General features: G+C 40.1%; 2 protein-coding genes across 3 annotated transcripts; both read left to right on the top strand.

Moving 5' to 3' along the window:
- Window positions 1–53474: 53474 nt before the first annotated feature.
- stard15.S (StAR-related lipid transfer (START) domain containing 15 S homeolog) lies at window positions 53475–90646 on the top strand. The gene is made up of 6 exons (XM_018256226.2): window positions 53475–54311; window positions 82239–82386; window positions 83696–83799; window positions 86679–86796; window positions 89007–89059; window positions 90223–90646. Exons 1-6 carry the CDS (start codon window positions 54165–54167, stop codon window positions 90445–90447), a joined length of 795 nt encoding a protein of 264 aa, XP_018111715.1. The 5' UTR covers window positions 53475–54164; the 3' UTR covers window positions 90448–90646.
- A 27209-nt stretch (window positions 90647–117855) lies between these two features.
- Window positions 117856–201108, top strand: LOC108713296 (arf-GAP with Rho-GAP domain, ANK repeat and PH domain-containing protein 3-like). 2 transcript variants are annotated; one of them, XM_041588766.1, is made up of 33 exons: window positions 117856–118906; window positions 135488–135549; window positions 137792–137853; window positions 139079–139158; window positions 139871–140125; window positions 144203–144272; window positions 146575–146695; window positions 147632–147819; window positions 149110–149216; window positions 150022–150221; window positions 152189–152274; window positions 152382–152564; window positions 157754–157910; window positions 161829–161963; window positions 163682–163835; window positions 167163–167265; window positions 168829–169027; window positions 171429–171492; window positions 173099–173262; window positions 175051–175263; window positions 176064–176169; window positions 176889–177036; window positions 177466–177534; window positions 179063–179137; window positions 180811–180925; window positions 181611–181739; window positions 181833–181966; window positions 183692–183774; window positions 186076–186111; window positions 194154–194217; window positions 196975–197112; window positions 197837–197875; window positions 200170–201108. In XM_041588766.1, the coding sequence occupies exons 1-33, from the start codon at window positions 117933–117935 to the stop codon at window positions 200803–200805; spliced, it is 5349 nt and encodes a 1782-aa protein (XP_041444700.1). In that variant the 5' UTR covers window positions 117856–117932; the 3' UTR covers window positions 200806–201108. The 2 variants fall into 2 exon arrangements, with proteins under 2 accessions (XP_041444700.1, XP_041444701.1); XM_041588767.1 differs by having other exon boundaries at window positions 137795–137853.
- Window positions 201109–215208: the final 14100 nt, after the last annotated feature.

A 215208-nucleotide genomic window follows, 5' to 3' on the forward strand; every position in this document is an offset into this window, starting at 1 on the left:
GGAAATGGAAATGTTTAGAATAACTCTCAAGAAATAGAAAAAGGGAATGTGTCAATGAGCAGCAAACATAAATGATGTCCAACGCCATAGCAGCAGTGACTTCTAATGTTTGTATGGCAGCGCATTTGTTTTAATTATTCAAACTGTGCAAACTCCTCCTGCCACCGTAAATTAGGCAATTTTAGTTCATTTGCTTGATGACACAAGCTTTGGATTTTCTACTTTCTGCAGTGCAACCTTGTCATCAAAACAGTTTTATGCTTCCAATCTTTCTGTTTTACAATGGCAAGGCAATAAACAAATGCATATTTAGATTCGGAAAGAGAAGGCGTTCACCATGGAAATGAGTAGCTCCGTGAGCCCTGACAGCACCAGGAGGGTAAGGTACAGTACAGTAGCACTCATTTTACAAATACATATATGAAGCTACAACTTCTACATAACGACAATCGAACCCGGAGAGCACAGTGCTTTTCTAAGCATCATTGTGTGTTTATTTACAGGATTGTCTTGCACAACATTTTTCGTCAGGAAGGCAGAGTTGCCGAAACATGTTGTGTAAGACAATCCTGTATATACTTACTATATACCACAACGTTACACAGCCACTAAATGCCATTGTATAAATAAATAGCCATTGGATACAATTGTTCTCTATGAGCACATCTGCACTTTATCATGTTCTTTATCATGTTCTTACTACTATCATATCACAATACACCCATCATGTCTGACGTTTAGCATTATTTACTTAACATATTACATCTGCTGAGTGTGCACTGTCTTGTTCTGTCCCTGCACTGTGCTGACCTGTCTTGCAGGAGTTGCATATTTTTGCACTTGCACTTTTTGCACTAAGCTGTCCTGTCTTGCAGGAGTTGCATATTTTTGCACTTGCACTTTTTGTCTGTTGTCCGGTACTTCTATGTTGTGTTGTGTAGCACCATGGTCCTAGAGGAGCGTTGTTTCATTTCACTGTGTACTGTACAAACATATATGGATGAAATGACAATAAACTTACTCTTGACTTGACTTGACTCTTGAAATAACCCTATGAGCAACTGTGGGGGATAACAGGGACTGTGCTTGTTGTAGGTGGAAAAGTCAGTAGAGGTTTTTGTAATGATAAGCCATCACCTGCAGAGTCGGACCCACCAGGACTGACTTCAAGGGCTCTTCTCCCAACATCAGCCCTACCCCCTCCACCCCCCCATTCTGCTTCCATACCTTTTGCCTGGTGGAGCAGGCCTCGGTCCGGAGCAGGCCAGCATTGTCAGAGCCCAAGAAGACCAGGGCCCACACAGTTTTCCAATGAGAGACTGATCACCTGGGGTTGGTAATGAGCTTTCTGTCCACTAAATGGGAACAATGAAGTGAGTAGGTGCAGCTTTAAGAGCTGAGAAGGAAACATATAAAAGCCAGTGAATTAAACACTTTTCATTATTTGAATTATTTTACCTCAGTTTTCTCAGTTATTCAGACTGCCAGTATACTAGTGATGTGCACCCGACCCTAATCTGCCAATTCGGCAGCCTTACCCAACCCTAACCCAGCAAGTGTTAGTATTTATACACCCGCGACTTCCCTACACCTCTCTGACGTCACGGAAGGGACAAGGGCGCTCAGGTGTTAAAGTGCCTTGCTTTTGTGGAAAAAAATCCCTGCTGTGAATAAAACATAGGTGAATACTAGTGATGTGCGAATCTGTGCTGAATTTACAGCGAAACTCGCGAAACAGAGAAAAACACATTGAAGTCAATGGGCTCCAAAATAATTTTGACGTGCGTCAATTTTGAAATTCAACTTATTTGTATATGTGCGACTATTTGGTCCAAATGCATTAAAGTGAATGAGCGGCCAAATAATTTTGATGTGCGAAATTTTTATGCACGCAGCAATTTTGACGAGCGCCAAATTTTTTGGACGCGGCAGATCTTCGCCGACGAATTGGCAGTTTCACGAATGAATTCACCTGTGGCGAAACGTTGAAATTCGCCGCAAGTCTGCTGAATTTATTCGCCCATCACTAGTGAATAATTAAAGTTACCCTGGTGAGCGCTTGTTGTGTAGTAAGAAATCAGTTAGTGTGGTGATTATTGTGTAAGAGTAGAAAAGCACATTACATTTTGAATTAAAGCATATTATGATGCAACAACCCTACAGTACTGGGTGGCTCAGGGCTAGGATGTTGCTTTCTGCAGACTGAGCTGTTTTAGGGCTCTTACTGACGAGTGTTTTTACATGCGCTCCCCTGCGTTCCGTTTTTCTGTGTTCAGCCGCAGGGGAGCGCAGGAATAGATGAATTACATTTTTCCCAATGGGGCTGTACTCACACAGGCGCGTGTAGGCGCCGAACACAGGTTGAGACGCAACATGCTGCATTTTTCCTGCATTTGGCGCCTACATGCACCTGTGTAAAAGCCCATTGGAAAAAATGTAATGCATCTATTCCAGCGCTCCCCAGTGGCTGAACGCAGAAAAACGGAACGCAGGGGAGTGCAGGTAAAAACGCTCGTCAGTAAGAGCCCTTATTCAGCCATGGGACACAACAATCATCAGCCAGGGACATTTTGCAATTTATTGTGTTTGGAACATAGTTGTCAAATCCTCCCTTTAAAACTGGACACCAATAAAATACACAGGCTACACGACTAATTAGTTATTAGTTCAGCAATTATCACTTGATTGAACAGAGGCCAATTCCATCTACATCATTCATCTGAATGGATTACAAAGCCGCACAGGTATTTTACAGTAACCCTTGAAACAGGATCATGTACAAAGACACGATCATCTCATTGTGCAGAAAAGGTTCAATGTATTGCGGCAGCACATTTTTTTTTTATGTATCCTCAGTTAAAGGGTTAATGTGGCCCGCACTGTTGTTTAATATATTTTCCCCCTAAACCCTGTCAAGTCAAAATAATGTGACAATGCTTATGTATGCTTCCAATGTAAAGCTAAAACATTATCTTAACCACAGTCTTTGAATTATCATTGCATTTCTCCAGTTATGTTGTTTAAATCTCTTAACTTATATAGCATCAAAGCCTATGCTTTTTTTTTTATTTTAAAGCAAAAGTAATTTTACTTTACTGGGCTCAATTCTCTTTTTCAAGTTTAATGCTTTTCCAAGGAGTTGTCTGAGCCATTCTTAAAGACATTAAAAGAATCAGTCATCACAGTATCACCCGGAAGGGAATTCCACAACTCGCTGTCCTCACCATGAAGAACCATTTTTGATGCTTCAAATTAGATTTCAGTTCCTCAAGCCTAAAAATGTGTAGCCTCTGATTCTTTATTCTTTATTCTTTTTATGTGAAAAAAAGAATCCACTGCTAATTGTCTATATTGCCCTCTACTATACTTGTTAAGAATAATCATGTCCCCTCTCAAGCGTCTTTTCTTCAAAAAACAACAACCCAACTTTGATAATCTACCCTAATAGTCTAAATATTCCATCCCCATTTCCAGTTTAGTTGCACTTCTCTGCACTCTCTCCAGCTCATTAATATCCCTCTTAAAGGAGAAAGAGACCCTCAATAAAAAAAATCCCCTACCCCAATACCCGACATAGATACCCCTGCCTCCTCCCCCCAGCCTAGCTTCTACCCCAGGCAAATGCCCCTAACTCTTTACTTACCCTTCCATGCAGATTCTGTCCAGCGGAGTTGACAGCAGCCACCTTCAGCCGCTTTGGTAATCTTCAGAATGAGACCAGCGCTTCAGCAATTTTCGTGAATTTCGGTGCATGTGCAGTTGTCGCAAACATAAAATTGCTCTGCCAGTATCATTCCAAAGATTACCGAAAAGAAGGCCTGGATTTGTGGCGAGAGGTGGCATGGTGCCCAGGCACTTCGCAGGGAGCACAGCTCTCCAGTGCTCTGGTAAAGGCACGCATGCACGCTCCCACCGGACGGGTTATGCTACGACCGTGCAGCCTTGGGGCGCCCCCCCTCTAAATCCAGCGCTGCGCGCCCGTGAACTCCGCTGGACGTGGACAGTATCCTTTAAGGATTGGTGCCCATAACTACACTGCATACTCTGGGTGTGGCCTTACCAAGGACCTATAAAGAGGCAAAATGTTGGACCTAATACCTCACTTACTCTCATAGTAAACAAAATCTAAGAGGTATATTAAACAAAGCCACTGGATCTTTAAAACACAAAAGTATATAGGTTTCCACCCTCAATGTGAAATTATACAGTACAGGTATGGAACCTGTTATGCAAAATGCTCGGGACCCGGGGTTTTCCGGATCTTTCCGTAATTTGAATCTCCATACCATAAATCTACTAGAAATTCATGTAAACATTAAATAACCCCAATAAGATGATGTTGCTTCCAATAAGTATTAATTATATCTTAATTTGGATCAAGAACAAGCTACTGTTTTATTATTACAGAGAAAAGGGAAATTATTTTTTAAGATTATTTGAATAAAATGGAGTCTATGAGAGACAACCTTTTCTGTAATTCTGAGCTTTCTGGATAAGAGGTTTCTGGATAACGGATCCCTTTTAAAACAAGTAAATAGTTAACAAGCGTATATTTATTAGCAAAGGAGTATTAGCCATTACTTGACATGACAGTTGATTCTCCCATGTCTGTGATTATTTGTTCAATAACTACAGAATTGCCACCAAGCCTAAAGATCTTTTCTGTTTCCCTATTCTCCAACAAAGAATGCCTCCGGTCATTTACAATGCATTGCAGAAATGTGTATCAGCTCGTGGCACACAGTATGAAGCAATGTTCCCTGTTACATTATTTGTTGTGGGCAAGGCGGCGGATAGCTGTGCGCGTTCCTTCTATCGATATTAAATGCTCTCTATTCAATCGACTGTACAGAGAACTTTCCCACCCTGAGCAGTTATTTACACATAGCAGGCAGCTTGAGGCACAGATAATAAAGATATAAGGATGATGTCATGATTTTATATGAATATATATTTGAACTATGCTTATGTGCCCGCATCAAACATTACTGCTGTGATATAAGGGTCAACTCAAAGCAGCATCTAAAATAACCTTTTGCTGGATACATGAATCCGATTCGATAACGTTACTCTTTTGTCTTTATTTCTAGAGTGTGGATTAAAGGAAAACTATACCCCTCAAACAATGTAGGTCTCTATAAAAAATATATTGCATAAAACAGCTCATATGTAACCTGCTTCATGTTAATAAACCATTTTCATAATAATATAATTTTTAGTAGTATTTGCCATTGGGTAATCATAAATAGAAAACTTCCATTTTAAAAAATAAGGGCCACCCCCTGGGATCGTACGATTCACTGTGCTCACAAACATACCAACAAACCATACTTGTTAGGTCACATGAGCCAATTGACAGACATAGTTTGCTTCAACACTTCTTCCTGTTCCAGGTGATCTCTGAGGCAGCACACAGACCATCACGAAATGGTGGTTCAAGACAAGAGATGTACAAGGTCAAGATTTACTTAAATATAGAGTATATTCCAGTATAACATTAATTTGGTTACTGTCTCTTTAAATAGCAACTTACCCATGGCAATCCAGGGGCCCTGATTTTGCATATGAAAAGTACTGGGAACTGGGAATTACAGTGCAGTGCCTCCACCTAGTGAACACTGAGGAACACACCTCAGGGGGTTCCACTAGGAATAATAAAACACACAGTTTGCAAATGAACACATATAAACTTTATATAAACACTTTAACACTAGGGAAACTAATACACTCTGCACTCCTACACTGTGGACACGTGGGACACTACCTAAACCACTATTAGGAGTTTAGCTGTTGCTTTACACAGTCCTTGGTAAATATCACAGTACCAATCCTCCGGAAGTGGTTAATAACCACACAGTTCAAATGATTGTCCCTTCCCCAGAGCTCTTATTCCCCAGGTAGCGCTACCTTATTCCCCAAAAGTACCTCTCCCTTTTGAAGTTGGCAGCAGCTCTCCCGTAGCAGGTAAATGGTTAAAAGCTGTCTTCGGTATGGGGCCCCACGCTTGTATCCGTGCCAGTATCCTCCGTTGGGTGGCTGGCTCACCGGGGTGCTCTCAGAGGAATTCACACTGGAGATCACACACAACTCTGCAGCAGAATCAATCTCACTAGTGGCACCTTTCTCCTTCAGCAGCTTGGCAGGGCAGTGGCGGAACTACCGGGGGAGCAGCGGGTGCGAGCGGGTCAGGGCCCGCACCCCTCAGGCCCCCCAGGCACTAAAATGCAGTCCAAAAATTGCATACGTTACTGTGGCAGGGGGCAGGCTGGGCTCAATCTCCCCAGATTCAGCAGCTTCTTCTCTGTACCTTACAGTCTTACAGCTACTCACGCTGACTCTCTCTCTCTCTCTCTCTGGGACACCCTGTGCTTTTGGCTCCAAAGTCAGGCACACCCTTTCTCCCAAGAATGCACTGGGGTTCCTAGCCACTTGGGTCACTATCCAGCATGCAACAGGGCTGGATGATGTCACAGGCAGACAAACAGGGGAAGGATTCCTCATGTCCCCTACACCAGTTTGGCATATTTAAGCACATAGGCAGCCCCAGTCGGCAGAAGCAGCTGTTTGATGACCAACTAGTAGTTAACTAAGCAGGTAGAATTATTACATTATAATACACACACATACATATTTAAACATTTATTCCCCAGAGAGTGATATAAGAATATATTCTTCACTCTACCTCCCCACAGAAGTCAATCAATATTTGTATTAAAGTCAAGCAGGCCACTGATTGGCTGAAGTATTTAGGTAAGTGAACTTTAGACCATTTAAAGTGGACCTGTCACCCAGATATAAAAAGCTGTATTATAAAAGCCCTTTTCAAATTAAACATGAAATCCAAATTCTTTTTTTTTTTATTAAAGCATTCATAGCTGTTGTTAACTTGTTGTTAAACATCTCAGCTGTCAATCAAATATTGTCTGCCCCTCCTCTATGTCTTAGGCAATTACTTTCACTTTCCATTCAGCACTTCCTAGATGTCACTGCTCTCCCCACATTCCCCCAGTTCTCTTTACCATTTAATTGTGTAGCCAGGACATGGGGATGGACATCAGGTCCCCCATTCTGGTGCACAAACAAGATTCTGAGATGATACAAGGCTTTCCTTAATAACAGTGTCCACAAAATGGCTGCTTCCTGCTTGTTATAATTATGAATTCCCAGACTGAAGGAAACACGATTCAAATAATTTGTACAGTGTAATTACATTTTCCTTGACTAACATGATAAAATATTATTTGGAATATTTTTTTTAGGGTACGGGTCCCCTTTAAAGCAAAAAAATTATGAACACAAAAGCATTCTCTTTATACAAATAAAGATCATTTATGGCACCAAAGTGGATAAAGAAGGGTGACAGGGACTGTGTGGAGGTGCTGGGGAACAGAGGGAACTCTGGATATAACTGCGTGAAGGTGAGAGATTGTTGATGGACACTAATAAGAGGGTTAATATAAAAAGGGAGATCACTTATCCTCCTCTTTCAGCATCACAGGCACTTGGAGCGTTGCGCATGGTTTAATAAAGCTGTGGCTGACCTCTACCCAATAAAGAACCAGTAACATAAAAAAAATGTAAAAAATTTTTTTTAGTATACATAGAAAAAAAAAACACCAAGACAAATTAAACTTTAAATCACAAAGCCTTTATTAAGAAATAACTTACCAAAACTCCTCTTCAGAAAAGGCTATCTCCTATAAAGAAGGCAGGGAGGAGAAATCGAGCGACGCACGATGGATCGCACGATCGCTTTCTGAAGAGGAGCAGAGTTTCGGTAAGTTATTTCTTAATAAAGACTTTGCGATTTTTACGTTTAATTTGTCTTGGTGTTTTTTTTTCGATGTATACTATCGAATTTTTTTAAAAGATTTTTTTTGATGTTACTGGTCCTTTAAGAAAAAGAAAACTGAGCCTGGTGTTTTTCATTTTATTGGTCGCAAGGAGATGGTTGTATGTTTCACACAAGTGACTGGCTCCCCACAGTCCAAGCTAATAAGCTTCAAGTCAGTGCTAGTGATGGGCAAATAAATTTGCCAGGCGCAAATTCGCCACATCAAAAAAACAATTTGGCTGTGCGTCAGAATAGTCACGTGCATAAAAATTGTCGTGCGTCAAAATTATTCGGACACCAATTAACTTTAATGGATTCGGATAAAATAGGCACGTGTATAAAAATTGTTGCGGGCGTCAAAATTGATGTGCGTCACAATAATTTTGACTCCCATTGACTTCAATGCGTTTTACGAATTTTTCGCAGTTTTTTGCTCGAAACGGGACAAATTCGCTCATCACTAGTCAGTGTTGTTGTGTTCATACGGAGGTTACTTCAGGTATAAGCCCAGACATATAAAAAGGCCTCCTCATATTTTCACCTCCCTCTGGTTCTTTATATGACTGCCCTATGCTATATATATACTGTAATATAATGCACCATCTAATGGGCTACTTTCCCTTTTATCTTCAGACTTTCTTTTGCAACGTAGGCACAGTCTTGCTTTATTTTTACATAGCTGAATCGGTTAGCTCTTGGCATTATTTTATTTTTAAAGACATTTCCGGCTTTATGAAGAGGCTTCCACCGCTATAACATTTCTGTGATGACGTCACAATGGGCACTGGTTCTGCCACCTTTTTTACTTCTCTTTTCAGTCTATTGGGGGGTTGTTTTATGGATTAAGGGTTTTGCCTGCGAGTCCTGGGGGACATGCACTTCCCTACTGCTTGTAGAAACCCTGAAAATAAAATCCGGGGCCCCATCTAAAGAGGGAGGTGTAAAAGTTCTCTTTTTGTGCCAGACTAACACCAGTCCTGCCATTCTTTAGGCTAAGTACAACCACTCTCCTGATGCCTGAAAGAATCTCAATGTTATTTAGTACAAGAAGTTCTTCGTTTTGCTCCCTCTAAAGCAACACACAATATTCTTGCTAAGAAAAGCATTAGTGATTGATCAATTAGTAACTGTTTGATCATCAGCTGTCTTGTATACCACCAACAAATTACGCACCCTTTGGGAAGCAGCAAAATACATTGAAGCTCATCAGATCTCTTTCCAAGAGACTTGTTCATTCTCCGGGAACTGCATCAGGCATGTTGTGAAAAAAGATTTTAGCAGAGTGTTTATAAAGCCAAATTGGATTCTTTCCCAAGACAATTCGCTATCCAACAGCGCCACCAGCTGCCAACAGCAAAGAAATTCAGGCTTCAGATAACGAGCTTTTCAACCGAGTAATAAATGTACTTTAAACATTGCTTTCCAAAACATCCATTATTTCATGTTGCTGATTTTTATACCCTGTGAAGATCCTTGTGCCTCCACCCCACGGGTGAATCATTTTGATAAACGGTTCTTCATTTGTGGACTTTGCGGAGCAGTCAAGCTTATTAATTCTAGTTACTAGTGATAAACTAATCAAAAGAGAGATAAAGTGATCCATTTAAAATTAGACAAGCATGTACCAAGCAATGGCAGCTTTAGAAGACAACACAAATCTGGCTTTTAAATCACTGGACCTTCAGTAAATCCCTGGTACTTTTCTCCTGGGCTCTGCTAAGCTTGAAAGAATTTGCCTTTTCAGATATTATATCAAGCAATACAACTGTTTGCCAGTGGGAATATTACCATATATAGATATATATATATATATATTTTTTTTTTTTAGATGCTTTAAAAAAATTAACCCAAAGTAGCAGATGACCAGTCATCATAGCTGATTGAGCCCAAAGAGTCTGTCATAGGGATGTAATGTAATAAAACCAGAAAGAGACAGTGATAGTCACCATTGAACAACTTCTCTTTGCCAACTATACCCACCTGCCCAGAACATTCACTTCCAACAAACTACAGTTTTGAGTAGAAATATATATATATATTCATGTTTATGGAGAAAATATAACTTTTAACTAGTGATGGGCGAATTTGTGGCGAATTGGGCCGGTTCGCCGCAGGCGAATAAATTCGCTAATTTGCCACAAATATTCGCTGGCAACAATAAACGGACGCCCATTACTCTAATGGGTGCCGGCATCAACTTTGACACTGGCGTCAAAATTGACTTTCCGCTAATTTTCTGCCAGTTTCGTAGCGAAGCAAAACAGAAAAAAATTGCCTATCACTACTTTAACCCTTCATAAGAGACTGTAGCCCCAACCTATGAATGATTGCCAATATAACACATGCCCAATGGGCCTACCTGCAGTGGCAGTCACCTTCAGCAACTGCCAGCGTTAGACTAGGGTGTCAGGGGCCCACGACAGCTGCCACCACAAGGGCCCACCACCCCAGCCAACCAGGCTCCCCACATTTTCCCGTTTCTCTTTGCCGAAAAATTTGCGAAATTCCGAAAAAATTGCGAAACGTCGAAAAAGTATAGTAAATGGGAGTAAAAATGATTTTGAGAATTTTTATGCGTTCGACACTTTTGTCCAAATGCATCAAAGTCAAAATTATTTTTTTCACTGCAAATTTTTGCAGCAGTTCCATGAAAAAATTTTGCAGGTGATTAATTGCGTAAAATTGCAGCGAATCCATGTCTGGCGATTAAATTCGCCCATCACTAGTCACAAATTCCCTCCCCAATGTTTATCTCCAAGCCACATCCCCGAATACCTCCTTCCCACCCCATGTACAAGTGGCACTAGCAGGCATTCTATGACTATGCCCTTTCATTTACTGACATCATTTATGACAAGATATAATTAACATTTATTAAATATGTATAGCCACATTTTTCTAGATGTCTGAGAATCACAGGATTTTTAATAACTAGAACATAATGACCATTACAAAAAATGAGACCAAGATCAGTGGTCTAGGCATTGAGCGGGTCAGGGGGGTCAGGGTTATTTATTATGCTTATATTTGAAATTTGAATAATTCATGGTTTTTGAACTAAAAAAAAAACAAGAATTTTTCGGAATTTCTTAAAGTATGATGGTCTTAAAAGTCCGAATCCGAAACCCCAGCATCTAACAGCTCTAGAGGTCCTGTATAAGTCAATGGGGAAGGTCCCAGTGTCTGCGTTGATGTCTGTACAGATATCTGATGAGTTTATGGTTTCTGTGCAAAAAATGATGAAAAAAGATGGTTTTTGCGCAAAACTCTAAACAATTCTGAGTTTTCGGGGGAAAAGTTCTGAAGTTTGCTCGACCATATTTTTTAGGGCTTTTTTAATAAATAAGGTCCATTCGAGCAGTTGGAGTTGATCGGATTATATGTTATTAAAAATCCAGACCTTGATAAATAACCCCCTAAATATACAGTGCTTTTCTAAATCTTTTCGATTAATGATATTCCATCAATGAATTGTATAACCTGCTATAAATATTGCTCTTCATTCCAGCCTAGAACTGTATATATACAGTACACCAGGAGATCATTTCAGTGACACATACACATAACTGCGCTATACTGTACATAGCAATATACTCAATTTCTCTGGCATAGTAGGAGGTGAATGATAAATATACTGTAAGTGGTGGCAAATCAGAGCAGAATAGTGAAGATAAAACACATCCGCAGGTAGGGTTTCTTTGTTATTAACCACTAGACATATGAATATCCTTGAAGAACGGACGAGTGACGACCCCCAAGAGTGGTTATTTTATGAAAGGAATACAAGGAGGGTGTGTGGTCAAAAATAGACCAATGTGTTAGAAACAATACAAACCTGACGTTAGAAATGCAGTGCAGCAGGAATAATAATAGAACACAAAGCAGTCATGGGACTTAATTTAGGTGCAAAGACAATGACAGAGGACCTTTATCAAGACATCACAAACAGGTCCCCAAACCAAATATATATGGTAATAGTCCAGTATTATGGAAATTCGCCTACATTATGAGCTATGTTTAAGACTAATTTAATTAGGTTTAATTTGTCTAAATCTAAGTTAAAAATTACCACAGGAGCCTTCATAACCATTTTTCCTCAGATCCTTCTCAATACTTTCAGTTGCCCTATTTCTCTTTACCTATTCTTCTAACGCTCCTTTGCCTCGTTCTGTCACAAGCAACACTTGATACAGGTATGGGACCTGTTATCCAGAATGCTGAGGACCATAGATTCTCCATATAAGGGATCTTTCCGTGATATGGATCTTCAATACTTAATACAATAAGGGCCCTATTTATCAAAATCCAAATTTTTCTGACTATTTAAATAAAATAAAATGAGTCCAAACTAGAATCCACGATTGGAGCTTATTTATTATTAAAAAGGCACAATTTAATTGGATCAGGGACAAACACAGAAAAATCTAGCAGAAAACCGAATTGTGTGATTTTTTTTTTGGAGTTTTTTCCCAAATGGCTCTAATTTTTCAGGCTCTTTCCTGAAAAGGCTGAATTTTTTTTGTTTTTTGCCAGAGAAGTCAGAAATAGTCTGATTTTCAGGCTAATTCCAGTGCAGACCACAGAAACCTCCAAATAGGATAGGGACCACTCCCACTGACTTATATACAACCTCAAATGAATTTGGAGAAGGCACTCAAATAAATGCAATCTTCCATTAAATAGTTGAAGTGTAGAAAAAAAGACTTAGGGGCACATTTACTAAGCTTGAGTGAAGGATTCGAATGAAAAAAACTTAGAATTTCAAGTATTTTTTTGGGTACTTCGACCATCGAATACTACGACCTTCGACTTCAATTCGAACGATTCAAACTGAAAACCATTCGACCATTCGATAGTCGAAGTACTGTCTCTTTAAAAAAATACTTCAACTACATACTTCGACAGTTTAAAACTACCGAGGTACAATGTTAGCCTATGGGGACCTTCCCCAGCACTTTTCTAATCTTTTTTCGATTGAAGAAAAATCCTTCGATCGATCGCTTAAAATTATTCGAATAGTTCGATTTTAATCGATCGAACGATTTTTACTTTGATCGATCAAACAGAGGTTTTGTGCTAAATCCTTCGAATTCGATATTCGAATTCAAAGGATTTAAATTCGAGGGTCGAATTTGAGGGTTTATTAACCCTCAATATTCGACCCTTGATAAATGTGCCCCTTAATGTGTCCTCTGCCTTACGCATTTCGTTTTATGAACACTTAGGGGCACATTTACTTAGGGTAGAAAATTGAGGGTAAATTAACCCTCGATATTCGACCGTTGAAGTTAAAAATCCTTCGACTTCGAATATCAAAGTCGAAGGAGTATTTTCAGATTCTGACTTTTTCCATCCTTGGATTAAAATTAATCTATAAAAATGAGAGGTTTTTTTTCCATAAAAATTCTGATTTTATAGTTAAAAAAACTTGAATTTTCAAAGTTTTTTTGGATTTGGACTATAATAAATAACCCCCTAAGACTGCTAAGAAAGAAATCATTTGAACATTTACAGAGAAAAAGGAGATGTATTTTTAAATTTTTAATTATTTCAATTATTTAAAATGGAGTAATGGGAGATGACGTTCCGATAGTTCTGAGCTTTCTGGATAATTAGTTACTGGATGATGGATCCCATACCTGTACTGATCTGAACTTTGTGAACACATGTAGGAGCACTAAGCACTTTTGAAGCAAATAAAACACATCCATGTATCATATCGGTGCAATCATGGAAGTTGTCATTAAAAAGAGCTCTATGCACTGCAGTATAGCATAGAACAGCTCCAAAAATATATATATCAATCTGTAAAATGTACACTACACCTACATGTGAAAATCTGTTATTCATAAATGTTTTTCGGGGGGTTGGAACAGAATGAATTAAATTATTGGGTATTTATAGTCTTTCCATCAAAACATGATTGCTATTCTTTCCCAGGTTACATACAGGGGCTTCTCAAAACCTCCCTGCTGTATACAAGGTTATATTCTAATTGTCTTATTGATATAACTAAGTATAATTACAATTACATTCCTTCTAATAGTTGAATATGGGTTTTTTTCTCCTCTTAATTCTATAAATTGTAATAAATATTGGATGTCATTTGTTTCTATGGTTTCTGGCCAAGATATTTAGCATATTAATGCATTTTAATATTGCTATTTATATTTATATCATATGTATCACAAGCCCTTACACGTACACTATCATTTTAGCATTTGCTTTAATGTAAACAGTCATATGTGACTGACTTAATTAGCAGCAGATAATTAACAATTTAAAAAGAAGAAAAATGTAAAACTCAATATCCACCGATCTCTATGAAGCGTTCATTAAAATGGTAGGTATCCATGGCAAGAATTTGGAGTTTTATTTGGCAAGACTGGTCTTGTCATTGTCTTTGGTTTGTCCTGGTTCTGTTTGTCTAAGTTCTGATTACCACACTGGGGCAAATTCACTAAAGGGAGAATTTTCGCCAGTGAAGGCTCCTCTACACTTGACTCCACTTCACCAGGCGCCAATTCGCATCCACCTCTACACAAATTCACTAAAATTCGAAGTTGTGCCTCTGTGTCTCTGAAGTTGCGTTAATTCGTCAGCGTGAGCATTCCTTAGTGATCGTTTGCAATTCTTACACTTAGGTCAATTTGAATATGCGGGTACAAATAGGTCATATAGATGTCTTTATTATAGATGTTGGCCACTGTAGTGGCCACTTATTATTACACATGAAAAATAAAGAGATCCTCTAATGCCCTAGACATGAGCCCACCCTAAAACAAATGTGGCATGCCCCTCAAATGGTTGGAAAAAAAATTGTTAAAACAAAAATCTTTAATCTTTAGTTAGGACTGTGAAGGCAATCCCGCTTTAAAATATGAAAAAAACGCCAGTGTTTTTTAGAACTTTTATGACTTTTCGGTATACAGGATATGATGTCACTGACATAAGATTGAAAAGGATGAAGCTTCATCTTATCAGCTCACCAGGTCTAAGGAGGCAAAGGAAACTCTGGCAAAAGAGCTAACATTCTGTAAAATTCACATTTAGTGAATTTGCGGAGTAACGATCGTTCGCCTGAGCGAAAATTTGCCTGGCGATAGGGAGCAAGACTATGCTAGCGATGGGAACTTGCGCTAGCGAATAGTCCTCTACCCTTGTTATTAAATTGGTGATGTCACTGCAGATGAGATTTCTGCCAAATTTTTGCTACCGACCACCACTTATCCCTTTAGTAAATCTGAGTCCATACGTCTTCCTTTCTTGTCCAACCGTTACTGATGGCTTTTTGTGCACATTTGTGCCTCATAGACAACTTCATATGGATAACGGCATGACCAGGGCATCTGGGAGGGAAACAATAAAAAAAACTGCTTTATTTGATTGCTGCCTATCCTGACCATTATTCATATAAGGGCTCATATAAGCATTCAGCTCCTACAACAAGAGGTTTTTGGACCCCCAAGTTAAACCAGGGAATCCATTAGAGGTTTAGATATTCAACTACACTGCAGATAAAGCACGAGGTCAATCATGTTTGTTACTGTTGGCTGCTTGTTTACATGTCTCTGAAAAAGTTTCACCTGACTAAAGCTTGGTTTCAAAGGCTGATTGCCCCTGCTTTAAGATTTTATAGGGGAGCGATTTCATAGACCAGCACCCATTTTTAAAGGCACAAGGCCACTATTAAAGAGATGGGCTTATACGGGGATACAAACATATGAATTACCATGCAGCAGACCCTACAATCTATATGGTGGCTGCTGTATGGTGGCTATGCCACTGCCTGAATCTTCAACCCTACTTGAAGGGACAAATCTACAGATTGCCATGATGCAAAATACCCAAGATATACCTGTGAATTCCCACACTGCAGAGCCATCTTTATGTATAAAGAGAGATGGCCAGCAATATCTAGAGCTCAGAAATAAGTAAGTGATAATTGGGAGAATATTGAAAGAATTATAACTTTTTGGCTCCTGTATAAGGGTTCTACAGGGATGGACCTTATGTGTGAACCTGAATGTAGGAGTAGTCAGTAAATGGCAAAAGGAAACACAACCTATGGGTGATATGCTCTCTTGAGAAGGAGCTTTGTCTTTAAAATGTCTTCATATATAAATCCAGACCCTTTTGCCACCATATATATAGGTTTGCCAGCCTGAAACACTGTTAAATACTGACTTTTGGCGAATTTCACCATTTTGACGTCGGCGTCAATTTCAGACGTGCATTAAAGTCAGTGGGCGCCTATTAATTGGTACTAATTTGTGTCTGGTGAATAAATTCGCCCATCACTACTGACTATACAAGGGTCAGTTATGACCGCAAGTGCAATGTGCAAAGTGCAATTACAGACACAGATTAGTTTGTTTTTTCTAGGGGTGGGAGAATTTTTTTGCCTTGTTTCGGTGCAAAAATTACGCCCATAGACTTGTATGGCGAAGTGCGCAAAAAAAAAGCCGACCAATTTTTTTTGACGCCCATAGACTTTGATGGGCATCAGAGACGACTGCAGCAATTTTTTTGCGAAACTAAACAGATCAAATTCGCCCATCCCTAGTTTTTTTTCCCCATAGTCCAGTGTTTTTTTTCCTCTAGTGTAATTGCTGCTAGTCGTGGAGTTGTGTTAAATACATTAAATAATGCAATTAAATGAGGTAGCGAATGAGATGCAAGTTGCATCCAACATATTCGCAGTCAGGATTGCATCACTTTCGCCCATTAGCGTTAAATTGGAATTAGTGTGTTATTCTTTTGGCATTAGTTTACTGCACTTATTGATGCAAGCTTCTGTGGGAACCCTGTCATCATGACAGTAGTCCCAGGGTTCATAATAGGGTTCACCATACAAACTGTAAGCGCAAATAATGTGTTTGGGTGCTTGTACATTTTAAGAATAGAAATAGGAACAACATTTGCATTCATTTCAGCAGGTCCTCAATTGCAACTGCATTCATAAATGATGAAGTGTGTTTGAATATACCTATACAGTAACGGAACTACTGGGATGGGGCCCACGAAAAGGCTATGCAACCAGCCCCCTCCCCCCCGCCCCGCTCCAGGAGATGAGACTGCTGCAGATTCGCAAGAGTGTGACCGCCTGCGGGCCCCGAGGGGGTGCTATCCCTGGTGCAGTTGCACCCTTTACACCCCCGGTAGTTCTGCTAATGTACCTATATGCTGCTGCTGTATATGTAAATATTTGCATGTGATAAAATCTGTGTTTATTTTGAGTGCCCCAGGCCCACCAATGACTTAACCCATTCAATGTTTCTGTTAGAGAGTGTTTACATGAGCTGTTTATATTCCCTGCGATCCAGTCCAGCTCTTTATCCTTAGCTCAAACCATAGAGTGTATTTATAACCAAACTGAACATAAATGTCTTTCCTGATTATAAATATATGTTCCATCTACAACTGACATTACAATGGTTGCTTTATATGGATGTCTGTGACTGTTTAGAAGCAAAACCACTAAATCCTATGCTTGGTATGGTTTTTATTATACTGGAGAATGTTTCCTGAACAAAAGTATAAAATCACATTTTTAATTTGTTTTCCCATTCTGAAACCTTTAGGTTGCATACTTGTGGAATAACACTGAATTAGCGGATTCAATCAAATGAAATTTACTTCATGTGTGGAGCTAAATTGAGGTCAGAGGTGGCTGTTTTGTGGAGTGAAATATTTTGGTTGATTGTGTATAATGCAGCAAACAGCAGGCAAGGGCATCACGTGGGTGAATAACTATGCGGAAAAATCGCAGTTTTGGTGTATTTTGATTTAGCTAGCATTTGCATGATACTACGGGGGAGATTTATCAAGGGTCGAATTTCGACGTTTAAAAAACTTGAAAATTCGAACATTGAATTGCATTACTTCTACATTCGAAGTTGAAGTATTTTTTTAAGTGAATATGGCCATTTTCGGTCGAAGTAAAATCTTTTGATCGAACGATGAAATCCTTCGAATTGATCGAACGATTTTACTTTTAGCCAAATGTTGGCTATAGGTTGTAGGAGGTCCCCATAGGCTAACATATCAATTCAGCAGGTTTAAGGTAGCAAAGTGTCACAGTCGAACTTTTTTATAGAGACAATACTTCAATTTTCGAAGTCGAACTTTTTTACTTCAAATCGAAGTCGAATCTAGGCCTATTCGAAATAGTTCGAAATTAGAAGTTTTTAACTTTGAAAATTCACTTCGACGCTTACTAAATCTGCCCCCAAGAGTTTGTGCACAATGGGATATATGCAGCTACCTTGTTTTATACAAGACAGCGAAGAAAAAAAATAAAAACAAAAGAATGTGAAATGCTATTCAGGCTTCATGTGTAGGATTGACAACTGGTGTGTATTTCACCAGTCCAGCCAGTACAATACCAGTATGGTGTAACTACCATACAGCAGACACTAGGGGGTCACGGGGTCTGTTGTATGGTCCTGTTCCTAATTGTAGTATAAACTTCCATAGAGTCAATATTAACCAAATAGTTAATTTGCTTTAATTCAATATTTATATTTTTCTCTGTAATAAAATATCTTGTTAGAAGGTGGCCATAGCTTCAGGGTTTCCACAACGGCTTGCATGAATCGATGCAACTTACTTCTACACAGAACCGGGCACAAGTCATTTTGATGCCAAACATAGAAGTGATGAAAACCAGATTTAGAACACTTTCAACACAATTAGGGTAGAACTTTTACCTGTGATAGCATCCGTTCCGACTCGCTGAGATGAATCGCAGGCATCATGTCAGAATGCGCCGAATCAAAGGTAAGTAATAGGAATGTTGGACATTGTCGCTGTGTGCATCCACCATGACTGTCGGATATAGACTTAACATGCAGCGTTTGCTTCTGACAGTCGTGTCATGCCAGATGTACGCAGCGACAACCTTTGGCAGCGACAACCTATTGCTTACCTTTGGCACATCCAACATGACGCCTGCGATTCAGCACGTAGGAACGGATGCTATTATTGTGGATAAAGGACATGGCTGTTGTGCTGGGAATTGCAATTTGCATATTATTCTTGCAGTAAGTAAATAAGGCCTTTGTATTGGAAGTCCAAGCTTCCAGAAAACTCCAATAATACCAATGATGGATTCTTAAAGCGATGCTGGTGATAACACTTAACACAAGAAGAGCCTCCAGTGAGGTGTCTGGTTGGTCTCTATAAATCTTGCTCCCTGTTCTTTGTAGTGTAACTGGAGACAATAAACATGTTTAAGGGGGAACTAAAGTCTAAAATAGACTTTTTTATAAAAAAAATTCTGTATTTTGTATACTAAACATAAACATGAATCTACTGCACCAGAAGCCTAATTAAACAAATGATTTATGTTTACAAACTTGGCCACAGAGGGTCACCATCTTGTAACTTTGTTTAACATCTTTGCAAGACCAAGACTGTGCACATGCTCAGTGTGATCTGGGCTTCAGTTGGGAGGTTAAGCTTAGGGATCGTCATAAATTAATCAAAACAGCACAAGTCAAATAATTTCTGCCATAAAAGCAGATACAGCAAGACTGATTAATAATCAGAATATGCAGACTGCACTGGATCCAATGTTGTCATGTAATCTAATGTGGATTTTATAGTTCTTGTATTCTTTAATACAAACGTTCTCCAACTCTGCAGAACCAGTGGCTGTAGCAAAATAATCCCCCAAATAGAATCCATATTTATCTGATCTTTGTCCCTGACACTGGCGTTGGAAACAATACAAATCTCTACATAGTCGCCGACTGTTTTACAGGGAAACAAACAAAACTGCCTGAGTTCTGCACGGCTGGGAAGTAAGGTGGGGAGGGGCTCCCCCTGCTGTTTGAAAATATGATTGTTTCCCTGCAGAGCAGAGACTGTGTGTACTGGTTCAACTTTTTTTTGAGGAACTCCTATCTACTCTATTGCACTTCACCTGATCTGAGGTTGCGAAGGCAAGTCTGGCGCAAGAGGTAACATTCAGTATAATCCGCAATCTTACTGAATTTGCGTAGTTACGTCCATTCGCCAGAGCGAAAATTTGCCTGGCGTAAGAGTGCGAAGTACCGCTAGAGTCTATCTCCTTCACTAGCAAAGTTACGCCAGCGACCGTTAGTAAATTGGCAAAGTAACGAAATGACATCATGCTGGCGAATTTTCGCTAACGTTAGTGACTTCCCCCTTTAGTAAATTTGCCCCTAAGTTTGATTTGTGATTATCCAGTTCATGTAGTTGGTAATTACAAGACCCCTAGTATACTTCTGCATCTAACTTGCCCCAATGATAAGGCAGTGCTGTAAAACCAAAGTCAAAATTTATCTTTTTTTAAGTTTCATAAACAGTTTCATTTTTTTCCATGACTGATTCGGCAAAACAAGAGCGTGCTGCGCGGAAAATGCTCTCGTCTCGACAGAACTGTGTGCCGATCATTTGTCACATTAGTGAATGAAATGTTATAACAAAAGCAGAGATTATGTTTAAAACATTATGACAGCAGCAAATGTGTTTACTAAGGAACATTTATGTCCCAGTTTGCGCAGTGATACCATTCAAAAATATTTTTTGTAAATGAAAAATGTAAACTGCAAGAAAGAAAGTAAAAGAGGCCGGACTCAATTATTGGAAGCAAGTCACAGACTTGTCAGACTTACTACAAAACTGTTTGTCAAGTGCATTTTCCGGTTCAAGGTAAGAATCATCCTGGTTCTGCCAGTGAATAGTTTTGTAACAACAACATTAAGGGGGTTATTTATTAAAGTCCGAATGCCAAAAACTCTAAATTTTCCGAGATTTATTATACTCCGAGGATGGAAAATGTCTGAATCTGAAAATCCAGTATCTCAGACCTACCGAAGTTGTATGTAAGTCAATTGGAGATGTCCCTACCTTATTTGGAAGTTTTTGTGGTCTGCACTGGAATTAGCCAAAAAATCCGGCTATTTTGGAGTTTTCAGGCAAAAATCCAAAAAATGTGGGCTTTTCGGGAAAAAGTCAGAAAAAATGGAATGATTCGGGAAAAACTATTCAGATTAAATGTTTTCGTGTTTATCTCCGACCCGATTAAATTGTGCTTTTTTATTAAATACTGTTCAATCGTGGATTCTGTTTTGGTCTGACTTTTTTTTTTTATTAAAATACTTTTGATAAATATGCCCCCATCTCAAAATTCATTATTAACTGTAAACATAACCTTACTGCAGATCTGGATTGTTTCTTACCAGAAATGTATTATATCCCACAGTTTGTAGAGAAACACACATAGAAGTAGCTATTAGTAGCTACTTCTACATAAGTAGCTATTGGTAGTTTGGAGTAAATACTGCAATTCTGGAAAAACAGGAAGGAAGCTCCATAACACAAACCAATAACAGATTCAACATAAAGCCTCATACAGCAGACTCCAATAATAGGAGATTCATCATCATCAGGCAATATGTACACATTGAATATAAATTGCAGTGTAGTATTTTTCAATGAGGCTGTAAAATCCTGACACCTGAGCTCACACAGTTAGAGCTGGTTTCAACTGCCCATTCTTTAGTTGATAGCTTCCAAGAGAAGACTGTTGCCAACTCTGCTGTGCTACTCTGTCTTTGGGACAAGTAGGGCAAATAGGGCTGTTTTGGAGGAGCAAATCAGTGCAGTTTGAGAGGTTGAACACTCCAGCAATTGTAACCCAAATAAACAGGTTTTATTTTCCATTGCATGCATGAGACAGACATCCCATTGATATCTACAGAATCTCAGTAGGTTTTAGGTGGCAGAGTTCATCATTCTTAAAAGGGAACTCCTCACAAACATAACTTAAGCTTTTTGAAAAGTAAACATAATTTCAAGCAACTTTGCAATATACATCAATTAAAAAATATGCAGACTTGTCATGATTTTTAATGGTTTGGAACAGTTCCCTAAGCCTAGCCCCCTGCTCTCCTGCTGATCTGTCTGACTGCTTTGCTGAGCTGTCTGACTACTGTTACTTTGTATCAACAGCCATCTGTCCTTAGCCTACATCCTCCAAACCCCACAATTCCCTGCACGTGTGATTTCAATAAGGAGCAGAACATCATAGTGCAATGCATTGTGGGTTATGTAGTTCCTGCATGCTGTCTGTAAGCTGTGGAGAAGTTGTACACTTTGTAACATCAGTGTTTAGTCCCTCCTTCCCTGCCAGGATTTCAAATGATGCAAAAAGAGAAGAACTGTTAAACAGCTGGATTTCAGCATAGAAAATGGCATTTATTCATACTTTTTGAAGACACAGGTAACTGTGATGGGTATATTAGGGGTTTCTGTGTTATGTGGGCCTCCTTAACTATTTTTTGTTTGGAAGCTGGAGTTCCCCTTTAATATTCATTTATTTTTTTCTTTGCTTAACCTCTGATATTGAAAAACTAGAATGCTAAAATATTCAAGATGGCTTTTTTTGCTGAGCTTTTCTTGATTTTTGGGAAAAAAAACTATCATCTTTGAATTGTGTTTAGGAGCTTGTATCTTAAGATATGAAGAGCATATTGACAACACTAGTGATCATATTGACACACTTTAATAATCACAGAGGAGTTGCTAAAATGAATCAGTTCATATTAGATTTGACATTGAACCATTGTCTAGTTGGAAGAAATCCTCAGAGTATTCCAATCAGGTAGAATTGCTCATCTTAACCCAACATTCCACCATGTCTCCAACCCATGCTCACTGGAAAATGGGGGTAACAATCAACTATAAAACAATGGCCAGAGACCTTTGTGTACCCCATGAATACAGTGCTGAGAACAACAGCGATGTCTTTTTGAGGGGAGGGTGGTGTAAAGCAAAATTAGCAAGTCAAGGAGCACTGGTGGGTGTAGGCTGCAATACTGCCAGACTTCCAATGTGTCACTAGGTCAGGTGCACATTTTTCTGTCCACAGCCCGCGGCCTGAACCACAACCCACATTTCTACCCACTTTGATCCACTACCTGACCCGCAACTGCCTTATCCGCAACCAACCTGCCAACCTCCTTCAAACAGGAAGTGATGGTGATGCAAACTGGAAGTGATGTCATCAAAAGTGGACGGGGACAGAAAAAACTTTTGTAAAACTTTAAAAGGAGTACAATATAGACAATATTACATAAGATAAGAAATTTAGATGAGATCCGCAACCCGACCCACGACCCGCAGACCCATGGGTATACCTGCACCTCAAAATCTGCACTCTGCAGATCCCCTGCTTTTTTTGCGGGTACCCGACCCGCTGCAGGACTCTAATCTGCAGTAATCCCTAGATTTGCACATATAGAGGACACCTTTGTGTTACTCCCATACTCCAAAACTAGATTGCTTTCCTCCCAATAATATTGATCATATTGTGTGCGTCTGTGTGTGTGTGTGTGTGTGTGTGTGTGTGTGTGTGTGTGTGTGTGTGTGTGTGTGCGCGTGTGTGCATATGTGATAGGGATTGTAAACTCCACTGCTTAAAAAATCCTATTTTCAATATACTTTAATAAAACAAAATAAAAAAAACTATGATCTTCTGTGCTCCAGTTTCCCCTTCTCTCCACTCACAGGACTTTACCCTGCATGAATTCTTCAATGGCCAACCAGTGGCTGCTTTACTTCAAAATGATCAGCGCTACCCTGAGATTAAAAGGGCTGCAAAACAAGATATCAGGTTAATTTATCTGTTTGTTTCTGACTAAGGCTACAACAACTGTACACACTTCTTCCTTTCAGAACTCTGAGGAGAAGCCACCGGCCATCAAAAGATGAACACAAGCTAAAGTCGGTGGAAGCGGAGAGAAGGGGGAACTGGAGTGCAGAAAAAAAATCTGTATCATGATCTTCAACACTCCAGTTCCTCCTTTTGATCATTTTAAAGTTTAGCATCAACCGGTCGGCCATCGAAAGAATTCATGGAGGCTGAAGTCAATGCGAGTCGAGAGAAGGGGGAACTGGAGCAGAGATAATCACCGTTATTTTATGAATACTGAATAGACTCTTTTATTAAAGTATGTTGAAAATAGGTTTCTTTTTAAGCAGTGGACCTGTTAATGGGATCTTATTTTTTCTTTTTACTTTACATCCCCTTTAAGGCAAACCCACTGACCCACTAGAGCAGGAATCCCCAACCTTTTTCAACCGTGAGCAACATTGAGATGTAAAAAGAGTTGGGGAGCAACACAAGCATGAAAAATGTTCCTGGGTGGTGCCAAATAAGGGTCGTGATTGGCTATTGGTAGCCCCTATGTGGACTAGCAGGCTCTGTTTGGCAGTATATCTCTTTTTTATGCACCAAAACTTGCCTCCAAGCCAGGAATTTAAAAAAAAGCTCCTGCCTTGAGAGCTACATCCAAGGGGTTGGGGAGCAACATGTTGCTCACAAGCAACTGGTTGGGGATCACTGCGCTAGAGGATAGCAAAGAAATTAGATCATCTAGATATTAGAAGCAGTGTGATCGTTGAAGAGGGGGAATCTGTATAATGGTTTATTTGTCCCACAATTCCCCCAATTCATAATTGAAACAATACAATCACTACAAATACAATGTTCAGACTTTGTTATTATTTCCCGGGATTGTACAACAGCCGAATGAGCATTCAGAAGCAATAACATGGGCACTGTAACATGGGTAGTTGAGCAGCTGGGATGCCACAGGTTAGCCATCACTCCTGCAATCAGACAGATTTCATCTCATAACAACACAGCAGTACCTGTCAAAGTGATGGAAGCATTGCTTGTTCTACATTCTCCTTTCTCTGCCGATCTGTGGATTAAGAGGAAATATGAATAAAAAATGTTGGATGTGCTTAAAATTTTAATTTTTTTTTTTTTTTTCGTTTTCTGCAACATTTCACTTGTTTGAAACTTATACTCCCTGTTTTAAAGATGTACAAACACTGAACAAAAAGGCTGTACCAAAAAAGAAAGAAATGCACAATTATTGGACATATCTGTCAGGTATAAAAAGATGAAGGGACTCACAAGGGATTTGATTCTTTTGTCATCTTATTGTCAGTTCCTGGTAGCATTGGGCAAGTGATTTATATGCCTGCCAAGCACCAAACCTCAAAGGGAACTATCGTGAAAATAATAATTTTATATAAGCTTTAGCATACTGAAATAAGAAGTTTTCTAAATATAATCAATTACAAATGTTGTAGTGTTTCTGAAATAATCAAGTTTATCTTCACTATCCCTCTCTCAGCATCTGTTTCTCTTCATTTTCTCTTCATGCAGGAGTTGGGTGTCAGATAATTATTGACAGTTAGATCCAAAATCTAAATATTTATTTGATTGTATTTAGAAAGTTTTTTTTTTATTTCAGTCTGATGAATCTTGTATAAAATGTTCATTTTCACGATAGTTCCCCTTTAAACTGAAAGCTCTATGGAGCAAACAATAAGGTATTCAGAAAAGTCTGCATGCAATGCTTATAATAGTAATGTTCTATAAGAATATTGAGGATGACAAAGACAAACGCGCATCTAGTTGGTCTTACTCAGATCCTTTTCTTTTTGATCCAACTGTGTGCATAAAATATGTTACCGTAATAATGGAATAATGTGTTTATGGTTTTAAAGTTGATGCTAGGTCTAGTATTCGCCAACAATTATCACATAGCGTGCTCTGGTGACTGGTTGGGAAGCAAATATCTGGGGCAAATTTTGAAACTTTTAGTACTTAAACCTGCAAATAGTGTATGTTATTCTGACATTCTATGCCTTAATAGTAGTCAGTGGAGCTTTTAATAATAATAATAATAATAATAATAATGTATTTATGTTTTAATGAGGGTTCTTCATTGTTAAATGTCTCAACATTGAGATGTTACCCTCCATTATAGTTACAACACCACTAGCTTGGAAACCTGTGAGCTTGCCCACCTGCTCATGTATGTACTATATGTGCCCCCTAAAAAATATAATGGTCCGTCTCCCCTTTAGTGTGATCACATTAAAGTTGATCATCTAAAACAAAAACTAAACTAGAGAATGTCCTGGGCATATCAAAATGATAGCTGGTGCCAATGTTGACAGGAAAGAAATAAATATAGGAAACCAGAGTTGATTTCCAAGATGTGTCAAATCCTATATATCACATCCACCGGCTCATCAGTCATCATACCCATGTTTTCCTTACTTTTACCTAAAGATCAACAGGTCCACAGTTATATAAGTTCAGTGCAATTTGGCCCTGCATGTAAGGACTCATCCTGGTGGTCTAGTGGGCGGCGCGGTCCCCCGCTGCAACACCGGCAGGGACGCCCGCCACGTGCTGCCATGTTCCTCCTGTGCCGGTTCCCCTATGACGTCACTGCGCAATGGCGTGTAATTCAAATGGTATAAAAGGGGATTTCTGTGTTGAGCTCATTGCCCGGTCTTAGGTTCAATTTAGTTTGTTCCTGGTGCTATTTCTACGTGAATCCTGTTGAACTTCTTGTTATTGACCCTTGCCTTGCCTGACTATTCTGAACTCTGTATCCTGACCCTTGCATGGGTGATTACTCTGAACTCTCCAATCGGACCCTTGCCTGCCTGTTTATTCTGACCTCTCCAAGATGACCCTTGCCTGTCGGACTATTCTCCGCTCTCCAATCCTGAGTCCGGTCTGTCTGACTATTCTACACCCTCCAATCTCTATTCTACACCCTCCAATCCTGATTCCAGCCTGTCTGACTGTTCGTAACTCTGCTTGTGCTGGCCCATTGTCTGGTCTGTCTTGCAACTGTTTTGTCTTCCATCCAGTATCCTTGGTGAAACGATTGTGCCCCTTTGCTCATCCAGAACCTTTAGCTTTGCTCCTCTCTTAGTAAGACCTGGCGTCATCCAATAACCTAAGGGCTCCTCCAGAGGTGAAAGGTGGCTATTAAAGGCAGAAGCAAGAGCCTAGCATTGGTTCTGGAGTTAGGGTGCCGAACTAGACACTTCACATGTGTTACTATGTAAAGGAAAGGTACACTTTTTATGGGGTAGACCCAATTTAGAGCTGGGGACCTGATGGACATCAGCTTGAGGTGGATTAATTGTACTTTCTTCACAAACAGTAGGCTGATGTAAACAAAACCATTGCAACAAATATGGTGAAATTCCAAAATAATTTTATTTAAAGAAAGGACATGAGCTTAAGCATTTTGTTCTTTAAGAGAGCACTTAATCATATGGTATAGCGGTGCCAAATAGTGAACTACCCTTGCCTGTGATAAAGTGCCCCTTAAAGTGGACCTGTCACCTAAATATAAAAAGCTGTATAACAAAAGTTGTTTGCAAATTAAACATGGAACCCAAATTGTTTTTATCATTAAAACATCCATGCCTGTTATAATGGCATTAACTGTAAATATTGGAGCTGTCAATCAAATATTGCCTGTCCCGCCTCTATGCCTGAGGCTTAGCGGTGGGGCAGTCAATTAATTTCACTTTCGATTCAGCACTAGATGTCACTGCATTCTACACATTCCCCCTCCCACCTCACACTCTATAGTTGTGTAGGGCAATGTGTATAGGCATTAGGTCCCCCATTCGGGAGAATACACAAGCTTTTGGGGTGATACATAACTTGTATTAATAACAGTGTCCACAAAATGGCTCCTGCCTGCTTGCTGTGGTTGTGTAATTCCAAGACTGAAGGAAACAAAAATTAAATAATACATGTAGTGTAGTAAGTTTTATTTTTCTCAAATAACATGATAAAAAATAATTTGGAATTATTTCTTAGGGTGACAGGTCCCCTTTAAGGCACCTCCACTTGTGTGGGCAAATGCAGTAATGGTCGCACAGTAGACCAGTGAGTTCATATGTAATAACTGGCTTTTGTGTGACCAGCATAATGGAAGGAGCCTTGGCAGTAGGAAACAAGAAGGAAAGTCACTAGGGGCTGCAATGAAGAGCAGGCAGGCTGGGAGGATATTAAGGAGTTGTTGGGGTGGTGGGTCAGTTCTTGGTCAACCATGAGGGAGCAATATTCCTGGAGTGTTTGTGTTAAGGCAATAAGTTACAGTTAGTCGGGTTATGTGGTGGAATGCATGTAAAGGTTCCGACTTTTACCCAGGTACAGGACCTAAGGATAATCAGCCTGGTTGTCTGCTTACTGACCCATCCAAAATAGGTGCAGGGTAGGTGTCATGGCAGGTAATTGCTCTTGTTTTTAGTTCATTGGTTATTTAACTATTTCAGTGTTTGTGTATTTAATTTGTATGTTTGTTTATAAAACAATTTCATCCTAGACATTGACACAGACACAGATTCTTCTGTCCCTTGGGATAGTGATAAGGGTTGGTGTATAAGGGGACTGGTAAGACCGGACTGACTTTGAACCAGCCAAGATAAAACAGCATCTTCCCCTCTTTCATTCATAATACAGAGAAAGCAAACACAATGGCCCATGGGAGTCTTGTCAGAATGAGAAATAAAAAGCCCATACATAATGCTTGTCTCGTTTTGTTTTCTGATAGGCATTACCGTCTGTTTGATTCATATTGATATATCAACTAGAAGCTTAATTGCATTTCATTTGGTGCAGCACACTATGTAAATGTTCTTGTCAGTCATCTATATTCATGGACATTTTAAGAATCGTACATATTCTCTTGGCAATAAAATACGATTATAGCATAAAAGTCACTGTCTTTTTCCCAGGGCCACACCAAGGACAACTGTAATTTGAGACATTAAACTGAATTAGTGATTTCTAAGGGCAAACAGCTATTTAGATTGTATTCAACAAACAGATATATAGTATCTTAAATAGAAATGTGCAAAAAAAACAAAAAAACATGCCAACGGTGAATATAGTTTTGGACAAGGGGAACTCCATCCAAAACTGTTTTTGCATAGTGACAGAAAATATAATTCTAAGCAGTGTCCCACTATACAGTCATCCAAAAATGTTCAGTGGTTTTAAAGTTACAGTTGAACATAATAGAAGTCCGAACATCACAAAAGTTACAGTTCAGCATAATAGAAGTCCGAACATCACAAAAGTTACAGTTCAGCATAATAGAAGTCCGAACATCACTGTTTTTGTAGAAATTATATTTCGATGTGGCAAGTAATTTACTAGTAGGTGTAGCAATAGTAATAGTTATAGTAATAGAAAACCAACAGACCCAAAAGTCATGACATGCTTCTGCTGATTCTGTGTAATTGAATCCTTAATTGAGGTTTGTTCCAAATAATAGCAGTGTTCAAAATAATAATAGCTTGCTGCAAATAATCAGTGTGGAGTTCAATTAGTGAGGTCATTCATTCTATGAAAAAACAGGGGTCAATATGTATAAAGCCCAGATCTATTCTGATAGAAACCTGGGACAAATAGGCTCGGACTGGGCTGGCAGGACACTGGGAAAAAGCCCGGTGGGCCCCAGCTCTATTGGGCCCTGCCGGCCAAGACCCGATCCCTGCACTTCGTCTCCCTCGTTCCTGAAGCCGGACGTGCTGCCCTGGAAAGAGATCATCACGAGCGAGTGTGCGCTTAGGGGGGTGGGAGGGGGTTAGTGAAGAGGCAACTTTGTGGCTGGAAAGATATAAGCGCAAGAACGTGCATGCTCCTCGGGTGGGAGGGGGTTAGTGCAGAGGCTTCTTCGCGGCTTATGCAGTTTCGACTCAGTTCCCTGGAAAACATAAAATCAGGCTCCTGCTATAATGAGACAGGTGGTGGTAGTTTCAGTGTTCCCATGATGGCCTGCATCCAGGGCCGGAAATAGGGGTAAGGAGAAGAGGCACATGCCTAGGGTGCAATGGTGGGGAATGCCAGGCATATACCTCTTCTGTCGCTTACCATAAAGCTGGCCATAGATGCAAAGATTTCCCCGTCTCCCGACCTGCCAATAACCATTCCGATCAAATAAAGTACAAAAGAACAGATCAGCCGATGTTCTGCCCCTGATAGCAATCGTACGAAAGTTATGTCCAACCAAAGCTAGTGACAGTCTCCCACTGAAAATCGTACGATCGGCAATACACGCAGAGATATTACCCGCAGCCGACAGAAATCTTTTAACCTGTCCGATCGACCAAACGACCGATCTCCGCAGGACGAAAAATGTTGGGACTCTCCACACACGGTCCGAAAATCATAAAAATCCTTGAATCGTACGATCGGATGTTTGCGTCTATGGCCAGCTTTAGTCAGGATTCTTTGGTCCCCTAAGAGTCAATAAATGTGTTGCAATTTATCAAGAAGTAAAAAGAATTGGATTTTACAATATCTTTTTTTCTGCTGTTCATTTTCCCTGCATGTTATACAGTTGATTTATTAAAGGCCAAATTTCAAATTCATGTGAGGTTTTTTTTTTCAAACTCTATTAAATTTGAATATTCTCAAAATGCAACTGGGTGTTTATTTATAAAAGAAAATCGAACATCTTAAAATCGGACGAATTTTACCGACTCAAAAACTCAAGTTAAATTAGACTAAACTCAACTCGAGTTTTTTCTCAGAAAAAAACTTGAATGTCAGGAAGGCTACTAAAAATCCAAGGAGGTCCTTGGACCTCTCCCATTTGCAGGTTTTAGGTGGTGAATAGTCGAATTCGAGTTCTTAAAGGGCCAGAGCATGATAAATCTCGAATTTGAGAGTTTTGACCATAAAAAAAAATTTGAATTCGAATTTTCTATTCGACCCTTAATAAATCTGCCCCTTAGTTACAGAATATGCTTTACGTGCTTTTTTTAAGTTCTGTATTTTCGCAATTTAAACAAATTTCCTTTTGGTTTAATTTCTCCGTTTCTGAGCTATTTTTTGTTTTACAAGTTACGCACAGAAATGAAATGATTTAAAGCATTAGCACACACAGCCCTTAAATATTGAAATATAAAATCACATCTCAGTCAAATTACTTTTCTTTTGCTGACAAATTTCACCTCCATATCAAGATAAAAAAAAAGTTCTAATTAATTCTTAGGCTGATTGGTAAGATCTTTTCTTCTCTACGCACTGCCTATTTAAAGCTGATAAAAGCCAAGGTTTATGAATATTAATAAATGAAAATGCGGGTGAAGTGCCAAGCGTTAATTACATTTTAATGTACTGATCCTGCCTTCTGGATTTTGTAACCAAGCAGGGGTCCTAAACAACTACGTTGGTTGCTTGTTCCAAAGAGCCAGCACTATCAATCAGTAGTCAGAGACCTGAAGTGAAAATTTTACTTATGTGTTAAAATAAAATGCTGTAAAATGTTTAGGGTGTGTTAGATAAATAATTCTTAACACTCAATAGGATACAACACTATTTAATTTGGTGTGTAACTCTTCTACCTTGGAAGCCCATTAGAAATGTATAATATTCTCTAAAGTTTTATTTTCTTTAAAAAAAAGTATTATATAGTTCCCCCTACTGTAATTGATACAAGTATTAGAAGTCTCTGAGGAGTTATATAACCATACAAGCAGGAAAGAAAGTTCTATATACGGGTCATATAACTCCAAGGTGACTTCTAATGTCTGTACAAATTACAGTAGGGGTTCATTATGCAGCATAATCTGTAAGGAACTCTCTTCATCGAGGAATGTGGGTGTTGAGTGGGGGCAAGATGAATAAGAGGTGGGGAAGGGGCAGTCTGCGAGAAAAAGGCAGGATAAATAATGACGGGGATACCAGGAGAGGCATGAGCAGGCTGTGAGAAAGAGGTAGATTAGGGGAGAGCCGTGTGCTGGGCATAGATCACTAAAGCAGCAACAGTGACTGTCAGAGTGGGGGAGACATGCGGTGGGCAGGTGATACCAAAGCTAGGATGTTTTGTGTGTGTGTCTCTTTAAAGGGGTTCTAGAGGAAGAAAATGATAATCACTCTGTGCATCCTAATGCACCCTAGACGCTCTGTGCACATCCCTACTAACTGTAGACATTCTGCACACATTCCAACCAACCCTAGATGCTCTGTGAACATCCCAACCAACCCTAAACGCTCTGCACACATTCCAACCAACCCTAGCCACTCTGTGCTCATCCAAAACCAACCCTAAATGCTCTGCACACGTTCCAACCAACCCTAGCCGCTCTATGCACATCCCAATCAACCCTAGACGTTTTGCACACATTCCAACCAACCCTAGCCTCTCTGTGCACATCCCAACCAACACTAGATGCTCTGCACACATCCCAACCAACCCTAGCCTCTCTGTGCACATCACAATAAACCCTAGATGCTCTGCACACATTCGAACCAACCCTAGCCGCTCTATGCACATCCCAATCAACCCTAGACGTTTTGCACACATTCCAAACATCCCTAGCTGCTCTGTGCTCATACCAACCAACCCTAGATGCTCTGCACAGATTCAAACCAACACTAGATGCTTTGCAAACATTCCAACCAACCCTAGCCGCTCTGTGCACATCACAACCAACCCTAGATGGTTTATGCACATACCAAACAACCATAGACATTCTGTGCACGTCCCAACTAACCCTGGAGTGCTGCTGGCGGGGAAGGGGCAGTCTGCGAGAAAAAGGCAGGATAAATAATGACGGGGATACCAGGAGAGGCATGAGCAGGCTGTGAGAAAGAGGTAGATTAGGGGAGAGCCGTGTGCTGGGCATAGATCACTAAAGCAGCAACAGTGACTTTCAGAGTGGGGGAGACATGCGGTGGGCAGGTGATACCAAAGCTAGGATGTTTTGTGTGTGTGTCTCTTTAAAGGGGTTCTAGAGGAAGAAAATGATAATCACTCTGTGCATCCTAATGCACCCTAGACGCTCTGTGCACATCCCTACTAACTGTAGACATTCTGCACACATTCCAACCAACCCTAGATGCTCTGTGAACATCCCAACCAACCCTAAACGCTCTGCACACATTCCAACCAACCCTAGCCACTCTGTGCTCATCCAAAACCAACCCTAAATGCTCTGCACACGTTCCAACCAACCCTAGCCGCTCTATGCACATCCCAATCAACCCTAGACGTTTTGCACACATTCCAACCAACCCTATCCTCTCTGTGCACATCCCAACCAACACTAGATGCTCTGCACACATCCCAACCAACCCTAGCCTCTCTGTGCACATCACAATAAACCCTAGATGCTCTGCACACATTCGAACCAACCCTAGCCGCTCTATGCACATCCCAATCAACCCTAGACGTTTTGCACACATTCCAAACATCCCTAGCTGCTCTGTGCTCATACCAACCAACCCTAGATGCTCTGCACAGATTCAAACCAACACTAGATGCTTTGCAAACATTCCAACCAACCCTAGCCGCTCTGTGCACATCACAACCAACCCTAGATGGTTTATGCACATACCAAACAACCATAGACATTCTGTGCACGTCCCAACTAACCCTGGAGTGCTGCTGGCTGTCACTGGCTCCAGCTTGTCCCTGCCACTAATAATGTTAATGTATAGCATGTCTTACTGTGCGCTCTGTGCCCACATGTCTACATTATCATTATAATAAGCAGGGACACAATGTAGAGAAACAGAAATACAAATACAGATTTTTGCAAAATAGTTTTATGTATCATAAAGAATGTACAGAATGATGATCATATTTTGCCTTTAGAATAACAGAATACAGTTGCCCTACTGCAAAATTTATTTAAGGGAGCCAGTTCCCTAAAAGTTAAGGGCAAATGTGTGTAGTGGGGTCATCTTTGGCAAGTAAACATCGATCACAGGAAAGATGTTTTAAAAGGCCATTACAATTGCAGCTCTGATGCAAGTTACAATTAAGAGTTTACGCAGGCCAACAAAGTTGTCTCTCTATCCAGTTCCATTTTTATTGGTTTCCTTGACCTAGGACCTCCCCCTTTCTAGGGGCTCCACTCCATAGCCAGCTAGAGGGGTTCATGACAACTGTTGGACAAACTAAATATTGTATTCATTATTTTCAATAAAAAATACTGTATTCCCCTTATCTCCTTACAGTCAGGAGCAGTGGCCAAGGTGTAATGTAAATGACAAAGGAGATGGCTGTCTGTAAAAGGCTGTTAATGACAAAGGAGAAGGCTGGCTGGGAAACAGGCAGTCGGGAATTAACAAAGCATCTTTTATTCGGCAGAACAAACATAAAGGCAGGGGCTGGAAGAGTTAATTGTAAGCCAGAACTGGCACATCAAAGCAAGGCCAGATGAAAGCCCAAAGCAAAACACTGAAAGTGTTAATGATCACAAAATGCAGTAGCAATAACTGGGTAGAACTGTCAGAGTTCACACAAGTCAAGGGTTAGTGCAGGAACAAATGAGGAGCACCTACCATGGGCAACAGGGATTGGGACAATGGTGTCAGTAGGCTTTAATTTAAGGTTTAAATTTCATAATAAAAGGATTCCCTGATATACAAAGATATGGAACTGGAGTAATGTTGTGGCTCCTGTGGCACTAACACTGAATGTGCAATAAAGTATTAATCTCTTGGGTGCTAGGGATGTCAATTGGTTCTTCCCTAATTTATTTCTGCAATTCAGTTGATTTACTGTAGCTGTCTGTATATTACAATTCCCTGCACTACTGTTCCTGACTACATGGTCACAGTATCTACTGAAGAAGCAGACCCTGCAGTGTTAGTGGGGGTCGGGTAAAGCCCCTAGTGATTTCCATATATCATGGTAGAACAGATCAATTTACCAAAGTTATGGGGTCCTACATTAAATTTGCTGTGGGGCCCAGCAACATCTAGTTACACCCCAGTTCCTTTTACACAGGGCCAGGCCAAGCCAACTGGGCACCCTAGCAGGGCCACTCCTGCAAGAAAGCAAGGTGAGAACCTTAACTCAGGCAGCAGTAAGTGGTCGATTACAAGGGGGTGGCAAAAAGCCTCCTCTTGTAACTTTAAAGGGGAATCAACCCTTTATAATATAGGGATGTGAAAATTTAGACACCCTTACACATTATTGACAGGCACATCCCTAGTAATATGGACGCCTAAGTGGGTCCTTATGGGGACCTTGTGCTTATGTAACCCCTGTAGTTCTCACAGTGTACAGATGGCACTAGATGGCACTGTGTGGTATTATAAAGGTCTTGGAAACCATGAGGTCTGGGTCCATTACTTTAGCCCAACCCTACAGGCTGGAAGGGAATGGGTATTGTGATCCTAGGAGCATTGGCCCTAGTAAATAGATCACTTACTCTGTCATAGATCACTCTAGGAGTGATAGATAGCTTAGGTAGTTGAGCAGCTCAAAGCTCAGACGAGGAGACACTAGAGGGATTAAGATCCCGGGTACTAATAGCCCAGAAGTAGGGGTAAAGTGTTGAGACTAGGGATGGTAGGAATTCCCCCAGCTGCCACTTAAAGAGATCCTGAAAGCTGGTTGTACCTTCTACATTACTGCTACCTCTGCTGACATGAACCCTTGCATGTAGGGATCCAGCCCCATGCATGGTGCTGTGAGTATTTGCTTCCTTTATGTTACTTGTGTTCTAAGCGCCATTGTGGATATGTGCTATGTTAAATAAATATATGGTTCTAGTTAAGCATTAAAGAACTACTGGCGCCCATTTATTGTGCGATTGCACCTGGTTACAGTTGCACTACACCCTGCCTCCACCCCGTTGCAAGGGCTTACCCCTGAGAGAGAGGGCCTCATTTGTGGTATTGCCCCACACTGAAAGTAGCTAAAACTGACCACAGTAAAGTCAGTTTACAATAGTTAGTCAGTTACCCCCCTACCCTTCATAGACCCCCTTCCCTGCCCCCCCAGCCTAGGTGTTACCCCCGGTAAATGCCCCTAACTCTTTACTTACTTCTCTTTGCAGATGCAGTGGAGCTCACAGGCGCCATCTTCCCGGCTCTTCGGTAATCTTCGGGTCTTATTCTGGCGCTTTGGCAATTTCCTGCTTTTACAGCTTTCAAAAACCTAAAGACTGCTCTAACTGCACATGCGTTGATACAGCATTTTCTTCCCGAAGAAGACCGAAGAGAAGAAGATGGCGCCCATGAGCTCTGCTGCGCTGAGTAAAAAAGCAAAAGTAAAGAGTTAGGGGCATTTATTGAAGGTAACAGCTAGGCTGAGGGGAAGCAGGGAGGGGGTTTATGTAGGGTAGAGGTTTTTATAATTAAGGGTTTGGTTCTCCTTTAAGAGCCGAATTTCTAGGTTTTAACCCGGAAACTCGGCTCTGCTAGTGCAGAGAGCGCTATCCCTATGACCCACTCCATGGTTGATGTTTTAAGCATGGAGAGGGAAGTGGGGGTGGCATTGGCAGAGGGGGGGGGGGGCGACAGCAGCCCCAGGATTGCCCCTGCACCCTAGGCAACCCAGTCAGCCATAACACTTCCTACACCCCCCCCCATCATATGTGCACAGGGCCCGATTTACACAGCGGGCACCCTTAGGCCTGCTGTTGTTTGTCAACCCTGTTCCCTCCCTTTCATTTGTGCACATGCACAACTTTTCATAATCAGGTCGGGAGCACTGGAAATTGGCACATGGGAAATTTAAAAAACTATGATCTCATGATCAGCCCCAGAGCTTCCAAACCAATGCAGATATGGTTGGGCTTCATGTCACCTCCCTTAAATCCTGCCGCCCAAGGCCCGGGCCTTGGTGGCCTTTCCACAAATCCGGGCCTGTATGCACAAACATGCACGCACATGCCCCGTAACAGAGGAGAGCGGCAGAGGGAGGGAGGGAGTGGCAGAGGGAAGGGAGGAAGTGGCAGAGGGAAGGGCAGGGGATGAAGGAGAGTGAGAGGGGACAATGACAGGGGGGGTGGAGGGGAAAGCGGCAGAGGGGAGAAAACCTGAACTAGGGGAAGGCAAACCTTTTAACAGGTACCTTCCCAGCACCTCCCCCCTATAATTGCACACTAGGCAGGTGCATCTTCTGCCTACCCCTAGTTCTGGCCCTGCTTTTACATATTACTTTAAAATAATTGACAAGTTGCTTTCTTTATTTTTCTATCCCCTTCAATGTGCCCATTGCATCACTGAATTCTGCCAGTGGACCAGAGCTGTGGGATGTCAAAGCCCTATTGCTTTACTAAGCAGCACGCACAGACCAAGAAGCTGAATAGTGCTATTCTACAGTCAATGTATTTATTCTGTTTGCATCCACTTGACATGCACTGTGCGGCCTGTGCTTGAAATGGTATCAGAGGGAGACCCCTGGGAATGGATCCCTGATATCAGAGTAAACACTATTTCCATTTCAAATAGGGAATTGGTGGAAATGTCAATTCCTCTTTAAAATCAGATAAAAAAAAAAAGCAGAGTCAATGCGTTTGGTTAATAGCATTATGGACGAAGGTAGGGATGTCTGTCCATTCAGCACATTACAAGCCTCAGCTGCTAAATGCCTGAGTCAGCACTGTAGGCTACATTATTAAACCAGGTATAAAAATATGAACATAAAATGTGCACTTTTAAGATTAACCTGGGGCACAAAGGCCGGGATTATCTGGAGCTCAGTGAAAAGTTTACTAATGGCTTCAAGTTATTCTGCAGAATTCTTCTTCTACACTGCGGCATCTCTTGTGCTGTTGTAGTTTGATGTTGGTTCTCTGCACAGACTATAAGATCTATATATCTATATATTAGTGAGATAGCATAAGGGGGTTATTTATCAACCTCCAAATTTATCTCAATATTTTATGCTACAAACTATGATCAAATCCACTTGGGCTTTTTACACTTATTTATTATTATATTTTCCTAAAAATTTGTTTTGCATGAAAAAAATTTGATTATCATGATTTTTTCGGATTTTTCACCTGATTTCCGTGTTTTTTTTGAGAATTTTCACCCGAAAACCCCAATTTTTGCCTGAAAACTTCAGGGTATGCACGAAACCCAGCACACATTAAAAAATCTTTGGGACTTCTCCCATTGACTTATATGCAACCTCGACAGGTCTGAGATGCCGGATTTTCAGATTCTGACTTTTCCATCCTTGGGGTCTAATAAATTCCGAAAAATTCATGATTTTTTTAAAAGTCCGATTTTATACTAAAAAAAAATATCACAAATTTTTCAGGATTTTTGCATTCAGAGTTTAGTAAATAACCCCCTTAATGTTTAATGTTTAAATGATTTACTAGCAGATTTGGGGGGTTATTTATCAAAGTTCGAATTTATCTCATTATTTTTATTAAAAAAGTCTGACCAACTCTGAATTGCCGATTGGACCTTATTTATCATAGAAAAAGCTTGCTAAAATCGTTTCGAACGAAAAATCGGATTCCAGCCAAAAAGTCAGATTTCTCGCCAAAATCTGACTTATAGTGCCAAAATAAGAAACAAATTAATTTTTGTCCTAAAGTCAGCGTGGACCATGATATTGAAATGGGACCTTTGCCATTGCCTTCTACACAACCCCAACAGTTTGGAGATGACGGATTTTTGGGACTTTTTTAAGCTTTTGGGTATAGGGATGTAGCGAACCGCAGAGTATGTGTTCGCGAACGCCGTTCGCAAACACCGGCAAAAAATGCGAACAGTTCGCGAACTGTTCGCGAACTTCGAACATCCGAAAATCGTTCGATTCGAACGATCGAAGGATTTTAATCGTTCGATCGAACGATTTTCGTTCGAATCGAACGAAAATCGTTCGATTTTAGCGACCGAATGGTCGAATGGTCGAACGATTTTGACGCGAGCACCTATTGGCGAACGTCGCGCGACGTTCGCGAACTTGCGGCGGACGCGAACAGTCGAAGTTCGCGCGAACTAGTTCGCCGGCGAACAGTTCGCTACATCCCTATTTGGGTATAATAAATTCAGATTTTATAAAAAAATAAAAAATCACACATTTTTCGTGATTTTTGCATTCAGAGTTTAGTAAATAAACCCCTTAGTCTTCCCTTGTATATTTTTATATATACTGTACTTTTATGCATTGTACAGCACTTTGGCTCCTTAACAGCACTTTAAATATAAAGTTATATATACATACAATTATATCTTAGTTGGGATCAAGTACAAGGTACTGTTTTATTATTACAGAGAAAAAGGAAATCATTTTAAAATATTTGAATTATTTGTATAAAATGGAGTCTATGGGAGATGATCTTTTGATAATTCGAAAATTTCTGGATAACGAGTTGCCGGATAATGGATCCCATACCGGTACATTGGTGGGACTAAAGAAAAACAGTGCGGGAAAATTTAAAATCATTGTATGTAAAATTGAGCTTTTACTGTTCAGGTATGGGACCTGTTATCCAGAATGCTGAGGACCTGTTTTTCCGTACTATATTCTCTATACTTTAAAGCTGCTACAAAATCATTTCAACCCAATAGTATTATTTGCCTCTAAAAAGGGCTTATTTTGTCTTAGTCGGGATCAAGAACAATATACTGTTTTATTACTGCAGAGAAAAAGAAAATTATTTTGAATTATTTGATAATAGAGTCCATGGGAGATGGGCTTCCCGTAATTCAGAGCTTTCTAGATAATGGGTTTCCAGATAATGGATCCTGTTGTTTTAATTTTTTCAAAATGGTATAAACTAATGTAACGCCGATCACTTTTGGTTTGCCGTTGCTGCATTTTCATTGGTACTACTATTGGGATTGCTAACTCTGTCGTTTGAAAAGTTGCTTGCATATATTATTAGTGATGAGCGATTTCTTTTTGCCAGGCATGAATTTGCAGGGAAATACCGCACTTCGCCATCTGCAGTTTTTTTGTGCAAAGCTGCAGCAAAAATCTGCGCATAAAATTTTGGCACTACAAAAAATTCGCCAAGACACAATTGTCGCTGAAAAATTCGTCATAAGAAAAACGCCCATTGACTTAAATGCATTTGGACAAAAAAGTCACTGAGATAAAAAAAAGTCGCCACAAGAAAAACGCCCACTGGGGCTCTTTTATAAACATTGCGCAAGGCAGATTTGTTCACACGGTGAATAAACTTGACCTGCGCATGGTTATTTTTATAAAGCTGAATAAGAGTGTGCAAACAGAACTGCAATTTTTTTTTCGCACTGCAAAAAATATCCATAAGAGCAATTATTTTATATATTTTTGCACACACTTATGCCATGACTTTGGTGTCGGAGAAAATATTTGAGAAATAGTTTAGCAAATTGTAAATTGAAATTGCTGCCGACACTATTTTTGCACACAACAGCCTGGCACAGTAGCCGCACTCATGCAAATACTAGTCTCATTTGCGAGCCATTTGCAAAAATTTGTTCAAAACGCGAATTCGCAAAAATGGAAAGACGGGCACAGCAGTGCATAAAAAACCTCAAGGCATTTTGCTAATTTTTTGCTGTTTCATAAATTTAGTTTCGTGAATTCTTCAGCCAAGCGAAACAGGACAGATTTGCTCATCACTATATATTATTATTTATAGGTAACGTCTTCTATGATTTCATGTTGACATTTAAATATCTTATTTAGATCAAATTGGGAGCAGAAGTAGTAAATACTGTTAATAAGCATGTTGGAGACCTCTAGTGACCAAAAAGAGGCAAAACCACAATCTCAAGGGATATATAGGGATACTATACATGTTTTTTAACTACTGATGTGAATAAAATATATTTTTTTATTGAATAGCATGTTTTGGAGAAATTATTGAGATTGTGACATTTAAATATGAACCAGTAGAGGGCGGCCGTGCGTCAATTAGAAATGAAGCTTCAATAGTCCATCACAGAGTCTCAGATCTGGTACTGGTGGTTTCCGAATGTATATTTCTGCCCATAATTTCATTCATTAATGCAAATGACTGTAGATATGCTGGAATTTACTGAAAAAAAAAGAAACAAGCATTTAAAAATGTATCACACATAGATAAGAAAATAACTGGAAATGTAGGAAACATGCACCAGTAAGGACACACGTTCTCATTAATGTTCTTCACAGTTTATCACATTCCAGATGTTTGTTTACACATGCATTTGAAGACCTTCTTACGTTAGAACTACATGAGCGTCTTCAACGTGATTCTGGCGGATCCTATGTGGTGTGCCAAAACGCAGGCGTCAAGTCGGATGCAATCAAAAATAATGTAAGAAATACAAATGTCAGCGTTCATTTCATTCATTCATTTTTTTTCAAGGTATAGTTGTATTATTACAATAAAAAAAGAAATTATTTGATTAAAATATATTATATCCATATATTGTAAGAGATGTGCTTGAATTGATCATGATTATGTGTAATTTTCCCCAGTGTTGAACCTGGTACAGAGTTTACGCCTGGGCAAATCTATAGTGTTGTAGCAAGCATGTATGTGTTTGCGTACAGAGAAAATCCAGATAAATGAGTTCCTGGAGTGAATGGAGGAGAGCAGGGTGAGCCCTCCATTTAGTGTTTTCAGCTGCCTAACTATAGGTAGTTGCCTGATTAGGCTGTAGGTGGGCAGTCAATAAAATGGGTGTGGGATTACACCTCAGTGGCCCCCGTAGCCATTCTTGTGCTGGAGGAGGGGGTGAGGCCCTGGAAAACTTCTTGGGCTGTAGGAGGGTAGGAGGCCCTTGAGACCTCCTTATGCTGGAGGGGGGTTTGAGGCCCTTGGATACCTTCTTGTGCTGGAGGAAGGTTTTAGGCCCCTGGATACCTCCTTGTGCTGGAGGAGGGTTTGAGGCCTCTGAATATCTTCTTGTGCTGGAGGAGGGTATGATGCCCCTGGATACCTTCCTGTGCTGGAGGAGGTTTTGAGGCACCTGGATACCTCCTTGTGCTGGAGGAGGGTTTGAGGCCCCTGGACACCTCCTTGTGCTGGAGGAAGGTTTGAGGCCCCTGGATACCTCCATGTGCTGGAGGAGGGTTTGAGGCCACTGGATACCCTCTTGTGCTGGAGGAGGGTTTGAGGCCCCTGGATACCTTTCTGTGCTGGAGGAGGGTATGAGGCCCCTGGATACCTCCTTGTGCTGGAGGAGGGTTTGAGGCCCCTGGACACTGCCTTGTGCTGAAGGAGGGTTAAGGCCACTGGATACCCTCTTGTGCTGGAGAGGGTTTGAGGCCCCTGGATACCTTTGTGTGCTGGAGGAGGGTATGAGGCCCCTGGATACCTCCTTGTGCTGATGGAGGGTTTGAGGCCCCTGGATACTGCCTTGTGCTGGAGGAGGGTTTGAGACCACTGGATACCCTCTTGTGCTGGAGGAGGGTTTGAGGCCCCTGGATACCTTTGTGTGCTGGAGGAGGTTATGAGGCCCCTGGATACCTCCTTGTGCTGATGGAGGGTTTGAGGCCCCTGGATACTGCCTAGTGCTGGAGGAGGGTTTGAGGCCCTTGAGACCTCCTTGTGCCGGAGGAGGGTTTGAGGCCCCTGAATACCTTCTTGTGCTGGAGGAGGGTATGAGGCCCCTGGATACCTCCTTGTGCTGGAGGAGGGTTTGAGGCCCCTGGATACTGCCTTGTGCTGGAGGAGTGTTTGAGGCCCCTGGATACCTTTGTGTGCTGGAGGAGGGTATGAGGCCCATGGATACCTCCTTGTGCTGATGGAGGTTTTGAGACCCCTGGATACCTCCTTGTGCTAGTGTTGGGTTTGAGGCCCCTGAATACCTTCTTGTGCTGGAGGAGGGTTTGAGGCCCTTGAGACCTTCTTGTGCTGGAGGAGGGTTTGAGGCCCCTGGATACCACCTTGTGCTGGAGGTCCTGTCTTACTTCTGATTCTCTGCTGAACTGCATAGCATTGCTAAATTGCCCCCAAAACTGTGTGTATAATCAACCAGCTTGTCACTATATACTGTATAGTATAGTCATACATAAAAGAAAAGAAGAATCAGGGCTGGAGTATGTGCAGAACATAAAACAAAAAGACCAAAAATGTTGCAGTTTTGTAAAACGTGCACTTTATTTGTTATACAACTACATGAAAATGTTTACTACTAAACTTTTTATAAAGGCCACATCCCAATAGGCAATTGTTTCTTTATGTTTTAAATGTTTGTCTTCCTTTAAAGTAGAGACCGAAGTTAAACTGGGTCGTCCCGCACCCAACTCTGCAGACCCACAACTTGCATTTTTAGCTTCTCAGACCTGCAACTAATACAAAACCAGAAGAGTCATCATTGGTACATTTACTGACCCATCAAAAATGACTGGGCTTAAATCCCCAAACTGTACCTTAGCCTCATCGTATCCGACCCTCCAAAACCAATATGAATTATCATCATAAAAAGCCCTGAACCCAATAATAAACTTAGAACGATAGCATGAAACTACAAACATTTGCATCGCTGTTAAAGTAGGAAATATACATCAAGCCAATATAGATAATGTGTATACTTAATAGAGAAGAGAGTTCCAGCCAATTACAAATAATTGCTCTGCTTTTCTTTCATGAGCACAAGAACAAGAGATGGGAGCATTCTTCCTCCTGTTGTTATGAATGTTATCGTCACAATAAATAGAAAATAAATCTGTGTGGTTCCAGGCTTCTTCCATTATGCAGGGCAATGCTGAAAATCATTTTCATTTTCGTGCGTGAGATAATTTGCTTTTAGAAGAGGTATTAGGGTATTACAATAGGGGAGACAATGCCGGCTCAGTAAATGCTGTGTGGGTTACAAAGGAACAGGAGCGCTGCTTAAATGTTATTATTATTTCCCTTTATTCATAACGAGCTAATAATGCCTGTGATAAAACAACATGTTGATTTTGAGGTGCTGCCATACTAAGTGTAATACTTGGAATGATTACATTTTTCTGCAGGATAATAAACACATTATTTGCAGAAGGAACAGATGTTAATTATATAAATGAATACTGTGTATATGCCGCACTTATCTCATCATTTACTTTACAGTGAAACATTTTGTGGCTGTGGGAAACAGATGCTTCAGTTGTTTGTAGTGTCTATTTATCTAGCTATCTATCTATGGGGCAGATTTACTAAAGGGTGAAGTGGCAAACGTTGGCGACAATTCACGAGCGTTACTGCCCACAGGGACTTTGCAAGTTTACTAACTGGCACAGGCGCCAATTCGCTAGCGAAAGAGATAGACGCCAATGGTCATTCGCACTATATCACCAGGCGACAATTCACTCTGGCGAATGGTCGTTACTCAAAATGAACTAAAATGCAGATTTTACTGAACGTTACCTCTTTCGCCAGACTTGCCTTCGCCAGCTCAGACTGCATAGATCTTCCTCAATTCTCTGTTACTTACATCATATTCTGTGAGTGGAAAAAGCATCTAAGTTCAAAAAACACTGGCGTTATTTGATAGAGTTATAGCCTGCAAAAGTCCTAAAAAAAAAAAACGTTTCCCCCATACATTTTCTAACATATGGAACATTAACTATACAGTGGGCTCATGTGTAGGGCATTATAACAACTCTATTGTCTTTATTAAGGTTCCCTGGACATGTGTAATTAACAGTGGAAATGTAATGTATTTGCTGCAGCATGTAACGTAAAGACCTCCATTCGACTTTAAATTTCTCGCCGTATGCAAATTAACCTGATGGCTTTAGAATCTAAAGTATGCTATATTCTGCTGTAGTGCTTAGAAAATACAGTAATTTATTGCTTGGAGTTTTTGATCTATAGAAGTCAGAAATCTCCAGAAAACTATACATATCTGGTATTGGCACATTCAAGAGAGATGAGGCTTTCCAAACCAGTTGAATTTGTGTGCATTAAATACTGTTCTCAATTTATTCTCTTAAGAATAAATGAGGAAAACCAAGAAGCACCTTATGTGTGTTGACACTGTTGCTCGTTTAAATAATGGCACCAGTATGGTTGTAACAGATACAGAAAAGTCAAATGTGCTAAATTAGTTCTTTTCTTCAGTGTATACAATAGTCTGAGTTCCCAGGCTCACGTAATAGCTGCACTGATGGCTCAATTCAATCTAGTCAGTGGCTGACTCAGGATATGATCCATAAAGCTTTATGTAAACAAAGCACCAGGGCCAAAGGGCATACACCCACGTGTTCTAAGAGATTGTAGTTCAGTTTTAGACTGGCCCCTATTTCTGATTTTCCCAGATTTGCTTTCATCTGGTATGGTGCCTATGGATTGGAGAAAAGATGATGTTATTCCAATATTTAACATGGGATTACAATCTCAGCCTGGCAATTGTAAACCAGTAAGCTTGACATCTGTGGTGGGCAAATTATTTGAAGGCTTGTTAAGGGATCACATTCAAAGTTTGTCCTAGTGAATGGCATTATGAGCAGCAATCAGCATGGCTTTATGAAGGATAGGTCATGTCAGACTAATTTGATTGCTTTTTATGATGAGGTAAGTAAGATGCTGGACAGTGGGGGGGGGGCCAGTAGATGTGATCTATTTGGATTTTGCCAAAGCGTTTGATACTGTGCCCCACAAACAACTGCTTTCTAAACTAAGGTCTGTATTACTTAAATATTATATTGATTCATAAAAGAATTATCTTGCTATACTTTACCAAACAACTATGTCTTATGTAACCTTAACATAAATATCTGAATGAAAAGCATAACATAGTAGGTGATTTAGGCAAGCTATTTGTTGACGGTCTTGAGATCTACTTATCACCAGCTAAAGGTCTACTGGTAGATCCCGATCTACCTTTTGGGCACCCCTGGGCTACAGGATCGGGTACAGAGGGTGGTTGTTAATGATACATTCTCTGCTTGGAGTAAGGTTCTTAGTGGGGTCCCTCAGGGCTCGGTATTGGGTTCACTTTTATTTGACTTGTTCATGAATGGCTTAGCGGAGGGTATTGTAAGTAATGTATCAGTGTTTGCAGATGACACAAAACTATCCAGCCCAATTAATTCCATCCAGGATGTGGCATCCTTGCAACACGATCTTGACAAACTGGCAATCTGGCAGCTAAGTGGCACCTGGGATGTAATAATTTTGGTCTCTGGCGCCCAAACAGGACATTATTGAATAAGAGAGGGTACAGAGAAGGGCAACTAAGCTGGCAAAACCAAGTTGGGATTGTTCACACTGGAGAAGAGGTGCTGAAGGGGTGATATAATAATGATGTATAAAGATATAAGGGGATCATATAATAATCTCCCTAATGCTTTATTTACCAGTAGGTCACCCATTCTGATTAGAAGAAAGGAGATTATGTCTAAATATTTGTGAAGATGTGGAATTCTCTCCCTTAGATAGCTTTAAGAAGGGGTTGGATGGTGTTTAGCAAGTGAGGGAATACAGGGTTATGGAAGATAGCTCCTAGTACAAGTTGATCCAAGTAACTACAATTCTGACAAATTGTTGATGATAAATGCCGTATTGGCGCATGCGCAGTTGGAGCAGTCTTCTGGTTTGTAGCAACTGCCCATGCGCCAAAAGTGGCGGAAATTGTCGAAGGGAGGAAAGAGGACCTGAAGAATACAAAAGAGCTGGAAGATGGTGTCCATGACCTCCGCTGTACTTACTCTGCACATATACGCCCCTGGCACTTGCTACGGAGAGTGAAGAGATAGACGGGGAGGGTTGAGTGACGGAGGGAGGGGACAGGATCAGAAGGGAGGGAGAGAGAGCGACAAGAGAGGGGAGGGTGTCAAGAGGAAAAAAGTAAGACAGAGAGGTGAGGATTGGGGGTAGGCAATAGGGATGTAGCGAACGTCGGAAAAAAAGTTCGCGAACATATTCGCGAACTTGCGCAAAAATGCGAGCGGCTCGCGAACGGTTCGCGAACCCCATAGACTTCAATGGGAAGGCGAACTTTAACATCTAGAAAAGACATTTCTGGCCAGAAAAATGATTTTAAAGTTGTTTAAAGGGTGCAACGACCTGGACAGTGGCATGCCAGAGGGGGATCAAGGGCAAAAATGTATCTGAAAAATCTGCCTGTGTGTGCTTGGAAGAGATAGTGTAGGGGGAGAGCTGTTAGTGATTTCAGGGACAGATGATAGTAAGTTTGCTGGCTAGTAATCTGCTTGATACTGCTCTGTATTGGAGGGACAGAAGTCTGCAGGGATTTGAGGGACATTTTAGCTTAGGTAGCTTTGCTGGCTAGTAATCTACTGTTCTCTTTAAACAACTGCCATACGTTGACCTTGTAGGCATTGTTTGCCCAGTTTTTTTGGACGCAGCCACTGAAGCACAGTTGCCATAAAAAATATGCCATATAAATGCTGAAAATAGTAATTTTTCGCCATACGTTGACCTTGTAGACATTGTTTGCCCAGTTTTTTTGGTTGCAGCCACTGAAGCACAGTTGCCAGAAAAAATATGCCATATAAATGCTGAAAATAGTCATTTTTTGCCATACGTTGACCTTGTAGGCATTGTTTGCCCAGTTTTTTTGGTCGCAGCCACTGAAGCACAGTTGCCAGAAAAAATATGCCTTATAAATGCTGAAAATAGTAATTTTTTGCCATATACGTTGAGTCAACGTATGGCAAAAAATGACTATTTTCAGCATTTATATGGCATATTTTTTCTGGCCTCTGTGCTTCAGTGGCTGCGGCCAAAAAAACTGGGCAAACAATGCCTACAAGGTCAACGTATACACTACTACAGCGGTGGATACGGATTACGTAAAATATATTATGGCTGCTTGAAAAAAGTCACTCCGGTGTTTTTTCTGGAGACGGTAATATTATGGATATTTAGACAGAATGTGAACAAGGTCACACAGCTAGATGGCGGGTTGAAGAAAACAGTGTGCAAATAATGCCTACAAGGTCAACGTATACACTACTACAGCGGTGGATACGGATTACGTAAAATATATGAATGCTGCTTGAAAAAAGTCACTCCGGTGTTTTTTCTGGAGACGGTAATATTATGGATATTTAGACAGAATGTGAACAAGGTCACACAGCTAGATGGCGGGTTGAAGAAAACAGTGTGCAAATAATGCCTACAAGGTCAACGTATACACTACTACAGCGGTGGATACGGATTACGTAAAATATATTATGGCTGCTTGAAAAAAGTCACTCCGGTGTTTTTTCTGGAGACGGTAATATTATGGATATTTAGACAGAATGTGAACAAGGTCACACAGCTAGATGGCGGGTTGAAGAAAACAGTGTGCAAATAATGCCTACAGGGCAAATAATGCCTAAAAGGTCAACTTATACACTACTACAGCGGTAGTAAAATAAAAAAAAGTAAAATAAAAAAAAAATGAATATTAAAAAAAAAAAATTAAAGTTGGTGCTGCTGAACTACTAGGAGCAGCAGATTAGCACACCAGTCCCACTCCCCAACACTGCTAGACTAATAGCACTGGGCTCTTATAGTAGTAGTAGTAGTAGTAGTAAAATAACAAAAAAATAAATAAAAGCAGTCCTTACAAGGACTACTGTTATTGCAGCAGTCAGCAGATGAGATCAGAAGCAGGACAGCTGCCCACTGCAGCTACATACAGAGCACTGCAGTAGAAGGTAGATTACTAGCCAGCAAAGCTACCTAAGCTAAAATGTCCCTCAAACCCCTGCAGACTTCTGTCCCTCCAATAACAGAGCAGTATCAAAACGATTACTAGCCAGCAAACTTTCAACTGTCCCTGAAATCACTAACAGGCAGCAGCTCTCTCCCTACACTATCTCTTCAGCACACACAGGCAGAGTGAAAAAACGCTGCAGGGCTTCGGTTTTTATAGGGAAGGGGAGTGGTCCAGGGGAGAGCTTCCTGATTGGCTGCCATGTACCTGCTGGTCTGGGGTGAGAGGGCAAAAAAAAGCGCCAACAATGGCGAACCCAAAATGGCGAACGTCGCGCGACGTTCGCGAACTTCCGGCGAGCGCGAACACCCGATGTTCGCGCGAACAAGTTCGCCGGTGAACAGTTCGCGACATCTCTAGTAGGCAGAAGACAGTTTTAGAGGTAGCTGCACAGCATCCCCCCCCCCCTATTATTGTGCCCTAGGCAGCTACCTCTTCCACCTACCACTAGTTCTGGCCCTGCATTAACACAACATCCCAGCACTTACAGCTTTCACCGTACACAAGTCCCATAATCCTCTATTGGACTCACACTCAACACTCAGTCTCTGGGAGGGGTTTCACCCTCCTCCAGCTCCAGGAGGAATCCAGGGAGAGCACCGGGAGGTGTTGCCTCACACCTCTCTTTAACTGTATCTCACCTGCAGCCTAATTACCTACTGTAGCTACCATTAGCTTGGCAGCTGAAACCCCTTCATGGAGCAAGGAATGGAAGACCCACCCTGCCGTTCCACATTCACTCCAGGGACCCATTCATCCAGCTTTTCCTGAGCTGGCAAAATACACAGCGTTACTTGCTGCAGAAAACACACATTTGCCCTGGAGTTTACTATTCACCAGCCTATCACTATCTTTTCATAGACACCTCTTACAATGCCTAGAACCCGGAAATGTAAATTCTACTGCATTGCCAGCCTTGGATGTAAGATAAAGATAGTCCTGCCCAGTTAATAATGTACCTTGCATTAAATTAATTTATATAATTTAGGGATTTGTCATGTGTAGAGATTACAAGTGCATATCAATCAGGCATCTTTACAATCATTTTACCTTATGTGTTGAAATGTTGAATCTGGTGATTAAGCTTTGGAAAGCTCTAAGATCTTACCACCAAGATAAATCACTTAACCAAGTGTCAGTTCAGAGTCAGTGAATAGGGAGGCGACTTTCAAGCAGCGGATGGAAGGGTATGTCTGAACACGCCAGTAAAAAGCATATCTGCCCTGTATCTGCCTCAGGGCCATAAGACTGAAGCAAAAATGGTCACGGCTCCCTGTAGAAGCCTTATTCATCTGTAATTAGGGGTTGTTCACCTTTATATTTAGTTTTAGCTTGACATGGAGATGTATTTAGCTTTTAATTCAGCAGCTCTCCAGTTTTCAGCTGGTTGCTAGAGTCCAAATTTCCCTAGTAACCATGCAGAGATTTGAATAATAGACTATGAATAGTGATGGGTGAATTTGTCCTGTGACACACAAATTTTGAGGCCTGCGTCAATTCTGACGATCCTGTCAATTTTGACGCCGGCGTTAAATTCAATGTGCGTCCGAATATTGCTGACACGTAGCGGTTTTTATGAGAGCGACTTTTCTAACGTGCCGGCAAATTTTCGTGCTAGTTTTGTGAATTTATTCACCGGCGGCAAAACGTCAAAATTCACTGAGAATTTGAGCCTGGCGAATTTATTCGCCCATCATTAACTATGAATAGAAGAGGCTGTGATTAGAAAGATGAGTAATAGAAATCAGTAATAACAATACAGCCTTAAAGAGCATTTGCTTTTTTTAGAGGGGGTCAGTGACCCCCATTTGAAAGCTCGAAAGAGTCAGAAGAGAGTGGCAAAAACTATTAAAAAGAAAAAAAAAATGAAGGCCAATTGAAAAGTTACTTAAAATTAGCCATTCTATAACATACTAAAAGTTAACTGAAAGGTAAACTGTGAAGTTACCCTTAAGAGACTCGTCAGCAGGTAACTCTCAACATGTTTTATTGAGTGGTAGAAATATGTGAACTGAATGTAACTATTGGTGACTTGATAACAGTGGCATATATAACACATCCCAACATGTATATGACAAAATAGTGGCAACAACAATTTAAATGGGTAAGGAGCACTGGGGATGCGCAGCTCCCCAGTGCTCCAACGTGTGCGATCGTGTGGCAGCAGGTGATAGAACTGCGCGGCCTAGGGGCGCCCACGATCCAAATCCGGCCCTGAGTTCTTCTAAGCAGAAATTGACACAAACTAGTAAAAACCAACCCTCATCCCCTAATTGATACTGATTTGCACCAGCCACACTGTCAGAATGCCTTTGTAAGTGAATAAAACAACGTCCACACATAGAAGTGCCCTACAAGCCATGGAAATATATGTTGCTGTGCCTTTAAGAGTGCTCCTTTAGTGTATAGCTCCCATTAAGGGCCAAGGTACATGCGCCAGCTACTGTAGTATTGGATACCAGTTAACCTGTGCCAACTGAATGAGTAGTGATCATGGGAAGGTAGTGGTGTTTTTTATTGCTGTGTAGCGTGGCCCATTTACAAAATATAAGTTGTATAGGGCATAGCTTTGTTATAATAGCACCTGGGTGTTAAACAGCATTTAATAAATTACAAGTAACTTTGGTACCCCCAAGTGTTATTTACGTTCCTTCTCTGTTAATGGGGAATGTTGTGTGTGTCCTGGTTCCTTCCTAGCTCACCTCATGCTTGTTGTTCTCTCCTGTCCCATTATACTGTATCTTGTGGCCTGATACAACTAGTGACCCTAGTCAGGATCAGACAGACCCAGGCCTCCCCCTGCCATGAAGTGCTGTGCCCCCACCACCTTTACCCCCAATTGTGGCCAATGTAGAGAGGAGCACAAGGTAAGTGGTACACAGCCTTGGGGGGAGGAGCTGGAGCTTGCGATTGGGTGGGGGGGAAGCAGTCCCACACACACCCTAGTCCGACACTGATCACAGCCCCCATGACAAGCACAATGGGTCTGTTGTAAATATTGCAGCGGCTCACTTCTTTCCTTACCTGCCCAGAATAGGGAGGTGCCTCTACTAATAAAAATTATTTTCTGGGACCCTTAGGGTGATGTGCGTTTAATGCACAAGACGCAGTTTTGATGGCACCTAAACGTATTTTCTAATTGATTCCATTATATTCTTCCTGACTGTACTCATGAGAAGTTTGAATTGCTTTTTACTCCATTTGCGCTGCATCGCAGTTCATTAGATGCTTGACGAGCATTCAAATACCAGTAGAATAGAGAGCTGCATTTGAAACTGACAAAACACACTTAGCTGTGTTTAAAAAAATATATATATATATATATATATATATACATTTTTTCACTCTCAGCATGCATTTGAAAAATACACAAAAAATCATCTGCATGTAAGAGTCCGAAGGGTAGAACTACACAAACGTTTTCGGCGGGATCTGACGCTGCGACAAAAAGCCAGCGTCAAATCGGATGCAACAGAAATAAGGTAAGAGATAGAAATGTCGGATGAAGTCGCAACGTTGATCAGAACTGTCAGATGCAGATGCTGCACGCTACGTCTGCATCCGACAGTCATGTCATGTCAGATCAACACTGCGACACCATCCGACAATGCATTCACTTACCTTATTTTCATCGCATGCAATGTGACGCATGCTTTTTTTCGCTGCGCGTTGGATTGTGCTGAAAACGTTCGTGTACTTCTACCATAAAGTAACCCCAGTTCTTCCTCTTGATGGCATCCCTGCACAAATGTTGCAGATGAGTTTGGCTTTCTGGACGAACTGTTAGGGGGCTATTTACTAAAACTCAAATTTTCCCATTATATTAATAATAAAAATTCGACCTAACTCCCAACCACAGTCTGGCTTAATTTACTAACAATTCGGTTCGTAAATTGTCAGTGCTGGAAAAGTCTCAACAAAATTGTGGGTCTATTGTGTGACTTTTTCAAACTGTTGACCAGAAAACGTATTATTCAGAATATTGAACGGAAACCATGAATTTTTCAGATTATCGGATGATTATCCGATTGGAGAGTCCCAAAATTTTGCGTCCGGCGGAGATCGGTCGTTTGGTCGATTGGACAGGCTGCGGGTGATATCTCTGCGTTTATTGCCGATCGTACGATTTTCAGAGGGAGACGGTCACTAGCTTTGGTCGGACATAACTTTGGTACGATTGCTGTCAGGAATGGTTAATGGCAGGTCGGGAGATGGGGAAGTCCGATCGTATGATGATTCGTATGATCAGATCTTTGCGTCTATGGCCAGCTTTACACAGGGGCGGTTTTTCCTGCGTCCCCCTGAGTTGAGCTTTTTCCGTTCAGCCGCAGGGCATGTTGCATTTCACTTGCGTATGAGCATACATGTGTCTGTGTGAGTACAGCCCCCTTCACAATAACTGACTGTGTCTACTCCTGCGCTCCCCTGTGGCTGAATGGAAAAAAGCGCAACGCAGGGGAGCGCAGGAAAAAACGCACGTGTGTAAGAGCCCTAAGTGTTCAATATCATATCTGAACTACTTTTCATAAAAACTGCATGTAGCCACATGATATTCTAGTTGAGTATCAGCAGGATCAGATTTCCACTCTGCAACCTGAATATGCCTTTATTGTGAGCGAGCCGTAAGGGAGCTGCATGGAGCAATACTACAGCATTACCTGCAGGCAGAAGAGAAAACGATGCATTAATATAGCACTGCGGAGTATTCTTGCTTGCCATGTCTCTTTAACTACCTAATCAGGAATGCAGATGTTATGAAATTAAAGTGCAGCTCTTGTTTAAAGGGAATATAAACCTACCAACTTCAGTGTTCAAGGAAGTCTCATTACTAGGAATTCACCTTGGAAGCTGTTAAATGGATATACAGGCCACTTCTCAAGTCACTCTGTTTATATTATACAGCAGGAGTGACATAGGCCAGGCAGGAGGACAGTGGTTGAGGTCCCCCAGTTCTCAGCAATATACCAGGTATTAGAGTGTTCCATATGCAGAATAGTTTCTATATAGAAAAGCTGCCTGCATAATCTGTAAAGCCCAGGGTTTCTCCAAGAAAACTGCTGCATCAACACCAGACTAATAAAAACTGTTAAAATAAAAATAACTGCAGTAATAATCAAACGAGTGCTTTAAGGACATATAATTCTATGGTGGGTTGGTGCCTTCTTTCATTATGCAACAAAGACATTTGCAGAATTCCCTTGCTTCTCTGCAGTAACAGAATGCAATGCTGTGCTGAGCTCACGTCAGATATATGGATGTGTGTATGGATCCGCTCCAAGCAGAAGGAGAGACATTTCTAATTGGTTGAGCAGTTGTGAGTTGAATTCTTCTGCAGGATGACCGCATAGTGTTAAAGGGATTCATGCTCGACTGGAGGCCTTCATCATTCCTCTGTGACTTGTGCAGAACCTTTGCACAAATCCCACATTGCGATCGGCAGCGTTGGAGCACTTTGCAAAGATACTGCAGTGTGGATGGCACTCAAGAGTTACAAGCCTAAGCTCTGCGCTTGCTAATAACTCAACGATATTTTACAGGGCCTGTTTAATGGACTTGCTGATGAGACTGACCCGAGATCAGTGAGACTGCTGCAAAGTCAAGCAGATGGAGGCTGAGAGAGAGAGGCATCAGGGAGAAGGAAGGGGTGGCTGCCTACGAGCAAGAAAAGAGGAGGGAGTGGAAGAAATGGGCAGGGTGAGAAACCTAAGACACCTGTGTGATGTTACCTGCTGAATAATAGAGACCGTGGAGCACAAACCTAGGAAACAAGAGACAGGTTTAGTGAGCTGTGCAGCAGCTGCAGGACAGTACAGAAGCCTGTGAGGGGTTTGTCACCCATTTGTATATTAATTTCCAGGTGAAAGAGAGACACTGGGCAGCTCTGAACACTGAGCATTGCTTGTACATCTGTGTGATAAAGATAAAGTCATGGAAATTGCTTAAAAACAAACCCTTGGACCAGCACACTCGTTTTTTTTTTGTAATTTACAGTACAATTTGTGTTCATGTAAAGCTAAACTAGTAGAACTAGTGAATTAAGGAGGAAGAGAGTTAACCCATCAGCGGCTGCACAAGAACCATCCTGACCATCCTGGAGACATGGTGCACATTCCGGATGATGCAGACTTTAACTCATTTCGGGAACAGTGCGAGAACCATGAGGGGTGGCACTGCCAGTATAATAAGGGGGGAGTGACGGTATGGAGTGAGGAACAGGACAGTAGCAAGGCTGTTAAGAAACTTAAGGTAAGTGCTTAATAAATATGAACTTATTATAAGATACTGGCAATTGCCTATTGACTGCAGCTGTTCTGTATCATAAGCATATCGTAGGCTGTCTATCTTACAACTCAAATTCAAATATCAAATAGTCCTTATAGTAGTTTTCCGTGTGTTTAGTGCTTCTCAACGAGCCGCAGTCCCCGTGCCAGGTTGCAAAAGATTCAAAGTAAATCAAAAATTAGCCGGAGAGCACACCTTTATGTATTAAAAGGTTTCCATTTTTATTTCGCAGACAGTCCTGCAGTCCTATCTTACAACTCCCTGGATGGTTTATGGGAGTTGTAGTTCAAAGCAACAATTAGAAGGAGATGATGGACATCCTATTTCAAAAAAAAAATCCTTTATATAATATCCTTTATATAAATATAACATTGTGCTATTTCTTTTTTTTTCCTGTTTCAGTAACATGAAAGTAGAGACCATTGTTGTAGGGCCAGGGGGGTCTAGAATAACGCAGTCCATTAGACTGTTTGTTGGTCATTGTACAGCAGTCCTGCCTTAGGGACTAACTACATGGAAGTTTTCGATGCGATCCGACGCGGTGCAACAAAACTTCTGCATCAGATCACATGCGACGGAAATAAGGTAAGTAGTGGAAATGTTGCATGGTGTCACAGCATTGATCCGATGTGACTGTCGGATGCAGACGCTGCATTTGCATCCGACAGTCGTGTCACGTCGGATCAACGCTGCGACACCATGCAACATTTCCATTATTTACCTTATTTCCGTCGCATGCGATCTGACGCAGGAGTTTTGTTGCAGCGCGTCGGATCGCGCCAAAACCGTCCATGTAGCTAGTCCCTTAGAGACACAGTGATGATGAAAAGTGTTTGCTATGCATCAAACTGGGCCCATATACAGGGTTTCAGCACCACTCTGAGACACATCGCATTTACTTAAAAAGCAAATCTTTGGACATTCAATTTGTAATTTAAAGCACAATTTTGTCCTTGGATCCCTTCATGTAAAGCTAAACTGGTAGAATTGTAGAGGCAGTGAATTGAGAAGGTTGACAGTAGTGATGGGCGAATAAATTTGACAGGTACGAATTCCGCGTTTCACCGCCGGCAAATAAATTTGCAAAACTGCAGAGAAAATTCACCAGCATAAAAAAAGTTTGGACGCGCGTCGGAACTCGCGTTCAAACTGTCACATGTCAACATTATGTGGACACCCAATGACTTTAATGTGGGCATCAAAATTGATGCAGGCGTCACAATTCGTGTTTCACAAATTTTTTGCTGTTTCGTGAATTTCGCTGGAAATTCGTGAATTTGTCAGCGCAGCCAAACGGGAAAAATTCGACCATCGCCGGTTGACAATTAACGATTCAAGTGCGGCATAAGAACAATCCTGACTATACTGAAGAAATGGGGCACATTCCTAATAATTCAGTCATTTTGGGTGCAGTGTGAGAACTACGAGGGCTGGCACTGGCAGTGTTATAAACAGGGGAATGAGGAACAGGACAGTAGCAATGTTAAGAAAATTAAAGTCAGTTCTGATTAAACGTGACCTTATTTTAATATACTAGTAGTTGCCCATAGACTGCAGCTGTACTGAGCTTATTGTAGGCTGTTTAACTAGTAACTAGATGGTGTGAGTTCTAGAATAATGCAGTCATACGGTCGCAGGTTATTGTACAGCAGCCCTGCAGTAGAGGAACACATAGATCCATTAGTTAAAATGGAGCAGCATACATTGTGTAAAGTGCCTGCAATGTATTGAATCCACCGGACCCAGATACCGTTCTTCAGAACCACTGTAAGACCCATCACATTTTGTGAATTGACTGTCAACCATATTTATAAATCTAGTATTTAGATGCAGTGGAGTTTTTTTTGAGTGCACGTGGACAAACAGGCATTGCATGCTGAGCAAATATTTGTCAGGAAATTCTAACAATGGGTCAAGTGACCCCATAGCAACCCGAGACTACTCCTTAAAGGAGAATTCAACCCCTTATTAAAAAAAACCCTACACCCTAACTTTTTATTTATCCCTCTGTGCAGATTCAGGGATCGCAGTTCACGGCAGCCATCTTCCGGGTTTTCGGTGCTCCGGCAATTTCCGGCAATTTCAGCGTATGCGCAGTTGTCGTGAACCTGGAAATTGCTCCAACTGCCCATGTGCTAATACGCCGGACTCATTCTCAGATTACCGAAGACCCAGAAGATGGTGAACTCTGATCCCTGAATCTGCACCGAGGGGTAAGTAAAAAGTTAGGGGCATTTCCCCGGGGTAGGCTGGGGGGGAGGAGGGAGGGGGGTCTATGTAGCGTAGTGGGGAAGGGTTTTTTTTAATAAGGGGTTGAATTCTTCTTTAAGCTGCTCATAGATGAAAATATAAAGTCAATTCGTATGACTTTCAGACGGCATGCGCATTGTCCCGTCATTTTTCATATACACGGCTTTAGTCGATCGCACAGGTTAGAAGGTTTATGTTACCGATAATATCTCTGCATGTATTGCTTATCTGATGATATCAACGGGCCACTACTATTTGTCGGACATAACTTTTATACAATTGCTGTCCCGGGCAGAACATCGTCTCGTTTGTTTGTTTACTACTTTATTTAATCTGAATGGTTAGTGGCAGGTTGGCAGATTGCAACGTCCAATCGTTATTAGGAAACAAAGCTAAAATGTGCACGTCTGTGGCCAGCTTTAGTGGGATATACACTTGAGTATAATAATATATATAATATACACTTGAATAATAATTGAATATGTTTTTTTTACAAAGGCAGAAACCCACTTGCAGATTTCATACGCAACTTTTACTTGTATATCTTTCCTGAAGTGCAATACAAGTAGCTGCTGGTTCAATGCACCTGTTTAAGGTATACACTTAGGGCAGAGACAGACGAGAAGATTCGGGGAGATTAGTCGCCGTCGACAAATCGCTTCTTCTTCGGGCGACTCATCTCCCCAAACTGCCTCCCCACCGGCTTGAATCCAAATCGCCGGCGGGATGTCACTCGAAGCGCTTTGTTTTCCGAAGTCGCCCGAAGTTTATAAATATAGAATTTCCAAAGGTTTGAATGCCATTTGAGTGCTGGATTTGACGACACTTCAGACTTAATCCAAATCTATGATGAAAATTAAATTTCCAGTGGAAGTCGATCAAATAAAAAATGTTTAAAAAGCCGCAATGGATCCATATTGGCTTACAGTTACTCTTGATTTGTTTGGGGAGGGACGCAGTTGCCAAAAATGAGTCCGAAACATGATAAACGGCAATGCCTGGAGATGTGCACCAAATTCAGTCGCCTTTTTTTTCCACAGCATAACCCTTAATTCCAGGGTTCCTTTTTATAACACAAAAAGCTAACATTATTTATTATAGCAACCTAGGCCACAATTTTGCAGCCCTTGCAAATAGTGTTCAGATCATTGTACAGGTATGGGACCCGTCATTCGGAATGCTTGGGACCTGGCAAGGATCTTTGATCCTTTATATCTTCATACCTTAAAAGGGAACTCCGGGTTCCAAACCAAATTGTTTTTTATGGTTTGGAACAGTTCCCTAAGCCTAGCCCCCTGCTCTCCTGCTGATCTGTCTGACTACTTTGCTGAGCTGTCTGACTTTGTTACTTTTTATCAACAGCCATCTGTCCTCAGCCTGCATCCTCCAAACCCCACAATTCCCTGCACACGTGATTTCAATAAGGAACAGAACATCCCAGTGCAATGCATTGTGGGTTATGTAGTTCCTGCATGCTGTCTGTAAGCTGTGGAGAAGTTGTTACAATTTGTAACATCAGTGTTTAGTCCCTCCTTCCCTGCCAGGATTTCAAATGATGCAGAAAGAGAAGAACAGCTGGATTTCAGCATAGAAAATGGCATTTATTTATACTTTTTGAAGAAACACGTAACTGTGATGTGTATATTAGGGGTTTCTGTGTTATGTGGGCCTCTTTATCAAATTTTGGTTCGGAAGCCGGAGTTCCCGTTTAATAGACCAAAATAATGAAATATAATGAAGGCCTATATAGATATATAAAATTTGGATTTTATACTAAAAACCACAAATTTTTCGGGTTTTTGGCATTTAGAGTTTAGTACTCTGTTGGACTGCAAAGGGGTATTTGAACTCACAAAGTCTAAAATAAAACCTCTAGTCGGACACAACACCCTCTCCAAAGCATGAATGAATAGGTATTGGGTGTTTTTTAGTAGCTATTAAAGGACCAGTAGCATCAATTTTTTTTTTATATAAATTCGTTAGTATACAACGAAAATAAAACACAAAGACAAATGAAACTTTGAAATCGCTAAGTCTTTATTAAGAAATAACTTACCGAAACTACGCTTGCGCTCCTCTTCAGAAAAGGCGACAGGGCGACGATCCATTGTGCGGCGCTCAATTTCTCCTTCCTGGCTATCTCCTATAAGGAAGGCAGGGAGGAGAAATCAAGCACCGCACAATGGATTGCCTTTTCTGAAGAGGAGCGCAAGCGGAGTTTCATTAAGTTGTTTCTTAATAAAGACTTAAAATATTGTTAAATATTTTATCCCTGCATCAACTGTAGTAATGTAAATATGGTTTCATTCAGTGCTGCAGCTTAACAAAGTCAGGTAAATGCAGGTAGAGCGATGCTGGATTGTGATTTATTTAGCTAGGTATTTTGTCAGCCTCTTGTCAGCAAATCCACTGGTTGTACAAAATTCCCTATTTACTAGAAAAGTGCTTTTATTCTCTCTGTCGATTACTATAATGCTCACAGCTACTATAATGCTCACAGCTTCTCTCCGCACCGATGGGAGAATCTCGCTCTAGACAGCCGGAGCCTATATTTGTCTTTGTGCTGATTTTACATCTTTCACCTCGATTTTGATTCAATTTGCAGTTCCGTTAACTCTTCGGCTTTTGCCGTGTTCCAAGTAAATAAAAGCGGAGCAGTCGGGATGGCTCAAACCGGTGCTTTGTATAGAACGGCTGTCAGACCCGAATGGAATCAAGGAGTTTCAAACCAAACAAGCAAGTCAATAGGTGCACCTCACCAAATGCATTTTAATAAGAGTATATCTGTAGAAGTGACATATTCCCAGGAAGAAATCTGTATAATGCCAAAGGCAAATACGTTCTGATATTGTTATTAAAACCAGGGGGTGTAACTGCAGAGGAAGCAGACCCTGCGGCTGCAGGAGGGCCCAAGAGGTATTGGGGCCCCATGAGGCCCTAATTCATATACAATTTCAATACATTTTGGTAAAACAGATTCGGGGGCCTGAAAAATAATTTGTTGCCTTGTAATATCTATTAGGCCACTGATTAAAACACTGCTCACAGCACTGTGTGACTTATTTGCTTATTCCCCACATCCATGTGATTAATTCTACAGGCTTGTCACGTTGATGGCACACACCGGCATCTTTTGGCTAAATGGAGGATTTGTGTATTTCTTGACAGGCATCATTGCAAGTGTTGGGAGTTTTTACTTTATCAAACAAAAGGACTGGCTCTAGGCATCAATTGTTAAAGGGGAACTGCTAATGATATGGATTTGTACTCAAGACTGCAGGGCCAAGAAAAGAAGTCATGGATACTATAGTTTAACCTAAGCATGACAGTCAGCCACAGCTTTATTTAAAAATATTTTTTAAACCAAATAACCAGTTCTTACCACGTTATATTCAGGACCATATTTATTTACAGACACCCGAGGAGTCTCTCAGCTGCCTCAGGAAAGTTACTGCTTAAATCCTGCAGCGAAGCTTGGGGTAGTGAGCGACATTTTGATTTATTTAAATATATTATTAATATTTTATAATACCAAATAACCTGTCCTTGCCACGCTACATTTAGGGTTTTGTGTATATATATATATATATATATATATATATATATATATATATATATATATATATATATATATATATATATATAATCCATCGAAAAGCCAGCACTCACGATAAAAAGTTATAAATCTATAGAATACAAATAGGATCCGCACTCTCAGGTCTTATAAATATTATATTAAAAAGAAGTCTGGCGTTTCTGTCTTGTCCTTTTTCAAAGTAATTAGTACATCATACAAATGCCTTAAATACTTCAATTGGCGAGAAAATGGCCAAGATGGAAATGACGTAACCACAACATCACCAGATAAAAACTAGCTTGTGAAAGCTGAGTGCCCCTGCAAACATCTATCAGCCATGCACAGTTTGTTTTGTTGAAACTGATACCTGGACCCTGATGTTGCTATGTGTGCTCATGCAGAGCAACCTAATGGTTACAGAGATCTGGCCGGGGGAATTCTTCCAGGATCCACAATTAAGCCTCATTTGTAGGGAGATTCGCTAGCACCTGAGACACCTGGATTGGAGTGAATTACCTCCTGTGACCTCATAGATTGGCTCCCAGAGTCGGGGTAAACTAAAGTGGATACCCCAATGTTTAATGTGTCTACGCCTTCGAACAAATGAACAATGACTTTCATCTATAAAAGGGACTATGAACCATTTTTGGTTTTTGGACTATGTATATATTTTTTTTATATTTTTTATTTCTGTATTTTCAAATTTTTATTTTTTTCTATTTTTACTTTATTTTTGTGATAACACATATACGTGATGGGAATAAGTGTATAACATGATTACACCTTGGGGTAACACGTTTTTTTTAATATAATACAATAAATTACTGATTGGGTTAGTCATGTATTTAAACATAGGCACATTATTAAGTGTGCGGCAGCACGGGATTTTACACACAATAGTGAGAGAGAGAGAGGGGTACCTGAGGGTCTAAGTCTAGGGCGGCAGCTTTTGGGGTAGCCTATATAATTGAAAAACATTTAAAAAATTAAAAAACAAACCATCCCCAGGCAGAATTTCACTCTGGTGCCCTGAGCTGGGCACATCTAAAAAATATGCCCAAAAGACATTATTTGCTTGCTAAAAAAAAACTTAAATCCGGTGGCGGAGCTGGGGGGTGAGGGGTACAGGGCCCTTTGCAGCAAAATCTAGAAGTGACATCACGCACACAGGTGACATCATTCTATACGTTGGGGGGGGGACTCTGTAAAGTATAACCCTGCCATAAATGCACCCACATGCCTGCCACTGAAGCTGTGAAGGGCAGGTAAAATAAATCATGGAATCAGTACCAAGTCGCAAGGACACAATTTGACCATGTGAATGCAATATATAAATATATATATATATATATATATATATATATATATATATATATATATATATATATATATATATATATATATATATATATATATATATATATATATATAATTTAAGTAAATATTACTCTTTTACATCTTTTACATCTTTTCCCTTTTTTATTGTTTGTTTCCACTTAGTACTTCTTATGGCAATTTCTAGTTAGGATTACCCAATGGCACATACAACCAAAAAAAAGTATATTATCATTATAGTTTATTTACATGAAGCAGGGTTTTACATATGAGTAGGGATGTAGCGAACTGCCGATTTGGTGTTCGCGAACACCGGCAAAAAATGCGAACGTTCGCGGACAGTTCGCGAACTTCGAACACCCGCTAAAATCGTTAGATTCGAACGATCGAAGGATTTTAATCATTCGATCGAAGGATTTTCATTCGAATCGAACGATCGAAGCCATTCTCTCCCTCCTCCCCCAGCTTAGCTGCTACCCCGGCCAAATGCCCTTAACTTTTTACTTACCCCTTGGTGCAGATTCAGGGATCACAGTTCACTGCAGCCATCTTCCTGGTCTTCGGTAATCTGAGAATGAGACCGGCGAATGCGCAGTTGGAACAATTTCACGGTTTGTGACAACCGCGAAATGGATGGAAATTGCCGAAGCGCCGGAAGAAAACATGAAGACCTGGAAGATGGCTGACGTGAACTACGATTCCTGAATCTGCACCAAGGGGTAAGTAAAAAGTTAGGGGCATTTCCCCGGGGTAGCAGCTAGGCTGCGGGAGGAGGGAGGGGGTCTATGTAGGGTAGGGTTTGTTTTTAATAAGGGGTTTGTTTTTCCTTTAAGGAAAACTAACAGATGACTATATCTAGTACAGGTCAATCTAAAAACAACTGGACTTGCTGAGGAATCAATGATTACTCAGCAAGTCCAGTTGTTTTTAGATGTACCTATACTAGATATACCATGACCTGGATGAATGAAAATCTTCATAGTCATAACAGATGACTAAGAGGAAACTCACAGATAACTCTCTAAATAATTAAATACTATTTGGAGACGTGTGTTTATCTATCCACTACATTATTCTGAGGACTTTTTTTTTTAAAATGTAGCCAAATGCTGCTGTTACTGTTCCTAAAGGAAAACTACCCCCCAAGCAATGTAGGTCTCTATAGAAATATATTGCATAAAACAGCTCATATGTAAAACCCTGCTTTATGTATATGTAGCGCTATAGTAAACTGACTTGTGCTAGGACAGTTTAGCTACTTTCCTTGGTGGGCTGAGACCACCGATGAACTCTCTTTCTCAGGGGCAAGCCCTCGCAACGGTGTGGAGGCAAGGGTGTAGTGTAACTGTAACCAGGTGCGATAGCACAATGATGGGTGCCAGTAGTTCTTTAACGGTTGAACAAATAACAGTATTTATTGAACAATAGCACAGAGATCATTTAGCACATTGATCCACAATGGAGTATAGAACATACAAAGCAGCATAAAGGAAGCATATACTCACAGCACGTATAGGCTGAATCCCCACAGGCTAGGGAATTTACAGCAGAGAGTAAGTTGACAGCATGTGATGGGTATTGCCCGGTTTTCAGGATATCTTCCAGTGGCAGACCAGGGGAACTCCTGACATCCCTATCTCAACACTTGGTTCCTTACTCTGGGTCAGTAATACCCTGGGATCTTAATCCCTCTAATCTCCTCAGCGGAGCCTTGAGCTGCTCAACTAAATAACCTCTCTATCACTCCTAGAGTGATCTATAAACAAGTATAGCTGTCTAATTACTAGGGCCAAGGCGCCTAGGGTCGCCACTACCCATTCCCTTCCAGCCTGCTTGGTTGGGCGAAAGCAATGGACCCAGAGCACATGGTTCCTAAACCTTTTATACTCTGGCACAGTGCCATCTGGTGTACACTGTGTGAACTGCAGGGGTTACATAAGCACAAGGTCCCCATAAGGACCCACTGAGGTGTCCACATAACTAGGGATGTGCCTGTCTGTAAAGTGTAAGGGTGTCTAAGAGTTTCACATCCCTACATATATAAATCGTTTTCATAAACGTTGAATGCTCATGTCTCTAGTGCTGGGGTGTCCAAACTTTTTGCAACAAGGGCCATATTTTGTGAGGTTAAAATGTGTGGGGCCGACTATTTAGCCTGACACCGCTATCCCTTCCGAGGTAGCTAGCTTGCGAGCAGGATCATTCACTCCCGGAGATGGATGCGTACACAGCGTCTAGGAAGTGGAGTCTGTTTGGACTTATACTCTCAGTTTAACAAGGAATCGCGTACCGTAGCAGTAATATTATTATATATATATTTACTTGGTCTATACTGCTGCCTGTGTTCTGAAGGTGCTAGCAATAGACACAATTCCATCTCTGGGAGTGAATGATCCTGATCGCACTGTGCTTGCAGGCTGCATTATTATTAATTTCATGATGGAGGCTGCGGGCTGGTGTAAATTTGAAACCGGGCCGGACTTTGGACATGCCTGCTCTAGTGTTTCAGTCTGGCAGCTCAGTGATCCAAGAAGAATCTGATCCATTACAATTTGCTACATTTCAGTGATAACATTAGTTGATACATTTCTCAGCAGCATCTCTGGAATATTAGCAACTGTTGCCTCAAGGATTCAACTCAGGTGGGACAAAGATAAGAAATGTATCAATTAAATGTATCAATTTAGAACAGTTACAGAGTCGGTGCCCCCCCCAAGCTTCTTGAGAGGGTAAAAAATTTAACTTTACACTTCAATAATAGGAAAAACAGTCACAAATAAAAAATAGAAAGTAACTGGAAATTGTCTTTATTTCTGGTGAATATTCTGAAACCAACTATACTGGAAAAAGGGTTTGACGGTGAACAATCCCTTTAACTATTCATTTTGGGGTATCATTTTCTGAAAATCGCATACCCAATAGCAGGAATCCCCAGCTTTTTTTTACCCGTAAGCCACATTCAAATGTTGAAAAAGTTTTGGGAGCAACACAAGCATTGAAAAAGTTCCTGGGGGTGCCAATTGAAAACGTTGCATTTGCATTCCGCTTTGAAATAAAATTTGGAAGAATTCCTTCAGTCCTGTGTGCCACCGGATTTTGTTGTGTTGTATCCTATGTGGACTGGCAACCTAGTACAGAAGGCTCTGTTTGGCAGTGAACTTTAGTTTTTATGCAACTAAAACTTGTTTACATGCCAGAATTTCAAAAATAAACACTTGCTTGGAGGCCACTGACAGTAGGGTTGCCACCTGGCCGGTATTTTACTGGCCTGGCCGGTAAAAATGAAGCTTGATCCGGGATCAGGCCCGGACTGGCCATCTGTGAATTTGGGCAAATGCCCATTGGGCCGCTGTCTGCGCATGTAATTGGGCCGCACAGGCCTCTCTGCACAGCCTGCTGTCCCGATACTGTAGATTTAATGGGGCTGCTGTTGTTTACAAACACCACTAGATGTCGCTTATTTCTCTAGTGACTGCAGCTCCTCTGCAGCTCTTCAAAGTAACCACTAGATGTCAGCACTTCTGGCACCTGTATGCCAAATTTTAAAAGTTTCCGCTTTTCTGAAAGCTGTTTTTTTTTTTAATTTTAATGGGGAACAATGATCACCAATGATTTTTTTTTTTAGTTTTGTTTTTTTACTTGTGGGGGGCTGGCCACCAATGTTTGTTTTCACTTGGTGTTTTTTTAACTGGGGGGGCTGGTCACTAATTTTTTTTTAACTTTTTATCAGAGACCCTGACCCCCCCTTTTTTCCCCCTTTTATTGGGGGGGCCTGACCACCAATGTTTTCTTTTAAGGCTTGTGTGGATGGGGGTGCTTGGTCGCCAATGTCACATGTATACAAGTATGGGACCTGTTATTCAGAATGCTCGAGACTTTTGGATAATGGAACTTTCCAAAATTTGAATCTTCATACTTTAAGTCTACTAGAAAATCATGTAAATATTAAATAAACCCAATAATCTGATTTTGCTCCCAATAAAGACTAATCCTATCTTAGTTTGGCTCAAGTACAAGCTACTGTTTTATTATTACAGAGAAAATGAAATCAATTTTAAACATTTGGTTGTTTGTTTATAATGGAGTCTATGGGAGATGACCTTTCTGTAATTTGGAGCTTTCTGGATAATGGGTTTCCAGATAACCAATCCCATACTTGAAGTGGGCTGCTTTGATTTGTTTTGCCAGGGCTGTTTTTTTCTCCCAGTCACTGCCCTATAATAAACAATGTCCCTGTTTCAAGTATATGGCATTCCATTGTACATGTGATTTTTTCTTAAAAATAAATTATTAACAAATAAGAGACACATCGGGAAGTTGAAATATCTCCCAACATCCTTAAAAGGATACTGTCATGGAAATTTTAAATTTTTTAAAACGCATCAGTTAATAGTGCTGCTCCAGCAGAATTCTGCACTGAAATCCGTTTCTCAAAAGAGCAAACAGATTTTTTTATATTTAATTTTGAAATCTGACATGGGGCTAGACATTTTGTCAGTTTCCCAGCTGCCCCTGGTCATGTGACTTGTGCTCTGATAAACTTCAGTCACTCTTTACTGCTGTACTGCACGTTGGAGTGATATCAACCTCTCTCCCTTTCTCCCCCAGCAGCCTAACAACAGAACAATAGGAAGGTAACCGGATAACAGCTGCCTGGTAGATCTATGAACAAAAATCAATAGTAAAATCCAGGTCCCACTGCGACACATTCAGTTACATTGAGTAGGAGAAACAACAGCCTGCCAGAAAGAAGTTCCATTCTAAAGTGTTGGCTCTTTCTGAAAGCACATGACCAGGCAAAATGACCTGAGATGCACCTACACACCAATATTACAAATAAAAATACACTTGCTGGTTCAGAATTAAAATTTTATATTGTAGAGTGAATTATTTGCAGTGTGATTTAGAAATCCCTTTAATCTTCAATCCTCTTACTATACTGTATCTGTAAACAAGTTAAAGCAGCACTAATAAACGTTTCGATTGTTAAACACTCTCATGGATATCCTTAAGCCTCTCATGGGCTCATACGACCTAAAATCAAGGAAACAAGCAAGTTCTTTACCAGTTCCTCCATTTGGTTAACATTAAAGCACATGAGAGAATGTATCTGCAATCTAAGAAGCCCTGTTTATATATAGAAAGGCCGGCTCTGTTCTCGTATTGTTTCCAGCTGGATATTACTGTACCTAGATCCTCCTTTACTTGAGATGGATCTCGTTCCTGCTGAAATCTTACCTCTTTAAAGAGAACTGCTTGTAGCCTTTTTCATTGATTGAATTGTCTGTAGTTTGGGCAATTTACTAAATTGGTGTTTTCTAGTGTTCTGGCTGGTGGCATTAAACATATCTCATGATGAATTACTGCTTGCTATATAAACCCCTTATATAATCGCTGGCTATAGTAATATTTCTGCATTGGGAGTTCGCTCCATTATACTGAATAGTAGAATGATTGATTGCTGCAGTGCCCCTTCTATCTCTGCAGGATTGCCGTTGCCTCTGCATGTGCTTAGACAGCAGAAAGATTCACAGAGTTGCAGTTTTGGCACACATGGGGGGTTATGTAATAAAACTGGTCACCTGTTTGAAAATCAAACATATTATTGGTTGCTGTGGGTTACTGCTCCTGGGCAAACGTTATACCTATTATTACATATGGGGGATGGTGTTTAAAATGATCCTATCAAGCTTATATAAGGTAATGCAACACCAACAATTTCTTTTGTGCTATCACCTGGCTCTGTTTATATAATTATTATTTTTGTTCTTTGTGGGAGGCGTCATGGACCTCCCTAATATTGAAACTAATTAGTGTACTAGAGAGTTTTTCTTCTTTTTTTCTTAGCCCTCCTTTCAGTGGGTCTGACTCCTAAGTGTTTATTATGCCCGAGAGCACAAGCAGCACAGAGTAAAATAAAAAAGTAATTTCTAGATCTCTTATTTTGCTCAACTGGTGCCCTCCTGTGAAAGACAGTATTGTAAAAAGAAAGATATATTAAAAGCAAAAGCTTAGAATAATCTGCTGCTGTAATTGCAAAATTGTGTGTACTGTGCTATGCAGCAACACAGGCCCAAAACTTGAACTGAATGTGTATGTAGGGGACTGGTTTAGTTACCCTTTATTTAGGCAGTCCCCTAAGCTTCTGGCCAGAAAAGTGGAGCCTAATTTAAAACAAGTGGGTCCTTTGTTATAGATGGGAAACTGTTTCCCTTTCCTGTGTTATTCTCCTGGCAGTTTATGATCTGGCAGCTAGATGTCTGATAGATATATATATATATGTATATATGTATATATATATATATATATATATATATATATATATATAACAAACAAAGGAAAGTTGTGCTCACCACTATTTTTTAAAACCATTAGGCGGGGGTGCAATGAGGCTGTGACCACAAAATACATATAGTCAAACACAAGAGTCCTCTGCACTCAACCCATTATCAATATATTTAAGACAGCGACATTTTGTGCATACTGCTACTAAAAAATGCCTTACCCTTTAAACAAAACAGGGATTGTTTGTCCATATATTGCAATATATTTAAGCTGAACAACTACGTCAAAGTCATCCCATATCTGGCCAGTCCTACGCTTAATTTTCATCTGATTCATTAAGAATTCTATTGCTTCATTATACATATATATATATATATATTCTTCCTGAATTCCCCCTGGGCAGGCAGGTGGGACAATATTGGAGCCTAGAAACATATAGGCCTAGTAAGTTGTAAGGATACTCATATGTAATAGAATACACTAGGGTAGCTAGTGAGCAGCCTGAGCTCCACCAAGGAGATATAGTAAGGATTAGAGTTCTTGTGGGCGGTATAGTGTGACGTCACTTCCGCCAACATCATGCACATGCACCAATGGGTGCAAAGAGGCCCAGTGCATGGGGTAGTTATGGGACCAGAATACAACCCTGGATTCAATCATTCAGTGCCAACATTTAACAGTAATAGATTATTTTAACTTGAAAATGTCACTTCCAGCTTTCGGGATTGTTGAACCTAGGTGAGTTTCAATAGTCCCTGTATACTTACCCAGAGTAGGACTAGGAGCCATGTATACAGGGACTATTGAAACTCACCTAGGTTCAACAATCCCGAAAGCTGGAAGTGACATTTTCAAGTTAAAATAATATACTGTTACATGCACTGAATGATTGAATCCTGGGTTGTATTCTGGTCCCGTGCCACCCCACGCACCGGGCCTCTTTGCACCCATCAGTGCATGTGCATGACGTCGATGAAAGTGATGTCACAATATACCGCCCCCAATTGTGACCCCACAACCCACCCCCCAACTTTACCACCAGATATATTGCTAAGAAATCCAGAAATATATCAGGCAGCAGGCATTGAGATCTCCATGAGGGGTATAGTTCAGCAACACCCTGCCTCCAACACAAGCAAGGGCCCACACCTGCAGACTGAGAGTTTCACCAAGGACAATTGTTGCCTGAATTATAAATATTGCCATATGTATACTAGAAACTGTCAGCCAAACGACAGACATACAGAAAAAAAGGCCATTGATCCGCATATTCAAGACTGTGTGGCTTGTTTTGTGTGTAAACTAATTGTCCCAGTTCTATGAGTACTATTTACCACAGGGAAATACCCCTATAAATTTTGCTGAGCTTGATTGGCAAAAACGAAACATAAGCGTTTTTTGCTTCTCATTACTATTCTGCAATATGGTGGAATTATAAATGATTGACATGCTGTGATCCCAGCTATGTGCTGAGGTCCATAAAATATATGTACAATAAATCCACCATTTTTGGGGGATGTTTTCAAGCTTTTCACTTTTTTTTTCCTCTGTCGGTAATGGATAGTTTGTGCATAAAACTTTCAAAGGACTAGTGCCTTTCACAAAGGACTCCTTGTGCCATATCAGTGAACTGGGTGAATGTTCAAAAGCTTTTTTACTAATAGAAAGGTGTAAATCTATAGCACTGTAGTCCATTAAATACCCAGAGAGTATTGTATGTTTTAGCCCCCAGGAGCTCACCATGAATTGGGTCATAATTCTTATACCCTTAACCTTCAAAGAAATATAACTTCTTATAGGGAGAATTAGAGGATAAATAGTCTCTAAAGAGTGCCCTGTAAACTTCAGGATATTTACATTCTTTTTTGTTTTTATTATAATCATTTAATGGATTATAGTTTTTTTTTTAGTGATTGAATAGCTGAAAACAGAAGCAGTGTCTAGTGTTTCCGCATAAGACTGCAGTGAGCCACTGTATCTGGCAGTACAGGTATGGGACCTGTTATCCAGAATGCTCGGGACCTGGGTTTTTCCGGATAACGGATCTTTCCGTAATTTGGGTCTTCATGCCTTATGTCTATTAGAAATTCATGTAAACATTAAATAAACCCAACAGGCTGGTTTTGCTTCCAATAAGGATTAATTATATCTTAGTTGGGATCAAGTACAAGTTACTGCTTTATTATTACAGAGAAAAAGGAAATCATTTTTAAAAATTTGGATTATTTGGATAAAATGGAGTCAATGGGAGACAGCCATTCCGTAATTCGGAGTTTTCTGGATATCGGGTTTCCGGATAAGGGATCTCATCAGAGTTTGTTACAGGTTTTCTTAAGATCCGTTTGTGGCCACAGGGAAGATATTGGGTATATTGCTCAAAAAGTATACAAACAAATGGCGGTATAGAAAAAAATCTTTATCTTTAACGACAATTAAATATACATCAATCACAGTTATTTGCGGTATTCTTATTACTTCATTGTTTATTTTATATATATATATATATATATATATATATATATATATATATATATATATATATATATATATATATATATATAATTATTTTTTATTTATTTATTTAATTATTTGACATCTTTTTCTGATTTCCAGCATTCAAATGAGGTCACTGACTCCATCTGAAAAACAAATGCTCTGTAAGGCTATAAATGTATTGTTTTTGCTACTTTTTGTGACTCCTATTTCTATTCATATTCCAGTCTCTTATTCAATTAGCACATGGTTACCTGGGTAATTTGAGCCCTAGATTGCTGAAATTACAAACTGAAGAGCTGCTGAATAAAAAGTAAAATAGCTCAAAAACCATAAACAATTGAAAAAATTGAAACCGATTGCAAATCAGAATATCATACTGAAAGTTAACTCAATGGGTTACCGCCCCTTTAAAAGGTATTATTGAAATGTAATAGTTTTATAGGAATAGGTATGTCCGTATGGCTTTAAATCCCTACACTTCCTTATCTCCCTCGTTGTAAAATGTAATTATTTGCTTGGAAAGGACTCCATGCCAGATGGCCTTCCAGTGACATGTTACAAGGTGTATATTTTCATAACCACATAAGCCCCATTAAATAATACTATGGATGGAATCCAATATCTAAAGCACAGTGAGACCAGGCTTCCAGTGGCAATGTAATTGTATTTCAAAGGGCATGCTGTAATAATAAAATGTATTTAAGGTGCCAGAGGCACTCAAATGTGGACAATATTTTTTTCCTACGTAGTAAATGTTAACAAAAACGTAATACATATTGTTTTGTGATATTATATCACAGTCTGAATATAAAATATATATCTGCAAATGTCATAGTATTTGCTTAAAAAGAAAATTAGGTGCAGACCTGACTTTCCCTTCAATAAAATCATTTAATGACGGAATGTTTGGTATAGACCTCTGGCTAGCTTTCATAGGAGAGCTCTCATATTTAATGTTGAGCAGCCTCGCTGTTCTAAAATATGTTTTACCTAAAAGTTTTTTTTTTATAATTTGTCTATGTTGCTGTAACATTTTTGAAGTTCTAAATTGAGTACAACTTTGCTGTATCAGTCAGGCAAGGGAGGAGAGTGCCTATGATGTCAGCAGTGACATCACAGGAGGGTTCATGCAACAGCCAATAGAAGGGTCCAGTCCATCCAGGTGATGTACAGTGCTAGATATATACAGGCATGATACATAAGAACCAATTTTCTGCCTGGGGTGGGGGGGGGGGGTTGGTTCATAGCAATTTTCTCTCAACACTTTCTTATTCAGTTAATACATAATTTTTTTTACTCTCCTCAAGCTTTTTTTTATTAACCCTGTTAATGGGAAGAGACGCGCAGCGTGCATGCTCTCACACACACGGAAGACGTGTAGCGCGATTGCGCTAACACGTATAAGACGCACCCCTCGCATGCGCCAGATCCATCCAGACGCCACCAGGCCAGCAGATCGGGGACCACGTCTGGACCGGCAGGGACCCATGAGGCCCCACCGGGTTTTCTCACTGTATCCCGCTGGCCCAGTCTGACCCTGCCAGTATAAGAGCTTTTGCTTTACAAACCCGGTATGGGTCAAGGGCAGACTTTGGTGGAATGGTAGAGTGGTATTAGAGCTTAGAACCTGAAGAGTTTGGGAACAAATGAAGAATCACCAGATGTGCCAGTATAATTAATACAGGAAGTGGATAGTCAGCATAATAACCACAAGTGTGTCCATATAATCACTGTAGAAATAGCCAATGAGCACTTCTTTAACCCCAGGCATGCCAGTAAGATAAATGCAGAAATGGATAGATTGAAAGCATCCCCTCACCTACACGTGCACAGCTGGAATACCAACACTGAAGTTCCTTTTTCCTGCAGCTCCAAGTCTGCTTGGCTCTTTCTCTCTGCCTCCTTCTGTCTGGCTTCTGTAAAACAAAAATCCATAGTGGAACGCATGGTCATCTTGGATTTTTTCACAAGCAGCAGGGAGGAGGAAAGGACAGGACATTTAAGCAGTGATCTGAGACAGAAGTTAGCTGTGAGGTATACAAAATCCCCCTATTTACAGACGCCAATGGCAGTAGCATTGCCAGTAGGGCTGCTATTCACAATCATGGTAATCATGGTAATTATTAGTAAATGGTGGCAGGTTATACTGAGGTACAGCAGACACCTTGAAACCTAGCATAGAAGTGATGAGGAATGTGTCTCTATAGAGAGGATCCCCAGTATACAAGCAGACTCCATCAGCAGACCTGGTTAGATGAGACCAAAAAAAAAAAAAATATATATATATATATATATATATATATATATATATATATATATATATATATATATATATATATATATATATATATATATATATATATATATATATATATATATATATATATATATATATATTGAATCCTTGAAAAAGGTCCAAATGTGGACCGAAACGTTGGATATTACAGAATGACAATAAAATTATTAAACTTTTAAAGGGAGTGCTGGTCAGAAGATTTTTGATTAAATAAGTTTTTACTTTTTTATGATCATTATGTCGGATAGCTCATGTCATTGCATTATTATTGTATTACTCAGGAAGCCTGGTCAGATGCTGCATAAATACAGTAAATATTTCTTCTAAAGAATTCTTCTTCGATCTAATAATTTCGTGAAACTGTTGAGAAAATTTGCAGGCGAAACATTTTTGGCCGCACGTCAGTATAGTTGTTCACATAAAAATTGTTGCACGTCAAAATTATTCGGACACCCATTGACTTTAATGCATTCGGACAAAATAGGTACACGGCGTCGAAATTGACACGCGTCAAAATCATTTTGACCCCCATTGACTTCAATGCGTTATGTGAATTTTGCAGGAAATTTTCAAATTTTTCATAGTTTTTAATAGTTCTGAGAGTGGGCCCCTGATCTAAGGTTTTTTGGTGGGCCCCTGGTGTCCCAGTCCGACACTGCCTAAAGCTGAGCTTTCAGGTGTATCTAGGAGATAAAAAAGATTCTCCCCATAATATCCTTCAAACTAACCTTGAGGCTGGACCACCCATGTGCCCCAAGGATTTGCTTATGGAACCCCTGAGCTAGTGTGTGCATGCATTAGCACCTATAAATTGTGACAGATTTACAAAACACAATGCGAACAACTGAAGGCAAGGGAATGTTTTACTTTATACTAAACATTGACTGGATGTTAAGTGTCACCTTCCATTAGTATGCTGGACCCAAAGACTAAATTTCTTTTGTGCTGACTGAAAATGAAATGCAAATTGTGTTCACTTCAGTGTGGTGATCCCATGGCATTGTATCATAGTAACATCTGCCGGTTGATCCAGAGGAAGGCAAAAAACCCATCTGAAGCCTCTCCAATTTGCCTCAGAGGGGGAAAAAATTCCTTCCTGACTCCAAAATGGCAACCGGACTAGTCCCTGGATCAACTTGTACTATGATCTATCTCCCATAACCCTGTATTCCCTCACTTGCTAAACACCATCCAACCCCTTTTTAAAGCTATCTAATGTATCAGCTTTTACCCAGTTTCGGACGGGCCCACCAGGATACCAGGAAAACTCCCGGTGGGCCCGGGTGTATGTGGGCACCTTGCTTCTGACCATTTAGTCTATTGCATGGTCATTCCCTATTTATTTATGAGAAAAAAAGGCTTAATAATGGAAGAAAAGAGTATATTATGTAGAGACTAGGAGAATAAAGAGATTGGAGAGGAGAGGAGGTATAGTAGTTTAGAAAGTGGGCCCTCAGCCTAAGGTCTCTGGTGGGCCCCTGGCATCCCAGTCCGACTGATTCAGGGAGAGAATTCCACATCTTCACAGCTCTCACTGTAAAAACCCCTTCCCTATATTTAGGCGGAACCTCTTTTCTTCTAATCGGAATGGGTGACCTCGTGTCAGCTGGAAAGACCTACTGGTAAATAAAGCATTAGAGAGATTATTATATGATCCTCTTATATATTTATACATAGTTATTATTTCACCCCCTAAGCGCCTCTTCTCCAGCATGAACATCCCCAATTTGGCCAGTCTTTCCTCATAGCTAAGATTTTCAATACCTTTTACCAGCTTAGTTGCCCTTCTCTGCACCCTCTCTAATACAATAATGTCCTGTTTGAGTGATGGAGACCAAAACTGTACGGCATATTCTAGATGGGGCCTTACAAGTGCTCTATACAGTGGAAGAATGACCCCTCCTCCCGTGACTCTATGCCCCTTTTAATACAGCTCAAGACCTTATTTGCCCTTGATGTTGCTGACTGACATTGCTTGTGGTCTCACAGACACCATCCAATCTGTTACTATTTAAAGGGACAAATTAATTGTTTGTTTTTGTGAATACCATTTTAAAATGTAACTTTCTGGCCAGATACTCAGGTCAGTATATGCCAACATCTTAGGGCAGTGACACACGCTAAGATTCGGGGAGATCAGTCGCCCAGCGACTTTCCTCATGAGGCAACTTCGGAAAATGAAGTGTTCCTAGTGCCTTCTGCCAGAGATTTACATTCTAGCCGGCGGGAAGGCAGTTACAGGGAGATTAGTCGCCAGAAGAAAATGAGATTTGTTGCTGGCCGACTAATCTCCCCGAAACGTGTCACTGCCCTTAAGGGATGGAATTGCTATCTTATAACAGTCCACGGGTGGCTTTAGAATTGCTCCATTTCTTTTTTTTTTTTGTACAAAATTGCAACGTCTGCTTACTCTTGGCTGTGACTAATTGTGTTAGACATTACCTGTTCCTTCAAAGGACAAGTTTCAGGTTCTGATCTATTATGGATGAAAGATAATGAGATGTCAAGATGTGGTTCCTCCATGCTCCAACAACAAAGAGGTTTCTCAGAGGGATGGTGGAGGGAATTGATGAGTTAAAGACAAACTGTCATGGAAAATATACTTTATTTATGCCTATTTATTCTAAGTAAGATTGACTTAACACGCATAAGGTTTCCATGAGTTCCATTCCATTCAATAAGGCTGGTCTTTCAGATCTTTGTTCACAGGACCTTGCTTTTTGCCAGTGTTTTCACTGTTCGGTTCTCCGGCTTCCTCCAGCAGGTCAAAAATCCTTGGAATATAATTCCTTCCTGGGATTTCCAATCCGATGGACAGTTTATTGCAATCAATTTTTATATTATTGATAATTTTATGCTGACTCGGTCTTCCATTCTAATTGTAATAGTGGAATCATGCACCTAAGCATTAAATTAGTCTGGAAAAGCCAGGTATTTTATGTACAAATATGTAACATTTTGCTTTTAACATTAGCTTTAACACAAGAAAAAGGGGGCAAAATGATATCAGATCAGGGCACTGGCTTCATTTTCTTGGATCCAAACAGGATACTAAACATGTGGCCTCCACTCTATTTTGCCAACCTGATCTCCAGTACTCTAACATTACTACTATATTTATCCGTTTCCAGCAGACTGATTTAATGTTTAATATTATGTTAAGTAAATACTTTTTAAATTACACTTTTTGACAACATTTTCTTGTTGCCATATTCTGTGAGGCAAGAACTACAAGCAAGAAGTTCACTTTTTTTTTTTACAAACTATAATTACCTAATTACTTACCAAATAATTATCACCAGTAAAAATGTCCCTATCCAAGTGATCCAGAGGAAATGTTGTGAAACAGGCCTCTGAAATCTCTCTCTCTCTCTCGCCCCATATGTGGTTTAATCATCTATACATCAATGATTTTTGGAGCAGTGTTTTGGGATGCAGGGCATGGATGGAGTGGCAGCTATACATTGTGTTATACAGGGTTCTCGTTCATACCTCCCAAGATTTAAGCCTGAAACTCTGTTGAGCACCTGCCCAGACCTAGCCAAATTATACCAGATTATGCTCAAGAAAGCAATCCTCACTTTAAAGAAAATTGTTAGGAATCCCTAAAGTTCAGGGGAATGGGTGGTGGCTGCATTAAAAGGCTACAAGATTTGTCTGAGGGTCAAGTGCTGTGGGTTAAATGCAACTAAGATTTCATCCACCTCCCATTCTTGGTTGAAAACCCAACTTTCAAGTTGCAGTTGCTCCATCAAACACCCTTGGTTAGTGTCAGGAATCACGAGGATTCCAACCCTGGCGTTTGTGTTTGGATGCTCCTGCACTATTCTGGTGAGCTACTGGGGAATCTTAGTGCTTCTACTGGACATTGTTCTGAACAGACTTACTATAATGTTTCTTGCAACACACTTACCTTGCCCTGCCTCATTAACCACATGTGTTGTCAATCAAGCAATCAAGGCCCTTTATTAGCCTGTGCCATCAAACTTCCTTGTGCTTAATCATCTGAGCTCCTGAGCCCGATCTAGCCTCTGACCTGTGTCTGCATTATTTCTGATTACTGGTTCCTGTGTCCCCTGCCTGGCTCCGTGTCCATGATCAGTTTTCCTTGCTCTTACCTTCCTGTCCTAACCTGGTACCCGACTCCTGCCGCTGTGGATTTCCTTGGTTCTGACCTCCGGCCTGTTTCTCAACCTTGCTCTTCTGCTGCCTACCATTTGACCTTAGCTTGCCTTTCGGACTTTGCCTGCCTCCCAACAGCCCTGACCATTTTGCCTGTTTCTGGACTTGCCTCTCTCCACTGACAGCCTCATCACAGGCCTGTATTTTGTACTTCTGTGTGTTCAATTATTTTCTCATTTTGCTATTAAATCTCTTGTTTTTCCTTTACCATGGCTTCTGTTAATTATCCATCCATTCAGGGATGTTTCTGGGATTCCTCTGCAAATAGGCTCCAGCCCAGTGATCACCTATGGCCAGACATGACAGGTAGACTGGTGGTGGAATGATGAGTAAGGAGGTATACTGCCCCTTTAAAAAAGACAGGCTTTCAGCTACTGTTACTCCTGTAGAAGAGGAGATCTTACTATTCTGAGAGAGAATTTTCGCAGTGCGGTTTATCATCACATTGATCAGACATAAATACATGTTCCCCGTTGCAAACTCCCCTACATTCTGCCAAGGAGTAGGGATGTCGCGGACTGTTCGTCGTCGGCTGTTCGCGTCCGCCGCAAGTTCGCGAACGTCGCGCGACGTTCGCCAATAGGCGTTCGTGTCAAAATCGTTCGACCATTCGACCATTCGATCGCTAAAATCGAACGATTTTCGTTCGATTCGATCGAACGATTAAAATCCTTCGATCGTTCGAATCGAACGATTTTCGGATGTTCGAAGTTCGCGAACTGTTCGCGAACTGTTCGCAATTTTTGCCGGCGTTCGCGAACACATTATCGGCGGTTCGCTACATCCCTACCAAGGAGCTGTCATTTATGTAACCTACAGAGTAAAAAGCATGCCAGGCTCAGTAAATTATACATGTTTCAATGGCCTGTAAGTGATGATAAGCACCCTTGTTGCTTGCCAAGCAAAAACGTCTTAAGCACGCTGAGGATTAACCATTGCTTTGACTTTATCAACAAGAACTTTATATCTGGCTTTCAACATTGTTGGAACATCTGTGAAGGCCAGCCAGATATAGAGATCCAGATAAAGTGTACATGCAAGGACCAGGTATTGCAATACCAAGTCAGTAAAAAGGCAATTTCAACCTTTAAATCACATGGCAAAATACTGGCAATCACCCTGTGTGTCATTGCCCTTTGTTAGCCAGATCTAGATGGTGAGACACATTCAAATATAAGATTTAGAATTGCTTCAGCAAAGGAATCCTACCTAGATATTTGTTTTAATCATATAAATGACAGTACATCAATCAAAGCTCATCACTGATTGGTTGCTGTGAGTTACTGCAATGGAAGAAATTCCAATTATGTATGTGAGTGTGCCCCACTGTTTGAGTTTCCAGGTGTTGGACAAAGATGGAAAATTAGCATTTGAAGCCTAGTGAGGAAAAAAACAAGCATCCAGGAGGAAAAGATGATAACTATGACATAGCGTGCAATATGTCCACAACTCCACACCTACCGTATATACTTGAGTATAAGCCGAGTTTTTCAGCCCCCAAAATATGCTGAAAAACTCTACCTCGGCTTATACTCGGGTCAAGCGCAAAAATGGAAGAATAGTCGCCGGCGTCCAAGAATAGTCTCCAAGAATATTTGGCGGCGTCCAAGAATGTTCGCCGGCATCCAAAAACGAGACGCCAGCACCTCCAATGGGAGCAGAAACCCTCAATTTTTTGATTGAAACTTACCAGAAGCTGCTGCATTTCTCACGCTAGGCTTATACTCAAGTCAATAAACTTTCCCAGTTTTTGGAGGTAAAATCGAGTATATACGGTAATGTAAATAGTATTACTCCATGGTACATTGACCTGCAAATATTATGCTACAAATATTGATTTGACTTACAATATTTGTGTGGGGCACTGTCTCCTGTTTCCTGATATTGCAGATTTATATGCTTTTTGCCTTAAGGGTTGATACAGGCAGGTTGTAATAACTGCAAGTACCAATGACATTTGTATCTTAAAGGATTTGCAGTTGTAGGGAGTAAGATCTCATACACTGTTACTATGGGCATTCCACAAAATGTCTCAATGTCTTAAGTATATTGATAATGGGTTAAGTGCAGAGGACCTGTTGTATTTGTCTATATACATTTATGACATTTATCATTTTTAATGTGTACAATGTAAATGTCATTGCAGCTGCAAGCTCTATCTGGCTGTCCTTTTCTGGAGTGTTGATGAGATGACACTATTGTATCAGTAATGCCTTGCGTAAAGAAGGAATCAACCAGAAGCAGGGCCAGAACTAGGGGTAGGCAGAGTAGGCACCCACCTAGGGTGCCACCATGGGGGGGGGAGGTGCAGTTTTAAGAGGAATTTTTTGGTTTGCATGACCTTTAATAGTTTTTCAATTTTATAAACTGTCTGTTTTTGCCTGTGATTCATACTGTGGGCAGTAGCACTCCCCACCTCCCTCTTGGCAGCTGCTGGCACAGGTACATATTTGTGGCCAATATCTTTGCTGCTGCTTGCCCAGGTAAACGGATGATATGGGGCAATATGGTGAATATTTGGCCACTGCTGGCACAGCATTTGGGGGCAATATGATGGATTTTTGGCTCCTGCTGGCAAAAGTACATATTTGGGGGCAATTTTGTGGATATGTTGGCTGACGCTGGCACAGGTACAGATCGGGGGCAATTTGAGGGATTGGCTGCTGCTGGCTCACGTACATGGGGCAATATGGTGGCTGCTGGCACAGGTACACAGATGTTTGGGGCAATATGATGGATGTTTGGCTCCTGTTGGCACAGGTACAAACTAGGGGCAATATGATGGATTTTTTTGGCTGCTGCTGGCAAAGGTACAGATTGGGGGGAACAATATGATGGATGTTTTGGCTTATGCTGACACGTGTACAGATTGGGAGCAATCTAAGTATAAATCTAAGTATAAATGGAGCAATATGATAGGTGTTGGCACAGTTACATGAGGCAACAAATTGGCTTCTGGCACAGGGGACAATATGAATTATAACGTGGTTATAACGTGGTAATGCAGGACCGGGTGGGGGGGCACTGATTGAAGCCCTTGCCTAAGGTGACAAAATACCTGGGCCTGGCCCTGACCAGAAGGGTCCCAACTGGTTTCTGAAAAAATACTGGGAAAAATTGACCTTGCAATTTTATTCACTGAAAATCCTTTTAGTGCTCAATAGGGAAATGTAATAAAAGTCGCAAAGAGAAAAACAATTTGCACCAATAAGAATAAAAATCCACATCTCACAATGTAATATTCTTCCTCAAACAGTTATTGCATTGCGAATTTAATTGCACACTTTTAAGAAGTGCTTGACGGTATTGTAATATTTTGGAGCAAACATTAGAACTTTTTCAGTAAGAAGTTTTATTACATTTACTGCGCATTAGCTCAAACTATTAAATTCGCAAACTTTCTTTCACTGTTGGAAGTGGTCGCTAAACAGTTTCAGTGTTCCCAAAAGCTATACTGCATATATATCGCATTGCAAATAGTTTTTCCGTTACCGACTTTTATTACATTCCCCCAAATGGGTTGTAACTGGCAAGGAAGTTGGCATGTTAATTTTGACTTGGCAAACACTGTGTCTTTCTGTGATTTTGCACCTTTGACCTGTATGATATGGCTTCACAACGAGGTTTTTTATCCTGAGGGCCCAGAAAAAGCTTGATGGATATTGTTATCTAAGCTGCAAGATCTCCGCAGGCGATGGATATCCAATCCTATTCCTTAGTTGGTCACCCACTGAGATTAAACTGGCCGATTCATACAAGTGAGAAATAATCATAACAAAGAAGGCATAAGACACAAGTTAAAATAAAGGGCAGAGCTCTAATTACTCCACATCAGAGCTCAAAGCTCATCAAATATTTAAGTGTCCCTAATAAAGGGCGATGACATTCCATTCACTGAGCAACTGTCATTTCCTACACAGAGGGACACAGAGACAAACTGGAGGAAGGCTTCATGAATAATGCACCCTGTCACTGAACACTTGATACTGTAGGAGAGCTTAGGTTACTAGGTGAAGTTCTCTAGTTACCATAAAACCATAAAAAGAGCAGTGCTGTACTATAAACTTATGGGCTGTGAATAAAAGAGGAATCTGACCTGCCAATGAACCATTGAGTTCTACCTCTCTCCCATCAAAAGACAAAGAGTTTCCTTCTGAAGAGCAGCAACATCAGGCTTTGTTTTTTTCTATAAGTCACAATTTGGGTTTTAAAATAACTAGGAGGCAAAGGAATACGGATATGTTTGGTTGGATGGATTCCAGAATGGCTTGTGTTGCTTGTTTCTCGTTTTAATGTGTCCACCTAGGGGTATATTTATCAAAGGTCGAGTGGTAGTTTTTTTTTTTTGCCTTGAATGACCTTGAAAACTCGAACAGTATGTTAGAGTCCTGCAGCGGGTCAGGTACCCGTGGGTTACCCACAAAAACCTGTGGTACCCTGCAAGTTGCCGAAAGAAGTTTCGGGAGCGGGTATAGACGTGGGCCGGCAGTTCTCTGGGTTTGCAGGTCGCAGTTCAGTCACGGTTTCTTCTCAATAGCGAGTTTTACTCCTTTTTTTTTCTGATCACGCCTACTTCCAATGATGTCACTTCCGGTTTACTATGACAGTGTTCCTGTTTTACTCCTTTTTTTCTGGTCATGCCAATTTCTAATGATGTCACTTGCGGTTTACAATGACGGCACTTCCTGTTTCTTGATGGTCAGCAGGTCCAAGCAGGTAAGTATGCTGGTTGCGGGTCCGTTCACGGGTCGGGTTTAATACAAAACGGGCGCTGGACTGTACAGTATGTTATTTAAGAAAAAACTTGAACGTCTAAAACTCAAATGAATATTACCAACCCGAAAACTTCAAATCCAGTTTTTCTCCTAAAAAAAACTTGAATGTCAGGAAGGCCTTCAAATGGGTCACTGGACCTCAGTCATTGACTTCTACATGAACTCGGCAGGTTTTAGGTGGCGTTCTATTGAATTTGAGTTGATCCCAGGGTATGATAAAACGCAAATTCAAATTCGAGTTTGGATTATTCCCAAAATCCAAATTGAATGTGTGTGTTTTGACCAAAAACCCAACTTGAAAATTCAAATTTACCGTTCAAACCTTAATAAATCTGCCCCTTGGCGTCTGCACACCCAATAAGAAAAGGTGTTCTGCTCTTTGGGTTTACTGTATTGTACAATAACTTTTTTGTTAAGTTATTTGTTTAAACTTTTAAACATAATCTAAAAGACTTAAGCAAATATAAAGTTCTCCCATTCCATGGTCTTTAAAAATTGGATGGAAAAAATGGATTGGAAAGCCAATGTTGTATCCAAGGACCCTTTGCCATCAAGAAAAGGCTTTTGTGAGTCTATGTCTTACATTGATTTGTCAACATCTCACAATTTTTGCCATTACACAATAAATAACTAGTTTAATGGAAGAAAAAATGACTAGTGGAAGAGAATTAATTTATCATTTATTTTTTTTTTAGATGTGTATTACCTGCAAAGATGTTCCTGCTGAAATACTCTATGATGTTCTCCATGATACAAGCTACCGCAAAAAATGGGATTCCAACATGATTGAGACCTACGATATCGGGAGGCTGACTGTCAATGCAGATGTTGGATACTACTCTTGTATGTATGCGAATATCATGTCTGCCCCTTCAGTACGTACCTGCTGCTGGATGGGGGATCCTATCACTTGTACATGGTCACTCAGGGTTTTGGTTAAGAAAGAGTACAGTATGTAAGAAATGTGATACCACATGCATTCAGTGCAAATGCAGATTACCTCTACCCACAGATAGAAAGATCTTTACAGGGAAAGACGAGATCTTTTGCACTCACCCATTACCACTATATATACTGTAGGACATTAAAGGAGAAGTAAACCATAAAGTTAAAAAAAACCCTACCCCTACCCTACATAGACCCCCCACAGCCTGTGTTACCCCGGGAAAATGCCCCTTTAGTCTTTATTTACCCCTCGGTGCAGATTTTGTCCAGCGGAGTTCACGAGCGCCATCTTCTTTTCTTGGGTAATCTTCGGGACGTAAGTGGAAGTATGAGCAGTTGGAGCAATTTTCTGTTTCGTGATAACAAAACTCACGGAAATTGCCGAAGCACCAGGAGAAGACCCGAAGATTACCAAAGCGGCTGAAGATTGCACCCGGCTAGGGAATAGTCCAAATTCCATTTGAGTTAAAAAAAAAAATTCAAATTTAGAAATCTGTCATGTACAGTCCCTTTAAGAATTCAAATTCGACTATTTACCATCTAAAACCTGCCGAATTGGTGTTTTAGCCTATGGAGGACCTCCTACAATCAATTTGGAGCTTGGACTTTTGAAAATCATTTTTAAAAAAAAACAAAAAAAATTTTCAAGCTTGCAGGTTGATCCTATTCACCGGAATTTAAAAACTTTTAGCAATAAATTCCGATTGGTCATTTTTTTATTTTTTTAGTTCGAGTTTATGGGAGATTATGGGAGTTAATAATAAACTCCCATAAACTCTAAATCTAAATCTGCCCCTCAAAGGTCGAATTTCGAATTTGTTGTGAATTTTTTTTGTACTCCAATAAATTTGAATGTGCTCACAATTCGACTGGGAGGTTATTTATGAAAAAATTGATTGTCTAACATTCGATCGAATGGGAACGTCCCGAAAATTCGATTCATACGCTGAGATTATACTGTGCCGGCACCGTCATGGTTGCAAAATATACATGGGGACTAGGCTAGCTTGCAAATATAGGTATGGGATCTGTTAGCTGAAAACCTGTTATCCAGAAAGCTCAGAATTACAGACAGAATATTGTACAACATATTTTATATATATATATATATATACTGTATATCTATTGATCTCTGCTCTGAATCTACAGCTCATATAAAAGCTCTGACAGCTGCATGAGACAAGTTGTGTTTCTATTTGATTTGCAGGGAAATGCCCGAGTCCTTTGAAGAATCGAGATTTTGTCACCCTGCGGTCTTGGCTTCCTCTTGGCAATGATTATATGATTATCAATTACTCTGTGAAGTACCCGGTAAGGCGCCTGTATGGTCTCACATTCATAGTATATTTATTTGTCTTGTTCTCTGTTAATGAAGTCATGCATTATGTAATGCCAATAGTTCACTTTATCCAAACAACTACACAAACTGCACATGTCGGGTGCTTGACGACTTTATTTGAACACTCTGCATTTGAGTTGCGTGGAGAAAATTTTCACAGTTTTCTCAAGTTGAGAATTCAGCAACTGTTTTTGCGCACAATAACCTCGTACAGTGCCGGCACTCATGAAAACACCCATCTCATTTGCAAGCTATTAGTAGAATATTTTTGCACAATGCGAAATCGTAAAAAAAAAAAAATGGAATGACGGGCACAGCAGTGCTGTATTTTTGCGTTCAGGAAAAAACATGGGTGATACTAAATTGTGCAGAACTATAGGTTCCATGCAGGATGCTGCCACTTTGCAGAGTGATTTGTCTAAGTTGGAAAACTGGGCAGCAAACTGGAAAATGAGGTTCAATGTTGATGAATGCAGGTTATGCACTTTGGCAAAAATAATATAAATGCAAGTTATACACTAAATGGCAGTGTGTTGGGAGTTTCCTTAAATGAGAAGGATCTAGGGGTTTTTGTAGATAACAAGTTGTCTAATTCTGGGCAGTGTCATTCTGTGGCTACTAAAGCAAATAAAGTTCTGTCTTGTATAAAAAAGGGCATTAACTCAAGGGATGAAAACATAATTATGTCTCTTTATAGGTCCCTGGTGAGGCCTCATCTGGAGTATGGGGGCAGTTTTGGACTCCAGTCCTTAAGAGGGATATAAATGAGCTGGAGAGAGTGCAGAGACTAAGTGCAACTAAATTGGTTAGAGGGACGGAAGACTTTAATTATGAGGGGAGACTGTCAAGGTTGGGGTTGTTTTCTCTGGAAAAAAAGGCTCTTGCGAGGGGACATGATTACACTTTACATGTACATTAGAGGACATTATAGACAAATAGCAGGGGACCTTTTTACCCATAAAGTGGATCACCGTACCAGAGGCCTCCCCTTTAGACTAGAAGAAAAGAACTTTCATTTGAAGCAACGTAGGGGTTCTTCACAGTCAGGACAGAGAGAGGTTGTGGAATGCACTGCCGGGTGATGTTGTGATGCTGATTCAGTTAATGACTATAAGAGGGACTTGGATGATTTTTTGGACAGACATAATATCAAAGGCTATTGTGATACTAAACTCTATAGTTAATATAGGTATGGGTATATAGAATTTAATTAAAAGTAGGGAGGGGTGTGTGTATGGATGCTGGGTTTTCATTTGGAGGGGTTGAAATTGATGGACTTTGTCTTTTTTCAACCCAATTTAACTATGTAACTATGTAACTATACAACCATTTGCAAAGGAGGACTAAACCCCCCCTGTACCAAAACCAAACTGCCTGCAATTGCCCCCCTCCCCTCTCCCTCTCCACACTGTGCATGAGTAAAAAAAAAACAATCCCTTAAAAAAAATCTAACCCTAAAATGCAGAGCAGCACAGCGGAGCTCCAGGGCACCATCTTCTGCTGCTTTGTATCCAGCATCAGACTAGGGGGCCCGCCGGGCCTGCAGCCTCGGGCCCCCCCACACCATCCCCGGGCCCCCCAGCCCTGGTGCGCAACTTTTTCAAGTGCTGCCAGTATCTGGAAGGGGAGTTAGGAAAAGAAGTGCAGGGAAAGGGTCTGGGCCAGTGAGGCCCAAAAGAGCCAGGGCCCACCAGGTTTTTTCCCGGTGTCCCGCCGGCCCAGTCCGACCCTGTCCGACCCTGTTTGTATCTTCTTCTGAACTCAACCCGCAATATGTTGGCGCTCTATAAATGCATGTTAATAACACCAACTTGACCCAACTGCATCCACTTTGTGTCTGCGTTGAGCCCCGAAAAGAATATCAAGTGGCTGAAGATGGTGCCCGGGAGCTTCGCTACTCTGCATTTTAGGGTCAGATTTTCTTTTAGGGGTTGTTTTTTTTTTTTTTACTAATGCATGGTATGTGGAGAGAGAGGAGGCAATAGCAATCAGTTAAGTGGGGCTTTTTTGGTATGGGGGGTTTAGTTCTCCTTTAAGAACTTCCTAATAGATTCTGTCAGTGGACACTAGGGATGAACCGAATCCACTTTCCACCATCTTTGCGAAAGATCGCCCGAATACCGAACCGAATCCTAATTTGCATATGCAAATTAACGATGGGAAGGGGAAAACATTTTTTACTTTCTTGTTTTGTGACATAAAAGTCACATGATTTCCCTCCCCACCCCTAATTTACATATGCAAATTAGGATTTTGATTCGGTTCAGACGGGCAGAAGGATTCAGCCGAATCCGATTTCTGCGGAAATAGGTCGAATCCTGGCCAAATCCTGAACCGAATCCTGGATTTGGTGCATCCCTAGTGGACACAAAGGGCAGCAGGACCTGGAAGCAGTACAGTGAAATAATCAGCCAGAATGCTCTGAGATGACTACATCAAATCTTATTTGCAGAATCTAATGAAACAGGTTATTATGAAAATGGTAGAAGGATGTTTGGCTTAAAGGGACAGTATACCCCCTTGTTTAAGATGAGCTCAAGGAAGAGGGTTTGTACTGAACTTAATTCTTGCCTATTGTTTTAATCACAAAAAAATCTGTTTTTGTTATTACTTGAACTCAAAAGGGCAAAAATAGAAAATGAAGCAACACTGTGCACCCTGCTCTGTGTAAATAACCCTTGGGAGTGTCCCTTTAAGCACTCTGTTAATAATACACCCACTATATAAAATGACATTTGAGGCTTCCTGGCTGAGCTGTTATTTGCGGCTTGGAATCTCAGTCCTGTGCATTTCTATCCATTATAAGAGGCAATCCTTTAGATTCATTGAAACGCGTCCTTTCTTTTTATAGAAACATCCTCCCCGTAAAGACTTTGTAAGGGCCGTTTCATTACAGACAGGCTATCTGATTAAAGCCAATGGTTCCAGCAGCTGCTCGCTCTACTATCTGACCCAAGTGGATCCTAGAGGTAATATCAATTCTCTGTATTACTTTTATGCTTTCTTCAGCTCTGTAGAAATATAAAAACATGGAACGTTACATGAAATGTCTCATAGTTTTATAATCCATGGAGTCTTGGGTATAACACATACACATTTCCATACTTGCTACTATTAAAGGGGACATTCACTTTGCGCCAATCAATTATTACTGAATTCGAACTCCATGATTAATCTAATATGTTTGTAGGAAGTTTGCTCAGTAAAATCCTTCCCCAGTTTTCCAGGGCCAGTGGCCAATAAGTATACATTATTAACTTGATAATATATATCTGCATAGAGATCTAATATCTGGAATGCTGGGGTTTGCTTTCTGGATAAGGGAGATTTATGCTAGCTTAGCTATCATTAAAGGAGAATTCAACCCTAACATTAAAAAAACCCTACCCCCTACCCTACATAGACCCCACCCTCCCTCATCCCCCCCCAGACTAAGTGTTACCTGGGCAAATGCCCGCAACGTTTTACTTACCCTCGGTGCAGATTCAAGCATCAGAGTTCACGGGTGCCACCTTCAGCCGCTTCTGTAATCTTCATAATGAGTCTGTCGCTTAGCTTATTTTTGTGAGTTTCGGCACATGCGCAGCTGTCGCTTAACAGAGAATTGCTCCAACTGCGCATCTCATTCCGAAGATGGCGCCCATGAACTCCGATTCCTGAATCTGCACCGAGGGGTAAGTAAAGAGTAAGAGGCATTTGCCTGGGGTAACACTTAGGGTAGGACTACACGGCCGGCTTCGATGCGTTTCCGTCGCTGGGCGACAAAACGCACACATCAAGTTGGATGCGACAGGAACAAGGTAAGTAATAAAAAAGTCGGATGGTGTCGAAATGGTGATCCGATGCGACACGACTGTCCGATGGAGACGCAGCTTGCAGCATTTGCATTAGACAATGTTGTCTATTACTTACCTTGTTCCTGTCGAATCCGACTTGACGCGTAAGTTTTTTCACCCAGCATTGGATCCAACGGAAACGCATCGAAGTCGGCCATGTAGTCCTACCCTAAGTGTTACCCTAGGCAAATGCTTCTAACTCTTTACTTACCCCTCTGTACAGATTCAGGCATCGGAGGGTGCCATCTTCTTCTGTTCAGAAATCTTCGGAATGAGACCGGTGTGGCGGCGCATGCGCAGTTGGAGCAATTTTATTATAAGCTACAGCTGCGCATGCGCCGAAACTCATGAAAATTTGCCGACACACTGGTCTCATTAGGAAGATTACTGAAGCAGCTGAAGGTGGCGCCCTTGAACTCCGATGCCTGAATCTGCACCGAGGGGTAAGTAAAACATTAGGTGTATTTGCCCGAGGTAACACTTAGACTGGGGGGAGGGGGGTCTTTGTAGTTTAGGGGAGTAGGGTTTTTTTAACGTTAGGGTTGAATTCTCCTTAAGGACAATGTACTGTTTTATTTGACCACTTAAAAGCAAATGAGTCAAACTGAAGAACGTTTGCTTGAAAAGAGAGCTGTGGAAAACTGTATTTCTGCAGGTCATTTCTGGAGGTCATACTTGTACTTTTATTTATGTTAATGTACGCAAGGTCCATCACACAGAACATATAAAGAAGAGCTCTGGCCACCAGGTGGTGATGATGTACCTATTAACATTGCGTTGCTTTGCATACACGGGCACTACAATTATAGTCAGAGAAAACCTACAGCGAATGCCACATTGAAAATCTTTGACTAATGAATAAACAGGAAACGAATTCAATATGTTGAAGGTATAGTTTTTATTGGCTGACTTAATAGCATTCACGATTAACTAAATGTATCAGCAGTGATGCCCCACACACACCCCATTCAACCGTGAGTTTTTTGCCAGTACAGTTACACAATTGCTAATCAGTTTTCCCCTTAGTCTCCCGTCACCTTTCTTCATTTTTTTAAGATTTTTAAAGGTTCTCTTTAGATTCTGGGGCACATTCAGTGACGTCATAGGAGAGCATTTGCACATGTGCAGGTATTGTTCAGAGGCATTTGTGCTACATATGATGTCACTTCCGGTTGGCGCTACAGGTTCCCCTGATTTAAAATATTTACAGCTCTAGAAACTGTTTTATGTTTTCCTCTCTATGTATTTTTGGAAACATTGCCATAATGAAATGAGAAATAATAATAAACTATGGAAGCGTACGAATAACCTCTAAGCTGGATTTTCTTTATATATTTCTACAGGATCCTTACCGAAATGGGTCGTCAACAAAGTTTCCCAGTTTGTGGCCCCAAAGGTATGGAAGACATGATTTGCTGCTAGATTGATTGGATTGGTTTTACCAAAAACTCTCAGGATTTGTGTCACGGGAAAGAAAGGGCCCTGGCAGATATACAGGGTATTGGTATCTATTGTTGAGCCAAGTACATTAGAGGACATTATAGACAAATAGCAGGGGACCTTTTTACCCATAAAGAGGATCACCGTACCAGAGGCCACCCCTTTAGACTAGTAGAAAAGAACTTTCATTTGAAGCAACGTAGGGGGTTCTTCACAGACAGTGAGGTTGTGGAATGCACTGCCGGGTGATGTTGTGATGCTGATTCAGTTAATGACTATAAGAATGGCTTGGATGATTTTTTGGACAAACATAATATCAAAGGCTAAATTCTGTATTTAGTACAGATATGGGTATATATAATTTATGTGACAGTAGGGAGGGGTGTGTGTATGGATGCTGGGTTTTCATTTGGAGGGGTTGAACTTGATGGACTTTGGTCTTTTTTCAACCCGATTAATATGTAACTAAGACTTAAGGGAGAAGGAAAATAAAATAAAGTCCCTGGGGTGGTGGTTCCAATGTGTGACTTTACCTGCCTCCTCCTGACTCAGAACCATCACTCCACTTTAAAAATCAAACTGCAGAGTTTGTGGAGGAAGTAGATTCCTGCGTTAGTCAGGTTGCAGCTGACCTGCAACTTGTCCTGCACCCAGCAACCACCTACAGTATATCCTCTACTCAGATTCACTACCAGTATCCACCCGCAAAGGGTTTACTTACAACACGTCCACGGACCCATAAGACCTGAAGTAACATAACTCTGAAGGCCAATCAAGGGAAAAAAATTGCTTACTTGTCCAAGGTGAATGGGTGGATTTAAGAGTTGCCATTTTGCTGGAAAACCATGCAGGGTACCCATGGACTGCCCACCTGGTTGTTTAATCAGGAACTTCCTACCCAAAACTTGACTGGTTTGTTAGTATTCTAAGGGTACCTGACTCACAACAGGTCTCTAGCAGGTTGAAGACCCCTGTCTTAGGTCATGATACTGACACTGCTCTGTTGGTAATGTATAGATTCTAGTTTTAGGGCTTTTCAGTTAATAAAACATCTGTATGGATGGAATTATTTCTATGCGTCTTCATGAATGGGTTTTTATATCCCTTGACTGTTTACAGGCAATGAAGAAAATATACAAGGCCGGAATCAAGTATCCAGAATGGAAGCGAAAGCATGACCCAGATTACAAGCCGTGGGTCTATCCAGAGCAAAACACACTACCGACTGTCAACTTGGCAGACTTGTCCATTCAGAGAGCCGACGAGCTGGAAAATATAGATGAGAGCGGCGTTTCTGAAGAGCACATCAGTGATGAAGAAGATGGTTTGTCAAAGGACTCTTAAAAGGATTCTATATGAATGAAGTCTTATTGGCAATGTGCATTCATCCTCTTTGTACTTGTATTTTTGCTCAAACTTTGTCTCACATTCAAAACTAACTTCTTCTAGGGACACCAATGCTATAGACAAGTGGCTGTTATGAGAAAGAACATTGCAGCATCCCACAAAGCTGATTCAATTAACAATAAACGATCGTAAAGTACATGTTTCTGCTGTGCAGTTTCCATTCACCTTTTATATAGTTACAAGGTTTGTCCTGGGTCTAGCAGCCAATCAGATAGTCTCCTTAAAATTGCGATTATCAAATGATACCTGCTGATTGGTTGCTATGTTAAAAAATGATGGGTTAAGCTATGGGTTAACGTTAGGATTGCCACCTGTCTGGTTTTGAATGGGACAGCCCGTTTTTTTGAAGGAAACCGGGCAGGGCTCCCTATGATTGATGCAGCAATCGGCCATCACTAACCAACCCCCCGCAGCTTCACAACCCTGCCTCCATTGTTCCCTGCCCCCACCCCTGCCTGGATTCAACCAGGCCAAAGGGTGGCAAACCTAGTTAACGTGCAACAAATGTTGTACATTTAAATAAACCTTATGGTTAGGTAATATAATGTACTGGGTATTGTGTTTCTATTAAAGAGGGAAAAGATCTAAAATAAAAAGAATTTGGTTAATATAAGATTTTATAGCATAACGGATTTCCCAATAAAAGATATATCAGAATTTAATAAAGGTAACTAAAACTTTTCTAAGCTCTACACTGCAAGCATGTCCGCCCCCAACATGCTTATACCCCTTGATGATGATAATATTAGAATGTGCAGGGAGCTGTAGCCCAATAATATCTGGCTAGGGTTAGGCACGTGCCTAGGGTTAGGCATGTGCCTAGGGTGCAAAGCTGAGGGGGCGCCAGGCACGTACCTGCTCTTTCACCTACCCCATGTCTGGTCCCCTTTCTCCCCATCTTCATGAGCTTCCACTCATGCATGTGCGCACCAATTTGCGCATGCATGCGCTCAGACGGTGTTGCAGCCGGCCAGGTTGCCTAGGGCGCCTGTCGCTTTCAAGGAATTTCCTAAAACATTACTGGAAGGCTTTATTTTGTTATTAATCATGGGCACACACAGATGTTTTTCCGGTTGGGCGCTATGTGTGTTAATAAAACATAATGAAGCATCCCACTGAAGATTAACCTGATTATGACAATACAATAGCAGGGCCGGGTCACATGCGTGATGTCATGTTTATGCCCACGTATCCCAGGAATGCTACAAGGAGAGCGGGCAATGCCAGGCAGTGAGAGGACAAAGTGTCAGGACTAGGGGTAAACGATGGAAGAGATACATGCCTAGCACCCCCGCCTGCATCTTTGCACCCCTTGGCTTTTTCTTCTTCTGCCTACCCATATTTCCAACACTGTGCAGTAGAGAACCAAATAATGCACAATAATGGTAATCAATCCTTGATCATTTCATTTACAATAAATAAAATAGAATAAAATATTCACAACTGTTCTTGTTATTCAATGCTACTCTGCTCTACTCAGTATAGGTGGCAGACTTTGTTTTAATTAAGTCTTGCTTTTTACATAGTCAGGAATCGGGAAATTTTACATTTCGGAATTATCAGGAACACATTTCCTCCATCCACAGCCCTCCCGCTAACATGGTAACAGCTAGGGATGCATTGAATGCCCTATTTTCGGGATGCAGCTGTACCTCAAATGCTTTGTAAAAGATTCAGCTAAATAGCAAACCATATTGTAATTTACATATGCAAATCAGAGCAAGGAAGGGAGAACGAGAACTACGCGCTATTTTTCTTCACCTTGTTTGTGTGATGAAAAGTCACGTGATTTTAAGAATTCTGATCCTACAGTCAGTTCATCCCTTGTAACAGCCAATGAGCACTCCATACTGCCGGCATGTTCTTAGCTCAGCCAATCCCAGCACCTGCTACAGGTAAGCCACTGCCTAGCAATTAACTTCATTCCTGGCACTCCATGATTCCCTTCACATCCTCCTTAGTGGCTTCCAATATCACTATGTGAATAAGGGTAGGACTACACGGACGTTTTCGCTGCGATCCGACACGCTGCGACAAAACGCCGGCGACAAATTGAATATAAGGTAAGAGATAGAAATGTCGGATGAAGTTGCAGTGCTGATCCGACATGACACGACTGTCTGATGCAACGCTGCGACTTCATCCGACAATGCATTCACTTCCCTTATTTCTGTCGCATGCGATTTGTCGCTGGCGTTTTGTCGCAGCGCGTCAGATTGCGAAGAAAACGTCAGTGTAGTCCTACCCTAAAAGAAAACTAAAGCTCGCCTTGGGGTAGGAAGTATAAAAAACATTTTGGGGTTATTTATTAAAGTCCAAAGGCATAAAACTTGAAAAATTCTATTTTTTTGTTTTTCCTATAAAATCCAAATTTTTAGTGGAAAACAAAAAAACTCAAATTTTTCGAGATTTATTATACCCTGAGGAATGAGGATGGAAAAAGTCAGAATCCTAAAATCTGGCATCTCAGACCTACTGAGGTTGTGTATAAGTCAATGGGAGAGGTCCCTATCTTATATGGTAATTTCTGTAGTCTGCACTGGATTTAGCCCGAAAATTGGGGCGGTTCTGGAAAAAAAAATCCTACGATTTGTATTTTTGCACGATTTTATTGAGTTTGTCCCTGATCCAATTAAATTGTGCTTTTTTTTAAATAATAAATAGGGGTAAATTATAGATTCTAGATTGGTCAGAATTTTATTTATATACTCTGAAAAAATCGAGTTTTGATAAATAAGGCCCCCCTTTTATTTGGGAATCAAATTAACAAACAATTTCTTGGAACTAGCTGAAGAAGTCAGCAACTGCCCCCTCTTGTCCCTTCTGTGGACACCCCTGTTGTTGTTTTTTTTTTTTTTAAAAAAACACCGTTAGAGAGTGCAATAGCTACAAACTCATCACTGTAATTCTAATATTTCTTGCAAAAATAATTTGTTGCGCGTCAGAATTGTCACATGCATAAAAATTGACGCTCGCAGTCAAAATTATTCGGATCCCAGTTGACTTTAATGCATTTGGACAAAAGAGTCGCGTGCATAAAAATTGACGCTCACTTCAAAATTGTTGCACATCTAAATAATTTTGACACCAATTGACTTCAATGCGTTCCGAGAATTTTTCTGGAGTTTCGGGAATTTTTCTGGAGTTTCCCAAATTTTTGGTGAAAAGGGACATTCACCTAACATTTGGGTGTTAGGTGAATATTGGGTGATCCGACGCAAAACGACTGTCGGATGCAGACAATGCACGCCGCGTCTGCGTCCGACAGTCGTGCCGCGTCTGCGACTTCATCCAACATTTCTATCTCTTACCTTATTTCTGTCCGTGTAGTCCTACCCTTAAAGCCCTCGCGAACCACACGGGCTGGAACATGGAACCACCACGTTATTCATTCCGCCATGTGGTTTGTGACTTAAAATGGGCCCTGCACTTATCCTACAACGTGTTCTCGGATTATTGTGGATGAAAGTGGCAGTGTAGTTTTCCGGCTATGTCTTCCGTGAGCATTAAATTGGAGCTGCATTTATCCTTTCTTGAGTTCTGGGTACTGTACATTAAATTGACCCTTGGAAACTATAGTAAAAATAAAAAACTTTGGATTTTATAAAAACATTTTATTTTATTTTTAGTAAATAACCCCCTCTGTGTCACTGTGCATGTAGAATAGTGCAGTGAATAGGTGCAGAGCTTCCCATTACACGTGGGTTGCAAGGAGTTGCAGCAGGCAGAGTCGCATGTGCTGCTATAAGGGTGAAGACACACAGAGTTCTAGAAGCAGCTACTGTACATTGTTAAAATGAAAGAAATAGTCTGGCATGGACAATACTGAGAATTGCCTCTGCTAAAACACACGTAGTGCCTTCATAATGTCTATTTTGTAGCCGTGACAAGTAGCTGCTACTAGTAGCTCTGTGTGTCTTCTCCCTAATAGGAGGAGTGAGGAAGAGCATGGGGGGATTTCTCTTTCAGGCTAATTATCCCCCACATCCCTACTATGAGCCCTTCAGTGAATCAGTGCGACTGCAGTGGAGGAAGCACAGGCAGCTCAGCAGCAGGAGGGAGAGCGGTGCCGGGGTCGGGAGGCTGCTGCACGGACACACGGGATATACAACAGGACGTGTAACGTTTACACTGCAGCTACTAGATGCTGCCGCATTCCACGTGAGTTTGTCGGCTCTTCAGTCGCTCCCATTGCAGGGCAGAGGCTTGGCTTATATTGGCATCATTATAACACGCTGCTATTGTTTCTTGCACGCTGGAGAACTGTTAAGAGCTGGCTCGGGATTCTGGGAATTGTAGTTCTGTTAAAGTTTGAGTGTTGAGGGCTTGTATTGCTTCAAAGTGGTTTGTGATTGAATGTCCTTTCTGCCTTTTGCTATATATTTATTTGCTATTTCTTCGCACCGGCGGTTCTGACTTTTGAACACAATGTAGCAGGAGCCAGCTGATTGATTCACACACCTCAAGTTTTTTTCAAATCGAAATTCGACCCTTGATAAATATGCCCCTAAATGTGGATATTGAGAATTATTTGTACAGTTTTGTTTCTTAAACACAAACCAATTCATCTCAGAAAAACTGTCCGAACACAAAACAGAATAAAAAAGGTGGTTAACTTTTAGTATCTTATAGAACAGCTAATTCTAAGCAACTATTCATTTTTATTTTTTTATAGTTTTTTTTTTAATATATGCCGCCTTCTTCTGACCCTTTCCAGCTTTCATCTGGGGGTCACTGACCCCATCTAAAAAACTCCTGCTCTGTAAGGCTACACATGTATTGTTATTGATACTTTTTATTATCCTCCTCTTCAGGACCTCTCCTATTCATATTTCTGTCTCTTATTCAAATCATGCTTCGTGTTGCTAAGGAAATTTGGACCCTAGCAACCAGATTGTCGAAATCGCAAACCAGAGAGTTCACGAATAAAAAGCAAAAAATAACTCAAAAGTCACAAATTGATAAAAAATGAAAACCAACTGCAAATAGTCTTAGAATCTGAATGTCTACATCATACTGAAGGTTAATTTAAAGGGGAACAACCCCTTTAAGATGCCAAGGGAATAACTAGTTGATTGTTTATTATGGGCACTGCAGCATTTCACTGTATAGAGGGAGAATTATAGGCTGGTGATTTGGCACAGACCTTTATATTTATATTGTTTACACCGCTGACAATATATTTTTATACAGTATATATATATATATATATATATATATATATATATATATATATATATATATATATATATATATATATATATATATATATACAGGCAGCGCTATTGCCATATTTTGCTTTGAAAATTGTCCTTTCACTAAGGATCTGATCCCTTCGGAATGGTATTGGGTAGTGATGGCCGAATAAATTCACCTGGCGTGAATTCGTGGCGAATTTCCAAGTCAAAAAATGTGGAAAGTCGATTGCGTCAAAATCGCCGTGCATCAACACTTTTCAGACACCCATTGACTTTAAGGCTGGCCAAACTCGGGTGTCAATTTTCGTGTTTCACGAGTTTTCTGCAAATTTGTAGCTGTTTCGCGAATTTTGCTGCAAATTCACTAATTTTCCAGGCAAAGCGAAACGGGAGAAATTTTTCCCATCACTAGTATTGGGGGGAAAGAAAACAAAATCTGTCTTCTAATAATTTTATATTTATAAATTGGCCCAATGTAGTCATTAGACTTTAAATATTTATAAAGCAACAAAGCTTAACAAGAGGGAGGAAGAAAGGGACTTCCTAAAATAAACCCTCTATTCTTTAAACAGGAAATAGGACCTTTAAGCAAGAAAAAAAAAGCAGTTCTCACTGAACATCCTCTTGAACCTCGGTGGCCTCTGACCCCTGCAAGAAGTGAATGCAGAGCTTGGCTGCCCAGTGACTCCATGTTTATGTGCCCAGTGACTCCATGTTTATGGCTTAACACTTTCCCAGCTCCATCTGACAATGCCTTAAGTGTGCCCACGTCTAATGAATGCTCAAGCAGCAAAGGCCATAAAGTCATTCAGATTTCTCATCTCATTTTTTATAGCTCCCTTCATCTCTGGGTCTTTGTCTGTTTTAAATATGGTGCTTCTTAAGTCACACTTGTCATTGTGCAAAGGAGTAGTAGGGGCAGGGACCTATCGACCTAGCTAATAGACATGATGATTGACCCCAATTTTATTCATAGGGAAGAATGACAATTTTATAGGAAGGACAGTATTTTTTTTTTCAAGAAAATTTGGTTCTAGGAGTAGCAGAGCTCCAAAATGTATATATAAGTAGTGGACATGGATGTGATGTTACCTGCCATTTGATTTTGTTGTCAGAGCCAGGCCAAGGAGCTTTCTCATATGTGTCAGTCTGTAGTGAGTGGTGTAACTGCAGTCTTATTCTTATGTAGGGGGTCTGCTTGTTATATAGGGGGTCTGCTTCCTATGTAGGGGGTCTGCTAACTATGTAGGAGGTCTGATTCCTATGTAGGGGGTTTGCTTCTTATGTAGGAGGCCTGATTCCTATGTAGGGGTCTGCTTCCTATGTAGAGGGTCTGCTTCCTAAGTAGGGTGTCTGCTTCTTATGTAGGGTGTCTGCTTCCTATGTAGGATCTCTGCTTCCTATGTAGGTGGTCTCCTTCCTAAATAGGGGGTCAGATTCCTATGTAGGGGGTCTGCTTCCTATGTAGGGTGTCTGCTTCCTATGTAGGGTGTCTGCTTCCTATGTAGGGTGTCTGTTTCCTATGTAAGGGGTCTGCTTCCTATGTAGGGGGTCTGCTTCCTATGTAGGTGGTCTCCTTCCTAAATAGGGGGCCAGCTTCCTATGTAGGGGGTCTGCTTCCTATGTTGGGGGTCTGCTTCCTATGTAGGGTGTCTGCTTCCTATGTAGGGTGTCTGCTTCCTATGTAGGGGGTCTGCTACCTATGTAGGGGGTCTGCTTCCTATGTAGGGTGTCTGCTTCCTAAGTAGGGTGTCTGCTTCTTATGTAGGATGTCTGCTTCCTATGTAGGGGGTCTGCTTCCTATATAGGGGGTCTGCTTACTATATAGGGGGTCTCATTTCTATGTAGGGGTGACCTGTAGAGCATGCAAAATCGCAAATTTATGCATGCTGCATATCATACATGATTATGGCTGGGGTTCCTGGGAAAAAAAATTGCCCCATAGCAATGCTATTGAAGTCAGTCATATGAGCGAAACTGTCTGAATTGGCCACACTGGGAGCTGTGAGTATGGGACCAGTCAGACAAGAACTTTATTCCAATGGGAATTTTAAACCTGCCTGATAGATACTTGGGCTATTTTTTCCAAGATATTATTCAAGCTGCCAGTCCTGAGCACCCTATACGCATGCCCATAAGTTGTTGACCAAGTCAAGTAATGGGCCAAATCACAGCATTTATTAGTCCATATAGGAAGAGAACACCTAGGAGATAAGCAGAGGTTCAGAACTTTAGCTGTATAGCAAACCTCCCAACATTTTGGAAATAGAGAGAGGGACAAAAAGATTTGCCGCACTTAGCGTGCTTATCTTAAATTGTTACAAATGTATCTAAGTGCACCTGCCTCGTATGCTGCACCCTTTGCCAAAAGCCAATTACGTTTTAGAAACTTTGTATCTTTTCTGGCTGTTCAGTGCAGGAGATCAAAGAAAAAACTCTGGACATTACAGTAACAATCTTGGACTGCGGGCTGAGCGGTCAAAATCGCGACTGTCCCGCAAAAAACAGGACAAATGGGAGGTATGGAATAGGCTGCGGTAAATGGAAAATTGTTAGCAAGCCACACGTGCAAACCTTTGTTTTTCATACATTCAATTACTAACAAAAGGGCCCACACTGCTTTCGCCAGCCCAGTGATATGCCTGTGGTTTATTCAGTACAATATAGTCATATACTCAACAACTTGGCTTGTTTGTGGTCTAAGATGGATTTGGAATGAATTATATTGTTCCCCTGTGCAGCTGCGGCGCTATAATAATGTATTTCAATATACAGGGTTCTATGTTTACTAAAATTAAATGCATGGGCAGGTTTGTATTCGCACCAGATGTGCTGCTGCAGCCAGATTTCTGTGTTTTTATTGCTGTACTACAAGAACCATTTATTACAGTTCTTGACTATGTACATGCGGTTGGTATGGCAGCGCCAATGAATCACTTTTATTTGATTTTTGGACAGACTCAAACTAGGGCGGATCAAGTCCAAGTGTGAATGTTAACCTCTGTAGAACATTAGGCAACTATTGCTTACATCACATCAGGCAGAGCACAACAGCTCACAAGCAGCCAATCACTGTACAAAGGGGCTAATCCTCTTTATGCTAGGGGGGATAATAAAGTGTTATAGGGGAGGTTTTTCTCTGTAGGGAATAGTGTAGGGAAAGTCTTAAAACGCTTGCATTATCCTTTACAATTCATTTTAAAGGAGATGTTTTGTGTAACAAATAAGAATGTACCAGTGCATTATATTCATTTATATATAGAAGAATTGTGTTTTAAAAAGTAGTTTCAGGCTGATTTATGGATTATTTCTGCAAAAACCCTAATAATCCCTCCCTTCCCTTCCACTTCCTGATCCCTGAATTCCCAGGCTGTGCAGGGGAGCCGGCGGCTCTCAGCTCACTGCACTGTAGGACAGGAACCAATCAGCAGCTAGCAGGACCTGATAGGGAACTGAAGCCTGTCTGTGCTTGTGTGACTGCAGGGCTGTGATTGGCTGTCCCCCTCCTACTGTACTTCTGGCAGGGACCGTTAGGACACGCCCACCCCTCATTTGAAATACAGACAGGGAGCTCCAATAGAGGGGCTATTTTAAAAAAAAATATATTCATTTTTAGCACCATGTAAAAGCAACACCATATATTACTCATAATTGCCTACAAAATTAGTTTTTTTTTATTTATCCTAGACGTCTCCTCGAATAGTCAGTATTTCACATTACAGCTCATTAAAATGAAATACTTACTTACATGCACTTCCAAATCCATTTACCTAAAGGGACAAAGTCATCACAACAAAGAGTTTGATTCTTCCCCTGTTATAAAAGTATAATCATGTAGCTGCATACACCAGGATTCTTGCCTAACAGCAGATCTGTCATGTTTTAAAGCAATTTCTAGTGATGGGCGAATTTATTCACCAGGAGCGGATTTGCGGCGAACTCCTGCGATTCGCCGCCGGCGGATAAATTTGCGAAACCACGGCGAAAATTCGGTGTCAAAAAAAAAAAAAGGATGCCGTTTTTTCTAAAAAAGACTGACGCCGGCATCAAAAACGAGATACAAATGCCGTTTCATAAATTTTTTCCTGTTTTTGCGAATTTCGCTGGAAATGCGCAAATTATACGGAGAAACGCCCCAAATTCGCCCATCACTAGCAATTTCCCAATGTTTTCTAAGAAAGGATATAGACAGGAATAGCAATGCACAGGCCTTCTGTGATTTACTGATTCTGTGCTTAATGGGGACATACAGAAGACATGAGGGGCATTGATTTCCAACCTTTGCCTTACAGCCACCAAAATAACTTGTTGGGTGGGCAAAGCATATTAGGGAATGGTGAACCTGTGTCACATGACTCAGTAAACTTTGTGTGTATTATAAGAAAGCCTGCACTCTCTGCATATAAAGATAATATAAAGCACCAATAATTTCCGCCTGCAGCGTCATTACTTCGTACGATCATTAAACTCTTTGCTGACTTCATGAAACAGATAAGACATAGAAAATATAATGCACTTCCAACCAGCCAACACAATATCATTTTCCTTTGCGAATGTTCTTTTTATTATATCCTTGGAAAATGTCTGGCACCTGCTTATCTTAACATAATATTTTGGACTTGTAGATCAAATACATGATTGTATAGCTGTATGAAACCTCGTATAGCAGTATCATTTTAGTAGAATATAAATATTGTCCTGCAGTCTAGGTCTAATTAGCCTGCATAGGGCTTCTCTTTATCTTAGGGCTCTTACAGATGAGGGGAGTGCGGAATAGATGCACTGAATTATTGTCAATGGGGTTGTACTCACACAGACGCATCTAAGCGCTGAACGCAGGAAAAATGCAACCTGCGTGTGTGTGAGCACAGCACCATCGAAAAGAATTCAGTGCGTAGCTAAAACGCTCGTCTGTAAGAACCCTAGGACCAACATTATACCCCTTACTTGTTGTTGGAGCCCGACATATACAGTATATAGCGAATAGATATCATAAAATATAAGGATATTATAAGTCACTGTGGACCTCTTTATACAGGTCATGGAACTGATATTCTTACATTTTTCAACAGGTTGTACTTTATTATAATACACAATGACATAACTGAAAACCAATTATGGCTGATGACATCACTAAGCACTGTTTCAGTGGCTTAACTTTAGAGGAGGCAGACCCCGGAGTCGCAGGGGGGCCCGAAGAAAATGGGAGCCCGGACTGTGGGGTCTGCTTCTTCTATAGTTAGCAAGAAACCTCCCCCCTTCCCCAGCCGCTCTCTTACCTGCGGTGGGGAAGCAGAGACACTGGGCGGAGAGTGGGCGGAGTCAGTACAGGAAGAGGCCGGGAGGACGGGGATTTTATAAAGTAAATCATCTGCATCTTCAAGAGGCAAAAAGTAATTTTAATGCGGGATCGAATATCTTCCTTATGCTACTAAAAATATAAAAGGTACATTTACATTGTTACATAAGGAACAATGAAACCATCCGCCATAAATTTTTCCCTTTGAGTGGACTATAATTTAGGGCAGTGGCACACGGGGGATTAGTGGCCAAGCTACAAATCTTCGCTACTGTGGGCTACTAATCTCCCTAAAATGACTTCCCGTTGGCAAAAATGTGAATCGCAGATGGCATGGCATACATATCTCTTGGTTTTCCGAAGTCGCCTGAAGTTCTCTCATGAGGAATCTTCGGGCATCTTCTGAAAACGAAGCCACAGTTATGCCATCTCAAAGGCATTTCTGGGAGATAAGTTGCCCACAGTAGCGAAGATTTGTCGCTTGGCAACTAATATCCCTGTGTGCCACTACCCTTAGGGTGAAGACACACAGAGTTAATAGTAGAGGTTACTTGTCACTGCTACAAAAATAGGCTGATGATGCTGCTAATGCTGATCACTTACTGATAACTGTCTCAGTGTGTCTCTTAGCCATGGTCGGACTGGGGGGGATCAGGGCCCACCGGGGCTGCCACATCAGGGCCCCCACATTCCCCTAGGGGCCCCCCTCCTCAGTTGCAGGCCTCCATCCCCAGTGATAGCAAACCTTCCTCCCAGCTAATATCCCTCTGCCCTCTCCCGCTCCCCCTCACGGCGCATACCTACTTCACACTCATCTGTTTCTGAGTGAGTGAGCAGGCGGGGCAAGTGGGTGGAGCGGGCGGAGCAAGTGGGTGAAGTGGGCGTGGCAAGTGGGTGGAGGTCATACTGTGCGGAGCGGGTCTGGGCCAGCAGGGCCCATGAGGGCTTGGGCCCACCAGGTATTTTCCCGGCATCCCGCCGGCCCAGTCCGATGCTGCTCTTAACAGAGGCAATTCTCAGCATTGTCTATGGCAGGGTATTTTCTAGCATTTTGTATACATGATAAGAAGCTACTACTAGTAGATTAGAGTGTCTTCACCTTTAGAGTGCCCAGCTCTATCATAAGGAAGGCGCAAGCAATACAAACAGCCCCAGCAGCAGCAGCACAGCAATAATGTGAGGAAAAGGCAGAAACTTCCCATTGTGTGTTGTGGGCTCGTATGTGAACAAGGGCAGATGTCTCTTGGGTATTATAAGAATATTCAATGCCATTGGGGAGTTTATGACCTAGAACTTCACCTCAGCATTGTGTTCTGTAGGTCATCGATCTCTGACATGATATGATTGTTTTTTATAATTTAAATGCAATATCCTTTTTATACAAGTGGGGTTAAATTACCGTAGCAACCAGCCTATGGTTTGAATTAAAGACTGGAAGATGACTAAGAGAGGGTCTGAACAGAAAACTAAGTAACAAAAAGTAACAACAAACTTCAAGCAATAGTTTTTTGCCTGCTGGTGTCAGTAACCCCCTTTTAAAAGCTCTATAGAGTCTGAAAAAGGCAGCAAATCAAACATCAAATCTATACAAAATAAAAAATGACAAACAAAAAGTTGCTTAGAATTGGCCATTCTATAATATACCAAAGGGTAACTTATATACCAAAGGTGAACTAACCCTTAAAAGCAGTATATGATGATTATAGTTTGTGTTCTCCTGGCTCTGAAACTCTGTAGCAGAAGCGATTAAGTATATAAAGGAGAACTGACATCTGATATATTATTTCAAACGTATAAAAAGTCAGAGAGTGCATAGTCTGAAAAGTGATATACTAATACTGCTTTCAGTTTATAGTGGAAAATTTTCTCCTGAATTAATGTTTGAAAAATATTAATATTTTGGATCCGTTTTCGGGAAACCTGTTATCAAGAAAGCTCCGAATTATGGGAAGGCCATCTCCCATAGACTAACTTTTTAAAAATGATTTCCTTTTTCTCTGTAATAATAGACTGCACCATTTTTTAAATTCTCTTGCCCAGCCCTTGTCTCATGTCATTGGCAGGAGTAGGGTGAGTACATGTATCTAAACAAGCACTGCCCTATCACTAGTGAGGTTGGGAAGGGATATCATAGAGAGGTCAGGGATTAGCTTGGCTGGTGGTGAGAATGGCCCACCATCTGCCCACAACTCATCTCTAGGGGCAATTGATCATGGGTTTTTATAGATATACAATTTGTATATTAAAACGTTGAAGACGCGTTATTGTTGGACTTGACATCTGCACTAAACAAAGTTGTAGCAGGAAGTGGGATACTATAATAAAGTTCAAAGGTTGGTTTGTAAGATACTGTATCCATAATGTAAATTCTAAGCTAAATCACTAAGACGTTCCATGACCATATAAAGGTGCAAGGCCACAGCCTGCACGGGTGCATTTGTCTTTGCTGTGAAGTACTATAGGCAGTGTCGGACTGGATTGCCAGGGGCCCACCAGAAGACAGTGGGCCCACTATAAAACCTTAGACCATGGGCCCACTTTCCAAACTATTATTCCTCCTCTCCTCTCTCAACCTCTTTATTCTTCTAGTCTTTTATATCTACTTATATATTTTTCCATTATTAAGCATTTTTCCCCATAAAGGAATAGGTAAGGATCATGAAAAAGGCTAAATGGCTAGAAGCAAGAGGGCCACTGACACCTGGGCCCACTGGGAGTTTTCCTGGTATCCCGGTGGGCCAGTCTGACACTGACTATAGGCCTTAACGTGTTGGATTGAACCTGCGTTTTATCAAAGCCATATAACACAATTCTTCATGCGCACAGGCTGGAAAAGCCGAGACTCCAGTATATGAAGGTGAGGAGCAAGTAAATAAACTTTTGTTTTGTGGCTGAGAAAAAAGTGGGCTGAGTATTAACGACCTAGGCTAGCAGTGGTTGTTCAAAGGATGGTTAACAAGTCACCTGTCTGTTTCATTTCTTTCATTTCTTTCAACTCTTTTTGTTTTCTCTATAATAAGACAAAGGCCAATGAAACCTGCTAATTATTATATTAACCGTTGCCTACATTTTAGTTTGCCGCTGTGCTGATATTTTTATGGCATATAGTAACCACCTAAAAAAAACATATTTGTAATAATTAAGTTAGTTCTCTAACACACAGATGCGGTCGTGATCCAACGGGTTTTTCTAACCTGCCCGATCGAGAGTCGGCCAGATAACGATCAGAGAAGCCCGTCGGATGGCCCCACCCACGGGCCAATAAACTGCCGACTCTGTCTATCGGCAGGTTTTATTGGCTCATGTACGGGGGCCTTAAGGCTGCAGATATGCTACTTTTTATTACTCTATTCAGGCCTCTCCTATTCATATTCCAGCATCTTATTCAAATCAGTGCATGGTTGTTAGGGTAAATTCAAATTGCTGAAATGGCAAACTGGAGAATAAAAAGCTAACCACAAATAATAATAAATGAAAACCAATTGAAAATTGTCTCAGAATATCACTCTCTATACCAGTGATCCCCAACCAGTGGCTTGGGAGAAACAAGTTGCTCATCAACCCCTTGAATGTTGCTCCCAGTGGCCTCAAAGCATGTGATTATTTTTTAATTCCCGGCTTGGATACAAGTTTTAGTTACATAAAAAAAACTGGTGTACTGCCAACCCAAGCCTCCTGTAGTCTGCCAATCTACATAGGGGCTACCAAATACATACCTCCCAACATTTTAGAAATAAAAAGAGGGACAAAAAAGTTGTGCGGCGAAACTTTGTGACCACGCCCATTTTTGTGGTCACATCCATTATTTACCATGTAAAAAATTGGCAGGTTATGAACGTTTGAACATATTTCGGTGTTTTTTTTTCAGTTACTTGATGGACGTGTGTCTTTTTTCAACCTTACTTACTATGTATTACAGTTTTGCTAATGAAGGTGAATTGCCCTTTAAGCTGTAAGGGGCATATTTATCAAGGGTCGAATTTCGAATTTCAAAAACGTCGAAATTCAAATTCAAAAAGACCAACCGAAATTAAGTAAAATTTTTCTTTGCGGGTGAATAGTCTGCATTCATTCAAATTCGTCTGAATTCAAATTGTATGAATCGAAGTAATAGCGCATACGATCGAATTCGAATCAATGTTTTCCCCCCAAAAAAAACCTTCGATTTTTCAAAGTCCACCAATTGACTGCAAAAGTTCTAGGAGGTCCCCCATAGGCTAAAACAGCAATTCGGCAGGTTTTAGATGGCAAATGGTCGAAGTCGAATTTTTAAAGAGACAATACATGATAGATTTCAATATTCAAATTTAAATTTAAATTTGGACTATTCTCTAGTCGAAATACACAAAAAATAGCTAGAAATTCACCTCGACCTTTGATTTAAAAAAGTCTATCTTTTCCCAAGGGACGTGTTATCTTATCTTGATACAATTATTTATTTCCTTATCTCGAAGTTGTTACAAAAGTATCTCATCTCCTGCTGTAGCTGTTCTGGGCTCTCTGCCATAAGCCAATCAAGTTTAAAACTTTGTTTCTTTTTCTGGCTGTTCAGTGCAGAGAAAAACTGGACTTTCCAGTACAAACGAGGGACTGCGGGTTGAGCTGTCAAAAGAGGCACTGTCCCTCTAAACACGGGACAGTTGGGAGGTATGCATATTGTCAATCACAGCCCTATTTGATTCATTCATGTGTTGCTCCCCAACTCTGTTTATGTTTACAAAAAAAGTTGGGGACCCCTGCTCTACACCATACTAAAAGTTCATTTAAATTATGAGGACTGCCCCTCTACATTGACCACCCCCTTCAGAGCCTGGAGAACTGCCTGTACCAATAATCTCCCCCTTTCTGCCTCTCTGGCGGAACGCTAATCTTCCACACTTGAAAGCACTCCCAAGACTTCTCATACTGGCCACCAATGGGTGTGAGATTCCTAGGTGACATTCTGATAGACCAGTCCTTCCCCACCTACCAGCAATTGAAACTGCAACTAGGAAACCCAAACTTGCAACTGTACAGATATCTGCAGCTCCGAAATGCTTTCAGAGCACAATTCTCCTCCCTAGAATTAGAATATGTCACCCCCCAAGTTGAACAGATACTGCATAACCCTGAGCCAATTAAATTAACATCTGGACTATACCAGGCACTGGTAGCCACTAACCCCCCCCCCACACACACACTTTAACAGAGCTCAAAGAAGATGGCAGCAATCTTTGCCAACTCTTAGTGAGGAGCAATGCGTAGACGCCACTGACTCGCTGTATAATGATTTGATTTCACTACGGTATAGACTAATCCGATTTAAATTTGCCCATCAAGTATATGTCACACCGGTGAAAATCCAGAGGATGGGAGGGCAGGCTGGAGGTATGTGCCCACGATGTGGGGAAACTGGGGCGTCCTTTCTACACCTGGCATGGAACTGTCCATCAGTGCATAGATTCTGGGAGAAGGTCATAAAATATTTAGCAGACAATTTGAACCTACCTCAGGCGTGCTCCACGGAGGTCTGCCTATGAGAACACTAGTATTCTATGCCAAAAAGGTGTTGATAATTGGATGGATGGGAAAAGAAGCCCCACTTCTGAAGGTTTGGGTCAGCCTAGTAAATAAAGAGTTGCCCTCAATCAAACTAACGTATGCGGCTTGGGGCTGCTCAGGCAAATTCGATAAAATATGGGGCCCATGGCTGGATATACACCTGGTGGAAATCCCAGAGTAGGGTCTAGATTCCAACAAGGCATGACTCCTTCCTCTTCCCTGGTACAGGGTCCTTAACCCCTAGGGCTGGCGATCTGTAGGCTCCATAGCATGGATCGAATTGGATACTGATTGCACTATGTATTGATATTATGCTGCAGGATGTATTGCATAACTGTACATGTGAACCGTGACATGTTTTGTCTTGTTTTGTCTATCCAATTCCCATTAAAATTCAAAAATAAAAACCTTTAAAAAAAAAAGTTAATTTAAAGCGAACAAACCCTTTAAATATTGTCGGTGCAGAAAAGTGTAAGACAAGTTGTAAGTAAGGTCCCATTAAAAAAGTCTGATGGATTCCTTCCCTGCTGCAATCCCTTTCATCCTTTCCCTCCAGATGCAGCTACAGGCAATATCTCTTGTGGTTATTCTTCTGCCTCAAAGGCTTTATTTGTGTCTCAGATGCCTGTTCCAGGTGGTGGACCCTTACTGTGGCTCGGGGAGGGCTTAGCAATATAAATGTGAATATGTGAGGTGGAGAAGCAGAGAGAAGGCTTATTATGCTTTAGGCTGATGGAGAGGGAATGGGCGCATGGGAGATCTGGAGAGAGGAAGGAAGTCTGAATTTTAACAATAGCTGGAAACAGCCAAGAAAATGGAAACTGGCAGCTCGCAGGCAGCAACACAGCTGTTAGTTAGGAAGGGTTCATTCTATTAGCATAGAAAAATAGCTTGGCACCCCTATTAACCTCATCTCATTGTGAACCTTGCGCTATTATTATGTAGAGGGAGACGGAAGGGGTGAAGCAGGCAGTACAAAACTGCAACAATAGCCCTTAAAGAGATACTGGCACCATAAAAATAAATATTTTTTATAATCGATCATAACATTGTCTATTTATAATTTTGCCATAAAAATATTTGCCTGATGCTTTATCATCACCTTTCTTAAACCCATGTTCCTGTATGAGGGGGCTGCCATATTTGTGCAGCAGGAGTCCATTAGCATTAGAAACTCTAACTGACAGACTGAGAAAAGACAGTCAGCTTGGCAAAACAGTCAGGTTTAGGAACTTCAAGTAACAATTACTTACAGTGAAAAAGGATCAACATGACTTATATGGAACTTTTAATGAAGATTAATATTTTTAAAAGAACATTTTGTATCACTTTAAATCCCTTTTTTAACCTTTGTGTCAATTTTGAGACTTATGACCACTAATGAGACACATGTGAAACCAGAAAAAGAACTAACTGCCCTTTGAAATTGAACATTTAATTATGTATTTATTTTGTGCTTTTATTTTACATCCGTGCTGTGCAGTCTTTTCAGATTTTAAATATTGTCCTTTACCAGCTGTGCACGAAAATTTTTAAAGGCCATGGTAAACAATTCCTTTATAATGGGACAGACAGACGCAGTGTCCCCACTGGCAACAGCCTATGCCTCTGAAATGACAGCCCTCCATCCATTTCACACTTCTATTATGGTTTCTACTAGAGCAGCCTTCTTCTTGAGTTCAGTGAATAAGGCTTGTTCTGAACATACTTTTTACCAGGTTTTTTTTTGTTGCATTTAATAGGCCAAAATCTTTAATTGAAAGTAAAGTTGCATTATAATTCCTAATTTGTATGAGCACACTCAAGAAAAAGGGAGGCCTCTGAATAAACAAACCCTTCCCTGAGCTGCAGCTTGTTGGGTTATGTGATAAAGAGCAGCTCAGTATACATAGTTATAAAGTATTAGCCACTCCCTGTTTTTAAACACACCCACTTTAAACCACAACCATGTTACCACAAGACCATGTCCACATTAATTGTGGTAGCACACCAAAAAAACGAATGGTCTGTGCTCACTGCATCATTTATCACTCATAAGTGAAAAAGTCATATTAAGACATACTCTTAAATGTGCCTCAAGCTCCTCTGTGGATAAGACATCACGCCCAGCACATGATTTAACACCTTACACAGGGAGCATAAGGCAGGCAGAGTATGACACACACAGGCAGAGTACGGCACACACAGGGAGCATAGGGTAGGCAGAGTGTTAAACACACAGGGAGCATAGGATAGGCAGAGTATGGCACACACAGGTATCATAGGGAAGGCAGAGTATGGCATACACAAGGAGTATACTGCAGGCAGATTATGGCACACACACAGGGAGCATAGGGCAGGCAGAGCATGGCACACACATGAAGCATAGGGTAGGCAGAGTATGCAGGGCCGGAACTAGGGGTAGGCAGAGTAGGCACGTGCCTAGGGCGCAAAGGTGGATGGGCGCCAGGCACGTACTTACTCCTACCCCTTCTCTGCCGACCGCCCACTGTGCCATGCATGCGTCAATTTGCGCATGCGCAGAAGCGTTTTTTCGCGCATGCGCAGGAACGCCTTTTTGTGCATGCGCAGAAGCGTATTTTTGCGCATGCACAGAAGCGCTCATCCAGTCGGCACAGCAGCCGGGCAGGCTGCCTAGGGTGCCTGCCCGGCTTGGCCCGGCTCTGAGAGTATGGCAGGCACAGGGAGCATAGGGCAGGCGGAGTATGGCACACACAGGGAGCAAAGGGTAGGCAGAGTGTTACACACACAGAGAGCATAGGATAGGCAGAGTATAGCACACACAGGTTGCATAGGGCAGGCAGAGTATGGCATACACTGGGAGCATATGGCAGGCAGAGTATGGCACACACATGGAGCATAGGGTAGGCAGAGTATTACACACACAGGGAGCATAGGGTAGGCAGAGTATGGCACACACAGGGAGCATAGGGCAGGCAGAGTATGGCACACACAAGGAACATATGGCAGGCAGAGTATGGCACACACAGGGAGCATAGGGTAACAGAGTATGGCATACACAGGGAGCATAGGACAGACAGAGTATGGAACACACAGACACATAGGGCAGGCATAGTATGGCACACCCAAGGAGAATAGGGCAGGCAGAGTATAGCACACCCGGGGAGCATAGGACAGGCAGCCAGGTAGCATAGGGCAGACAGAGTAGGACACACACAGGCAGAGTACGGCAGGCAGAGTATGACACACTGGAAGCATAGGAAAGGCAGAACACAGCAGGAGACAGGGAAACCTATCAGAACCACTCTAAGATGTGCTACATACAGTGAGACAGTGCTGGTGCCTCCTCAGAATTTTATAAAGTGTGAACAGGTGAACAATGTGGGCAGTTTCAGGCTGTGACTGAGTTCTGAACAGGGCTTTAGGGTGTGAACAATAGAGATGATACAAGTGTAAACAATGAAGGGGGATTACATGTATGAACAAAACAGGAGTCTGAATTTGAGGTGTAAACAATGTTTGTTAATCTCTGTATTGATACAGCATATTTTCATGTAGGGGGGCCACACAGGGACGGGCCGCTAGTTGGACAGTCAGAAAGGATACATATGTCCATTTTGAATGGCCGATTTGAATATCTTTGAATAGTTGTCTGCATACAACTTTGTGCACTGTCCTCTCTGTCCATAACTATTTTTTTTTTCACTGCAATTGGAAGGTTTGCTCTAAATTGTTGTGGAATATTTTAGGATTTGGCAAAGTTTATGTTATTATTTTGTAACTTGTCGGTAATCAGACCCAGAAACTGAACAAGAAGGCAACCCTCTCCCCATTGGCGTTGGAGATTCAATATGGGGAAAGGGCTGTTTTTGGTGGTGCTAAAAGTTTGTCAGCAGTGACCAGGGTCAGAAGTAGACGCAGGCAGAAGTGCCACATGCCTAGGGCACAAAGCTTGGGGGCACCAGGCATGTACTTTCCCTATTGCCTACCCCTAGTCTGGCTGAGCAAGTGCTGAGCCTGGTCACGCATGGGCCCGTTTGTAATCAAACCTTTGAGTATGTATGCTGGAGGCTATGCTGCTTGCTGGCTTGCCTTGCCCTGGCAGTGACAGGCTATTTCCTTAAAAGTCTGTGGGAGACAGACATGGCAGTTTTAGGTGTTTTCCTTATTTTTAGCCATCAGAAAATCTGCCTGGTGTAACAATAGCCTTGGCCAAAATGAGGGCCTGATGTCTGGTCAGGAGAGAATAGGACAGTAGAAACCAGAAGGGTGGCAAATAGGAGAAGAGCAGAAAAGAATGGACAAAGCGTTACAGAGTGTTTGACCTTGTGTAGCAGGATATACGTTGTACTTTACTCTCAAGCATTGTATAATGCACCCTGGGAGCTGGATTGGCCTCCAGACACAAGAAACTAAAACAATGTTGTTGCTTACAAATTTATGATTAGCTCTTCTTAGCCGTCTAGGTAGAACAAAGATGTAAGCTTCCTTGCTGTTTCCCGTTGCTTTTATCCAAGCATAAGTTGGATTTGGGTGTGCATTGTTCCTTTAAATCCCTTTAGCGTGTTATTTCTTTTTATATTTACATTAAGGGAGAATTTCAGTTGGTGGTTTTGTCCAACCTGGTGATAACATAATTCTGTTTGCTGATATAGATGCAAACCCATTTGATTTGCACCAATATCTGATAACCATTAGAATGCTGTTTGCTGACATTGGTACAAATGATTTGTGAAAGAATTGTGCCAGGACCAATCTTTGCCAGAAAGTATATACATATATATGTAAACACTACTCTTTGTTTTACTTCCCCTTGAATATCATGGCTGTGCTTTGCTCCCAAATGTTTAATTTGGAAAGTTGGCCATGCCCTTAATCTGCTTTAGCCCTAATTAAAGAAGAAGGAAAGCTACCAAAGCAGTTTATTGCCAATAGATTAGCCACAATAGTGCAAGCAATAACACTGTATTTATTCTGCAGAATGCTTTACCATACCTGAGTAAACAGCTCTAGAAGCTCTCTCTGTTTGTTTAGGATAGCAGCTGCCATATTAGCTTGGTGTGACATCACTTCATGCCTGAGTCTTTCCCTGCTCACTCATAGCCCAGGGCTCAGATTACAGCAGGGAAGGGGGGAGAAGAGCAAACTGAGCATGCTCAAGCCCTGCCCTGGAGGTTTAAGCTGAAAACAGGAAGTCTGATATAGACGTCCATGGGGCAAATTCACTAAGATGCGAAGTTGCGCCAGACGCAACTTCGCCGCACTTCGCCGCACTTCGCCAGGCGTAGTTTCGCCAGGGCTCCGCAAATTCACTAAAATCCGAAGTTGCGCACAGGGGTAGCGTAAGGTTGCGAAGTTGCGCTAGCGTTGATTCGCTATATAAAGCGAAGTTACGCTAGCGAAGGCTAATTTGCATACGGCGCGAAATTCAAATTTCACTGGAGGAACACGTATCTGCACTACAAATGCCTAGAAAACCTTCAAATCAGCAAATAAAATTTTTATTTTGCCCTACACATGTGCCCACTGTCTAGGTAAGTTGCCATGAGTCAGGAAATGTAGGGGGGAGGAAGGGGAGCCCCAAAAAATTTTCGATCTTTTTCAGCCTATCAGCCATCATGTAGAAAACACGCCAGCGTTTTTTTGGGACTTAGAAAAAAAATTGACTTTTTTTTTAAACAATCCCTATCTACTCTATTGCGCTTCGCCAGGTCTGAGGTGGCGAAGGAAGTCTAGCGTAAAAGGTAGCGTTCAGTACACTGCGTGAATTTGCGTAGTTTCGTCGCTAGCGAAGATTCGCCTGGCGTAAGGTTGCGAAGTAACACTAGCGAAACTACGCTAGCGTTCGTTAGTGAATTTGCGCAGTAACGAAAATGCCAAACGCTAGCGAATTAACGCTAGCGTTCAGCACTTCGCGGCTTAGTGAATTTGCCCCCATGTGTTCACAATAGAAGGAAAGAAATGCTGTGTTTCTTTTTTCATTATTTTGAGGGTTTACTGGTGTATTTATATAGACCTTCTTATAAAGCTTACTTCATTTTAGCCTTTCCATCTCCTTTAAATGGAAAAGGAATCATTTATATAGCGCTTTTCTCCCATAGGGCTCAACGAGATTTACAGCAAGCAAGGCAGCCATTATACAGTAGGTGCTCTAAGTAGCCTGGACATCAGACTCCTTCTTACAGCCAGACATGACCTAAGCCCTGCCCACTTTTGCCATGTCCCACCCATTTTAGGTCTTTAAGTTTGGACAGTATGACAAAGTAGCATAAGAAATGGGCTTTTCCAATTAAGCAGAATATGGTTAAAATGTTTTAAGGCTCCTGTATGGAGTTGTGTATGGTTTAATTTTGTATGTCATTATTTGTTGAAAAGAATGCAGTTCACATTTCATCCTGCTGATTACCTTGAAAGCCATGAAATATTTAAAGGAGAAGTCATGTTGACAAAAGTAACAGTGGTGGTCAATAAAAAAACTTGACCAAACAATCTACCTTTCAGTTCAGTTCTCCTCAACCTGATGCTGAAAAGCTGTCTGGTTGCAAGGGTCAGTGATCTTAGCAACCATTATGCAGGTTGACTTTAAAGCTAGATTTTTATTGTTCTTATCATTTATACAGACCATGTCCCCCCCCCTCTAAAAAACCCCCAAAAAACTAGCACATGTAGTCACAATGTATATGTGACTTTGGAACATTTTGTTCTTTCCGTATGAATGGCTTATCAAGACACAGGGAGAAATCTGAGGTTCAAGTGTTTCTTGTGACTTTGTGCTGCTGGAGATAAGTTCCAACTTTAACTGATATTATCAGCCTCATTGGTCAATGCTTGGAGTTGCTATCTGAGCTGCAGTCACTTCCCTTTCCTTTTCCTTTTGTTCGGGGAGCCCCGATGCTTCTTACAAAGAGAGAAGAGAATGACCTGGCAGGGAGCACGCCCGATCCACAACATCCAAATTTGGCAGCATCTCAATACAGAATTGCTTGAGACAGGAGCTGAAGGCTTTGCAACGTGGGGCTGGGCATCACTAGACCAACCCATCAGGTAACTGTAGGACGTGAGAGTAGTGGGGGGTTCAGTTGGAGTGATGTTGAGCCCTTTCATATGCAAACTCACTTCATCTTTATTTACTAAAGACAATGTTGGCTTGAGCGAATAACTTCACTTCCTTTTTTCACGTTCTTTTCCCCATGCTGCAAATGATTTCTTAAAGAGAAGCTAAAATGCAAGAAGTAAAAAGGTGTCTTTCACCTGATGAGAAGTGAATGGTGACATGGAAAAGTGTAACATCTGATTCCCATGAGATAGAATAAATATTAATAGAGTTGGGTGATGTAGTAAAGTTGTATTAGGAAGGTAAATGTTTGCTACTAGTCTAGTAATCCATCGCTAATAATCACCAGCATTTACTACTCAACTGATTGATTGCTATGGGTAACTAGACCTTGGCTGATATTGTATGCCATTTAGTAGAGAAACTCCCATATGTTGTAAAAGGCAATGTTTGCTTAGGAGCAACTGGTAGTGTTTGAATATGATTTGGCTTCCAACTCTTTATTATATGGAGTCTACACTATTACCAGGTTTCTAGGGTCCCATTTACCCCAAAACATTGCAGTGGTTTGTACAACAGGTTAAAGGAGAAGGCGTGTGTAGAAACAAAGTGATACAACGTAGTAACTATTAAAGAAGCTAATAATTAATAAAGCCTCAGCATATAGGTTCTAATGCACATGACCTTGTGTTATCCCAGCACTCTCTCATAAATCAAGTTGGCTTGACTTTCATAGTGACATAGTAGAATGTGGAGATGCAAAGAAAAAATGTAAAAAAGTGTACAGGATGGAAGTATGATTTACTATTGGAATGTTATGTGTTTCTTAACACTTTGTGTTTCTTATGTGTTTCTTAACACTTAACCCCTTGAGGTCAACGATCAGATGATAATGGCAGCTATGCACCGGTGGGATAAAAAACAGCATAAATGAGCAAATGCAAATCTTGATCCAAATTGGTTAGGCCTATGGGATGGCCCCATACAAGGGCAGATAAGCTGCCAAATCAGTTTTAAAGGTCCAAATCAGCATGCATGGTCATCTTTGGGGCGGTGAATTTCTTGTTAGAAATAAGAAGTCTTTCATTGTCATAAGCTGGCCATACATGGGCAGATTTAAGCCCATTTATGGGGCCCTCCGGTGTCTCCACTTGACTAATATATGGCTGACTATGATCCAATTGTTGACCTCAAGGTGGGCATATCCATGAAATATCTGCTTATTTGATGACCTCACCAAACGAGCAAATCTTCCCATATATGGCCACTTTTAGATATTAATTTTTTTGTATTTTATCTGCATTTTCTTAATGGATATGTATGTATAAGTATTCAAAATGACAGTAACAGCTACCTTTTGACCAATTGGGGAAAATTGCATTTTGACTGCAATGGTTAGTGTTAGTCAGTGGTAAGGAGCCATGACATTTCAGAGCTTTTTGGCACTACTATTTTTCTTTTAAAAATTCTCAATCATTGGGATACCTTCTATAGGTTAGCAAACTGGACATTATTACATTAGAGGGCATTAAAGGCCGCTATTGGGAGATCTATTCTTCCATAAAATGGATCATCGGACCATCCCAGTTTGTGGCCCTAAAGGTATGGAAGGCAAGATTTGTAGCTAGATTCATTGAATTGGTTTTACCAAAAACTCTACTGGTTTGTGTCACAGGAAGGAAAGGGCCTGGCAGATATACGGTGAATTAGTATCTATTGTTGAGCCAAGTATACAGTATTAGGATCACCGTACCAGAGGCCACCCCTTTAGACTAGAGGAAAAGAACTTTCATTTGAAGCAACGTAGAGGGTTCTTCACAGTCAGGACAGTGAGGTTGTGGAATGCATTGACGGTTGATGTTGTGATGCTGATTCAGTTAATGTCTTTAAGAATGGCTTGGATGATTTCTTGGACAAGTATAATGTCCAAGATATATATATATATATATATATATATATATATATATATATATATATATATATATATATATATATATATATATATATATATATATATATATATAAAACAATCTTGAAAAGAACCGCACTCACAGGACTTGTAAAGATGCAAAAACGAAAAATTTTATTACGACGTTTCGGCTCTAATACTAGAGCCTTCCTCAGGAAGGCTCTAGTATTAGAGCCGAAACGTCGTAATAAAATTTTTCGTTTTTGCATCTTTACAAGTCCTGTGAGTGCGGTTCTTTTCAAGATTGTTTTGTACTTACCGTTTGTAATCTGCACCCAGGCAGTCGGCCTTGAATGATTGAGTGCTCCAGCTTGACGAGTTTTATATATATATATATATAGGAAATTCTGTTCCTCAAGGTCTTTGGTATTTTCCATTACCTGTCTATAGTATCTTATAGCATGTCAGTGCTAGATAATAATACAGGTATGGGACCTGTTATCCGGGACTTGGGATTTTCTGGATCATTTATGCATTAAATTAACCCAATAAGATTGTTTTACCTCCAATAAGGATTCATAATATTTATTATTGCAGAGAAAAAGGAAATCCTTTTTAAAAATTTGACTTCATTCATTAAAATGGAGTCTATGCGAGATGGCCTTTCTGTAATTCAGAGCTTTCTGGATAATGGGTTTCTGGATAATGGATACCTTTAATAAATAATGAGGAGTAATCAGGTCCCCTTGCAAGCTCTCTTGTATTTCTTTTAGTAGTTTAGTTGCAAATCTCTACTCTCTTTCCAGCTCATTAACCCGAACACAAAAATCATTGGTTCATGGTCCATAGTTATCCCAAAACATTTTATTACTTTGATTACAAATTGATTACAAATTAGCAAATCAGAATTGTAAATGGGTCAATACACATTTTAATGATTCTGCAGTTGCAGCGAGGAAAAAAAACAGCTTTTATATTTTAATATTTTTTAATGTTACAGTTTTGTTGTCAAGTAACATGTAACAACGACTTAACCTGGTGGTCTATAGGCGGCGGGGACGCCTGCCGAGCCGATCCGGGCCCTCTGAATGATGTGCCTCCTATGGCGCATGGCCGCTCACTTCCAAGTTTGTGTCGATGGCGCGTGATGTCATCACGCTGTGGCACGAAATTCAGAAATATTTCAAGGGGCTTCAGGCTAGAAATCATTGCCCATTGTAAGGTCTAATTTCCTGGGTGCGATTTGTCTGTGTTTATCCTGGTTTTGATCCCTGCCTGTCTGACTATTCTGAACTCTGCTGATATTGACATTTGCCTGGCTGACTATTCTTGAACTTTGATGCACCAACCCCGGCCTGCCTGGTTATGGTTTATTGTTTAATCCGTGAGAACCTGGTGTTGCCTTCCATCCTCAACCTTGGAAACGAACATGCCCCTTTGCTCGTTCAAAATGCTTGCTTTGCTCCTCTCAAGTTAAGACCTGGTGGCATTTGAGTAGCTGAGGGCTCCACCCAAGGCCAAATGCGGCTGCTTAGCACTTGTTCTGAATTTAGGTATCCATATGTGACAGTTGCTACCTTTCGAGCTGCACGGTCCGGGCAGGGGGGCAGGCCTGTGACATCACGCGGTGGACCTATACTCTTGTAGGGTGAACTGGGATGTCACAGGACTGAGCTATGGTGAATGGTGATTGGCATCAATCTAGGTGAATTGAAATGTAAAAGGGCAATGTTTACTTAAATATATATTCCAGTTTGGTAAGATTCTTGAATATGACACTTTAAGGAGAAACAAAGCCTTAATTTAAAAAAAAAAACATATACCCTACCGTACATAGACCACCCTCCCTCCTCCCCCCAGCCTAGCTACCCCCCGGGAAAATGCCCCCAACTCTTTACTTCCAATGGAGTTCACGGCAGCAATCTTCTTCTCTTCAGTAATCTTCGGAATGAGACCGGCAGAGCGGCGCATGCGCAGTTGGAGCAGTGTGCCGAAACTCCTGGGTCTCATTCCAAACATTAAAAAGCTGCTGAAAATGGCTGCTGTGAACTCCGCTGGACAGAATCTGCACGGAGGGGTAAGTAAAGAGTTAGGGGCATTTGCCCAGGGGGGCAGCTAGGCTAGGGGGGGAGGGAGGGAGGATGGAGCGGGGTCTATGTAGGGTAGGGGGGTAGGGTTTTTTTTTTATTAAAGGTTTGTTTCTCCTTTAATGTAACTATCTGTTGCTTAAGTATTCATTTTTGGGGGTATACTTTTCCTTTAAGAAATATTATAACCAGCCCTGATTCCTAATACCTAATACTAATAGTATCTATTTCTGACCCATATCAAAAGGATACACAAATTCTGAATTTGGTTATTGTTTTCTTTTTGTCAGGTGTGTACTGGATTGTACCATGAAAATGATTGATTGGCACTTTGTTTTGTGAGTAGCCTTCTGTGTGGCCACCAAGGTCCACCATGTCTTCTATTGAACAAGAAAACTTGGACATTGCTCACTGGCTATCGGCAATCCATCTTGAGAGATACCAGGAGAGTTTCAAGCAACATGGCTATAAAAAGGTGAGAGATATCCTCACACTTGATAATAGAGACCTTCAGCTAATCGGCATTGCTGCCACGGGCCATAGGAAAAGAATTATGAGTCGCCTGAGAGACCGTTCTGGAAAAGCTTGGCCTCAGTCTAATGTAAGTAGTCTGGAGAGGGCTGCGTCTCAAGAGATTTTCTTTAGATATGATAGAGATGATGATAGGTTTCAAAGAAACATTGGCAATGAAATAAAGACTAGTCGTGACTTGACAAGAAAACCAGTTCCAAAACCTAGGACTGTGTTTAGTAAAACTACAACTGCAATACATAAACCTCATCTTATATCTCCATATACGATATCACCAGCTACATCATCTACTTATCTAGAAAACCATACAAATGCTGCTGGAAACATTTTTCAACAGGAAGCTTTGGTTTTCAGAGGAAGCAGCTTGGAGTTAGAGGAATATAACTCAGTAAAAGGGCAGCAGCCAGAAAGGGTGGACCTGGAGGTTGGGACTCAGAAGTATTCCTCCACTGGGGCTGGGAAACCTTTTCATCCCTTTCCATCCCTCCCTGTGCAACAGAACAAAAGGGCTTCTCTGCCTGGCTCCTTAGACCACAGAATCTTTGTACAGATGGAAGCTGATACGACTCCATGTTCTCCTCTATCAGCTATCCCTTCCTTTGCTGGAAATGAAGAGGAAGTCACCTCTTTCTCAACCAGCCCTCCTTCTCCCCAGGAAACGCTAACAATGATATCCAATGAAATCTATTCTGGGTTTGATCAGACAGCTGCTAATGTCAATTGGACTCCACACATTGACACATCAAGGAACAATCTAAGTTTGAAACCTTCAGATTTAAGTAAGCATGAAGCAACTTCAGCACCAGAAAGATTAAGGTAAGTCTTTATTTTTTATATTTTTCATTCATATGGGTCATGTAAGATATTAAGTTCAGAAGCCCAAGACACCAGCGCTGTTAATAATATCAAAATTATTTTTATTGTACTTTCTGTAAAATGAATTGATATTGTCTTATACTGAGACCCCTGTCATAGCCGATCAAGGAAAATCCATTTATTTATGTTGACTGGTATATATGCTGTGTTTATTTAGTTGTCTTTAATTTTATAATGTCAGTTACTATTTTGAACAAAGTGGCTTGATTGCCCTTTTGTCATTGTCTTTCTAGAATACTTTTCATTTTCTACTTATATTTCTAGATCCAAAACAATATTAAAAATATCAAAATAAAATTTAAATAGGATATCCTTCAAATAAAAGAGCAATACAAGAGAAGTTGCTTTTTCTTTTTAAAGAAGCTTTTACACCACCAGTTTCGGTTAACAATAAGTCATAGATATCCTTTTTGCTTTTTCGTATTGTCATACAGGATTTGTGAGAATCAAGGCAGATAGAATAAGGTTAATCCATTTTCTGAGAATAGGGGGGACTCCTAGAGATAAGTAAACAAAGGGAGCCAAGGATGGAAGTCTTGGATCGCTTCCTGGAGCCAATGCTAGAGGAAAGGGTGGAGGTTATGTTACAGCTGCGTTTAGACAATTGTAGGAAGTCTTGACCTTGTTGAAATTATTTAATGGCTTTGCATAATGTGTTTAAGGCAAAAAGTACAGCCAAGCAATGCCTGCTTTAGAGCGCAGCATCTTGCAAGCATTGTTTAAATTAAATTAAGAAAAGAAAGTTTCTCTTTAGCCATCTGCCTTACCATTCATTGCATGGATGTTAGGTTGTGGTGCAGCAGGATCAGTGTGGATGCATATTATCGTGACTGGCATTTATAGCTGATCAGTGGCTGCTTCGTTTAGATCACCAGAGATGAGGAAGTCTGCCTCTCTAAAACCAACCCAAACGAGGAAAGCACCTTCACCAACACAAGGATGGAAAAGAGATGGTATTTCACCAAGGCCTGCACCGATAGGCAATTCCGATTCACCGCAATTGTCACGGGTCAAGAATACATCTACAATGAGACCGCTGCCAATAGGTAACAATGTTCATCTAACATCAAATCAGAGGAGAAACTCTTCATCGCCAATAGTGATTACAGCACCTATCGCTTTATCTTTAAGGCCAAATCCAGTCGGGGATTCTGGTTCACCAAGACTGCCTCCAAGAAAAAACTCTGCTTTTCCACGTCCTCCACCAATTGGACATGCTGCTTCTCCAAGACTGCCCCGTTTAAACAGCTCTAATGCAAATGTGACCGACAACACTAAAAGCAATGGATTTCCTGGAACAACCTTGACTAATATGTCATCGGCTAAGCTAGTAAAGAAAAAACCTTCAATACGGAAACATGAAGCAGCACTTCCAAGACAGAAACTAGTCACAAAAAATCAAACATCAGTGGACGATCTAAGCAATTTAGTTGAAGCTCCATTGAACAATAAAATGGAAAAGAGGCCAGTTCCAGTTGGGAATGTTTGCTCACAGAGTCTGGCCCCTCCAAAATCAACTTTTTTGAGATATTCTGTTCCACCAAAGCCACATGTGTTAAAAAGTGGTTCTTCGATATACACCACCCCTATGAAAATACCATCAAGGTTAGGTGAAGAAGAACAAGAATATTCTAATAAATCGGTCACAGCTGAAAACTACATTAAATTAAAGCGTCCCACTCCACTGGGAATTTCGCCATCATCAACGCTTAAAAAGTCATTAAGTAGTAAACCATCACTGAAGGCTCCTTCAGTAAATCCAGCACCAGTCAACACTTCACTTACATCCAAACTATATTTAGGACAATGTTCATCTCCTCAAGGATCAACTGAATATTCTGTACCAAAAATTAAATCAGGTACTTCTGTGCCAAGGATAAAATGTGTTGGGAATGTTAACACGCAAAAACTAAAGAGCACCAAAGATCATTTGTACCCCATGGTAACGGAAATGGAACTTTCGGCGACAGAAAAGAAAAATGGAGGGGGGAGTAAAGTTTCTCCAAAACAAAAGGCAGTAGAAAAACACAATTTATCAATACAAAAATCATCAGGAAGTGTTACTTTCCAGAGGCCAAAACAAGCAGGAAATACTGCCTCGCTGTTGCCAAAAAGCAAGAATGCTGTGTCACCAACGAATGTTACACATTCAAGCACTGGTTTATCAGGATCGAAGGGTCATTGTGATCTGAAACCCCAAGGTGGTTTTTCTTCATCATTGTCAAAAGTAATGAGAAACATTCCTTCAACAAAACTAAAACTAAAGGACAATGTTCCTTCCTCAACAACAAAATCATCACCTATCAAAACCACAACCAGGTCCCCGTCTCTGGGAATTATAACCTCTACCATAACCAAGACGAGTGAAAAGATGTCCTTGATTCACGGGAAACCTGTGGGAAGTGGTAGAACCCAGGTCTTGCCAAGGCTACCGTTTATGCATAAAAAAAGCACAACAAAAACAGCACTTGCAAATGATTCCTCTAGAGCAGGAGAAAATGACTATCTACTTGCTTGTCCGGGGAAGGCAAATGCACCTCAAGAGGGTGTTATGGAAGCAGATAACTTGAATCTTTACCAGAAAACTTCTGTTTCACCAGAGGACAATGATGACACTTCATGGAGTTTAACGGATGAATCTTTAAGATCAGCACTTTTAGCGAACGCCTCTGGATTTAAACCAATACAAGATGAACACTTAGTTCTCGTACGGCCTAGATTAATGGGATCTGCTTTAAATAATGTAGCCATTGAGTATTAATATAGCCCTTGAGTATTAATATAGGACTTCAAAAACAAAAGATGTCTAGGATTGTAATGGGAAGTGAAGTTTTTTGTGGCCAATACAGGCAATAAGGTAATAGATGGTTAATTACTATGTGGTTATGTTGAAATATGAGCACTTTTTATGCACTAGACCAGTGATCCCCAACCAGTAGCTCGCGAGCAACATGTTGCTCACCAACCCCTTGGATGTTGCTCCAAGTAGCCTCAAAGCAGGTGCTTATTTTTGAATTTCAGGCTTAGAGGCAAGTTTTGGTTTCATCAAAACCAGGTGTTCTGCCAAATAGAGCCTCCTGTAGGCTGCTAGTCCTCATAGGGGCTACCAAACAGCCAACCACAGCACTTATTTGACATCCCCATGGACTTTCTCATGCTTGTGTTGCTCTCCAACTCCTTTTACACTTAAATGTGGCTCACGAGTAAAAAAGGTTGGGGAAGCCTGCACTAGACTATCAGGATCCTTTGCATCTTATCCTGTGAAAATAAATGGGTTGTTCTCTGTACATTCACTAAAAACATAAATGTATAAGTGGTGGCAAAGCCTCATAGATCAGTACTTCAATTACGTTGTATTCAAAGCACTTCTTGTTGGAATGGCCAGCGTGTAGTATGCATTATGTTTTGTATTCTTTGATAAAAGAACTATTTAATATATAAAAATGAATATCACAGAGGTAATTGTTCCCTTTTTCTATCCGTAGTGCAGTATATGTTTCACTACGGGGTCATCTTAAAAAATGATATTGTTTGTGATTATATAGGTTACAATCTGATTATAGGGGAAGTGCAGCATATTCCTAATGTTGCAGAATATTCCTGGATGTGATAAAGTCTGCTATGCACCCAACATTGCATTGCAATCCTGTATGTAGCATTACAGATATGTAGCGTACAGTACTGACCTGCATATGATAATATAATCCCATCCTGCTTGTAATAATATAATCATTTCCCAGTATATATAGCTTCACATGCATGCTTTGGGGGCATAATTATCAAGGGTCGAATACAGAGTTTATGGGAGTTTATAAAAACTCCCATAAACTCACATCATCTCGAAATTCCGAAATTCGGGAAAAAAACAGACCAATCGAAAATTATTAAAAAATTTGAATTTTTCCAATTCGGGTGAATAGGATCGACCCGCAAACTCGAATTGAATTTGAATCACGTTTTTGTTCGAATTCTTAAAGGGACAGTACATGATCAATTTCAAAATTAAAATTTGGATGTTTTTTTTTAAACTCTAAGGGGCAGATTTATCAAAGGTCGAAGTGAATTTTCGAATTCAAAAAATTCTAATTTCGAGCTATTTTTTGAGTACTTCGACTAGGGAATATTCCAAATTCGATTTGAATTTGAAAAAAATTTGAAAACTCGAATTTATGATGTACTGTCTCTTTAAAAATTTTATTTCGACCATTCGCCATCTAAAACTTGCCGAATTGCTGTTTTAACCTATGGGGGACCTCCTAGAACCTATTTGGAGTCAATTGGTGGACTTTGAAAAATTTAAGTTTTTTTTGGGAAAAACTTCCATTCAAGTTCGATCAAATGCGCTATTACTTCGATTCATACGATTCAAATTTGGCCAAATACAAACCTATTCGATCGAAAACGGACCTATTCGGCCAAAAAAAAAACCTTCGCCTTAATTTCGGTTGGTCTTTTTGAATTTGAATTTCAAAGTTTTTCAAATTCGAAATTCGACCCTTAATAAATATGTCCCTACTTGAATTTGGACTATTCCCTTATTCCCCTAATTAGGCTAAAATAAACTTGAAATTAGAATTTAAAAAATCAAATTTTCAATTCGACCCTTGATAAATCTGCCCTTTAGAGTACCTATAACCGATTTTATTTAAATATAACACTCATGCCCTGTGATCCCAGCAGTGGTGATGGTGTGGTGCCTTTTTCCTCCCATCCAAACACACAGCACTTGATTCCCAAACCAGCTCTCTGCAGTGATTAACTACAGCTCCTCTTATTGGAACATTCAGTTCTAATCTTTCTGATTCTGCAGGATTTACAGTCATTGATGAATTGATGTGTCAGTACAGGCATGGGATCCATTATCCGGAAACCTATTAGCTCCGAATTATAGCAAGAAAAATCCAATTTTTTTTACATTTTTTTTTCTCTGTAATAATAAAATAGTAGCTTGTACTTGATCCCAACTAAGATATAAATAATCCTTATTGAAAGCAAAACCAGCCCATTGGGCTTATTTGATATTTACATGATTTCCTAGTAGACTTCTGGTATGACGATCCAAATTTTGGAAAGATCCCTTATCTGGATTACCCCAGGACCCAAGCATTATGGATAACAGGTCCCATTCCTGTATTAAAGGGGTGTTTTACATTTAAGTTAACTTTTAGTATATTATAGATTGGCCAATTCTCAGCAACATTTCAATTGGTCTTCATTTTGTTTTATAGTTTTTGAATTATTTGCTTATTTTTCTATGTACAGGTACGGGACCTATTATCCAGAATGCTCGGGACCTGGTGTTTTCCGGATAACAGGTCTTTCTATAATTTGGATCTTCATGCATTACGATTACTATAAAATCATGTAAACATTAAAAAAAAAAACAATAGGCTGGTTTTGCTTCCAGTAAGGATTAATTATATCTTAGTTGGGATCGAGTACATGGTACTGTTTTATTATTACAGAGAAAAAGGAAATCATTTTAAAAAATTTGGATTATTTGATTATAATGGAGTCTATGGGAGATGGCCTTTCCATAATTCAGAACTTTCTGGATAACAGGTTTCCAGATAATGGGTCCCATACCTGTATTGTTATCGCTACTTTGCGTTACTCATCTTTCTATGCAGGCCTCTCCTATTCATAGTCTAGTCTCTGCTATTCTAATCAATGAACACTGTTCGGTCGCCAATTGACGCTAATCGACGCCGGCATCAAAATTGACGTGGGGGTCCAAATTAGGGATGCACAGAATCCAGGATTCGGTTCGGGATTTGGCCAGGATTCGGCCTTTTTCAGCAGGATTCGGCCGAATCCAAAATAGTGGATTCGGAGCATCCCTAGTCAAAACTGATGCGGGCGGCAATTTTCGTGTTTCACATTTTTTTCCACCATTTTGGTTTCGCTTCACCAAAAAAATTGCGAATTTCCCACGAAATTCACAAATTTTTTGGCGAAGCGAAACAGGAGAAATTTGGCCACAACTACTGCTGCATTAAAAGCAAAATAACTCAAAAACCAACATTAATAACAAGAAAAAATCAAGACCAATTGCAAATTGTCTTAGATTATCATTCTATATCATACAACCCCTTTAAGGACACATGCACAAAACTCTGCTGTGGCTAGGGATGCACCGAATCCACTATGTTGGATTCGGCCGAACCCCCGAATCCTTCGTGAAAGATTCGGCTGAATACCGAACCGAATCCGAATGTTTTGGAAGGGGAAAACATTTTTTACTTCCTTGTTTTGTGACAAAAAGTCACATGATTTCCCTCCCCGCCCCTAATTTGCATATGCAAATTCGGATTCGGTTCGGCCAGGCAGAAGGATTCGGCCGAATCTGAATCCTGCTGAAAAAGGCCGAATCCTGGCCGAATCCCGAACCAAATCCTGGATTCGGTGCATCCCTAGTTGTGGCAATAAGTAGGGAGGTAGCTGATTCAGGAGTATAGAGGATAAGTGCATACTAGTGATGGGTGAATAAATTCACCAGGCGCAAATTTAAGGTGAATTTCCGCATTTCGCCTCCGGTGAATAAATTAGTGAAACTGCAGTGAAAATTCGCAGTAGAAAAATCCACCACGTCAAAAAAATTTGGGCGCCCTTCAGAATAGTCATGCACATAAAAAATTGTTGCGCGTCAAAATTTTTCCGATGTCCATTGACTTTAAATATGCACACGTTTAAAAGTAGTTGTGGGTGTCTAAATTGACGTGCGTCAAAATAATTTTGACGCCTGTTGACTTCAATACGTTTTGCAAATTTTTCAAGTTTCCAGGGAAATTAGCAATTTTTTCAGCGAGGCGAAACAGGACAGATTCGTCCATCACTAGTGCACGCTAGTGATGGGCGAATTTGCGGCGTTTCGCTTCGCCAAAAAATTCGCGAATTTCGCGCGAAATTCATGAAACGGCGAAAAATTCGCGAAACTGCGCCGGCATCTCGTTTTTGATGCCGGCGCCCGTTTTTGACGTCGGCGTCCGCTTTTTCCGAAAAAAAAATTTTGACGCCGAAAACATTTTGCCGCGAATTTTCACGGCCGTTTCGTGAATTTATTCACTGGCGGCGAATCGCGCGAATTCGCGCCTGGCGAATAAATTCGCCCATCACTAGTGCACGCACTTTACTACCATATATGCTGTGACTTTAAGCTGCTCTCTGTTTCACTGTAATGCTCACTACTCATAGCCCATTGCCCGTGCTTTCATTAAACAGCTTTGTAGCCATATTCTGTGCTCTACTGGAATTGTACTTTGTGTTAATATTGCCGGCCCATTGCACTGGGATCTTCTATATTTATTAGCGTTGTTATTCCCAGTAAGAAAAAAAAAATACAAAGTAGAAATGGTTTGCTCTTGGTTATATATGTTGCTGGGAGTTGTATAAACACTTGTCAGTGCACAGTGTGAGCTTTGTGTTTTAAATGCTCTCAAACTGTCCTTTGTCCGTATATTCTAACTCTGAATCCACTGTACGTTGTCCATAATGTAAATATAATACTTTGGTTTCACATTGCGTCTTAAAAAGACAACTGTATATGAACAAGAACTTGCATTTCCAATAAAACATGCTGGAACATGGACTTTCTTTCGTTTTTGCTTATTATAAAAAGGACGGCTTTGGTGACCATGAATATAAATAATCTTTTTCTTTTGAGAACTGCCTGCAAAATAAACCTGCTGACGAGCTGCTTTTAACAGGATGTGGCACAACAAGGAAGAGTTGTGTTGTTTCCTTATTAAATTCACTGTAAAAACATTTTAAGGGCTAACTCAGATTTTCCATAATGCAAGCATTCTTAAAGGGATTCTGTCAGGATTTTTATGGTGTCGTTTTTATTTGAAATTACACTGTTTACACTGCAAATAAATCACTCTACTCTGTTCATTCCTGGACCAACAAGTGTATTTTTTTAGTTGTAATATTGGTGTGTAGGTGCATCTCAGGTCATTTTGCCTGGTCATGTGCTTTCAGAAAGAGCCAGCACTTTAGGATGGAACTGCTTTCTGGCAGGCTGTTGTTTCTCCTACTCAATGTAACTGAATGTGTCTCAGTGGGACCTAGATTTTACTATTGAGTGTTGTTCTTAGATCTACCAGGCAGCTGTTATCTTGTGTTAGGGAGCTGCCATCTAATTACCTTCCCATTGTTCTGTAGTTAGGCTGCTGGGGGGGGGGAGGAGGTGATATCACTCCAACTTGCAGTACAGCAGTAAAGAGTGACTGAAGTTTATCAGAGCACAAGTCACAAGACTTGGGGCAGCTGGGAAATTGACAATATGTCTAGCCCCATGTCAGATTTCAAAATTGAATATAAAAAAATCTGTTTGCTCTTTTGAGAAATGGATTTCAGTGCAGAATTCTGCTGGAGCAGCACTATTAACTGATTCATTTTGAAAAAAAACTTGTTTTCCCATGACAGTATACCTTTAAGCTTTGGGATGCCACCCAAACAAAAGAAAATGCTTCCCATGCTGTTAAGGAGCTCCTTTAATATAGTTTCTTTAGGTGCTTAACTGAATCTTATTTGTGGCTCATTCCTAAAATCTCAAGGGACCCTTAAGGGACCTTGGTATAACAGATTATGTTTATGTGAACTGTGAAATGTCTACTATACAGGCACATTCTATGAATCAAAAAGCATTAATGCGTAGGAGGTGCCCCCTCTCCCCCCCCTTTTTTTTTTACATGAGCAGTGCACATTAGGGTGCATGTCATTTAATGTTTAAAAAAAAAAAAGGTGGCGAAAATATTATTTTTAATTTATTTTGCATTATATATAGAGATGGTTCATGATTCAGGAACCCTTATATATTATATGAAAAACCCAACTGGAATTCCATGACCTGTATAAAAGCACGCAAGCTTTTCAATGATAAAATCCTTAAATTTCTAGTTTTTGACGCCAATGTCCGTTTTTGACACCGGCGTCCATTTTTTTGGATGCCGATGTCCGTTTTTGACGAAATTGCACTGGCGTCCGAAAAAACGGCTGGCGTCCATTTTATTTTGACGCCGGCGAATTTGCGCTGTGGTTTCACAGATTTATTAGCCAGCGGCGAATCTCGGGAATTCGATGCAATTCGCGCCTTGCGAATAAATTCGCCCATTACTATTATAGATAATTAAAGGAGGAATATATTATAGAATTTATTTTTTAAAGGAGTGAACGATACTGATTTTATGTAAATATATTTTATGTGTTCAGCATCTATTTGAAATTAATTGTATGTATATTTTTTCAGTTTACTATCTGTGTGCTTATTTTTATTGTATTTATTAATATGTATTGGCTTTGGATATCTCAATGGTCCCTGGAGATAACCAAACAGTTCTAACGTCAACCAGGCTCATAGGCAGCTCTGTCTCCTTCAGCTGAGCAATTGACTCAACCCTAATAGCACATTTTTCATCCGGTGGAGAAGTACCCGAATTCACCCCTACAATAGCCCCCAAATAATTCCAAAAGTAAGTGACAGAGACCACCAGTACTGCCAGTTTCTCATCTCAAAAAAAAACTAGAGCATTTTCAGGCTTAAAGCTTCTGGTTCAACAAGTGGAATTGGTGTTGAGCACTTCGCTGCTCTCCTGTGCCAAAGCTGTAAGTTCCAAATTACAGTAGTATTAAATACCTCCCAATATTCTGGAAATAGAAAGAGGGACAAAAACATTTGCCATGTTAATTTTACAAAATGTAGAAGGTTATGAAAGTTTGAAGAAATTTCTGTGGTTATGTGTAATTGCTAATGAAGGTGAATTGCCCTTTAAGTCACAGTCACAGTTTCCCCAAGAGACCTGCTGATGTTAAATTGTTACAATCATTTATTTGCTTATCTGAAATTGTTACAAACGTTTCCAAGTGCACCTGGTAGCTGTTCTGGGCTCTCTGCCAAAAGCCAATTAAGTTAGAAACTTTTATCTTTTTCTGGCTGTTCAGTGCAGGAGATCAAACAGAAAGTCGGGACATTTTAGTAACAATCCGGGACTGCAGGTTGAGCTGTCAAAAGCAGGACTGTCCAACTCAAAGCGGGACAGTTGGGAGGTATGGTATTTCCATGATCTATCATGCTTGCAGGCTTACTTGCATTTACAGAGTTAATACACAGTACACAGCAAGCTACGACTGGTGTAAGCTCACTGGAACAACTTGGTATTTGAACCAGGCAGTAGGGATGTAGCGAACCGCCGATAATGTGTTCGCGAACGCCGTTCGCGAACACCGGCAAAAAATGCGAACAGTTCGCGAACAGTTCGCGAACTTCGAACATCCGAAAATCGTTCGATTCGAACGATCGAAGGATTTTAATCGTTCGATTTTAGCGACCGAATGGTCGAATGGTCGAACGATTTTGACGCGAACGCCTATTGGCGAACGTCGCGCGACGTTCGCGAACTTGCGGCGGACGCGAACAGCCGATGTTCGCGCGAACAAGTTCGCCGCAGAACAGTCCGCGACATCCCTACCAGGCAGTAGTCTCCAAGCTCTGGCTTAACATATTATATGTGATACATATATATTTGGCCAGTACAATTCCAAATCAGAGATACCTAAAAGGTGGAGACTTATAAGCTTATTTTTTTCTATGTGCCCCATTGTTTTGGCTCCCTGGCCTACTCCAGCACTGCATCCCTAGCAACTTGAAAACAATCATAACAGTATCTCTGTCTCACGGACAAAGTAGCAGAGATCAGCGTCTTGACCTACATCATTACTAGTTGTCTGCAGACAAAGGTAGTGCTGAAAATGCTGCCAATTTCTGAATATTCTTGCCCATGACTAATAGCCTTATAATCTATAGTAGGCCAAAGAAATAAATTAATTTTGATCTTATTATATCATACCTGCCAAATGTCATGTTTCTTGCCGAACAGTTCTGATTTTGACAGTTCAGCCCGTAGTCCTGGGTTTCTTACTGAAATGTCCCGACTTTGTCTTTGATCTCCTTCACTGACGCCATAAAAAGATACAACATTTCTGAAATTTAATAAAAGAAGATGTTTTTGGCAGAGAGCCCAGAATACTCAGCACCTGCATTTAGATACAGTTATAACTATTTAAAGGGGACCTGTTACCCAAAACAATTATTCCAAATCCTATTGTTAAGCCAAATGAACTCTAATAACACTGTATACATTATTTGAGTCTTGTTTCCTTCGGTCTAGGACAGTGATGGGCAAAGTGTGGCTCTCCAGCTGTTGCAAGACTACAACTCCCACCATGCCCTGCTGTAGGCTGACAGCTGTAGGCAGTCTTTGCATGCTGGGACTTGTAGTTCTGCAACAGCTGGAGAGCCGCACTTTGCCCATCACTGGTCTAGGAATTCCTAATGATAGCAGACAGGCAGGAGCCATTTTATGGACACTGTTTAAGACAAGTCTTGCTTCATTTCAGAATCTTGTTTGTGCACCAGAATGGGGGACCTGATGTCCATCCCCATGCCCTGGCTACACAATTAAATGGTGAAGAGAACTGGGGGAATGTAGGGAGAGCAGTGACCTCTAGGAAGTGCTGAATGGAAAGTGAAAGTAATTGCTTGCCCCGCCTCTATGCCTAAGGCAAAGAGGAGGGGCCAGCAATATTTGATTGACAGCTGATGTTTTTAAATGAGTTTACAACAGCTATCAATCCTTTAATAAAAAAAGAAATAGGATTTCATATTTAATTTGAAAAGGACTTTTATTATACATAGATTTTTATGTCTGGGTGACAGGTCCACTTTAAGATAAGCAGGTCTCTTGTGAAAACTGAAAGAACACATTAAACTTGACCCTAAAACCCCCAGAAATGTGTTCAAACTTTCCATCACCTGGAACATTTTGTTAAATGGAAGTGCCATTTAGGGGTTGTGGTCACATAATGGGCATGGTCAAAAATATCTGCTACTTTACGCACAGCAGATCTTTTTGTCCCTCTGTCCCTTTTTCAGATGTTGGGAGGTACGTATGTTATATCTCCTTGCTAAGCTTCTGCAAATATTTCTCTAAGCTTCTGGCAATATACCCCACATTCTCAGTAGGAAAACGGACACCCCCCCCCCTGACAATCTGATATTTGGTTGCCCAGTAGTGGGCTAGTTCAAACTTGGGATGCACCGAATCCACTATTTTGGATTCCTCCGAACCCTTGAATCCTTCGCAAAAGATTCAGCCGAATACTGAACCAAATCCTAATTTGCATATGCAAATGTGGAAAGGGGAAACATGTTTTACTTTCTTGTTTTGTGACAAAAAAGTCATGCGATTTCCCTCCCCACCCCTAATTTGCATATGCAAATTAGAATTTGGATTCTGTTTGGCCTGTCAGAAGGATTCAGCCAAACCTGAATCCTCCTGAAAAAGGCCAAATCCCAAACTGAATCCTGGATTCGGTTCATCCCTAGTTCAGCTGTTTGTCCAACTATCACCTAACAAGTTACCAAACTTACCAACATTTGAAAAACAAAAAGAGAGTGAAAAACATGTGCCACAAGCAGCACTGCAAATTATTTTGTAACGCCCATTTTATGACCACACCCCCTAATTACCATGTCCATTGTACAAAATTTGGCAGGTTATGTAAGTTTGGACAAATTTCTGGTTTTAGTGCAATGTTTTATGTGTTATTACTAGGGATCAGGCCCGGACCGAGAATTAAAATAGGCCCTGGCATTTCAGGTACACAGAGGCCCAACCAGCCCCCAGCAGCCCACTAAATGGTGACTTTTTATGGCACCTTATAGCAGCCCCTCTGGCATTTGCCAGAACCCACAGATTGCCAGTCCAGGCCTGCTAGGGATGCACCAAAACCACTATTTTGGATTCAGCCAAACCCCTTAATCCTTCGAGAAAGATTCGTCCGAATACAGAGCCAAATCCTAATTTGCATATGCAAATTTGGGGTGGGAAGGGGAAAACAATTTTACTTCCTTGTTTTGTGATCTCCCTCCCCGCCCCTAATTTGCATATGAAAATTAGGATTTGGTTCGGCCTGGCAGAAGAATTCGAATGAATCCGAATACTGCTGAAAAAGGCCGGATTCGGTGCATCCCTAGTTATTACAATTGTTTCATTGCTTATTGTAAATTGTTACAAACTCTTCTGGTCTCTCTGCCAAAAAGCCTCAAAATTTTAATTACGTTTCAGAAACTTTGTACCTTTTTTCCAGCGTCAGTGCAGGAGATCAAAGAGAAAGTCTGGACTTTGTAGTAAGAAACCTGGGACTGCTGGCTTAACTGTCAAAATCGGGACTGTCCCACAGAAAACGGGACAGTTGGGAGATTTGAGTTAGGCCTGTGCATTCCCATCAGGAGAGGAAGCAACAATGGAAGTGCAACTGATCTACAAACATATAAAATAAGGGATTGATCAATGCACATTCCCTGGCTCCTTGTTTCATTAGTAATTTAGTATCTATGCAGGAACATACATTTTCAAAAACAGAGATTTTTAGTTATAAGGTTATGATCATAAAATTGATAAGACAACATGCCACCACAAGGGAAACCCCCACATGTGATCTTGAACGGATTAACCTTTAAATGAACTTTTAGTATAATTTAGAGACTGCTATTCTGAGACAATTTGCAATTGTTCTTAATTGCCTTTTTCAGAACTATTTGGGGGAAATGTAATATAAGTCGCAAAGAGAAAAACAATTTGCACCGATAAGAATAAAAATCCACATCTTGCAATGTAATATTCTTTCTTAAACTGTTATTGCATTGCATTTTAATTAATTAATTGTGTCGAGCAAACACAACTTTTTCAGTAAGATGTTTCATTACTTTTACTGCGCAAACTATAAAATTCGCACAATTTCTTCCACTGCTGGAAGTGGTCGCTAAATAGCTATATTGAGTTCACGCAAAGCAAAATTTGTTCGCACAAAAGCTTAACTGTTCGCATTCCAAATGGTTTTTCCGTTACCGACTTTTCTTACATTCCCCCATTTATCTTTTAGTTCAGCAGTTCTCCAGTTTGGAATTTTAGCAGTTATCTGGTTGCTATGGAAAATTTTAGCCTAGTAACCAGACAGTGGTTTGAAAGAGAGGCAGGAATATGAGTATATGAGGGCCTAAATAAGATAAGTAAGATAAATGATACAAAGTAACAAAGTGTAGACTTAGCCTTAAAGGAGAACCAAACCCTTAATTATAAAAAAAACCCCTACCCTATATAGACCCCCCTCCCTGCTCCCCCCTAGCCCCTAGCCCCTAGCCTAACTTCACTTACCTCTCTTTGCAGATTCAGCGCAGTGGAGCTCACGGGCACCATCTTCTTCTCTTCGGTCTTTTTCAGTAAGTGCCATATCAGCACATGCGCAGTTGGAGCAGTATTTGAGGCTTTTGGCAACTGTGCATGCACTGAAATTGACGGAAATTGCCAAAGCACCGGAAGAAGAGCCGGAAGATGGCGCCTGTGAGCTCCGTTGAGCTGAATCTGCAAAGAGAAGTAAGTAAAGAGGTAGGGGCATTTACCAAAGGTAACAGGGGAGCAGGGAGGGGGTCTATGTAGGGTAGGGGTTTTTATAATTAAGGGTTTGGTTCTCCGCTGCTGGGGTCAGTGACTCCCATTTGAAAGATGGAATGAGTCAGAAGAGGAAGGCAAATAATTATACAATGGTAAAAAATGAAGACCAATTGAATAGGCCATTCTATAAAATACTAAACACTAACCAAGATGAACTCCTCCCCCTTCTAATTGTACCTCCAGGCATATAATTTATGGGGGGGGGGGCATGTCCCTTTGTGGTTTCATTTTTTGGGAAAAGTCTCTTGTCCAAAGAATTAACCTCACGCATTCCTCATTCACTGTAGCATTTATAGGAGAGGGTACAGGGAAAAAGCAGTAAGGGTTAAATGTTTGTCAGACATGGAAATAAATTGTTGCTGTGTGAGCCTATAAGGCAGAATAAGAAAGGGGAGCAGTCCAAGTCAGAAAGCAGGGGGGGAGAGGAAATGGAATACCAAGAGAGGAGGAAACTGTTGTAGGGAAAGAAACAGAGGAAACAATGGAATCAGGCTCTCACACTCTTCCGTAGTAATGTTGAATCAAATTGCTATGAGGCTTTGTCTTTGTCACGTTCAGAACGAATGTGAATTTTCCCATATACTCGTTAAAAGTGGGTCATATATCTTGGCCCATTCATTTACCAGCCCCTTGTTACCAACAGGATTTGTGAGTTGCAGAACTATTTGTTTTACCTGTACTGTATCTGCTCCACCCCGTGACCTACTTAAACACAATGGGCTTTTTTTAGCCTATCTTGTACAGAGACACATCATCATCATCATTCTTCTTCTTCTTATGCATGACCCCCCTCACATACTACCACCCCCTGTGTTTATTTTGTATCCACCACAGATCTGCTGATATTTTGCCTTGATATCCACTGATGGTCGAATAAATTCACCAGGCGCGAATTTCCGCGTTTCGCTGCTTGCGAATAGATTCACGAAACTGCCGTGAAAAAATTTGGACATGCGTCAGAAAAGTCGGTTGCGTCAAAACCGGCACACGTCAACATTATTCAAAATTTGCATTTCGCAAATTTTTCGCCATTTCACGAATTTCGCTGGAAACCACAGGACATTTCGACGAAACGGGACAAATTTGCACATCTGCAATGCTGCCCCCTTTGACCTACTCCGATGCTAATTTTTAAGCGCAGCAGCCCTAGAATCGCCCCTGGATTGGCGGCATCAGAAAGACTGCCTCAGTGCGGCAAGGAGCCCCAAAATGCCCCTGTCAGTGGTAATGAGGTTAATACTGGAAAAAAATCAGGGTCAAAGTGATCTGCCAGAATACCAGAGGATCTTCTGATGGGGCCTAGGCTTTAATGGACACACACATGGGAACACCTTTTTATTATGCCTCTAATGGCACTGGACATTTTCCATCTGCTTTTTTATTTTCCCTCTATAACCTTTATACCATCTAACTGTTGTGAGAGTGGGCCCTCAATGTCATATTCCTTGGTGGGACTAAAGTTGGCCATACATGGGCAGATTAAAGCTGCCAATATGGGTCCTTTAGACCAATTCGGCAGTTTATCTGCCCATGTGTGGGGGCTCCCGACGGGTCCTCCCGATCGATATCAGGCCAAAAATCGGCCAGATATCGATCGGTCAAGTTTGATTTTTTGTGCACTCCAGGACCACATCGGATAGTTGATGAGGTCCTGAAACCCAACGTAGTATTGTAATCCGATATCGTCCAGCCGTTAGTGGGCATATTGGGTTAAGATCCGCTCACCTTGAGGTCGGCAATATCAAGCTGATCTGATTGTGGGCCCTAGGAATCATAATCATCGATTGTAATGCAGGCAATATGGGCGGTCGGATCACGGGACCGCATCAACCAACGGGACTTTCGGCCTGACCTGAATATGTTTGTTGACTGGCTTACTCTTCTTAATTTCACTGTATGGCTATTGACAGATTGCCATCATCTGCTGTTTGAAGTACATACAGAATATCATGTACAGACGAGCATTGGGAGTTGCAGCTGGATTAAACTTCCAATTTTATTTTCACAGCTGTCCAGGGGTTTCAGAACTAGAATTGCCTGTTGTTCCCGAGAGACCAAGCTCTACAATAGGTAAGAGACATTAATAAAATATGCCTATACCTGCAATGCCTGCCCATTCTTTCTGTCTGTAAGGCTTACTCAGATTTCTCTTAGTTGTGGAACCTAGATTTCTAAGTATGGTCCTGTTGCAAAATGACCATCTTAGATTTTAGACTTCTAATTGAGAGTTAGAGAGAGAGAGAGAGAGAGAGAGAGAGAGAGAGAGAGAGAGAGAGAGAGAGAGAGAGAGAGAGAGAGAGAGAGAGAGAGAGAGAGAGAGAGAGATTTATCACTCCTTGGTTGTCCAGATAGAGTAGTCTCTTACCAAGGTAACCCCCAGTCCACAGGTTTGCCAATCATTTTTGCAATATGTAGAACATTCTCGTATAGGAAGAGACCATCCACTGATGAAGCAGTAGCCAAAAATATTTTTGTAAGATTTAAAGAAGTCTTTATTATGACATGTATTGGCCTAGCATGTTTCATGCCTGAAGTGGACACTCATTCGTGAGTCTATGAGTAAGTGCCCACTACAGGCACGAAATGCGTTAGGCCAATGTAAGTGCCCACTACAGGCATATTTAAAAATATTTTTGGCTACTGCTTCATCAGTGGATGATCTCTTCCTGTACAAGAATTGTCTGCATCTCCAGTTATTACTTTCGAACAATGTGAAGCCAAATACTGTGAGGTAGGTCATTTTTACGTGAGTTAAGGTGGCCATACACGGAAAGATCCGCTTGTTTGGCGATGTCGTCAAACAAGCGGATCTCTCTCCGATATGCCCACCTTGTGGTGGGCAATATCGGGCTGATCCGATCGTGGGGCCTAGGGCCCAATGATTGGATCCTAACGAACGGGCGGATCACGGGACCGCATCAACGAACAGATGCGCCCGCGATACGACGGGATTTTTAGTCCCATCCGATCGAGATCTGGCGGACTTTCAGACAGATCTCGATCGGGGAAGCCCATACACGGGCCAATAAGCTGCCAACTCGGTCTGTCGGCAGCTTTTATCGGCCTGTGTATGGCCACCTTAAGGATAATGGATCACGGGTCTCAAAAAAGTAATAACTCACCACATTGAGGAAGAGGCCCATATGCACCGCCCTGAGCCCTCAGCAAAGGGAGCGGATCAACCGAAAAACTTGTGGCACTCAAAATAAAGGCATTCTCCCACCAGGCAGATAAAATCAAGTAGACAAAGTTTATTATGTCCGAATATACATATGATTCCCTCCAACACCATGCAGGCAGTCAAACTAGCTGTTGGCATTACTTGATGCATTTGTTTAAAATATTACAGGGACACAGTTTTTACTGAAAACATGGAAATGGGGAAGCTGGGGAGTTCTTATTCTGAAATGGTTGTACAAGTATGGGACCTGTTATCCATAATGCTCGGGACCCGGGGCTTTCCAGATAATGGATTTTCTGCAATTTGGATCTTTATACCTTAAGTCTAGTAGAAATCATTAAATAAACCCAAATGAGCTGATTTTTCTTCCAATAAGGATTAATTATATCTTAGTTTGGATCAAGTAGAAGCTACTGTTTTATTATTACAGAGAAAATCCATTTTTAAAATCTGGATTATGTGATTATAATGGAGTCTATGGAAGATAGCCTTTCCGTAATTCGGAGCTTTCTGGACAACGGGTTTCCGGATAACGGATCCCATACCTGCACTGCTATGTCCAATTCAGTTTCTGAAAATGGATTAGATGTCTTTTTACCAACTGGGAAATGTTAAAGCTCTTGATACTAATCAGAATTGTTTTTTTTTTTTAAACAGTGATCCCATTGTGGAATTGGTGTTCCTCTGATCAAATGAACATTAAGAGGAACCATTTCATTTTAGGGTTGAAACCTATTAGTTAAGGGGGTTTATTTCCCATTGTTTGTACAAAATATAGATACAAGTGAAATAATCCACATTTCTTGCTTCCATTGAGCCATTCAACCATATAACCTGCTTGTATTCAGCCATGCTACTTTTCTCTGCAGAGGGTTTCTCTATAGATGTGGCCAGGACTAGTTTTATATAGAGAATATCTCAGGTGCTGCATGGGCAGACATTGGAGATACTGATTACTGTAATTAGGGAGGACATGGATGTAGTCTCACTATCCAGATGGATACAGACGGCTTCCTATGTTTCATTTGTAAATGATGATGATGGGGTTTCATTATATTATAAGAAGTGCATGATGCAGGATCATTAATGATGCTATACCTTTCTCTGCTTCCCAAATGTGTTCCCATTTAGAAGAAATCAACCCTTACTGTGAGGCAGTCTTCAATCGAAGTCCTCAAGCACAGGATCCAAAGGTAGGAATTACGTTACTACAGGCCATATAATCAGTCTGAGCAAGAATATATTATATTCCATATTAATCCAAGGAGTGGTCTCCGTCAGGGACCAGTGCAGTCATTCCCAAACTGCAGAATCACTGGCTGTACCCATTCTGCGCTCAGCATAGATCATGGGTATACTGTAGTTGCTAACTAATTGTAAGTTCCTGAGCACAGTGACATTTGTTCAGATGTTGTCCCAGAGATGTTGTCTGTGGTTATATAGTGAGAAAAAGACGCCCGTAGACTCCAATTGGTGAAAAAAATTATCGCCCGTCAAAAAATAAAATTGTTGCACGTTGCCTTTAATACATTTGCAAATTTTTAAAAGTTTAGAGAATTTCCAGCGAAATCGATCAGATTCACCCATCAGTGATATCTCTGATATTTAAAGCCTCACATTACATGCCACTTCATATTAATATAACAAACAGGGAGCTTTCAATCACCTATCAATATATTTTGATGAAAAATGATCAAATACAAACCCCCCTATTTAATAAAAGCACTATGTTGGCTCAGGAACAGTAAATTAACGCAACCAATAAGATGTTTGCTGTTAAACCTGTAACCAGTAAATTCTACCTTCTGATTGGTTTATAAAGGTTCATGTCTTGTATTTTATTACATAATAACCCTTATTGACATTTTTGAGCATATACCTGGCCCAAACCTGCACAAGAAACACCTGAAATCCAGATAAACACGGAGCTACTGCAAAGTGCAGGTGTAATTAGTTGTATTGGCCCCAAGACCTGGTGTCCATCCATCCCACCCACTGCTGCATCTGACTCACTTGCACCGCCTTCACGCTGCTGCCACTATTGATGTTGCTTATGCTTAGTTCCAGCCTTACAACGACATTTCCCAGCAAGAAAACAGCAGTTTTTTGGGGGTTTATGTGTGGAAGAGACTAAAGGGGTCAGCATTGTTGCTTACTGGTTTATTTTTCAACTTGTGTTTCAAAATTGATTGTCCCCTCTTTGTTATATTATTGAGTTTTTATGTATTAAAGAGTTGTGTAACTTTGGCATTATATAAATACATTAAGAAGATGATAGTGAAGGAGAATGAGCTCAGAATCCTGACCATTGCTGTGCAGCTCATATGGCCTGACTTGTTCTGTTGGAAACCTGAGCAGAGTCTGAAATGACTGAAGGAATTCATTACCCTTGTACTTATGATTCCCGTTTCTACATAGGATGGTAAAAGCACCAAATTCCGGACATGTACCGCCACCATGCCTATGTTTACACCGTGGGAGGAAAAGGGCCAAGCCAGGTATAAAGACAACGTTTGCAATATTGTGCAAATAATGTTTTATCCTCTTGTTCAAAGATTCAAAGCAACTGCAATATTTATACATTCTACCTCTGTCCAGTGTGGACATTTATCCTTTCTGAGCACATTTACTTACTCACTTGGAACTGTTTCCCATGGCATCCACCAATTAGCTCTGATTTGTCTGTAGAACACTGAAAGCCAAGCCCTGATTGGCTGCTGTGGTTGATTGCACTGTTGCAAAGTTATCTAGCTTTATTAAATTAAACCTGTGTTTATACATTTGATTTGGAGCTTCCATTTTGCTTGTTTTGCCTCAATTACATGCGCAGTGCTGTGCAAATCTTTATTTTATTTTTTCCCTTAATGCAGTGGTATTTTCTCAAATTCCAGTGACATTTCATTTGCACACCAAGTTGCATCCATGCTGTGCCAAAAAGTGAATGGCACCCAGGTTGCGGCTAGCGTTATCAGAATGGGGATGTTGCAACATGCATTAACACTTGTTTCAAGTCTGCTGTGACTATTGAGACAACACATTGTGGAAACCCTGGAGGTAACACCATGTCCAGAGTGGTGGTAACTCAATGGTTCCTAGCGCCAGTAGATGCACTTGTACACACAGATGCCCCTCCACAACCGTCACACATAAAGCTACATCCAACAAGAGCTCTTTGGAAATGTTCTTTTGTTCTACATACATCTTGTTTAGGGATAACAGCGATGCAGTTCTTGATAGAAAAGGCGAGGGTGAAGAAGGAAGGAACCAAATAGCCCGAAATGACCAGGAAGGCTACGCCACTGTCGATGCACCGCCAGCCAACAACAGGTTCAGCCTTCCCTCTGATTTGTACAAGGACGAGATCTTGGGTGACCTGACCATCTCACCTTATGCCAGCTTTACTTCTCTGACAGAACGTTCCCGGCCAGTGCTGAGTACATGGCTGGACAAACTTTCGCCTCAAGGGTAAGTGTGTGATTGTGTAACTTACTGTAGGTGTGTGACATAGCTGCACACACTTTTGTAGAAAACCCATAACTGAACTTTACTACAGCAATTTGTCAGCCCTTCACTCAATGACAGCTTTTGGCAATGCGAATATTTGGGCATCCTTACCTCCTTTAGTGATGGGCGAATTCACTGCGAATTTTCACGTTTCACCACTGGCGGATAAACTTGTGAAATTAGAGTGAAAAATCGAATAAAAAATTCGATTTTTCACTGCAATGTCTCGAATTTATTTGCCGGCGTCGAAACGCAGAAATCACCAGCGTCAGAAAAATTTTGATTTTATCATTATGATTTGATTTTTCGCTGCAATTTTGCGAATTTATTCAGCAGCGTCAAAACGCGGAAATTGGGCGAAAAAGCAAATCAAAATATCTAAATTTTTCTTACACCGGTGTATTTGATTTTTCACTGCAATTTTATTCGGCAGCATCAAAACACAGAGATTCTGACACCGGCGACAATTAAACGCACACCCATTGACTTTAATGTGCGTCTGATTGTCGCTGACATCAATTTTTATGCTAGTGTTGATTTTGACGCCGCCGTCAAAACTCATGTTTTGTGAATTGTTCATCGTTTTGTAATTTTTGCGGGAAATTCTCAAAGTTTTTGGCGAAATGGGACAAATTCGCCCATCCCTGACCTCTTCTCTTCTCAACTCCCTGCATCTCCGTCTTCCTCTCTCTTCTTCTCTTAGTGAAACTGCCATCTGGTCTGTGACTTTACCATGGGGTTCCTACCCCCCCCACTAACCACCTTGGTGGGGATGAGTAGCCAAAATAACTGTTATCTCTGAGGTTAGTCTTATACAAGCCAGCATGCTCCACAGGACCCAGGCACAAGAGATACTGATTTAAAGGATAAGTAAACTTTTAAAATAAGTGAATGTAAAATTGATGAGGGTGCTATTCTAAGCACTTTTGCAATTTACATTCATTAATTATTTTCTTTTTATACCAAGATATTAAAGGATACGTACTGTTAATATGAATGAATTTTGTTACAACAGCACCACCCGCTGGTCATTTTCTGACTAGTCTGGCCACCAAGTAGTCAAGAAAAGAGAGGCTGCTCTGATGTTTCTCACATCTTTCCTAACCAGAAATACATCAGAGCAGCCTCTTTCTCCTGACAACGTCCTTGACTACTTGGTGGTGGGAAACTGACCAGCAGGTGGTGCTGTTGAAACAAAATGTGTTCATAACAACAGTACATGTATCCCTTAATATCTTGGAATTAAAAATAGATAAATAATAAATGTACATTGCAAAAGTTCTTGGAATAGAACCCTCATCCGTTTTACATTCACTTATGGTTTACTTATACTTTAAAGGTTCTGCAGTGTCCACTTGAAGTTACTTACAGTTGCCAACATTGGGGTTTGCTGCCATCTAGTGCCTTTAACTGCAAGTTACACTTAATTATTTTATATAATAATCTACTTCATACTCTCAGCATTGTTAATGTGGTTTAGACACTGTATTTTTATTTTGTTTAAATTTACACTATTACATTACATTACAATTACATTAAATGAACACTGACATTAGATCTTAATCTTACTAAATAAACAACATTTATCACAAAACAGTGTATGATGCATTCATTTTGGCCATTTAAACTTTACTGCATTAATAGGCCATCAATCAGAATCAATTTTAATTAAGTGAAAGGAAACCTGTCAAGGCAACAGGCAACAGATATGAAATACATGTATATTGATATACCCATTAACCAAGCGTTACCAGATACCAGAGTTCCAAGTGACTAATTTAGGATGGCTATACACTAAGGGGCAGATTTATCAAGGGTCGAAGTGAATTTTAGGTTTTAAAAAAATTCGAAGTAATTTTTGGATACTTCGACCATCGAATAGGCTACTACGACTTTGACTTCGACCTTCGATTCAAAGTAAAATCATTCGACTATTCGACCATTCGATAATAGAAGTACTGTCTCTTTAAAAAAAATCGACTTCAATACTTCGCCAACTGTTAAACTGAATTGCTGTTTAGCATATGGGGGACCTCCTGTGTGTTTTTTTAAGTCAAAGGATTCTTTGGGAAAATCGTACGATCATACGATAAAATTGTTTGAATCTTTGGATTCGAAGTACGATCGTACTACTATCGGAATACGATCGTACAATGTATGAAATCCTCCGACTTCGAATTCGAATGTTGGAGGATTCTAATCGATGGTCCAATTTCAATGTTTTTTTCTACTTCGAGATTCGACCCTTGATAAATCTGCCCCTTACAGACCTGCTTATGTCAAGGTTACCTTTTAGTCCTGAGATAGTTAAAAAAGATAGACCCAAAAGACCCATATGTAGCAGATAGGCGAGTTACTGAGTCTTTTAAAGGGTGTTTTCAAGTGTTAATGGGAACCAGAGCTAAACAAAAGACATTTAATTCGATTCAGTATGCATAGGCGGATTTTCGTTAAGGCTTGGCGAGGCTAAGCCTCCCCAAACCTGTTTGCCTAATAAATTAAAAAAAAAAAAACTATGATGCAGTCATTATGGGACCATTGTAACCAGATCACACTTTCACACCTGTGTGAGTTTCAGCCAACACCTACCTCAATACTTCAATGGAACCATTGTGATTGGATATTGGTGACTGTTTCTTTAAAGAGGTTGTTCACCTTCCAAACACTTTTTTCAGTTGAGTTATTTTCAGATTGTTCAAAGACTTTTTTCAGTTACTTTTTACTGTTTTCCCAAAATTGAAGTTTAAAGTTTAATATTTGTGTCTCTGGCTTTTCGGTCAGGCAGCTCAGTGATCCTGGAGCATCTGAACTGTTACGATTCGCTACATTTAGTTGATCCAATTAGTTAAAACATTTCTTAGCAGTATATGAGGAATATTAGCAACTATTGTATCAATTCAATTCAGCTTCCTCTGGATCAGATAACAGATCAGTTTGACTAATTTCACTTACAAACAAATGTTGAGTTGATGGTTGAATGTAAGTTTTTTTCTCAACCTCATCTACTGTTGTATTGTAATGACAACGAACATGTACCTTGTGTTTTATGTGAAAGTAGACCAATAAACATGCTTTAATGTTAAATAAACCTATTATTTTCCTGGATTTATGGTAATGTGGATGAACGTAACTTTTTCTGTAATTTTGATGAGTGCTGTGAATATTATTTTCAAAATAATCCGGGCTTCGTCCATGGCAAGTGGGAAATTACTTAGTGCTTAACCATGTAGTATGTGGGCCCATCAGTTAGAAGATCTTAAGTCAGACCATGTATGGGACAGATTCCATATTGTTGTGCATTATTAGACAAAAATTCACCCTGTCTGCTCAGGTGAATTATAACTTTTGCCAATGTTTAGGATATGGGGCTGGATCAGCTGTTTCTCCTTCAGTGGAAAATCACAGGTGAAGAATTAGAAACATTAGACTTAGCCTACCCAAACAAAAAAAATCACCCTCCGTCTATGTCAGTAAGTAAATTTGATCAGGGATGGAAAAGGAAAGGATCCAGACATTGGATTGGTGTGCAGACATTGGCTTAAGATGTGGGCAGTTACTGTATATAATTGAATCAGTATCCCATTGGTCTTTTTGTGGACACAAATAAATGAAGTCCCCCAATGAATATCTGATCAAGGGACATTCAGAATTTTTTTCAAGACAGGCTAGAAAATCAGATCTTCCCAGGTCCATCCATGAAATATTATTGTTATTTGAAAGGCTAATATTCAATGGGTTGAGTTCATTTTGGCTGACTACTTGGATGACTAGACCAGAAAAAGATCTGTTAATTTAGCAACTAGGCCAAGTGTTTATGGCAAGAATGAATCTGGCTACTAGGGGCTGTTGATCCAAGCAACCCAATAGCATCTTAAATCTCACCTTGAAAATGGTACAAAAAGGTATGTTCAGTGTATCAGATAATCAACTTCTTAGGCAGTGTTTCACTTTGGCATCATTCTGTACCAAATACTCAGTTATATGTGAACATTGTCTAATAGTGAACCTCAACCAATACTGTGTTTCTTTTCCCTCCAGTAACTATGTCTTTCAGAGGCGATATGTAAAGTTTGATGGACAGAATCTCATGTATTTCAGCAACGACAAGGTAACACACAGTTTTTATCTTATCCTGATTCCCCTATTCCATCTCACTTTACCTAACCTTCTATTTTTCCCCATCTGCCTAATCAGAGGAGCTGATGAGATCCTTTAAGTGATTTTATGATGTATTTTTTATTTCTAAATTACACTGCAAATAATTCACTCTACAATAAAAAATTTAATTCCTGAACCAGCAAGTGTATATTTTTAGTTGTAATATTGGTGTGTAGGCACCATCTCAGGTCATTTTGCTTGGTCATGTGCTTTCAGAAAGAGCCAGAACTGCTTTCTGGCAGGCTGATGTTTCTCCTACTCAATGTAACTGAATGTGTCTCAGTGGGACCTGGATTTTACTATTGAGTGCTGTTATAAGATCTACCAGGCAGCTGTTATCTTGTACACAAAAAAAGAGCTGGATCACAGAACCCTGTAGATATATTGTAAATACTATAGCATGATAGAGACATTTAGGGGCCGATTCACCAAGGGTCGAATATCGAGGGTTAATTAACCCTCGATATTCGACTGGGAATTAAAATCCTTCGACTTCGAATATCGAAGTCGAAGGATTTAATCCAACGATCAAAGGATTATCCTTCGACCAAAAAAACTTAGGCAAGCCTATGGGGACCTTCCCCATAGGCTAACATTGAGTTCGGTAGGTTTTAGATGGCGAACTAGGGGTTTGAAGGTTTTTCTTAAAGAGACAGTACTTCGACTATCGAATGGTCGAATAGTCGAACGATTTTTAGTTAGAATCCTTCTATTCGAAGTCGTAGTCAAAGTCGAAGGTCGAAGCCCATTCGATGGTCGAAGTAGCCCAAAAAACACTTTGAAATTCAAAGTTTTACTTTGAATTCTTCACTCGAAGTTAGTGAATCGGCCCCTTAGTGACCAAACAGATAAAACTACAAATTAAAAAATTCTGTAAATCCATGCTTTATAAAAAAAAAAATTCTGTAAATCTATGCTTTATAAAAAAAAAAAAAAAAAAATCACCAGACATTTCATGGAATGCAATAATGGAAACATTAAATATTTTTCTGTACAAGCCATAGAACAGGTAAAGATTATGGAAGGAGGTATCAGAACTAGATTACATAAACGTGAAGTTTATTGGATTTTTTTACATACAGACGTGGCTACCATTGGGTATGAATTTTATATTTGATGTGACTTGCTTTGTGTAACAATATGTATACTTTGATGTACTTCATATATTTATTCTTATACATTTTACCCCGAAACATGGCTTGGAAACAGTTTTAATTTGAGCTGTTCTGTTTAAAATGCTCTAATGAGCTACTTATGCACCAAGAGTCCAGCTCAATTGTGATTGGTTTTAAAGATGGATGGATACATCTGTAAATGTATATATATGTATGGAGATATGAGTTCTATTTGGGATTGCCTATGACTAACTGCTAGGTAAGCATGAATCACGTTAGGCTCCATGTGGGTGTTTTTGTGATTTTAATATGATGTAATAAAATCTTTTTTTTAAGCTATAAAGCATTGATATAGAGAATTTTTGAATTAGTTGTTATCTTGTGTCTGTGAGCTGCTATCTCGTTACCTCCCCATTGTTCTGTTGTTAGGCTGCTGGGGGGAGGAGGGAGGGGGTGATATCACTCCAATTTGCAGTACAACAGTAAAGAGTGACTGAACTTTATCACAGCACAAATCACATGACGTGGGGCAGCTGGGAAACTGAAAATATGTCTAGTCCCAAGTCAGATTTCAAAATTAAATGTAAAAAAATGTGTTCGCTATTTTGAGAAACAGATTTCAGTGCAGCACTATTACTGATGTGTTTTGAAAAAAACATTTTTTCCCATGACAGTATCCCTTTAAAGGACCAGTAACAGTCATTTTTTTTTCAAATTTGTTTCTGTTTAACGAAAAAAAAACACCAACACAGTTGGTTTTATTAAGAAATTACTTACCGATTCCCTGCATGTGCTCCTCTTCAGAAACGGCGACAGGGCGACAATCCATCGTGCGGCGCTCGATTTCTCCGCCCTGGCTATCTCCTATAGAAGGCAGGGAGGAGAAATCAAGCACCACACGATGGATCGTCGCCGTTTCAGAAGAGGAGTGCATGCAATAAACCTAGACTTACAGACTTAGTTTAACTTCAGTTGTCTTTTGTCTGGAAAACTCTTCTATAATTATTTTGATCCCCAGTTTGATGGGTTAAGGAATCTCTGAAGCGATGAAGGGTTTCATATTGTAACCTCTGGTTCCTTTCTTAATGATACTGATGATCTGTGATGATCTCCAAATTCTCTCTGTTTGAACCACAGGAGCTGTACCCAAAAGGTGTGATCCCTCTCTCTTCCATTGAAATGGCTCGTTCAACCAAAGAAAATAAACTTGAAGTGGTCACAAAACACAGGACGTTTGTGTTTAGAGCCGAGAATGAAGGTGAATGAAAAGTCCAGGTTTTAACGATTCTATCATGGAAAGGTTTGAAACAATTAATATGATTTATCAAAACTGAACTTTAATGAGAAATAAGGCCCACCTTTATATGATCGGTGGCCTCTGTGTTTGTCTAGTGATATCTTTATAATGCCCTATACAATTAGGCCTTATTTCTTATAACTGTATTCTCTGGGTGAGAAAAAGTTTATGTATCATGGTGTCAGGGCCCGAAGGAATTTTGGGCCATGGAGAAAGTAGCTGGCACCGAACACAGTTTGAGGTATCCAAGGGGTTATGAAGTTCAACATGATCAAGTCCAGGCAAAGGGTCAGTTCAGGCAGAAAAGGTTCAATAAACGGTGCAACAGTCCGAGGTAAAGATCAGAATCAGTAGACATAGTAAACTAGCGCACCCAGGAACACACAAAATAGAACATATAATCAGGCAATTTCTGTAGGACTTTGGCGTCTTTTTAAAGGCCAAAACGAGCATGATGATGTCACTCACTAACGTTGACGACAGGCCCGGACTGGCAATCTGTGGGTTCTGGCAAATGCCAGAGAGGCTGCTATAATGTGCCATAGAAAGACTATTTAGTGGGCTGGTGGGGGCTGGGTGGGCCTCTGTGTGGGCTGATTGGGCCTCTGTGTACCTGAAATGCCAGGGCCTGTTTTAATTCTCAGTCCGGACCTGGTTGACGATGCACCTTTTGACGCCAAAAGGTGCAGGCGACGTAGCTCCCCTGGGCGCTGACATCTTGCCAGGGACGTCGAAGAAGAAAGGCGCCGGTGAGCGCTCCTTAAACATGGATGCTATAATAGCCGATAACATGTAGGTGCCTGAAAAAAGATAAGCCAGCTTTGCATTTAATTTCTGTCTAGGTCATTATTGTACCCTATGGCATATAAATTGTGCTTGTTTCTCCTTTTCATGCAGCACAAAGGAATGAGTGGTGCTCCACCATCCAGAACAGGGTTAAAGAGCACCGAATGGTCTTCCCACATCTGCGCCTTGGCTGCAGCTCATCATGCCAGAGATCCGGCTACCTGGAGCTGAAAGGCTATAAATCCAAAATCTTTGCTGTTCTTACAACAGATGAATTGTGGATTCACAAAAATGAGCAGGTTGGGCTAATTTACATATAACGACATCAAAATGACCATAAGGTGATGTTGATTTTAACTTTCTTTTTAGATAATAAGTTTAAGAGTTTTAGCCACGCTGCCATACCTTTCCTACTTTGGGGCAAATTCCCCAACCGGCGAAAATTTGTCAGCGACAGCTTTGCAGCCATCCGAACACTTCGCCAGGCGTAAATTCACTAGGATACTGCTAATTCACTAAAGTGCGAAGTTGCGTCCAGGGCGCCGAACACTGACGATTTTTCACTAGCGTTACTTCAGTAATCAAATCGAAGCCTAATTTGCATACGGCAGGAAATGATAAAGTTGAATGGAAATATATGGTGCAGCAAATACATTACACTACATAAGTCCAGGGAACCTTAATAAATAAAATAGAGTTGTTATAATGCCTTACACATGAGCCCACTGGGGGTCATTTATCAACAATGGGCAAATTTGCCCATGGGCAGTAACCCATGGCAACCAATCAGATTGCTACATTCATTGTTCTACTTGCAGCTGGCTTCAAAAAGCTAATCACTGATTGGTTGCTATAGGTAACTGCCCATAGGCAAATTTGCCCAGTGTTGATAAATGTGCCCCAGTGTATAGTTTATGTTTAGCGATGAGTGAATTTGTCCCGTTTCGATTCGCAACAAATTTCCTGTGAAATTTGCGAAACTGGGACAAAATTGCAAAACAGAGATTTTGACGCGGATGCCTATTAAAGTCGATGGGGGTCCGTTAATCGTTGCCGGCTTCAAATTCTGTGGCATCTGCAAAATGCCGTGAATTTGTGCCCGGCGAATAAATTCCCCCATATTTATTTATGTTCCATATGTTAGAAAATGGAGGGGGGGGGAACCTGGTTACCCACAAAAAAAAATGACGGACCTTTGCAGGTAGGAAAAGACAGCAGCATTTTTTTGTGACTTAAATTTTTGCACTAAAAATTGAGGAAGTCCTATCCACTCCCTTGCACTTCACCTGATCTGAGCTTGCGAAGGAGATAACGTTCAGTAAAATCCGCATCTTAGTGAATTTGCGGAGTTACATCTGTTCGCCAGAGCGAAAATTTGCCCAGCGTTAGAGTGCGAATGAACGTTAGCGTCCCTCTCCTTCAGTAGTGAAGTGATGCCTGCGTCTGTTAGGAAATTGGTGAAGTTTTGAAGTGACGTCATGCTGACGAATTTTCGCTAGCGTTAGTCCCTTCGCCCTTTAGGGAACCTGCCCTTATGTCTTTGATATTTTACTTTCATCTGTATAATACGTGTCCATCTTGCTCTTCAGCTATTCAAAATGGGGATTGGAATGTTTGTGATAGGAATGCATGGCTCCACCATAAGAGACGTACGGAACAAGAACTTTGAACTTGTCACCATGCAAAAAATTTTCAGGTAAGCAAACCTAACTGTCAGATGGGGGTGTCCATAGAGGTTAGGGATGAACCTCACTTGATCAGGATGTTGTTGCATAGATTATACAGTGACACTGTGTGGTGCTCCCTGGAAGAACCCCAGGCCGGTGCAATTTCCTTGTGAGGCAACTTTGGGCAACTTCGGAAAACAAAGTGATTCGAGTGCCATCCTGCTGGCGATTTAGATTCTAGCCGGCGGGGAGGCAGTTTGGGGAGATTAGATGCCCGAAGAAGACTAAATCTCCGGGCGACTAAATCTCCCCGAATCTTCTCATCTGTCTCTGCCCTAGAAGGCATCACAACATCACCCAGCAGGGCGTTCCACAATCTTACCGCAAAGAACCTTCTTGCTGCTTCAAGTGAAAGTTCAGTTTTCAGTTGAAAAGAGATGGCATTTGGTACCACCACTCTTTGTAGTCTATCTTTTAGCCAGTTCTCTATCCAGGTACAAATACTATGTTCCAGGCCAACATTCCTTAATTTAACCAGTGTGTGACACTGTATCTAATGCTTTAGTAAAGACTGCAGCACCTCCTCAGGCCAGGATTTGTGGTGAGGCCACAAAGGCCCAGCCCTAGGGCGGCAAGATCTTAGGGGCGGCATGCAACCTAGGGGTGCCTTGGCCTGTAATCTGGCCCTGCATCCTCAGAAACAGTCCTGGCAACTTATTAAGTACAGTGCACTATGGTCAGCTTTTTCCTATTCTATTGACCTTTCAGAAAGTAATTTGCAAAAAGGATTTCATAGTGGAAACTGTTAGTTATGCAACAAACAACCTTTCCCAGTTTCACTGCAGAATCTGAGAGGGAGAAGAAAGAGTGGATGGAGGCCCTGCTAGAGTCCATCTCCGAGTCACTGTCTGACTATGAAGTAGCCGAAAAGATCTGGTCCAATAAAGCGAATAAGATCTGTGCAGACTGCAGAGCTTCTAACCCAGACTGGGCTTCTATTAATCTGTGTGTTGTGATATGCAAACAGTGTGCAGGTGAGTGAAAGTCTTTGTAACAGCAAAAAAAAAGAATTGTTCTTTCCAAAATACAGCAAGGTGCTTTTGTTTTATATAAAGGAAAATTATACATTAAAGGAGAAGGAAAGTCCTTTTACACTTGGGGGTGCCAAAAGTTAGGCACCTCCCAAGTGATCGATTATGCTTACAAAAAGCCAGATATTTCTTTCTACTGCGCATGCGTCTGCCCCGGGAAATTTGAAGAAAGAAGAAGCCGGAAGAGGTTCGCTCCGTGGTGCTCACTGGTATAACCCCGGGCCAGTACAGATTTCTCCTGATAGGAGCACTGACCCGGGGTGTCAGGTAAGGGGGTGCTTAACTTTTGCGCCTCCAAGTAAAAATGACTTTCTTTCTTTAAAGGGGAGCTAAAATCTAAAATAGAATAAGGCTAGAAATGCTGTATTTTGTATACTTAACATAAACATGAACTTACTGCACCACAAGCCTAATCAAACAAATGATTTATGCTTTCAAAGTTGGTCAAGACTGTGCACATGCTCAGTGTGGTCTGGGCTGCTTAGGGATCGTCATAAATGATCAAAACAGCACAAGTCAAATAATATCTGCCAGAAGCCGATACAACAAGACTGATTAATAATCAGAATATACAGACTGCACTGGCTCCTGTGTTGTCATGTAATCTAATGTAGATTTTATAGTTTTTGTATTGTTTAATACACTTAGGGGCCCATTTACTTTGCTCGAGTGAAGGAATAGAATAAAAAAAAACTTTGAATTTCGAATGTTTTTTTTGGCTACTTCAACCATCCAATTGGCTACTTCGACCTGCGACTACGACTTCGACTTCGATTCGAACTAAAAATTGTTCAAATATTCGACCATTCGATAGTCGAAGTACTGTCTCTTTAAAAAAAACTTCGACCCCCTACTTTGCCATCTAAAACCTACCGAGGTGCCATGTTAGCCTGTGGGGAAGGTCCCCATAGTCTTTATAAAAAATTTTATTCAAAGAAAAATCGTTCGATCGATGGATTAAAATCCTTCGAATCGAATGATTTTTCGTTTGATCGAACTATTTGCGGTAAAACCTTTCGACTTCGATATTCGAAGGATTTACATTCGGCAGTAGACTATCGAGGGTTAATTAACCCTAAATATTTGACCATATGTAAATCTGCCCCTTAATAAACTTTTTCCAACTCGGCAGAACCAGTGGCTGCAGCAAAATAATCCTTCAGTGAGAATCCCAGTTTATCTGTTTAAATCTGGCTCCATGATCTTTGTCCCTGCAGCTGGAGTTGGAAACAGTAAAGGGGATGTAAAGGCAAAAATAAAATCCAATACAAATCTCTACACAGTCGCCGACTGCTCTTCAGGGAAACAAACAAAGCGGCTTGAGTTCTGCATGGCTGGGAAGTAAGCGGAGGCTCCCCCTGCTGTTTGAAAGTATGATTGTTTCCCTGTCCAGCAGTTAGGGACTGTCTGAATTTTCCTATCCACAGCAGTCAGAGCAAGTAAAATGAAGGGGGATTTCACTGCATACAGCCAGGTTTCTTATAAAAATGGTAGACATTTTTTAATAACAGTATATTGGAGAGGAGGATAAGGACCCATAATGCATCTATAAAGATTCTCAGTTATCCAGGTCATGATACACAGTATCTAGTAGAATTAATTCAAAGGCAACTTTTTTTTTTCAGTTCCCATGATTCAGCTAATGTAGATCCCAAAATTTCATTTGAAGGCAGCTTGGTGTGATTATGCCACTGATGTTTTACCCATGCCAATTTACATTCACCTTCAGGCAGAGATATTTTTAGATTTCCAGTGGAGGAAAGATGGTCATCACCTTATGGGTGAATAAGAATAAATCACATTTAGAAATTAGTTTGGATTTTGCAGCCCTTCACTGGGTGCTGGAACTTTTTTAATTTTTTTTTCTAAATTCATAAATATTGCTCTAAATTCTGTTATTTGTTCTACAGGTGTGCACAGAAGTCTTGGTACCAATATATCTAAAGTGCAAAGTCTGAAACTAGACACCAGCATCTGGAGCAATGAAATTGTGCAGGTCGGAACAACTCTGTTTTTATAATGGACACATCCTTCCATGTCTGTGTACTATAATTCGATTGATAGTTATGGTCTGTATGTTGATATAGTTATTAACATTTGCAGCTTTTCATCATCTTGGGTAATGACAGAGCAAACCGCTTCTGGGCAGCAAGACTTCTATCCTCGGAAATGCTGCGTGCTGAAGATCCCGTAGAACGAAGGAGGGAATTCATCATGCAGAAATACAGGGAGGGCAAATACAGAGCATCTCACCCTCAACTAAACACACAGGATGAGATACTTAAGGTATTATTATACAACTACAGAGAATCTAACATTTTAGTGGGAGGAATTAAAGTACAAAATCCTAAAAAAATGAATATGGCTAGTAATGTCATCATTTATATAATGAACTTATTGAACCAGCCTACAGGTTCAGCCTCTCTGTAGTAATAATATTCCAGGCTATAAAAGAAACACACAATAAAGTGCGTGTGTGTATTGATATACAGATATGGGATTCGTTATCCAGAAAGCTCGGAATAACGCAAAGGCCACCTCCCATAGACTCCATTTTATCCAAATAAAATATTTCCTTTTTCTCTGTAATAATAAAACAGTCGCTTGTACTTGAACCAAACTAAGATATAATTAATCCTTTTTGGAAGCAAAACCAGCCTATTTGGTTTATTTCATGTTTACATGATTTTCTAGTAGACTTAGGGTATGAAGATCCAAATTACGGAAAGATCCATTATCCGAGCATTCTGGATAACAGGTCCCATACATATATATATATATATACATACATAGTCTTTGTGTGTATGCACTCTTACCAGATTTGTAGTTACTTTGGGTGTGTTGGGCAATTTTGGTCATACAAGAAGACAGAAGGACTCGCACACCATTTCCAATGAATAAAAGAGTGTTATTTTATTCTTAGATGCATTTCCAACGTTTCGGCCCCCATTAGGGCCTTTATCAAGGATACAGTTCATGTGTCAGTGTGGCTGCTTATATACCATTTAAAATTGGTACCAAGTATGACGTCATAGGCAGTGCTAAACATTACAGAACAAGTTCATATCATTGTACAGACTTAACATGCAGTACCTAAAATCCACCACAAGATGCCAGTGCTGTGCTTTCATGTAAATGTTTTTATTGAGTTTTAAAACCAAAACAAGTAGGAATTTAACAAAAATGCAAAGTTGTAAAATGAGGCATCTCCAAACTGGTTATGGAGACCCGAGATATAGAACAGGAATACAATAATGATAACAATTGGAGTGTCTTATTTACATTTTACCAGAGTGAAAGTAAAAATAAAAGTAAAGTAACAAAAATAAGTTCTAAATCTAACAACCTGACAACAGTCAGTGAATATTAAGCACCAGTGATACAATAATTCTGTAAGGAATGTAAAGAAAATGGACAAATAGGTTTTAGCCACTACAGGAAAGACTATTTCTTGAGCCAGTCGAGGATTCGAAATTTTAAATTAGAATCTGTTTGATCCCAAAATATTGACCAAGTTTCTGTAAATATACATATGTGAGTTGGATCTTCTGATTTAATCCTTACTGCTTCTTGCCAACAAAGATTATTTAGAAGAGACTGGATATCTGAAAGTGAGGGAGTACTTTCTGACAACCAATTTGAGAATAATAATTTCTTAGTAGCAGCTGTAAACAACATCACCAGGTTAAAATGAAAATTACTTATAACATTTAGATGTCTCTGTAAATCCTTATCTGGAGAGTTTATGTGGAGTAATGCCAATTTTGGGCTTGATTTAATATGAAGCTTGAACTTGTAGTTCAGATACTTCTCCAGAACTAGCCAAACTTTTTGCACCTTAGGGCAACTCCAAAGGTAGTGAAATAAATCTACATTTAATTGGGAGCATTTTGGACAGAAAGGCTGGGAACCCAAACCTATTGACTTTCTATACAAGTGATGTCACCTCTTTGAAGAGTTACAATGTGCCATCGTAAATGGATTAGTGGAAGAGTTTATATGTCGAGAACTTCCCACACCAGTCAGTTGAACTGAAGAAGCTGCTCGGATGAGTAGTGAAACGTCTTCATTGATTACTCAGCAAGTCCAGTTGTTTTTAGATTGACCTATACTAGATATACTATGACCTGGATGAATGAAAATCTTCATAGTCATGAGGCCAGTTAAGTAAATTTCCATTAGTAGGATCTACCACATCTTTAATCAATAAGCCAGTGCTGTGCAAGTGCTTCAAGTGCTCAAAAACAGTGTTACAAAAGTGTCCATTCGACTTATTCTTTTTTCATAAGCCTGCAAATTTGTAAAAAAGATAGATACTTAGTTTCACCTTGACAGAACACAATTCACAATGTTATACTTATACAATAAAGTAATTTCACAATAAAGCTATAAAGCAATTTTTACAATATATTCCTCCTACATACATATCCTAACATTCTGTCTTAGTGTATTTCCATATGAAATTTCAATGTCAGACAAGAAAACAGCTTAACAGCAGCTGTCCATTAAGCCCTTTAGGACTTACGCAATCAAGCTCATGAATCCAAAAAGCCTCGCTCCTCAATAAAGTGTTATCAAAATTTCATCCTTTGTTTTATTTCATACCTTTTGCCTGTCCTAGGATGTGAGAAATGACTGCCCAAAATCAGACTGCTGCACATAATGCAGCCACTACACTTAAAAACCCCAGGACGCTGAACCAAAAAATGTTGTATCGGCGGACTAACATATTTATCAGTAGGGTCAGATGGACTTAGAATATCTTTCAAAGATCTACCTCTTTGGCAGCTAAACCTGGGTCGGGACGGCAGCTTTTTAAACAGACTCTTATCACTTGCTACTATTGGCCAGTGCTTAAAGGACAAGGAAAGGCAAAAAAATAAAATCCCATTTTTACTTTCTTTAATGAAAAAGAAACCTTTCTCCAATATACTTTAATTAAAAAATGTGTACTGTTTTTATAAGAAACCTGACTGTATGCAGTGAAATTCTCCCTTCATTTACTGCTGTGGATAGGAATTGTCAGACGGTCCCTAACTGCTGAGCAGGGAAACAATCATACTTATGAACAGCAGGGGGAGCCCCCGCCTTACTTCCAAGCCATGCAGAACTCAAGCAGCTTTGTTTATGACGATCCCTAAGCAGCCCAGACCACACTGAGCATGTGCACAGTCTTAGTCTTGCAAAGATGTTTAACAAAGTTACAAGATGACAGCCCCCTGTGGCCAACTTTGAAAGAATAAATTATTTGTTTGATTAGGCTTGTGGTGCAGTAAGTTCATGTTTATATTTAGTATACAAAACACAGCATTTCTAGCCTTATTCTATTTAAGACTTTACTTGTCCTTTAAGTACACAATTACACATAAAACTCGAAACCTTCGCCGTATTTGCTTACATTTGTACAAAAGATAGATACTTCTCCGTATTTGCTTACATAGTAGATATGGTTTACATCAGAGTTCCCTAAAAAGCCCCTAATAAAATTAGAGGGAACTCTGATGTAAACCATATCTACTATGTAAGCAAATACGGAGTATCTATCTTTTGTACAAATTTGCAGGCTTATGAAAAAAGAATAAGTTGAATGGACACTTTTGTAACACGTTTTTGAGCACTTCAAGCACTTGCACAGCACTGGCATCTTGTGGTGGATTTTAGGTACTGCATTTTAAGTCTGTACAATGATATGAACTTGTTCTGTAATGTTTAGCACTGCCTAAGACGTCATACTCGGCGCCAATTTTAAATGGTATATAAGCAGCCACACTGACACATGCACTGTATCCTTGATAAAGGCCCTAATGGGGCCGAAACGTTGGAAATGTATTTAAGAATAAAATAACACTCTTTTATTCACTGGAAATGGTGTGCGAGTCCTTCTATCTTCTTATATATATATATATATATATATATATATATATATATATATATATATATATATATATATATATATATATATATATATATATATATATATATATATTTATATATATATATATATATATATGTACATGAGTGATGTTTCAATAAAATCGCTTGATCGCAAGAACTTTTGGGGGCAAATTCACTAAGCCGCGAAGCGCCGAACGCTAGCGTTAATTCGCTAGCGTTTGGCATTTTCGCTACTGCGCAAATTCACTAACGAACGCTGGCGTAGTTTCGCTAGTGTTACTTCGCAACCTTACGCCAGGCGAATTTTCGCTAGCGACGAAACTACGCAAATTCACTAACTTGCGCAGTGTAGTGAACGCTACCTTTTACGCTAGACTTCCTTCGCCACCTCAGACCTGGCGAAGCGCAATAGATAGGGATTGTTTCAAAAAAAGTCAATTTTTTTTCTAAGTCCCAAAAAACGCTGGCGTGTTTTCTACATGATGGCTGATAGGCTGAAAAAGATCGAAATTTTTTTGGGGCTCCCCTTCCTCCCCCCTACATTTCCTGACTCATGGCAACTTACCTAGACAGTGGGCACATGTGTAGGGCAAAATAAAAATTTTATTTGCTGATTTGAATGTTTTCTAGGCATTTGTAGTGCAGATACGTGTTCCTCCAGTGAAATTTGAATTTCGCGCCGTATGCAAATTAGCCTTCGCTAGCGCAACTTCGCTTTATATAGCGAAACAACGCTAGCGCAACTCCGCAACCTTACGCTACCCCTGTGCGCAACTTCGGATTTTAGTGAATTTGCGGAGCCCTGGCGAAACTATGCCCGGCGAAGTTGCGCCTGGCGCAACTTCGCATCTTAGTGAATTTGCCCCTTGGAGTGCAGGTCCATTTTGAAGGCTATATATATATATATATCCATGAATATCAGGAACCGGCACATCTCATGTAAAAAAAAAAATCACCTCATTATTTACATTATATTATGTCCAATGTTTCATCCTCATTAGGACCTTTTTCAAGGATAATATAATGCCATTTCAACAAATATTTAAATAACCGCGTTCATTTGAATCAACCAATCAGTGCTTCGTATCCAACTCAATCAAATAGGTGATGTCTAATTCTGTGACCTTCTTTATCTGTGACCATCTTTATTAGAGTAAAATACGATTCAACCAAGTTAATATTGCAGAACAATCATTAATATCATAAATTAATGTATAATAACCTACAATACAAATGAGTGCATAAATGATGTGGACTAGTAAAATACATTTGCATCCACAAGATGTCACCCGTGTACCTTATAAGTTTGTGTTACATTGTCCATTTAAAACCCATTTGTTATTAAAAAAAATAGAAAAAAACCCTGAAAGAAAAAGAGAAAAAGGAAACAATATTTGTAACCAATTTGTATCCATAACATATAAATATTTCCTTCCACTGTAGAAACCACAGATACAATTCCATGGTTCTATATCCCTTATTAAAGTAGACTTAATGTATTTTTTTTTTTTTTTTTAATTATAACTGTGCACCCTGGTTGTTTTTAACCCAACTGTTAAAGTGTGTGACGTGTCTTGCAGGTTCTCTGTGCAGCTGTCGCTGGACCCAATTTGCTGAAGTCTGTAATGCAGTTTTTCTCAGACGCAGAATATATCGCTGATCCAGTGGGGCAGGACAATGCCATGTTGTTTGTACAGACCTCTGAGACCTGGAGAGCAAGCACCAACACTATTAATAGTAATAAAGTGTTATAATACACTACTATGTGTATACACTAGGGATTGTTATCCAGAAAGTCCATCTCCCATAGCCTCCATTTTAGCCAAATTATTTCCCTTTTCTCTGTAATAATAAATCAGTAGCTTGTACTTGATCCAAACTAAGATATAATTAATCCTTATTGGAAGCAGAACCAGCCTATTGGGTTTATTTAATGTTTACTTGATTTTCTAGTAGACTTAAGGTATGAAGAAATGTCCATTATCCAGAAAGAACCAGGCTCTGTGCATTCGGGATAACAGGCCCCATACCTGTATCTGCATTTATGACACAGTAGGGCTCATTTATCAGCAATGGGCAAATTAGCCCACGGGCAGTTACCTATAGCAACCAATCAGTGATTAGCGTTTTAAAGCCAGCTGAAATTAGAACAATGAAAGCAACAATCTGATTGGTTGCCATGGGTTACAGCCTATGGGCAAATTTGCCCAGTGTTGATAAATGACCCTCATTGTTGTAAATCTGAAAAAAAATAAAACACTTTTGAGCTGTGCAAGATCTCACTAAACAGTGGGTAAATGTTCAGTACACCCTATGGGGCCCATTTACTTAGCTTGAGTGAAGGAATGAATAAAAAAAAACTTCGAATTTCGTCCATCAAATGAGCTACTTCAACTACGACTTCGACTTTGAATCAAACGATTCGAACTAAAAATCGTTCGACTATTCGACCATTCGATAGTCTAAGTACTGTCTCTTTAAGAAAAAACTTCGACCCCATAGTTCGCCACCTAAAAGCTACCAAAGTCAATGTAAGACTATGGGGAAGGTCCCCATAGGCTTAGGTAGTTTTTTAGGTTGAAGAAAAATTGATTCTAAGGATTTAATCGTTTTTCGTTCGATCGATCGAAGGAATAGCGCAAAATCCTTCGACTTCGATATTCGAAGTCAAAGGATTTAACTTCGACAGTCGAATATCGAGGGTTAATTAATTAACCCTTGATATTCGACCTTAAGTAAATTTGCCCCTATATGTCTATATGGCCATGCAGTTACAGGTGCACAGTGTATGCTTGCACTTCTACATGCCCCCTTGTATAATTACAGTACAGTACAGGTATGGGACCTGTTATCCAGGAACCTGGGGGTTTCCTCTTCTAGAAAACCAGGTAAACATTAAAGGGGAACTATCGCGAAAAATGAAAATGTAATATAAGTTTCAGCAGAATGAAAGAAGAAACTTACTAAATACAATTAATTAAATATTCTGCACTGTTTCTGAAATAATCAAGTTTATCTTCACTATCCCTCTCTCAGCATCTGTTTCTCTTCATTCTGTCTTCATGCAGCAGTTGGGTGTCAGATATTCATTGACAGTTAGATCCAATATATCTTATAGGGGGGCTCCTTTTGGTTAGAAGATGTATTAGAGCTCACTCTATTAAAATCACCAGACATCAGGGAGCAGATTTATCAAGGGTCGAAGTGAATTCGAGGGAATTTTCGAAGTAAAAAAATTTTAAATTCAAAGTAATTTTTTGGATACTTCGACCATCGAATAAGATACTACGACTTCGAATTCATTTCGAAGTAAAATCGTTCAAATATTCGACCATTCGATAATTGAAGTACTGTCTCTTTAAAAAAACTTCGATTTCAATACTTCGCCAAATTAAACCTACCGAAGTGCTATGTTAGCCTATGGGGACCTTCTAGAGCATTTTTTTTTTCATTTTTGGAAGTCGAAGTAAAATCATTCGATCGTTCGATTCGAAGGATTTAATCGTTCGATACCCAAATTCGCTAAAAAAAACTTCGACTTCGATATTCGAAGTCGAAGTATTTCAATTCGATGGTCGAATTTCAAAGTATTTTTAACTTCGAAATTCGACCCTTGATAAATCTGCCCCCATGTCTCTCTACATGCAGAATTTGTGCAAAAGGAAGTTATTTTGTTAGATTTTGTTTGTACTGGAAACAGTTATTTCAGTGAGCTCTAATATATCTGCTAGGAAAGGAAGTCCCCCTATAAGATATATTGAGTCTAAGGGGCAGATTTACTAAGCTCGAGTGAAGGATTCGAAGTAAAAAAACTTCGAATTTCGAAGTGTTTTTTGGGCTACTTCGACCATCGAATGGGCTACTTCGACCATCGAATGGGCTACTTCGACCTTCGACTACTACTTCGACTTCGAATCGAACGATTCGAATTCGACTATTCGACCATTCGATAGTCGAAGTACTGTCTCTTTAAGAAAAACTTCGACCCCCTACTTCGGCAGCTAAAAGCTACCGAAGTCAATGTTAGCCTATGGGGAAGGTCCCCATAGGCTTGCCTGTGATTTTTTGATCGAAGGATATTCCTTCGATCGTTGTATTAAAATCCTTCGAATCGTTCGATTCGAAGGATTTAATCGTTCGATCGAACGAATAATCCTTCGATCGATCGATCGCAGGATTTGCGCTAAATCGTTCGACTTCGATATTCGAAGTCGAACGATTTTAGTTCCTAGTCGAATATCGAGGGTTAATTAACCCTCGATATTCGACCCATAGTAAATCTGCCCCTAACTGTCAGTGAGAAAAACAGATGCTGAGAGAGGGATAGTGAACATAAACTTGATTATTTCAGAAACGATACTCAATTTTCAATTGATTTTACAGGTATAGGATCCATTATCCGGAAACCCGATATCCAGAAGGCTCCGAATTACGGAATGGCATTCTCCCATAGACTCCATTATAATCAAATAATTCACATTTTTAAAGTTGATTTCCTTTTTCTCTCTAGTAAAGAAACGGTATCTTGTACTTGATCCCAACTAAGATATAATTAATCCTAATTGGAAGCAAAGCTATCCTATTGGGTTTATTTAATGTTTAAATTATGTTTTAGTAGACTTAAGGTTTGGAGATCCAAATTACAGAAAGACCCCTTATCCGGAAAACCCCAGGTCCCAGCATTATGGATAACAGGTCCTATACCATTTTTGTGATAGTTCCCCTTTAAATAAACCCAATATACTGGTTTTGCTTCCAATAAGGATTTTAATTATATATTACTTGGGAACATGAACAAGCTACTGTTTTATTATTACAGAGAAAAAGAAAATAATTTTAAAAAATCTGAAAAATTGGGAAAAAATGAAATCTATGGGAAGGCAGCCTTTCCGTAATGTAGAGATTATTGGATAACGGGTTTCCGGATAACGGATCCCATACCCGTACTAGAGTTATTGTTGCATGATTGTGTTCCTTAAATGAGCACAGAAGGAAAGTTGAAGGGGATTAATAAACTGTAATATGTGAAAATAGATACCATTGAAACTCCTTCAGTTACATAAGAGAAACAACAGCCTGCCTAAAAACAATTCCATCCTAAAGTGCTGGCTCTTTCTGAAAGCACATGACCAGGCAAAATGACCTGAGATGCACCTACACACCAATATTACAAAAAAAACACACATTTGTTAAGAATGAAATTTTACATGGTACAGTTAATTATTTGGAGTGTAAATGAGAAATAAAAATCATGACAGAAACATGGCAGATAACAAGCTCTGTGAAATACCATTATATTCTACAGAGCTTATCTGCTTCTATGTAACCTGAGCCTTCTCTTCTTTGAATGGCTGCCCCCATGGCTACACAGGAACTTATTTAAATAAATGTTAGCGGTGTTCCTGAAGCAAACACACTAGTTGTACCAGTAAAGGGCATCAATACATTATATTTTAATTACTTTAAAAAATGTTATTGTTTGGTGTTACTGTTCCTTTTAATACATTACTAAGCCCGTTTCCAGATAAAGAGGAAGATACTATGGGTTCCCCAGGCACCTTTTTTGAAATTCTTTTCTTTTTGTTTTTGGTTATTCTGCTCATGTTAATGCAAACCTAACTCTAATTCTGTCATTTGTTCTTTTAACACGTGAAGCTGACAGTTTAGGTTTCGATGAAGCCGACCAAGCTCGAGTTTATGATGAGATCCTCCAGCCCGTGGTGCATTCTGGGTACCTAAACAAGACTGCTGCTTTGACCAAACTTTTCACAGCGAGGAAATCTAAAGATGGTAAGGAAGTTGGTGGTTTTGTTTGAAACTAGTGATGGCCGAATTTGCGCCAAAAAATTTGGGAATTTCCCGTCGAAATGGCGAAAAATTCTCGAAACGACGCCGGCGTCTCGTTTTTGACACTGCCGTCCGTTTTTTGGACTCTGGCATCCGTTTTTTGGATGCCGGCGCACATTCGCTGGCGATAATGCATCGGCGTCCAAAAAACAGACGCCGGTGTCCATTTTTTTTTCGCTTGCTGCGAATCGCGCAAATTCGCCGCGAATTTGTGCCTGCCGAATAAATTCACCCATCACTATTTGAAACAGAAAAAAAAATGTAATTCTGTTTAGAACTGAAATAGAGAAGTAGAAATATAAATAGTAAGACCTTGCGTCTCTTGGACACGTGTTTGTTTTTTTTATGTAAAGAAATGAACACAATTATGTGAAGTAGGTGTTGCCGGTGAAAAAAGTTTCTTTAATGTAATGCATTTAACAGTTGTGAAAACAGAATTGCGTAGGAAGGTTGGTTAAGACCAAGAAAGAAATCCTGAATATAAATAGAATAGATGTGAAAACTTTGACATCTTTCAGCCTGAAGGTTTTAATATACACAAAGAACCAACTGTCATTTGTGGTTCTGTTTAGCCGGCAGTGACCTGAGAGCAGCGACTTCGGACTTCTCTTTATAGCATTATTAACACTGGGAGCTTAATGAGCTGGTAACACCATAATGAATGTCTGGGGAAATAAAGCAGTAGGAAAACCAAATACATTTGCATCACTAACTGTCAGTAATATCATAAGTAGTAGACTTAGTGGCACTTTAATATCTTTTGTCTTTTAAAGAAGAAATAAAGCTTCACCAAAGAAGTAGGGCTGATATATTGTACATTTTTAGGCATGCACCGAAACCAGGATTCAGAGTTTTTCAGCCGGATTCGGACAAATCCTTCTGCCCGGCCAAACGGAATCATAATTTGCATATGCAAATTAGGGTCAGGGAGGGAAATTGCGTGGCTTTTTGTCACAAAACAAAAAAGTAAAAAATGATTTTCCATTCCCACCCCTAATTTGCATATGCAAATGAGGATTTGGTTCGGTATTCAGCTGCATCTTTTGCAAAGGATTTGGGGGTTCGGCCAAATCCAAATTAGTAGATTCGGTGCATCCCTATACATTTTGCTTTCACTTTCTGTACCAGCCCAAGGCAACCACTGAGTCTCCACAGATGCCCCAGACGCGCGTCAAAAAAAATTCGCTTTGCGACAAAAAATTTTTGACGCCCATAGACTTTAATGGGCGTCTGCGACATTTCACAGACGGCGAATTTTTGTCGAAACTAAACGGGTCAAATTCACCCATCCCTAGTAATGATCTTCAGCCGCTTCGGTAAGCTTCGGAACGAGACTGGCGGATCGACGCATGCACAGTTGGAGCAATTTTCAGTTTTGTGCATGCGCCATAACTCATGAAAATTGCAGAAGCGCCGGTCTCATTCCAAAAATTACCAAAAGTGGCTGAAGATGGCGCCCGTGAACTCCACTGGACAGAATCTGCACGGAGGGGTAAGTAAAGAGTTAGGGGCATTTGCCCGGGGTAACAGCTAGGCTGGGGGAGGAAGAGAGTGGGGTCTATGTGGGGGAGGGGGGGTAGGGTTTTTTTTATTAAGGGTTTGTTTCTCCTTTAAGTTTATAACAAGTCTTCTTATAGCTTTGTAATTTCCATTGGATCTAGAATTCCACAAACACTGGTGTGTTCTGCAAAAATCCCTCACATTTTATGACAATGACAAGAGCTCTGAACCCCTTGGAAAGATTGAACCTTCAGAAGTTGTTTGTATGGGAGTGACCAGGCTGGATGTGTTGAGCAGTCCGTCTCCAGTGGAAAGGTACTGTATGTCTGTCTATCAGACTAATGTGTAGGAGAAACTATAGTAGATTAAGATGAAATCAATCCTCGATTTAGCGCCAGCGTGACGTCATTTCGTTACTTCGCGGATTTACTAATGGGTGCTGGCATAAATTCGCTAGCGAAGTGGACCTACTCTAGCACTACTTCGCACCCTTACGCCAGGCGAAGTTGCGCTATGGCGATGGAACGTAACTACACTAATTAACTAACTTGTGCATTTTACTGAACGTTACCTCTTGCGCCAGACTTGCCTTCGCCACCTCAGACCAGGCGAAGTGCAATAGAGTAGATAGGGATTGCATCAAAAAAAAGTTTACATTTTTTCTAAGTCCCAAAAAACGCTGGTGTCTTTTACTTTTTTAAGGGTGATAGGCTGAAAAAAATTATAATTTTTTGGGGGGGGCACCCTCCTTCCCTCCTACATTTCCTAACATATGGCACATAAACTATACAGGGGGCACATGTGTAGGGTAAAATAACAATTCTATTTTATTTTATGAAGCTTTTTCAGGCTTGTGTAGTGTAATGTATTTGCTGCTACATATACGTCCATTGTACTTTAACTTGGCGCCGTATTCAAATGAGGCATCGCTAGCGTAACTTTGCTTTGCTTGACGAATTAATGCTAGCGCAACTTCGCTACCATTCGCCTCCCTGAGCGCAAATTCACATTTTAGTGAATTAGCATAGCGCTGGCGAAACTACGCCTGGCGAAGTGAGGCGAACCTGTCGCTGGTGCAACTTTGGATGCCCCATAGTGTTATAGTTTCACTATAGTGCATTATCTATTGGGAATAAACTGATTCATTAGCTTTCCTTCTCTTTTAAGGCCATTTTTAGCAAACTCCATTTACTTATTAAGCACTCTTCACATTTATTTTATTCACTGGGTTTTATATGTGTTTATAGCAGATTTATATATTAAGTTTACCTTTAAATATCTATTGAGTTCATTCTGAAGAAGATAACTTGTGACCCATCTATATCAGTCCTTATTACCAAATGTAACGATTATTTCACCTGTGGTTATACCTCAGTCTTGGCTTTTTTATGTTTTTATTCCTTTGCATTTGTATATTAACACTTAAAGACATGATTAGCTATTAGATTTACTTAATACGTGGGCATTTTGTTATGTTACTAATGTCATCTTCGTGAACTTTAAATATTACTAGGGATTGGCGAATTTGACCCATTTCGTTTCTCCAAAAATTTGCCGCCAGCGAAATGTCGCAGACGCCCATTAAAGTCTATTGGTGTAAAAAATTTTTTGTTGCACGTCTTTTTGGATGCACAACACCATAGAAGTCTATGGGCAAAACAAGGTGAAAAAATTCGCCCATCCCTAAATATTACATGTGGATTAATGCCTTCACTATTGTGTATCGGAGGAAGGGGTTTGTTATCCCCAAAATGTTGTGCAGAGCTTGCAAATAAATGTTATTGCTTTCATAACCTTCACATGAATTCTAGTGTGTTCTATGATTCTATGCATCCATAATGTACTGATGTTAAGGAAAATAGTTATACATTGAATACTGTTTCTTTTATGTGTCTAATGCACGGCTATCTCAGCAGTTCAAGTTCTTATTCCAAATGTTCACTTAGTGATAAAGAGAACTAAAGCTTAACTAAAGAAGTAGCTAGAAATGTTGTACATTATGTTTTGTGCTTCTGTTCCAGCCCAAGCCAACCACAGCCCTTTAGCAGTAAAGATCTGTGTCTCCAAAGATGCCCCAGTAGCTCCCCATCTTCTTTTCTGCTGATTCGCTGCACATGCTCTGTGCTGCTGTCACTTACTGAGCTTAGGGAGCCACTCACAATATACAGTACACATAGAATAGAAATTGAGTTGAAAGTTTGTGTAATACACCTGGTCCAAAAAATTCTATCTCTTTGATTATAGGAAGGGTCTGAAAAACGTCAGTATATCAATTAAAAGAGACTTTTTTTAAGAAGAAAGAACCCCACTTATATCAAATTACCAATTATCACCGGTTACTTGTTAAATACGTATTTTTCAATGTATCTAAATTTACTGTGCAACATGAATCCTTAAATAAAAATGAAATTCATTCACCAATGGTCCATAATGCTTATTCATTCATAGTGATTAAAGTGCAATGCAATCAATTAAAAATAAAAAAAAATATCAATCAATTAACTACTAATCCAATGACCTGTTTGATCATGGAAATGAAAGTGCCGTGCAATTATAAATTAGTAAAGAGAAGGACAAATTCCCACCCTTCCAATGATCAAATATTCAATTAACTAGTTTTTCTTAGTGACAAGTGATATAATTAATGAAATGGGATAACTTGTATTAATTTAAAGTGCAGTGCAATAAATAATCACTTAATTAGATTCACAGTTCATAGTATAAAAAAGGAAAGGATAAAAAAAGAAAAATTGATATTGTAGCCGGTAAGTTCATTTAACAATAAATTGTATCCACCAACTTATATATCACAATATACGGCTGATTAGTAATTAATTAGTGATGCACCGAATCAGGATTCAGTTTGGGATTCAGCCAGGATTCAGCCTTTTTGCGACAGGATTCAGATTTGCCCGAATCCTTCTGCCCAGCCGAACCGAATCCTAATCTGCATATGCAAATTAGGGGCGGGGAGGGACTGGTGTGACTTTTTGTCACAAAACAAGGAAGTAAGAAATGTTTTTCCCTTCCCACCCCTAATTTGCATATGCAAATTTGTGTTCGGTATTCGGCTGAATCTTTCACAAAGAATTCATGGGTTAGGCTGAATCCAAAATAGTGGATTTGGTGCATCCTTTTAATTAATACAGATAATTACTACATAGCAGCACAGAAACCAGTGCAATTAGCATCAGAATTTGATAATCAGACCTGTAGCATCAGCTTATATTACAGGGGACGACCCCTAACCTTAGCTTCTCAACAGCTGCTCAGAGCCCACTGAGCATGTGCGGGTCACAGACACTTTCCAAGATGGTGACCCCCAGTAACAAGTTTGAAGTACTGGATCATTGCTGCTATTGACAAGCTGAAACTTTAGGCTGGTGCAATAAGTTCAGTATATAAGTATGTATGGCATTTCTAGCCACATTCATTTTTAGGGTTATCCTTTAAAAAAAATGAGGTGAAGCAGCAGCAGACTGACTCTCACACTGATAGAAAGGTCCCACTAATAAGTACATTAGCATGATGAGATATATACAAAGCTTGATTTTTTAAAAGTTGAAAGTCAAGCTGTCCTTTAAAAAAATCAGAGTGCCGTGCCTGCTGATACAGTGCTGCTGTGTGTTTCTTTTGCTAAAGGTTTCGCTATATGTTTGAGATGTACTTGTCTACGGAGAAAGTTCATCAGTTTGGGACTGATGCAGCTGAAACGCATCAAACTTGGACGAGCGCAATTGGCAAGGTAATTAGGAGAAGTCAAAAGTGTGTCCTTCTTTCTATTTCCTTTTGGCTATATAAATAACAGCCCCAGTCACTGCCTTGGGTTGAAATTCAGCATAAGCTTCAAGCAAGGTGGTCCTTAGTGGTTGAGAGGTCTATGAGGGACCCCATATTGAGGGAGCACATTCCTTTTAATCAGAGTTGCCATCAGACAAGGGACCCTTCTTTTCTTCTCGAGACAAGGTCTCTAGTAGCAAAGCCTTATGTTAAACATGTCTAGTATAGAGTAACACTATGCGGGGAATTCACAAAAGTGGTGATATTGAGACAAAATAAAAGTGAAGATAAAAATCTCACCAAATTCCCAATTTTGTGAATTTGTCTTTTATACAGTTTTCAGATTTTGTTTTTTGCACGACATTTTAAAGACATTTGTTCTGAATTTGTCTGTAGCTCTTACTACACCGGTGAGTCAGCCATCAAATTGGAATTTTTGGGGGAGGGGGTTTATTTTACCCTAGGGGAATGATACATCACTTTTTCAGGATAACCTGGGCTTTCAAAATCTGCCCACATTTGTGTAATTGAATTCTGCAACAAGATATAAGGGTCAAAATACAAGAAATGGTATTTTACATAATATAGGGATTTGTATCAGAAATATGTTTTATTATCTTAGGTCAAGTGTCTAATTTGATGCTAAAACTAAAACATGGCTGGGAGGTTTAACTTATCCTTTAGATTCACTCAAATTGCTAATATTGCCTCATTCATTAAACTAAATCTAGTAAAATAATAGAAGTCTGAGTTAAAAACTTTTTGCATATCAAATTTGTATAACATACACTTGTTTTGTTTAATCAATGTTTTACTTGTTTTGTTAGAGGCTTTTACACCTATAGGGTTAGACACAAACAAGTGCCCTGACTATAAAATGCTGATCCCTATTAATATGAGGATTATTCCCCAATGGGGCACCTACAAGAGGTGTGAAGTGAAGATTGGGTGCACCAAAGCAGAGCAAGTTATTTTAGAATTGATCTGACACATGGGTAGTGATGGGCAAATTTATTCACCAGGCGCGAATTTGCATTGAATTTACATGATTTGCTGCCGGCGAATAAATTCATGAAACGGCCGCAAAAATTCGCTAGCGTGAAAAAAATTGATGCATCTTCGCAAAAAAATGGACGCTGGGGTCCAAAAAACATTTTTCACTGTTTTGCGAATTTCGCGGGAAATTTGCAAATTTTTTCGGCAAAGCAAAACAGCACAAATTCGCCCATCACGAAGAAGAGTTCCACTGAGTTTTACTCCATTTTTAAAATGTCATGAGAAAATGTTGTTTAAAATGTCGTTTTTGCACCATTTTTATGTCATTTGAAGACAAATTCATAAAAGTGTCTGTAAACTGTCTTTCTTTCACTAAAATATAAAGAGTGGCGGTTGAGTTGGAATTTAGGCTGATTTCTGTTTTCTTTACTCCAGTTTACCACCACTTTTACTCCAAAAATAGGCTGTCTCCAGTTTTGTGAACTCCCCCCTATGTATTTGCTAAGTGTAATTGCCCATTCCTCTTGTGTAGTGGTTTACTCCGGTGAGCTGTCACTGCTTGGTGGGTCATGAATTCCAGCGAGTGGGGAGAATGCGCTACAAGGCAATGCTGAATCCGTATCACTGGATGGAAGGCTTTTTCCTGCTGAATAAATGGCATCTTTTTATCTGCCCTGGAGATGAGAACGCAGCAGAAGACAGTGTCAATCTGCGACAACTTCAAGAACTCAGTAAGTCTGGTTATTTCATTGAAGATCCATAGTCAGTCCCGAGGCAGTGCTCAGCTGAGAGTGAGAAGAGTAAAAGTGGGAAGATTAAAGGCCATGCACACTGGTGATTGGCATAATTTACCTAAAGGCAATGTGTGCTTCATTTACCCGACCCAAAGTTGATGCCGGCGCCCATTAAAGTCAATGGGTGACCGGCATCTAAATTGGCGAAAGCGTCGACTGCGTCAAAAAATTTTGAGACAAATTTGTGGATCTATTTGCTGGCTGCGAAACGGGCAAATTCGCTGCGAATTCGCACCTGGCAAATAAATTCACCCATCACTAGTGCTCAGCAATAACCCGATTCAGCTATCTTAAAGGGGTAGCTTTACTTTTAGGGGCAGATTTATCAAGGGTCCAAGAGAATAGAGGGAATTTTCCAAGTAAAAAAATTCAAAATTTTAAGTAATTTTTTGGATAATTCGAGCATCGAATAGGATACTATGAATTCAAATTTTACTTTTTACTTTTTCAAAAAGTAAAAATAGTTTGAATATTGGACCATTCCATAATCGAAGTACTGTCTCTTCAAAAAAATGTAGACTTCCAAATTAAACCTGCTGAAGTGCTATGTTAGCCTATGGGGACCTTGTACACATCGAAGTTTAATCGTTCGATCGTACGCTAAAATCATTCGAATCGAACGATTTTACTTTGATCAATCGATGCCCAAATTCGGTGAATAATTCTTTGAATTCTAAGTATTTTAATTTGACGGTTGAATTTCAAAGTATTTTACACTTCGAAATTCAACCCTTGATAAATCTGCCCCTTAATATGCTATAGAATGACTAATTCTAAGCAACTCTTCAACTGGTTTTAATTTTTTTATAGTTTTTGAATTATTTGCCGCCTTCTAACTCTTTTTAGCTTTCAAGTAGGGGTCACTGACCCCATCTGAAAACAAATGCTCTCTAAGGCTGCACATTTATCGTTATTGCTACTTTTTATTACTCATCTTTCTATTCAGCCCTCTCCTATTCATATTCCAGTCTATTCTTCATATATTGCTGAAATTACAAACTGGAGAACAAATTATCTCAGAATATCACTCTCTACATCATACTAAAAGTTAATTTAAAGGTGAACAGTTTCTTTAATGTCAAACATACCTAAAAGGCTCATCGATTATTATTATTATTATTATTATTAATAATAATTAATAATAATAACAATAATGTTGGTGCTATATAAATACATGTTAATAATTTATTAACATGTATTTATATAGCGCCAACATATTTTGTAGCGCTTTACAACATATTTTGTAGTGCTTTAATAGGTGCATAATAGGTACAAATGTTTATTAACATATTTTTAAGAATAGCCAAGCCTGGCACATTTTGTGCATATGAAGGGCACAATCAACCTCAGTGTAAGTACTATATGTAGCCATGAAATTTGTCAGGCTTGTGTCTTTTCTTTCTTTTTCTTTCTTTTCTTATGTACATGCATTTTTGCACCTATTCTGAGACTATATTGGTGAGTCTGCTTTCTGTCCAATACTTGATCATTTCATAAGTTAAAAGCTAGCCACATATTGTGTCGCTTGTCTAGTCCCTTTACTCCCAGATGTAGGTCTCTCAGTCTCTTGATGCTGTCATGTGAGAAAGTTAAAAATAAAATTGTTTTTGAATGTTTTTTAATGGGTTTCAGTGTATACCCCCATTTGAAAGCTGGAAAGTAAGAAAAAGAAGACAAATTGTTCAAAAACAATAAAAAAGAAAAAGTCCAGTTGAAAAGTTGCTTAAAATTATCCATTATATAACATACCGTATATACTTGAGTATAAGCCGTCCCGAGTATAAGCCGAGGTACCTAATTTTACCTCCAAAAACTGGGAAAGCTTATTGATTTGAGTATAAGCTGAGTATAAGCCTAGGGTAAGAAATGCAGCAGCTTCTAGTAAGTTTCAATCAAAAAATTGAGGGTTTCTGCTCCCATTGAAGGTGCCGGCGTCTCGTTTTTGGATGCCGACGACCATTCTTGGATGCCGGCGACTATTCTTGGATGCCGGCGACTATTCTTGGACGCCGACAGCTATTCTTAGACGCCGGCGACCGTTTTTGCGCTTGACCCGAGTATAAGCTGAGGTAGAGTTTTTCAACATATTTTGGAGGCTGAAAAACTCGGCTTATACTCGAGTATTTACGGTAAAAGTCTTAATGGTGAACCACCCTAAAGAGTTTGTGCTATATCTGCATATTATATTTTTGTCTTCACCCCCCATGAACTTTACTCTGTTCGAAATACCCCAGACACAAGCTTTATTTCAAAAGTATAAAATGTATAAATGTTAAACAAAGCAAACCCCTCATAACACACTTACTCATTATGTCTATGTTTCCTTTTGCTTTATTAGCTGTATCGCCAGCATCTGAAAACACAGAGAAGAAAGATATGCTGATACTTGTTGAGAAAGGACGGTGTGTTGTCTCGCTTGCATTGACTTGTTGTTTAGCATAATTGTTTAATATGTTAAACCTCTGCTATCTACTGGCCACATTGCAAAAAGGTCCATCTGTGCAGTTTCGTATTATCAGTCCTAATGCAATAATGCTTAAATACACGTGCAATCTCTGTGCCACCTACTGGCTAACTGTCAGAAAGGCTCCTGTCATGTCTGTAAGCACTTCTTTCATTGTTCATAAATATGCTACCTGTTGTCCATACGTTTAGAAATATATGAGATTTAGGGGCTGATTTTTCAAAGGTTCAATGTTGGAGTTTTTTTTTACCTTGAAACAAATCGAATGAACTCGAATGACCTTGAAATAGTATCTTATTTAAGAAAAAACTTGAACGTCTAAAAATCGAGTGAATATTTCCGACCCAAAAACTCATATCGGATTCAAATAAACTCGAATTCTTCTTCTTCTAAAAAAAAAAACTAGAATGTCAAGAAGGCTACTAACATCTTCAAATGGGTCACTGGACCTCTTCCATTGACTTCTTCATTAACTCGGCAGGTTTTAGGTGGCAAATAGCCGCATTCGGGTTGTTCCCAGGGTCCAGGTATGATAAATCTCGAATTCGAATTCGAGCTTGTATTATTCCCAATTCAAATTTGTGAGTTTTAACAAAAAATACAACTCGAAAATTTCAATTCAAATGTACTACAATTCGAACCTTTATAAATCGGCCCCTAAAACTTCTCAGCCTATTTGCACCAAGGAACTACAAATGCAAACTGACATGTGCAAGCACAGGAATGCAGTGAACTATTTAAAAAGAAAAAAAAAAGATATGGATAATTTAAAGGCAGACTGTACAGAAGTTACAGCTGCTACAAAATACAGGAAACAAGTTGTGCAACTCAGGTTTCCACCTGGCCAGTATTTTACTAGCCTGGCTAGTGATGGTTGATCCCAATGTAATTAATATGGAAAAAAGATAAATATATAGGAAGGCCAGTATATTTTTACCAGAAAAGATGGCAACCCTACGTGCAGCTGGGCTTCACCACAATATCAAGCCTTTCAACTTAAAGTACCAGTAACCAAACACCAAAAAAATTTTAAGTAAAAAAAAACATTGTAACTATCTTTAGTAACACCTCCATTCTACAATAAGTTAAATATTTGAATGCTTTATTCAAAAATACCTTGTAAAAATTCTGCTTCCAGTTGTGCAGTGACTTCACAAATAGGGCGATATGGTGACATGCCCTCTGCTACAGCCTACGTGCGCGCTCCACATCTCCTAAAACCGGAAGACAGTTACTGCCACATTTGAAAGGGTTTTTAAGCATTCCTGTATTATCCTTCAGTGTATCATGGTCAATCATAAATCTTCTAAGGACAACTGAAAACCTGTATCATTCCGCTAGTGTTACTGGTCCTTTAAACGCTAGTTCAATTAAAAATGATTGCAGTAAAGGCCCCTATTTTATTACATGGATATAGATTAGCCCTTTAACATTAACTTTCAAACATCATGTTCATGCTAAACAGCAGGAGTTTTGTTTATGATTTACAATGCAAAAGCTTTACCTTCCTGAAATGTATATGAATCTCTTGTACTTGCTTGCAGGACACTGTACCTTCAAGGAGTTACAAAGGGAGATTTCCTTGCCTGGAGCACTGATATTCAAGCAGCCGCATGCAGCAGTGGCAACGTTCTACGAGAGCAACAGCTGAGCAGGAATGACATTCCCATCATTGTAGATAGCTGCATAGCTTTTCTTACCCAATACGGTAGGCCTTTCTCTACACTATACAGGACCCTCCATACAACAATGCCTGCTCCTACACCAGTCTGAGATATGCTAAAGGGGTTGTTCACAACAGTTTTTTTTAAGTTCAGTTATTTTTAGATTCATCACTAGAAAATAGACTTTTTTTAAATTGCTTTCCATGTTTAATTTTTCCCAGATTTTCATTTTAGAAGTACATGTTTCCTGTCTCTGGTGTTTCTTTCTGAACTGTTACAATTTGCTACATTAGTTGATTCATTTCTCAGCAGCATCTGGGGAATATTAACAAATATTATATAAATTCTAACTGCTGCCTTTAATGACACAGGGATTCTGCTCAGCAGGGAGAAAGATAGGAAATAGATCAATCTACGTATCAATTTAGATCAGTGACAGGGTCGATGACCCCCGTCCAACAGCTGCTCCATAAAAACATAAGAAGGTGAAAAATAAAAGTTCAGAAAAGCAGCCACTAATAGAAAGTTATAAGTAACTGAAAAAAAACTTTCTTTGTGGTGAACTATCTGAAACTACTGAACTGAAAAAAGTGTTGGAAGGTGAACAACCCATTTAATGGACTAGCAACATTGAAAAGTGAAAAAGTCCTTGTAAGGTATCATTGTATAGTTCTGTTGAGAGACATAAATGGCTTTTGAGCCAGTTTATCTTGCTGTGTAAGAACAAAATCCATTGTATTATAAGTAGCGATGAGCGAATCTGTCCCGTTTCGCTTTGCCAAAAAATATGCAAAACTCAGAAGCAGAAAATTTGCAAAACGCATTGGTCAATGGGCGTCTGAATAATTTTTATGCGCACTACAGTTTTTACATGCGTGACTCTTTTGTCCAAATGCATTACCGTCAATGGGCGGCAAAATAATTTTGACATGCGAAAATTTTGATGCACCAAATTTTTCCAGAGCGAATTTTCGCAGCAGTTTCACCACAAATCCATGCCTGCCTAATAAATTCGCCCATCACTAATTATAAACTGTATAATCAGGTGACTTTTTGCACTATTCAGCTTGAAGGCCTGACCCCATGGCGATACAGCAGGAGTGTATAGTGTAAAACAACAAGAGAAAGAACATAAAAAAACCTGAATTTAGAGTAATTGAAAAGGGCCACAGTTTAAAAGTAGGGATGCACCGAATCCACTATTTTGGATTCAGCCACACCCCCAAATCCTTCACAAAAGATTCGGCCGAATCCCGAGCTGAATCCGAATCTTAATTTACATATGCAAATTAGGGGTGGGAAGGGGAAAACATTTTTTTACTTCCTTGTTTTGTGAGAAAATCACGTGATTTCTCTCCCTCCCCTAATTTGCATATGCAAATTAGGATTCGGTTCAGCCGGACAGAAGGATTTGGCCGAATCTGAATCCTGCTGAAAAAGACAGAATCCTGGCCAAATCCCGAACCGAATCCTGGATTCGGTGCACCCCTAGTTAAATGGGCCCCAGAAAATTAAAAATTCAGAAAAGAAAGCTGATAAAATGGAGTACAAAAGAGAGAAGGAGAAGACATAAAATGTAAAACATTAGAAATAGTAAATAATGTAAGATGGAGGGAAGGTAAGAGGGGCGAATGTACCAGTGGCTAAGACAATGGGAAATAGAAAAATGATGGAGGAAACTATAAGTAGAAAACACGAACCAAGGTGAAAATAAAAGTACAAAGGGAGCAGAATACTCAAAAACAGAACATGAAAAATCAAAAAATGCAGAAACTCCGCTAATGCAATAGGCCTTTAGAGTTCAACACACAGTAATGTCAGCCTTTCTGCAGGTCTGCGGCACGAAGGGATCTACCGCAAAAATGGAGCCATACCACGTATAAAACTCCTCATAGACAAGTTCCGCAAGGATGCACGCAATGTCAAGCTTCGCATCAGCGACAACTTTATCGAGGATGTAACTGATGTGCTAAAAAGGTTTTTTAGGGAATTGGATGACCCAATTTTTACTACAGAGCTTCACCCACAATGGAAAGAGGCTGCAGGTATGGTTCCTTCAAATTCAAATTGCTACTTTTTATTACTCATCTTTCTATTCAGGCCTCTCCTATTCATATTCCAGTCTCTTATTCAAATCAGTGCATGGTTGCTAGGGGAATTTGGGCCCAAGCAACCAGATTGCCGAAACTGCAAACCGGAGAGCTGTAAAAAACAAATAATAAAAATGAAAACCAATTGCAAATTGTCTCAGAATATCATTCTAGATCATACCAAAAGTTAATCTGAAGGTGCACAACCTCTTTAACACTCCTAGCGAGCAGAATCGTGAATATAAACTTGATGATTTCAGAAACGGAACAGAATTTTTAATTGATTGCATTTAAAAAGTTTCTTATTTCATTGTGCTGAAGCTTAGTTCCCCTTTAATATGTAATATAAAGCGATGCAGATGTAACCTACGCATCTTGGACATTTCAAATGTATTTGGGAGCAAGGCTTATTGACCCTATGGAGCAGGGAAAATGGTCTAAATAAAGAAGGAAAATCTTTAATAAAGTGAAAACGAATGATGTAAAGCTATCCTCTAATGTTTTGCTCTTTCCTTTGGAAAGAAGTGCAATAAAAGTAAAATAATTCTGATTTAAAACAGAAGGAATTAAGCAAATGATTTAAAGGCAAATTAACCCTTTATCTTAAGACTACCCTTTCTCCTGATAAAAACAATTGTGCTCCATAGTCTCTGTTTTCCTCATTGTATTTGATGAAACTGAGAATATGTGGGAGATAACGGACTTGTGTTTTTTTTTCTTTTTTCAAAATGATCAAACTATATATTTTTTTCCAGATAATCCAGAAAAATCAAAACGACTGGAAAAATACTTGGAGTTAATTAACCGTCTTCCAAGACTTAACAGAGCTACACTGACTGCTCTAATTGGTCACCTTTACCGGTAAGGATTTATTTTATTTTACTTGATAGAGGAAAAGTCAATTTAAACTGTTAGGGTAAGGGCACACACTAAGATTCCTTCTCCCCAACTAAGGGACCACTCCCCAAACCAGAAAATTAAGTGTTGGCTTAAGGAGAACTTAAGCCTGTGTAATACCGTGGGTCCCCTTCCACACAACTGAATGATGCTCAAGTTAAGGGATAGGTAGGGGCCAGCGTTATATTCATGGGACCTAGACAGGTCTGCAAAATGCAGTGGAAAGACCTGCAGCTATCCAGCAAGGCACAAAGAAGGGCTCAAATGTGCAAAAACATGATGGTTTACACCAGTTATTTGCGCGTTTCCCCCAGCCCTGCACTTGGTAAATGAACCCTTAAGACCTTTGTGTTCTCACTGTGTCCAATAATAAGAGAAATAGCACTGGTACTGGCTACAGGTTACTTTAGTAAAATAGACACAGCCTTTAAGGGCAGAGACACACGTGGAGATTCGGGGAGATTTAGTCACCCGGTGACAAATAGCCTCTTCTTCGGACGACTAACTGCCTTCCCGCCGGTTAGAATTAAAATGGCTAGATGGCACATGGAGCGCTTCATTTTCCAAGTTTCCTCTGGAAGATTAGTCACGCAAAAAAGAGGCGATTAGTCACTGGCGACTAATCTCTCTGAATCTCCACGTGTGTCTCTGCCCTAATTTTACAAATCTCTCTCATTTTCCAGAGTTCAGAAATGCGCTGATTTCAATCAGATGTGCACAAAAAACCTTGCACTTTTGTTTGCCCCAAGCTTGTTTCAGACAGATGGGAAAGGAGAACACGAGGTGAAGGTTATGGAGGATCTAATAGATAACTATGCTTGTGTTTTTGGGGTAAGTATATTCTTGTTTATTTATATTTGCAGAAAGAATTTATGGGTAGAGACAAAGTACAATGTTTGGGACTTTCATCCTTCTTCAAACAACTTGTAACAAAAATCTGGTTATTCCCAACACTGTAGACCCTACCCGTGTGCTATCATTGCTACATTGATAGGGGCCAATGTCCAATCAAAATGTTGCATACTTAAAGGTGAAAGTGTGTCCAAAAAAGTTAGTAATTTTAAAACAAAGTTCCTGCAAAACAGAAATCCCTTAACCATTATGCTGTAAGGAAGAACCATGTTGGGTTCCTGCATTTCTGAAATTTATTATTTGATTCAGTGTAATAATGTAGCACGCCAAAGTAAATAAATCCTTTGAATGTTTGTTGATGGCCTTAACAAAGTCGTATAAACGACTGAAATTGTTTTCCTATTGCAGATTGAAGAAGAGCAGGTTACACAAATGGATTTAGAAATCAGCCTAATTACAACTTGGAAAGATGTTCAAGTAAGTGAGCTCCAAAAGCGGAACATTGCACATAACCAGCTCTTGTGCCTTGTATCTTGTTCAGGGAGCTGCAAAATTGCAGTTGTCCTCTAGACACACCCATGGGTTCTTCTGTAATGAAAAGGGGTTCAAGAGGTTAAGTACAGAGGGAGGCAAAGTTGTAACCCTTAGAGACCAAACATTTATACCCATGTGCATGCCCAGGCTACTATGCTCTGTGAGTTGCACTGGATTAATAATTTGCTCCTAGATGCAGAGTGCAACAGATGCAAGGGAGGCCCTGTACTTAATACCTGCCATAAGCAAGAGGCACTTAATTGTGTCTACATTCTGAATGATGCTCAGATGAGGGCTGTCCCAGATAAAGGCATTCTTCTGCCACTCCTCCTGTTCATAGTGCTGTCAACCACATGTAGGTACAACCCTTTGTATTCTGTTTTGTGGATTTAAAGTTTTGGTACCTTTTTTGCTTCTTAATTATTGAATTTGTGCCTGTGCATACTTCCTATGTAAATGGACTATCCTCTTATTATATTGAGCTCTTACATCAGAGAAGAATGCCAGGAATTGAATACCACCCATGGGTATCATAGGTTTAAGTTTCCCCTTTTTAATCAAGGAGTGAAATCAACCCCTGAATGCCTATTGTCATTTTATTCTGTTTTAGACATTAGCATACTTTGCCATCCCAATTTAAATAAATAAGAAGGCATCATTTTTCTGTGCACAGATAGTTTGTCTCCATATGACAGTCAACATTTAGGCCTGACTTCTGTACACTGACTTATGTCTAGAGGCCTAATTATAAAAGTCTGAATTTATCTCAATATTATCTGAAAAAAACTCAGACCAAATCCATATATTTTTTTCCTCTCTTTATTTATCAATTAACTTTCCCGAAATTTTTTTCGGAATTTTCACCCGAAAACTCAGATTTTGGCAGATTTTTACCTGAAAACCCCGAAAATTATTGCATGAAACCCAGCGCAGATCAAAAAATCTTTGGGACTTCTCCCAATGATTTATATGCAACCTCGGCAGGTCTGAGATGCTGGATTTCAGATTCTGGCTTTTTCCATCCTCTGGGTATAATAAATTCCAAAAGAAATTTAAAATTCAGATTTTACACAATTTTTCCGGATTTTCTGCATTTGGAGTAAATAACCCCCCTATTTTTTTCCTGTGTAAGCATTAGTCTGAAAAACAGCAAGAATAAAAATGTTGTCAAGATGCATTATTCAGAAATGACCTGCTGGATATTCATGGAATGATTGCTATTGCCGGTGTATTATTGGATTTATGGAATTAACTCCATGTTTTGTTTCTGTAACCTTTCCTGGCTCACTCTGGTCACACCTTAATTGTCCCATTGGTGGCAGCAGAGTCGGATCATTCTGGATATACTGTACATCCAGAGGACCCAGGGTAGTGCAACAGACACTCCCTCATTTCTGTATTTTTCATAAGAGGTAAAAGTCAACTTTTACACATAAAAAATAAATTTTGTGTTTCATATGTGTATTGTTAGCTATCACAGGCTGGAGATCTAATTATTGAAGTTTACTTGGAATTGAAAATACCAGACTGCTGTGTCACTTTAAAGGTCAGTATCTTTGAAGCCTGCAAAAAGTTAACTTGTTTACATTGCATTCTTTGATGATTCAAACTCTTTACTGCTTATTGCAAGCTTTTTCTTAGTTGCCATTATATGTATTGACTGCTGGATCTTATTGACCTGTTAACAAAACATAAAATATGCAGCATTCATCAAATGTGAAAATTGCAACCCAAAAAATGTCCGATAGTGTAGTGCTGAAAATTCATTAGGCAACGCCCCCTGTACCACACACCACTTTGAGCCTAGTGAGCACCTCATTAACCACATACATGTAAGGTCACTGCAGAAAAATCGATTTAGAGCATTCCATTAACAGCAGAAATGTCAAAAAGATCACAACAGAAAATGGATTCAGAATATTGTATTACTCCCAGACATTCAAGTGAGGACACTGCAGAAATGGATTCAGGGCATTTCAATACCTTCATTGAGGGGATAAAAAATGCAGGAGCATAGGGATTGCTCAGTACCACTTAGTGAAAGTGCTGCTGTTAGAATTTAGACAGATACTATAGGTGCTGGAGAAGAAATACTGCAAATAATGCTGGACTGGAGAGCACAAAGTATTTTTGTCCTCCTAATTTTTTCCCCTTTTTCTATATAATGGGCTTTTACTCCCACTCCAAGCCCACCCACTTGTAACAGGGCCCCTACTATTATCCATCACTTTCTCCGCAAAGGCCCCAGTCCAAAAATAGCAGATGCCTGTGTCACGGGTGGGGTGCATCTGTAATAGCTGGCACAGCTGCCACTCCCTTGATTTCTGCTCATCAATAAGCCATGGATCTTTTAGCTCTGCCATTGTAGCCCTTGTGTCTCACTTGACCTCCAGCTTTACTGTCAGCATGAACCTAGCCTCGTCACTCTCTGAATCACTGCTCTCCAAAATGGTGACTGAGGGTCCCTTTCGGGGTGTCCTCTCTTCTGCTAGAAGACCTTCCTCCTACCACGCACTCCCGACACCTAGGCCAGAACCATCCAGTTTAGGTTACCTATTCTGGTGGTGCACTTTTGGCCAGCAGTTCTTGCGCTGTATCGCCTTCACTCCAGTTCTGCAGGTAGCATTTTTAACACACTATCGTCACACGATGGTACAAATCTCTATTGTCACAATTCACAGGGGTTCCCCATGGCTGGATGGTTTGAATCCTGCCCTAACTATGCCAAATTTAACAGGGCCCCTCGTAGCTGGTAGTCTCTTGTCACATAGATGCTTAACAGTACTAGGCCTTTGAAGGAGACACTTCAGAGCAGATGAGATTAACTCAAACAAGTTTTATTGGTGTCACAGCCTTCTACAGGGTTTAGCTTACAGTGCAGACGGGGTTACGTACACCACATTGTTCTCGAAACTGAAGCCTTCAGGGCCCGTGCCCAATTGGATGCATTGGCAGGCTTTTTGTTGTAGAGGGGGACCTTATAAAACTTGAGCCTACCCTGGGCGGTGTTGACTCTTCTCCTTACCCCTTATAGTTCTCAATACTAGTGCAAAGTTATTGATCCATAGTCAGAAGCTTTTCTAAGCAGCCAAACTCATTGACTACTATCTATAAATCAGATAGTAGCACACATTGCTGAGCCATCTTTTACATTTTGCTACTATATGTACTGTATATCCAGAAAACACGTTACTCTTGTAATGTTTGGTGTTCCTACAGGTTTCCCCTGTAATGACAGCAGAAGAACTGACCAATCAGGTTCTGGATATGAGGAACATATCAGCAAGCATGGATGTATGGCTCACCTTTGAAGTGTTTGAAAATGGGGAACTTGGTAAGATACAGCATTAAAACATAAGGATGCCTCTTGATTATTAGAATACTATGCATATTTCAAGTCTTCCGATATACAGATGACATTGAAAGATATTTTGGCTATGTTCATTTTTCCATCATTCGGGACTAGGGTCGGAGGAGAGCTGTTTCAAGCAAGTAAATTACATACCTCTGTATTTTAGGGCATACTATCTTTATATAGAATATATAAGTAACATGCGCTTAAAGCAGTCAAAATCATATACAAATTGGCTCATTGATCAAAGTAGTACACGCTTTCATAAATGGGCCAAATCACTAAAACACTTTCCTGACTTTCTCGCTTACTTTTTTTCAGAAAAGATTTATGTGGAAAATATGTTGCAAATCCAGTAGATTACCAGTTTGAGTTTAAATTAGTCTGAATTGATGTCTTTTATCTGGGGTCCCAAGTGTTTAAGTTTTTTGACTTTGTTAAATGTTAATTTCTGTTGAAAACTGGGCCCTACAGTACTGTTGTCGCGCTGGGGGATGATCAAAGAAAGAGAGAAGACAGGAGTAAATGTCTGATATCTCTGTGTTGCCATGTAACCTTATTTTACATCTTATAGTCCTATCTGTGTATACCTTATAAACTAGTGAAAGACAATATGCAAATGTCCATCTATGCAATGCCACTTACAGAATAGCCTTGTTCCATACAGAGCGTCCGTTGCACCCGAAAGAGAAAGTCCTGGAGCAAGCTCTGCAGTGGTGCAAGTTAGCCGAGCCTAGTTCTGCTTTTCTACTTGTAAAGAAAATCCCAATTGGGGAAGGAAGTTGTCTTTTTACAGGTATGCCACAGCTTTCATTTCTCTAACAAACACAATCACACGCAGTAGGGCAAATGAGTCTTTGTATTAACCTTGGATTAAATTATCACATAGGCATGAAAAGAGAGACTCCAAAATGCGGCCTGCTGAAATGCAGAGAGGAGACTCCTAAGCTTCTAGGAAACAAATTCCAGGAGAGGTATTTTGTCATCAGAGATCACACACTTCTGCTGCTTAAAGAGAAAAAGGTATTTGTTTCTCTGTAATAATGCAAGTTTATCCCTTTGGTATTAAAGGGGACCCGTCACCCAAAAAAAAATTATTCCAAATCCTATTTCATCATGTTAGTCAAGCAAAATGAACTTCAATTACACTGTACAATTATTTGAATATTGTTTCCATCAGTCTGGGAACTCATAATTATAGCAAGCAGGCAGGAGCCATTTTGTGGTCACTGTTATTAAGACAAGTCTTGTATCATCTCAGACTCTTGTTTGTGCCCCAGAATGGGGGACCTGATGTCCATCCCCATGTTCTGGCTTCATAATTAAATGGCAAAGAGAACTGGGGAATGTGGGGAGAGCAGTGACATCTAGTAAGTGCTGAATGGAAAGTGAAAGTAAAGCATATTATTATTATTATTATTATTAACATGTATTTATATAGCGCCAACATATTGCGTAGCACTGTAAAGTAAATGTGATTATACAACTTCATCACATGAATTACATATATAGAACATATGGAGTTACAAACATCACAATCAATACAGAACATCACAATCAATACAGGTACAAATAGGTGAGGAAGGCCCTATGCATAGACATACAGTCTAAAGGGAAGGGAGAAATACACAAGGTGTGGGAGTGGGCAAGATCAAATTGAGTGGGTGAGAAATGTGGTATTGTATGTGGTGTTGCGTTTGATAGTTAAGCAGAGTGAGGGTAGGCTTCTCGAAAGAAGTGCGTTTTCAGAGATTTTTTGAAAGCAGAAAGGTTGGGAGAAAGTCGTAGAGGAGGGGCAGGCAATATTTGATTGACAGCTGAGATTTTTAAATGAGTTTACAACAGCTATGAATGCTTTAATAAAAAAAAGAATTTGAGTTTCATGTTTTATTTGACAATGACTTTTATTATACAGATTTTTATGGCTGGGTGACAGGTCCACTTTAAGTAGGCTTCACAAAATTCTGATCAACATATTGCAAACATTATAGAGACTGGGCCTCATTTACTATTAATCGGCACTAAATCACTGGCAAATGTGTGGGCACTGAAATACAGAATATACTTGCACCAAGCAATTATATGCACATGGCACCAAATACTAGGGATTAGGTATGACCAAACTACTAAAGGGTTATAGGCAGCAAGCTACAATTTGCATATTCAGGAGTGTGTCCATGTTCCTATGGAGGTGACTGATGTGTTCCAGAACAGTTCCACGGTAAATGGCATGACAATTCTCAAGTCACAACAACAATTGTTGACTACATCTATTCTTCATATGAGTTACTACTGTATTGACAATGCCCTGGGGCCTCCAAGTCTTGCTCCTCTTTTCCAATATTTGGTTGTGTGAGTTTTTGTCTGAAGGTGAGGATTTATAGGTCAAGCAAAGAACTATACAGAGGACACAAGGCAATCCTCTGCACAGCTGTTGTCAATTTATTAAGGCTACTGGCACATGGGGCAGCCATATGATGCTCTTGTCTCCACTCAATCCTGTATCTGCACACACAGGCACTGCATTGACTTGCTTGCAGAAACAGAGTAGGTTTCAATGTGGAAATGTGGGAATATGCATTATCTTGCCAAATTATGTTAAAACAACCCTGTACTACTGGTTGCCTTTGGCTTTTGCCTCTGCCAGCAGACACCCATTGAATACAGAGTTGCTGAACTGTGCTTCTCTTATGGGCACTCGTGGAGGGGCAGGGTTGATGCTAATATGGAATGTTTTTCTCTTTACAGAGTGCAAAGCCAGAAAGAGAGTGGCCCCTTGATACAGCCAAGGTTTACATGGGCATTAGGAAAAAGATGAAGGCTCCGTCCCAGTAAGCTATTAATATTATTATTATTATTATTATTAATAATCAGATACGATTATAAAGCACCAATATACTCTGGAGCGCTGTACAATAGAGGGTTGTATACATAAAAGAAGGTAATCCTACTCAATAAAGTTTTTCATCTAAAGATATGTTATTTTGCCAATGAAAAAGACATTTAAATGCTTTACACCAAAATTTTATTGCATTTAAATGACCAGCACCCATTTCTCAAGTAGTTTTTTATTCTAAATAATGGAAAGTGCCCGGTTTAGTGATCTAATACCAGCAATTAAAATTTACAGTTCAAGCTGTTGGCTCAAGAATAATTCAGGTAGTTAGTGGGATTTGTGGTCCTTTAATCCATAAGAGGAATGGGTAGCACGTTATCCAGAATGATCAGGACCTGTCTTTTTCCTGATAAGGGATCTGCATCCTAATACTTTTAACAATAATAATTAAACTACTCTGTTTTATTATTAAATATTTCAATTCCATATGTTGGTGTCTCGGAACCAACCGAATAATATTCCAATTTCAAAATAGATAAAACTTACAAAATACAGTGGAATTAAAATGAAATATAAACTTTAGTTTTATTACACATACACAATACAATTGATCAGTGACTGGCCAGTCTACCAATTTTTAAAACAATTATATAATTAATAAAAAGATAACAATAAGGTGACCCTTAAAATTCATATGCTTCTGACCCTTAATTCCCATACAATTAATATAATTCAATATAGAGCCATTCCTAATTAATATAAAGTCCAATCAATTCGGCAAAATGATTAATATTTGAAACACATCTCATAGTGTGTGGAAATTTCACAGCTGTAGCCCAAAAAGAGCAAATTGAAAGATGCACTCCCAAAAACTTGGGGGCAGATTTACTAAGCTCGAGTGAATAGTTTAAATCCAAAACTATTCGAATTTTGAAGTAATTTTTTGGGTACTTCGACCATTGAATTGGTCAAATTTGATCGAATTGAATGATTCGAACGATTCGAAGTAAAAATCGTTCGACCATTCGGTAATCAAAGTACTGTCTCTTTAAAAAATCATTCGACTCAATACTTTGCCAAATAAAAGCTACCAAAATGAATGTTAGACTATGGCGACATTGTAGATAGGTTTTGGGCACTTTTTATGATCAAATAAAAATCATTTGATCGCTTAAAATCGTTAGAATCGTTCAATTCGAACGATTTTTATTCGATCGAACGGTCAAACCTTTTGAGCTAAAATCCTTCGAATTTGATATTCGAATTCGAAGGATTTTACTTTGAGGGTTGAATTCTAGGGTTTTTTAACCCTCAAAATTCGACCCTTGATAAATCTGCCCCTTGATGTTCAACAATAGTTGTCGGATTGTGGAGGGTGGCTCTGGTTCAAGTTTAACAACCTTTTTGATTACCACAATATTAATTATGTTATTTGTGGCACATATAGGTCCAATGGTGGTATGTTATCTACAGTGTATATGCAAGTTTTTTGCCAAATGGGGCACTTTCTTTGTTGGAGTATTTCATTTTATTAAGAACCATCCAAAACTGCCCATGCTACCTCTTAATGACTTTAAAGGACCGTTTACACCAACAATTTAATTCTGAAAATACTGTATCTGCATAAATCTGCATATGCTGTTAAAATGATAGGTTTATCATAACGCCCCATGATTCTTACTATAACCTCACCTAAATTAAGCAAACGATATTTCTTAGCTCTGCAGGAAGTTCCTTAACTTTTATTACGCAGCCTGGCTCCTGCTCTAAGCTGGAAGACATTGGAGGTCAGAGTTCTCAGCAGTCTGTACAGAGAATAAGTTTGTGTTGGGGAAAGATATGAAATAGACCACAAACATAAATCTCCGCACATTGTTAGTGATGGGAGAATCTGTCCCATTTTGCTTCCACAAAAAAATCCAAAATGGTAAAAAAGTTGTGAAATGAAAATTTGGATGGCAGCGACGATTTGGCGCACGTCTATTTTTTCCAATTGCATTACAATCAATGAGCGTGCATAATATTGTCGCCAGCGTCAGATTTGTCGACAGCGTCAGAAAAATTCACCCAGCAAATTTTCTCAGCAGTTTCACAAATTTATTCGCCGGCGGCGAAACAAGGAAATTTGCAGCGAATTTGCGCCTGCCGAATAAATTCGCCCATCACCATTGTCAATGGGTCTCTGCAATAAAACTTTTCAAAACAGTGGACTTCTGGTTCAGAGCAGGAGCATCCAAGTAGAGCTGTGCATATATATGATATTAACTATATTGTTTTGCTGTGCTTGTTTTGTCAGATGGGGTTTTACCATATACCTGGATAAACAACAGCTGTAAGTACTGTGTGATATATATATACGTATCTGTCTCCATCACTATACACAAGCCAATAGGGATGTAGCGAACGTCGGAAAAAAAGTTCGCGAACATATTCGCGAACTTGCGCAAAAACGCGAGCGGTTCGCGAACGGTTCGCGAACCCCATAGACTTCAATGGGAAGGCGAACTTTAACATCTAGAAAAGACATTTCTGGCCAGAAAAATGATTTTAAAGTTGTTTAAAGGGTGCAACGACCTGGACAGTGGCATGCCAGAGGGGGATCAAGGGCAAAAATGTATCTGAAAAATCTGCCTGTGTGTGCTTGGAAGAGATAGTGTAGGGGGAGAGCTGTTAGTGATTTCAGGGACAGATGATAGTAAGTTTGCTGGCTAGTAATCTGCTTGATACTGCTCTGTATTGGAGGGACAGAAGTCTGCAGGGATTTGAGGGACATTTTAGCTTAGGTAGCTTTGCTGGCTAGTAATCTACTGTTCTCTTTAAACAACTGCCATACGTTGACCTTGTAGGCATTGTTTGCCCAGTTTTTTTGGACGCAGCCACTGAAGCACAGTTGCCAGAAAAAATATGCCATATAAATGCTGAAAATAGTCATTTTTCGCCATACGTTGACCTTGTAGACATTGTTTGCCCAGTTTTTTTGGACGCAGCCACTGAAGCACAGTTGCCAGAAAAATTATGCCATATAAATGCTGAAAATATAAATTTTTTTGGTTGCAGCCACTGAAGCACAGAGGCCAGAAAAATTATGCCATATAAATGCAGAAAATATGCATTTTTTTGGTCGCAGCCACTGAAGCACAGTTGACAGAAAAATTATGCCATATAAATGCTGAAAATATAAACTTTTTTGGTTGCAGCCACTGAAGCACAGAGGCCAGAAAAATTATGCCATATAAATGCAGAAAACATGCATTTTTTTGGTCGCAGCCACTGAAGCACAGTTGACAGAAAAATTATGCCATATAAATGCTGAAAATATAAATTTTTTTGGTTGCAGCCACTGAAGCACAGAGGCCAGAAAAATTATGCCATATAATGCAGAAAATATGCATTTTTTTGGTCGCAGCCACTGAAGCACAGTTGCCAGAAAAAATATGCCATATAAATGCTGAAAATAGTCATTTTTTGCCATATACGTTGAGTCAACGTATGGCAAAAAATGACTATTTTCAGCATTTATATGGCATATTTTTTCTGGCCTCTGTGCTTCAGTGGCTGCGGCCAAAAAAACTGGGCAAACAATGCCTACAAGGTCAACGTCGTTGACCTTGTAGGCATTGTTTGCCCAGTTTTTTTGGCCGCAGCCACTGAAGCACAGAGGCCAGAAAAAATATGCCATATAAATGCTGAAAATAGTCATTTTTTTGGTCGCAGCCACTGAAGCACAGTTGCCAGAAAAATTATGCCATATAAATGCTGAAAATATAAATTTTTTTGGTTGCAGCCACTGAAGCACAGAGGCCAGAAAAATTATGCCATATAAATGCAGAAAATATGCATTTTTTTGGTTGCAGCCACTGAAGCACAGAGGCCAGAAAAATTATGCCATATAAATGCAGAAAATATGCATTTTTTTGGATGCAGCCACTGAAGCACAGTTGCCAGAAAAAATATGCCATATAAATGCTGAAAATAGTCATTTTTTGCCATACGTTGACCTTGTAGACATTGTTTGCCCAGTTTTTTTGGTTGCAGCCACTGAAGCACAGAGGCCAGAAAAAATTAAACCAGTAGGGTTTGCACCCTAGTTTGTAACGGTGGCGGAGGGAGGAGGAGGACGCTAAAGGACAGCTGTGTGTGGAGTCATGAGGCTTGAAGAGAAGGACAGCTGCATAGAAGTCAGAACAAGTCTTCCGGCGTGCAGTAACCCTCCGAGATCCACCCCTCATTCATTTTAATAAAGGTCAGGTAATCGACACTTTTGTGACCTAGGCGAGTTCTCTTCTCAGTTACAATCCCTCCTGCTGCACTGAAGGTCCTTTCTGAGAGCACACTTGAGGCTGGGCAAGACAAGAGGTTCATGGCAAATTGTGACAGCTCTGGCCACAGATCAAGCCTGCGCACCAGTAGTCCAGGGGTTCATCGCTCCTCAGAGTGTCGATATCTGCAGTTAATGCCAGGTAGTCCGCTACCTGCCGGTCGAGGCGTTCTTTGAGGGTGGATCCAGAAGGGTTGTGGCGCTGCCTTGGACAGAAAAACATTTGCATGTCTGACGTTACAGACTGGCCAAAGGGCTTTGTCCTTGCAGGTGTGCTCGTGGCAGGATTACTGGCACCTCTGCCCTGGAATGTTGATGAGTTCCTGAAGTGACATCACCCTTAAAAGCATTGTACAACATGTTTTGCAGGCTGGTTTGTAAATGCCGCATCTTTTCGGACTTGTGGTATGTTGGTAACATTTCTGACACTTTATGCTTGTACCGAGGGTCTAGTAGCGTTGCGACCCAGTACAGGTCCTTCTCCTTAAGCCTCTTGATACGGGGGTCCTTCAACAGGCATGACAGCATGAAAGACCCCATTCTCACAAGGTTGGATGCAGAGCTATCCATCTCCGCTTCCTCATTATCAAGGACTGCATCATCCACGGTCTCCTCCCCCCAGCCACGTACAAGACCAGGGGTCCCCAAAAGGTCACCACTAGCCCCCTGGGAAGCCTGCTCCTGTTGGTCCTCCTCCTCCTCCTCCACAAAGCCACCTTCCTCCTCTGACTCCACTTCTGGCACCTCTCCCTGCGTTGCAGCAGGTGCCTGGGTTCGTTCTGGTGATTCCGACCAGAAATCGTGCGCTTCCAGCTCCTCGTCACGCTGGTCTACAGCCTCATCTGTCACTCGTCGCACGGCACGCTCCAGGAAGAAAGCGAAGGGTATTAGGTCGCTGATGGTGCCTTCGGTGCGACTGACCATATTTGTCACCTCTTCAAAAGGTCGCATGAGCCTGCAGGCATCGCGCATAAGCACCCAGTAACGGGGGAAAAAAATCCCCAGCTGTGCAGATCCAGTCCTACCACCCAGTTCAAAAAGGTACTCGTTGACGGCCCTTTGTTGTTGCAGCAGACGTTCCAACATAAGGAGCGTTGAATTCCAGCGAGTCTGGCTGTCAGAAATCAAACGCCTGACTGGCATGTTGTAGCGCTGCTGAATGTCAGCAAGGCGTGCCATGGCTGTGTAGGAACGTCTGAAATGGGCCGACACCTTTCTGGACTGGGTGAGAACGTCCTGGAATCCTGGGTACTTGGAGACAAAACGTTGGACTATTAAATTTAACACATGTGCCATGCAGGGCACATGTGTTAAATTGCCTAGTCTCAACGCTGCCAACAGATTGCTTCCATTGTCACACACCACTTTTCCGATCTGCAGTTGGTGTGGGGTCAGCCACCGATCGGCCTGTGACTGCAGAGATGACAGGAGTACAGATCCGGTATGGTTTTTGCTTTCCAGGCACGTCATCCCAAGACAGCGTGACAACGGCGTACCTGGCACGTCGAATAGCCTAGGGGGAGCTGGGGGTGCACAGGTGTGGAGGAGGAGAAGGAGGACCCAGCAGCAGAGTAAGAAGAAGAAGAAGACGAGGTAGAGAGCGATGGAGGAGTAGAGGTGGTGGCAGAACCGCGTGCAATCCGTGGCGGTGACACCAACTCCACTGTTGTTGTTGAGCTACCCATTCCCTGCTTCCCAGCCATTACCAAGTTCACCCAGTGGGCAGTGTAGGTGACATACCTGCCCTGACCATGCTTGGAGGACCATGCGTCAGTAGTCATATGGACCTTTGGCCCAACACTAAGTGACAGAGATGCGGTAACTTGGCTCTGCACATGTTGGTACAGGTGTGGTATTCCCTTTTTAGAAAAAAAATTGCGGCTGGGTACCTTCCACTGCGGTGTCCCAATTGCTACAAATTTGCGGAAGGCCTCAGAGTCCACCAGCTGGTATGGTAAAAGCTGGCGGGCTAAGAGTGCAGACAAGCCAGCTGTCAGACGCCGGGCAAGGGGGTGACAGTCAGACATTGGCTTCTTACGCTCAAACATGGCCTTCACAGAAACTTGGCTGGTGGCAGATGACTGGGAATGGGAACAGGTGGTCAAGGTGGAAGGCGGAGTGGAGGGTGGTTCAGACGGGTCAAGGAGAGCAGAGGTAGAGCAGTAAGATGCTGGACCAGAAGGAGTGTGGCTTTTAGTTTGCCTGTTGCCTTTGAGGTGTTGCTCCCAAAGTGCTTTGTGCTTGCCGCTCATGTGCCTTCGCATAGAAGTTGTACCTATGTGGCTGTTGGGCTTACCAAGGCTCAGTTTCTGACTGCACTCATTGCAAATTACAATGCTTTTGTCAGAGGCACACACATTAAAAAAATCCACACTGCTGACTTTTTGGAAGTGTGCGATCTGGCGGTAACAGTAGAAGTTGGCGGAGTTGGCGGTATTGGCGGCAATGGCGGGTGCGTTGGCCGGCTGAACACAGGTGCCGATACATGTTGTTGCCCTGCTGATCCCTGCGGGCTGTCCTCCCTGCTTCTTCTAAGTCTTATTCTCCTACTGCCTCTCTGACTCTCCGTCTCTCCATCTGAACTACCCTCCTCTTGCTCTCTTCTACTAGGCACCCACAAAACATCAATCTCCTCATCATCATTCTCCTCAGATGCATCAATTTCTTCTGACACATCACAGAAGGAAGCAGCAGCGGGGACCTCCTCCTCATCACTCATTATGTCCATCTCTATCGTGTTCTCTGCCAGAATTAAATCTGGTGTAAGGTCCTCATCTCCTTCATCTTCTTCTGGCAATAATGGTTGCGCATTACTCAGTTCAAGAAACTCATTGGAAAATAACTCCTCTGACCCAGTGAAGAAGGGGCACCGGTGGTGGAGGAAGTGTTACGTGGGGTGGCCATAGCAGTGGAGGATGAGGAGGATGTTGTGGTAAAGTTAGAAACGGTAGAGGATGGGGTGTGCTGTGTAAGCCAGTCAACTACCTCTTCAGCATTTTGGGAGTTCAGGGTCATTGGCTTTTTAAAACTGGGCAATTTGCTAGGGCCACAGGATTGCATAGCAGCACGGCCCCTAGCACGGCCTCTGCGTGGCGGCCTGCCTTTGCCTGGCATTATTTTTAAAAAAAACAACAACAACAAAAACTCAGTTGGTTTTTCTGGAAACGATAATACACACAGCTAGATGGCGGGTTGAAGAAAACACTGTGCAAATAATGCCTACAAAGTCAACGTATACACTACTACAGCGGTGGATACGGATTACGTAAAATATATGAATGCTGCTTGAAAAAAAGTAACTCAAGTGGTTTTTCTAGAGACGATAATATTATCAATATTTAGACAAAATGTGAACAAGCTCACACAGCTCGATGGCGGGTTGAAGAAAACACTGTGCAAATAATGCCTACAAGGTCAACGTATACACTACTACAGCGGTGGATACGGATTACGTAAAATATATGAATGCTGCTTGAAAAAAAGTAACTCAAGTGGTTTTTCTAGAGACGATAATATTATCAATATTTAGACAAAATGTGAACAAGGTCACACAGCTCGATGGCGGGTTGAAGAAAACAGTGTGCAAATAATGCCTACAAGGTCAACGTATACACTACTACAGCGGTGGATACGGATTACGTAAAATATATGAATGCTGCTTGAAAAAAAGTAACTCAAGTGGTTTTTCTAGAGACGATAATATTATCAATATTTAGACAAAATGTGAACAAGGTCACACAGCTCGATGGCGGGTTGAAGAAAACAGTGTGCAAATAATGCCTACAAGGTCAACGTATACACTACTACAGCGGTGGATACGGATTACGTAAAATATATGAATGCTGCTTGAAAAAAAGTAACTCAAGTGGTTTTTCTAGAGACGATAATATTATCAATATTTAGACAAAATGTGAACAAGCTCACACAGCTCGATGGCGGGTTGAAGAAAACACTGTGCAAATAATGCCTACAAGGCCAACGTATACACTACTACAGCGGTGGATACGGATTACGTAAAATATATGAATGCTGCTTGAAAAAAGTGACTCCGGTGTTTTTTCTGGAGACGGTAATATTATGGATATTTAGAAAGAATGGGAACAAGGTCACACAGCTCGATGGCGGGTTGAAGAAAACAGTGTGCAAATAATGCCTACAAGGCCAACGTATACACTACTACAGCGGTGGATACGGATTACGTAAAATATATGAATGCTGCTTGAAAAAAAGTAACTCAAGTGGTTTTTCTAGAGACGATAATATTATCAATATTTAGACAAAATGTGAACAAGCTCACACAGCTCGATGGCGGGTTGAAGAAAACACTGTGCAAATAATGCCTACAAGGCCAACGTATACACTACTACAGCGGTGGATACGGATTACGTAAAATATATGAATGCTGCTTGAAAAAAGTGACTCCGGTGTTTTTTTCTGGAGACGGTAATATTATGGATATTTAGAAAGAATGGGAACAAGGTCACACAGCTCGATGGCGGGTTGAAGAAAACAGTGTGCAAATAATGCCTACAAGGCCAACGTATACACTACTACAGCGGTGGATATGGATTACGTAAAATATATGAATGCTGCTTGAAAAAAGTGACTCCGGTGTTTTTTCTGGAGACGGTAATATTATGGATATTTAGACAGAATGGGAACAAGGTCACACAGCTCGATGGCGGGTTGAAGAAAACAGTGTGCAAATAATGCCTACAAGGCCAACGTATACACTACTACAGCGGTGGATACGGATTACGTAAAATATATGAATGCTGCTTGAAAAAAGTGACTCCGGTGTTTTTTCTGGAGACGGTAATATTATGGATATTTAGACAGAATGGGAACAAGGTCACACAGCTCGATGGCGGGTTGAAGAAAACAGTGTGCAAATAATGCCTACAAGGCCAACGTATACACTACTACAGCGGTGGATACGGATTACGTAAAATATATTATGGCTGCTTGAAAAAAGTGACTCCGGTGTTTTTCTGGAGACGGTAATATTATGGATATTTAGACAGAATGTGAACAAGGTCACACAGCTCGATGGCGGGTTGAAGAAAACAGTGTGCAAATAATGCCTACAGGGCAAATAATGCCTAAAAGGTCAACTTATACACTACTACAGCGGTAGTAAAATAAAAAAAGTAAAATAAAAAAAAATGAATATTAAAAAAAAAAAATTAAAGTTGGTGCTGCTGAACTACTAGGAGCAGCAGATTAGCACACCAGTCCCACTCCCCAACACTGCTAGACTAATAGCACTGGGCTCTTATAGTAGTAGTAGTAGTAGTAGTAGTAAAACAACAAAAAAATAAATAAAAGCAGTCCTTACAAGGACTACTGTTATTGCAGCAGTCAGCAGATGAGATCAGAAGCAGGACAGCTGCCCACTGCAGCTACATACAGAGCACTGCAGTAGAAGGTAGATTACTAGCCAGCAAAGCTACCTAAGCTTAAATGTCCCTCAAACCCCTGCAGACTTCTGTCCCTCCAATAACAGAGCAGTATCAAAACGATTACTAGCCAGCAAACTTTCAACTGTCCCTGAAATCACTAACAGGCAGCAGCTCTCTCCCTACACTATCTCTTCAGCACACACAGGCAGAGTGAAAAAACGCTGCAGGGCTTCGGTTTTTATAGGGAAGGGGAGTGGTCCAGGGGAGAGCTTCCTGATTGGCTGCCATGTACCTGCTGGTCTGGGGTGAGAGGGCAAAAAAAAGCGCCAACAATGGCGAACCCAAAATGGCGAACGTCGCGCGACGTTCGCGAACTTCCGGCGAGCGCGAACACCCGATGTTCGCGCGAACAAGTTCGCCGGCGAACAGTTCGCGACATCTCTACAAGCCAATCATCCAATACAAATGTATAATAATTGCCTTGATCAAATTTACGGCCACTGATCATCATCTTATGTAACAGAAAGTGTGTAGCACTATTTTTGCAGGAATAATCCTATCATAGAGTACTTTACACACTTGTTAAAGAAGGCTTTTTTCATATACCTGCAATACTTCAAATAATTTAGCATTTTTTAATTTCCCGCTTTCTAGGTGCCTGTGTTGCTCAGGTCAACCAGAAATGTGGGACTGGATAACAAGTATTCTGAAGGCTCAGGTAACAATTTTTGCCTGTCTCAGGGATAATGTTAGTATTTTATGGAAAGCTGGCTTGGCTTCTAGTGGTGCTTTGCCTTTACTGTTATCATTACTACCATGAGGTCCATTCCGATAGAATCGGCGGTCTGCAATTGGATAAATGGAATGGAATGTCTGTGTTTGATAAAGCATATGGCTGGTATTATATTTGACCACTAGTTAATATTACTAAACTATACTTAATACATATGTATTGAGTTTTATTTCTTCACATAGCTTTGTCATGTTACTACCTTTCTTTTTTTCCCATAATCTCACATTTGGAATGTGAAAAACAATAACAGTGTAAAGAATAAAACCAAAGCAATTTATGTTTCAGTTGTTTATATTTTTAACCATAATTTCCTTTAACCTGTACCTGTAGTATATATCAATACCAATTCATTTATATTTGTGGCTTTAGGTCCTGGGTGTATTTTACCCAATGTGTTTCCTAAAGCCATATGGAAAAAATAAACAGTTTACACATACAAACTGCTAATCTGCTGTTTACTTTTACCACTGGCAATATTGTTACCCAATTTAGCTTCCATTGCACTATAGTAGGTGGTATACTATATGAGATTCTAGAAGCAATTACCGTATATACTCGAGTATAAGCCGAGTTTTTCAGCATCCAAAATGTGCTGAAAAAGTCTACCTCAGCTTATACTCGGGTCAGCGGGCAGTAGCTGAGATTGCAGTCACTTTTAATCATTCCTATACCAACAGTTCACTTGGGGAGAGACTGCAATATCCCACAATGCCCTCTGTTGGTTATATGAAAGAATAACAGTGACTGCAATATCACACAGCGCCATCTGTTGGTTATATGAAAGAATAACAGTGACTGCAATATCACACAGCACCCTCTGTTGGTTATATGAAAGAATAACAGTGCGCCCTCTGTTGGTTATATGAAAGAATAACAGTGACTGCAATATCACACAGTGCTCTCTGTTGGTTATATTAAAGAATAACAGTGACTGCAATATCACACAGCACCCTCTGTTGGTTATATGAAAGAATAACAGTGACTGGAATATCACACAGCGCCATCTGTTGGTTATATGAAAGAATAACAGTGACTGCAATATCACACAGTGCCCTCTGTTGGTTATATGAAAGAATAACAGTGACTGCAATATCACACAGTGCCCTCTGTTGGTTATATGAAGGATTAACAGTGATGGCAATATCACACAGAGCCCTCTGTTGGTTATATGAAAGATTAACAGTGACTGCAATATCACACAGCGCCCTCTGTTGGTTATATTAAAGAATAACAGTGACTGCAATATCACACAGTGCCCTCTGTTGGTTATATGAAGGATTAACAGTGATGGCAATATCACACAGCACCCTCTGCACATGGTAGTGGGACAGTGGGACAATGCACACAGTTTTCTGTTTGGCAATTCTCTGTCACCATCAACTTTGCAAAGAAGTCCGGTTGATCTCTGGGGGGTCACTTTGGCAGAATGTGCGCTGCTGGGAGAAAGGGCTGTAGTTGTGTCTAGGCTTATACTAGAGTCAATAAGTTTTCCCAGTTTTCGTTGGTAAAATTAGGTACCTCGGCTTATACTCGGGTCGGCTTATACTCGAGTATATACGGTATCTTAATGACTCACAATGGGAACTCTAGAGACATTCCTGAGCTAGTTGACGTCATGAAACCCTTGAAGAATGGCAGGAACTGCCTCTCACTTTGCAATTCATTCCACAGCAACATTCTTTTATTTAAATATGAAGTGGTCTATCATAAATATATATATATATATATATATATAGGCAAAGGCCGGAGCCTGGGGCAGCATAAATTAAGGGGCGGCATGCCGCCCAGCCGCATAATCGATTAGTTTAATTCCGGAGCACTAGCCACTAGGCGCTAGTGGTCCCTTCAAAGAAAGGATGCACATGTGTGCAATCCTTTGGGAGGGAGGGCAACAGAAGTTGCTGGCCTCCAGGCACTCTCCTTGAAAATCCGGCCCTGCCAGTGACAAAGCTTCTCTTCTGTTGACTGATCTCCCAAAATGCCTTCCCGTTGGCAAGAATGTGAAACACCGTCGGGATGGCACTTAGATCGATTCGTTTTCTGAAGTGCCGAAGTTGCCTATCGAGGAAAATTTCCTGAGCGACTAATCTCCCTGGAATCTCCACGTGTGCCACCACCCAAAAGCTCCACAAGCTGACTAGTATTTGTAGCTTGTTTTTTGACACCTTGACAAAGCTCTGACTAGTGATGGGCGTTTAAATTTGCCAGGCATGAATTCGCGAATTTCCTCATTTTGCTACCGGCGAAGAAATTTGCGAAACTGCATCGAAAATTCTAATAATTTTGGATGCACATCGCAAAAGTCGCACGTGTCAAAACCATCCTGCGTCAACATTATTCGGATGCCCAATAACTTCAACGCCAGCGTCAAAATTGACACGGGCGTCAAAATTTGAGTTTCACGCATTTTTCGTTGTTTTGCGAATTTCCCGGGTGAAGCGAAATGGGATAAATTCGTCCATCACTACTAATGACTCAACTTTTTACTGCATGCCTTTTTGTGACATCTAGTATAACTGTCTTTGCACTGCTGAGTAGTGTGTAAAGCAGTAAAGACTTCAGTTCAGTTATCACTAATTTCAGTTGTTTTTTAGGCCTATGGAACAGTGAGACACACTTTCTTATTTAAAATAGTATTTTAAAATGAGCCACAACTAAGTATTATTTATTTGCTCACTACAGCATGATAATGTCCGACCTGTGATTTTAAGGCGCCATTACCCCTCTGATATGACTAAGCAAAAGTTTGGCACAATGCCATTGGTTCCAATTCGTGGAGATGACACCAATTCGACTATGGTCACAGCAAATCAGACACTGGTGAGTTTATGGAAAATATTAACAATAAGATGCTAGTATCTTTATGGGATACAAAATTCAACAACTGAAGTGAAGTATACCAGTGTGCTCTTTTGGAAGCAGTTCAAAAATATATCTTACATCTAGATTTGTAATTCAATGATATGGTGATCTTATACCATATTTAGTTATAGTCACCTTTAGTGTTTCATCTTTTAACCTTATCTACCATCTGGCTATACAAACAATCCTATTACAATATAAATATATTTGTTTTTCTCAAATACAGTATTTCTTTACAGTTTTACTTTTTGTTCTTTCTACTCTATTTCCTCTTTTCTGTTGTTCAAACCCCCTTGTTATGAATCTAACCTTTCTTTTGTCCCCTGTGTCCTTATCTTTTGTATGTCCTTTGTGTCTCACTTACTTACTGTACTTAGGACCTTTACATTGAAACACCTTATCACCTCTCTTTATATTATATCCCCAATCCTAATCTTACTACAGTACATCTATTCAGAACATGGACACAAGCCTGTCTTCGAGTCTAAATTACAGTAACTTTATGCATGGAGTAATTAAGAATCCCAAATGATTGTTTTTTCTTAATGCATTGTTTTTTCCCAAGAAGAAATGGCAATTATACACAAATACAGTAAATTGTTGCCCCTTCTAGTTTACTCTGTGCTCTCTTCTTTATTGGTCCTTGACATCCTGGTTTTCTTTCTTACATTGTGTTTCTCAGCAACGACTTCATACAAGAAGGACCCTATCAATGTTCTTTGTAAGTATAGGCATGGATGACAACGTCTCATAACTCTTTGCACCATGCATGCTCATCTAAAACCTTTAAAAAATTTAATGATATATATGTCTAGTCTGGATCCTTCTGTATACAAGCTGTGTTCATTTTTGTGGTTATCAGTTTGTGGAGAAAACAAATCTGTAAATTTGCTTCCCTTTTTTTCTCGCTTATCTTCTACTAACAGAGTTTATGGTCCTAAAATGTACATCTACATAATGTATATGGGCTTTATATACAGTCAGTTCTCAAGTAAAAATTGTATTTTAGACAGGAAAAAGTGTTTCATATGTGTCCATTTTAAGCTCATTTTAACTTAAAGGAGAAGGAAAGCTACGGAGGCATTTTATTGTCAATAGATTAGCTGCAATAGTGCAGGTTGGAATGCTATATATATTCTGTAGAATGTTTTGCCATACCTGAGTAAACAGCTCTAGAAGCTATTTGTTTATTTAGGATATCAGCTACCATATTAGCTTGGTGTGACATCACTTCCTGCCCGAGTCTCTTCCTGATCACTTATAGCTCTGGGCTCAGATTACAGCAGAAAAGGAAGGGGGGCGGGGAAGAGGAAATACACAAGGGGGGTTGTGGGAGCACCCACTTTGCTAAGTAAAAATATATATAAGTATAAGGGAAGTGCTACTGGCATATCCAAATGGGTCAGTGCACATTCCCTGGGGGCGGGGAAGAGGAGCAAACTGAGCATGCTCACGTCCGGGGCAAGGAGGCTTAAGCTGAAGGCAGGAAGTCTGATACAGAAGCCCATGTGTACACAATAGAAGGAAAGAAATGTGGTGTTTTCTTTTTACAGCACTACGTTGAGAGTTTACTGGTGTATTTAGGTGGACCTTTCTGATAAGGCTTACTTAGTTTTAACCTTTCCTTCTCCTTTAACACAAATAACAAATTTGCACTTTTAGCATGTCTGGTTTGTGTACGCTTTGCATGTCCGACAGTTAATGAAATGCTATTCAATTCTGGGGCCTAATTATAAAATGCCAAAGTAGTCATGTTACTACATTGCTGGTTTCCATTAATGTTGCAATTGCCTATTTATAAAGCATCAACACATTTCCATCAAAGTCGGAAGAATTTCAACACAGGAAAAGTATAATGTAGTATAATGTCATTCAAATGTTATTGTAACAACTTTGGCCTTATTATTGATAGATTATAATATTGAGGAACCACAAGCAGCAGTTCTTCATCCCTTTATATAAAATAATGGATTTTTGCCACGTCTGACTAAGGATTCTCAGTGCTATTTTGGCCAAAGTTGTTTTATAAATAAAATTAATAATAATTGTGGTAAAAACATTGGGGCTCATTTATTAAAGCAGCGCAGCGCATAAGTGGACGCAAAAGGTTGTCTGCGCCATCACAAGCGTGATCGCTAATATATTTGCGTGATATTGCGCATAACACAGAGCTTTTGCGATGGTTTTGTTTATGCGCATTGCACAAAAGATTGGGCATTTATGTCGCAAACGATGCCGTGGTTGTTAGGGGCGTGGCTGTGGGCGTGGCTACAATGCGCTTGCACTGCGGCCGTCGCAGATTTGCGTCTGTATATGTGCAAAACTGCACCCGGGCAACAGCACCACAATTTTTACGCCTGCCTCTTCGTGGCGTAATAGTAACGCTCTTCAAAATGCGCATTCCTGCCCAGCTGCGCTAGTATATTCAAGATGAACAACCCTTGTAAAGTGCATATTAACCACGCCTTCCACCCAACATGTTTATATTGACCAAGGTTCCTTTAAGGGTATCAGGTAGGCTAAACACCTTTGCAACCAAACAAATATTAGCACAGAAACAAATGCAGATGCGTCTAAGTGAACGCAATATGCGCAATATGTGACGCAACTAATTAAAGCAGCGCATTCATACATGAGCACAACTAATCCTTACCTTTGCGGTATCTTCCTGTGCGCACAATTTATTATAAGCACTGCGACAGCTGATACGCAGTTTCACACGTTGCACCTGTCTTGTGTCTACATTAGCGCACAAATCGCACTGTTAAGGTATCGTGCGCTACATTATTAAATACTCGCATGCGCTGGGCAAATGTCTGGCCACTGCGCTCTTTTTAGCGCTGCGCTGCGTTAATAAATGAGCCCCAATGAATTTATGTCCAAGTGAAACATTTCTGCTGCATAAGTAGGTCTCCCACAGAACATTTCCTCAAAGTTGATGCGTTATGAGTAGGGCCCTGTTTTGATTGTCAGGAAATCTTGTTCTACTTAAACAAATTCTCTCTTGTTTGATAGCCAATGAAAATGCACCAGGATTCCTTTGAGGAACTGCAGGAAAAACAAATAGAAGAATATGAGGCTGTATATGAGGAAGTGGGTAATTTTCAGAGTCTACCACGGTCAGAGTCAGATTTTGCATCAGAAAAACAACTTGCTCCTATACCATTAGATAGTATGAAAAAGCCTGCTCTTAACCAGGATCTGAAGATATTCACCAATAACTGTGCTTCAGATCAAAGGAAGAGCTGTTCACCAGAAAGGGACAGCTACAGGATATCTCATTCTCTAGACAGAAATGTGTGTGTGGACAGCTCTTTAACATTCCATGGGGAAAATGTCAAATCTTCAGGAACCGAAAGAGGTGTTAATCCTAGTCTCCTTAAAACTGTCTCTCATGAGCGAACAGTGGAAACAAACCGTTTTCAGGCAGTGGCCACAAGAAGCCAGGGAACAAAGAGCACACTGGACTTAAGTTCTTTGCCTCCATTGTTTTTTGAGCCATTTCCTCCTTCAGACACAGCAAAGAATTCAGCTTGGAAGAAACATCCAGCAGTTTCCAAACAAATGCAAGATAAACTTGTCCAGGAACTCAACTCCATCATACTCAAGAAAAATGATCCTGAGTCAACAACAGGGCAACAAGTTACGTGATGGGGTTAGCACATTCCCTTTTCCAGTACTATCAGCCTTTAGCAAGAGAACATTAGCACATACTTTGGGAAGCCAAGAAATGGTTCAAGTATTGCAGCTTGAGCAAACACTTGCTGCTTGAATGTAGATATGTTCTTTATTTTAAATCTATTTATCTGTTTGTGCCTATTAAGTTATGTTTTATATAAGGTAAAGGAGCTGTTAAAGTTTCCTGTATGACCCAGAATCAACCATTACAACGTATTTGTGAACATTATTTGCAATCTGTTTAGATGGAGAAATAAACAGTGAATGCATCCTTAACATTATTTTTCCTTTTAGGGCACTGAGGACAAACCAGTGTTGCTTTTAATATCTAGCAATAACAAAAGCTCTCCTTTGCTTATTTTTGGTTAAAGGACAAGGATACAGTTATTATGCAAGCTACAAATTAGACGGGGCACAGAGTATTTTTTGTGATAATTTTTATGTATTATTTTTCACACAGAATAATACAGATGTAGGATCTGTTACCTGGAGACCTGGTGTGTGTGTGTCTATATATATATATATATATATATATATATATATATATATATATATATATATATATATATATATATATATATATATATATATACATACAGGTATGGGACCTTGGGTTTTCTGGATAATGGATCTTTCCGTAATTTGGGTCTTCATGCCTTAAGCCTACTAGAAATTAATTTAAACGTTGAAAAACCCAATAGGCTGGTTTTGCTTCCAATAAGGATTAATTATATCTTAGTTGGGATCAAGTACAAGCTACTGTTTTATTATTACAGAGAAAAAGGAAATCATTTTTAAAATTTTGGATTATTTGGATAATGGGAGTTTTGTAATTCGGAGCTTTCTGGATATTGGGTTTCCGGATAAGGGATCCTATATAACTTGGAACTGGTGCACGCGGCAAGCAAAACATTAGTGCCTGTGTGCTGGTTTATAAAAATCATATAGTAACTAGAAAAAAAAAACGCACCAAACAGGTCTTAGCATAGTGTCAAAAGAAACAAAATTTATTATCGATGTTTCGGCTCTGTAGATCGAGCCGAAACGTCGATAATATATATATGTATAGGATCCCTTATCCGGAAACCCAATATCCTTGCTTCTGACCCCTGTCTGTTTTTTAAAGATCATCCTTGTGGAGTAGGAGCTGGCCTAGAGGTTAAGTGGTCAGCCCTTGATATGGAATCTCATGCTAGAGACCCTGGTTTGATTCCCTGTGGCAACTTCTTGTGACCTTGGACACGTAAATTAATCTCCTGGTGTCCCTTCTACTTAGTCAAGCAAGGCAGCCTCTAAGGGCTGCCTTGCTTGACTACCCACAATGGTCTGTGTTAAATGTTCATCAGTCTATATAAAGTCCATCAAAGTCCTAATGTCTATCAGTGTATATAACAAGTAAGTGAAAGAGCACCCATAGTGATATGCTTAAATCCATTATTCCCTATCTCCTGGCCTACCTATAAACACCTGAAAGAGAAAACCTTAAACATCACTTAAATATATATAATGCCCAACTTACCAGTAAGCTGAATGTAAGATTCTTGCTTTTTATCTTGCTTTGTTTCACAATGGGCAACTATTTATCTGCAAAGGAAATGAAATTACATTTGTATTGTAAAACAATTTACCACACCCAGCAATGTTACACATAGACAGCAGAAGATGGTTTTGGCAGGGGTGGCCCAAAATGAAGAACACAGGCAGCAAATTTTTGGTAACACCCCTTTTGGCCGCTCCCTTTGGACTTCACCCACTTTCCTGTGTGCTTTCACTGAATTTTTAGGAAAATCAAACCATAGAATTGGGGGCAAAATTAACATCTTGCACTGCAGGAAGGTGGTATAACCACCACATGTACAATTTTAACTGAGAGCTGTAAATGCTGGCACTACCAGCACATTATGGGGAAAACGATTTTTGGCACCTAAAGTACATTACATGCAGAGACTGTAAGGTATTCAAAATACATACAAAGGAGCAGTAGGTACTGATCTCCAAAGAACATAAAAAGAAGGCACCACAAGTACTATAAAGAACATTATATAGTAAGAAGCAGATGGCACAAGCACAACAAATACAAACATAGAGAGCAGTGGACAAAGGCACCATGAGCCGTAGGATAGAGAATACTGGCAGGCCAAGCACAATATACAATAAAACAAAGTGGGTATAAGTACAAGAATGCATTATATAGTAAAAATTAGTGAGCACAGGCACTCAAAGCTAATAAATTGTAGCACCTCCAGGTGTACTGTATCACTCTATTGCATTGCCAAAATTCAAGGTATGAGGAGCTGCATTAGTAATGTGAAAAATTCAAATATCTCTCACTACATGGATCCCTTTTATGCTAGTTAGACAGCAATGTTATATTATAATGGGACAATTGTACAAATGTTTCAATCCCACTGCATCAGCATAATAATAATATATAAACATAGTAATTTAGTTTGAAAAATGACATGTCTAGCCTTTTGGCCTAAGCAAAACATTCCTAACTTCCAGCTGATACAGAGGAAGGAGAACAACCCCTTCTAAAGCTTCTCCAATTTGCTTCAAAAAAATTCTTTCTGACTCCAAGATGCATTTGGACCATTTTCTGGATTAACTTTGTACTAAGATCTTTAACCCTGTATTTTCTGTATACCCCCCACCCAGAAAGCAGGATGGCACAGTAGAATTCAATGTATAAATACCCCTAGAAATCATAGTGGAATGGCTACTTCATTTATAAATATCCCCAGAATTCATAGCAGAATGGCAATTCCATGTATAAATACCCCCATAACTTATATCAAGATGGCACGGTGGCAATTCCAAATATAAATACCTCCAGAACTTACATCAAGATGGCACAGTGGCAATTCCATGTATAAATGCCCCCAAAATTCAAGGCAGGATGGCACCATGGCAATTCCATGTATAAAGCCCCCAGAATTCATAGTAGGATGGCACAGGCACATTTTGTGTATAAAAACCGGCAAAAAAACTCTGGGGGGGCATAGACCTTGTGGCCTCCCTGGTTCCGACGCCTATGATGTTACAACGGACAATGTTTCAAAGAGCAGTGTTGCAAGGAACAACAATGTTATAAAAACAATGTTATCAAAGAAATGTTATAGAAATGCAATGTTATAAGAAAAATTTCACACTCCAGCTATCATTCATACTCACTGGGTGTGATGTATCTAATCTTTTAAACCAAAAGAATTCTCTCTGTAGTAAACATTGTTTCATATTGCCTTCCCTATGTGGGGGCTGGATGACTTCCAGTACCATCCATTTTAGTTGTGATTGGTTGTGATTGACTTCACTGAAATGCCTAGATACAGTCATATCTGTAGGGGAACCATGTTTAAAATTACGAATATTGCGGAGATGGTCTTTCATTTTAGTTCTAATGCTTCTGATTGCCTGGCCTATATTACCCTTACCACATAGGCATTTGAATAGGTACACTACATTTTCGGTGTCACAGGTCGCATAATGTTTAATTTTTATGTGGGTGCCCTGGGTTGGGTGTCTCGCTATATCACCTTTAATAACAGATGATGCAAATGTACCTGATTTAGGTTTTACCTAAAATCAGGAACCTGTCCATTTTGGAGGAAAAACCTCTGCAGGACATAAAATATACTGAATGCTTTTCCATTTAGTATAACTAAAACAGGGGATGAGGAAACTTCCTTTTTAAGTGTTTTGTCCTGCTATAGAGACAATTCTTTCCAAAATAGACAAAATGAACTTACAAACGGTAGACATTACTTTTTATTCACAACTCTTGGTTCATATGTTAGGAGCTCTTATCATTTTGATGGCTACTTTTGCACTTTTCATTCTGCTTGTAACCCCTTCTGTAAAATCTTGATTTAAGGGTATTTGTAGCCTGGATACAGCTTGTTTCCTTTGAGAAGATCCTATGAGCTCATATAAATTGTATTTTAGGAATTGCTCAGATTATGCTGGAAGGATGGAAACTTGATTCAAGCAACAGGTTATTACAGTCCGTCTTTTTCCTAAACAAACTGGTATGAATGTCACCATTCTCTATATTAATAACCACATCAAGCAAGTTGATGGTATTACCTCGCAACTCCATAGTAAATTTAATGTTTGGATGGGCCATATTGGCAGCATTAATAATTTTTTCAAATAATGTGTTGTGTGAATAAACACATTTGCAGCAGCTAGTCCTGCCTTATTAGCTTTCTCTCAGTAATCAGAATTTGGTAATTCCTAAGAAATAAGTCATTACTTGATGACCACAAGGGCAGCATCTTTCTTGTGCTTATGGTAAACCTTAAGTATGAGAAATGCATCATATATATATATATATATATATATATATATATATATATATATATATATATATATATTCCAACAGGGTCGCACTCACTTTAGATAAAATGTAGCATTTATTCCAAACGCAGTAAAAGCATGTACAGTAAAACCTTCATGTGCAGTACATAACAGACTTATCTGTACAGAGTCGATGTAAATAGCGACGTTTCGGGAACATCACGTCCCCTTTCTCAAGCACGGCTCTGCCACAGCGTATCCATGGCAACCGGCTACGTCACTTCCGTCTTCATCAGATATCGCGCATACATGGAAGCGCATACACCTACATCCATCATAGTAACTATAGAGTATTTCCATAGCAACATCAATTTGATTTCAATATTCAATGCAATTACAATGGCAGAAATATATTAAAGCATATTACAGCATAAACCTCAGTAACTACCGAGTACACGGGCAAAACTTGTCACAAGAATAAGTGCAAGTCAAAATCTCTGTTTAACCCTTTAGGGGACAGAGTTTTTAGCCTGTCAATCCACTGAACCTCTGTGTTCTTTAATATCAAATTGCGGTCCCCCCCTCTTTTTGGCAGAGGAATATATTGAATTACCCTAAACTTTAAATCATCTGATGTATGTCCCATATCAATGCAATGTCTCGATACAGGTAAAGATCTAATTTTTCATTGATGTTCGATCTATGCTGGGAAAACCTATCTCTAATTTTTTGAGTGGTTCCACCCACATAGATCAATCCACATGGACAGACCAGCATTTAAACCACAAAACTTGTATCACAGGTATTAAATCCACATATCTTTTATGTTTTCCTGTTCTCTGTATCACTAAACTCAGGACCCACTAGTATGTATTTACATTGAGCACAACCTTTACACTTAAACATGCCTTGTCTTTTAGATCCCAAAAATGTTTCTTTTTTACGAGGTAAACGTACTTCTGCATTCACTACCTTATTACCTATAGTAGTACCCCTGTGGAATGACTTCATTGGTACTTGTTAAAAATCAGTAATAGAGGGGGTAGGCCTCTCTTAAGAGGTGCCAATGTTTATATAATATAGATTTACAGTCTATATGCGTTGTATTGTGAGACAAATGTACCTTGTGTATATTTTTCTGTATAACTTTATTTGGATATCCCCGATTAGATAGTTTTTTACTCATATTTTTCAAATCCTCATCTCCAACATGTGGATCACTTGTAATTCTGCATACTCTTGAGAACTGACTAATAGGTATAGACTTTTTTATCGGGGATATCCAAATGAAGTTATACAGAAAAATATACAAAAGGTACATAATAACTCATTTATTTAAACAAAAAAGTTTAAATCTGGAGTGCTTGCCAGATTTGTTCTTAAGTGCCATTCACCTCCAGCTACGTGTATGGGGTGATGCACCCTGGCCACTCATCCACTTTGGTAAGTGCATTTTCATCTATCACCATCATGCATGATTGAAGTGTTTGCGAACCCATAAGCATGGGACCTGGGGTTTAAACACCCAGGTCATCATAAATATAGGGTGAGCACTCTATGCTATTCTGAAGAGTTTTAGATGCAAAAAGATTATTTAATACATTTATGTTTAATAAATTTAATCCGGAAAGTGTAGATAGCAGCAGATCAATGCCCTGACAAAATCTGAAGACAAAAAAGTTGGCATTAGAAAAAAAACACCCATTGACGACTTTATGGCATTTGGATCAAAAAGTCACCAAGACAAAAAAGTTGCTAAGACAAAAGAGTTTCCATAAGTAAAACGTCCGTAGACTTTAATGCATTTGGACAAAAAAGTTGCAGAGAAAAAATTGTCGCTGAGACAAAAAATTTGCCATAAGAAAAATTACCTTTGACTTTAATGCATTTGGACAAGAAAATCGCAGAGACAAAAAAGTTGCAGAGATAAAAAAAGTCGCAGAGACAAAAAAGTTGCAACAAGAAAAAATGTCCATTGACTTTAATGCATTTGTAGTGAGAAAACATTGGGATGCCTATGTTGATGCCTATGTTGATGCTCATTGACTTCAATGCGTTTCTTTACTTTTTTGCAGTTTTGCAAATTTTTTACAGTTTGCCAATTTTTTTGCAGTTTGCCAAATTTTTTTGCAGTTTGCCAAATTTTTTGCAGTTTCCTAATTTTTTGCAGTTTCCCAATTTTTTTGACCAAGCGAGAGTCATCACTCATTCACTCATCACTAACTTGACCTCCAATGTTATGAACTTTCCTTTCTTGTTTACGCTGCTGTGTTAAATACATTTACCCACAAAGTTTAGTTGGATTCCCTGTGCACCTGTCCCTTATCTGTGTGAAATATTAACAAAAGAGTGATCCCTCACAGTGTTAATGCCATTTTCAGAAAGTTGAGGATTTAATACGAACACATAAACATTTTTATTCTATAACCTTTTTTCAATTAAAGTTGGTTCTTACAAAGTCTAAACGATGTAACCTATTGGTTATGTTTCCATAACTATTCTTTATCAGTGCTTCTGCAGTTCCCTGTTTTAGACTCTGAGTGCCACTGTTGACCAAGAAAATGTAAGCTGCTGCATCAGTGATCCACTAATGCTTAGTATATGAACACAGCAAATACAAAGAATGATGCCTAAAAGGATCATTATTCTGATTACCCTGATACCAACAAAGATGTTATGTCTAAGCTTATTAGTTATTATATATCTCAAGAAGATTTTTCATCTAACTACTTGTGAGAAGATCCGATATGGAAGCATGAAAAGAACAATGACATGGCAAGTAGTACTAATGCCCTGTATTTCTGTTGCTTCTGAATCAGTTTCTAGTCAGCTTCAATACTCCATTCCTGAAGAGCTAAAAAAAAAAAAGGGTTTGTAGTAGGCAACATGTAAAAAGACCTTGGTTTGAATATTATAGAACTGCAAAACAGAAATCTCCATATTGTATCTCCTGTGAAAAAGCAATATTTCGAAGTTAGTTTAGAAAATGGGAACTTGCATGTTTCAGAAAGAATATATAGGGAAGCATTATGTGGAGCAAAAGAAACTTGTTTTATTAACCTTGAAGACGTTATTGAGAATCTGTTGAATCTATACACTGTTAAAGTTGAGATTGTGGATGCAAATGATGTTTCAAGGATACCTTTGACAACTGATTAGTGAGTCTGCTTTAGCAGGGACACATTTTATTATTGGACAGGCACAAGATCAAGATCTAGGGACCAATTCTATGCAGGGCTTTAAACTATCTGGCAATGAGTATTGTACACTGGGACAAAAAGTTGGCACAGATGGAAGTCACCATCCAGAACTGGTTTTACAAAAGCCAATTGACCAAGAAATACAAAGCTTCAATGAATTAATTTTAAGTGCTTCTGATGGGCAGAAATCCTCCTAAAACTGGCACAGCAACTCTAAGGGGCAGATTTACTAAGCTAGAGTGAATAGTTCGAATGCAAAAATATTCGAATTTCGAAGTATTTTTTTGGGTACTTCAACCATCGAATTGGCCAAATTTGATCGAATTGAATGATTCAAATGATCCGAAGTAAAAATCGTTCGACTATTCGACCATTTGATAATCGAAGTACTGTCTCTTTAAAAAAAACTTTGACTTTATACTTCACCACATTAAAGCTACCGAAGTACAATGTTAGCCTATGGGGACCTTCCAGAGCACTTTTCAAAGTTTTTTCGATCGAATAAAAATCATTCGATCGATCGCTTAAAATCGTTCGATTCAAAGGATTTTATCGTTTGATCGAACATTTTTAAACCCTTGAAATTTGACCCTTGATAAATCTACCAATAAATATCAAGATCCAAGATGTTAATGACAACAATCCATTATTTAGCCAATATGTGTACCATGTAAATTTAGAAGAAAATGCACCAAAGGATTTTGTTGTACTTCATTTAAAGCCATTGACAAAGATGATATTATGCAATGATTACATATTCTCACATGCTCTTCCGATATTTACCATAGATCCTACAAAAGGAATTGGAAACAATTGGTGATCTGGACTTTGAATTGACAGAAAGTTACCAAATGAGGAAACAAAAGATGGAGGGGATCTTACATCTCATTGTAAAATCTTGGTAGAAGTCATTTATGTTAATGTTAATGCACCTGAAATAATCATCACATCTCTCACATCTTTCCATAGCAGAAGATATGACACCTGGCACAGTAGCTTTAGTCAAAATTCATGATTTGGATTCTGAAAATCCAAATGGTCAGGTCAGTTGTTAAATCGATGAAAATATGCCCTTTGAATCCGTCAACATCAATTAATTACTATATACTTTTAACTAGAGCCAACATGGACAGAGAAACCAATGCAGAGTGCAATATCACTGTTACAGCTTTAGATAAAGACTCGCATCAGTTGTCCTCCAATAAAACCATACAGTTAATTATATCAGATGTAAATGATAATCCTCCCATTTTTGAGAAAGCAAATTACATCATATACCGTGCAAAGAATAACTTACCAGGAACCTCAATATACAAAATTCATGCTTCTGATTCAGATGTCATTGAAAATGGGAAGATTATTTATTGTGTGCTCAGTAATAATAAATATGAGATCTCAGTGCTGTCATATATTTCTTTTAACACCATGGGGCACATTTACTTAGGGTCGAATATCGAGGGTTAATTAACCCTCGATATTCGACTGTCGAAGTTAAATCCTTCGACTTCGAATATCGAAGTCGAAGGATTTAGCGTTATTTGTTCGATCGAAGGATTTTCCTTCAATCAAAAAAAGCTTAGAAAGCCTATGGGGACCTTCCCCATAGGCTAACATTGATGTTCGGTAGGTTTTACTTGACAAAGTAGGGGGTCGAAGTTTTTTTTAAAGAGACAGTACTTTGACTATTGAATGGTCGAATAGTCAAACGATTTTTAGTTAGAATCGTTCGAAGGTCGAGGTAGCCAATTCGATGATCGAAGTAGCCACAAAAAACGTTCGAAATTCGAAGTATTTTTTCTTCTATTCATTCACTCGAGCTAAGTAAATGTGCCCCCATTACTGGAGTTCTATATGCACAACGTTCATTTGATTATGAGCAGTTAAAAGAATTTCAGTATCAAGTTATGGCTAGAGATTCTGCATCTCCTCCTTTAAGTGAAAATATCACTGTTAATATATGTATCATCGACCAAAATGATAATGCTCCAAGGATCCTGTACCCCGCGCTTTATTCCACACTTTTCGGGAAAAGATTACCTTGTAACGAAAATAGTTGAAGTAGATGCAGATTCTGGTCATAATGCATGGCTCTCTTACCACGTGCTACAAGTTCCCGAGCCACCTTATTTTTCCATTGGACAACACATCGGTGAGAAATTTTTTTGTCCTGTTCACAGAGAAACAGTGTATTTGCAGATAAAGAAAACACCAGCACCAGGGTTCTTTTTGCATCAAATAAGCAGTATATTGTGTTGCATGTAAAACCGGCATTTCGGTCAAGGTTGAAAAAGGTCCCAATAGCGACCGAAACATCAGTTTTCAAGCAACACAATATACTGCTTATTTGATGCAAAAAGACTCCTGGTGCTGGAATCTTTCTATAATTTGGATCTTCATACTGTACCTTAAGTCTACTAGAAAATCAATAGGCTGGTTTTGCTTCCAATAAGCATTAATTATATCTTAGTTTGGATCAAGTACAATTGAATTTTTTGGTTAAAATGGAGTTTATGGGAGACATAACAAAAAACGGAAAATTGTGCTCATCAATAATTTTTATTAAACCATTAAGTGGGGTGCAATGAGGCTGTGACCACAAGGTTCATACAGACAAATACAAGAGTCCTCTGCACCCAACCCATTATCAATATATATTTAAGACATTGAGACATTTTGTGCCTTAAGCTACTAAAAAAATGTCCTCCTATTTGACCAAAACAGGGATTGTTTGTCCATATATAATTTATTTAAGCTGGCCAATTACATCAAAGTTATCCCTGGTCTGGCCAGTCCTACACTCACTTTCATTTGATGTCTCAATGTCTAATATATTGATAATGGGTTGAGTGCAGAGGACCTCTTATATCCGTCTATGGGACGCAGCCTTTCTGTAATTCAGAATAATGGGTTTCCAGATAACGGATCCTATACCTATGCATTTTGGATCATTTGAGGTGTCTTTTACCATCTGTACTGTGGATGTTCTCGTCACTTGACATGATTTTGTGATGTCTTATATGTTAGTGTTTTAAAGGAGAATTCAACTGTTTTCCAAAAAAAAACCCTACCCCCCACCCCACTTAGACCCTCCTCCCTCCCAGCCTAGCTGCCCCCACGGGGAAATGCCCCTAACTATATACTTACCCCTCCATGCAGATTCAGACATCGGAGTTCACGCAGCCATCTTCTGGGTGTTCGTGTCTTCTTCTGTCCATTTGGCGCATGCACAGTTGTTGCAAACCAGTAAATTGATACAACTGCTTCGCCTGTATCCCATTCAGCTTACCGAAGACTAGGAAGATGGCTGTGGTTAACTCCGATGCCTGAATCTGCACTGAGGGGTAAGTGTAAAGTTTGGGGCATTTCCCTGGGGGCAGCTAGGCTGGGGTGGAGTAAGAAGGGGGGTCTATGTGGGGTGGGGGGTTAGGGTTTTTTTTGGAAAATGGTTGAATTCTCCTTTAAATGTCTCAAGAAGGTATTAAGTAGTGATTGTGAATTTATTCGCCAGGCAATAAATGATTTCTTTGGGATTCATAAATTAAAGACCTGTCAAGTGTTTGAAGGTTGAATGGTAACATTTGAATGTCTTCTTTTACAATAATAGAACTTGACACTCTTTTTTTTTTTTCCTGGATATAATTATTGCTCTTTTGCTAACCTTCAATTAAAATTACCTACTCTAACACATTTAACCTGCCATTGTTTTTGATTCTTAAAAAAATGTTCTAGTTTTTGGGAATAGTGATTATTTAACACAGAACATATAAAGTTTAGAACATTAGGAGGTGGTTTGTCCTAGTGCACAAGTCAGAAAGCTTGAATATTTCACATGGACACCTGGACGTTGCAACATATTTATAAATCAGCTTTCTCTGATTTGATTGTGTTTTGTATCATTATATATATTCAAAATAATACGCACCAATGTAAGGATATCACCGCAATTTCTGAGAATAAAACACAAAAACACAAAAGCCTTACTCAGTAGCATACCTTACATAGGGACATACCTTTCCATACCTTACCTATTTTCCAAATAAACATTTTAGCAATAAGGAATAGGTATTACTAGGCCCCACAGCAGTTTCAATTTGAAGGAGAACTAAAGCTGAACAAAAGAGGTAAGCTAGAAATATTGTATATTATATTATGGGCTTCTATTCCAGCCCAAGGCAACCACAGCCCTTTAGCAGTAAAGATCTGTGTCTCCAAAGATGCCCCAGTAGCTCCCCATCTTCTTTTCTGCTGATTCACTGCACAAGCTCTGTGCTGCTGTCACTTACTGAGCTTAGGGACCCACTCACAATATACAGTACACATAGAATAGAAACGTCACAATATAAGGTTGATTAGTAATTAATACAGATAATTACTACATGGCAGAACAGAAACCAGTGCAATTTGCATCAGAATTTAATAATCAGCCCTGTAGCATCAGCTTATATTGCAGACAAACCTCATTTTCTGCTGGATAACTAGTGATGACCCCCTAAGCTTAGCTTCTCAACAGCTGCTCAGAGCCCACTGAGCATGTGAGTGTCACAGACACTTTCCAAGATGGTGACCCCCTGTGACAAGTTTGAAGTCCTGGATCATTGCTGCTATTGACAAGCTGAAATTTTAGGCAGGTGCAATAAGCTCATTATATAAAATCATGTTAATATTTAAGGTTTAGTTCTCATTTAAGACCCCAAAACAGGTTCACCTATTCTACCAAGACATAATGAAATCACTTATTAATTAGGGCCTGCCATACCCCTGGGCCCTCCTGCAACCTGAGGGTATGTTTCCTCTGTCATTACACCCTGTAATACTTATGCTGCACTCCTATTTACTGTATACTGCAGCACAAAGGACAGAGAAATACAGATTATTTGTGGTGGACTAGACAGAGCTGTGCAAGTCAAGGATCCTTCTTTATCTTGGAGAAATGTTTAGGCATGATCAACATTAGTGCTTTGTGGGAAATGTTATAGTGTACAAAACTAATTATTTCATTGTACTTTACTACTAAACTGTAACGTATGGTATCCCATCCCATTACAAAGCATAACCATAGGAGTGAACGTGAGCCTTATCAGTCTGCTCACATAGAGCAGAGGTAACACAGACAGCACAACAACATCAGGTCCCTGGTTCAGCTCCAGGCAAGTTATTAAATATACATAGAAATTATGGTGCCTTTACTTGTTATGGACCTACAGTTGTTTATGTTTCATTTACAGTTTTCTTAGAGTAAATTTAAACTGTAAAAATAGTCTTACTATTTTTCTAGTAAATTCTCAGATTCAGAAAAGGACTAAGTAATCTGGACATGACTTTGACCATATCTCCCAACTGTCCCATTTTCTGCAACATTTCTGAAACTTAATTAAATAACAGGCTTTTAAGCAGAGAGCCCAGAACACTCAGGGGCAAATTCACTAAGATTCGTAGTTACACCAGCGTCCGCTTCGCCGCACTTTGCCAGGCGTTTTTTCACCAGCGCTACGCAAATTCACTAAAATCCGAAGTTGAGCTCAGGGGAAGCATAAGGTTGCGAAGTTGCACTAGCGTTAATTCGCCAAACAAAGCGAAGTTATGCTAGCGATGCTTAATTTGCATACGGCGCGAAAATTGAAGTTACAATTGAGGTATATGTAGCATCACTACACAAGCCTGGGAAACCTTCAAAACAGCAAATAAAATTTTTATATTGCCCTACACATGTGCCCACTGTATAGTTTAGGTGCCATGAGTTAGGAAATGTAGGGGGGAAGGAGGCCCCCCAAAAAAATTTCAATCTTTTTCAGCCTATCACACATAACAAAAGAAAAAACGGCAGCGTTTTTTGGGACTTAGAAAATTTTTTTACTTTTTTTGAAGCAATCCCTATCTACTCTATTGCACTTTGCCTAGTCTGAGGTAGCGAAGGAAGTCTGGCGTAAAAGGTAGCTTTCAGAAAAATGCGCCCGTCAGTGAATTTGCGTAGTCTTGTCCGTTGCGCAAATTCACCAGGCGTAAGGGTGTGAAGTAACACTAGCGAATTTACCCCAGTGTCCGTTAGTGAATCGGCGAATTAACGAAAATGCGCTACGCTAGCGAATTAATGCTAGCGTTAGGCGCTTCGTCCTTTAGTGAACTTGCCCCTCAATGCCTGCACCAAGATACATTTGTAACAATTTAAGATAAGCATAGATACAATTGTGACTATTTATGATAAGCAAGTCTCTTGGGAGAACTGTGACTAGCAGTTGAAAGAGCAATTTCACCTTCATTAGAAAACCTTTTGTAACACATAAAACATGGTCCTAACACTTCCGCAAATGTGTTTAAAGTTCATAACCTGGCAAATTTTGTAAAACGGACAATGCATTTATTGGGTGTAGCCATAAAATGGGCATGGTCAAAAAATGTTGCCACACGGAAGATCTTTCTGTCCCTGTTTCAGTTTTCAAATGTTGGGAGATATGACTTTGACATTACTGGACATCTTTCCAAAAAAATTGTAGTAGATAGATGACAGATGGTAGATATACATAGATAGATGTGTTTATGCTTCCTATTGAATTTAAAAGAGAGCAGCGTTCTGCTTTTACTCTGTAGGAACTGTATGCAAGATTTATTTTCTTGATACCTTTCCCAGAACACAGAACTGAATGTTATAAACCCATCTGTTTCTGTAGAAATAAACAGATAAAAGGACCATACTGTGCAGCGCATCATGTAAGCAGGCTTTGCAAAACAAAATGTATGAATAGAAATGGATAAATGTAAGGTTAGATTGATATAGAGATCTATCCATATACATATATTTTCTTAACATGTTTTAAGGTTAATCACATTTAGCCTTTTTTAGAGTGATTATGTTCTTAATATGTTCGTAAAGATTTACATT

The sequence above is a fragment of the Xenopus laevis genome, chromosome 3S (genome assembly GCF_017654675.1).
Source record: "Xenopus laevis strain J_2021 chromosome 3S, Xenopus_laevis_v10.1, whole genome shotgun sequence".
Classification (NCBI taxonomy): domain Eukaryota; kingdom Metazoa; phylum Chordata; class Amphibia; order Anura; family Pipidae; genus Xenopus; species Xenopus laevis.

Bases quoted from the DNA above. Each gene is read 5' to 3' on its own strand.
- stard15.S (XM_018256226.2), top strand. From the start codon at position 54,165: ATGGTGCACATTCCGGATGATGCAGACTTTAACTCATTTCGGGAACAG. The intron at 54,312-82,238 runs GTAAGTGCTTAA...TTTTTTTTTTAG, and splicing joins AGGCTGTTAAGAAACTTAAG to ATGTGTATTACCTGCAAAGA. The intron at 89,060-90,222 runs GTATGGAAGACA...GACTGTTTACAG, and splicing joins CCCAGTTTGTGGCCCCAAAG to GCAATGAAGAAAATATACAA.
- LOC108713296 (XM_041588766.1), top strand. From the start codon at position 117,933: ATGTCTTCTATTGAACAAGAAAACTTGGACATTGCTCACTGGCTATCG. The intron at 163,836-167,162 runs GTACTGTATGTC...CTTTTGCTAAAG, and splicing joins AGTCCGTCTCCAGTGGAAAG to GTTTCGCTATATGTTTGAGA. The intron at 183,775-186,075 runs GTAAGCTATTAA...TTGTTTTGTCAG, and splicing joins AAGATGAAGGCTCCGTCCCA to ATGGGGTTTTACCATATACC.